Raw genomic sequence first — 202,728 nt, forward strand, 5'->3', positions numbered from 1 at the left:
AGACTCACACGAAACCACTGCCCTGTCTGCTCTCAAAATAGAGCAGAGAAAAGAGAAGCTCCAACAAATCTCACCTGCCCTTGGACAGGGGGAGAGAAAGGGCATAACTGGCCTCTGGGCAGGCTCTGCCCTTCAATTATTTACATTTTGAGTGGTGCTCAGATGCCATGGCCTGCAAACCCAGACAGAACAGGTTAGATGAGAAGAGGCACCTTCCCTTGAACTGGAGATTGGCCAGTCCCCAGGAAATCTGGACATTTGAAAGGACAGGATTCCCTTGGCACAGCTGAGGAAACCTTCAGGAGTAGAGTGTGGGTGGGGGTGTGGGGCTGGGGCAACAAAAATGAATCTCGCTCAGAACCATCCCAAAGCCAACCGGAAGTCCTCCCGTCGGGGCCCCGATTGAACCAGCTGACCTGCAGCAGAGGAACTGATGGGTCACCAGGCATTTTCATGACATGACATTTCTCTAGTGCTGAGCTGTGCACACACATGTGCTGTGCGTTCCCGGCTGTTTCCTGCTGAACGTGGAAGTTTAACCTCTGAGTCTGGCTGGTTGGCGGAGTTCCTCAGCCGTTTCTTACAGCAGATACACATCAGAAAGGGTGCTTTGTGCCTGGGCAGTAGATTTGCTCCCAGTCTACTCTAATGAGACGGGTTGACTATTAAGGTGACTTGTGCAGCTCAAAGCTTTCTCATTGCTCTGTACAAAAATAGGTCATAAAATACTTCAGTGGGAAGAAATGTGAGCAGCTCATTGGGAAATCACACACCCGCAGGCCTGCAGCCACACCTCCCGTGCTGGGTCCTGTCTGATCTCGCAGGCTAAGCAGGCCTGGGTCAGGTTAGCAGCTGGATGGGAGGAGGCTGAGTGCTTACCGATTCAGTAGCTGGCACTCAGCATTACACCAGGGGCAATCGTATTTCTGGAAGTGCCGTTGTACCGATTCCCGGCCCTTTGTGGTCACTCAGTATTCCGGGGCACTTTCACAAGGGCAGAGAGGTTCACCCAGTGCCCTGGCCAAATTCAACTTGGTTAATTATATTCTGCTCCCCGGTTACTTACATTCAACACTAAACTGGTGTGCAACAGTGCACAGCTGTCCCGTTCCACCCCAGAAGTGGTAGCATTTCAGTGCTGGGTGAAGTGAACCCTTTATAGCCCTGTTTCAGGGAGCATGAGGTTGGCTTGATTCCTGTGTGTAGAGCACTTTGAGATCCTTTGGCTCAGAGGTGTGATGGGCTGCCACAGGGGTCTCAGGGCTGTGAATAAGCCATTATCCTGGCAGCTTGGAGTCTTTGCTGAACCAAATGCTTCCAAACTGGAGTCCCCTGCACATCAGCCATATAGTTCTCACTTCCCCCCTTCAGCCCCAGGACTGCCACATCCAAGACACCTTTCCAGCCTAAGTCAGAACTTTCCTCTGCAAAGAGAGTTTGATAGCTGAAGCTGTTGGCTATGGGAGCTTGCTCAATCCTAAGGGAAGTGGAAGAGGGAGTGAATCTGAATTTGACCCACCTGCATCCACCAACCCAGAGCGGCCGGCATTAGTCATAGGGTTTAAGGCTAGAAGGGACTGTCAGATCATTTAGCCTGGCCTCCTGTGTACCACAGGCCACTAACCACCACCATTCCCTGAATTCAGTACATTCTCTACTCCAGAACTTCTGAACACCCTGAAGGAGTCTCAACCCACGACCTGTTCCCCTTCCCGGCAACTGACAGAGAGCCGCGAGCAGCTGGTGCCACTCCAGACCGACACAGCCCCCAGGCTTCTTCCTACTGCTTTCTCTCAGCCCTGAGAGTGATGGCCAACTCCCTCTCCGTGCAGCCCCCTTCTGCTGTCCTCTCCCTGGCTTTCTACAAACCCAGCCTTCCTCCGCTCAGCTGGGCTTCAGGTTCCGGTAGGGCCATATGTCCAGCCAAGACCTCGCCCAGGTGCAGCCCATCCTGGCAGGTAGCCCCCTCCGAGCCATTTTAACCCCTTCAGGGGTGGTATGAGGTGAACACCTCACCACATCATGAAGCCTAGCCCAAGGGAGAGGCTCGGCCCAAGGTCCAATAGACGGAGTCCTTGAGTGGCTGCTTGTCCCATTGGCCCTACTTAAGCCAGCAGCAGGAACAGGAAGCTGTCTGAACAACTGGGCCCCACTCGTGCTGCCTGCTCCCTCAGCTTGATTTCCTGACACCCCGACCCTCCGTAACTCCTGGCCTCTGACTCAGGGCTCTGATCTACAGTTTGTCTCTTGCCTCTGACCTCCCAGTAACGTGACCCAGCCGACTCTTGACTCCTGTCTCATGACTGCAGACTCTGGCTCTGACTTCTAGGTCTAGCCACCAAGAGCCAGCCAGAACAGCTTGTTACAACTACAGTAACCCTGCAGGGCCAACCCTGGTGCGAGAAGGATGGACCAGAAGCACTACTGTGCCCACCCTGCAGGCCCAAGGTGTGCAGCTGACCTCAGACAACCAGCAGCTGCAGGAGCAAGTGAGGGAGCTCAGTGCTGAGAAGAGATCAACAGCTCAGTGTCTAGTTGGCAGCCAGTATCAAGCGGAGTGCCCTAGGGGTCGGTCCTGGGGCCGGTTTTGTTCAACATCTTTATTAATGATCTGGATGATGGGATGGGTTGCACCCTCAGCAAGTTCACAGATGACACTAAGCTGTGGAGAGAGGTAGATACGCTGGAGGGTAGGGATAAGGTCAAGAGTGACCTAGACAAATTGGAGGATTGGGCCAAAAGAAATATGATGAGGTTCAACAGGGACAATTGCAGAGTCCAGCACTTAGGAAGGAAGAATCCCATGCACCGCTACAGGCTGGGGACTGACTAGCTAAGCAACAGTTCTGCAGAAAAGGACCTGGGGATTACAGTGGACAAGAAGCTGGATATGAGCCACCAGTGTGCCCTTGTTGCCAAGAAGGCCAACGGCATATTGGGCTGTATTAGTAGGAGCGTTGCCAGCAGATCGAGGGAAGTGATTATTCCCCTTTATTCGGCACTGGTGAGGCCACATCTGGAGTATTGTGCCCAGTTTTGGGCCCCCCACTACAGAAAAGATGTGGACAAATTGGAGAGAGTCCAACGGAGGGCAGTGAAAATGATTAGGGGGCTGGGGCACATGACTTACGAGGAGAGGCTCAGGGAACTGGGATTGTTTAGTCTGCAGAAGAGAAGAATGAGGGGGGATTTGATAGCTGCTTTCAACTACCTGAAGGGGGGTTCCAAAGAGGATGGATCTAGACTGTTCTCAGTGGTAGCAGATGACAGAACAAGAAGTAATGGTCTCAAGTTTGTAGTGAGGGATGTTTAGGTTGGATTTTAGGAAACACTATTTCACTAGGAGGGTGGTGAAACACTGGAATGCGTTACCTAGGGAGGTGGTGGAATCTCCTTCCTTAGAAGTTTTTAAGGTCAGGCTTGACAAAGCCCTGGCTGGGATGATTTAGTTGGGGATGGGTCCTGCTTTGAGCAGGGGGTTGGACTAGATGACCTCCTGAGGTCTCTTCCAACCCCAATATTCTATGATTCTATTAATACCTTGTTGCGAACACAGCCTGCAGCACTGGGCCCTGAACAGAGGCCTGTGATACCCTTGCCCGAACGGTTCAGTGGGAATCGACGGCAGTTCTGGGGTTTAATCAGCCAGTGCTGCCTTCTGTTTGTGATGTTCCCGCAAACTTATGCCTCTGACCGGGCCAAAGTTGCCTTGGCAATCAGCCTGTTGACAGGAGATGCATGAGACTGGGCCTCCCCCTGCTGGAAGGCCATAGGCCTGGGCCTTTCTCCAACTGATGTCAACCGTCTTCGATGACCCACTCTGAACTCGAACAGCCAAGGCTGCCCCGAAGGGATTCCGGCAGGGGCAAGGCACAGTGGCCTCCCACGCAGCACATTTCCACCACCTCATAGCCGATACAGAGGGGAACGAAGCGGCACAACTGTACTGATTCTGATGAGGCTCACACAGGAAGAAACTGCAGACAAGCTGGCCCAAGTAGAGACACCTACAGACCTAGACGCCTTTGTGGACCTTGCCATAGATAACTGACTGCGAGAACAGAAGGAGGTTCCCTGCAACCCCACTGCTTGCATACCATGACCTCAGCTTCTGTATTGCCGTCCGAAACTGTGCAGGCCAATCTGGCTTATCAGTGACCCACATCCAAAAAAGGAACAGCTCCGTTAGCGCCTCCTGTGAGTCTACGGTGATGAACCTGGCCTCGCCATCTTGGCCTACCCAGTATGAACAGTAAAGAGCTTGGGGAAACAAGCTGACCCAGACATGTTGGCAGGAGCTGGCCTGGGCCTTGGGGAAAGAGAAGGTCCTCGTACCCTGGTGCTCACGGAGATGTTCCTTGAGCCCCATCCAGAGGTTTACCGTTTGCAGGTGCCTATCCAGCAGCACATCCTGGGGAACCCCAGACGGATTCCCCTCCAACAGGTCCTCATCAATTTGGGAGCAGCAGACTATTTTATGGATGTAGCTACAGCTCAGGCCCTACAGATTCCCCTGCTACACAAGGCCATGCCTGATACAACTGAAATTATTGACAGCTCTCCGTTGTCTTCACGTCCAGCTGTGGGGGAGACTGTCCCCCTGGAGGCTGTTATTCAGGGACATAGAAGAAATAATACAATTCAGTGTGATCCACTCCCCACATTTCCCCCTGATCCTTGGCATCTCGTGTCTGACCCTTCATGACCCCTCATTTGCTGGTGAGAGAAAAAGGACACCTTGCTGTCCGAATTCTGCCAACAGCAGAGCCAGGGCCCAGTGAACATTGCATCCAGACCCAAGAAGGCTCAACCAGGTGTAGTCGTCCACCTCCTGGGGGAACTATGGAACTTCCCCCCAGCTACTGCGGCTATTCTGAGGTCTTTGAGAAGAAGAATGCAGAAAGGCTCCCCCCCACATTAGAACCATGACTGCCCCATAGAACTTCAGCCAGGGGCAGAGATACTGTTGGGGTTGACATACACAATGTTAGCCTGAAGGGGCAGCGTTGCAAGGATAAAGAAGCTGGCCCGGAGGTTCATCTGCAAGTCGACTTCACCAGCCGACGCCTCAGTCATTTTTGTAAAAAAGAAGGATGGCAGTTGTTAGGGGGCTTATTCCTTCACCCACTTACTTCCCTGGTCCTTCTCGCATGGACAGAGAGCAACAATACCCAAAGTCCAAAGGTGCAAACAATTCGATGTTTAATGGGGTGAACTTCCAGCCAGCATGATTCCAGTTTCCTTCCTTAGTTTCCCCCTTCCCAGCTCAGACACCACAGAGCCTTACACCTGTGTCCCTGTTCCCATTCCCCCCCTTAGCCAAACATGATTCCAATTTCCCCACCCCCATTCCCTGTTCCCATTCCCCCCTCTCGCAAAACATTATTCCAATTTCCCCACCCCCATTCCCTGTTCCCATTCCCCCTCTCGCAAAACATGATTCCAATTTCCCCACCCCCATTCCCTGTTCCCATTCCCCCCTCTTGCAAAACATGATTCCAATTTCCCCACCCCCATTCCCTGTTCCCATTTCCCCCACCCACCCACTCACTCCCTGATTGACTGCAGACTATATAGTAAAACTTGATTTCTCCTTAGCTATACCTTAACCAATCATTTTCCTGGTTTCAGAGTAACAGCCGTGTTAATCTGTATTCGCAAAAAAGAAAAGGAGTACTTGTGGCACCTTAGAGACTAACCAATTTATTTGAGCATAAGCTTTCGTGAGCTACAGCTCACTTCATCGGATGCATACTGTGGAAAGTGCAGAAGATCTTTTTATATACACACAAAGCATGAAAAAATACCTCCTCCCACCCCACCCTCCTGCTGGTAATAGCTTATCTAAAGTGATCACTCTCCTTACAATGTGTATGATAATCAAGTTGGGACATTTCCAGCACAAATCCACGTTTTCTCACCCCCCCCCCCCACACACAAACCCACTCTCCTGCTGGTAATAGCTTATCTAAAGTGACCACTCTCCTTACAATGTGTATGATAATCAAGGTGGGCCATTTCCAGCACAAATCCAGGGTTTAACAAGAACGTCTGAGGAACAGTGGGGGGGCGGGGTAGGAAAAAACAAGGGGAAATAGGTTACCTTGCATAATGACTTAGCCACTCCCAGTCTCTATTCAAGCCTAAGTTAATTGTATCCAATTTGCAAATGAATTCCAATTCAACAGTTTCTCGCTGGAGTCTGGATTTGAAGTTTTTTTGTTGTAATATAGCAACTATCATGTCTGTAATCACGTGACCAGAGAGATTGAAGTGTTCTCTGACTGGTTTATGAATGTTATAATTCTTGACATCTGCTTTGTGTCCATTTATTCTTTTACGTATAGACTGTCCAGCTTGACCAATGTACATGGCAGAGGGGCATTGCTGGCACAGGATGGCATAGATCACATTGGTGGATGTGCAGGTGAATGAGCCTCTGATAGTGTGGCTGATGTGATTAGGCCCTATGATGGTGTCCCCTGAATAGGTATGTGGACACAGTTGGCAACGGGCTTTGTTGCAAGGATAGGTTCCTGGGTTAGTGGTTCTGTTGTGTGGTATGTGGTTGCTGGTGAGTATTTGCTTCAGGTTGGGGGGCTGTCTGTAGGCAAGGACTGGCCTGTCTCCCAAGATTTGTGAGAGTGTTGGGTCGTCCTTCAGGATAGGTTGTAGATCCTTGATAATGCGTTGGAGGGGTTTTAGTTGGGGGCTGAAGGTGACGGCTAGTGGTGTTCTGTTATTTTCTTTGTTAGGCCTGTCTTGTAGTAGGTGACTTCTGGGAACTCTTCTGGCTCTATCAATCTGTTTCTTCACTTCCGCAGGTGGGTATTGTAGTTGTAAGAATGCTTGACAGAGATCTTGTAGGTGTTTGTCTCTGTCTGAGGGGTTGGAGCAAATGCGGTTGTATCGCAGAGCTTGGCTGTAGACGATGGATCATGTGGTGTGGTCAGGGTGAAAGCTGGAGGCATGTAGGTAGGAATAGCGGTCAGTAAGTTTCCGGTATAGGGTGGTGTTTATGTGACCATCGTTTATTAGCACTGTAGTGTCCAGGAAGTGGATCTCTTGTGTGGACTGGACCAGGCTGAGGTTGATGGTGGGATGGAAATTGTTGAAATCATGGTGGAATTCCTCCAGGGCTTCTTTTCTATGGGTCCAGATGATGAAGATGTCATCAATATAGCGCAAGTAGAGTAGGGGCGTTAGGGGACGAGAGCTGAGGAAGCGTTGTTCTAAGTCAGCCATAAAAATGTTGGCATGCAGTGGGGCCATGAGGGTACCCATAGCAGTGCCGCTGATCTGAAGGTATACATTGTCCCCAAATGTAAAATAGTTATGGGTAAGGACAAAGTCACAAAGTTCAGCCACCAGGTTAGCCGTGACATTATCGGGGATAGTGTTCCTGACGGCTTGTAGTCCATCTTTGTGTGGAATGTTGGTGTGGAGGGCTTCTACATCCATAGTGGCCAGGATTGTGTTTTCAGGAAGATCACTGATGGATTGAAGTTTCCTCAGGAAGTCAGTGGTGTCTCGAGGTAGCTGGGAGTGCTGGTAGCGTAGGGCCTGAGGAGGGAGTCTACATAGCCAGACAATCCTGCTGTCAGGGTGCCAATGCCTGAGATGATGGGGCGCCCAGGATTTCCAGGTTTATGGATCTTGGGTAGTAGATAGAATATCCCAGGTCGGGGTTCCAGGGGTGTGTCTGTTCGGATTTGATCTTGTGCTTTTTCAGGGAGTTTCTTGAGCAAATGCTGTAGTTTCTTTTGGTAACTCTCAGTGGGATCATAGGGTAATGGCTTGTAGAAACTTGTGTTGGAGAGCTGCCGAGCAGCCTCTTGTTCATATTCCGACCTATTCATGATGACAACAGCACCTCCTTTGTCAGCCTTTTTGATTATGATGTCAGAGTTGTTTCTGAGGCTGTGGATGGCATTGTGTTCCGCACGGCTGAGGTTATGGGCAAGTGATGCTGCTTTTCCACTATTTCAGCCCGTGCACGTCGGCGGAAACACTCTATGTAGAAGTCCAGTTTGCTGTTTCGACCTTCAGGAGGAGTCCACCTAGAATCCTTCTTTCTGTAGTGTTGGTAGGGAGGTCTCTGTGGATTAGTATGTTGTTCAGAGGTATGTTGGAAATATTCCTTGAGTCAGAGATGTCGAAAATAGGATTCTAGGTCACCACAGAACTGTATCATGTTCATGGGGGTGGAGGGGCAGAAGGAGAGGCCCCGAGATAGGACAGCTGCTCCTGCTGGGCTGAGAGTATAGTTGGATAGGTTAACAATATTGCTGGGTGGGTTGAGGGAACCATTGCTGTGGCCCCTTGTGGCATGTAGTAGTTTAGAAAGTTTAGTGTCCTTTTTCTTTTGTAGAGAAGCAAAGTGTGCGCTGTAAATGGCTTGTCTAGTTTTAGTAAAGTCCAGCCACAAGGAAGTTTGTGTGGAAGGTTGGTTTTTTATGAGAGTATCCATTTTTGAGAGCTCATTCTTAATCTTTCCCTGTTGCTGTAGAGGATGTTGATCAGGTGGTTCCGCAGTTTCTTTGAGAGCGTGTGGCGCAAGGTGTCAGCATAGTCTGTGTGGTATGTAGATTGTAATGGATTGTAATCGTTTTCCTGAAATGTAACTAACCAATCCTAACATATTGTAACATGATTACGTAACCAATTATATCCCACCACCTTAATTAGTTTACACCCAGCAAAATTAATTATACAGCAGACAGGAACAATCACAGAACCAGAGAGAGATTATACAGACAAACAATAGCAAAGTGACAGGTTTCAGAGTAGCAGCCGTGTTAGTCTGTATTCGCAAAAAGGAGGACTTGTGGCACCTTAGAGACTAACCAATTTATTTGAGCATGAGCTTTCGTGAGCTACAGCTCACTTCATCGGATGCATACCATGGAAACTGCAGCAGAAATGGCCCAACTTGATGATCACTTTAGATAAGCTATTACCAGCAGGAGGGTGGGGTGGGAGGAGGTATTTTTTCATGCTTTGTGTGTATATAAAAAGATCTTCTGCACTTTCCACAGTATGCATCCGATGAAGTGAGCTGTAGCTCACGAAAGCTCATGCTCAAATAAATTGGTTAGTCTCTAAGGTGCCACAAGTCCTCCTTTTCTAATAGCAAAGTGGGAACTATAATGACAAAACAATACGGAAGTGAGGATTTCACATCCCAGCTATTGATAAGTGAGTTCTTGCCAGACAGGATGCTATCAAACTAAGTTTCCTTTTACATTTTCTAGGCACTTCCCTTTCTCTGGAGGCGATAGGCATTATCAGGACAGGATTGTATTCCTAACAGCCCAATAGCACCTTATTTCAGTGTGACTAGTTTGGAATGTGAGGAGGTGACCGGGTCGCTTCCCAGCTCATGGCTGCCTCTGCTGCTTAGCCAAAGGCCTTAGCCTAAACACCGGCCTCAGACTGTCACAGTAAGAGAAGGCCCTTACACTGGCAGACAGTGATTTTGATTCTTTCTTTTATACCTCTATAACTAGCCAAGTGATAAGAATACACCTAAATTCTCAGAGTATAGGCCTTTACAGACAGGCCTGAATATCTATATCCTAACAGCAGTCTGCACACATGTGTCAATTACAGATCCTTATTTCAGATAACACTCTGGAACTATTACCCACTACTCTAATCCCCAGTTGTTGGATCACATGGGGGATGCCTGTATATTCATGAAACTAGATCTCTAGGGAGCTTACAGTCCCATCTGTATCCAAGAGGGGGATGAACGGAAGGGTGCCTTTTGGACCTGCTATGGCCATTTGGACTGTTTAGTTATGCCATTCAGACTGACTAATGCCCCAGCGATGTTCCAGCATTTCATTAATGATGTGCTATGAGACCTACCGGACCAGTTTGTGGTGGTGTACATAGATGATATATCAATCTTCTCAGACAATCTGGACCACTACACCACGCTTATCCACACAGTCCTGGAAAGATCATGACAACACAGTCTCTATGCTAAACTAGAGAAATGCATATTTGATCAGCCCTCAAGTGAGTTCCTGGGTTTCATTCTGTCCTTGGAAGGAATCAAGATGGAGCCACACAAGTCTAAGCTGTCCATGACTAGGCAGCGCCCCACAATGTGTGTGACCTATGTTTGTTAAGCTTTGCAAATTTCTACCAGATGTTCATTTCCAATTTTTTAAAAGAAGCCAAGACCCTCACTGCCCTCCTCCAGAAAAATACCAAGTTTCATTGGCTGCCCAAGGCCCAGCACACCTCTGAGCAGCTGAAGCGTGCCTTCACCACCACTTCAGTATTGGCCCACCCCAACATGATGCAAACTTTTGTGGTGAAAGCCAATGCCTCTAGTATAGTGATTGGGGCAGTTCTCTCCCAAAGACATGGACCCAAGCAAATACTGCATCCCATCGCCTACTACTCAAGGAAGCTTACACCTGCTGAGCGAAACTATGAGATCTTGAACAAGGAGCTTCTGGCAATTAAGACCACCTTTGAAGAGTGGCAACACTATTTGAAAGGGGCTTGTCATCCAGTCCAAGTGTTTAATGATCATAAGAACCTGGAGTACCTGCACAGGGCCAAGACCCTAAACCAAAGACAAATCTGGTGGGCCCTGTTCTCCCAGTTCAAATTTACATTCACCTACTTCCCTGGAACCAGAAATGGCAAGGCCGATGCCTTATCCTGAAGATATGACTCTGACCCACAAGCCCCCAGCCCAGAACCGGCCCACATTCCCAAGTTCCATAATTTCCTTAATGCAGTTCGCCTCCAGGACCTGCTCATGGTCATCCACTCTGCCTTTGTAATTCCACCTGATGAGTTGGCCATTATAAACTGAGAACTGCATGACCCCAGGAGAGGATCACATTCATGAGGGACCACATCTATGTCCTGCTTTCCCCCCCCACTGCCGGACCTGTGAGAGTGGCAGTTCTTCAATTTGTCATGACTCTACCCTGTCAGGACACTTAGGGGGATATAAAACACAACAATTAATGTCCCATTTCTTGTGATGGCTCCGTTGCACCCCACGATAAAGACCTTTGTAGCTTCCTGCCAGTTGTTTGCCCTCAACAAGATCCCTCACCAGAAACCTTGTGGTCTCCTCCAATCTCTGGACGCCCCATCTAGGCTGTGGGAGGCCATTTCCTTGGACTTTCTGATGGAACTACCAGAATCCAGTGGTTTCATCACCATCATGACAGTGGTAGCTTGCTTTTCTAAGATGGCTCACTTCATTCCTTGCGTGGGTTTACTCTCCATGGAGGAAAACTCCCAGCTCTGGATAAACAATATAGCCCATCTTCATGGCCTCCTGGATCATGTCACCTCTGACCAGGGGCCACAGTTTGCTGCCTGCTTCTGGCACAAGGCCCTACCTTTATTAGGACATGCGCGCCTGTCCTTGGTATACTATCCTCAGTCAAATGGCCAAATGGAGAGAATCAACCAGATCCTGGAACAATACTTTCGATGCTACATCAACCATCACCAGGCTGACTGGTCTTCGTTGTTACCCTGTGCAGAGTTCTCATACAATAATGCCAGAGGTGAAAGTAAGCCAGTACGCCCTGGTATGGTGTACCGGCAAGAGCCGGTGCGCCGTACTGGGACCGGCTTTCCCAGATGGCAATTTAAAGCCCTGGGGTAGTGGCGGCGGGGCTCAGACGGGGATTTAAAGGGCTCGGGGCTCCAGCAGCCGCTACCACAGCGGAGCCCCAGGCCCTTTAAAGCTCTGCCAGAGCCCCAGGGGAGCGGTGGCAGCTACCTCAGTGATTTAAAGGGCCTGGGGCTCCGCTGCGGTAGCGGCAGCTGGAGCCCTGGGCCCTTTAAATCGCCCCGGGGCTTCCAGCCGCCACTACCGCAGCTTGAGCCCCGGGCCCGGGGATTTAAGGCCCTGCCTTTTCCGGTTGAGGCCACACCTCTTCCAGTTGAGGCCACGCCCCCTGCTCAGGGCTCCGGCATACCGGTAAGTCCTTTGACTTACTTTCACCCCTGAATAATGCTGATGTTGCATCCACAGCCATAGCCCCTTCTTTATCAACTACGGATACGACCCCCAATTTCACCCACAACAACCCCCCATCCTCCCCAATCCATCTGTCTCAGACCTAGTACAATACATCCAGCACATCCAAGAGGAGGTGAAGGGACACCTTGAAAAGGCAGGAGGATTACACAGGGCATGCGGACAAGCATAGACAACTGGGCCCCGCTTACTCCCTAAGACAAAAGGCTTTCAACAGAACACCTCTGAACCAACAGATCATCCTAGAAACTAGATTATCGATGCCTTAGGCCGGCAACAAATCAACCTGGTCGTCTTCAATCTCCAGCTCCCTCGACCCCTGAGAGTCAACATCTCACTTCTAAAACTGCACACCGAGAACACATTTCCTCATAGAGCCCAATCAGTGCCGCACAGACAGGCTCAGGAGGCGTACATTGCTCATGAAGTGCTTGACACTAAGATCAAGCAGGGCAAATTATGGTCCCTGATTGATTGAGAAGGTTACGGCCCAGAGGAATGCATTTGGAAACCAGCTGAAAGTGTTCATGCTGCTGTCCTGGTTTGGGCCTTCGATAGGAGCCCTCCTGAGAAACCTTGACCCCTGTCACCTGGAGGGTGCCCCTAGGGGAGAGGATGTTGTCATGACCCATAGGTTTCAAACCTAAGTCCTCAGGAGCAGCCACACTCCAACCTTCCACCAACCAGCCTGCTGACAATGGCTTACCTGGGACCCACAAAGCCCAGCTCCAGTGTGTGGCTCCGCCCTGAGCGGCATCCCAGAGCAGCTGATTGACCTGCTGGCCCTCCTTGAGCCAGGAGCAGGAACAGGAAGCTGTCTGAGCAACTGGGCTCTGGACTGTGTGCCTTGTGTTCCCAGCTCCTGCTGTCCTGGTTTGACGTTCTGGCATCCCAACCAACCCTGCGTGACTCCTGGCATCTGAGTTGTGTTTTCCCACTTCCAGTTTGTCTCCAGCCTCTGACCCCCTGGTATCCTGACCTGGCCTTACTCTGCTTCCTGACATGTGGTTCTGATCTCCAGTTTGTCTCTTGCCTCAGACCACCTGGTATCCTGACCAGGCCTGACTCTGGTTCCTGACTTGTGATTCTAATCTGTAGTTTGTTTCCTGCTGCTGTATCCCAAACCAGCCAACTCTTGACTCCTGTCTCATGACTGTGGACTCTGGCTCTGAATTCTAGGTCTGGCCGCCCATGTTCTGGCTGGCATATGTTCAACACCTACATGCCGCCAGCAATATGCAGATGATACACAGCTCTACCTGTCCTTCACTACATATGACCACACCCAGTGCTTGGATGAGATCTGCTCTTGGATGAAGAACAGCTGGCTGAAGCTGAACCTGAGCAAGTGATGCTGGTAGGCAGAGGAATGTATTTTGAAGAGTTTGCAGCTACAGTGCAGTCTCCTTTGGTTGAAGGCACAAAGTCACAATTGGTCAATTCAGTCCATAGTTTCAGGGCTTTTCACTGTTGCTGAGCTCTCAAATAGCAGCGTCTGTAAGTAATGCTTTCTATCATCTCTGGTTGGCTTAGGAGATGCCATCGCATCCTGGTGGACGATGACCTGCTTTCAGTTATTCATCTCTTTTGGCTGGGCTGCAGCAATGCGATATGTACATGAAACCTTCAGCTCTTAGGAAACTCCAGCCAGTACAGAATGCTGCAGTGAGTCTTCTCAGCAACGCAAGCTTCCGTGAACACATCCGAACTTACACTGGCTTCCCAGAGAATACTGAATCAAGTGAAAAGTCTTGGTCCTTATCTTCCAGGTGCTCAATGACCTGGGTCCAAGATAGCTAAAAGATTGGCTAAAGCTCTAGGATGAAGACCATGGATGAAGACCAGCTTTGCTCATCTGGCTCAGTGGAACTCTCTACAATAAGAGTAATACTTGTCTGTGCAGGTGACAGGACTTTCTTGGGGGTCAGTCCAAGACTGGAATGAACTTTCCCAGTAACTAAGGGACCACCATACACCTCACCACTTTCTGCTCTAAAGCAAGGTGCATTTCTCTGACCTTTCATAAGAACATAAGAACAGACATGCTGGGTCAAACCAATGGTCCATCTAGCCCAGTATCCTGTCTTCTGACAGTGACCCATGCCATGTGCTTCAGAGGCAATGAACAGAACAGGCAAACAGTGAGTGATCCATCCCCTGTTGTCCACTCCCAGCTTCTGGCATTTAGAGGCTAGGGACACCCAGAGCACAGAGTTGCATCCCTGACCATCCTGGCTAATAGCCATTGGTGGACCTATCCTCCATGACATATCCATCCTCCTCTAACATACACATATGTTGTTTTCTCTCTCTCTCTCACTCTGTGTATTGTTATTGGGTTTTTTTTAATCCCAAACAAAGCACTCTGCTGCACACTTGTCTCCCCTGGGGGAGAGGATGAGAGAACAAACACATGACAGTTGTTGTTAGTCATGTTGCTTAGTGCATGACTGGAAGGGACTCAGATGACAGTGAGCAGCAGGGTCAGAACCAATGTAGAACAGAATAGAAATCCTCTTTGCCGTTTAAGGAATATCATTGATGGGCCTCCTCCACTGCAGGCCTTCAAGAGCAGTGGGCTAAGCTGGGGAGTATCTCTCCACAGGTAAAACAAAAGGGCTGTTGCCTCTGAGAGGACCCAGCCTCTTCCTCCTGTATGCAGGAAGCCCTCTGTCCCCTGAGTATTCAGGCTGAGGTGTGCCCGGGGTGGTCTGCAGGGGAGCTGGCCCAGAGAGCTTTCCGAGCAAGATCTGCCACCTCACGTCTGTGTGGAGGAGCTTGAGTGACAGCATGCAACTCCCCCAGCACTGCATGCAGAGCGAGCGATGCTGTGAGACTGGAGAGACTAGAGCACGCTCCCCACGTCCCGTCTGTGGGAGAGGATGATTTATCCACACTGACGCATAACTCTGTTCCGAAGGACACAGTCATAACGCTGATGCCTCAGCATACTGGCCCCAAGCATCAGGGAGAGTCATTCTGGCACTGGTGCCCTATGAGGCAGGGCAGGAGCAAGACAGAGGGGTCCTGTCCTGAGCATCATTGCCCTCTGCTGGAGAGAACGGGTTGAACCTACCTATCTACTATCTAAGGCCTGGTCTTACCTAAAAAGTTGTATACCTCTAAGGATACTAGTATGGTTAAAGTGGCACAACACTCCCCCAGTGTGGATGCAGTAATGTTGATGCAGTATAAAAGTGCTTTATACTGGTATAGTTATTCCCGTAGGGCAGTGTTTCCCAAACTTGGGACGCCGCTTGTTCAGGGAAAGCCCCTGGTGGGCTGGGCTGGTTTGTTTACCTGCCGCATCCGCAGCTTTGGCTGATCGTGGCTCCCACTGGCCCTGGTTCACCGCTGCAGGCCAATGGGGGCTGCAGGAAGCAGCGCAGGCCGAGGGACGTAACGGCCACCGCTTCCCGCAGCCCCCATTGGCCTTGAGCAGCAAATCGCGGCCAGTGGGAGCCACGATCGGCCAAACCCTGCAGATGCGGCAGGTAAACAAACTGGCCTGGCCCGCCAGGGGCTTTCCCTGAACAAGCAGTGTCCCAAGTTTGGGAAACACTGCCATAGGGGAATGGGAATAAACTACAGCGTAAGGCATTTTGATATCTGCGCTAGGGGTTGTACTGGCATAACTATATCTGTAAAAAAAAATACTCCTCCCCCCACCCCATAGCTGACATTGTTCTTCCAATAGAAGACCTCTGTGTAGAGCAGACCGAAAGGATTTAGCTCACTTGCTCAAGCGCACCTCAGTCCTGTATGCATAGTGCAGGGGTACGTGAGAGTCCAGGGTCTCCATGACCCATTCTGTCCTTGGCCCCTCTGATGGGACTGCCAGCCAGGGGGACAATTGGTGGCACTTTTGATTGTGTTTTGTCAGGACCTGGGTCCATTAGGAATTGCACTGGGAACCCCCAGTTCAGAAAAGGACTGAACATTTATATGGATAAGAAGAAGGGCGGGAATTATAGTACCCCTCAAGAGTTTTGGAATGGCTATAAACCCTCCTGCTTCAGGGCATAAACCAGCCTCTCACTCGAGGGCACAGGAAGGTTATTCCATAACTACCTACTTCAGCAGTTGGAGTCAGCAAGCCCCCATGTATGGTTCAACACTTCTCTGTATACAGTTGTGGCCAAAGGCGGCACTTCTGGCCCACGGGACCTTGTCTTCCCATGTGTTTGTTCCCCAGCGGAGCCCTGTGTGATGTTATCAGGTTAACTATGACCATGTGTCCAATGAAGTGGGTATTCACCCATGAAAGCTTATGCTCCCATATGTCTGTTACTCTATAGGGTGCCACAGGACTCTGCTGCTTTTATGACTATGTAGATCATTGTTGCTACCACTGTTATATAATTGCAACAAATCTTGTACAAAGTGTGGCGTGTAAGATGTCTATGGAAAGGTTATGATTTGCTTAATATGATTATGCCATTTGTATGCATGTATCATTTTTGTATCTGAAGTTATGAATATTAACTATGTACCTGTATTTCGAATGTGTTTGCTCCTGTGGTAACACCCACAAGGTATTTAGCCTCCACATCTTGAAGGGAAGGTTTCGGGGTAGCAGCTGTGTTAATCTGCATCCACAGAAAGGAAAGGAGGACTTGTGGCACCTTAGAGACTAACACATTCATCTGAGCATGAGCTTTCCTGAGCTACAGCTCACTTCATCGCCGGAGGCAGTGCAAGTGCAGCTGGAACTGCATGCATCCGATGAAGTGAGCTGTAGCTCAGGAAAGCTCATGCTCAGATGAATGTGTTGGTCTCTAAGGGGCCACAAGTCCTCCTTTTCTTGAAGGGACTATTCAAGTTAAATGGCCCATCAAGGAACACTTAACTCACAACGGACCATGGAAGATGCCCATCCACACCTGATGGACTTTCCTGTGAACTTTCTAACTAGAGTATGGGTAATGGCCTCTACTATGACTAAGTGAAGCAGGCATAGACATATGACTTGCCCACGGGACTCCAAACCCCAAAAAGGCTGACAAAGGAGGTGCTGTCGTCATCATGAATAGGTCGGAATATGAACAAGAGGCTGCTCGGCAGCTCTCCAACACCACTTTCTACAAGCCATTACCCTCTGATCCCACTGAGAGTTACCAAAAGAAACTACAGCATTTGCTCAAGAAACTCCCTGAAAAAGCACAAGATCAAATCCACACAGACACACCCCTGGAATCCCGAACTGAGATATTCTATCTACTACCCAAGATCGATAAACCTAGAAATCCTGGGCGCCCCATCATCTCAGGCATTGGCACCCTGACAGCAGGATTGTCTGGCTATGTAGACTCCCTCCTCAGGCCCTACGCCACCAGCACTCCCAGCTATCTTCAAGACACCACTGACTTCCTAAGGAAACTACAATCCATCAGTGATCTTCCTGATAACACCATCCTGGCCACTATGGATGTAGAAGCCCTCTACACCAACATTCCACACAAAGATGGACTACAAGCCGTCAGGAACACTATCCCCGATAATGTCACAGCAAACCTGCTGGCTGAACCTTGTGACTTTGTCCTCACCCATAACTATTTCACATTTGGGGACAATGTATACCTTCAAATCAACGGCACTGCTATGGGTACCTGCATGTCCCCAGAGTATGCCAACATTTTTATGGCTGACTTAGAACAACGCTTTCTCAGCTCTCGTCCCCTAACGCCCCTACTCTACTTGCGCTTTATTGATGACATCTTCATCATCTGGACCCATGGAAAAGAAGCCCTTGAGGAATTCCACCATGATTTCAACAATTTCCATCCCACCATCAACCTCAGCCTGGACCAGTCCACACAAGAGATCCACTTCCTGGACAGTACGGTGCTAATAAGCTATGGTCACATAAACACCACCCTATACCGGAAACCTACTGACTGCTATTCCTACCTACATGCCTCCAGCTTTCACCCAGACCACACCACACGATCCATTGTCTACAGCCAAGCTCTGCGATACAACTGCATTTGCTCCAACCCCTCAGACAGAGACAAACACCTACAAGATCTCTGTCAAGCTTTCTTACAACTACAATACCCACCTGCTGAAGTGAAGAAACAGATTGATAGAGCCAGAAGAGTTCCCAGAAGTCACCTACTACAGGACAGGCCTAACAAAGAAAATAACAGAACGCCACTAGCCGTCACCTTCAGCCCCCAACTAAAACCTCTCCAACGCATTATCAAGGATCTACAACCTATCCTGAAGGATGACCCAACACTCTCACAAATCTTGGGAGACAGGCCAGTCCTTGCCTACAGACAGGCCGCCAACCTGAAGCAAATACTCACCAGCAACTACATACCACACAACAGAATCACTAACCCAGGAACCTATCCTTGCAACAAAGCCCGTTGCCAACTGTGTCCACATATCTATTCAGGGGACACCATCACAGGGCCTAATAACATCAGGCACACTATCAGAGGCTCGTTCACCTGCACATCCACCAATGTGATATATGCCAACATGTGCCAGCAATGCCCCTCTGCCATGTACATTGGTCAAGCTGGACAGTCTCTACGTAAAAGAATAAATGGACACAAATCAGATGTCAAGAATTATAACATTCATAAACCCGTCGGAGAACACTTCAATCTCTCTGGTCACGCTATTACAGACATGAAAGTTGCGATATTACAACAGAATAACTTCAAAACCAGACTCCAGCGAGTGACTGCTGAATTGGAATTCATTTGCAAATTGGATACAATTAACTTAGGCTTGAATAGAGACTGGGAGTGGCTAAGTCATTATGTAAGGTAACCTATTTCCCTTTGTTTTTTCCTACCCCGCCCCCCCCACTGTTCCTCAGACGTTCTTGTTAAACCCTGGATTTGTGCTGGAAATGGCCCACCTTGATTATCATACACATTGTAAGGAGAGTGGTCACTTTAGATAAGCTATTACCAGCAGGAGAGTGGGGTGGGGGGAGAGAAAACCTTTTGAAGTGATAAATACCCATTTTGTCATGGTCTGTGTGTATAAAAATATCCTCACTGCATTTTCCACTTTATGCATCCAATGAAGTGAGCTGTAGCTCACGAAAGCTTATGCTCAAATAAATTGGTTAGTCTCTAAGGTGCCACAAGTACTCCTTTTCTTTTTGTGAATACAGACTAACACAGCTGCTACTCTGAAACCCCACCTTGTTACCTGTAATTTTCCACCAATTAGAACAATGGGTTTCCCTTTACTTGGCGGAAGCCATAAAAGGCCCTGGAAACATCTCCATTTTGCCTCTTTCCTGCTCAAACCTCTGGACTATGGACTTACACTCATGGGAGCATTCTAACCAAAGGAGTGAGGACTTTCCAATCATTTGGAAGCAACCAGAGACTTAACAAGCCAGCAGTTTATTCCATCACTGCTTCAAGCCTGATCCAAGAACTTTGAAGTGAGCTGTAGCTCACGAAAGCTTATGCTCAAATAAATGTGTTAGTCTCTAAGGTGCTACAAGTACTCCTTTTCTTTTTGCGGATACTCTGCTACTAACGGCTAACACGGCTGCTACTCTGAAACCTTACAATTGTTGTATCTATTTGATTCCTTTAACCAATTTTAACTCTCACCTTCCTTCCTTTCTTTCTTATACATAAATCTTTAGATATTAGATACTAAAGCAGGAGTGGCCAACCTGAGCCTGAGAAGGAGCCAGAATTTACCAATGTCGATTGCCAAAGAGCCACAGTAATATATCAGCAGCCCCTGCACTTCCTGCCCACTGGCAGCCCTGCCGATCAGCACCTCCCCCTGCCTCCTGCCCTCCGCGATCAGCTGTTTTGCAGTGTACAGGAGGCTCTGGGATGGAGCGAGGAGGAGCAAGGGTGCAGCAGACTCAGGGGAAGGGGCAGGGACCTTGGGGTAAGGGGTGGAGTGGGGGCAGGGCCTGGGGTTGAGCAATGGAAAGTTAGCACCTGTAGCTCCAGCCCCGGAGTCAGCACCTATGCAAGGAGCCATGTATTCACTTCTGAAGAGCCGCATGCGGCTCCGGAGCCACAGGTTGGCCACCCCTGTACTAAAGGATTGGTAACAGCATGATTATTGGGTAAGATCTGGGTTGTATATTGACCTGGGTATGTGGCTGGTCCTCTGGGATCAGAAGAATCCTTTTGTTTGATGAAATTGCTTTTAAATAACCACTCATCATTAAGTCTAGTGTCTGGGTATTGAATCCAGGACTGGAATACCTAAGGAGGCTGCATTTCTGACTTCTTGTTAGCCAGTGTCGGGAGACAGAAGTTAACTTTTGTTGCTGGTTTGGTATATCTCATGGAAGAATAACCACCAGTTTTGTGGTGTGTCTGCCCTTTTTCCCAGCAGCTTGTCCTGAATTTGGTATTGTCCGTTGTGACCCACTGAGGCATGGTGACACCCTGATCCTGATTGGGGCCTCTGGCCACTACCATGAAACAAGGAAAGGAGTACTTGTGGCACCTTAGAGACTAACAAATTTAGATGCATCCGATGAAGTGAGCTGTAGCTCACGAAAGCTTATGCTCAAATAAATTGGTTAGTCTCTAAGGTGCCACAAGTCCTCCTTTTCTTTTTGCAAATACAGACTAACACGGCTGTTACTCTGAAACCTACCATGAAACCGATATTCATCATGGCGTGGGTATAGCCAGCCTCAACTACATCTGCTCTGTCAGCACAAAGAGGAGGAGGGGCTCCTGGTACCATGTCACCTACCTCATAGGAGTTGTGAGTCCTCCCCAGTGCCCTCAGCCTGCCTCCTCCTGTGAGTCACCCTTGCTGACTTCCGGCAATAGGGGAGCAGCCTGCAGCACGTGAATGGAAACAGACCAACCCCTTGAACCTCTGCTGGGGACCTGGGCCCCCTGGACACCCCATCTGGAGAGGCAGTGCAGGAGCCTATGGACCCTATTGCCCTGGAATGACAATGGAATGTGATTCTGGGCCACTAAGTGCATGGCTGCTGGCACCCAGACCATGCTGGACTCAGTACAGAAGCAGCAAAAGGGAAAAGGGGTGTCTCTCTCTACCTAGAGGGGCCCCCACAAAGCGGGGATGTCTGTGGAGAACCAGCAACTGAGACAGAAATGACTTCCCTGACTCAGAAACCCTGCTGCCTCCTGGGGAGGCGGCTTGGACTTGTCCACCTGCCTTTTGGGCAGCCATGAATCAAGAGCAGAAGCTGTCAGACTAGATGGGTGGGGACCAGCTTGGCAGGTCACATGCTCCCACACTCACCCCCTTGAACCTGACAGCATAACAGCAAAGTGGCCGTGACTAGGGAGCTGGAAGGGGGGCGGGGAAACCTCTGACCCTAGGCACTGGATGCACAGAGCCTCTTTGCTTCCCCACGCTGCTAGCTAGCTCTTGGGGGGCCCAGGCCAGAGAAATGGGAGTGAGTAAAGCTGAAGACTCTTCACCATCTAGGGTGACCAGGTGTCTGGTTTTGGACCAGAACACCCGGTCAAAAAGGGATCCTGGCGGCTCCTAGCCTTAGGGGTGGCCAGCGGGGTCTGCATGCTGCCCTGCCCCCTGCCCGCTGGCGCAGCTCCCATTGGCTGGGTCAGAGCAGGGGAGGAACTAGTACGAGCGTGACTCACGAGCGCTCAGCAGGCGGCTGTTGAGGGGTCGCGTGACCCGTGCCTCTCCCGCTGCTGCCTGGCCTCTTCTCCTCGCATGGCTGGGCTTGAGCTGCAGCATGTGCCCTGCAGCAAACCGCGGTCTGTCTGCCGCCCCATCGCCAGCACCCAGGAGTGCGAGGTGTGTGTATCCCCGTCTCCGAGTGCTGGGAACGGGGCTGCACCCCTATCCCCCTCAGTGCATCCCTCCCCGTCCCAACCCCCCCCCCCCCCCGCACTCCCATCCTCCCATCACCGTATCCCTCAGTGAGAGGCAAAAAGGCATTCTTTAAAAAGTGGAAGATAAATCCTAATGAGGAAAATAGAAAAGAGCAAAAACTCTGGCAAATGAAGTGTAAAAATATAGTTAGAAAGACCAAAAAAGAAATTGAAGAACAGCTAGCCAAAGACTCCAAAAGTAATAGCAAAAAAATTTTTAAATACATCAGAAGCAGAAAGCCTGCAAAACAACCAGTGGGGCCACTGGACGATCGAGATGCTAAAGGAGCACTCAAAGACGATAAGGACATTGCAGAGAAACTAAATGAATTTTTTGCATCGGTCTTCACTGTTGAGGATGTGAGGGAGATTCCCAAACCTGAGCCATTCTTTTTGGGTGACAGATCTTAGGAACTGTCCCAAATTGAGATGTCATTAGAGGAGTTTTTGGAACAAATTGATAAACTAAATAGTAATAAATCTCCAGGACCTGATGGTATTACCCAAGAGTTCTGTGGTTGTGCTCTATGGATTTGTACTTGGGCTTCGGGAGTGGGCCTTTAATGGACCCATTGCAGCTGTGATAATGTGTGGTCCTAATTCCACACATAAAATTACAATAAATTTAGTGAACAAAAACATGGAGCTGGTTACGAGAAATGGGGGGAGGAAAAGAATCATGAAAATCTTTGTGTAATTTCTTTTTTTTTAAATGACCCTTTTTGACTATTGTGCTGCCAGCTCTCGCATGCTGTAACAAATAAAACCTGAACGTAGCGTAATACAGCTGTCAGAACAAGAACTACGCCTGTTTGGGCCTTGCTGTTAAAATGAGCATGTGAGAGAGAGCGGGGGAGAGCAAGTGATGGAGGGAGGGGGATGGAGCGAGCAGGGGGTGGGGCCTCTGGAAGGGGCGTGGCAGGGGCAGGGCCCCAGGGAAGGGGCGGGGCAGTGGGCGGGGCAAGGTTGTTCCATTGTCTGGCATTAGAAAGTTGGCAACCCTATGGCCGCCTAGGCTCTGGTACCCACGGGAGACTGAGGGCAAAAGTTTGTCTTGTTTGATGCAAGGCAGGTGTTGAGTTTCATGGGGCTAAGGACAGGAGTAGGAACGGGAGGGTTTCTGTGTGTGATCTTGGGCAAGTCCCTTCTCCTCTCTCTGCAGTGAGGAGAATGACACTTTGCTGCCCCCAGGAGCATGTGCAGGCCCCATTTTCAGGACAGAAATGCCTGCTCTTCTTCTGGGCATCTCTGGATGCGAGGCTGAAAGGTCACTTGAAGTGCAGAGTAAAATACCAGCACGGTTCAGAACTGTAAGATGTGCCCAGTTCCTTCATATCAACCTCCACTTGATGTGAGGCCTCCGCTCCTTTGCAGGGTGCTCCTGACCCTCACCTGTCTGTCCACCTCCTCACCCACCCTGCCGAGGGCAGGTCGAGTCCCCTCCATGAGAGCAGAACAGGCAAGGAAAGGCCTAGAACTAAATTCTGAAGCAGCACAGACCTTACTTGGTTCCTGGCAGACGATTCCCTTCCTGCCTTGCACCCTATACTGCGTTGCTGTGTCCCGTGAAACAGCTGCCATGCTCCACCACAGAGCCAGCTGCATTTCAGGAGGGAAGCGATTCATGTACACAACGTAGAAAGAGTTCTGGGATATTACACACACACGGGCCATGCAATATTATTGTTGTTCTCCATAGTTTGTTCCCAACTTGAGAGCAGAACTTTCTCTAGTAGAAAGAACAGGAGGACTTGTGGCACCTTAGAGACTAACAAATTTATTTGAGCATAAGCTTTCATGGGCTACAGCTCACTTCATTGGATGCATTCAGTGGAAAATACAGTAGGAAGATTTTAAAAGCTTATGGGAACACCCCCTCCCCATGGCACAGCCTGGCTGGGGGGCGGGGTCTGTGGGGTAAGACCCCGGCCCCGCCCCATGGCACAGCCTGGCCGGGGAGGTCTGTGGGGTAAGACCCTGGCCCTGCCCCATGGCACAGCCTGACCAGGGGCGTCTGTGGGGTAAGACCCCGGCCCCGCCCCATGGCACAACCTGGCCGGGGGGATCTATGGGGTAAGACCCTGGCCCCGCCCCATGGCACAGCCTGGAGCGGGGGGGTCTGTGGGGTAAGACCCCAACCCCGCCCCATGGCACAGCCTGGCTGGGGGCAGGGTCTGTGGGGTAAGACCCCGGCCCCGCCCCATGGCACAGCCTGGCCGGGGGAGGGGGAGGTCTGTGGGGTAAGACCCCGGCCCTGCCCCATGGCACAGCCTGACCAGGGGGGTCTGTGGGGTAAGACCCCGGCCCCGCCCCAGGGCACAGCCTGGCTGAGGAGGGGGTCTGTGGGGTAAGACCCCGGCCCCGCCCCAGGGCACAGCCTGGCCGGGGGATCTATGGGGTAAGACCCCGGCCCCGCCTCATGGCACAGCCCGGGGGGGTCTGTGGGGTAAGACCTCGGCCCCGCCCCATGGCACGGCCTGGAGCGGGGGGGTCTGTGGGGTAAGACCCCAACCCCGCCCCATGGCACAGCCTGGCTGGGGGGCAGGGTCTGTGGGGTAAGACCCCGGCCCCGCCCCATGGCACAGCCTGGAGCGGGGGGGTCTGTGGGGTAAGACCCCAACCCCGCCCCATGGCACAGCCTGGCTGGGGGGCGGGGTCTGTGGGGTAAGACCCCAGCCCCGCCCCATGGCACAGCCTGGCCGGGGGAGGGGGAGGTCTGTGGGGTAAGACCCCGGCCCTGCCCCATGGCACAGCCTGACCAGGGGGGTCTGTGGGGTAAGACCCCGGCCCTGCCCCATGGCACAGCCTGACCAGGGGGGTCTGTGGGGTAAGACCCCGGCCCCGCCCCATGGCACAGCCTGACCAGGGGGGTCTGTGGGGTAAGACCCCGGCCCCGCCCCATGGCACAGCCTGACCAGGAGGGTCTGTGGGGTAAGACCCCGGCCCCGCCCCAGGGCACAGCCTGGCTGAGGAGGGGGTCTGTGGGGTAAGACCCCGGCCCCGCCCCAGGGCACAGCCTGGCTGAGGATGGGGTCTGTGGGGTAAGACCCCGGGCCCCGCCCCATGGCACAACCTGGCCGGGGGATCTATGGGGTAAGACCCCGGCCCCGCCTCATGGCACAGCCCGGGGGGTCTGTGGGGTAAGACCTCGGCCCCGCCCCATGGCACGGCCTGGCGGGGGGGGGGTCGGTGGGTGGGGCCATCGTCCCCCTTCCTCCCAGCCAGCGGCCCGCCTGGCCCCGCCCCCGCCGCGTGGCGGCCAATGGTCATGTTGTCCACCCCAAACCCCGCCCCCCGGGGGCCTCCCCGCGCATGCGCCCGGCGCGCCGCCCGGGCTGGGTCCGGCCGAGGGAAGATGGCGGCGGCTGGGGCTCGGCGCCGCGGCTGGAGTCTGACGTGGGGGCGGCCGCTCTGGCCGCGGTATGAGCCGCCCGGCCCCGCCCCAGCGCCCGCGTCTCGCTGCTCCCGGCTCGGCCAGGCCTCGCCATGGCCCGGCTGGCGGATTACTTCGTGCTGGTGGGCTACGAGCTGGACAAGCGGGGTGAGTGCCGGGCCGGGGGAGGGGAGGGGAACCGGGGGGGGGTGAGTGCCGGGCCGGGGGGGGGCGCACGGGGGGGGTGAGTGCCGGGCCGGCGGGGGGGGCGCACCGGGGGGGGGGGGGCGAGTGCCGGGCCGGGGGGGGGCGCACCGGGGGGGGGGGCGAGTGCCGGGCCGGGGGGGGGGGCGCACCGGGGGGGGGGGCGAGTGCCGGGCCGGGGGGGGGGCGCACCGGGGGGGGGGCGAGTGCCGGGCCGGGGGGGGGGCGCACCGGGGGGGGGGGGCGAGTGCCGGGCCGGGGGGGGGGCGCACCGGGGGGGGGGGCGAGTGCCGGGCCGGGGGGGGGGCGCGTGCCGGGCCGGGGGGGGGCGCACCGGGGGGGGGGGCGCGAGTGCCGGGCCGGGGGGGGGGAGTGCCGCGCCGGGCGAGGGCCGGGCCGGGCTGGGCCGGGGGGGGGGGGGAACCGGGGGAGTGAGTGCTGGGCCGGGGGGGGGGAACCGGGGGGGATGAATGTTGGGCCGGGGGGGGTGAGTGCCGGGCCGGGGGGGGGAACCCGGGGGGGTGAGTGCCGGGCCGGGGGTGGGGGGGGAACCCGGGGGGGTGAGTGCCGGGCCGGGGGTGGGGGGGGAACCCGGGGGGGTGAGTGCCGGGCCGGGGGTGGGGGGGGAACCCGGGGGGGTGAGTGCCGGGCCGGGGGTGGGGGGGGAACCCGGGGGGGTGAGTGCCGGGCCGGGGGTGGGGGGGGAACCCGGGGGGGTGAGTGCCGGGCCGGGGGTGGGGGGGGAACCCGGGGGGGTGAGTGCCGGGCCGGGGGTGGGGGGGGAACCCGGGGGGGTGAGTGCCGGGCCGGGGGTGGGGGGGGAACCCGGGGGGGTGAGGGCCGGGCCGGGCCGGGGGGGCGGAACCGGGGGGGGAGGGCTGGGCTGGGGGGAGCGCAGGGAAGCGGGGGAACAGCGGGGTCCGCCAGCGGTTGGGTTCAGTCCGTTGGCACCGACGGGTTTGGGAGGCAGCCCCGGTTCGGGGGGGGCTTGGGGAGCTGGCCTGGGTGAGTGCGGGCGGGGGGCACTGTAGTGGAAAAGGGGTTTGGGGGGGGGTGTTGCCCGGGCTGGCCTGTGGGGGAGGGGGGTGAGTGCTGGAGGGGGGGAGCTGGCCTGGGGGTGCTGCTGGGGCTGTGGGGGAGGGGAGTGAGTGCTGGAGGGGGGGAGCTGGCCTGGGGGTGCTGCTGGGGCTGTGGGGGAGGAGGGTGAGTGCTGGAGGGGGGAGCTGGCCTGGGGGTGCTGCTGGGGCTGTGGGGGAGGAGGGTGAGTGCTGGAGGGAGGAGCTGGCCTGGAGATGCTGCTGGGGCTGTGGGGGAGACGGGTAAGTGCTGAGATGCAAGGCTCTTTGCAGTGGGGCAGTGAATGCAGATGGGCCCTGGCCATCGGGGCCAGGTGGGGAAGAGGATTGGCCTGTGTTTGAGCAGGGCTTGGTGGGAAGAAGTGGGTGCTCATGTTGGCATTGTAGGGAAGGAGAGAGGAGGCAATGAAGAGCATATGGTAACTGTTGCAGGACTAGACAGTGGCAAAGGGAATCAAGTAAGTTTTGGACAATTTCAAAGGAATGTGTGTGTGGGGGGGTGGTTTGAAGCAGAGGGTTGGGGACAAGGTCCTGAGAGTTCCAGATAGTTGGAGAGAGAAACAAAATAGTGCATTGCATGGAGGTGGTTCTGCTGGAATGGTGGAAGTAGGGCACTGCCCTTGCTAACTTCTGCCCCCTCTTGTCCCTGTGCGTGGACTGGATTAGCTAGTAAAAGGAACAAGTTAGGTTTGCTGGAAAGGTAATAGGGGCCATGTTCCGTGTGGCAGTTTACACAATTGCATGACTTGACTCTGGTTGACTCCATGATTTCTTTGTGCAGATGCACATAAGTCTTCCCACTGGCCATTATGTCTCTGGGTCTTGGTCAAGACCAGCTACTGCTGTAGGGAAAGCCTTTCATCTGATTGCCTGGGGAAGTCCCGGAGAGTTCTGCCTGGAGATAAGGAGCCCCAGGTCCTGTTTGTGGTAGAAGGTTGGCAAGAGACCATGAACTTTGAGGAGGGCTGCTGTACAGTATATCCTGACAGTGCTTGGGATTGGTTTCCATTCTGAAATGCCAATATCCTGCTGGATGCTGACAGAATATTTATATCTGGGGCATCCCAGCAGGAGGTGGGTTGAGTTAAATTTGGTATGATGGGAGTTTGGAGGCTCTTACTGTAAATTGACTTCCAATGTCTGCTAGTCCAGTACTCGTCTGCGTTCACTTTTTCTCATTATTTTGCTCTTCTGACTTTTCCCTTGTCTGTCTAGTTACTGCAGATGTCTTAGTTTTTTGGCTGAAGGAAGTGGGCAATAGGTAGGACTAGATGACTCCATTCTGGAGGAAGTGAAGTATATCTATAAATCTGGCAATATATTTAGTTTAATCTTTGAAACTCATTATAGTATGTCCATGTCTAGCCAGTTCTGGTGTTTAGAGCAGAAAATTGTCATATCAGCTTGTGCTACTGACCGCTTTGTTTGCATTTGAGCTGGTCACTGAATTTACTTCTCAGACTGGCTCATTGAAGCCGCCACCTTCTATGAGGAGGAGAACTGGGAGCAGTTTTTCAACAGACATGCTTAGAGTTTGACACTGCCTCTGACTCTGGAAGGGCCATAGGAAGGGCTTTTTAAGAATTGGTTTGTATGTCACTATTATAAATTGGCTGACAGATAACATGTTCTGAAAACAGACTCCTGTCAGAGGAGTTATAGCAATTCCATAGTAGTACAGATGTGCACCTGGGCAGACTCTGTGCCTTGAGGGCCTGAATCATCTGGTCTCCAAATACTGTATGGGTAGACTTGGTTCTTAGTCTTGCTCTGGATGCTTAATTGTATTTTGTTGTCCTGTATTTTTACCTGCTCTGGAGGCCTGATGATGGCTATGTCTCCATTACTCATTGTGGTATCAGTGGCTTATGCTTCATTGGTTAGTGCCAGTTTTATGGCTTATGTGTTTGGAAATTGAGTTTTAGAACTCATTCTAAAATTGTGATCTGGGCTTCTGTTCTTTTTTTTTTTAAGTAGATGTAGGTTGTTTGGGGACAGGGTGGGGTTCTCTTTCATCAGAGAAAAGAGGGTTGGGTGTGGGTGGAGAGGTGGAAGGAGAATAAAGTAACAGGTAATCAGCAGCTAGCTTTATAGGTGCTCATAAGGTTGACACTGAGGACCTGTCAGTGCTGACTAGTTTGGATGCAATCCCGCAATTCCTGCTGTAGTCTCTCTTTGAAAACAGATGGGAGTCTCAGTGTTAACTAGTCAATGTGGGAGTCTGTATTTTGCCTTGCCTGTGCTGAATGCCTAGGCCCTCGGCTGAGAGTTGATAAGATGCGTTCTGTTCTCCTGAAGGCTGCACCAGTTTGTGTTAATCTTGCCTAATTCCCTTCATGGCAGAATTCCTCTCCTCACCCCTACAGTCAGTAAGAAAACGGTGTCACCAGCTGCTATTTCCTAAATAGCAGCAGCCAGAGATGGAAGGGAGAATTTGAAATCCCTGACCACTGCAGGCCTAACACATTCACATGTCACATGCTCCACCATAGGGAGAAAGTGGCTTCTGTTCAATGATTGCTTAAACTGTCTCTCTAATTGAAGAGCTGCATTGTATCCATTTCTAGCTCAGTCTGAAATTTAACAGGCCTCCAAGCTTGTATTGGCTCTTCCAAGCAGTGTCAGGCATAATAGGATTTAATTATGCAGAGTCTTTTGTGACATCACTGAAGAAAAGATAATGTGATCACAGGTAGATGCCTTCATGTGGGGCTAAAGAGATGGAGCTGACAAGCTCAAAGGGACTGAGATTCTATTTTTGTGCAAGCTTCTCTAACAGAAAATGAGAAGAAAAATCAAGAGCCTAGGATATATATGGGAGATGTTTTGTGAGATTCTCAGAAGGGAATCCTGGTGTGCTTGTAAGGGGCTTGTAGACACAATGTTGTTAAGAAACCTCATGGTTGGGAAAACTGCAAAATTTCTGGAACTGGAGCAGGTGTGAAGGGGTTAGGTTAGGGACTTTACTGAGTTCTCCCATCCCTCCTATGCCTACCACTGTTTAGAGAAGAACAGGCAGTGACACTGCATCCTATGTGAAGTGTGGGGGCAAGATGATGAGCTCTGTCATCTAGACAATGAGATGGGATTAACTTGAGATGGCTCCATCAAACTGAGCGAGAAACAGTTTTTACAAAGTCCAAACTACCCATGGCTGAATCTCAGCAGGTGAAAAAGTGAGCAGCACTGGCACATTTTTTATCTAATTCTTGCCACATTAGTTTGATTTTTGTTTAAGTGACTTCCTGGTCGGTGAGCCACGATACGTGTGTAATGTTTCCCAAGGGTTCTGTGCTTCTCCCATAGGGTTGCTTTGCAATGGATCCATTCTGGGCCTGTGTATGTTTCCATCCCTAGTTATGCCTTATGGAGCTGTCTTCACATGCTACTTCCACCTACTCTCCTGAGTTTAATTGTTCCAGATGGAATGAGCTTTATTTACCATAGAAAGGAGATGAATCAGCAGGGACAGAATGTTGTTGAATCCCATTGCACTGATTATACTTGAACATTGGTTATTGATCTTGGGTTTTTAGAACCTTTTGTTCCAGAAGTAAACTCTGTGCAGGGGTCACCTGAAATGCAGCCGCTTCTGGTGAGGAAGGCGGCAGCTGTTGGCTAGCATGAAGGGGCACTACACAATAGTCTCGGGGAAAAAAGTAAAGGAGAATCTCAGTTCCAGTTGTAACTGGAGGGGGTAAATTTAGGGAGGCAGAATATAATTACCTCATTTGGAATTTGCTCTGGAGAGCAGCCCTGATGGTTCTGAAAAGTACCATGGAATCTTTAGTGATCACTTGTAATCGCCATTTTTTAATCTTATCTAAAATACACACATCTAGCAGCACAGCATCCCGTAGTGCCAGGCTCCAGTTCAGTACTGATACAGAAGGAAGAGCTCCACCAACTTTATTCCCAAACCAACATCCGGCTGCATGCCTGTATTCCTTGCATGGTCTCCCATCCAAGTATGAACCAGTTCATTCTTGCTTAACTTTCAATTGAACAGGATCACAGTACAGGCTAGCCTCTTTGGGGGTTAATAAAAACTGAAGGAAATGGAGGAAGTGATCCTGCTGTCATCGACACACTGCTGGATGTTGGATTTCATGGGACTTTCATGGGACTTGTTCATTGAGCTTCCAGATGTTTCCCCCCGAATCCTTTGTAACTGGTGTAGAGCTGTACAGTGGCACTTGAGGTGTTGTAGGTGGTTCTGATATATACACAATATGAAGCTGATACTAAGTGGAGATGTTTCCGTGATAGCTGCTAAGGTGGTCAAATACAGTGGGGTTACAGGCCATGTAAGTGCATAGACAAAACTGCAGTTTAATCATATTTTCCTTGTCTTGTTGTTTGGAAAGCTGGGTATGGGAAGGGAGGGAAGATGGTGTGTAAATATCATGCAGATTTGTGGTGACCTTTGATATGGCTTGTGTTCTGGGAAGCTGAACAGTAGGCAATGCTGTGGTGTGAAGTATATAGTTTTGGGTAGTGCAGTGGGAAGGAAAGAACTTGCAGTCATGTGTCTTGGAGGTGCAGGGATCTTAACATTTGCTCTAATGGCACAGCACTAATGGTCAATATAGGGATTGATGTTTAATTTACTGGGCAGTGGCAGGAGCAATGCAGGGAGGGGGTGAATTCCCAAAGCCTCAGGCATTTAATCAGCTAGTGAAGACTGCTCAACTCAAGATGGGGCATTAGGTGCTAGGACTTGTAGTCTTCACAGGTTGCACTGTGTACCAAGACCTTGTAATTTTTGAGGAATGCACATCTATTAAAGATAAGAGTGGCTGCAATTTGATACCAGTTAGGTATAGTTTGCTTCCAGCTTCTGGCAAGCTCTCAGTGCAGCAATTGAGTGAAGTTTGGGCATCTCTACCTTGAACTATTCACATTCTGTTCTCTCCAAGCTGTACTAGCATTAGACTTCAGCAGCGTTTCTAGTCTAAAACTGAACGATGCTAGCGAGACCCAAAGAGGACTCATACCATATGCTATGAGAAGCAGCCACAGAGGGAGGAATTTGGTTTTCTGTTGCTGGGGGATCACTCTGAGGGAGAGAGATGAGTCAGTCAGTAGAGGGAGGCAAGAAACTGGTCAGTTGCATCTCCTTCTCAGAAAACTATGAACAAGAGTGAACTGGCCAGTTCTTTGAAAATTTCAGTCTTGCCCTAACCTCCTTCCTGCCTGGCACTGGCCAGAAAGCTTCCCCTCTCCTCAGCCAACAAGTGGTTACATATGCTTTTTACAAGTGGTGTGCAGAATACTCTGGAAGCCAGGGAGGCAGAAGTGACACTTCTTGTTTTGGACAACATACTCCACCTCTGTAAGAAGCCTTTGGGAACCAGCTCCCAAAGTATAGAAGGTGTTTGATTTCCAGGCAACTGGTTAGTGATTTTTTTTTTTGAGTTTGGCATTGATGTCCACTTCCCATGTCATGACTCCAGTTTTCACTTGTCCAGCCCTGAAGGACCTCAGATCCTGGCTGAACTTGGAGAATATTTATTTCATCATCTGAAAGTGACTAACTGCCGTACTGATTGGATTAGTCCTGACGTGGCCATAACCTGTGTGACTGGCTGCTACCATGGAGGGTGCGGCCACCTCCCTTCGTACAAACCAAGTGTGTATGCAGTGCAGCTTGGAGAGAGGCTGCATTGGCTGCCGTGGACACATGCAGACTCTTGGACTTAGGGAGAGCTACTGAGATAGTAGATTGTTTAGGAGGAGGGAAAAGGGTCTGTTGTTTTGGATGGATTCCAAATATACTTGTCTTTAAGTGGGCGATATGAAATGAAAGCCTTAGGTCTTATTTTGCTGCTCTTGACCTTTCCAATCCATAGACTATCCTCAAGGAAAATTTGTGGGTGTAGCTTTACTATCGTAGCTTCCCAGGGACCTGTGGGTACCAGGTGGGTCTCTCAGATGCTGCTGGTATCGCATTTTCATTTTAGTTTGTCTGGTGAGATGTTGTGAACTGATGGGTTAATATCCAAGGGTGTGATGGGGGACAGTGAAAGGGAAACCTGCCTAGTTCATGAGAAATATATTTGGAAGGATGGAAGCTGGAATAGTTCAGCAAACTCTCCAGCAAGTCTGTTTCTCTCCAGATCTGCACCAGCAGCTTCATGAGAGCAGAAATGAAAGTTAAAGATAAACTAGTTCAGACTACTTCAGAGAAACAGGAAATGGGGTTTGGCAGCTACAGCACTAGGCTCATTAGAGAGGTTGGATACTGCTCTCGTGGAGTCCGGCTCATTCAGAATGTTTGTTTAGGTTTATAGTTGGTGGATAACCTGAGCTTTCTAAGGGAGTATGGTCTTGTACTTGCCACATACCCTTATGATGCAGAACCATTCTGATCTCTGTAGGAACACTCTGCTGTGACAGTGGCTTCATCTTTGGGGCATGAGGTAAAATGAGCACTGACTCTTGCATGGAAACATGTTGTCTTACTGACAAATTGTACCATGAAGTGGTCAGAAGCCAATATGGGATGCTCTGAAATCAGACAGTGTGGTGATGCCCTAGGCCACCGAGCAAAGATTCAGTTGCTTTTCCTCCTGGTCAGTGAAATCTCTACTTCTGCATTTTGCACTATTAATGTTAATGTGCCCAGACACTGGCTTCCTGCCCCCTTGTCAGGCTGTGGATTGTGATCAGTGAAGCAGAATGCTGAAGAATACAGCAAACCCAAAATCCCCCTGCAAACTGTGGCTGCATGACGTGCTCTTCTAATCTGTCTGTCCAATCACTTGCACCTTCTGATTGCAGGGCCTCGCCACTGCCTGTTCGTGTGCTGAGCCAATGCCTGCGTGTATCTGAACTGGTGTGCTGTGCAAATCTTCAGATGTTTTATCAGAGGGTTGTATGTTTCAGAGCCTCCAGATAAAAGTACTCATGAGAGTAAGAATACTCCAGCGGAAGGAAACTGGTCTCATCATATGTGTGTGTTTGTGTCACACTGTGCCATTGTTCATGCCATTCTCAGTGAAAGGATGTTTTCAGACCTCTTGAGCTGTTTGTCCGTAGGGTGTGCCTTCACTAGCAATGTTAAAGTGCTGCCAGGACAGCGCTTTAACGTGGCTGTGTACTTGCGGCACCAGAGCTGGTAGAGAGCTCTCCCGGTGCTGTAAAAAGCCCACCCCCCCGGGGGAGTAGCTCCCAGTGCTGGTGCACTGTCTACACTGCCACTTTACAGTGCTGAAACTTCCTTGTGCGCGGTGTGAAAAAACCACGCCCCTGAGCGCTGCAAGTTTCAGCACTGTAAAGTGGCAGTGTAGACAAGGCCTTAGAGTGATTCTACTAATGTTGACAAATGGCCACATTTGCAAAGCCCTGGACTCTTTGCTTTCCTTGAAGTCTTGTAGCTGAAAGGTTAACTGCAAAGCTGCTCTGTGTATCAGTCTGAGAGCCAGATCTTTAATGGATGAGAGCAGCTTGATTCCAGATACTTATTTAACATTAACTGAGGGCACAGTATGTTTGACTGTATAAAACAGTGAGAAAGAAGACGTGGCCTCCTGCCCAAAGGAGCTCACAATCTGAGATACATTTCTGAATAAACCACAGAGAAATCGGCTCTTCCTCCTATCCCTGTCCCCAGTTTACAGTTTCCCCATGAAACTGCGCCCCTCACTAACCCTTAAACCCAGCATTTTCTGTCAGCTCCCTGCCTATGGTTAAATTGTTAGTGAGGTCTTCAGCTGTTGCAGTGGTAATGCAGAACCCTAAACTCAGGTAGTTGAATGAAGGATGATCAGTTTTTTCAAAGGATTGGTTCTAAACTCTATTTTTAATGTGCTGTAAGCATATATTCTCTTACTAATTTCTCTTCACCACATTATTACAAATATTTTCACAAGCTTTGTGTGTTGCCCTTTAAATTGTCTGGATTCATATCTGTTTTTGTTCAGGTATGGAATGCTTGGTCTTGCCCTAGTTCCTGTTCACAAAAACCACTACACAGAACAACTAAGAGTCTTCGTGCAGGGAAGATTTAGGATTAGAATAATACTGCTGTTTGGGAGTGTGGAGTAGTAGCAGAGCTGTGTGCATGAGGAGCCTAGAACGCCGAGGCTAGGGAATACTGCAGATCAGGGTTGGGGTGCAATTGTAAGGCTTGGTAGGGGAGCTTAGGTCTGGAACTGTGCAGGGCATGTAGGCTGGGATTGAGGGTATCAGTATAGCTGTGTGTCTGGGGAGCCCAGGACTGGAATACCAGGGGTGCAGCACATTGGGACTGAGAGCAGTGTCAGAGAAGCTTGCACGCCATATACCTACTTTAGTCAGTGCTCTCTGTTCCTCGCTTTCATGAGCATTGAAACTGACTGTTTCAGATTCTGTCAAATCCTTTCACTGCTGACTGCAGTTAGCAGTCACTGTAAATCCTTTCTGTACCAGATGACTGGAGGATAGCTAATGTGACACCAGTTTTTTAAAAAGGCTCCAAAGGTGATCCTGGCAATTATAGGCCGGTAAGTCTAACTTCAGTATCGAGCAAATTGGTTGAAAGTATAGTAAAGAACAGAATTATCAGACATACAGATAAACGTGATTTATTGGGGAAGAGTCAAGATGGTTTTTGTAAAGGGAAATCATGCCTCACCAATTTATTAGAAGAAAGAAAAGGAGTACTTGTGGCACCTTAGAGACTAACGAATTTATTTGAGCATGAGCTTTCGTGAGCTACAGCTCACTTCATCAGATGCATACCGTGGAAACTGCAGCAGACTCTATATATACACAGAGAATATGAAACAATACCTCCTCCCACCCCACTGTCCTGCTGGTAATAGCTTATCTAAAAGCCATTTCCAGCACAAATCCAGGTTTTCTGCAAGGTAGCCTATTTCCTCTTGTTTTTTCCTACCCCCCCCCCCCCCCCGATGTTCTGGTTTAACTTGGATTTAAACTTGGAGAGTGGCCAGTTTGGATGAGCTATTACCAGCAGGAGAGTGAGTTTGTGTGTGTATGGGGGTGGGTTTTTGGAGGGGGGTGAGGGAGTGAGAGAACCTGGATTTGTGCAGGAAATGGCCTAACTTCATTATCATGCACATTGTGTAAAGAGTTGTCACTTTGGATGGGCTATCACCAGCAGGAGAGTGAATTTGTGTGGGGGGGCGGAGGGTGAGAAAACCTGGATTTGTGCTGGAAATGGCTTTTAGATAAGCTATTACCAGCAGGACAGTGGGGTGGGAGGAGGTATTGTTTCATATTCTCTGTGTATATATAGAGTCTGCTGCAGTTTCCACGGTATGCATCTGATGAAGTGAGCTGTAGCTCACGAAAGCTCATGCTCAAATAAATTCGTTAGTCTCTAAGGTGCCACAAGTACTCCTTTTCTTTCTGCGAATACAGACTAACACGGCTGTTACTCTGAAACCAATTTATTAGAGTTCTTTTAGGGGGTGAACAAATGTGGACAAGGGTGATCCAGTGGATATAGTGTACTTAGACTTTCAGAAAGCCTTTGACAAGGTCCCTCACCAAAGACTTAAGCAAAGTAAACAGTCATGGGGTAAGAGGGAAGGTCCTCTTGTAGATCAGTAACTGGTTAAAAGATAGGAAACAAAGGGTAGGAATAAATGGTCAGTTTTCAGAATGGAGAAAAGTAAATAGTGGTATCCCTCAGGGGTCTGTACTGGGACTAGTACTGTTCAACATATTCATAAATGATATGGAAAAACGGGTACACATTGAGGTGGCAAAATTTGCAGACAATACAAAATTACTCAGGTTAGTTAAGTCCAAAGCAGACTGCAAAGAGTTACAAAGGGATCTCACAAAACTGGGTGACTGAGCAACAAAATGACACATGAAATTCAATGTTGATAAATGCAAAGTAATGCACATTGGAAAACATAATGCCAAATCTACATAGAAAATGAGGGGGTCTAAATTAGCTGTTACCACTCAAGAAAGAGATCTTGGAGTCATGGTGGATAGTTCTCTGAAACCATCTGCTCAATGTGCAGCAGCAGTCAAAAACGGTAACAATGTTAGGAACTGTTAGGAAAGGAATAGATAAAAAGACAGAAAATATCATCATGCCTCTATATAAATCCATGGTCTGTCCACATAGATTCATAGATATTTAGGTCAGAAGGGACCATTATGATCATCTAGTCTGACGACCTGCACAACATAGGCCACAGAATTTCACCCACCACTCCTGCAAAAAGCCTCTCACCTATGTCTGTGCTATTGAAGTCCTCAAATGTGGTTTAAAGACTTCAAGGAGCAGAGAATCCTCCAGCAAGTGACCCGTGCCCCACGCTACAGAGGAAGGCAAAAAACCTCCAGGGCCTCTTCCAATCTGCCCTGGAGGAAAATTCCTTCCTGATGCCAAATATGGCAATCAGCCAAACCCTGAGCATATGGGCAAGATTTGTATGTGTAGAGGCTTGTAGGGGCTTGTGCTGGGAGAGAAGCTGAGCTCTGACTAGGGGCCCACATCTTGAATACTGAGTGCAAATCTGGATGCTCCGTATCAAAAAAGATATATTGGAATGGGAGAAGGTACAGAGAGGGGTAACTAAAATGATTAGAAGGTGCGGAACAGCTTCTGTATGAGGCGAGATTAAAGAGGCTGGGACTGTTCAGCTTGAAGAGACGAGTAAGGGGGGGGTAGGCTAGAGGCCTATAAAATCATAACGGGTGTGGAGAAAATGAATAAGGAAAAGTTATTTACCCCTTCACATAACACAAGAACTAGGGGTCACCCAATGAAATGAATAGGCAGCAGGTTTAAAACAAACAAAAGGAAGTACTTCTTCAAACAATATACAGTCAACCTGTGGAACTGTTTGCCAGGTTGTGTTGTGAAGGCCAAAACTATGACAGGGTTAAAAAAAAGAACCAAATAAGTTCAATGGCTATTAGCCAGGATGGTTAGGGATGCACCACCATGCTCTTGAGTGTCCCTAGCCTCTGTTTGCCAGAAGCTGGGAGTGGACAGGGGATGGATCACTTGATTGCCTGCAGTTATTCCTTCTGAAGCACCTGTCATTGGCCACTGTTGGAAGACAAGATACTGGGCTGGATGGACCGTTGGTCTGACCCATTTTAACCATTCTTATGTTCTGACCTTTCAGAGTAAAATAAAATGAACTGTCAGCTGTGGGGCAAATACCTGGAACCAGTCAGACCTCAGGCGGAGATGACCAGGGCCTGAAGCCTTCTCTCTGAGATCACTTGATTTTACAGAGAACTTCAATGGGGGATCTCCTCTTAAGTCTGTTGCTTGGTGAGAAGAATTTATCACGTGTGGCTGTGAGACACAGAAACACCTCTCAATAATGGTCTAAGAGCCCTTCCAGGCTGGATAGTTGTTTCAGTGGCTTACATGGGACTGTACATAAGAGCTTTGGTAACTCTTTAAGCAGTGTTCTCCAGGACACTTTATTGTAGTTCTGACTGCATTGACCTGCTGGACATAAATTGTAGTTTTACCCTGGCTGTACATAATGTTAGAAATTAGTTTCTTCACATGGGCTGTTCAAGTGCCATCTTCTGGTCTGGACTTCTTAATGTGCCACAGCTAAATAAGAAAACTTCTTGGTCCTTTCTGGTTGCTGTAAGAGGAGCCTGCATTACTAAAAACTGGTGTGCGAATGAAGTATTTGAGTGAGCATATCTTTAGCTTCTGCCTCCCTCCTTTACTTCTGAGGCTCTGGGGGAGCTATGGGCAGATGCCATGGCAGATGCTTTTGCTGGGAGAGAAGCTGCCCTACAACAAGGGTCAATCCTGTCTATTTTATTCAGTGAAGCCACTGGAGGGGCTGATGAGGCAACAACATTGAAGTGCCAGCAATACATTGACACCCAGTTCCATATCTCCTTTATGTGAGATGTAAACGGCTCTGTCTTTGAGCTCAATGCCTGGCCAAACGCAACGTCCGGCTAAAGAACAGTTGGCTAAAGCTGATCCGAGGCAAGACTGAGTTGAATCTGAAAGGGAGAGGGAATCCCTTAGGATTTGCCTCTTCCGTAATATCCCCCTCTATTGAGGCCATCTACATGTGAAGTTGCTTTGCAGTCTTGGGGTCCTGGTGGACACACTGCCACTGGATGTCTTAATAGTCATGGCTTTGAAAAACATCCATTTCCATCTGTGAGTGGTCACAAGATTGTGCCCCATTCTGTTGAAAGCAGGTCTGGCCCAGGTGACCCATGTGCTTGAGCAACAGGCTTGGTTACTGCAGCTCATATCTAGGGATGAAACCACACATCCCAAAAAAGCTCAAACTGACACAAGTGGTAGCTTCCTATTCACTTAGCAACGCAGGTTGCCATGAACACATCACCTTAGTACTCCACTCTGCACTTCCTCTCCACTGAATACAGAGTCCAATTCAAGGTCTCTCACTTGATAGTCCCTTGGAGGGCTCTGAATATCTGAAAAATCATCTCTTCCTCTGTCATGACTTTGAAGGACTGTTATGTTCCATTGGAAATAAGAAACTTGATTAGTGGGGAGAGATTCATGAGCATGGGAGATTTAACTGTCTCAGATGCTGTGTCTAGGCTATGGAGCTCATTGCCACAACAGGTAAGAGACCACAAGTCTCTCAGTGCTCAAAACTCAGCAGTGAGATTTAGTTGTCCTGCAGCTGGTTGCACATACACTTATGCAAATTTAAACCATTCATGTTTACTTTGAAAAGTGAGGAAGGAGATATAGTTGGTACATTTAACACTTGAGTGGTGTTCTAATACTGTGCTAATAGGTGCCTGTCATGGGGCATGCACACCCTGTCCCCTTTTGGGATCGGGTAAGAGTTGCTATAGCCCCGCGGATCAGTCTGCATGGCCACTCTGTGTCTCGGGGTAGTGTGGCTTAATGGCCAAAGTCAGTATGACTGGCCTTCTACCAGGAAGGGAGGCCTTAGGGCCAGAGTCGATGCCACTGCCTCCCCTGTCAGGGTGGGGTGGCCTTACTAGGGAAGTAAAATATGAAATGGTTAACTGGTAAGCATTAGTCTTACCGGTTAACACACTCTAACCGTTAACCCCCATCCCTGGCCCAGCTGGCCAGAGCGACCCCAAGCCGGCCAGCCAGCCGGAGCAGCCCCAGCTTCACTCATTTTTATCGGTTAACTGATTAACCAATATAATTGTAATAATTTAAAAGGTTAACTTTTTAAATGATATTTACAGCCCTAGGGCTAACAGCCAGAGTCAATATAGCGGCTCTCTTTATCAGGGCATGATGGCCTAGCAGCCAGAATCAATACAGTGGCCCCCTTTATCAGGGCAAAGTGGCCTAACACCCAGAGTCAATAGAGTTGCCCTTTCTGTCAAGGCAGGGTGGCTTAGCGGCCTGAGTCAATCGGATTGGTGAGGTGAGCCACCACTCCAGGGTTGGCGGCAGCTGGGATGGGGGGCCTGGGCCCTCCCTTTTCACCAGGTCCCAACCCAGGGCCCTGACACAGTGGCGGGTTTGCCCGCCATCAGCTTGGTGGGATCCCACTGAAACACACCGAGCTCGTCTCCGGTTCTATAATCAATTCCCCCGCAAAGTTTCCCTGGGTCAGGGTAAGCAACTTTCTTTTCGTAGGGCAAATAAAATACCATTTTTTTATCATTGTGGTAAAGATGAGTAGTTTTTGAGCCTGGGCTAACGCATTTAGAGTAATGGCATGTCTTAATGGCCCAGAGTACTCCTTTCTCCCCTTTCATGAGAGAGAAGATTTCCTATGGAGTTCACTGCCAAAAATTCCTCTCAGCACAACAGTATGATTGGGAACAAATTACTGGTATTTGTATAGTTGTGTCCCATGTATGTTAGTTTCAGAGCACTGTAGGAACATTGAGGAACTGTCAACTTAAAATGTTGGCTGTACACAAAATGTTTTGACTGTATTGCTAATAACACCTTCATGTATTGCCAGTGAGAATTCTGCAGATCTAATTTACATGTTTCTGGTGCTTTTTGTTTCCTTTTTGTATTTCTCTGTTTGGATAATGAAAATCAATGAAGTTAGCCACTTTGTTTCCATTTGGTTTAGTTTTCAGGTTCTTAGCTGCAGCAGTGTTTGAAATTGAAATTCTGCTGGGGGGAGATTTATTTGTATAAAAATTCCAATTAAAGCAGTTTTGAGACTGTGGAAGGTCTTAAGTTTTGTAAGGTTTCAGAGTGGCAGCTGTGTTAGTCTGTATCTGCAAAAAGAACAGGAGGACTTGTGGCATCTTAGAGACTAACCAATTTATTTGAGCATAAGCTTTCATGAGCTACAGCTCACTTCATCAGTTTTGTAAAAGTTTTTCACCACATTTAAACTTTGGGCCAAATTTAAATTGACACTCAAACCTCCCAATCTCAGTTCTGTAAGCCTCCTCATTTAGATCCCTGCTTAAACTCCTTTTGTGACATGTTAGTTAACCATACAAAACACTTTAATAGAGCCACCAAAATGTGCTTGAACTTTACCAGAGTAACAATGTGAAAGTATTTTTTTAACCTTTGAGCTGCTTCATGCCATCTTCCCTCATTGTAACTCTTTGTGTTTCATGGAAAATTAGGTTATAAGCTCTTTGACACAGGGATTATATCCGTGTACTTTCTCTCTAGTGGCTGTCTCTTTTGGACACTGTAAATAAGCTTTTTGTGATGCAGTAGGGATCGGGGTGGATTGACCGGGGAATGTCATCTAGTTCTGCTGGGTCTGTCTGCATGGGGGATGGGAGAGCAGAGGATGACTCCACTTGAGTGAGGATACCTGAGCCTGTAACCTGATCTGGGAGGGGGTTGGACCCAGGTGACACCTTTGCCTGGGAAACTGGACAAACGTTAGAGGAGTTTCAGTTTTGGGCTGGCTGGGAAGACTCAGGGAACCCCAAGTCTGGGGTCTATGCTCCTTGCCCCCCAGAGGGACCTGGCTGAGGGGTCCCAGTTGTACTTACAAGCCCTGCTTGGAACTGTGTTCCTGTCGCCTAATAAACCTTCTTTGTTGCTGTCTGGCTGAGAGTCACGGTGAATCGCAGTAAGTGAGGGTACAGGGCCCTGACTCCCACACACTCTGTGACACCTTGTTACAGCAAATTACAAGTAATTTATAACTTGGGAGTCTCTAGCTTCCAGATTTGTGCTCAGACTCCTATTCCATGCCCATTATGACTAGATGAGGTTGCAGAGCAGTCAGAGCTAGGGGTTTGTATTCTTGCACTGATTTAAATCAGATTTTTATTTACAGTATGGCTCCAAATCAGCCACGTGTCAGTTTGTGGGGAGCAACCTGCATATTTGGCAGCTGCTTGGCTGCCTTGTTACTGAGATTTGGACAGTGCTGTGAGGCTTTTTTCTGAATAATTTTTTCTAATGAAATCTATACAGCATTAAATGTTCAAAAAAACAAACTGCTTGGATGTCTCTTCTGCTTGCTGGAAAGCTGGATTTTTACGTTGAAGGTAGCTGCAGGAAGTAGAGCAGAGTCCCAGTTAGGCTGTTTCACCTCTGTTCTATGCATCCTCTTCCTCTTTGCTCTGTGGCCTTGGATCTCTGAAACTTGCTTGTTATCCAGATGTGAGTGCTGTGCAGTCTGCCTGAGTCATGCCTTTTGTGGAACAGAGTGAAATGGGCTGCTGTTTTTATAGTGGTGCTGTTCATTCTGCCTCAGGCGCTGACAGATTCTAAGTTGAGGGATTTATAACTAAAACATACTAATCTGTCTCAGACTGCAGCTTGCAGCCCATACCTCAGTCTAGGAGGGGAGTGGCTTCTTTTTCAGGATCTCACTTTGTGGATTTTGTGCTCTGAGAACTTGCAAGGATGTCTTGTGGCCATTGCTCTTTAAAGTAGTTAAACCCCTTCAACCCTTTGTCTGTTTTAGGTACTTCTAGGACACCTGTTCCCATAATATATGTGACATTTGTAATCCCCAGATATTCAAAGAGGCTATTTTGTTTACGTTATCAGCTGTCATGCACTAAACTCTTTGAGAGTCCTTAAATTTATCCCCACTACTTGGTGTCTGAAAAGATCCATAATAAATTACATGAACTGGGCTTTACTACCAGGCAATCCCAAAGTGCCTTGCACCCTGACTTTAAAAACTTGATAGGGGATTGCTTCATTGGCCACTGAGATGGGGCAAGGCAGGTGTTTACCAGTGCAGCTCCCTGGTGCCTACATATCTCCATGATTAGTGCAATATAAATATGCAACACTACACAGTAGTTCAAGACAGGTGATGAAGAATTCTGTAACGATTGAAGCTGCAGGGGAATTTATGGAAGCAGGACATAGATACCCAAGTTAGAATGTTGTCAGGACACCAGCTACTCTGTATAAAGTCCTATGGAAGCTACAAAGAGCAATGGCAGACAAGACATTTTTATTTCTCATTGGAAAATGCAGTGAATCCTCTACATCCCAATCATGTTTTGAGATCTGCTTATAAGAAGTTGCTTTTTTAAGATTAAATATGAAGAAAAACATATGACTGCATGTGTCAATAATATAAGATAGTTACCATAAGCAAGAACCTCCTAAATTTAGGGCAACATCCACTCCTCTGCTAATCTCCTTTTGGCTGGGGATCTGTAGAACCAGGCTAGACATTTTTTCTTGACTTCCTACTGATACAGCTCCTCGAGTGGCTGGCTTTTTCATATAGACCTGCTATGAGCCGGGTCAGATGACCGTGGCTAAAACACTGTGCATCCAGTGCCCTGTCTGTACTAGTGCTTCCAGTGTTACTGCTTTTGGTAGAGCTGCAGCAGAGGTAGCAGCAGTAGAAAATCAGGGGACACAGCCTTGATGAGCAGTGAGAACGTGAAAGCCTCTGAGTAACCAAACATGAGTTGGGCCTTGTCTATACTAAAAAGTGCAGTAGTACTAAATCATTTAAAAACTGATCCAGTTAAATGAATGCAACCCCCTAATGTTGATTAACTTAAACCAGTTTAACCCTTGCTTAGATTGATTTAGATCCTCAATAACTTACTGAGGCAAGCGAAATTGATTTAAGCAAGTGTTAAACCAGTTGAAGTGCATATGCATTGGGTATTTGCATCATTAGGCATTTGTACCAGTTTAGCTAGGTCAGTTTTTAAGACCAGTGCATTTTTGTAGTAAAGACAAGAGCTTAGATCCTGTGCACGCTGGTAGAAGTGAGCTAACTGCCTAGCTGAATGTAGATGGTTCCGATCCCAGTGTACACACAGCCCCAGTTTCTGAAGAAAGTGTTTGTGTTCTTGGTAAGTTTAATAGTGCAGTTATCTTGCTCAACCTGTTCTCTTGTCAGCTGTAGCGTTCCAAAAAGTGAACTAGATGTAAAGGCTGTTCCTCGTGCACTGTAGTTGCGGGCTTGCAGCAAAATTAGAATCATAGAATATCAGAGTTGGAAGGGACCTCTGGAGGTCATCTAGTCCAACCCCCTGCCCAGAGCAGGACCAATCCCAACTAAATCATCCCAGCCAGGGCTTTGTCAAGCCTGACCTTAAAAACTTCTAAGGAAGGGAATTCCACCACCTCCCTAGGTAACGCATTCCAGTGTTTCACCACCCTCCTAGTGAAAAAGTTTTTCCTAATATCCAACCTAAATCTCCCCCACTGCAACTTAAGACCATTACTCCTTGTTCTGTCATCTGCTATCACAGAGAATAGTCTAGATCCATCCTCTTTGGAACCTCCTTTCAGGTAGTTGAAAGCAGCTATCAAATCCCCCCTCATTCTTCTCTTCCGTAGACTAAACATCCCCACTTCCCTCAGCCTCTCCTCATAAGTCATGTGTTCCAGACCCCTAATCATTTTTGTTGCCCTTCGCTGGACTCTCTCCAATTTTTCCCCATCCTTCTTGTAGTGTGGGGCCCCAAACTGGACACAGCACTCCAGATGAGGCCTCACCAATGTTGAATAGAGGGGAACGATTACGTCCCTCGATCTGCTGGCAATGCCCCTACTTATACACCCCAAAATGCCATTTGGCCTTCTTGGCAACAAGGGCACACTGTTGACTCATATCCAGCTTCTCATCCCCTGTCACCCCTAGGTCCTTCTCTGCAGAACTGCTGCCTAGCCATTCGGTCCATAATCTGTAGCAGTGCATGGGATTCTTCCGTCCTAAGTGCAGGACTCTGCACTTGTCGTTGTTGAATCTCATCAGATTTCTTTTGGCCCAATCCTCCAATTTGTCTAGGTCCCTCTGTATCCTATTCCTACCCTCCAGTGAATCTATCACTCCTCCCAGTTTAGTGTCATCCGCTAAATTACCCTAGAAGGCCTGAAAAAAAAAAAACTGCCTAAAGAGTAGGTTTTCCCTTTCTTCCCTCCTCTGTATAAATGCACTCATGCCTTGTCCCACTGCTTCCTCAAACCCAGCGTATCTACTGGGGGTAGCTACCTAGAGCTGCTTGATCCCGCGTGGCTGCGGGTGTAAAGTGATTGCTTCAGACAGGCTGAAGCAGTAAAAGGGAGGGAGGGTGGGCTTGTGCAGCTGCATGCCGGTGCTCTGGTGGTGGGGAGCAGAGAGTGAGTTCATTGTCTTTTCCTCTTCTCCAGACACAACAGCTTTGTTCATTAGAGTGAAGCAGAGAAGACAGTTACTCGCTTCAGATCTCGGGCTGCTCTGGACTGGTGATGGTGGAGGAGGCAGCAAGGGGATGCTGTCATGGGCTTTATTTAGAAACGAGCCCTAGTGGTTTTCCTGGGTTCTCGGATGATTGTTTGTGTGAAACACTTAAGATAATTATTAGATGGAGAGGAAATGGCATCTGTTCTGGTGGGGACCTCTGGGCTTATCCAGCCTGAGAGAACTCAAAGGCTGGTATTGAAAAGACTCAAGTAAGGGTAATGAAAATGATTACAAGCCAAGGGAGACTTCCAGATGAGGTAAATCGGAAAAGATTAGAACTGCTATTCCTGGGGGAATTATGTGCCAAAAAATTAAAAATTCGGGGCACAATATTTTAAAATTCTGCATATTTTATTTGTCAAAATAACACAGTATAATCATGCCAATTTCAATTATTTGGTAATTTATTTCAAAATAGCTGTCAGCAAGTGTGTCTAACAATACAGGCAACAAAAAAGATTCAGGAAATGTTTTTTGACAAACAGATTCCTTACTAGATATATTAAAGCAGAACTTTGAGTAATAATTCATTTAAACTACAATACAGAAAATTATTTCCCACACCCCTCAGATGCAGTGCAAAGGCTTCGGGGAATTGGGGGTAATGGAGGAGATGAGGGACAGGGAAGTAATTGCTGTGAAGGAGCCTGGGAGTGAACCTGGAGGGTTGTTGAGTGTGGGTGGGAAAAATAGGGAACAGGTTTTATTGGGGAGAGGGAGGGCAGAGAGATTGTTAGGGATTTGGGGAGCCTCCCCCATGTAGTCAACCACTAACAGAAGTAAGGAAGAAACTTTCTTTGAGCAGGTAGTTTAATAATTGCTTCTGGTCAATATCTTCTATTAGAGAAGATATTGGATGGACAGCTGGTCTTAACCAGTGTGGCAGTTTGTTTTTATAGACTTTTTTAGATATGGTTGGTTGGATGATGAAAATGTGGCTTCCTTCCTGAGGCAATTGCTCTGGACATGAGAATAGAGGGCTCAAATCAAGATCGTAGAATTGTTTGGGCTACGGTTATTGTGATCCAGTGCGGTGCTTGTGACCTGTGGAAAAGAAAGTGGTAATGAATTTAACTAAAGGAAAGAGCAGTGATTATGGCAATTAATAAGTCTAACTTATATCCCTAGTAATGGAATGGAGTGCTAGCGAGAAGTGCTGAACAGTTAGAGGGTAATAGAACCACGAACAGCCTGCAGTTTTAAGGGTTATGAAGAACAGATCTTGGCAGAGAAACTTGGTGCTTTTTAGTAGTATTACAAAATTGGATGAAGGGAAAGGAGATGGAAATCTGTATTTTAGTAAAGGATTTTGCTATCACACAATCATATGTGGAAAAAGAGTTCTGGCTGGATTGGATATGACATTGATTGAAAACTCACTGAAGGACTGTAAATAATGAGTAATGATAAACCATATGTGCTGGGAGGAGTTGTCTAGTAGGGTGCAGCAGGGATCTGTTTTAGAACAGATTTTAATTATAGTCTTAATTAGTTGGAAGAAGAGGTAAACAGGACATTCCAAAATTTGCTGTTGATACTAAATTAAGAGGGAGGAGTTGCAAATATCAGTAAGTACAGAAATAATCCCAAGAGACCTAGAGAGAATTGAAACATGGGCTGAACATAACAAACTAAGGTTCCAGAGAGGAAAATGCAGCTAGTCCACTGGGGGAAAACAATCCAATACCCAGGGAGCAGCAAAGCCTGAGAGAGACCTGGGGTGAATAGGCAGCAGTCTAGATTCAAGTTTTCTTATAAGCAAGAGGGGCCGTTGTAGTCTTGGGTTGTGTTTGCAGGACTCATGAGCAGGAAAGTAAGACCCTCTCTTTGCTGCTGCTGTGTGACCATATCCGGAATATTGCATTCAGCTCCCAGCCCCTCATTTCCAGAAATCATTTATCTATCCCATGGAGTTTAGAGTGGCAACAAAATGATCAGACAGCTGGAGATCTTGATTTGAGGGAAGATTAAAAGACCTAAATATGTGTAGCTTGGTTAAGCAATGCCTTGGGGAAGTGGACATAAATCTGCAAATATCTGAATGGTCTAAACACTGAGGGAATGGAATTTTGTGTGGTCCAGAGTTCAGCTAAGAATGTTGGGATCAAATTAGGTAACCTTCGGCTGTATGTGAGGAAGAATTGACTGGGAGATGTACAGGGCTGTGGAATAGTCTCTACAGAGGTGTTGGCAGCTCCGTTGCTTGCGCCTTTTGAAACATGCTGTAGGAAAGAAGTCTGTCTTGACCAAGGGAAAATGGGCTGGACAGGAACTATTGCAATAGGTTTCTTCCATCTCTTCACTTCTGTGATGCCATTGTTTGAGGACTTCAATAGCTGAGACATAGGTGAGAGGTTTATCGCAGGAGTGGGTGGGTGAGATTCTGTGGCTTGCATTGTGCAGGAAGTCAGACTAGATGATTATAATGGTCCCTTCTGACCTTAATATTTATGAATCTTGGCATCTTGTTCAGCGTGCAAACATGGCAGCATGTTGAAGCAGTAGGCCCAGAGGCAGGGAATGAATGTTAGACTGGAGTGCGAGGATTGTAGAGAGAATGTGCAGCAGGTTTCTGCCATTGCTTGGGCACACTTTGGGGCAGTGGGGGTATTTGAGAACATCTTTGCCTTCCTGTTATAGTCCTATCTGGGGCATGCCCAGGGTGAAAAGGTGTCCTCTCCAAACAAGAGAACCAGCAAAGAGAGTTCTTTGAGTAGATGCAGCCCTGTATTACACGTAGGTGAGCGTGGAGATTTTTGCTTAGCAATACCTATGGGGCAGTGCTTGTGCCTTGTGGTCATAGCCCTTCCCCTGACTATGTGAGGCAGCGCTGCCCTGACTGCCCTCCTCACCCCTAGTTTCTTCTCATGATCCGTGACAGGAGTTGGAGCTCTGTGTGGTTATCACTTCACTTTTGTGTGTGTCTCATTTTTCTGCGAATTTCCTTTCATCTGCATGCCGGTGGCATACCAGGCGGCAACAAATTTATTCTTCTTATCTGTTTAGACTCTCTGCTTGTCCAGGACTTTGCCAGGGCCACTGCCATCTGGTTGTGTCACAGAGAGACAGTCTGCTGGCACAGCAGCCTGGACCTTCTTTACTACAGACTATAGAGTTGAGGCCAGTGCCAGGCCTGGCACTGAGGACCTTCTCGGTACGGGTGCATTCAGCACCAACATTTTCTAACTGCCTGCTTGCCCCGTTGGAGCTAGCTGCATTGTTGTCACCAGAAAACCAGGACTCCTCAGATCCAGGTCAAGGTCCTCCTCCCAGGCTTCATCACCTGATTGGCGTCAGGGACTGTACTTGGAGCACTGTCGGCATAGAGATTGATACTATCTGTGTAGTCGGCACAGAGGCGCTTGGCCCTGTGCCTACTGGCCACCAGTGCTTTATCTGTACCTCCAGTGGCCTCTCTGGAATCCTTGGCATGTTTCTCCATCCCAGAAATCACATTCTTCTTCCTGCCTCAGAGAGATCACTGGTCCTCTTGCTGGCTATTGTTGGTGACCAACCACAATTTCAGACAGCTGTTGAGCCGCCTCCTTCGAGGCCCCCAGTTGTCTCTCGTATGGGTCTGACAGTTCAGGAGCAGGATCTGTCCCTGGCGCACTTGACTGCTTCTTCGTTGTCTCCTGATGATTCAATGGTTCCAATTTCTCCTCTTCTTTCGTGCCTGAAGATTTCAAGGTGTACCAGGACATTTTGTGGCGTGTGGCTGCTTCCTTGGGCATCCAGGCAAAATGTTTACAGGAGAATACACACAAGCTGCTTGACAATCTCCAGCCACGTGTTCTGGGGAGTGTAGCTCTCCCTGTTAATGATGCTCTCTTGGAACCTGCAGAGGCCTTCTGGAATGCTCTGGCTTCAGTGCTGCCAATGGCAAAGGGATTGGAGAAACACTGTTGCATCCCTGTGCAGGGTTTTGTGGGTTTCTAGTCTCATCCAGACCCTAACTCTGTTGTTGTGACTGCAGCAAATGATATGGCTTGGCAGGATAGGTATAATCTACTTACAAGGAAAAGGAACCCAAGAAGATGGACCTGATGGGAAGGAGGAGTTATACCTCCTTTTCCCTGCAAACACATATTGCAAACCAACAGGTGTTGCTCTCTAAATATGCCTTTGTTAATCGGATGGCCATGTCTAAATTGGCAGACAAGTTGCCGGAAGCATCCAGAGAAGAGTTTAGTGCTTTTGTGGCTGAAGGGTGTTTGGTGGCCAAGATTTCGTTGCAGTGAGCATTGGACATGGCACGTACATCGGCCTCAGCTGTGACCATGAAGAGGGCATCATGGGTGAAAAATTTAGGCATTGCTTCTGATGTGCCACAGACTATTAAGGATGTGCCCTTCGATGGGCCAGTGCTAGTCTCAGACAAGACTGATGAGACCTTGCAGTCTTTTAGAGATTTGTGAGCCAAGCTGTGTTTTTTAGGGTCTATACTCTTGCGGTACACCCCCTTCCTCCCCTTATGGCAGTCATCAGCAGCACTGCTCAGAGAGCTTCGTTGGGCAATTCTTTTCCGCAAAGTAGCAAGACTACCCCAGGAAGGGTCATAGATCCTGGAAGAAAAGGCCTGTTGGTTCCGGTTTCAGACAGTAGATTTATCGTTCCCCGTCCCCACCAGTTGTCTACTAAGTGCTCATTTTGACTTGTTTCTAGGGCAGCAATCCAGTTGTGATCTATGCAGTCCCATCCCCCCTGTTCGGGGACAGGCTGGCTCGCTTTTTTGATGTTTGGGGCTCAATTACAACAGACAACTGGGTTCTAAGCACCGTCAGGTCAGGTTATGCCATCCATTTCCTTTCCATCCCTCCTCTCCACACCCTTTACCCCTCCCTTTTCAGGGACCTCTCTCACAAGACACTGCACCTTGAGCAGGTACAGTCTCTGCTAGTTTTCAGAGCTGTGTAGGAGATTCCTCTGCAGCAACAGGGTAGGGGTTTTATTCCCAGTAGTTTTTCATTCCCAAATCCCAGGGAGGGGTGAGACCTATTCTCAACCCCCTCAACCTCAACAAATATATCAGATACATGAGGTTTCAGATGGTCACTCTGACAACTATATCCTCCCCATGTTAAATCATAACCACTGGTTTATTGCCCTGGACCTTCAGGATGCTTATTTCCAAATGGCGATTACTCTGGTTTGTCGTGGTGAGCCAACATTATCAATACAATGTACTCCCTTTTGGTCTATTCTCTGCTTCCTGGCTATTTACCAAATGTTCGGCTGTAGTAATGGCGTACCTCAGGAAGAAGGGAATTCATATCTTTCCATATCTGGATGATTGGTTACTGAGAGGCAAGACCAGGGAAGAAGTCCTCTCTCATGTACACATCACACTACACTTACTCAATCTCCTGGGCCTCATCCTAAACAACAGGAAATAAATGTTGGTCCCAAACAACAAATAATCAAGTTAATTGGGGTCTTAATAGATTCTGCAAATTCAAGATGGTGTTTGCTGCCTGATCATTTTCAGACTATTCGTCTCCTTTGTCTGGAGCTGCTGTCAACCCTTTGCCATAGTTGGAGTGTGTCTTAGATGGCTGCGTCACATAGTTGCATGCATGCATGTTGCCAGATTTAATCTTTTCCTTCTCCAGATGTGGCTGAAGTCTGTCGATCATCCATCCTGTCATCCTTTGGACAGACTGGTCTGATTTGCTCTACTGATCCTGGTCTCCTTATGGTGGTGGACAGTTCAGGGCAACGTATGCTGAGGAGTTCCCTTTGCTTGGTTCCTACGTACCAGGACTGTTGTCACCAGCGCCTGCTTGATAGTCCGGGAAGCATATCTGGGGTTGCTGAAAGTTCAGGGTCTGTGGTCAGAACAGGAAGCTTTACTGTGTATCAATGTCCTGGAGCTTATGGCTGTCTACAATGCCTGCCACACTTTCCAGGGTTACATTAGGTTTCATTGTTCACATACTCACTGACAATACAACCACAATGTATTATATGAGCAGACAAGGGAGAGCACACTCAAGTCTTCTGTATCAGGGGATGATCATGCTCTGGCAGTTTTGCATTGGGAAGAGCATGCTCCAGTGGCTGATCACTACCTGGGGTCTAGAATCAACTTGCAAATCACCTCAGCAGGAATTTTTCCTGAATCATGAGTGGTCTCTGAGGACCCATGTCCTTTGGTCCATCTTAGTACATCTTGGGGCATTGACCTTGCCGATTGACCTGTTTGCCATGATAGACAACAAAAAATGCTGTCTGTTTTGCTCTTGAGGGGATCTCAGTCTAGACTCCCTGACCGACACATTTCAGTCTTGTATGATTTCCCTCTAATTCTAATCATCCCACAGGTTACCCTCAGATTGAAATTGTACTGTGCCAAAGTCATCCTTGTTGCTCTGGCATGGCCGAGGCAATGTTGCTTCTCTGACCGTCTCACATTATCGATTCAACCTCCCATCTCTCTTCCTCTTCATCCTGACCTCCTGACTTAGCATCACGATCAGATTTTGCATCCCACACTTAGCTTCTCTGCATTTCACTGCATAGCTGCTCCATGGTTAAATGAGTAAGAGCAATGTTCAGAGGCTGTTCGACCGGTTCTACTCAATGGTAGGAAGCTCTCTACCAGAGTGACTTATTTGGCTAAATGGAAGTGGGGTTTTTTGTATGGTTGTTGGCCCACAGCATTCAGCTGAAGCTGGCTGGTATCCAGGATGTCTTGGAGTACCTGTTACATCTTCATTCATCAGGTCTTTCACTTAGCTCCATGAGGATGCACCTGGTGGCGTTTTCAGTGTTTTATCAGTTTGTCCAAGGGTGGTCAGTATTTTCGAATACCAAGGTAGTAAGGTTCTTGGAAGGAGTCCTTTTTCTCCACCCACAATCAGAGGACCACTTCCTTAATACGGTCTTTTCAGCTCTGATGGAATCTCCATTTGAGCCTCTGGCATCATTTTTTTCCTCATGTGTCAAAATACTGTTTCTGGTGGCAATGAAATCTGCAAGGAGAGTGTGAAAGTTGCAGGCTTCGATGGCAGAGCCTTCTTACGTGAAATATTCCAATGACAATGACCTTGTGGCCACACCCCAAGTTTTTAGCTAAAGTAGCTTCTCAATTTCATTTGAACCAGGCAGTGTATTTACCTGTGTTCTTTCCTAAGCTGTATTCAACCCTGGAGGAGCAGCTTCTTCACAAGTTGGATGTCAGGTGATGTCTAGCTTTTTCCCTGGACACGACTAGACTTTTTTTTGCTTTGCCTCATCTGTTTGTGTTGTGTGCCAACCGAATGAAGGGACAGGTGGTCTCTTCACAGACAATCTATAGATGGATAACTTCCTGTATCAAGACAGCATATGAAGTAGCTCTGACTACACACCTTCAAAGGGTGTAAGCTCATTCTATAAGAGCGTAGGCCATGTCGACAATGTTTCTAAGTGACATTCCAATATTGGACCTTTGCAGGGCTGCCACTTGGTCATGTGAGCATAGTTTATGAACCTGCATCCTTTGGGAAGGCAGTCCTGCAATCTTTGTTTAAATAGACTCAAAGTCCCACCTCCTGTGAGTACCACTTGTGAATCACCTACTTTGAATACACAGCTGCATCTACTCGAAGAAGGAAAAAGAGGTACTTAGCTGTGGTGAAACTGTTCTTTGAGATGTGGTGCAGATGTGTATTCCACAATGCACCCTGCATCTCTTCTGCAATCGAGTCTGTGTCCTTGACACTCTGAGTGAAGGAACTGAGGTGGCGTCAGGGCAGCACTGCCTCATATAGCCAGGGGAGAGGCGTACAGCCACGAGCTGCGAGTGTCACCCCTACACATACTGCCAGGAAAATTCTCCAGCTCCAATGTGCTGGGTGCGTGCACACTATGTGGAATACACGTCTGCATCACATCTCAAAGAACAACAGTTACAACATAGGTACGGTTACCACTTTTTATTGGAGTGCATCCTGAACCTAAATAAAACTGTCCCACATTGGGCCTCTTGTATCTAGCTGCTAGCTGCAAGTCCGCATTGTGCGGGCTTCTCTCCAGGCCTGACACATTTTCTGCTTCTGATGCACTTAAATAATTTTTGTTTTTATGTCTGGCAGTTTGCTCTTCAAATTTCTTAACTGTCTTGTTTTCCATTGTACCTGCAATATTATGCTGCTTTCTGTTGGTTTCATCTGGCTGAATGTTCATATTCTGAAGAATACTTTCTTTGGCTCAAAAAACCTCTTGAACTTTCCCATTTAACTGTATTGATTTTTTTTCCTGCCATCTTGATTTCCTTTTTGTTGAGGGGTGTCTGACTTCTGTGATTCTGTTACAGGTATTGAATAACCTCCATGCTGAGTGTAAGGATATTAATTATCTCATTTTTGATTTGAGGTTCTTTTTGATGAGTTTCCTCATTTTGTGTAATTCCCCTTTGTAAAATTTGTATCACATGTTTTTTCTTGGTACCTTCTCTATGATTTCAGTTACATTGTGCTGTCTTATGGAGTGACCCGCTTGCTACTTGAACTGACTTGTGTTGTTTAGAATTAAGACAAGGATAGAATATTTTATGCTTTAGAATTAGCTATTCCAAGAAACAGTTCTGTAGGGTGTCAAGAAATTGCTTCTTTAAACTCTATCCCATAATGATATTTGACCAGCCCAAGTGCAGGTGGTTGAAGTCAGCCATTGTTGTTGTTTTATTAGACTCTGTTACCTTGTGGATTTCTCAGTGTTGTGCACTTTTGTTTTCCTGACCTGGAGGCTGGTACTACAACCTTGCTGGTATATTTGTATTCTTGTGACTTGAGATGTCATCATACAGATTCTACTGTATGATCACCTTCCCTCAGAAATGTCAATCTCATTAAATTCTGTGGACTATTTGTTATAATGCTACTCCACCATTTCTTTGGCCTAACCTGTCCTTCCTGTATGCTGTATGCATTATATGTTGGGCAGCATTCTAAGGTCTGTTCCCTTATTTGTATTCTGATAGTACTCACAATGTGGCAGAACATGCAGTTCCTATCCTGACAAACTCCTAGTTTAAGACAACAGGCCACTGATGGAGAGTGGAGGAGAGAGGTAAATGCAACCAGAGAGAAATAAGTATGAATGCTCACTAAGACCTACTGTCCCTGACAGTTGCCAGTTACAAACACCAGAGTTAGGAACTGACCAGTCAGCCACACACCTCATTTGGAACCAGAAGTACGCAATCAGGAAGCAGCAGAGACGAAAAAAAGGCAAATACAGTACTGTTAAACATAAATTACAAAAAATATAAAGGGAAAGCAGCATTTTTCTTCTGTATAGTAAAGTTTCAAAGCTGTATGAAGTCAATGTTCAGATGTAAACTTTGAAAGAACAACCGTAACGTTTTGTTCAGAGTAATGAACATATCAGAGTTATGAATGACCTCCATCCAGAGGTGTTCAGAACTCTGAGGTTCTATTGTACTTGTTTAAGTTCTTGTAGTGATGCAGTTATTATTTCCCACTGTTTCCCACCTTCCCACTGCAGAGGCAGCTGTATTTCAGTGGTGAATGAGTGCTCTCTAGACACTACTGTTCAAGCATTTTGGGATCCTTTAGCACAATATCTGTATTAGCAATATAAAATATACTGTTATCTGTCTGTGGTTCCCCAGTGGGATACTTCGTCATTCGCAAAGCCATGAGGAACCCAGTTTTCTCTTCCCTCCTTCCACTACCTTGAGGCATAGCATTGCAACCACCATCTTCCAAGCCACAGTTCCTGGACAAGAATCACTTTCTCTAATTAGTACGTCACAGTTCAGTGAAGGGAATTATGCTTTCTTCTCTGCTAAGATCCACAGATCTGGGTGCGTTGGCCTGCTTCAGCCTGGGGCAGAACCAGACTTGTCAGTCACTGCAGCAGGGGAAAGCTCTGCCTTCTGAAGTTCCCACCAGTTTTCTTTCTTCCAGCAGCTCATGGCTCCCCCTGGCCCTCCTTGCGGCTGAGCTTTGCAGAGGGAAATTCCAAACTTTATCCCATATGTTAAGACTAGTATTTTGGCTCAGTGTGTCAGTCTGACTCCCAGCCACAGTCTTAGGACTGCATTTGCCTTTTGGGGAGATCGGCCCCTTCAGCACCACTTCCCTTCCTGAGGTTTTTGCAGCAGCCAGCACCCAAGGGAGGAAGCTAGACCAAGAAAAGTCTGAGGCAAAAGGATGGGGTTTGTCTCCTGATTCTCCGCCCTCACGCTCCCCCCCCCCCCACCGCATCAAGTGTCTTTGTTGGGGAGCTCGGCCAGCTATGTAGGCAGGATGCAATTTTCCCCTCAGAGCCCAGTCTGATGGGGCCACCTTAAACCTCTCCCCCGCCCCAAGGCAGGAATGGAGCCAGGCAGGGTTGGAGAGGCCCATTCTGGCCAAGATGCAGGCCTGGCCAAGCAGGGTTGCATCTCTTCCCTTCCTCCCTGCAGGAAAGGAGGCGGGCAGGACTGGTTGGAAAAGAACTGGCTCCAGGACAAGCAGCTTCCCTCTCCCATCTGCATGAAGGGAGTGAAGCCAGCAGGGCAGTGTGCCAGATGGAAGATCATGCTGGAATCCCTGTAGCCCACATCAGCAGCCATGCCTCTGACTGCAGAGCTTAGCTGTCTTCTCATGCTCCACTACCTTCCAGGTTGCGGATGGAGGGCACGGCACAGACTCTGCCGATGCCAGAGAATATAGTAAGGGACCTTCAGGCCCAGCTCCCTCCCACTGCTGCCATCTCTAACTGCCCCTCCCTTCTTCTGCTCCCCACATGGGAGAACACTTAACCATATCCCCCTGAGACCTCCTAGGGAAACAGCCCCACCTGGCCCAGGTGGATCCCAGGCACAGAGGGGGTAGCACTGCTGAGGAGCCCATCCTTGAGCCCATAGCCAGTATGAGGCCCTGCTTTCCTTGACAGACCCAGAAGGGACTCATGTGTGGGAGGAGACGTAAATAAGCCCAGTGTCTCTGAGGACAGGAAGATCGCTAGCTACTTGAAAATCCCTGTAGGTACCTAACTGCATTTTTTGGTATCTGAATGTGTTTGGAAATCTGGCCCATGGTAACCAGAAACACTTTGTCAGTTCACATAATTACAGTTAAAACTTCCTTTGTTTAGTCAAGCAGTTTCATATGCAAAACATGGTTTAGGTTAAAAAAAAAATTATTTGTATCCAACATATTAAGATAGCTCTGTTTTAATAAAAAAATGCTGTTTTGTAAATTTTTATTGAATTTCAATTTCCATGCAAATGTCTCTTGACATGAATCCACAGTGTAAAAAAAAAAACTAAAAACCAAACCCGAACAACTCTATCATCTAGTAAATAAATGCATGGTTCACCATTTTCTAAAAAAATAAAAATTAAGAATCTGATTAAGTGTGTGGTAAATGATGTAATACACTGTATTCTCCTTGTTAGCAAAAAGAAATATCAGATTTAGTGTAAAGGCTATTTGGTTGCTAATCAACATGTTTTAATGTGGCACCTTAGAGACTAACAAATTTATTTGAGCATAAGCTTTCATGCTGCTCTGAAACCTGTTTTAAAGTTTATACCAGCCAATAAGACGAGAGAGGAAACCTTTTTTTACGCAGATAACGAAAGTACAAATGCAAAACAGGATTAAATTCACTGATGTAAGTCAAAGTTTTCAGCATGCTCATTTAAACCGTAGGCTTGCAGGCCTTCACCTTCTAGAGCCGATTGTGTTGCCTGCAGCCTTCCCAGCCTTCTCAGATCAGAGTGTGGGAGCTGGGCCCCAGAGCACTGAATGAACAATAGGCTGTGGATTCTCAGTTGAGAGAAGGCAGTTGTTGACATGGTGAATTGAAAGGCCTGGGGGTGAGGGAGCAGGGCACTCTGAGAGGCTGAGGGCAGGAAATGGACTCTAGATTTCTTTCCAAAAAGTGGTTATTGCCTGTTGTTCCACCCCAGTAATGTGTGTGTGTGGGGGATGCGCAGCATGCTAATTACTGCTGCAAAACTCTTCCACCCTGTTATTTCTCTGGTGCTGGGCCCTGCCAAGCCAGCTGGGCTGCATAGGCCCCATTCCTTTATGAAGCTCAGTGCAGATCAGCATTCACTTTGCATGAGAATTAGTGAGGTGGGAAATGCCCTTGTTAGCATGGGAATGAAAATGAAGCTGGGACTGCTGCCTTTGCTTTTACGTAAAGGGTGTCGGCTCAGTGAGCCTGCCCTGTCTACAGTGTGTTGGAGAAGCCCTGTTCCAACAGAATTGTCAATCATAGAATCATAGAATATCAGGGTTGGAAGTTACCTACTACAGGACAGGCCTAACAAAGAAAATAACAGAACGCCACTAGCCGTCACCTTCAGCCCCGAACTAAAACCCCTCCAACGCATTATTAAGGATCTACAACCTATCCTAAAGGATGACCCAACACTCTCACAAATCTTGGGAGACAGGCCAGTCCTTGCCTACAGACAGCCCCGCAACCTGAAGCAAATACTCACCAACAACCACATACCACACAACAGAACCACTAACCCAGGAACTTATCCTTGCAACAAAGCCCATTGCCAATTGTGCCCACATATCTATTCAGGGGACACCATCACAGGGCCTAATAACATCAGCCACACTATCAGAGGCTCGTTCACCTGCACATCCACCAATGTGATTTATGCCATCATGTGCCAGCAATGCCCCTCTGCCATGTACATTGGTCAAACTGGACAGTCTCTACGTAAAAGAATAAATGGACACAAATCAGATGTCAAGAATTATAACATTCATAAACCAGTCGGAGAACACTTCAATCTCTCTGGTCACGCAATCACAGACATGAAGGTCGCTATCTTAAAACAAAAAAACTTCAAATCCAGACTCCAGCGAGAAACTGCTGAATTGGAATTCATTTGCAAATTGGATACTATTAATTTAGGCTTAAATAGAGACTGGGAGTGGCTAAGTCATTATGCAAGGTAGCCTATTTCCTCTTGTTTTTTCCTACCACCCCCCCCCAGATGTTCTGGTTTAACTTGGATTTAAACTTGGAGAGTGGTCAGTTTGGATGAGCTATTACCAGCAGGAGAGTGAGTTTGTGTGTGTATGGGGGTGGGTTTTTGGAGGGGGGTGAGGGAGTGAGAGAACCTGGATTTGTGCAGGAAATGGCCTAACTTGATTATCATGCACATTATGTAAAGAGTTGTCACTTTGGATGGGCTATCACCAGCAGGAGAGTGAATTTGTGTGGGGGGTGGAGGGTGAGAAAACCTGGATTTGTGCTGGAAATGGCCTAACATGAAGATTACTTTAGATAAGCTATTACCAGCAGGACAGTGGGGTGGGAGGAGGTATTGTTTCATATTCTCTGTGTATATATAAAGTCTGCTGCAGTTTCCATGGTATGCATCTGATGAAGTGAGCTGTAGCTCACGAAAGCTCATGCTCAAATAAATTGGTTAGTCTCTAAGGTGCCACAAGTACTCCTTTTCTTTTTGCGAATACAGACTAACACGGCTGTTACTCTGAAACCAGGGTTGGAAGGGACCCCTGAAGGTCATCTAGTCCAACCCCCTGCTCGAAGCAGGACCAATTCCCAGTTAAATCATCCCAGCCAGGGCTTTGTCAAGCCTGACCTTAAAAACCTCTAAGGAAGGAGATTCTACCACCTCCCTAGGTAACGCATTCCAGTGTTTCACCACCCTCTTAGTGAAAAAGTTTTTCCTAATATCCAATCTAAACCTCCCCCACTGCAACTTGAGACCATTACTCCTCGTTCTGTCATCTGCTACCATTGAGAACAGTCTAGAGCCATCCTCTTTGGAACCCCCTTTCAGGTAGTTGAAAGCAGCTATCAAATCCCCCCTCATTCTTCTCTTCTGCAGGCTAAACAATCCCAGCTCCCTCAGCCTCCTCTCATAAGTCGTGTTCTAGACCCCTCATCATCTTTGTTGCCCTTCGCTGGACTCTCTCCAATTTATCCACATCCTTCTTGTAGTGTGGGGCCCAAAACTGGACACAGTACTCCTTGTTTGTGTGGTTTGTGTACACAGTACACAATCCTTGCTGTGACACATATACAGGGATTATCCAGTGTCATCGCTCACATTTCATAATACTTCGTAACTACTCCTTTCAAGCCCTTTAGGAGGAAAATATTTCACAGAACGGGGAGCTGGAGATGGAGGTTAAATGTGCTACTATAGGGTGGACTGCAACTCCATTGGCAGGGCCAAGAATAAAATTGGGACGCTTAATCCACTTGACTATGTTGTCTTTCATGGTCACTTGCATTAGCAATAGTTGAGGGCCAGTTGGTGTGTCCTAGCTCTTTTGTCCCTTTTGAATTTGTGGTTAGTTGAGAAACACCTGCTGAGAAGTCTGGAGGCTGCCTTATCTGGCCAGTGCTGTGGAGACTGTAGAATAGGGCGGGGAGGGAAAGTTCTGAAGGGCAATACTTATTTGTTGGGTTTCACAATTCTTTTGTTTCCTATGGAGAAGCAGCTAAGGGATTAAGTGTTTTCTAACAGTAAAACATAGGTCAGGGCTGGGCTGTTCCACTTGCCAGCTAAGACTAAATGTGCTGTGTGGATGTGTATTTACAGCACAGGACGCGTGGGAGGGTACATTAACATATGCTCTGTGCCACCGCGTATGCTGGAAATTACCAGCAGAGGAGCAGTCCTTAGCTTCAGGAATGTGGTCTTTAGGAAGAGTTTTAAGGGGATGCTGTCACGTGAGCTAGGCCCCAACATTTGATCTATAGAATTGTAAGAGTGTGGTAGGGCCTTACTAGAAATTCCTGCTGAAAAACTTAAAAATATATCCTACGCAAAATGGACCCATTTCTAACTGCTGTGAGCTAGCAAAGTCAGTTCCCAGTGCTGGGCTGGCATTACTAGCGTAGGGAAGCTAGAATGGAGTTTGAGTGTGTGTGGAAACAAGTTTCAGAGTAACAGCCGTGTTAGTCTGTATTCGCGAAAAGAACAGGAGGACTTGTGGCACCTTAGAGTCTAACCCATTTATTTGAGCATAAGCTTTCGTGAGCTACAGCTCACTTCATCGATGCATCGGAAGCTTATGCTCAAATAAATGGGTTAGTCCCTAAGGTGCCACAAGTCCTCCTTTTCTTTTTGTGGAAACAAGCTATCTTGGGGAAAAGGGAGGGACAATTGCATGGGAGGGGAATGTTCTCCCAACTTCTGCTAGGGGATTCCCCACTGAGGAGAGTGCTGGAAATCCAGAGAGCTTTGCAAAGAGACTTGGGCTGTGGCTACACTGACACTTTTGTCAATATAACTCAGGGATGTGAAAAAACACCACCCTGAGAGACTAAGTTACACTGACATAAGCGCCATGTGGACAGCGCTGTTGGTGGGAGACGCTCTCCCGCTGACATAACTGCCGTTGCTCGTTGGGGATGGTTTAATTATGTCAATGGGAGAGCTCTCTCCCATCAGCATAGAGATTTTGCAGCTGCATTGGTGCTGCTGTAGGATCTCTAGCGTAGACATGGCGTTGCTCTCCAGAGCCTTGGCCCAGTCTGTGAGTCAGTAGCTCTTGACTGGCTGTCATGTAAATCCTGACCAGTTTATATGAATCGTGTTCTCTTTTATTGTGTAATGGGAACCTGTGACAGGTGCTTGCTGAGGTTTAAACAATGATTGTCCTGAAAGGCTGGTTTAGGTGGAGACTCAGTCCATAGTGTTGTGAAGGGAATGCATGTTCCCTGGACCACCTGGTACTCCTTTTGTAAGCGGGGTTGTCAGTAAGATTGTGCATGCCATTAAACACAGTTGCTCTTGACTGTCCTATAGGGCTCTATGGGAGAGGACAGGAATTAAATTGATGATGATTCCTCCTAACAATTTTGCTCTCCCCTGATTCCCAGGCAATGGTCACTGATAGTTCTGTGCATAAAGTGCCAAAAGAACCTTTCTCTCCTTTAGGTCAGCACATCCTTGTAGGCGTACCCCCTGACTTCAGATCTGTTCCTGAACAGGAGCTGATGGGGTTCCAGCCAAGCCACATGGGTTTGCATACCCGTGCGCCTTTCTACTGGTTGCAGCACGACATGTTGTGAAACAGTTGCTCCTACTGCAAAACAAAGCTTCCTGGATTCTCTTTCTCAGTCCACAGGATAGAGTCTACATCTCTCCCTAGGATGCATGGTCAGAGGATGGCTGATTCAGCCTGTATTATGAAGTCCTGCATTTCAGAAAAGCCAGGCAATCGTTGCTTCCTCTTACAAAGACATGTATTAATCTTCCTATGTAAAGTTTTGTTCCACCATGCTGTGCACCAGCCTTTGCTGAGTCCCAATGTAATCTTATTGCTATAACCCTTTTGCCACCTATTTCTTACCAGTTGGTTACTGCTTTTGTTGTATCAAGTCTGAAATTAGAGTGAATGTGTTTCAGGTTAGGGCTCATTTAGTCTTATCTCTATTATGAAGCACCTAGCATGCTTCATGGTGCTGTGAAATAAATGGGGATCACTTAATGGAGGCATTTAGGAGATTAGAGGGGCAGTGTGCAGACATCTCTGCCTAGGACTTCATATGAAATGGTAGGCAGCATATTGACTTTGCATAGCCTAGTCTTTGCAACCTGCACTTCACTCTTGATGTAGCACATGTAATTTGTGTGTTCCCTCAAGTTGAGCATACTGTTCCTATTGCTAACAGAAATCTCACTTCCATTCTTATTGTTACATTGTCACCTTCTGAAAAGCACTGTTGAGGGTAGGAGGAGACAGAACAGGAAGTTGAGGTTTTCGGAGACGTGCACAGTATATCAGTTCTTTCCCTTATATAGACAGAGCATCTTTACCTACCTGATTGGGGTGAGATGAGTGTGGTTTGCAAGGGATTTCTGTTCAGACAGTGGAGAGGGATGAGAGCAGCTTGGGACTGTGGTGAATTGTCCTTAATTCTCTTGGCCTGATCTAGTAATTCTGCCAGCATTTAGTTTACTTTCTTTGTCTGAAGGAATAAATGACTCTTATTGAAACAGAAAATTGATTTTATTCAGCTGTGATGTCAGTGACTATAGCTGAATCCACCTCAGAGGAGACCCAGAGATTTAATCATACTTTGCATTTCTCTAGTCCCTTTAGCTGAAGACCTCAAAGTGCTTTACAAACATTAAGCCTCTCAAATGCCCAGGGCGGTAGGTCAGAACCATATCCTCATTTTATAGGTAGGTAATCTGAGGCATAGAAGAGAAAGCACTTGCCAAAGCCGTGTGGATGTAAGTGCCAAGGCTGAGAAGGACTTCCGTGTTGTATTTGGGAGTATAACCTAGGGGTAATGGGATGGAATTCAGGGCTGAATACTAGGGTGAGCTTTCTGACAATGAGAGAGAAGATTGGGGAAGTGGTGGCAGTCCCTTGCTTGAGCTACTTAAAATCAGAGCAGGAAAAGGTAGAAAATTACCATAGAGGGCACTCCTGTATTGCCTGAAATGATTGGCTAGCAGGGCCCTAAGAACTTTTCCATCTAACTTCCTTGTCTTTCTGCTTTCCCAGTTTCCCCAGGCACACTAATGGTGTTGGCTATATAAGGAATTTGTAGTCCTGGTTTAGTGTTTGGTGTTCATTGCTGGCTGAGACCATCCCTGCATGGTATTTTTCCAGACCTCGGCTCCTGTTCACACGGGGCATTTGGGGGTTGAGGCCCAACTGCTGCATCTGTTGATTTTAGGAATGGGTTGTGTATGTGCTGGAGAATCTCTACCCAGGCTCAGTCTGTTGGCCTAGCAGTGAAACCAAGTGCTCCTGCGTTGGGAGTTCTCAGATCCTTCACTTGGTCCTTGCTCCTTACCTGGTTGAGGATGGACATGTTGAGCCCCCTGGAAGAGAAGAACTGCTTTATAGCAACCACTGATGACCATCTTGAAGGAACATTTACAAGCACAAGAGGGAGCTGCATCCAGACCCCCTTGGACAGGATTATTGTGCCAGTATTTTGGGGAGGACAATGCTGGGACAGAAAGGACCCAAGGGAGGAGGATGAAAAGCTGTTCCATCTGAATTACCTCAGTATTGGAAAGTAGCTTGTGATATTCTCTTGCTTCCCACACTCCCCATGTAAGCTTCTGGAGAGGACTGTAATAGTGCCGAGGTGAGAGAGCTGTTTAGCTTCCCATGAGCTCTCCAGATAGCAGTTTGTTTGGGTGGGGGGGGAGAACCTGTGTGGTGAGGCATGTGACAAGGTTATTTACTTCCTTTGCTAATAGGAGTGTGCATCTTTCCCCCTTCTGCCCATTGACGTTGTTAGGGAGATTACTCTTTGATGATCTACTTCTGCTTCCCATTTCTCAGCTAACAGGAGTTTCCCTGGCCCTGCAAATGCTTGTGAGGCAGCAGGGTCTATGAACTGAACAGCTGTGCCATGCACAGACTCCTCCTGCTTGCACTTCCTGCAGCTTGGGTTTGCTTCTGTTGCTGCACGGAGCAGAGGGAGAGAAGTGCCAGCCAACACTGTATGCTCCTGAAATAGAAGTGGTGCCAAGGACGGGTCACTGACATTCCTGTGACTTGTGCTGCTGCATGTGCCAAGTAGGGCTCTTCCCTTCCTGCTCACTGCCACTTCCTGCTTTCCCTGGGCTCTTGGCCCTCTGCACGTTGCCATTCTTGTCAAATCATTGATCTGAAATCTGCCTAAAGGTCAGCTGCCCTAGCTTCAGTGGCTGGAGCAAATCCCTTGTGTTAAAAAAAACCCACAACTTTGTGGGACCCCATTAATGGGTCTCCCTCTTTTGCCTTGGATGAAATGGCCACCCTTGGCAGCAATTAAGTAATTGTTATTAACAAGGATTGGAAGGCATGAGAGGAAGTGGGTCCTGTGCCTGCTTTGTCTGCTGGAGCACAAGGCAGTGTGATTCTGGAGCAGCTGTGTTGCCTTTTGCTTCCCACATTCCAGCCCTCTGGATTTCAGCATGGAAGCAGGAATTTGTTCCTCTGGAATGGAAATAGACAACTGTGGACTTGCTAACCTAGCAGGCTCTAGCTCTCTGCAAAGACTGCTGTGTATGGGAAGTGGGTTTGTGAGAACACACACACATGCCTTTTGGGTTTTGTATTGATGATCAGTAGTGATGAGAATGTTGCCCTGCTTCCCACCAGTGTCTGGCTTGTGCCCTGATTTCCTCAGAGTTGCTTGTAAGTATTTCTATCTACCACCCTTACAGGGCTCTTCATGAGCCCTCTTTTTGAAGGACCAGTTATAATATTACAATTTTCATAGCATTTGTTTCACTCTATTAGTCACTGGAAAATAACGCTTGTCCTCATTCCTTTCCTCCTGTTACTAAAGCTGTAGGAGCCAGTCTGGTTGCATTTGGCTTAAGCTTCCTCTCTGCACCCACATCATTGGTGTTGGCAGGAGGGTGCCTCGCTTTGAGGATGATTGCATCAAAGTTGGTGGAAGACTGATGTGTTTGGACTGGTGCACAGAGGAATTAGTGCCATCAGGGTTGCAGGCATGGAAGCTTTGTTTTCTTAACCCTGGTCTACACTAAGAGTTTAGGTCAAATTTAGCAGCATTAGATCGATTTAACCCTGCACCCATCCACACAACGAAGCCATTTTTGTCGACTTAATGGGCTCTTAAAATCAATTTCTGTACGTCTCCCTGCCAAGGGGATTAGCACTGAAATCGACATTGCCAGGTCGAATTTGGGTTAGTGTGGACGCAATTTTACGGTATTGGCCTCCGGGAGCAATCCCACAGTCCTCCATTGTGACCGCTCTGGACAGCACTCTCAACTCAGATGCACTGGCCAGGTACACAGGAAAAGCCCTGCAAACTTTTGAATTTCATTTCCTGTTTGGCCACCGTGGCGTGACGATGCAGAGTTCATCAGCGGAGATGGCCTTGGAGTCCCAGAATCGCAAAAGAACTCCAGCATGGACCAAACGGGAGGTACTGGATCTGATCGCTGTATGGGGAGACGAATCTGTGCTATCAGAGCTCCGTTCCAAAAGATGAAATGCCAAAATATTTGTAAAAATCTCCAAGGGCATGAAGGACATAGGCTATCACAGGGACTCGCAGCAGTGCCACGTGAAACTTAAGGAGCTCAGGCAAGCCTACCAAAAAACCTAAAAGGCAAACGCCTGCTCGGGGTCAGAACCCCAGACATGCCACTTCTATGAAGAGCTGCGTGCAATTCTAGGGGCTGCCTCTACAACTACCCCACACCAGTACGTGGACTCCTGCAAGGGAGTCTCATGCAACAGGGATGAGGATTTGGGGCACGAGGAAGATGATAGAGCACACCAGGCAGGCGGAGAAACCGTTCTCCCTGACAGCCAGGAACTATTTGAGCCTGGAGACAGTACTCTCCCAACCCAGGCTCCTGGACCTTGAATTCGGAGAAGGCACCTCTGGTGAGCGTACCTTTGTAAATATAATACACAGTTTAAAAGCAGGTGTGTTTAATGATTAATTTGCCGTGAAGACTTGGGATGAATTCACGGCCAATACAGCTACTGGAAAAGTCTGTTAGCGTGTCTGGGAATAGAGCAGAAATCCTCCAGGGACATCTCAATGAAGCTGTTCTGGAGGTACTCCCAAAGCCTTTGCAAAAGGTTTCTGGGGAGGGCAGCCTTATTGTGTCCTCCATGGGAGGACACTTTACCACGGCAGGCCAGTAGCACGTAGTCTGGAATCATTGCATAAGAAAGCATGGCAGCGTGTGGTCCCGGTGTTTGCTGGCATTCAAGCAACGTCTGTTCTTTATCTCTCTGTGTTATCCTCAGGAGAGTGATATCATTCATGGTCACCTGGTTGAAAGAGGGGAATTTTATTAAGGGAACATCAGAGGTGGCCATTCCTGCTGGGCTGTTTGCCTGTGGCTGAAAAGAAATCATCCCCACTGTTAACCACACGGTGGGGGGAGGAGTGAAGTGATCATCCCAGAGAATTGGGTGTGTGTGTGGGGTTTAGTTGGGTTTGTGTTGCACATTAACCCGAAAACATCAGCCCCTCCTTTTAAATGGCCAATGTGTCTTTTTCAATTTTAATCTCCTTTTTTTCCTTCTGCAGCTGCAGATGTTTCAATGCTGCGACTAGCATCTCTGTCCCAGAGGCTAGTGCAGATAAGAAGGCGAAAGAAACGCACTCGTGATGAAATGTTCTTGGAGCTCATGCAGTCCACCCAAACTGAAAGAGCCCAGCAGAATGCGTGGAGGCAGACAATGGCAGAGTCCAGGAAAGCTTAAAATAAATGTGGGGACAGGAGGGACGTGCGAGAGGACAAGTGGTGGGCATACCAGGAGAGGTGGCAGGATTAAGAGGAAAGGTAGCAGCAGCATGATGAAAGGAGGCAGGATGCAATGCTGAGGCTACTGGACGATCAAACTCATATGCTCTGGTGTATGGTTGAGGTGCAGGAAGGCATAGACCACCACTGCAGCCTCTGGGTAACCAACCAACCTCCTCCCCAAGTTCCATAGCCTCCTCATCCAGATGCCCAAGAACGCGTGGGGGGGGGCCCCTCCGGGCACCCAACCACTCCACCCCAGAGGACTGCCCAAGCAACAGAAGGCTGGCATTCAATAAGTTTTGAAGTGCAGTGTGGCCTTATCCTCCCCTCCTCCCGCAGCCCACCTGGTGCTTCGCTCCTCCCCCCTCCCTCCTGGGCTACCTTGGCAGTTATCCCCCTATTTGTGTGACTACTTAATAAAGAATGCATGAATTTGAAACAACAATGATTTTATTGCCTCTGCAAGCAGTGATCAAGGCGGGGGGTGGGGAGGCGGTTGGCTTACAGGGAAGTAGAGTGAACCAAGGGGGCGGGTTTTCATCACGGAGAAACAAACAGAACTGTCACACCATGGCCAGGTCAGTGATGAAACTGGTTTTCAAAGCTTCTCTGATGCACAGCGTGCCCTGCTGTGCTCTTCTAACTGCCCTGGTGTCTGGCTGCGCATAATCTGCGGCCAGGCGATTTTCTTCAACTTCTCTCCTTGCCATAAACGTCTCCCCCTTACTCTCTCAGATATTGTGGAGCACACAGCAAGCAGTAATAACAATGGGAATATTGGTTTTGCTGACTAAACGAGTCAGTAAACTGCACCAGCGTGCTTTTAAACATCCAAATGCACATTCTACCACCATTCTGCACTTGCTCAGCCTATAGTTGAACAGCTCCTGACTACTGTCCGGGGTTCCTGTGTATGGCTTCATGAGCCATGGCATTAAGGGATAGGCTGGGTCCTCAAGGATAACTATAGGCATTTCAACATCCCCAACGGTTATTTTCTGGTCTGGAAAGTAAGTCCCTTGCTGCAGCTGTTCATACAGACCAGAGTTCCTGAAGATGTACCTTTCCCAGCCATCCCACATTGATGTTGGTGAAACGTCCCTTGTGATCCCCCAGTGCTTGCAGCACCATTGAAAAGTACCCCTTTTGGTTTATGTACTGGCTGCCTTGGTGATCTGGTCCCAAGATAGGGATATGCGTTCGGTCTATCGCCCCACGCTTGCCGTGGTATTGCGTCTGCAGGAGACCAGGAGAGCAGAGTTGCAGGGGAAGCGGTGGTTGGATGACCAGGTTTGCAGACCTACTGCACAGGCTGCTGCCAGGACACAACAGCTGAGCGGGCTGCACGCTTGCCATGGTATGGCAAGACAAGAGCAGCTGAGCAGAGTTGCAGCGGAAGCGGCCCTGCAAGACCACCAGGAGAGCAGAGTGGCAGCGGAAGCGGTGGATGACGATGGACATACAGAGGACCTGCTAGGTGGATTCATAGCATCAGGAGAGCAGAGTGGCAGCGGAAGCGGTCGTTTGATGATGATGGTTTGCAGTCCTACTGCACCATCTGCTGAAAGCAGTATGGCGCCTGCATGGAAAAAAGGCGTGAAATGATTGTCTGCCGTTGCTTTCACGGAGGGAGGGGCGACTGACGACGTACCCCCAAAATCACCCGCAACAGTGTTTTTGCCCGATCAGGCATTGGGAGCTTAACCCAGAATTCCAATGGGCGGCGGAGACTGCAGGAACTGTGGGATAGCTACCCACAGTGCAATCAAAGCTCCAAAAGTCGATGCTAGCCTCAGTACTGTGGATGCACTCCGCTGACTTAATGCGCTTAGTGGGGACACACACAATCGACTGTATAAAGTTGCTTTCTAAAAAAAAATAGACTTCTATAAATTGACCTAATTTCACAGTGTAGACACACCCTTAGTGTAGAGGCTTGAAGTGGAAGGAGCAGTGAGAATAGGCTTTGTTTTGAGGGATGCAGGTATCTTTTGGGGAGGTGATAGCAATCCTTGGACTAGGCTAATCTTCATTGCCTTGTTATCTTGAGCTGTAACTCGAGTTTACCCTTAACCTGAATCCACACGCAAATCTCTAGTTTGAGTTAAGTGGTGCTTTAAGCTTACGTTAGTTGGCCTGTGTGTGGTGGGAGCTGACTTGCTGCTGATGTTTGAGTTACTATTGCAGAGTGGATGCAGCAGCTTGAATTACAGCTCATTCAGTTGTTAATCCAGTTGCTCAGTAGCTCCAGTGTTCTTTCACAGTGTGGTCACCATCACTCAAGCTAGGCTAGATAGTTACCGCCAAGGGCCATAGTGGATTCTCCATCACTGGCAATTTTTAAGTCAAGATGGGACGCTTATGTAAGAGATGTTTCTCTAGGCATTATTTTGGGGAAGCTCTCAGGAGGAGGTCAGACTGGGTGATTACTGGATGATTAGGTCCCTGCTGCCCTTGGAACCTATGAACACAAGTGTACCAAGTCGTGCTAACTGTGGCAGTGAAGACAAGCTCATAGGTTGCATTGCAGGAAAGGAGGGCATGCCGCCTGAGTCACCCTACTCAGCAGGTCTCTCTGGGTCTGTCTACACAGCAAAGAAAAACCTGTGGCTGGCCCTTGGGGCTGTTTCATTGCTGGGTAGACTTCCAGGCTTGGGCTGGAGCCTTGGCTCTAGGACTCTGGGGTGGGAGGGTCCCAGAGCTCAGGCTCCAGCATGAGCCCAGAAGCCTGCACAGCGATGAAAAAACCCTGCAGCCCAAACCCCATGAGCCCAGTCTGCTGTGTAGACAGACCCTGTGGTTACCAGAGGAGGAGGAAACTGTACATAAGTGACTGATTTCCGGCATGAATTGTTTGAAGAGATACCAGGCTACCTTGAGTCTGCATTTCCTTGATTAGCTCTTATGCCACTTCTGTCAAACTTAGTTCTTTTTTCCCCACTTTGACAACGCGATCAATAAAACAGCTTCTTTGTGCTGCAAGTCTGATTGCTCCCCAGTGCCTGTGCTTGACTGGGATGGGCATGGAGTGAGCTCTTCATTTCCTGCTGCTCTGCCTCTGATGTTTGGCTGATGATATCTGCTCTCTTGTTCCTCTGGTTCATTGCTGAATAACTGTCAAATTGCAGACAAAATTCCTAGCACTGAGCCCTTTAGTCACGCATCCATCTGGGGAAATCTGAGAGGTCTGTGATACTATGGAATCATCTCTCAACTGAAGGGGTGGAAGCCCCAGTACTTATCAGAGCAGATGAGAATAGACGGCGGGGAAGAATGTGGTCTGTGGGAGATGGTCTAAGTGGGGCCCAATTAGACCTGGTCCACCAGACTTCTAGATTTCTATGACTGAGCAATTCCAACACCATCCTGGAAAGTGTGCATTCTGGGGTGTGGGGAGACATCTGCAACTTCATGTTACTGTGAGAACTGCATCCTGGAATTACCTGGCCTCTCCGCGCTGCCCCCCCCCCCCTTTCCTTTCTGGGCCTGGGAAGGTACTGGCAGCCTCTGCAGACAGAGTGCATTCCTTGTTGGTGTGGCTGTTGGGTGGCTTCTTTTCCTGGAGGGCATGCTCCAGGCTTGTTTTCTCCCTCCCCATCCCCAGTGGCTGGGCCAATGGAGATGTTTCCACCATCGTCTTCTGTTTGTTCTGTTTTCAAAAATCATTTGCAAGTTGCTTATTTCCTTTGGCTCTGCTGCTTCATTTCAGCCCATTAGAGCTTTGGGGTTAGTGGAATTTTCCAAGTGCTGGGGCGGCTCCAAGGAGTATGGTAGCTTCCGCTGAAGCAAATTTCAGCTTGTAACTATGGGGGTGAAGCAAGAAAGTCACTAAGATCAGAACTCCCAACCTACACAACCTGCCATCAACAAAATTGAGCTCCTGACCTAGGACCTGGCCTAGTCTCTGGCAGCAGGGGTGAGAGAGGAGCGGGGACCTTGTGTGAGGGGGGGGAATGGGAAGAATTGAGAACTTGTCTTGGATCACTCCCCAGAAATACTTGTTGGAGAATGGTTTCAGAGTGGTAGCCGTGTTAGTCTGTATAAACAACAAGGAGTCTTTGTGGCACCTTAGAGATTAACAAATTTATTTGGGTATAAGCTTTCGTGGGCTAGAACCCACTTCATCAGATGCACGGAGTGGAAAATTACAGAGGCAGGTATAAATATATGAAAAGGTGTGATTTGCCTTACTAAGTGTGAGGTCAGTCTAACAAGATAATTCAATTGACAGCAGGATACCAAGGGAGGAAAAATAACTTTTGAAGTGGTAATTAGTGGCCAAACCGGACAGTATCTGCGCAAAAGAATGAATGGACACAAATCTGACATCAGGAATCATAACACTCAAACCAATCACACTTCAGTCTCCCTGGTCACTCTATAACAGACCTGAAAGTGGCAATTCTCCAACAAAAAAACTTCAAAAATAGATTCCAGCGTGAAACTGCAGAACTGGAATTAATTTGCAAACTGGGCACCATCAGATTAGGCCTGAATAAAGACTGGGAGTGGTTGGGTCATTACAAAGCCTAAACCTAATTTCCCCAATACTAATTTCCACCAGCTGTTACTCTCACCTTCTTGTCAACTGTCTGAAATGGGCCACTCTCTTTACCACTTCAAATGTTTACCCCAACTCCACAGTCAGCAGTGACTATCAGTCAGCGTAAAATGGAAGGGTTATTAGTCGACAGGAACACAGTGTAGAACAGAACTTGTTAGCATAGAAATCAGTGACTTTCAGCCAAGTCCATCTTGGGGAATCCCGGCCCAGACACCCTGGACCCCTCCCCTCCAGTCTCCCCCAGCAGACTGCCCAGCTTCCAGCGACCCAACCTCTGACATGCCCCAAGCTCCTCCTCCTGGTCTTTGTCTGATTCCCAGATAAAGTGTCACCTGGTGGTATCCCCCTCCTGGGTCTCAGGTTGTGAAGCTGGAGCAGTCTCACCTGCCCCTGAGGGTCTCAGCCAAAGTCACAGACCCTTATCCCACCACCTAGGCATTGGTGCAGCACACAGGGAAACTGAGGCACACAGTATTCATGCAAAACAGTAAAACTCACTATGTCAACAGTAAGACTCACATAGGCTCAAATACAACATAACGAGGGAAAACCCCGACTTTGTCACAGGGGCAACACAGAATGATGTGAAATGGAATGAGCTAGACAGCATCGTGGCTGGTGAAGCCCTCTGATCCCTGCACCTGGGTATTGAGACCTGCTCCATACATCAGTAGGAAAAAGGGGGTCCAAGTCTAAGTGGCTGGCTGTGATGACCCATGGGGTTGGAACCCTGCTGACGAGTCAAATGCAATGTATTTTTGGTTGAGTTTTGGTTAGGTTTGCCCACTAATATTATAGCTGTGCTTGTGAGCTTTGACCTGTGAATTGAACCTCTGCCCCTTGGTAGGTAAAGTCAAACAGGAGAAAGTTTTGTTTGTTTGTCTCCTAGGGAGGGGCAGTCTCTCCAGGTTTTCTGAAACTAGGGGTTTTAGGGTTCTGCTCCAGAAACAATCTCTTGATGCTGACAGGGAAACCAATTATCTTACTACTAACTTTCCTTTTTAGATAATCGAGAAGGATGTGAGAAGTTCATGATATCATCTAGAGTCGTAAGATTTCCTTTACCCCTTTTTGCCTGGGTATGGAACCTGGACTGTGCTTTTGCAAAATTACAGTGATAAAGTATAGAGGGGTTGGAGGATTGCGGTCCATGTAGTTGCCTGTTTTAGTCTCTGTACATGTGCTTCAGTTTTTGTTTACAAAATGTTCCCATTTAACAAATGCAGGCAACAGGCTGGCCCTAGAAAGTATTAAATAACAGAGCTGGGGTGGGTTCAGTTTGGGAAATGCATATTACCAAGCCCAGGGTGAAGTATGTAAGAACTGCGGGCAAAGCATTTCTGGTAGAGGGATCTGGCTATGGAACTGTCTTCCAGAAGAGATAAGGCAAATCCAGAGCCTGAGTTTAGGAAATGTTGCAAAACTTATCCACTTTGAGAGAGCCTTTCCACCACAAGTGATGCTCACAATATGAACATCCCTTCAGGTTCCAAACCTTTACCAGCCCCCTAAAATAAAAAACTTACCCCAAACAGAATTTTGACCCTCAAAAGGGAGATGTGCTGGAAACTCCATGAAGTCAGCTAGAAAATCATTGCTTTGATGCTATAGGGAATGCACTCATACTACAGTGATGGACAGCGGGTAAAAACCTTAAGATGTGTTGTGGGGCTACGGAAGGAGGGGACCATGCATGGGGAGGAGCAGTCCATTTCATGGGATGATTCCATTTGCACTCATCTCCTTGGTGCCACTTTCCTTCCCTTTGTTTTGGGCAGTAAGATGCAATTGTGCTTTTGATATTGGCCTTCATTTCGGTCTCCCCAGCTATTCGCTTCAGATTTCTTGGAATATCCTGTCTAGTCGGAGGACAGTTTGCCCTTTCAGACTTGGTCATTTTGTGAGGGAGACCATATTTCCAGTGTGAAAAAGTAGCATTCGTAGGTGTTTGGACATCCTCCTTCACTCACTAGGGGCCAAACCCATCCTTAGAGTAACCTCATTGACTTCACTGGAGTCATACCAGAGATGACTATTCTCCCAGGTCACTTGGATAAATCTGATTTAGGGGAGCAGTATTTGTGAGGAAGAGCTGTACAGCTCTTTGTCACTGGCCCAGAGCTTGTGAGCCCACCTCAGATTCTAAGTTTATTGCTCAGTTACTGTTGCTGGTGTTTGCTGCACTGAATCATTTTCTTGCTGCTAATGACCGTATGTCTCCCTTGTGTATGCAGTGGTGTCCCAAATGATACGTTCTCCACTCCTCTAACAGGAGGAGGCGCTCAGTTACACGGTGGTTTGGAGGGGGAAAAAGGGTGAGATTTCAAAAATCTGAAAGGGTAAGCAACACTCACCTGTGCAGCAGGATTAGTGCAGTCTAGCCATATCCTTGTGCTCTGCAGTGGGCAATTACCAGCAGCTCTGCTTGTGTCCCAGCTCTCTGGGCCCAGTGGTGACTTGATTGTATATGGAGTGGACTGAACTGAACCACCAAGCTTCAGCCAGTTAAACTGTTTCCTCAGTTCATTCCTCCAACTGTGATAAATTTTAGGAAAGTGTTATCCGTGTTTTAGAGATTTTCCCCTCACACAGATTAACCTGCTTCCTTTAATCTGTGTAATGTCTTAGATACTAGTAAATGTAGCCTAATGCGTCTCAAAGGTTTATTTGATGGGATGGGGCTCAGACTAACTCCTGAGATGACAGTGCAATAGAATTTAGCATTAAAGTAATACCTTACATCTACATACTGCTGTATATACACAAACTCTCTCAACCGCCCTGGGAGTGTAGGTAAATGGCTCTCTGCTTGACAGGTAGAGAAACTGAGACATGCCTTAAGTGTCTCGCCCAAGGCCACTCAACAAGTCAGCGTTAAAGTTCTGTTGAGAACCCAGAATTTCCTGACTCTTAGTCCTGCCTCTCACCGCGAGAGAGGGTACAATGGGTATTGGAACATGACCGTTAAGTTGTCAGAACATTGCAGCTTTGTCCAAGTGCTCTAGCAATTAACAATCAGAAGTGTTGATTGTGGTCTGACATGGTGTTTCATTGCAGCTATTCTTTTACACCTAAGATAAGTAATTATGGGAAAGTTAGAAATACTAAATTTGGACTGGCAGGCCACTTGGATCAAAATAGCGCATTGCATGTTGGGACCTTTAGGCTCCGAGACAATACATCTTCCCTGAAGATGAAGGTGGCTGCCATCTGCTTCATTTTATGTAAAATGGGGTGGTCTTTGGACTTCTTTGCAGTTGATAACAAGACCCTCAGGCATAGCTGGGTAGTCCTGGGCCTGCACTAATTAGTGTTTATTAGTCACTGGGTTGTATATGCAAGGCATTACTGGAAGTGGAGGGAATCAATACAGCTTCCTGAAAGCCTTTCAGGACCTCCAACTGCAATAATGGTAATAGCAGGTAAGTAGTGACTGAAAGTCACTGTTGGCTGATCTGAGGTGTCAAAAACTAATTAGCATTGTAGCACTAGTAGAAGAGACATTGATGTATAATTTAGCCTCTGTATGAAATTAGCGTTATTTATAAAAACCTATTAACGGAAATGTCTTCCATAAACATTTTAAATAACTTTTGTTTGGATTCAGATGTTCCCTGCACTACATGCAACCTAGATATTGCAATGTTGTGCTAGTGAAGTGAACCAGACAAATGGGAAATATAAAGGCCATACCTTTATATTTGGATACCACACCAGTGAACCTACAGACAGCCTGAACAGAGGAGTCATTTGGGCAGCCCCTGAGACCGTAGTATGATGTGTAACAAATTCAAATTGGATTCCCACAGCTAGAGAAATTTTAGTGTGTTAGTGCTCAACCTTACAAAAGTATTTTGGACTGTAAATACAAAGGAATCAGTTTGTCCACAACTGAATTTCAGCCATCTCCATCTTTAGACTCGAATAAGACAGCTGTATAACACAAGTGTAACACTACACAAGCTTAGGACAAGACTTAAAGAGTGTGTCAAATTGAAACTGTAGGGGGAATTTAGAAATGCAGAAGCATTTACTTGGTAAAATTTGACTAGAATGTTAAATCTGGCTCAGATGCTTAATCTAACAACCCTATTGTTGAGGGGAAAATACCATGAGATTTTAACAATCACAGTTAATTAGGCACTTTGATTTCATCTTCCAGATGAGATGTATAACACAGCTCACAGCGCTCTGAGGATTTTGTCTCCAGTGTAGAGTTTGATTACCTTTCTTTTCAAATGTAACTTCAACCTGCCAGACTTTGGGGACACTAAATAGAATTTTAAAAAATCCTTAACTAGTCTACTTTATTAATAGTAATGACCTAACTGTACTTGGTGCTGGACAAGATGCAGGATGAAGTCATTTCCGGTCCTGAAGAGGTCACATGCTAAGAAAAAATCTTTCTGAAGACAGGGTGCACTGGAAAGCCCAGAGTGGAAGGAGAATTCTTGGTTTGGTTCACTTTTTGTGGGCCTTGTGGAAACAGTCTTTAAAATTAACTGGAATTGGGGGTGGAGTGAAGAGGGGCGGGAGGTCATTCCATGGTAGGGTGTGGCATGGATAAGCGCTGAGGCTGGAGTATGGGGAGGTAGCAAATAAGACATCCGGGCTGGCATCCATGGGACAGAATGATGACATCACAGATGTAGGCTGGGAGGAGGTTCGTAGGCCTTGAAGATGAGGATGTTTAAAAAATAAATGCACAGATTGATCAAAAAGCCACCTGTGCACAAGTGACGCTTTCAAGCTCAGCAGTATCTTCTGTCTAGCTGTAAGGTGTCTGGTTTCTTAAGCCCAAATTCGGAGCTGACAGAGGTAATACTTTATTGTAGATGGCACCTTAAGTTCAAGATGCAAATTGCAGTTCTTGTTCAGAATACAGATTTTTCACTGTAAGAAGGCCCTGTGTTTCATTTCTGACCAATCTTTGCTGCAATGTGAATTAAAATTAAACAAGTCCCAAAACCGTGCGTGCTGTCTGCTTGCATCCGGGTTGGCGCATGTGTTCGACTGCTGGAGTGCCATGTGCACCCATTGCCTGTGGCAAACTGGTATTTGCATTAATTCCCCCCAGCAAAGATGGAAATGAAAGGCTTTGAGATGATGTGTCTGAGATCTGCTGTGGGTAGGAGGAAGGTTTCAGGCCTAACCTCACTGGCAGTATTACTTTACATGGCAAATTCTGTTTCCTCTTAAGTCTGAGTGGCTGTCAGGTATTAATTGCAGGCTGGAACCAGTGCATTTCTTTCGTTTGCTTGTAAGCAGAGTTCAGACCCATTCTTTTCTTATTTTGGATGCCTAGCCTCTGAATTCCTCCTCTCTGATTTTTTGGGTTTCATGCAGGGGCCTGGAAGATCCAATGAGTTCTCAGTCCCTCAATATTTGTAGATGTCTAGAGCAATATTTCCCTTTTTCTGTCCTTAAACTGACTAGAAACTAGTTTCTGTCTGTATCCTGCTTGAAAATGCAGCTCCTGGCCCTTGTATTTGGGTTGCATTAGTTCATGTCCACCCCTTACAGCACCCTGCATAGTCTGAGCCAGGCTTTTCCTGCAGCTGGCTGGGGAGCAGAGCCCCTGCTATGCTGCTGTTTCCTGAGCTTCCCCAGCACTTTTTGTCTGTGGTGGAACTAGTCCACTGTTCACATCCCTTCCTCAGCTCCACACAAGCACTCTCTCACATGGCCAGCTCTGCTGCTGAAAGCTTGAAGTGTGAAACTGAATGATAACCAAGCCCCCCTCCAGCCTTTGTGTATGGGGTATGGTTGTGTGTGCCAGGAGCTCCTGGTATTCAGTCAGCTGCTGGGATTTCTCTTGGAAAAGACCAGGTTATCCTACTGAAGTTCTCTTTGCTATTCAGTAAGAGAATCAAGAAATGTGCCCAAACCAACCCCTACTGCAGCTTTGAATGGTCTATAAAGGCAGCATGCAGTTTCCTACATTCATTTTACCTTGTTCTCTGACCAGTGGATTTGGTGCACTGCTCTCGTCATAATAATATGTTCCTGTGATCGTACCCTAAATTATGTGATTTCAGCTGCTCAGAAAGTAGTGTTCACCGTTAAAATCCCTCTTTGCCCTTGTTAAATTGTGTTCTGAACCTCCTTGCTCTCGGAATCCATTTCATGCCATCTTACTGTTTCATTTGGACCCTTTCAGAAGATGAAGAAATTTTTGCTTGTCAGTGGGGAGGGCTTTTTGTTCATGTGAAGTAAAAGGGTCTGTCTTGGCTTCCAGGATAATCTCACCTCTGGGGACTACATTCTTACAGGACAGAGCCTGGGTTCTCGAAGAGAGTCTTGGCAGACACAGGCAGCAAACACACACACAAAATCTTCTTCCTTCTCCTCTGCCCTGGGACTCGGGTGTGACAATTCATGTTTTCCTTCGGCAAAAGATACCATATTGACAGACATGGAGGTACAACATCAGCAGCGCAAATTGTCCCTGTGAACTGGGCCCCAGCAGTGTGCCTCAACCCTCATCTGAAGGGACCCACCCGTTTCAACCCGGTCCTGCTTTGAGCAGGGGGTTGGACTAGATGACCTTCAGGGGTCCCTTCCAACCCTGATATTCTATGATTCTATGATTCCAAGGCTGAGAATGAAGTTCTCATTGGTCATCGTCTTCTGGTGAGCCCGCCAAGAAAGGAGGCTATTAATGATGACAGTTTTGTGATTAGTTTTCTGTCTGAGGAAAAGATACCCACCAACTAATTCCACAGAAATCATTGAACAGCCATCAGCTGGTAAAGACGGTTGGTCCCAGGTGGCACATAGTTAAGATTCTGTATTCAGTCCCTATTCCTAAGGCAATCAGGCACCAAACATAAGGTGTTTCATACCAGCTGCGGGTAGAAATTTGGGTACAGTTTTGAAGTAGAGAACTGAGTAGAGTTTGTAGGACAGTGAGTAGCTGTGGTGTTTAGGTCAGGTTGGTGGTGATGGGAACAATCCACAAGTGCTGAGATACCAGCAGGATGCATTGTGTGTGTATAGCTTTCTGTGTGGAGCTCTGTGCCCTGCTGCTGGGTTTCACTGACTGGAGTGACACCCACAGCTCCTAGGGGCCCTCTAGGTAACCTGCGGGCTCTATTTTTGCTTGTGGTGTGGACATTGCCTGCACCAAGAGGTTTGGTAGATTTTAGGAGGAGCCTGGATCAGCCCTACTTCCAAATTGGTGGCATCCATACCTGGGCAGATGCTGTGGCTGCCAGAGACAATGTAATCCTGCTAATCTCCCTGAAGCGGGTCCTGTGCCATCTGGTGCACTAAGAAGTTAGTGTTTCAGTAACTTGTTGCTGGAGTGGCAGTCTGTGCATTTACAAGGGCTCTGTCCTCTAATTACAAAGGGATTAACAGTGGAGAGCTGCCTGCTGCTCTGACCTGGCCCTGGCCTTACAGTATTGCACTTTGAGTGCACAGCAGAAAGGTCTGTAGCAGCAGTTCAAGGCACAAGTTCATTCTCACCACCACTGGAGGGTAGGGAGGGCTTGAGCAGCATGCTGAAACAGATGCCTGGCTATAACTTTCCAGAAGGCTGCACTGGGGTGGTGTTTCTGAGTGGGCAAGGCAAACTCAGGCCTCTTGAGTGTGACCACCTGGCGAATGTTAACCTACTTAAATTGACTTGGTCAACACACAGACTGGTGCATAAGAGGGAGGCGCCTAGGATAAGAGCTGGTCTAAGTAATTCTTTCCTTTCTCTAGCCCCCACTATCTAAGCTCTGTACAAACACTAATTCTCAGTCCTCTTGGGCAGTGGTCAGTATCATCTTAGGAAACTAAGAAATTAAGTGGCTTAGCCCATTCTGTTCAGCGAATAAGTGGCAGAGCTGGGAATAAAGCTTTGATGTGTGACGTTTCTGTGCTCTGCTAACCTATATCCCTTCAGTGAGTTGCAGCAGTGACTGTGTCTTGTTCATAGATAGAGGAGCTCCTGGGGAGGAGTTTAGGAAGGTATGTTTCTAAATGCCTCATAGAGACTTTTGCAGGAACGCCCCCGTTAGTAGGGACACGGGGCAAGTCTACGCTACAAAATTAAGTTGATCTAAGTTACAGTGACATACAGCCACCCCAGTAATTGAATTGCTTTTACACGTCCACACTATGCTTCTTGTGTTGGCAGTGCGCATTCTCACCCGGAGTGCTTACACCTATTTAACTGTCAGCGTGAGGGCATTGTGGTTTCTGAACGGCAGCAACCGTTGTCGATGTAAGTAACACGGTGTCAGTATAGACTGACTGACTACATTGACTTAACTCCACCCCCATGAGGTGGCTGCTTATTAGGTCAGTATAGTGGGCAAATTACTTTGGTGGAAGTTACATTTTAATGTAGATGCTTACAGAGCGCATAACTCTGTAACATAGAGCAGACTACAGTAGGATTTGTTCAGATTATATTTTTTTTAAAGGTCAGAAGGGACTGTTGTGATCTAGTCTGATCTGTGTAACATGGGCCATAGAATGTCACCCAGTGACTTCTGCATTGAGCCTGACTTGGGTTGAGGTGGAACATATCCATTGAAAGACTTCAAGTGATGGAGAATCCGTCAGATCCCTTGGGAAGTTGTTCCAATGGTTTATTTACCCTCACTAGTAAAACTTTGTGCCTTATTCACTTTCTGACACTGAGCAACTGCCGAATTAGAGTGGTGCTCTGGTAAACTGGTAGTCTTCGGTTCTTAGTCTAGAACTTTTAGGGTCTTAGAGGTTGTCTGATTTCCGCTTTGGGATCATTTGCCATATTTGTGGATTTGTTAGGTCCTTAACATTCTTACCAGGGTGGGTTTGATTTAAATCATGATTTAAATCAGTAGTCAGGAAGATTTGATTTAATCATGGATTTCTACATAAAAATGAATTCTTGTTAGTAGTTATAACCTTAATACATATTCTTCAGAACTCAGAGACGTAGGTTTCATTTTTAGAAGGTACACACTATACATTTTTAAAGTGATTTATTTTGAAAACTTTTCAGATTAGTGTTATATCTATATCAGAAAATGAATGCTTGCTTATTTAATTTACCAAAAGTAATTGAAGCAGATATTTATGAAGTTATTGGGAGGTGAACTATCTCCAATTCAACAGGCTAATCATTAATATTTGGAGGATTTTCTTGCTACGCTTGACAGGTTTCAGAGTAGCAGCTGTGTTAGTCTGTATCCGCAAAAAGAAAAGGAGGACTTGTGGCACCTTGGAGACTGTCTCTAAGGTGCCATTAGTACTCCTTTTATATTTCTTGAATGGTTCTTATTCCCAAACTGGGTCTCTTTTATGGCCTGCTGCCATTATAGGTTTTCCCTTCTAGTGAGAGAATAGTATTGTTGCCGGCACAGAGTGCCCGAGGCAAGCAACAGCTGGGTTCGTTGCCCAGTGTGCGTCGCGCCAGTGACCACAACGGGGTGGAGAAGCAGAGAGATTTATTTGAAGCTTCAAATAGGGTACAGGGAGACTGAGCTGTCTCAAATCCTGCAGCCCCGCATGCAGATTCCAGTATACATTTATACCTTTGCCTACTTCACTACACAAGCTTATGCAACCAATTACCTGTTGCCCCGTACAATACCGTAGCCAATCAGCTAAAGCAGCCAGTTGTGTTTTTCCTGAGTAGCATTGCACGGGCCTTGCCTTATTTGGTCCTATTTGTTACTGGTTTTTGCTAAACATTTCTGCCTTATCTAGACGTTTCCCAGGCCGAAGCTGGCCTTGGCTGGCGAGCCGTGTGCAGACCTGTCTGTTTGTGTGTTAGCTTCCTTATAGTTGTGCAGGGTCACAGAAAGTTCAAGGAGCGGAGGGGCTTCAGTTTGCCTGGGCCTAGAGCAAGGGGGCTTAATCGACACTCGTGGTCTTCCACCCGCCCGAGTTACCTAGAGTGGTGCCCAGTGTCACCAACAGTATGGTGGATCTTCAATCAGTCAATGAAGGCTACTCTCAGAAAGACCTCAAGACTTCTGGAATATGCTGCTCAAACAGTTTCACTTTTGTTTCTATTGCCTGTCCCTCCCTTCTCACATTTATCTCCAGACTTCTTCACCTTGTCCAGATTTATTCTGCCCCCAACAATTTTCTAGTTGTTGCACTTTTTGAAACTTTGCACTTTTAGAGAGAGGTAAGGGACTGACTCTGTACAGAAATTTGCAAAGGGACAATAGGGTTGAGGTCTGTTATTTCTCACCTCTATATATTATTTATTTAAAAACATTTTTGCTGTCAACAAGCATGTTATCTCTGGAGACACAAATCCACAGTCTGAGAACTGCAAAACTAAGCATCTCTGATGGTATCTTCTAGACTGAGCACTGAGTCCCACTGAGTGGATAGAAAGATTAACCTAAATAATCTATACAGAAGCCCTTGGAACCCCATGAATTGGGTCCCTAATCCATGAACTATTGGAACTCATTTACAAAACTTTTCTTAAGCATTACATGAATATATTGTCTAATTCTATAGAATTAGAATTTATAATCTCTATTCCATGATGAGATATCTTTGAGCTATAATGTATCTTAATTAAAACTATCTTTAGATAAGTTTTTTCCTCAAAGCATTTTATCAAAAAAATCCGATTTAAATAAAGATTTTTTTTTAATAATTGATTTTATCCACCCTGATTCTTACTATATGGGGCTGTGATGCTGGCAGACCAGGTGCCAGCTCATGCCAAGACCCCTAGGTCTAGCTGAACACCTATAAATGCAGAGGGCCCCCCCCCCCCCCAAAAAAAAAAAAAATCCTGTGAGCAGGGAACCTGCCTGTGAACTCATCCTATTAGCTTGAACTCTGGACAAAGGGACTAAAAATGCCTGACAAGAAGGAAATGTATCACTATGCTGGTTGGAATTATTTCTACTCTCCTTAGTAGGATTTGATTTCCAATTTTTAAAAGATGTCTTTTTGTCTGCAACTGCCTCTTTTTTCTCTGTTTAGCCATGGTGGTCCTCTTATTTTTGTGGTCCTCTTATTATTTTTTTATTTTGGGTATACATATAGTTTGAGCCTCTGTTTGGTGTTTTTAAAAAGTTGCAGTGCAGGTTGCAGGCATTTCACTCTTGTCACTGTTCCTTTTAATTTCTGTTTAACTAGCTTCCTAATTTTTGAGTAATTCCCACTTTGAAGTTAAAGCTTCTGTGATAGGTTTCTTTAGTATTTTCCCATCTACAAGGATGCTAAATTTAATTACATTATGATCACTATTAGCCAAGTGATTCAGCTATATTCACTTGTTGGACCAGAACCCGTGCACCACTTAAGACTAAATCAGAAATTGCTTCTCCCCTTGCAGGACTATCTGCTCCAAGAAGCAGTCATTAACGATGCCTAGAAATTTTATCTCTGCATCCCACCCTGAGGTGACGTGTTCCCAGTCAGTATGGGGATTGTTGAAATCACCCGTTATTATTGGGTTTTCTGTTTTTGTAGCGTCCCTAATCTCTGTGAGCATTTCATAGTCATCACCACCAGCTGGGATTTGGTGATGGGGCATGGATCACTTGATGATAACCTGTCTGTTCATTCCCTTTGGGGCACCTGCCATTGGCCACTGTCCGAGGACAGGATACTGGGCTTGCTGGACCTTTGGTCTGACCCAGTATGGCCATTCTTACGTTCTTATCTGAACAGGTAGATGGTAGTATATTCCTCCTGCTGTACTCTTATTGGATTTTCTAGCTATAGAGATTCTGTGGTACTGTTTGATTCATTTAAATTTTTTTCTGTGTTGGACTATGCTTTCTTTCACATATAGAACTACACTCCCATTAGCACATCCTACTCTCATCCTGTATATTTTTACCCTGGTATTACTGTGTCCCACTGATTATCGTAGTTCCACCACGTTTTTGTGATGCCTGTTATATCAGTATCCTCATGTAATACCAGGCACCCAAGTTGACCCTTCCTAGTATTTAGATTTTTAGCATCTGTATACAAGCATTATAAAATTTGTCAATATTTAAATGTCTGCCTTGATGTGATGTAATTGAAGGGGACTCTTTTTTTCGTTTGACTTTCTCTCTTTGGTTCCTCTCTGTGCTTTATCAGTTTCTATCCTCTCGTCTTTACCAGGATATAGATTATCTTCCTTAATAAATCCTCTCTTAATGGATGTGTCTGTCCAAGCTGTGTGGTCTTGTGCACCTGTCAGCTTTCCCCAAGCTCTTAGTTTAAAAAAACTTCTGTGACCACCTTAATTTTACATGCCAGCAATCTGGTTCCATTTTGGTTTAGGTGGAGCCCATCCTTCCTGTATAGGCTCCTCATTTCCCAAAAGGTTCCCCAGTTCCTAATAAGCCTAAATCCTTCCTCCGAACACCAAAGTCGCATCCACGCATTGAGTCCCTGCAGTTCTGTCTAACCGGCCCTGTGCTTTGAACTGGAAGCTTTTAGAGTATGCTGCCATGGAGGTCCTGGATTTTAATCTCTTACCTAGCAGCCCAATTTTGGCCTCGCTCTCTCTCCTATCTTTCCCTGCACCATTAGTACCTACATGTACCACAACCACCAGCTCCTCCCTAGCACTACACACAAGCCTATATTGATATCTCAAGAGGTCCGCAGCCTTTGCTCCGGTCAGGCAGTTCACCATGTGGTTCTCCCAGTCATCATAAACCCAACTGTCTGTATTTCTAATAAATGATTCTCCCATTACTATGACCTATTTCTTCTTAACAAGTGGTCTCCTCCCCTGGAGAGGTATCCTCATTGTAAGAGGATAATATGACATCATCTGGAAGGAGGGTCCCAACTACAGGATCATTTTGATATTCTACTGCCCCAAAACGTTCATCTTCCAACAGCAGAGACGCTGTCAGACTGGGAGTGGGATTGCGCTCCTGTGTTCCGGAAGGTCACATCATCTCTCTTAGCTCCTCCAGTTCAGCCACTCTGCCCGCAAGAGGCTGTACTTGGCCTCCGAGGGCCGTAAGCTGCTTGCACTGAACGCGCACGCATGCTACCTGCCCATAAAGCAGTTAATCGTAGAATCAAAGGACTGGAAGGGATTTTGAGAGGTCATCTAGTCCAGTCCCCTGCACTCATGGCAGCACTAAGTATTATCTAGACGATCGCTGTTAGGTGTTTGTCCAATCTGATCTTAAAAAATCTCCAGTGATGGAGATTCCACCACCTCCCTAGGCAATTTATTCCGGTGCTTAACCATGCTGACAGGAAGTTTTTCCTAATGTCCAATCTAAACCTCCCTTGCTGCAATTTAAGCCCATTGTTTCTTGTCCTATCCTCAGAGGTTAAGAACAACAATTTTTCTCCCTCCTCATTGTAACAACCTCTTATGTACTTGAAAACTGCTATCATGTCCTCTTTTAGCCTTCTCTTTTCCAGACTAAACAAACCCCAATTTTTTCAATCTTCCCTTATAGGTCATGTTTCCTAGACCTTTAATCATTTTTGTCTCTCTTCTCTGGATTTTCTCCAATTTGTCCACATCTTTTCTGAAATGTGGCGCCCAGAAAGGGACACAATGCTCCAGCTGAGGCCTAATCAGCAAGGAGTAGAGTAGAAGAACTACTTCTCGTGTTTTGCTTACAACACTCCTACTAATACATTCCAGAATATTTTCTTTTTTTGCAACAGTGTTACACTGTTGACTCCTATATATCTTGTGATCCACTATGACCCCCAGAACCCTTTCCATAGTACTCCTTCCTCGGCAGTCATTTCCCATTTTGTATGTGTGCAACTGATTGTTCCTTCCTAACGGGAGTACTTTGCATTTGTCCTGATTTAATTTCATCCTATTTACTTCAGACCATTTCTCCAGTTGTCCAGATTATTTTGAATTACAATCCTATCCTCCAAAGCACTTGCAACCCCTCCCAGCTTGGTATCATTCAGACTTTGTATTCTCTATGCCATTATCTAAATCACTGATGAATATATTGAACAGAACCAGACCCAGAACTGATCCCTGTGGGACCCCACTTCTTGTGCCTTCCAGCATGACTGTGAACCACTGATAACTACTCTCTAGGAACAGTTTTCCAACTAGATTTGCACCCACCTTGTAGTAGCTCCATCTTGGTTGCACTTCCCCAGTTTGTTTGAGAAGGTCATGCGAGACAGTATCAAAGGCTTTACTAAAGTCCTATACCACTTGACTGTAGTCAAGTTATACCACATCTACCGCTTCCCCCCATCCACAAGGCTTGTTACCCTGTCAAAGAATCATTCATGGTGCATTCAGTGCAATAAACTGGATAGCGCCACTCTGCTGCTGGACTTGTTTTTTTGTTTTGTGTTTGTGGTTTTCTTGGGCGGGGCAGGTGGCATGGTATTGGCCTCAGTGTAGCAAATGTTTGAGGTGTATCTGGCTCTCCCTTTCTGAATTTCCTTGCAAAACTCCCCTGTTTGCTGCTCCTGTTCAGTAGCCTTGGGGTCTAAACAGTGTGTTAGGAGCCAGGAGCTGCATAAGTTCTGACCTCAGCTCTTATGCTGCCTCCCTGTGTGGCCTCAGACAAATTGTTTCACCTCATTTCCTGTCCTTGCACGCACTTTCTTCTCTCCTCGCCCCCACATTGATGGGAGTTATGAGGATTAGTCTGTAGAGCAGGCACTTACTGACTCCTGGTCCAGAGAAGGTGCTTTGAGGCAAATTATTCCTGCCTCCTTCTGGAAGTAAATTAGTGTCATGGCTCCCTAGTTCCCCCAACCCTGGGAATAGTAAAGCTGATGGATGCCAAGTGCTATATATGAAGTAGATCTAATACTGAAGCAGCTTTGGCTTCTTGCTTTGCTGATAATGTGGTATTTGTCAGTGGGATTCAGGTTTAGCTTCCTGTCATTTCTATTTGCAAGAGGCACCAGCTAGTTTTCAGTTCTGTGAGTTTGTGAGAAAGAGATGGATGGCAAGAGGAGGAGGAGTTTCCGTCGCCTGGCTGAGTCCAACGTTCATGAGAGGGGACAAAGTAGTGATGGCAGAGGGTCAGTCTGAAAAGTGACCTTGATATACTGTCCAGAGACAGACTCCAGGGAGGAATAACCTCTCTGCTCATTTTCCTCCTGTTCACCTGCCAGACCCAAGAGACTGGCAATCAGTTGAGATGGGGATGCTACCTGGATCTCATTCTTAGCCTCTCTGCACCCTGATAGACACTACTGGGCAGTGATCTTCCCTCTGGTTCAGAGCTGGTGGGCATTTGTCATTCCTGAGCCGCCTCACCAACTTTGGGGCTGACCATGCAGTCTGCAGAGTTCCCTGTCTCCACAGATCTTGGATCCTGCAAGTTGGAACATGAATCACTGCTAGTAGCATGGTGTCTCTGCATTTCAATTGTCCTGTTTACGTGGAATTTTGAAACCCTGGTATGAAATCTTTGTTAAGAGCCTGGTTTAAACTGGGAGGTGCAAACATGCTTTCAAACCTCAGAGCAGCCAGGGCAAAACAGCCCCTGGGGGAACTTCACAACCACATGTCTCCTAATCATTTGCAAGGACTTCTTGACTGTGTAAATAAGATGCTGCCTACCCATGGACATGTATGAAAGATTCTTCCTGACATAGGCCTGTGCATCTGACTTCCAGAGCTGAATCCTGGGGGCCTGGAGTTCTATCTTCTACAGTCCTACCACGTGCTCAAGACTCCTTTCCAGACTGCAGGTTGTTTTCCTTGCCGCTGGGCCATCCCATGGGCTAGAAAAACCCATGGATGGTGGTGTTTGACAATGCCCCATACACACTGCAGTTTGCATGATTGCCAACCCCAAATGTTCAAAAATCATGAGATTGGCTTTAAAATTGTGAGATTATGTAAAAATAATAGATTTTCATTTGCGTTCTGCCTATTGAGTCTCTAGGGTGCACTGCGGTCACATTTTGAAGCTTTCTCCGCAGCCACGAGGGCTAGAAACTTACTTTTTCTTTAAGAATGAGGGCTGAAATCATCACTTGACTCCAGGAACTGGGACTTTAGGGAAACCAATAATTATCATGAGACTGATGACAAAATCATGAGAGTTGGCAACAGTGATTTCACTCATTTGTGTTGTGTATAGAGATCTTCCAGGAGGGCTGCCGCACTCTGTAGCGTAAGTCTGTGAGGGGGAGATAAGGTCAGTGTACTAATGTTGATGCCTTCTAACGGGATTAGTATAAATACACTTATGAGACTTCCTCCCAGGGCACTGTTTAAAACAAAAAGCCCCCTTTAGTATCAGCACTGTCCCCCCCTGCAGCTCACAACCCCTTTTAGGGTAGAGTTTTTCTGGAGTCAGGGCAAGTCTTAACATTCCAGATTAAATTTTCCTGACATACTCAGCGTTTACCTTTTCTGGGCATCTCAGACTCTCCAGTCTGACAAGCTGGTCTGATTCCTATGTCTCTCTCTGTAGCAGCCTTGTGCACAGAGAGCCATGGAATAAAAGCTCTATCTGCCATCCTTAGAGATGCTGATGCTGGACAATCCTGTAACATAAGTGGTGTCCCAGGAGGGTGGAGACAAGTTGAGCTAGTGCTTAGCTCACCCCTCTGCTCTGGATCAGGAGGGGAGGGACTCTCGAGTTCTCCTCCTGCCTTGCTTGTGAACCAGTTAGGAGCTGGCTTCTCTTTCCCTTTCCTTTCTGTCCTTGTTTATTTGTACAGAGTGCTACCTGGTGTGAGGAGAACTCATTTGGAAATGGTGGAGGGATGCTGGTGTTAACCACTTCATCATGAGACTTTACCCAGGTCCCACTATTTGCTGAGCGACCTCTGCTCCCCCATGGTCCCTCTCTTCCACTTAGTATCTAGCAATTCTAGGGACAAGTAAATGGCAATTCTAAAGTGCTTTCCTTCCAGCAGCAAGACCAGCACAGGTCCCATGTGGGGAGCAATGTTGTCTAGTGGGTAGAACACTGGATGAAGATTTGGAGGCCTGCTTACTGTGATCGTGGATGTTTCACTTTCTGCTGAGCCTCAGTTTCCTAGTCTGTAAAATGGGGATAAAAGAAGCATGGAGGGTTGAAGCTCGTTTGTAACATGCACTGGACTCCTTGGATGAAAGGAGGAGCTTAAAAAAGTGGGCAAAATACTTCCTTTCCTCACGTGGCCTTATTGCTTCCAGATCCATGTCTGACCTGTTCCTTTCCTCTGTATTGCAGCCTGCAGCGCTGTGCTGTCAACTTCCATCCTAGCTAAGACTGCAGCTGGGCTCCCTTCACTTCAGTGCTTAGATCAGAGGGCTTCAAAACAGTACCTTAACCTTTCCCAGCTTGGTTTCTTGTTCCTTTGTCTGTTTTGTGGCCTTTTGGCCTCTCTTGTCCCTTTCAATCTGTTTCAGTGCTCTGTCCTTGGGAGCATGCTGAGATTTGCCCACCTGCTGACATGGAGCTAGTTGAACCTGGACTGGGATTTTCCATGCATTCTGACTTTATTTATTCTCTGAATACAAAGCCTTGGTGACTGGCCATCTGGGTTATGAAAACCCAGGTTTTTCCGTGGGGGGTGGGAAAACAATTCAGAGGTTTTTTTTGTGAGTTTTATAATTTTGTGAACTTTTGTCTCTTTGAAGTATTTACACAAAGATAACCCTTCAAATAGGTTAATAGAAACTGGCTCTTATTTCAATTTGTTAATGAACCCTTTATCCTAACGTTAAGAAGGAAACTGATGAGAACATCCAGGTTTTTCATATACCTTTTAAAAAACAATAGGGAACTATTGAACTGTCTAGAAACGTGGAGGGGAAAGGGAATGGGCAGAGTCATTGGTGATTGTAGACAGGGCAGTTTCTAGTGGGTGGCATCACCTGTCATTGATACTGAAGAGTGGGGAGTGAGTTGAGGTGCAATTTTCAAGGGGACTCAGTTTTTGGGATCTAGAAACTCCTGGAAGGTGAGCAGGGCATCTAATGTAATTCTAGATAAAACTGGCAAGTTTCTTATTTTTCAGGCTTCAGGGTGTTGAATTCAGTAGGTGGTGCTGATAGTAAATGTGAAAGCTGCCAATCAACACAACAAATGGGTGATTATTTAGTGAATGTGTGAATTTGTGACTCAATATGTCAAAAGTTGAAGGAAGGAAGTATTTGGAAGGCAGTGACAGAATGGAATAAAATAGTGAAAACATTCTTCTAAAGCAAAGGGTAAACATTGTCAAGAATTAAGTAGCAAGGTAGAAGGGGTCTGCGCTTATCTCCAAGTGCAGAAAATTGGATTCTTCACAGTCAAATGTGACATAGAATGAAATTTTGCCTTTTTGAAGTGAAAAAGCAGAACACACATGAAGCGTTTCATTGGCATGAAAGCACAGCTGTAACACACATTGTCCCATTCAGTGCCTCCCAGCAGCTCCACAACACCAGGCTCATCATCGCACTTGCAAAATGGCAGAGATTAATTGGAGATAATGCAACAATAGCTGAAAAGCAGGAGACTTGAACTTGCTAATTGCTGGTGTTGTGTTCTGGTCAATATGTGCCTTTATGAATTGCATAGTGCTTCATTTCATAAAACCTTGGTGGTTTTTCCTAAGTGGGATTTTTGGTGTAGGGAAAATTGAAATATCCTTAATTGGCTGGACAGGGGTGAGTTCCATTTTTCTTTGCTCCCAGATTCTGTAGTCTGTGTGCAGATCTGTAACTTCTCAGCCATATGGAATGTATTGATTTCTGTGGGTGCTTGTCCTTCTGTGACCCCAGCTCGAAGAGCTCGTCTATATTAATCACCCCTAAAATGAATAGATGAGGGATAAAATCCAGGGCAAGCCTTTCTGCTAAACAGGAGTCTGTGCCTAGTGAAATGGAATAAGCTGAACTGGAACAAGGTCCTCTTCTTACTGAAAGTGTCCACATAGGGAGCTATTCAGAAACATTTCTATGTAGATGAGCCCTTAGCTTTTGGGGGGGGGGGTTAATATGGAGGTGCAAAAGGGGAAGGGAAGAGGAGTAGTGCACAGCTGCTGTCCTCTCCTTCCCTTCTTTTTTCCGATCAACCAACAGAAGTTAGGAGGTGGTTTTCACATGGTCCCTCACCAGGAGTACTGGGAAGCTGATGGAGGAGGAATTGACTGTTCCCTTCGAGGAACCACTAGAAGTGAGGTTGGTGGCCCCACATAGGTGAGATCTTAAAAGCTGAGATTGATATGAAAAAAAAAACGTGGTATCTATCAGGGTCTGGGGCAGTAATCTGGTGACTGCCTTCCAGGTATCCAGAAGTGAAGAGTGGAGAATGCATCTACTTTAGGGCTTGTCTACATGGCAGGTTAGTGTGTGGCAAGTCAGGGTGTATATCTGTAGTGCACTAACTTGCCATGCAGGAGTGTCCTGTGTGGACACTGCTAAACTGCAGTGACTGTTCCATCATGTGCTGTGACATACTCTCTTTTGGAATGGGGGTACGTCACAGTGCACTATAAAATTGTCACTGATGTAGCAGTATCCACATGGGACATTATTGCATGGCAACCTAGTGTGCACTTCTGATTCACACCCTGGCTTGCTGCGCACTAATGTTGTGTGTAGACAAGCCCTTAATCTCACCAGGATGCTGCTACCGAACTGATTTCCTAAACTCTTGCATTCTGAGTCAGTCTTAGAACCATTAGCAATTATCTTTGAGAACTCCTGGAGGATGGCTGAGGTCTTCGAAGACTGGAGAAGAGCAAACATAGTATCAGCCTTTAAAAAGGGGAAGAGACCCCAGTGAACTATAGGCCTGGTAGCCTAACTTTGATACCTGGAAAGATACTGGCACAAATGACTAAACAATCAATTTGTAAGCACCTGGAGAATAAGTGGATTATAAGGAATAGCCAGCATGGATTTGTCAAGAACAAATCATACCAAACCAGCCCGATTTTCTTCTTGGACAGAATTACTGGTCTAGTAATCTTGATTTTAGTAAGGCTTTAGATACAGTCCCACGTGACATTCTCGTAAGCAAACTAGGGAAATGTGGTCTAGATCAGTGCTACTCAAAGTGGTGGTCCGCGGACCGGTGCTGGTCCGTGAGCCATCGGCTGCCAGTCTGCACGCACATTGGAAAAAAAAATTTCCAGTCCCCCACATCAGATAGCTTGAGAAGCACTGGCCTAGATGAAATTACTAGAAGGTGAGTGCATAACTGGTTGAAAGACTGTACTCAGAGTAGTTATCAATGGTTCAGTATTCCCTCAGGAGTCTGTCCTCGTTTCACTACTGTTTAATATTTCCATTAATGACTTGGATAATGGAGTGGAGAGTATCCTTAAAATTTTGCAGATGACACCAAGCTGGGAGGGATTGTTAACATTTTGGAGGACAGGATTAGAATTCAAAATGGCCTTGAGAAATTGGAGTATTGGTCTGAATTCAACAAGATGAAATTCAGTGAAGACAAATTGCCAAGTGCTACACTTCAGCGTTGGGGGAGGGGAATCAAATGTGCGAAAACACACAAAGTCGAATCACTGGCCAGGTGGTAGCACTGCTGAAGGGGATCTGGGGATAAAAGTGGATCACAAACTGAATCCGAGTTAACAGTGTGATGCAGCTGCAAAAAAGGCTAATAGTCCGGGACCTGCTGACAGGAGTGTCATATGTCAGACGTGGGTGATACTTGTCCAACTCTGCTCAGCACTGGTAAGGCCTCAGCTGACCTATTGTCCCCAGTTCTGGGACCCACACTTCAGGAAAGATATGGAGGGAGTCCAGAAGAAAGCCACAAAAATGATGAAGGTTTAGAAAACCTTTCCTATCGGGAAAGTTTAAAAAACTGGGCATGTTTAGTCTTGAGAAAAGAATACTACTGGGGGGTACCTGATAACAGCCATGAACATAGCTGAAAACTCTTTTAAAGAGAATGGGGATCAACTCTTCTCCATATCCACTGATGGTAGGACTAGAAGTAATGGGCTCAATCTGCAGCAAAGGAGATGTAAATTAGATATTAGGAAAAACTTTCTAACTCTAGGGTAGTTAAGTTCTGGAATAGGCTTCCAAGGTTGAACAAACACCTCTCAGGGATGATCTAGGTTTACATGGTCCTGCCACAGCATGGAGAGCTGGACTTGGCTTCTCGAGGTCCCATCCAGCCCTAGATTTCTATGAAACTATGATTTGAGTGCACCCAAACTGTCTTAGAGAGACAAGATGGGTAAGATCATATCTTTTATGGGACCAACTTCTCTTGATGAAAGCGACAAGCTTTCGAGCTACACAGAGCTGCTCTTCTGGGTATCTTATCAGTTAGCAGGTGTTTGGTATGCTTAAGCCCTCTCTATGTTTCTTCATCTGCCACAACTAGATGTTGCCACCTCTTGTATGGAACATGGCAGCTGCTTAATAGCACACAGGAAAGCTACACATTCGTGTAAGATGGAAAGGGGAATCCTATATCCCATTGAAACTGCATGTGGGGAGTTAAGAGAACAAGGAGGAAATCAACCAAGTTGGAATCTGGCCAGGACATGGAGTTTAACACCCAATTCCAGAGGTCCCCAAACTGTGGGGCTTGTCCACCTAGGGGGGCATGGAGGAACGTCAGTGGGGGATGGTGTAGCAGAGCCCGGGCCAGCCCCCATGGTGGGTGGGGAGGGAGGGAGTGCCGCCCAGCCCCTCCCTGCGCCCAGTTCTGCTCCGGTCCCTCCCCCAACCGCATCCCTGGCTCCCAGACTTGTGTGGCTCCGCTCCTGGCCCCATACCAGACCCCAGCCTCAGCTACTGGCTGCGGCTCTATTCCCGGCCTGGGGGTGAGGCCAGGAGCAGAGCTACCGCTGGTCGCGAGCCCGACTGCCAGCCCCCACTGCAGCCCAGCTGCGATTCTGCTCCCAGCCCAGACCCTGGCCGTGGTCCCCCTCCTGGCCCCAGACCCATCCCCAGCCTCCGCCCCCTTACCCTTGTCCATGTCATGGCCTCCACCCCCAGATCGGGGGGGGGGGGGGGGAATGACTCTCAGAAGTTTGGGGTCTACTGCCCTATTCTGGTGCAGAATACCGCGGGAAGTGTAATGAATGGGAGCGGTCAGGAACTTAGGTCATGGTTACACGTTCAGCTGCACTGCTGCAGCACATCTGGTGAAGACGTTCTATGCTGATGGGAAAGCGCTCTCCTGTCGGCATAAAAAGCCACCCCTGTGAGCGGCATAAGCTGTGTGGGCGGGAGAAGCTCTCCCGCCGATATAGCGCTGTGCACACTAGCGCTTGTGTTGGTGTAACTTGTGTTGCTCATGGGGGTAGGATATTCACACTCCTAAGCGACAGTCATCCCCACCCCCCGCGTGCGTGCATGCACGCTCAGTTTTTGCCACTGGGAATGCTGCTGTGTTTTCACAGCATGATTTAGCAGAGCTTGTGGACTGAGCTCATTTTCCATCCTTCGGGCTCAGTAGCTTTAGCTCTCCTGCTGCCTCTTTCTGAGCGTCTATCTTCCTAGGGATCTTTCCATGTAGAGAGGAGGTTGGCATATGCCATACCCAGCTTTGACTCTGTTAGCACAGAGTTGCTAGGAAGCAAAGGCAGCATTACGTGGCAGATTTTGCTGTGCTGGGAGTGCGGAGCTAGTTCAAACAGCATTACAGCTGCGTGCACGATTTGTAGAACAGAACTGCCAACTGAATGTCTTCTAATTCTCTGTCTTGTAGTGTCATGCACACAAATTATCATACAGTGCAGGATTGCCAAGTCCCTGCACTGTAGTGTGTCAGATGAGACCTGGTCCTAAAATACTGCCGATTCTTTAAAATTTCTTTCCTTGGGTTCTTTGTGTGTGTATGTATGTGTGTTGGGGGAAGAGAGCAAGAGAGAGAGCTCCACCTTCTCTCCATTCTGTGTGTGTACTTGGCTGTGGCTCAGAAGAGGTGTCAAGTATCAGGGGTCAGAGTAGCAGCCGTGTTAGTCTGTATTCGCAAAAAGAAAAGGAGTACTTGTGGCACCTTAGAGACTAACCAATTTATTTGAGCATAAGCTTTCGTGAGCTACAGCTCACTTCGTAGCTCATGAAAGCTTATGCTCAAATAAATTGGTTAGTCTCTAAGGTGCCACAAGTCCTCCTTTTCTTTTTAAGAATCAGGGGGTAACCTTGTTAATTGCATCTGAAGAAGTTGGGTTTTTACCCAGGAAAGCTTATGCTCAAATAAATCTGTTAGTCTTTAAGGCGCTACCGGACTCCTTTTTGTTTTTGCTTAGAAGAGGGTGTATATTTACTTCTTACTGATTTTCTCCCATAAGAATGGCACCAAGATGTCTTTAATTGTTACCATCTGCAAGCTGCATAAATGGGACAGGAGTGCCTCCTCAGACTGGGAAGGAATTGAGTCGCAGCACACTATTGATTTAGCGACTGACAGCATGGCTTGGATTATTTGGCTGGGAGACCTTCCTCTGCAGATGGAGCTGCTTGGTTTTTGTCAGCCCTCCAGAGCTCCCTCTGCTGGAAGGATGGTGGAAGATGTCAAACAGAGCTGGGCAGAGTGTAGCCAGGCTCTGAATAGAGGTTAATTGACAGATGTATCAAGTTTCATTCTGATTTGTGTTGGCAGGAAGTACCAGTTTAACAAAAGCCAAACTAATGGAGAGCTGTAAATATTTGCTCTGTTGCTGCTGCTCTTGTGGGATTAGCGGATTCTCTTTCCAGATTCTCTGGATTCTCTTTCCTCTGCTGTTAGCAGTTCTAGCTCTCCCAGCTGCTGGTATGCTGGGATGCAGAGATGACTCATTTCCTCCCTAGCACACCCCAAACATGCCCCTGCCTCACTGGCCATCAGAGCACTGATGAGAAATCTTCCCTAATGGCTTTGTTCTGTCCGAGAGCTGTTCCTTGGTGTGGGAGGTGGATGGATAGCCTGGCTAGTAACTTCTGTCTTGCCTCACGATTTAAGTAAGAGGAGGAGCAACACTCACTTGTAGTATGGTAGGAAGCTGACCGCCTTGCTGCAAATGGAAGGCATGGTGGGGTTGCCACCCTTCAGGGCTCTTGGGGGAAATGCAGTCATACGTTCAGCTACCATTTGGGATCTCTGGCTCCTGTGATATGCAGGGTATGGCTTGGTCTGTGGAGCACCCATGAGGCTCCAGAGCCTGGCCATTTGCTCTAACACACCTGGCACTGTTGCAAAGCTGCCAGAGATAGGCCACTGGGGTTTTGGTTAAGATTTCAGTGCATGAGTGAGGCCTTAGGAATGTTCTGTCCTTGCCTAATCTTGATGGTCAGAGTCTTGTACTGACCGCGTCTGTTACCTGTCATTGTTGTTTTCCCTCTAGGCCCTCAGCCCCTTACCTAAAGTGGTGTGCTGATGATGGTTTCTCTCCCTAGGGGTGTGTCTATCCGTGAGTGTAACACTTGAGCACAGTATGAATGTCACTTTCACTTCCTCCTTGCTGCCAGTATTTCTCATGCTAAGCATCTGTGCTTTGAGAAGATGCTGCTGTGATGTAGGTCTGTGTAAGAGGCTGGGGGCAAGCATGGGAGAGTGACTGGGAAGCAAGTGATATATGTGGAGCAGGGAAAGCCTTGTGCAGGCAAAACTTAATAGTAGAGCTGGCCCTAAACCAGACTTTGTTACACAGGAAATTGACGTTTCAGTGTTTGGTTTTCTCCCACATTCAGATGAAAAGTTAAATATAGAAATTCTTCATTGACCAGCGCCTCAGGGGAGTTGAAGTGCAAGTGCTTCACACCCTCATTTTTCCTTAGGGGCTGGCCTCTGTTGCCAGACTACATGTCCCATGATGCACCACAGAGCTCAGTTGGTGGGGGGGTGTAGTCTGGCCAAGGAACTCTGCCTATAAGAGAACGGGAGGAGATGAAGCACCTGAACGACAACTCCCAGGAGATGCCACAGCAGATGCCGTCAAATGTTGAACCAAACTGCAATGAAATACTTCATTTGTATTTTCCTGATGAAAAATTTGTGAAAAACTTGTGAATTTTTCAGGGAAATATTTGATGTTGCGGAAACTGTATTTTCCATCGAATGTATTTTTGACATAAAATCTACTTATTAGTCTAATATGACTTCTGTCAGCAAGGCTTTAAAGTACTGAAGGTTAGTCCTAGGGGGATGTGGGAAGAGATGGCAGAATATCCCAGCTGGCATTTTGCTGGGCTTGTCTGTCCCAGGCAAACCCCATGCTTTTACCTGCATGTCCATAGGTCATGATGTGAGCAAGCATAGGCCTCTCGTTTACAGACAGCCTCCATGGATCCTCTGTGGCTGTTGCTCATGCTGTCTGCCCTGCGTCTCGCATGGCAAGGAGGGAACGGCTAGTGCAGCAGGTGGTATTTTTAGTCCTTTGGTAAATGTCAGTGGGGGTGGTTCTGTAATTATCGGCAGAGAATGGCTCTGGGAGCTGGCTAATAGCTCCCCTGGTAGGCAGCTGGCATTTGAAACTGGGTAAAAATAGAGCAACTTCCTTCCCCAAATGCTTTTAGTAGCTCCCCCAGCCCCTGGTGCCTGTGAAGCCTAGCGTAGGCAGCACTGTTTGGGTTGCATAGAGTATTTACTGTGGTGTGTGGCCAGCTGGGATTCCTGTGGTGCCCTTTGAAAGGGCTCTTCGGTGTGCTGTGGTTGGGCCTCGTCCCTGCCTCCAGGACTGGCAGCGGGGAAGGAAGTTAGAATAAGTAATGCTGGGAAAACCTTGGAGTCCATTGCTGAGCCCTGAGCTCTCAAAGCCTGTCATAATCACTAACTATCCTGCTCCTGATGGGCTGGCACATGACAAACTGTGCTAGTGTACGGTGCCCCAGGAAGGGGCTTCTCAGCAATATCCGTTCTTGGTCTCATATGCAGCAGTAGCAATTCCTTTTAAGGGCTCCTAGGCCACATGACAGAGGGTTCTGCTGCCTTGAGTGTCCATCTACACAGCTAGGAAAGAGTAGGTCTGGACTTGGGCAGGGTAGGGAGAGGGAGCAATAATGCCATCAATTGGTATCACGAAACGCTTCCAGATTGCTAATGAGTTCCTATTTCCAGTGATGGCCATAATCAAAAAACATTCATCTAGACCAGCAGTTGGCAACCTGCGGCATGCATGCCAAAGGCGGCATGTGAGCCGATTTTTACTGGCATGCTGCTGCCAGCCAGGGTCCCGGCCCCGCTCAGCCCGCTGCCTGCCTGAGTGAATGGAACCCCAGGCTGGCAGCAGGCTGAGTGGGGTCGGCGGCCGGGACCTCGGCTGGCAGGAGCCAGTGGACAGAACCCCAGACCGACGGAGGGCTGAGCTGCCCGCCGCTGGTCTGGGGTTCTGTCTGCCAGCGCCGCTCAGCCCACTGACGGTCTGGAGTTCCGGCCGCCAGCACCTTGCCAGCCTGGGTACCGGCCATCTGACCCGCTCATCTCGCTGCAGGTCTGGGGTTCCAGCCAGGGTCTGGGCCTCTGGCCCTGCTCAGCCCTCCTGCCAGCTTGGGGTACCAGCAGCCAGCCCAGGGCTCTGCTCCTGGCCTGGGCCCAGCGCTCTGCAGCCCTTATCAAAAATTACACTACAATTAATTTAAAAGCTTGAAAACTTAAAAACTTTGTGTATTACAGTAATCGTTAAAAAATGTATAATGTTAATAAATACATAGGTTTGATGAAACAAAGTAGTTGTACTTACGTGCCTGCGCTTAATTTGTGTTTTCAATGATTTACCTTCTAAAAAAATCTCGCATTTCTCACACCCCCAGAAAGGGCATCTCGCACCCCCAGGCGGTACATGCATCCCAAGTTAAGAACCACTGCACTAAACTGATAAGATCTCCATTTTAATTTAATTTTAAATGAAGCTTCTTAAACATTTTAAAAACTTTGTTTACTTTACATTAAACAACAGTTTAGTTATATAATATAGACTTACAGAGCGAGACCTTCTAAAAACACTAAAATGTATTACCGGCACACACAGCCTTAAATTAGAGTGAATAAATGAAGACTCGACACACCACTTCTGAAAGGTTGCCGACCCCTGATCTAGACATTCAGTGACAGACCAACCTCCTCCCTTGGCTTGTGAACTTAGTGGGTGAATGGAAACCGAGCACATCACGGTGTCGTCTGGGAGAGCAGGCCTGGGGTTTAGTCTGCAAGAGCTGTTTGTTTGGGTGGGAGGCTAGTTAGCGTAGAATCTTTCCATGGTGCACAGGCTCACAGCCATGTAATTTATCACCTTGGGGTAGAGTTAGGAGGCAGATGTTACGCCTATGCTTTGCTGCAGGAGCCCTGTGGCTGCCTCAGGGTCCCAAAGTCGTGGCTAATGCTGTTCTCAAGTTGGGCTAGTGCAGTGGCTGTCAGCCTTTCCAGACTACTATGTCCCTTTCAGGAGTCTGATTTGCTTTTTGTACCCCCAAGTTTCACTTAAACTACTTGCTTACAAATCAGACAAAAATATGAAAGTGTCACAAAACACTATTCCTGAAAAATTGCTTACTTTCTCATTTTTACCATAATTATAAAAAAATCAATTGGAATGTAAATAGTGTACTTACCTTTCAGTGCATAGTATATAGAGCAGTATAAAGTCATTGTCTGTATGAAATTTTAGTTGGTACTGACTTCGGTAGTGCTTTTTATGTAGCCTGTTATAAAACTAGGCAAATACCTAGATGAGTTGTTGTACCTACCCCCTGGAAGACCTCTGTGTACCCACGGGTATATGTACCCCTGGTTGAGAACCACTGGGCTAGGGGAACTGGCCATTTTGGAAGCCTGTCCCTCTGTTTGGCTCAGCAGCTGGTGTTTGAAGTCTCCAGAAGCACTGAGGAGCAGAATCACCTATGCAGGACACTTTATTCTTCTTGTGCAGCTTGGGAACTATTGTTCCCTTTGCTTTAAGAAGAGTGTTTGATTTGGAAGGGGAGAGGTTTGCTTTTCATTCTGCTCTCACCCTGGGAGAAATGAGGCTGCTCAGCAAACCAAGACCCGTTGCCCCTTCATCACATCAGATCAAAGTGGAAAGTAGCCCTGAGACCTCTCTTCTCCAATTTCATCAGGCCATGTGAGCCAGAGGGAGGGTATTTCACATGAGCTGAGTCTTTGCTGGCCTTTGGGTTTGGCTTGCAATGAGTCCTTGGGGCTGATTGCCCAGGCATTCTACCGTGTGAGTCACGGTTCCCTTTTTCTGAATATGGAGATGCGGCCTATGAAGACTATCAGTCATAGCCTGCAGTGCAGCCTGGCTATAGAGCTCAAGGTGAAGAATTGCATGCAAAGACCTGTAGTTGCTGGGGGCTGCACCTGTTTTCCAAATTCACAGACCCAAAACTTCATTAATGGAGAGTAAGGTTGCCTGGTGACATCTTGTGCCTCTGCAGAATGTCCAGTTCTGCAAAACCTAAACAAAGTTTCGTGCCTCTTTTTGCTAAGGCAAAACTTTTTGAAAGAGGGTGGTTTTCCCCTTTTAAGGCAAACTAGGGGCCTGGGGCCACCCAAGCCTAGTTACAAGTAGGCATACCTCAGCACAGGGATCAGGTGATTTTTCCCTATAAAGAGGGGCCGGGAGGAGGGTGCTCAGGAAGAAACAACCAAAGGAAGCTGTAGCAGAGACTCTGGAAGAGCTTCATTGAACAGGAGGCTCTTGCAGGAGACCCTTGACTAGGGGGAGGGATTTGGCCCTGGAAGCCAGAGGGTAGAGGGCCAGAGAGAGCAGGCTCTATGGGAATAGAAAGACTTCAGCCAGGTAGGGCTGAGAGAGCAGCCTGCCAAGGCAGGAAAATCTGGAGAAACCAGACTTGGGAAGTAGAGAAGCCCCAAGATTGAGTTTTGTTTTGTCTTGCGTCAATAAATTAAACCCTGGGGGAAGGGGCATTATTGGACAATAAAGCCTGTGTGGAGATTATTTAAGTGCAGGGGGGAACTGAGGTACCCTGGAGAGGGCCTTCAGCCCACACGGGGATGCTCGGGGGGGGGGGGGGGAGGTTGCCCTATGATACCTGTACAGGTGAGCTGCACTGAATGCTTTCCGTATGCTCAAACACTGAAAACCCCACACTCTGCATTTTACAGCCCCTTCCTTCTAATGCAATACTTGTACTTGCCTGTCGCACTATCCACACGCCACTCTCATATCCCACTTCGCTGCTGACCGGCCAGGTGGGCACCTCTACTGACACAGGCTGCCTCACTGAGTGAGGCAGTGCTGAAAATGAGGCAAACGGGACCCCTCGGCAGGCACACGTTCCTGTTTCCTTTCATCGCGTTGTCAAAGTTTGACTCAGACTCACAATTTATCAGACCACCCTGTTTTATTAGCAAAGCTGCTCTGCTAATACATTTAGAAGTGAGCCCCCCGAGTGGGGCTTGTGTCTTTTAATTTATACAGTTTTTTGGAGAACAAGTTACAGAGAAGTTACAGACAAAAGAAGAAAAAGATTTTAGTCACCACCCTTCGAGATCCCTGAGACCAGTCACGTATCTTCAGTTACCTGCCACCCTTAACAATCTCCTTTAACAGCTTCCAGTTAACTTAACTAATTGCCCTTCACACCTTCCATTCTGATGCCTGCTTCTTAGACGTGCTGGCTCTATCTTAATTGCTTCTCCATTCAAAAGCTAACTGTCCCTATGTGTGCTCCCTCAGATACTTTGTAACATGTTTTGGCATGCCCTCTCATATACAATGTATCCAGCATGTCCCCTTATACAGTGTTATACTTCCACAATCCCCCCTTTTGGTCAAGGCTACGCCCATGACCAGTGACTTACTGGATTCCATACATCAATCGTTCTTTTTCATTACTTTCACTGGTGACATTTAACAACATTAGATTAGCACTCTGGTTAGGGGTAACCTGATGGATGGTGTGTCTTGTGCAGTTTTGGATACAACAAGAAATCAATTGAAAACACACAAAGATTATTAGAATTCCAAATAGGATAGTCAGGATTCCTTGAAACAACCAGTTTCCCAGACTAGAGAAATTGAATAAGTTACTTATCCATTTCCACCAGGAACTTGGTTCTTCGTGGGGAAGGTATGCAATTTGCTCCAGATGGCTAGCACGATTTATTACCTCATTAGTATTATCAGGTATGCATACACAGCATTCTGTTCCAATTAGAGCACAGATCCCTCCTTTGGCTGCCAGTATTATATCTAATGCCCGACGGTTTTGGAGGGCCACTTGTCGGACCACTCCTGCTTCTTTGGCTAGAGCTTTTAAGCTCTCTCCTGTTTCATTGGCCATGATCTCAACCATCGCTTGTAACCTTAAAAGCCTTTTTGCATGGTGGATTACCCCCCCTACTGGGACTAAAGAAATGCCAACAGCTTCTTCCCAAGTTAGGGGGCTTATGTTATCCACATACCATTTAGCATCTGGCAAGTCCCTCCTTTTTCGCCTGAAATTATGGAGGCGATTTCGTGGGAGGGATTGAAGCACCCAGAATTGTGGGAAAAGCTGAGCAGGATAACAGATACCTGACCAATTTGCTGGTAACACAGTGTAAGCATTTTCCCCACAAATCCAATGATGTCCCATTAAAGCTGGGAAGGGTTGACTGCAACCCTTTGACATGTAAGAATTTACGAAGGAGGAATAGTATCCCCCAAAGGGCACAGGGTGATTTTCACTGGGAGAAGAGGTAGCGTTCACATGACATTTGTAGATGGTGCTGTTTTTCTCAGGGAGGCTGTAGGGGGAGCCAGAGATTGAATCTTTGGTTTGATCCCAGGTTGAGAGGAAGTTTATCTTTCCATACCCGGTTCGCCATTCTCCAGCCTTGTTTGAATAGTCCCATACACCATGGGACACGATGTATTGGAGACAGCTGCTCCTCCCTAGATTCAGCCCTGTCCCATTACACACCCGGCACCAGTGGCCCTTTCCTTTCACCACACTTGTAAGTTTAGGAACATATGTTTTTCCCAGCCCCCAAGTGTCATTTTCCTTCCATGTCCTTTCAAGTGGATAGGGTTCTCCAGCAAGCTCTGAGGAATTCAAAGGGATTGCCATGGTGGGGATACTAGCTTGTGAGTGAGCTGGGATGTGGCTGCAGACCCAGCAATTAGAAATATTCAGGATCTGGGCTATCTGCACCTGTTGTTGGATGAAAGAATTGTCACTGTCACTCTGGATTCCCCAGACCCTCAGGACACAGTAGCTGAGGATTAAGCTTCTCAAAGGACACATGTTGGAAGCAGGACCCTTTCTGGTTCTGACAACCCCTTTCGAGGGAACCGCAGTCACGGTTTTACGTCCACCAGGCAGCAGGCACTAGGCTCACTACTGCTTCTTATTTGTTGGGTCCTGCTGTCTGCTTACCCTCTGCTTCTGGCAACCCTTACGAGAGCGCAGATTGTAAGGTATTGCAGGCTGTTCCTCTTTGTCTTCTGGGGTTGAAGCTGGTTCTGCGTGGTCTTGCAGAGGTGCTTGGTCCCCTTGAGGTGGCGCTGGCTTACACTGTGAGGCGTGGATCCATGCAGCGATGCCGGATAATTTCACTGCTGTCTGGGTGGTGAGCAGTACCTGGTATGGACCCTTCCACCGGGGTTCCAAGGCGTGCTTCCGAAGGTGGTGCCGCAGGCAGACCCAATCACCAGGCTCAGGAGTGTGACAGGCAGCAGAGGTGGGTTCCCTCGGCCAAGCTGCTCGCACCGGCAAATGGAAGGAGCTCACAGCTTGCATTAACTCTTTGCAGTACTGGAGGAGCGTGCTGTGAGTTAGGTTTAGGTTGGGGTAATAGTAGCCATTGTTCGCATAGGGCGTCCCATGATGATTTCAAATGGACTCAATTTGTGTCTCTGGGATGGGGATGACCAAATTTCCATAAGGGCCAGTGGTAAAGCAGCTGGCCAGTTTAACCCTGTGGAACTACAGATTTTTGCCAGCTTATTTTTAAGCACACCATTTCGCCTTTCAACTGCCCCTGCACTCTGTGGATGGTAAGGGCAGTGCAACAGGTGGGTGACATGTAATACCTGGTTTAGATGTTGAACAATTTTTCCAGTAAAATGTGTTCCCTGGTCATTAGACAAAGTGGCAGGAATTCCCTTGGTAGGGATAATGTGGTTTAACAGACATTTTGCAACGGACAATGAATCAGCTTTGCGACAGGGAAAGGCTTCAATCCAACCCGAAAACAGACATATTATAACTAAAACGAATTCATATTTCTGACACTTTGGCATTTGTACAAAATCAAGTTGCCAGTGTAGGAAAGGTGCTTGAGGCAAACCCCGGAACCCTTGTGTTACTTTTACAGGTTTGCCTACATTGTGGCTTTGACAAATAACACAAGCGGCACAGTGGCGGGTTGCAAAGGAGCTGAAATGGGGAGCCCACCACCCCGCCTTACTCATAGCAGAGACCATCCCCTCCTTGCCGACATGCGAAACACCATGTAGCAGGGCAGCTAGAGACGGGTAGAGTGAGAGGGGGGCTACAAAGGTACCGGTGGGCGATCGCCAAAGGGAATCAGAATGCAAAGAGCAACCCAAAGCACTCCAGGAGTCTTTCTCTGTTTCTGGGGCAGAATCCTGGAGCTGAGCGAAATGACAGGGATGGTGGCGTTACAGAGACAGAGGGGACCAAGAAACGCTTCTGGTGAAGGTTTTATAGTGGCGGCATGTTTTGCATCAGCATCAGCAAGTGCATTACCTTTTGCCACCTCGGTGTCTGCCGCTGAGTGGCCAGTACACTTAACAATTGCCAAGGCAGACGGTAGTAAAACTGCATACAGGAGGGCGGCAATGTAGGGGCCATTCTTGATAGGGGTAAGAAAACCTCGAGCCTGCCAGAGGGTGCCAAAGAGGAGATCTGTCTCAGAGGGTTCATAGGTTTCACAGATTAACAGATACTTTTCAGCAAATTTGACAGAGTTTTCCTGTGGTTTGGGAAAACTTTTAACTATAGATAAAAGTTCTGTACAAGTCCAGGATTTATAATCCCATATGGACTCACTTTCTCCCATTTTAAGGACTCGTAAGGGTGCCACAACAGTTTGATCAGAGTCTCTCATTAACCTCCCATCAGGTTCTCTTTTCCAAGAAGAGATGTCAAGAGAATCTTTGCAGTCTGGTTTGGATTTCTTCTTCATAATATTTTGCAGAGCTGCGAGGCCAATGAGGGTATCTTTTTCACTTTCATTATCTGTAGTCACTGAAGATTTTTCCTTTTCTGATTTCTTATTTGCGCAGGAGTATGGTGGGGGTTGGGTTTGATCCGGATCATTGCACAGGACTGGGCAAAGGGGCGCGCTCGGACTAGTGGTGGGAGAGACTACATCCAATTGAACTGTTAGTTTTTTGATAGAATTTTTAAGAGAGGTGAGTTTTGACTCAGTCCATCTACGATTTGCCTCTTCCCACCACTGCATGAAGCAGTCCACTTCTCCTCTCTCCAATTTGGTTTTTGGGAGGACGAGTTTGCTTTTTAAAGCGTCCACTCGATCCTTGTCCCAAGAACCTAACAGTGGCCACTGTAATTTGGGGTTCTCTAGAGCTAATTTGGACCATTTTTCAAGAAACCTACAAGAGTCTGGACCCCTCCTAAAATACATAAAATAAGCTGGTGTTCCCTTAGAGAACTGTTCTACCTTAGACTTCTGATTACCCATCCAGGAGGACTTCACACAGCACTCACACAAGAAGGAAATTTGGGCTCAGCAGAGCAGTACCCGGTGCAACACACAGAAAGGAGCCCACAGGCTACTGCCTCAACTGCCCTTGCTTTCACACCAGGGGTTATACCCAAGGCGTGGTGTGGCTGCAGCTGTGCAGATTCCACTTATTCAGACCGTGGGGACGGGGACCCCTTGATCAGCCAGTCTCCGGACAGAGATGGCTCCCAGATTCACACACAGACCACGGGGAAGAGGGATAGACACAAAGACAAGACAGTCCTCAAACCGGTTAAAGCACAAAAATAATAATTACCTGAGACGTCTGATTCCAGAAGCTGGATCCAAAGACCCCTACCCGAACAGAGTGGGAACCAACAAGTTCAATGGTGTAGACTGTGCTGCTGCTGTGTACCTTTCTGTCTTGTGGAGGCGCCGGCTGCCACGATCGTCCTGCAAGGCAGTCAGGGATCACACAGCCTCAGTGAAGCCGCTTGCCCTCTCGGTGGAACCTCCAAATTGTCAAAGTTTGACTCACAATTTATCAGACCACTCTGTTTTATTAACAAAGCTGCTCTGCTAATACATTTAGAAGTGAGCCCCCCCGAGTGGGGCTTGTGTCTTTTAATTTATACAGTTTTTTGGAGAACAAGTTACAGAGAAGTTACAGACAAAAGAAGAAAAAGATTTTAGTCACCACCCTTCGAGATCCCTGAGACCAGTCACGTATCTTCAGTTACCTGCCACCCTTAACAATCTCCTTTAACAGCTTCCAGTTAACTTAACTAATTGCCCTTCACACCTTCCATTCTGATGCCTGCTTCTTAGACGTGCTGGCTCTATCTTAATTGCTTCTCCATTCAAAAGCTAACTGTCCCTACCTGTGCTCCCTCAGATACTTTGTAACATGTTTTGGCATGCCCTCTCATATACAATGTATCCAGCATGTCCCCTTATACAATGTTATACTTCCACAACGTGCAGCGGGTGAGGGGCATGCTTTTGATGGAACAGATGGATTCTCCGGTGGTTCTGGCCTCCACTAAAGCAAAGTCAATTAACAGCGTTTGCTCAGGGTTGATTTTCCCTGTTGGCCTGTATGTTCCAAGCACCTTTCTGCTTTCCCATGGAGACACTTGGCGGAGAAACCAGAGGCTGAATGCACCCGCACGCCAGTGGAGGATGCTCCTTATCTCATCCTTCATATTAGAGATGGGAAAATCTCTTAACTAGTCCACCCCCTGCCATGTGTAGGGCTGTCAGTTCTCTGCCTTTTGGGGGGGGACGTACAGTGGTGGAGCAGTGGGGAAGAGCCCAGGATTCAGTCCAGTTCAGACTTTCCCCCTTGTCTTCAAAGAAAGGAGGTCAGGGTTAGAGTTCGCTTGGTGCCGGTTCTCATGTACCTGTGTGGGCTGGGTAATGCCTCCAGTGCTAGGTGGCAGTAACTGGCCTGGCTCCCCTCTCCAGGTGCATGAATAAACATGGAGCCTGAATTCCCCTCTTGCCCCAAGACGGAGCTTCCTTGGCACTTGGTTAACTTCTTAAAAGCCAGACATCCTAGTGGCTATTGAGGCAGCTTCCATAGGAGGACTACTCCCAAAATGGGCAGTGTGTGGGGGCCGCCATTCTGTACTGGCTAGTATACTAGCTTTGGCTCACTGCTTTTGAGGAAGGTTTAGTTAATTATTCGAAGCCTGAGATATTTGATAAGGACTTCCTGCTACATAATGGTAGTTTCCAGAAACAGAGATATGGGTGAACAAGTGGCAGGCAGCTGTAAAAAGCTTATCTCTTCCTCTGCCAATAACTCCCCAGGAGCACTCCTTGAGCAGCACTTTTTGGGACAAACTCTCGGAAGCAGATGGATATTTTTAAATTACTTCCTCTTGGACCTTAATGTTTCTAAAGATAAATACAACTTTCCTCTTGGCAAGTGCTCAAGAATGGAGCTGCTCCTCTGCGTAGGGCTTCATATCAGCACGTGTCCTGTTTCTGACTCCACACCTTTTTTTTTTTTCCCCCACTGGCTCATAGTAAAGCTGTGTTAGGTTGTTGTGTCCTTTCCCCAACCCCCTGCCAGTGCAGGATTATTCAACTGGACTCAGGCGTTCTTAGAGAGACACTGGGTCAGGGAGTGTTGGTGTTACTGATTTGTACGATCCCTGGCTGGGAGAGGCGGTGGAGGGAATTTACTCTGCAACCCATTGAGTCCTTTGCTTCTCTGGACTGAAGGGAGGATAGCTCTTGTGATGAAGGCACTGGCCCATTGGAACAGCCATGAGGGCCCCCCCCCCTTTTTTTTGAGGTGTTGGTTAATGAGCCTTTCAGAAGGGAGAAGGGAAGCAGCTTAGCAGTCAGACGAAATAAGGGAAATCTTTTTAATGGTGAGAGTAATTAACCACTGGAACAGTTTACCAAGGGTTGTGGTGAATTCTCATCACTGACAATTTTAAAATCAAGATTGGATGTTTTTGTAAAAGATCTTCTTTAGGGATTATTTGGGGGCAATTCTCTGGACTGTGTTATACACGAGGTCAGATTTGTGGTTCCTTCTGGCCTTGGGAATCTGAGTCTGAATTTCTTCGAGCTTTAAAAGACTCCACGGCCCTGAATTTGGTAGCACTCATCGCGGCTCTGGCCCAGGCAGGCAGGGTTTTCTGGCTATGGCTCTTTGTCTTCCAGGAGCAGGCCCTAACCTTGCAAGGACTAGATGCCTAAAGCCTGAGGCAGCAGCCAAGGGCTATTGGGGTGCCCATAACTTTGGAACAATTTAAATTTGGGGACTCCCTGGTTTTGCTGTAGTGTCTAATCCAGGGGTCCCCAACGCGGTGCCCGCAGGTGCAATGGTGCCCGCCAGGGCAGTTGTGTGCGCCCGCAGGACACCGTGCCACCAAAATGCCGCCGCCGAGTGCAGCTGCCATAGAGCCGCCCGCCGAAATGCCGCCGAGAAGCATTGCTGTTTCTCAGCGGCGACGCTTGCTGCCGCTTCTCGGCGGCATTTCGGCGGTGGGGTGTCTGGTGCCTGCTACAGTCTTCTGGAAATAGGAATATGCTATTCCCACAGAAAGGTTGGGGAGCACTGGTCTAATCCATCTAGTGTAGTGGCAGGGACTCAGACTCTGTCCAAGGTTCCTGTTTCACATGATGTCTCAGAAGCAGCTTAGTTTCTTTCAGCAGCCACCTCTGAGGTGTTTCCCCAGCTGGGTGGGTGACAATGCACGGAGCAGCAGGGATCATAACTTTCCAGGCTTCAGGAGGCCCGGTCCTCTGATATCCATGTGACTAGAATGAGCTAGAATGTCCTACGGACACCTCCAGACCTTAATCTGAGAGCGCAAGGGTGGGTTTGTGTAAGGTAATGACAGCTTTGAGGTGAGAGCTGGAGTCCAAAGAGGGAATGATGTGAAAATAGAGACAGACTTATAAAAAGGTCTCTTAAGGAGAAAACACCTTCCAGTTCTGTGGAGACGTTTAATTTTAGATTATCTATAAAAATCTCATTACTAGGCAGCTCTTTAGTCTTGTGACAGAGGTTCATATAAAGCCTTGTTGTGGCTTGTAAATGGAATTGCCCTGGTGCCATAGTCTGAGGATTAGCACCGCATCAGATGCTGGAGATGGGAAAGCACAACTTGGTCCCTCTTATGCCCTGGACAGGACTGTTCCCTTAAGCATCGTTGGGGGTTTGTCCAGTCTAGGTATAAGTGACCCAAATGATGGAATCTCTTTCCCTTCCCCCTTCTCCCCCTGGAAAAGTTCCACAGTCCGCTTGAACTCTCCGCTGAGATGTTTTCTTGATACTCAGGTTAGAATGAAATGAACAGTTTATTTGTCCTAGCTAGATCTCCGTGCCCCACCCTGAACAATTCTTCTCCCTCAGTGATCGTACCCTTCAGACACTTGCAGTTATTGGCTTCCCCAGTTATCATCATTTAGCCAAGCTCTACAAATTTGACCCTTCTAATCTTTCCTCATAAATCAAACCCTCTAGCCCTCTAGTTATTTGTCTTGCTGTCAAACTTTTCAGTTTGAGGTGCCCAGAACTGAATTTAGTATTGCAGGTATTACCAATGCTTTCCTTTTCTCCACACTGACCTTAGCATTTGGTACTTGCCGGGATGGTGGTGTTGGCAGGATCTCCCAGTGTCACTGCACATTATCATGCCATGTATCTTTTGCAGGCTTGATATCTAATATGAAGGCTGCATGTTCTGCATCTGTAGAGTTGAATCTGAAACATAGATGAGTGAGCAGAGAGGCTGGCCCCCATTGGCACACATCCAGCCAGTTTTGTTGCAGGGCTGCGTGAGGGGTCATGTTCTGTTATGCTGTGGGACTTTCTGGGAGTTCCTCCTTTGGAGTTGAATTAGACTGAGATGTGAAACCTAGAAAAGACTGACTCTGGTGGGACAAGGTGGGTGAGGTAATATTTTTTTATTGGACCAACTTCAATCCTGATAATTTAATATTTATATTACTGTGGAATTGAAGGGCCCCAGAATGCTGGGAAACACATACACAGGAGACAGTCCCTGTCTTGAAGAATTCATAATCTAAGAGAAGCTTGTGGGGAGAGCATGGTCAAACAGGCACAACTCTTATAGATGGATGTCAAAAAATAAACAAAGTGTCAGCTATTGCCCTCTTCCCGCAGTCCAGCCGTTCTAAGTTGCTGAATTTTCCCAGATATCAAGTCAGAGATGGGAAGCGAAGAGCTCGCAGGGTCTTAGAGCCCGGGCTGAAGCCTGAGCCCGAAAATCTACACTGCAGTTAAACAGCCAGGCAGCCGGAACCCCACGAGTCCAAGTCAGCTGGCCCGGGCCCGTCATGAGTGTCTTTAACTGCAGTTTTCAGAGTAGCAGCCGTGTTAGTCTGTATCCGCAAAAAGAAAAGGAGGACTTGTGGCACCTTAGAGACTAACCAATTTATTTGAGCATAAGCTTTCGTGAGCTACAGCTCACTTCATTGGATGCATTCAGTGGAAAATAGTGGGGAGATTTATATACACAGAGAATATGAAACAATGGGTGTTACAATACACACTGTAAGGAGAGTGATCACTTAAGATGAGCTATTACCAGCAGGAGAGCGGTAAGGTGAGCTATTACCAGCAGGAGAGCAGGGTGGGGGGGGCGGAGGTAAGGGGGGGGGACCTTTTGTAGTGATGATCAAGGTGGGCCATTTCCAGCAAGAACGTCTGAGGAACAGCTTGGGGGGGATAAACATGGGGAAATAGTTTTACTTTGTATAATGACCCATCCACTCCCAGTCTTTATTCAAGCCTAAGTTAATTGTATCCAGTTTGCAAATTAAGTCCAATTCAGCAGTCTCTCGTTGGAGTCTGTTTTTGAAGTTTTTTTGTTGAAGAATTGCCACTGTAGAATTCCGAGGGGTGCACGTAGAATTCCGAGGGGTGCATTTTACTCTCCTGCAGTGTAAGGTGTTTAATGAAGCTTTGGGATTTTATGACTTTTGAAAAGGCTGCAGTTTTACAGTCTTGGGCAGTTTCTGGAATCCTCTCCACTGAGACATCCCTGGAACTGAGCTCCGGCTTTGTTTTGATCTACAGAATTTATTCTTAGCCTGTAGTTTAAAATGAGTTGTCACTTTTACTTTAGTAGTACTTGCATCTAAAGTGTCCCACACCACCACCTCTACCAGGTGGAGCTTGTTCATCTCCAGCCTCATAAGGGACTTCTTATTAGCCTTCTAGTGCTCTGCCCTGCTTTCACTTTCATCTGTGCTACATAATACCAAGCAATAGGTATGATCAGTGACATCCGTGGAATCATGTCTGAGACTGTGGATAAACTAATTGCTGGGGCAGACTTGGCACATTGTGCAGAGTGTCATTTGAAAGCTCCTGGTGACATTACTAAAGGACTACCGCAGTAAGTCGACCTACACTATGCGACTCCAGCTACGTGAATAACGTAGCTGGAGTTGACGTACCGTAGGTCGAGTTACTGAGGGGTCTACACCATGGGGGGTCAATGGGAGAAACTCTCCTGTCTACTTACCGTACTCTTCTTGTTGGGGGTAGAGTACAGGGGTCGACTGGAGAGTGACCTGCTGTCGATTTGGCAGGTCTTCACTAGACCCGCTAAATCGACTGCTGGTGAATCGATCGCAGAGCGTGGATCCTGGCTGCAGAGTAAACATGCTGTAGTGTAGTCATTCACAGGTGTTTAAGAAAGCTTCCCCTCCCAAGACAAAAGTTTTGCCGTGGCAAGTGGCAGTGTAAATGGCTCGTTGTTGGCAGGTGCGCTCTCCCGTCTACAACGAGAACCCTGCTCTTTGGGGGTGGAGGTATTTGGTTGGCAAAAGTGCCGACAAACAGTGTTTACACTGCCCGGCTTTTAGCGACACGGCCATGTCGCTAAAAGCTGTGTAGTTAAGACAAAGCCTAAAAGGAGGCCGCTTACATCATTGTGGAAGGGTTTGATTCCTTTCTGTTCCTGCTGTAAACAAGGTCTTGTGCCTTATGTCCCTGTGCAAATTCATTTTCCCTCCTTTTTACTCCCTCTATTGTGTCCTCATGTTGTAGCAGCTTTCTCCATAGAACAGACAGTTGCTGATCTTACGCTGGCTGGAGGGACCGCTGCAGAGCGAAACAAGGCCCTGTTTTCCCTGTGGGCCAGAATGCAGTGCTGCCATTCCAGTCAGTCACAGCCCTTACCAGCCTGTGAAGCAAACCCAAGTCTTTTCTGAGCATGCACGCCTGGTCTAGTGTTGGTGCAGCAGGGGTAGATCAACCGATGATGGAGGGGAGGAAGGAGGTAGGGAAGGAGGGGCTGAGTAGGATAGCAGGTGTGGATACAGGGAGAGTTGAGATTAAGTGGAGGTTCAGATGTGTCCATGGCTGAGAGAGACTTTGAAGAGGAGTCACTTTATTGGGGGTTCCTGGCATGGAGTAATGCATGTCTGTCTGCATAGGCGAGAAGTGTACTGAACAGATTGGTGTCTGGAGATAGGTGGCATGGGCGGGGATACGGAGGATGGAGTTTTGGTTTAGCTCCCCTCCCCTCCAAACGTTCAATGGTAGAGTCTGCTCTTTTCTGTTGGCTAGGTAATTTCTATGTGGCTTTATAAACTATGGAAAGTTTGTTCCACTGAGCTCTCCAGTTGGCTGCAGACCCTGGCCTGTTCGTAATCCACATTATGCTGCATGTCTGTGCTGTTGTGAGAGCATCCATTCCCAGGGAAGGATCCTTTAACCCCATGGCCAGCCTAGCCAAGAGTTACACTGTGCTTGGGATTCTTGAGTCAGCTGCGTGCTTCAATTTTTAAAGGTTTCAGAGTGGTAGCTGTGTTAGTCTGTATCAGCAAAAACAAAGAGGGGTCCTTGTGACACCTTAGAGACTAACAATGCCCAAATAAATTGGTTAGTCTCTAAGGTGCCACAAGCACTCCTCTCAATTTTTAAACACATCTAAACATTTCAGTATCGTGATAAAGTAGCATAAAACTTCAAATACGGCATATTGTTAATGCAGACAATACTAAGCTATCCAGAGAGCAGTGACCAAGAGTTACCTTAAATCCTCCTGGCCTCTGTGCAATCTAACACTGGGAGCACACAGGAAGGAAAAAGCAAAAGCAGCTTTCGTAACACAAACATAGAGACATGTGTTCCTAGACGGGCAGGTTAGAAACAGCTCCTGCTGCCTCTGTCTGTCCTGGACCAGATCATCAGAGCAGGAAAGAGCACCCCAATGTGAACACATTGACAGGGAAAGAGCCTTTTAAATGCTGGCTGCATTGCATAATGTGAAGCAGAAAGGCAGGGCTAGGCTACTGAAAAGTAACTAAGGGGGGACCAGGAGATTGTCTTGCAACAGGGCATTCTAGACACAATGGAGCTGATTTAATAAAGACAAAAGTAGCTAAAGGGTAGGACACATGCAGTCCATGGACTTGTACAATGTGGCCATCCTTATCTTTGCCAAGTGCAGTGTCTGTATGTCACAAGTCCCAGTGTGTAAAGCTTCCTCATGATCCAGCATGGCCTGGCTGCATTCTGCATGGCAGTATTAAGATGGAATTTGCAGTAGGCTCCATTGCATACAAATGAGATGCAGGCTAGAGGCTTCTTCAAGTCAGAAACATTGGAACAAACCATGGAAGAAAAAAAATGCAGCATATCGTTAACAGGTGCAAATATATATTCCATATGTAGCAGACACGAACCGTTATGCAGCTGCTCTGGGGAGCTGTGCCAGAGTGTGAGGTGAGTGCCAATATTTTGTAGCAGAATCTAAGCTTTCATTGCAAATAAATAAAAAATCACAGTTCTTAGTCTTTATGGTTTGAGTCCCCCAAATGTAACTCAATCCCATATTGTCTTCCTGTAATTATATTTCCCCCCCCCCCACCCGTTTGAAACAACCCAAAGTTGTGAGCTACCCCATTAATTTCAGCCCTTAGATCAGGGTGGGCAAACTACGGCCCATGGGCTGGATCCGGCCCCTCAGGGCTTTGGATCCGGCCTGCGGGATTGCCACCCCTGTGGTGCCGCGGGCCCCGTGCCGCTCCCGGAAGCGGCTGGCACCATGTCCCTGCAGCCCCTGGGGAAAGGGGAGCAGAGGGCTCCGCGCACTGCCATTGCCTATGGGTAGCCTCCCCAAAGCTCCCATTGGCCAGGAATGGGGAACTGCGGACAATGGGAGCTTCGGGGGAGGCACCCACAGGCAAGGGCAGCGTGTGGAGCCCTCTGCCCCCGCTCCGCCAGGGGTCACAGGGAGTGGTGCCAGCTGCTTCCCGGAGTGGCGTAGGGCCAGGGCAGGCAGGCAGGCAGGGAGTCTTCCCTGGCCCCAGTGTGTACTGTGCTGCCACCCTGGAGCCGCTCCCGGTAAGCAGCGCCAGGCCGGAGCCCGAGCCCCTCCAGCACCCCGCCCCCCTGCACCATTGCCTTGAGCCCCCTCGTACACCCCGCACCCCTCCTCTGCCGCAACCCCTTGCCCTTGTCCTGCGCACTGCACCCCCTCCCGCACCCCAACCCCCTGCCCCAGCCCTGCATTCATGGCCCTGCATACAATTTCCCCACCCTGATGTGGTCCTCGGGCCAAAAAGTTTGCCCACCTCTGCCTTAGATACTAAGATGTAGGCACTATCTAGCTGCTAACATAATGACACCTTCAATGTTGCTCTGAGCTTTCACTTCCAATAGTTTTAGTTGAAATGTCTTGCTAATATAATCCATTGATTTTTGGATGCCGTGCTTGACATTGAGGTGAGGTGTGGGGGAAATAGAGGGTCACCTCCTTTTTGTCAAAAGTTACTATCCTTTCAAAACAACTTGGTGTGAGGGTTTTTGAGATTACAAGTTTGGTTGATAAAGGTAATAGTGGTACTGTAATATACTTGCTTTCTGTAGGCATTTGACTTGGCAACGCATGACATTTCGATTAAAAACGAACAACCTAGAATGATACAAAATCCAATGCGGCATACTTCTCTACTCCTAAATGAGACTGCCCTGTTTATACATCCCAGGACTGTACTAGTCCTTTTAGCCACAGTGTCACCCTGGGAGCTCATGATTATCTGAGTACCGACCATGACCCCCAAGTGTTTCTTCAGAGTCACTGCTTCCCAGGATAGAGTCCCCCATCCTGTCAGTGTGGCCTAGGTTCTTTGTTCCTAGATATGTTTTTACGTTTGGCAGTATTAAGAACTAGATAAGTTCATGGAGGATAGCTCCAGCAATGGCTATTGTCCAAGGTGGACACGGATGGCGTCCCTAGCCTGTTTGCCAGAAGCTGGGAATGGATGACATGGGATGGATCACTTGTCTAACCCAGTATGGCTGTTCTTATAACAGTCATTTAAATCCAGTTTACCAAGTGATCCAGGTTACTATGTATCAGTGACTTGTCCTCTTCATTATTTACCACTCCCCCGATTTTTGCTTTATCTAAAAGCTTTTTCAGTGATGATTTGGTTTTCATCTTGGTGGTTAATAAAAGTGTTAAATAGTGTAGGTCCCAGAGCTGATCCCTGCAGGACCCCACTAGAAACACATCTGCTCAGTGATGATTCCAGGCGGACAATTACAGTTTGAGACCTGTCAGCCAGTTTTTCACCCATTTAATGTTGTTACCTCTGTATTTGGCACTGGTGCAGCTGCTACTGGAATAGTGTCTCTAGTTCTGATGTCCACAATTCAAGAAGGATATTGATAAATTGGAGTGCGTTCAGAGAAGAGCTGTGGGAATGAATAAAAGATTAGAAAACCTGCCTTATGGTGGTAGTCAAGGAGCTCAATCTGTTTCTTAACAAAGAGAAGGTTACTGGGTGACTTGATCAGTCTATAAGTACCTACATAGGAAAGAGAAATTTGATAATAGAGGGCTCTTCTATCTAGTGAACCAAGTTGTAAAGATTCAGTGGCTGAGTGTTGAAGCTAGACAGACTGGAAATAAGACCTACATTTTTAACAGCAAGGATAAATAACCAGGGGAACGACTTATCAAGGGTTGTGATGGATTCTGCGTCTCTGGATCTGCTCTAGTTCAAAAGGGAATGAATTTCTGGAAGTCCTGTGGCACACAGGAGGTCAGGCTAGATGATCAGAGTGATCCCTTCCGGCCCTAGGATCTAAATCTATGAAAAGTGGAGTAATGAATGGAAATGCGCTGATTGGATCATCCCTGTTTGGATTTACTTGTAACACCGTAAAATGTCCAATTTGCCATAGAAACTCAGTTCTTGGGTGCTACAAAATCCAGTAGTAAGATTTACGCCCAACTTGACACAAGTGCCTTACATGAATCTGCATTTGTTTCTTTTTGGTCAAGCTGTGGGAGGGCAGGTATTAAATTTCTAATCAAAGCTGTTGGGTCCTGTAGGTCTTGAAGTGAGTGTTGCTGTCTGAGAGGAGGTACATGAGACAGTAGTGGGTGGAGAGAGGTAGTGTCTGAGGGCAGGGAGAGGGAGCACACGCTAGCATCACACTGGACACTCTTTATATACATAACTTGGTGCTGACCTTTCCTTTTTGGTCCTTGGACTATAATTGGCGTGTGTTCTGTTGTCTGTGTTTTTAAATACAGCTGTGGGTGGCTGGTGGTAAGCGGAGAGGTAGAAACTGTTCTAGCTCCCAAAATAGTCCTGCAGTGGTCTACGCATTTTGGAGTGAGGCTTTTCCCGCTACATGGCCCAGAGGTATGCCAGGGTCAGCCGGCCCCTGTGGCTAGAAAGCAGTCTGCAAGTGAGGTTAGAGAGATTGAAGGGGTGGGGAGCATGATGTCCTCTGCAGCTGGGGTTGTATTCTGTAAATGGTGAGGCCCGCTGGCAGCGGACTCTGTTTTGACAGAACGTAGTACACCTGCAGCTGGTCGAGGAGACTGTGCAAAGCCATGAAGGTGTTCAGGATGAAGGATTAGGGCAATCGCTTTGGTAACTGAAGGCTTGGCAAGGAATTAACCCCTATATAAAGAAAGAGCCAAAAGGTATTTTACCAGCTAAAATTCACGAGGTGTTTTCCAAGGAAAGGTTAATGGTACAGCAAGCATCTATTTACATGTCACCTAGTGTTTCTATGGACTGCTGCTCCCTGTTTTTTGTCCCAGGATTAGGGGTGGTGTCTACAGTAACTCCATATTTAATGTTGTAGTTAAGTTCCTGAAAAATGCAACTTTAAGCGAAACAATGTTAGCTGAATCCAATTTCCCCACAAGAATTAATGTAAATGGGGAGGAGGGGGAAGGTTCCAGGGAATTTTTTTTTGCCAGATAGAGGGCATTATATACATTTTAAACCATTCTGAACAAGCAATTTAATACAGGTATAAGTTTTTAACAATTTTAAACAAGCAATTAGTACAGGTATTAAACAGGCTGGCAGCCCCCCATCAGCTCCCCTAGGCCCCCCCCCCCCGCCCCCCACACACACATACACCGCCTCCCGGCTGCAGATCAGCACCTTTCCCTGCTTCCTCAGCCTCCTGCCCGCAGCAGTTGTTGGATCATATTAAAGAAGTTCTGTATTAAAATCACAAATGAGTTTGATTCCCCATAGTTCAAATTCCAGGGTATTACTAATTAAGAGGTCTCTTGGTTTTTGGTACTGTTTCTCTCCCTCTGTGTGAAACTTGCAAGCTGCTAACTGTGTTAGTACATTCTAAGACAGAGTCTGTTCTCAAAGCAATTCACAGAGAGAGAGACTCAAAACAATACTCTAACAACAGAAACAGCACCCAGAGACTCCCCGCCCTTTTGTTGTACTAACAATTGTGATTAAAATAGAGATAGAGGATGTATGTGGATGGATGCTTGGTGTGGATAATAACTGAATGATCAGGGAGGTGCCAGCCTAAGAATCCAGTGTCCATCGGCTGAAGAAGGCGTCAAGTGGAAATAAACAGAGGACCCCCCCCCCCCCCCGGAGGGCAGACTGGAATCCACCCAACAGCCTCAAGAATGGGAGAACCAAAGAACAAGATAACATCTAGTAGCACGGAGGAATGTGCTATCTGCTGATTGATTCAGCAACAGCATGATGAAGCAATTCCCATAGACTGGCATAGGAAGAAATTCCTATAAAAATAGACTCTAAAAAGTGAGAACTTTGGGGTCTGATTCTGCAAACCAACTTCCAGGAGCATCAGATGAGCATCTGACAAGGCCCTGCTCCCTCCTCATGTCCAGGCCACCTTGCCAGTGGCTTGGCATGAGCAACTCTAAGGCTGGTAACTATGATAACAACCTTGCAGAACCTGTGTGTGTGTGTGTGTGTATGAATGAATGAATGAATGTGTGAATAAATATGAGATTGAATGGAATGTTATAACTATAACTAACTGCTTACTAGGATTCTTTCTGTATTCACAATAAATGTGGTATTTTGCCTTTTTCCCTTTAATAAGATCCTGCTGGTTTTTATTTTATTGGTACAACACAGTCAGCTGGTTTGCTGTGTACAGGAGGCAGGGGAGGGAGTGGGAGGCTGTGAGCCGTGTCCTCGCTCCTCCCCGCTCCCCCCAGCCTCCAGAACGCTGCAAACCAGCTGAGTGCCATGGGCAGGAGGCGAGGCAAGCAGGGGGAAGGCGCTGATCCGCAGGCGGGAGGCATCATAGAGGGGCACAGGGGAGCTGATGGGGGGCTGCCAGCTGTGGACAAAGCAGGTGGCCAAACGACATTATAGCGGAGCATTGCACAACTTTAAACGAGCATGTTCAGTAATGGAGCAGGGACGTAAGACCAAAACAATGTTAATCAAGAGGATGTTAAGTGCGGAGTTACTGTATTCTCTGGAAGTATAGGGCTCTGTACCTGTTTCTCAGCTGGTTAATACCTTTCTGAGTCCTCTTTCAAAAGCTGAAGTGTTGAAGTTTATACAGACTGAGCACTAGAATGGTGGTGTGCAAACCTTGATCCCCACCATACTCCTATGGGAGAGGTCAGTGCTATCCATGACTACGCTGAATAGATGGTAGAAGTGAAATCCATCTTGGGAGTCCTGACTCCCCACTGCATGCCTCATCCACTAGAATACATGTGAGATTTTCTGCTAATGATTTGGCATCTAAAAGGGGAGACTAGAAAGTTCTACAGACCTTAATAGCATTGTATTAGTCACTCATTTAGGATTATAAATTTCCTTGCAGAGTTTGCAACTCGAAAGTTGCAGCCTTATGCTGGTGTTTAGGAACCAAAATGTTAAACTGACCTATGTATTTCTGTGGTCCAAGCTGAGTGAAATGCAAAATACAAACTGCAGATGGTGAAAAAGGGAATTACTGTTCAAATCTTTCAGCTTCTATATTATTTTAGTAACACAAGGAAAGAAATTTGAGATTTAACCTAACCAGTGATGTGTTACACAGCTTCTCACATTTTTGTTCATCTTGAAGATGCGCTGCATCTGTGAGTAGTTTGATAGCTCAGGACATGTGGTTCTCTGTAGCCGAATTTCTTTGAGCTCTAGGAAGGTGCTAAATTGGGTCAGTTTGAATGCACACTCCATTGTTGCTTTGCTGTGTTTGGGGTAAGGGTCCTGCTGTGTGTACCTGGGGCATATGAAGGGTGGTTGTTGGTTTAGGAGTCAAAGTTCTGACTTCTAACATAGCTCTACTACTTCCTTGCTGTCTAACCTGGGGAAAAAATAACTTTCCCTCCGTCTGGTTCCCCACATGTACCATGGAGAGAATTCTTTCCTCCCAGGGCGTGTGTAAGGGTTAGTTCATGTTTGCGCTGTACCTACGCAGGGTTACCGCAAGGCGCTGCTAGTGTGCAGTTCTGCAGTTTGCCATTGTTGCTCACTGCCTGGCTCTGGCAGGAGGTCGAAATGGCATCTGGCTGCAGCAGCAGGGCTGCCTGCGTTCTTCTAACACTTTCCTTCTGCTTATTTTTGTAGGGAGCAGAGATGGCCAGGGGCAGATACTCCAGCGCTTCCCGGAGAAGGACTGGGAAGATAACCCCTTCCCACAGGGCATTGAACTAGTGAGTATTTTGGCTGTTGGGGCTGGGACCTCCCAGTATTGTGATGCTTGCGCACAGGGCTACAACCTGCTTTGCATGTGTGTTAGTAGAGTGGGCTGTGGTACTGTGCATGCAGGCTTCAGGGATGTGTCGTCTTTGCACGTCAGCAGGACTTTGGCCAGGACTCTTTGGGTCAAACCCATGGGTGGAGAACAGAGCAGATTGCAGCCTCTCCTCTTTACCCAAGCACAGCAGCAGCCTTTGGAGACCACAGGTCCCAGCATGCAGTGCTCCATCTTCATGGTGCAGTGTGTTCTGGAACTTGTACTCTTCATGGGCTACGCCTGTCTGTCGAGCTGAGGGCGACTGTTTGCCATGTGTGTCCTCCCCAGTTTTAGCTGCACTGGGGGCTGGAATGCTTCCCCACCAGCCTTGTTTTCCAAGCCACTTGGCTGAAGTATCTGTATAAATAGCCCTGACTCTCACAGCAGTGCCCTGTGGTGTACTGCATTGTCAAAGCCCTTCATGCTCCCTCAGCCTCACAACCCTGTGGGGGGAGGTAGCTTGGTAATATCCACTCGTACCTCAACCCCCCAGTCCTCATGTATCCTGCCTCCTTTCTGTTATGGGGATTACTGGGCCTTGGCCGCCTCCCCCAACCCTCTGGGTGTATGTTTGTCTCTTGCCATGTAATTCTGAGGTACATGGAGACCTTTGAGGGCGACCATTGCTGGAGCAGACCCTTAAAACAACATGGCTTGGTCAGTTTGGCCCCAAAAGTAGGTTTTGTACAAACCAGTTTAATGTAATGACAACAGGACGGTTCCCACAAATTTAAAAAAATCGAGTCAAAACGGTTTTAAAACCTTCCCTGGCAGCATTTGCAAGAACCCGAAATAGTGATGGGCAGCGAATGCCACTAGCCTCTCATGGTGTTTTGCAGTACAAAGTAAATCGGGTGATTGAGATATTCCGTTAATAAGGTTAATAAAAGTAGTGCTCTGTTGTCCCTTTTAACACAGAGAAGGGAATTCGTTTTTCAAAATGACTTTCGCCCTAAGCTCCTTTGAGTCTCTCTTCCTCCTGTGCTGCCTCTCCATGCAACCCCTCTCTGTTCTTAACTTCCCAGAGTGAGAGGAGAGTACAAAATGTGGACATAAGATGCTTTAAAGACCCATGCTGCTGCCTTGTTAACGTCATAAAACCAGCATTGCCCAAATACCCAGCAGCTTCTCCTTCTCGCAGTGTGTGTGTCGGATCATAAGTACCTGCCGGAGCTCACCAGCCAACCCTCTATCACTCATTTCCCTTTCAATTTATGGTGCGTCCTGATCATGATTTTTCAGCACCAACCTGCAGCCACTGCTCAGGTTCCATTATTGCTTTTGGAAAGAGAACAGTCACTGCTCCTCTCAGCAGGGACCTAGGAGCTCTGCACAAGCTTTGCGTTACTCTTCCATGACACCTGGTGGCCTACAGCTCCTTGCTGTTTCCTGGCTGGAGAAGAGGAGCAAGTGCCGCATATTTTAGAAGGGGTGTGTGGCTGGTGTCCCCCGCCTCCCTCTCGGGGTGCTGCCTGGAACTGAGGTACAGCTGAGCCCTCTCTCAGTAATCTGGGTTCACTGTTGCACTGTTGTCACTCTGCCTCCCTGGGTTACATCAAAGAATACCAAATTCAGGACAAGCTGCTGGGGGAAAGGGCAGACACACCTCTTCCATGAGATATACCAAACCAGCACAAAAGTAAACTTAAAAAGAAAAGGAGTACTAGTGGCACCTTGGAGACTAACCAATTTATTTTGAGCATAAGCTTTCGTGAGCTACAGCTCACTTCTGCATCCAGTGAAGTGAGCTGTAGCTCACGAAAACTTATGCTCACATAAATTGGTTAGTCTCTAAGGTGCCACTAGTACTCCTTTTCTTTTTGCGAATACAGACTAACACGGCTGCTACTCTGAAAAGTAAACTTCTGTCTTACCACACTGGCTAAGAAGAAGTCAGGAAAGCAGCCTCCTTAGGTATTCCAGCCCTGAATTCAACACCTAGACACTAGACTTAATGATGAGTGGTTATTTAAAACCAATTTCATCAAACAAAAGGGTAGTTGTGATCCCAAAGGACCAGCCACATACCCAGGTCAATATATAACTCAGATCTTACCCAATAATCACGCTATTACCAATTTTTTAGTATCTGATATCTAAACATTTATAAAACAGAAAAAGGGGTGAGAGTTAAAAGTGGTTAAAGGAATCAAATACATACAACAATTGCAAGGTTCTTGGATCAGGCTTGAAGCAGTGATGGAATAAACTGCTGGCTTGTTAAGTCTCTGGTTGCTTCCAAATCATTGGAAGGTCCTCGCTCTTTGGTTAGAATGCTCCCATGAGTGTAAGTCCATAATCCAGAGGTTTGAGCAGGAAAGAGGCAAAATGGAGATGTTTCCAGGGCCTGTTATAGCTTCCTCCAAGTGAAGGGAAACCCATTGTTCTAACTGGTGGAAAATTACAGGTAACAAGATGGGGTTTGGAGTCACATGGACAAGTCACATGTCTATGTCTGCTTCTCTTAGTCATAGTAGAGGCCATCACCCATTCTCTAGTTAGAAGGTTCACAGGCAAGTCCATCAGGTGTGGATGGGTGTTTTCCATGGTCCATTGTGAGTTAAGTGTTCCTTGATGGGCCATTTAACTTGAATAGGTTTCAGAGTAGCAGCCGTGTTAGTCTGTATTCGCAAAAAGAAAAGGAGTACTTGTGGCACCTTAGAGACTAACCAATTTATTTGAGCATAAGCTTTTGTGAAAGTATCTTGAATAGTCCCTTCAAGATGTGGAGGCTAAATAGCTTGTGGGTGTTACCACAGGAGCGCAAACATACAGATATCAGAGTAGCAGCCGTGTTAGTCTGTATCCATAAAAAGAAAAGGAGGACTTGTGGCACCTTGGAGACTAACAAATTTATTAAAGCATAAGCTTTCATGAGCTACAGCTCACTTCATCGGATGCATACATTTTCCACTGTGCCACAAGTACTCCTTTTCTTTTTATGAAATACAGGTACATAGTTAATATTCATAACTTCAAATACAAAAACGATACATGCATACAAATGGTGTAATCATATTCAGCAAATCATAACATTTCCATAGATGCCTTACTTGATACACTTTGTACAAGGAAAGGAGTACTTGTGGCACCTTAGAGACTAACAAACAAGATTTGTTGCAATTATATAACAGTGGTAGCAACAACGATCTACATGGTCATATTTTAATCAGATAATGTCACAACTGTGGTGTTGTGACAAGCTGCAAAGCCCTCCAAGTTTGCACTCTCACCAGCATCCACAGGCAGGGACTATATACCCAGCTGTGTTCATGAATGCTCTGGCCAGCCACTCATGAAACCACAATAGAGAGGCTACAGCCAAAATAACCACCAGCTCCCCAGCCCAAGACCGCAGAACTGTACCATCCTGCCCTAGTCAAAACCCAGCCAGTATGAATTTATTACCCAGTCTGCCACTTCTACAAAGGAAAGTGGATATGCACCAACTCTTGTTCATGAGCTGAGATTTATCCCCTTTGAACGTCAATGAACAGTGTTTTAGGTAAAATATGAAATAGAGTTAACAACTGCGGAAAGATAGTTTAAGTGATTATAAGTGATAGCAAACAGATCAGAGTAGATTACCATAATAAATAAAACAAAATGCAAACTAAGTCTACAGTATTAGATAGGATCTGAATCAGTAATCTCTCACCCTGACTGATGATACGAGCAGTCCACCAAGTTTCCATACACAGCCTGGAACCAGCACTCTTTTTCTCTCCCCTCTTCCCCGAGTTCAGTCCTTTTCCTCTGGTACTTTCAGGTGTGGTGGTGTAGGGAGAACAAGGTCCCCTCATGATGTCATGTCCCCCTTTAATATCTTCTTCCAACTTGCTGGAAAGCTCTTGTGCTGTGACCACTGTTCCCTCTAAGCTGTGCGTATGTGTGCACACAGATCCTAAACACCGCGCGCACAGCGAAACACCGCGCACACAAAAATTTGCACAGAAGCACAACAGTTTGCTCAGAAGAAATTTTTTGCACACAGGGCCTGTCAAAAATTACGGGGAACATTGGCTGTGACCTGGGTCAAACAGTTCCCAGTGTGTAGGGCTGTCTCTGAGAGGTTTCTGTTGCACACAGTTCCTGGGGTAACCCTGGTGCTTGTGTGCATCTCCTCAATGAGTCACTAACACTGTCTGGCCTTTCTGTTGTTGTACCTGAAAGGCGGCTTGTGAGTATTCTCAACCTCACAACAGGTTTCAGTAGCACATATGTAGCCAAACTTCAGAACTTCTCACACGACAATAGCGCCTACGATCCATGAGAGATTACTGTCTAGCAAATCAAGACTTGGAGAATGATACCTGAGAAGGCATACTTTGTACAAAATGTCCTAATTATATGACAGTGGTGAATAAGGCGGTGTCAGAGGGGGTGAGTGAGAGAGAAGGGTGCTGGCTTTAACATTCTCCCCTGCTTTCCCAGCCTTGTTTCATGGCTGAGCAGATCCTGCTCCTGGCAGGGCCCCAGCCTGTGGGGCTCACGGGAGAGGACCTGTGTGTGTCTGGCCAGTGAACTTGTTCAGCCTGGCAGATTCCAGGGTGCCTGATGCAGAGACGTGGGAGTGTGGGTCCAGCCAGCTGTGTGTTCTAGTGCCCTAGAGCATCTCTGCCTTACAGTGCCTTGTGTCCCTTGTTAGTGTTCAGGCATGCTGTGCACAATGGCGTTTCCTGGGGCGGCCGGGAGGGTCTGGCCCGTGTGGGGCACTTGTTTCCCTGGGATGAGGAAAGGTCGCCGTAGAGCAGCAGCCGCTCGTCTCCAAGCTCTCACTGATCTTTCCTCCTCTGCATTCCATGCATAAGAGAGATGAGGCCCCTGCTGATGGGGTCACATTGCATAGCAAATGCAGACCAGGAAGGGAGCTGGTAGGATTGGGAATCTTAACTGAAGGAAGGGGGCATTAGTGATTCTTCTGGGCTTTACTCTTTGTGGTTCTGCTTTCACAGCTGATGACTACTTTCCTCCCCTCATAGTTCCCAGATTCAGGAGTGCTGAATGAGCCACAGTCTCCACCTGCCCCCTCTGCAGTTGGGAGCTAGGCAGCAGAGCTCTGTCACTTGCTTGGCCGCTTCCCGGGGCAGCAGCAGTTTCTACCCCAGGATGCTTCACTGGCAGGGAACCCTCATAACATGGTCAGACCAGCTGTAGCGGTGCTGAAAGCTGCACAAGAGACAGACCTACCACTCAGGACTTCCCATGAATAGAAGGTGAAGCCCCATCTCCAGGCTCTGCTGATGTTCCCCATGCTTTTCCCTTCAGTGGTGGCATGGCCTGGTCATACATCTGTTCCTTGTTGGACAGCCAGTGTGCTGTCAGAGTGAATGTGAAATCAGGGAGCAGCGTACACATGCCTTCAGATCCCCTATCTTTGGGTGATGATTCTAGCCTTGCTTCTAATATGCAGCCACTGTCTGATGTCCCGTGCTGTCTCCCAGCTGTGGTATGCACATGTAATGAGATCAGCCATGTACCCAGGATCTCTCCTTTCATTCTCCTGGTGACCCCATTTTCAGTGTAGTGTTTTGGGTTCGCATGTTCCTTCATTCTCTAGAAAAGGCAGAAGCATTTTTTGGTGCTAAAGGAACTTGCTGGGTAGTGCTGGTGTCATCTTGGTGTTCTCACCTTCCTAGTCTGGGCACAATCCTTTCTCCTGGTACAGTCTTTGTTCCAGCTTAGGTGGTAGCTAGGGGATTTCTCATGACTGCAGCTCCCTTTGTTCTGTTCTACTCCCTTATGTATCTTTTGCACAAGGCGGGAATCCTTTGTTCCTCTCTGGGTTCCCACCCCTCCTTCTAAATGGAAAAGCACCAGGTTTTAAGATGGATTCCAGTACCAGGTGACATGGTCACATGTCCTGTGAGACCCCAAGCCTTCATTCCTCCTGGCCTAACTCACAGGAAGGCCTGCAAGCCAACAGCCATCCACAGTCAGTGGTCTTGGTTCATGGGAGCCATCAAGATTCCAAACCACCATTAATGGCTCACACTTTGCATAATTACAACAGGCCCTCAGTTATATTTCATATTTCTAGTTTCAGATACAAGAATGATACATACATGCAAATAGGATGACCACACTCAGTAGATAAGCTTTGTAATGAATATAGAGTGCAACGTCATATGTGGCATCGCAGCCTGGCTTTGATAAGGGATGGAGCAGGCAGTTTCCCTAGGTGTGAGCTTTCTAGGCTGTCATTGTCTCCCATATAGCAGCCATTTCTGTCCAGCAGTCTTCACTGCATACTAATACAGGCATTTGAAGAGCTTGGCCTTTGCTAGTGTCCCCATTTATAAAAGGTAAACAGGATGACCTGTGTTGTGAGCCATCGATCCCAAGCAGACTTCATGGGAATGCTGATACAGGATGCAGTCAGTAAATAATTACAGGGTAGGAACATAATTAATGTCAGACAACATGGCTTTATGGAAAATAGGATTTGTCAGACAAACTTGATACTGTTTTTGATGAGATTATGAATTTGGTTGATAGATTCATAGAGTTTAGGGCCAGAATGGAGCATTAGATCATCTAGTCTGACCACCTGTGTCACAGGCCATTAAATTTTACCCAGTTACCCCTGTATTGAGCCCAATAACTTGTCTGACTAAAGCATATCTTCCAGAGAGGCAGCCAGTCTGGATTGGAAGACATCAAGAGGTGGATAATCTATCTCTTCCCTGGATAGCTTATTCCAGTGGTTAATCACCCCCACTGTTAAAAAATGGGGCCTTATTTCCAATTTGAATTTGTCTGGCTTCAGCTACCAGCTATTGGTTCTTGTTCTGCCTGTCTCCTCTAGATCAAAGAGCCCTCTGGTACCCGGTATTGTCTCCCTGTGAAGGTACTTCTACACTGTAATCAAGTCACCTCTGAAAGCTGGCTCCTGGTGTCATAGTCAGGCTCTTTGCAGCTCAGCTCTCGGCCCTACCTCCCCGTGGACGTAGAAACCAGAATTCTGTTCCCCTAGGTGTAGCAGAAGTGACTTTTGAGGGGAGAGGCTGCTTCAGAGAGGTGCAGTCTGTTCAGAGCTCGGGTCTTAGCAGCCCCTGGAGACTCAAGGATCAGGGCTGTGTAGAGGACTCTTATCTACAGGGAACTCCCATTCCTCTTATCTGGCTCTCCCCAAAGTTGAGATTACTCATTCTCTGCTAGCTCATCTCTTGCCCTCTCCCTCACTTGGCAGCCAGCAGCCGTGAGTTGGGTTATAAGGAGAGAAGATAATGACTTTTCATGCAGAGCAATGCCAGCACACCTAACAAACCAAACAGATCTCCTGACTCCTGTATAAAATCACTGCTCAACCATCTCCGGGTTGGAGCATGACCTACGTTTGACAGCTCACAGCAACTCTACACAGTGCATCAGGGCAGGATATGTAGAATGCCATATTTACTTAATGTAATTAATGCAATTGATGTCTTGACTCACAGGGTTGCTAGCAGGTGGATCCCCCTACTGAATCATCAGTTGCAGCATATAGGGCCAGCGTTCTCTGGAGATGTCCCCTGCATGGGCTGACCTTGCCTGACTGTGCTTAGCTTGTGAGCACCAACGGGTGGCAGAGAGTCTTGATGTTTCATCTTCCATGAACAAAGGGTTTTATAAACCCATGGCTAATTTGTGTTGCTTTGTGTATGGGTTAGTAGGCTGGGTAGCCTCACTTATGTTGGGCTGCCAGTGACACTGATTGTAGTCTCTCAACTCCAGGCCTGAAGGGTGGGAGTGTGTCTGCTGCTCGTTTGAGGAGGAGACTTGTGTGCAAACCAGATGCTATATCCAGGAATCTAGCTTCTCTCCTCCTAGTGCTTTCAGGAGGAGCTCCCAGCTGGAAGCTGGCCTGTCGTGCCCTTGATGTGTCTTAGTTGATCTGTCATCCCCTTGGTGTGTCTCATGCATTGGGGACTGAATTCTGAAAGCATTCTGTTGCTGTGAGGTTGAACTAAGCCTTGATTGCACCTGCTGGCCTCCAGCTCCTGGAGAGGGACCTGGGTTTACATAACCTGGCTGCCTTGCCTTGGCTTGAGCATGACTGCAACACCATAGAAACAGTCTGCGCTGTATTTGTATAGAGGACTGCTTTTGATGCCTTGTTCCTCTAGCCCTTTTTAATCATGTTTGCACACTGCAGGCCATTGCAGGCTATGGTGATTGTCTTTGAAATAGGTGAAAGATCCCTCAGAACAGAGGGGAGGTGTTGGGGAGACAGCTTGTGCTGACCTGGGGAGAACAGAGCTGAGCCAGTGTCTGGTAATGGGGATGGCTGTGACCTTGCTGAATTTCCCAGTCAGAGGGGGCAGTCTCAGGAGAATCGGTCAGTCATGAGCTCAGTCCTGCAGGCCACTGAGACAGCACAGACAGCTCCAGGGCTTGAGGGGGAAGGGAGCAGCTTGCATCGAGCTCTGTGTGCCTCTCAGTGTGGAGCTGTCTGCCTTGGAAGGGAGCCCTGATGAGCTGCTGTCTGCTAGAGGGACTATCTCCTTCTCTCATGGCCTTTGACAAGCTGGGAGATGCTGGGACCCCACGGAGGATCTCCTGATCTAGCTGCCTGTGTCCTTGTTTCCGTGGCTCCCAGGAGATGGTTGTGCAGCTCATTGAGCCCCCAGTGGAAGGTGCGGAGTTATGCGGTGGGTACAGCCCCCTCAAATGAGGAGTGTGTTGCTCCCGCTGAGGGTAGTTCTATGGGATATGGGCCCAGGAAATCAAATGGACTATGAGTTCTGGCCAGCACTGGGATCTCTGGCTCAGGAGGTGCTCCTGCACTGCACAGTAGGTAACTTGTCCTCACCTGAAGTGCAGCCCAGTAGTGCTCAGACACAGAGTGGGATTAATGCACTGCATGGAGTATTCTCTGTGTATATATAAAGTCTGCTGCAGTTTCCACGGTATGCATCTGATGAAGTGAGCTGTAGCTCACGAAAGCTCATGCTCAAATAAATTGGTTAGTCTCTAAGGTGCCACAAGTACTCCTTTTCTTTTTGCATGGAGTAGGTGGGTCCTTGGAGCTCAGCCGCCTCTTACCTGGGTGCAGGAGTGCTCTGCCCTTCAGCGTTCCTGAGGCTTGGCAGTTCCCTTTGCAGGATGCAGGGTCTCCCTCCTTCTGCACAAAGAGTCTTTGTAGTGGTCCTGGGGCAGAGTATAAAGCATGCTGCAGTCTCCTTTGTTGGATTTGCTCTTTTTTGCTGCCACCGAGCAGGATCCAAGAGCCATGGGGGAGAACTCCTGGGCTAGGTGGTTCAGCGAGGAAAGTCCCACCATAAACCTCTATGGAGGGTTCAGATCCAAGCTCAATAAGGAAAGGAATCTGACTAGCTTGATAACTCCACTGGGTCATATCTCACTGCTGCCAATTGGTAGGGCAGCTAGGTCAGAGGTAGCATGATTTGGGGACAGTGGCAGGAAGGAAGTGATGGAGGAAATGACAAGCTATGGAATGCAGGCGTGAGGGGCCTGGAGAAGCAAAGGATTCCAACCTCAGCCCCAGAAAAGAACTCTGCAGGGTTTCTGTCCCTCATGTCCATATCACTGTAATATCTGGACACCTGAAAATGTGTTCGACACCCATTGCGGTCACCACCTATGTCCCACTGTGGTGGGTGCCTTAAAATTACATAGGGGGAAGAGGTGGATAAACAGGGCTGGTAGCTTTGGAGAGGGTATAGATTAGAGAGTGCTTCAGGGCTGACCAAATCTCTCTAGCCTTAGGGATCCAGTAGCCTCCTGAATGAACCTCCCTGTTGATCAGGTCAGCAGGCTTTGATCTGGAAGAGGAATCCACGTTGCTTTACGGGGAGCCTGCCATCTCTCAGCATCAGCCTATTACTTTCCCCGGCCTGTGACAGAAGGGGTGATGGTGGCTGGAAGGAGTGGGTAGTGCTGAGCTACTCTGTTCCACATTCAGAGGAACATGGTTTTTAAAAAGTCCCCACAAGCTGTGGTAACTGGACAGCACACAGCAACACTACAGTTGTTTAGGGCAGGAAGTGAGGAAAAACCCGTATCAGTGAAAACCCCATGGGGAATTCTCCGCCAGAAGGCTGGAATTCCCCCTGTGGAGTTGGGCAGGGACCCCAGGGGTAACTCTTGCGGCAAGTCCCCTGGGATCTCTGAGCTCACCACCTCATTTGAAATGCAGCATTTCAAGCAGCACCAGGCTGGGATGCTGATTCAGAGGGAGGAGTGCCCTCTATTGGATCCACTACTCATTTCTCATTGTATAGTACAGCCCGTACAGCACGGGTAGGCAACCTACGGCATGCTGCCAAAGGCGGCACGCGAGCTGGTTTCCAGTGGCGCTCACTGCCCGGCTCCTGGCCACTGGTCCGGGGGGCTCTGCATTTTAATTTAATGTTAAATGACACTTCTTAAACATTTTAAAAACCTTATTTACTTTAAATACAACAATAGTTTAGTTATATATTGTAGACTTCTAGAAAGAGACCTTCTAAAAACGTTACTGCATGACTGGCATGCGAAACCTTCAATTAGAGCGAATCAGTGAAGACTCGGCCCACCACTTCTGACAGGTTTCAGAGTAGCAGCCGTGTTAGTCTGTATCTGCAAAAAGAACAGGAGGACTTGTGGCACCTTAGAGACTAAGAAATTTATTTGAGCATAAGCTTTCGTGAGCTGGAAATGGCCCACCTTAATTATCACTACAAAAGGTTTTTCCCCCCCCCCGCTCTCCTGCTGGTAATAGCTCACCTTACCTGATCACTCTCATTACAGTGTGTGTGGTAACACCCATTGTTTCATGTTCTGTGTATATAAATCTCCCCACTGTATTTTTCACAGTATGCATCCGATGAACTGAGCTGTAGCTCACGAAAGCTCATGCTCAAATAAATTGGTTAGTCTCTAAGGTGCCACAAGTCCTCCTTTTCTTTTCACTTCTGAAAGGTTGCTGACCCCTGCTGTATGGTATAGTGCCAAATAGGACACAAGCCCAACCCCCAGTAACTTACAGTGCAGTGATGCCTTCTTGGAGTGCCTCTTCCCCGTCCGCATGCAGCTGCCCAGGACACTGATTAAATGGATCCAACTGACTCTCCTAGATGAGGGAGAGGGGCTGCTCTAGTTTGGACTCCACAGCCAGGTTCAGCTCAGGGCAGACCAGTGTGCCTGTGAAAGGAGCCCCGCCTCCTCGATGTCAGACTTTCAGCGCAGCTCTCTTCTGCCAGTCTGGCCAAGCGAGATCTTGCAGCTCTTCTGAGACAGTAGGGGAGGTCCCTTGGCCTGAATGGGAACAGGTGCTTCTGCTCAGCCTGTTACCCTGGGCTCCCTCTTCCGTTGCCTGCCTTCTAACAGCTGCCATGAGGGCTTCTCTAGGGCGGGTTTCTTCACGTCTTTTGGAAGATGGTTATGCTACTCAGTGCTCTGTGTATATAGAAAGGGGCTCTGTCATGAATGCTGGCCGCTGCTCCCTGCTGGCCACTCTAACTTTGAGCCACGCTTGTCTGTCTGAATCCTGCCAAGTACTTGGCATGTTAGATAGGTAAGAAGCTGAGCTCCCTGCCCTGAGGAGCTGACAGTCTGGTGGCTTTGTCCTTTTCATGTATAGCCCCCACAAGAGCTCTGGACACCTGCTGTGTAAGTGATGTGTGTTTGTGTGGGGAGAGAGGCTGGGGGAAGAGGAAATGGGTCAGCCTGCATCCTCCTGCTCCTGAGTGGGCTGCACAAGTCGGCTCCAGCTAACCATTGTGTTCTCACCTTCGCCTCTTGCAGTTTTGTCAGCCGAGCGGTTGGCAGCTCTTCACCGAGCGGAATCCCCCCACCTTCTTCGTTGCCGTGCTGACGGACATCAGCTCCGAGCGCCATTACTGCGCCTGCTTCACCTTCTGGGAGGCCGTTGAGAGTGCCCAGGTAATGCTCCCCGCGGGGGGTGGGGGAGGGCAGGGTACCTGTGAAAGTGTGTTGGGGGGTGTCGCTGGGCAGGCAGCTGTGAGCGGAAGCCCCTTTTGAGAATTGCGGTTGCCCAGGTTGGTTGTACCCAGCACTCCTTTGTCAGAGGAGGGCCACAGTGTCCTGTAGTTCTTGCCTCACATGGTGGAGCAGCTGTCTGAGGTGGGGGCGGGGGGGTGTCCGTCCCCTTTCAAGTCCCTGCAGTGTGTCTGATCTGTCTCTCTCCCCGGTCTCAGAGCCACTCAAGGAACGGCGAGGAGGAGGAAGAGGCGTCGGTGTCCCACGTCCAGCCTGCACAGCTCTTTGCTCCCAAGAGTCTGGTGCTAGTGTCACGACTGGACCACACGGAGGTTTTCCGGGTAAGCGGCAGTGCAGTGCCACGTTTGGGGAGGAGAGGGTGGTGTCTGGACTCTCTGGGGATGGAGGGACTTTCCCTTGCATTGATTCCTTGGCCCTGGGAACCACTGTCAGCCAACTCTTCTGCTTCTGTGAATTGGGGCATATAAGAGAGACCACCGGTAGCAGTAGTGCCCTGAGGGATTTCCTGCTATGGTGCCTGCTCTGGCCTTCTGCTCGTGTCCAGCAGTTATTCAAGGCCGTGTGTGTGGGTGGTGGCTTATTCTCATCCTTCCCCAAGCTGTCTGGCTGCGGAGCTGCAAGGTGAGGAGCTGCCTGGGCTGGGCAGCTGGCAGCCTTGCCCTGCCTCTCAGTAAAATTCTAAGCATAAAATGTTCTTGGTGGAGCCTTTATCTCCTTATATTCTTCATGCTTGCTCAGTTATGAGACTGTAAAAGGCTTGGAAAGGTGCAGGTTACAGCCTGGCTTGTTGTCAAAACTCAGCTTAGATGGGTATGATCTAAGTGTCAGCAGCTCCTCGCTTGCCAAGACAAGCATGGGATCCTTGTGGCTGGATGGACTGTCTGATCTCTCTTGCCATTCTCTTCTTCAGCTCTTGGTCCAAATGCAAAGAGCATGTTGAAGTCCACAGAGCTTTGCCCTTGTACTGTGAGAGGGGGACCGGCTGTGAAGCGGTGCTCACATGCCATCTGTCAGCATGCCTGCTCGAGACACATTGGTAAATGGCAGAGACTAGTGACTGTTCTCATCTTCAGTGGGAAGGTGCATCTATGGAGACTGCCAGCCCTGGTACCTGGTATAGCCAGGTGGCTTAGACTGAAATAGAGTATTGCATGCTGGGACATGCAGTCTCCTCAAACCAGAGCCCTGCACTGAAGGGGACACACGTCGGTCATCCTGGCGTGATGCCTTAGCATGGTGGCTTCAGTTTGAGCTGTGTGCTTAGATTGGCTGCTGTCATTCCCCAGATCAGTGGGTCTGTCCCTCCCGATGGCAGTAAGACCTATGGTGCTTTCTGTGGGAGTTATAACGTTTCTGGGGTTGGTCCGATTAGCCCTTCCTCTGACCTACTGTCCTGGTGCTGTACCTGTCCAGAAATGCATTCCCTATTTTGGGGTTCTGGCCGGGCCCTCCCTTGGCGATGTCCAGGGTTCCTGCGGGGCACAGCAGCTTGGAGTTTTCTGAACAATAAGAATGGTGTGCTGTGTGCATGCCCCAAAGGGGGGAAGCACCTTGGGGGCTTAGCTGGCAGAGCTGTCTGAACAGCTGCCCAGATGAGAACCCAGCAGGCCTGAGCAAGAAGCTGCAGAGACGGGGTCTGCAATGTCTTTCGACTGCTCCAGAGCAGATGTTCTCGAAGTGTGAAGTTCTCCAGGGCTTTTTGTTTTTCCTGAATCATCTCGGTGAGAGGCTGAGATCACCATTAGCCCGTCAGGGAACCCCAGGCTACAATGGCCCTGTCCCGCTGCAGGTATTGATCCCGGGGTGAGAGGTAGCCATGCTGGGAGAGTTCTTTCGGGGGCAGTGGGGCAGAGCATGGTAACCGTCCTGTGAACAAGACATCTGGGCAATCAGGTAACCTGGTGAGTCCAGCATAAAAGCTAGGCAGCGTTTGGTGCAGAAGATGGTATCTCGAGTCTATCTCCCTATGCAAGGAACTTGTCAACAGCATCTGTTCCAGTCCTTTGGCCCCTTATGCTGGGCTGCAGCCTTACAGGGATGTCTTGTGACAGACCTTCTCCTTAGAGTGTGAAAGGACCCAGAAGAAACTATTTGAGGATGTAGGCACCACTCACGTGACCAGCTGGGACTCTGGAGTTAATGCTGTATCCAGCTGGTGGAGACTTTGGGATGGTGCTTCTTAGGACTTGCATAGTGTTTCCTGGGCTCATTCAGATTTTGGCAAGGTGAATCCCTATTGAAGGGCCCTGAAAAAATTCAAGGGACATGAAGTGTCATTCTCGTGCTGTGCACAAGACCTGTTTGTAGAAGTGTGGAACAGAGACTCGACCTTACTGTAGCCGTGATGGGCAGGGGGCAGCTTGGGCTGGAGATCGGAATTTGAGGTTCGCCCAACCCAGCAGGGAGGGGAAGGGCTGTGGAAAGGAAGCTTCTAGCCCCAGGTGGCAGGGGAAAGTTCCTGTGATGCCCATCTTCGGGTGGTAACTAACCAAATGGAATTGAAGAGCAGCTAAGCGCTAGGGCATGTGCCATTGTGGGTGTGATGTGTGGAGCGAATTCTGGGGGCAGTGCGTCCTGGCCCTCGCTGGAGGCTGCACTGAGGCAGCTTGCCGCACTTCTCAGCCTCAGCACACCTGACTGCCTTGCAGTCTGGCCAGGGCATCCCTCCCACTCCTGGATTGTTTTTGTTGGGAACGTGAGCAGCGTTTGCACGGCTCATTTGGCTATGTGATTTTATTGCTCAGTCACTTGAGCTCTCTGGCGTAGTAATTCCTGGGAGCAGATAAGCAGCAAGAGCACCTGAATCCTGCCCTGTTGGGGCTTGGGCTTACATCAGTTTCCCCCTTTGATTAGGGTCTGAAGGCCAAGGAAATGCACCTAGGATGGTGTAAGTGTCCCATGGAGCCTATTGCTTTCACAACACAAGCCAGTTCTCCTTCACGCTGCCCTTGCTCGCTCTCCACTTTGGTTAGATAGTAGTTGCGAGATCTGATCACAGCATGTAGCCTAGATCTGTCCATCCCAGTGAGTTAGCCTAATGCTGGGCTGGGACACGCTCCTGTCCTGGGTGGGCTAGGCTGCTCATGCACTAAACCAAGAGTCTTAGCTAAAGATAGATGTGTGGTGAGTCACAGATGCATCTCCTGAAAGTTAGAACCGCCCACAGCCCTAACCACTGGACAGTGCTGTCTTTCCATGAGAATTTTGTTGCAAACCTGCAGAGTTGTCGGGCTAGGTGCAGGGGCTCTGGCACTAGGGCTGTCCTCTGCCTGGATGGCTGTGGGATTTTCTTCTCCCTCAGTGCTGACTGAAGCAAGGCTGCAGATTGAAGTGCATTGTTGGTGGAGCTGGAGGTCAGCTTGGTGCCACTGGGAAACCAGTAGCATCAAGCTGAGGCCTGTCCTGTTGTCTGTGCCTGAGATTGCACCCCTTGGACAGGGACTGTCTCACTGATTTGTAAAGAACTTTGTGCAATAAATACACAATCCCTTGTTGGCAACCAGGATTGCGAATGTCCCTCTGAAGCGTTTGCAGCAGACAGGCTCCAAGCCCTGGCTGGGCCTGGACACACTGTCTGCATGTGCAAGTGCTGGGCGGCAATGGTTAGCTCCGTGTGATTTACTTGGAGCCCCAGCCAGTACCTGTGTTTCAAATGAGCGGCCTTGCATGCTGTGCTCCAGTGGCTGGTCTGCTTCTTGCTGTGGACACACCTGTGCTCTGTTTGCTCCTCCAGAACAGCCTGGGTTTGATCTACACCATCTATGTGGACGGGCTGAGTGCATCGCTGGAGAACGTCATTGGAAACCTCTTGACATGCACCATCCCAATTACAGGGGGAGCTCAGGTTGGTACCTGCTCGTTTCTGTGCCCTCTTGCACTTGCCTTCCCCTCCCAGCGTGTGAAATGGCAGCAGCTCCTCCAAGGCTGGATATATGGGTGAGGGATGTTTCCATCCCTGCTCTGCTCCAGGGTGCAATGGAGATCACGGGCAGTACTGCTGGAAGCTGGTTTCCTGAGATCAACTGTGAAGTGGGTTGTGGGTCCGTGCACTCAGGAGGAGGCTACAGCTGCACTGCAGGTAGTCAAGTGGCTAGTGCAGACAGTGGCTTCCCACATACTAGGGATGGAACAGCAGCAACCTTGAGCTGCCTCTGGCTCCTCCCAGTGACTTAGGGCAGCTTGGCTAATGGATTAGATAGGGTGTCTAATTACTTAGCAAAGGGTGGAAATTGGCCATGGTTGGAGAGTCCCATCTCAGCTCCCTCCTTGTGGTACCCTCTTGTAGAGTGTCACCTGAAAGCACAGCATGACCATCATCTAACCTGACCTCCCACATGGACGAATCTGTCTGTGAGAACAGTTGCATGCCCACTGGGCATGCATGCAGCCAGCAGAGATTTTCTCCATTAAGCCCTGTCTGTCATACAGAGCTGCTTCAGAGCCTAGCAGCCACAGTCCATTGGTAAGAGCTGGGACCACCCAGCTGCACTGAATAGGCTGAGTGGGGCTAATGTTTGCTGTGGGGAAGGCCTAGAACCTCCTCTTCAAACAGTCTCACGTGGGAATCTGGTCTCATGCTTGTTCTCTGGCAGTCTGAGGCGGGGCCTAGCTTATGCTCAGAAATAGGGCTGTAAAAATGGCCCCTCCTAGTCATGTTCGCTGATCCATCCCAGTCACTGACCAGAGCAAATGTTCTTGCAGCGCCCCTCCTGCTCCAGGAGAGCCAGCTGGGCTGCACTCTGTCTGGAGCCAGCAGCAGAAGGGGCGCCCAAGGGGTGACGACACAGTGCTTCTCAGCAGAGATCGATGTAGCCCAGTTGGATCTGGACTCCTGGAAGGGAGGGTGGGTTAGGAGACGGCAGTTTTAGCCCTGGGCCTGTCTGCACGATTAAGGTGCTTGACTACGATTCTGAAGATCGTGGGTTTGAGTCTCCCTCAGTCTCTCACAGAAAGGCCACCGCCGGTTCACCCAGCTGATCCGTCAGGTTAGGGCAGTCAAAGGCAGTCGGACGTGATGCTGTCCACATCTACTGCGGGCTAGGAAACTGATGTGCCTTAATTGCCTCAGCTTGACAAGCCATTAGCTCAGGGGAACTTAGACTCTCATGCTGCGCTGACACCTGGCAGAGTGGCCTGGACAGAGCGCTTCACTCCTGCAGGGGTTGAGTCGCACGCTGCCAGCTGCTTTTCTGAGCTGCGATCGCCAAGCCTCCTCCGCGTGATCCCTCTGGGTTGGCTGCAGCCTCTTGCCTTGCACCCACAGTGCAAACTAGTGAGCCCCCAGAGACCCTGGGGATCCTTGGGTTGCAGCCTGCCCTAGTCGCAACAGGGTCTCTGATCTACTTGGGCACTCAGGCCAAGGGACCTTGGTGCCTTGAAGCATCAGATCCGGCCCCCACCTTGGGTACTGTAACACTGTCTGAAGAATGCCTGTAATGCAGAAGTACCAGCTTCGTAGTCTCCAAGCCACTGGGCTTGGGGCTTCCTCCTCGATTAGCCTGGAAGCACTCTCAAGGCATGGAGGGGCCTTCGTGGGGTGATGCTGGAGGTTGTATATCAGCCAGGCTTAGGCCCCACAAAAGAAGAAAGGGGATGTTCTGTTTGTAAGCCATGCAAGGAGGAGGCTGCATGCCACATGCCCAGGGCTCCTCCTGACAGCCTAGATGTGAGGGGGCAGCTGACCTCAGCCAGGCCCCTCGTGGGTGAGCTATGCAAGCAGGTGGATAAGGATTGTCGAGCATCAGAGGCCCAGTTAGTGACCCGTCTGAGTGGAGCCCAGAGTGCTCCTGGGAATGGGCTGTGGCCTTAGCAGTTGGTGCATCTCGGTGCTCACAGACCCTGGGGTGCTGGCGTTAGGGCAGTTTGAAAGTGGCACCACCCCTTCGTGCACTTTGCTTTCCCCCCTGCTGTATCTGGAAGGGCTCTTTCTAAATGTTGTGATGTGGCTTTTGCTGTGTCTGTCTGCACATTCCCTCTTTTGGGGGTTCAGGGCCCCGTTCACTGTCAGCTTTGGTTTGATGTGTGCACGTCTCTCCTTGGTGTCCGGCTGTGCTGCAGTGTTGTGCGTTTCTAACTGACTGTGCTATCTCTGTCTGTCTCTATCTCAGCCTGACGTGGAGGACGAAAGAGCGGTATGCACACTTTTCTTTCATGGGGTCTGTCTCATCTGTAACAGTCGTCTCTTGGGTGTTCAAAAGCTGCACATGCTCCAGCCCCTGCAGCCGCTGGGTCAGCATCTCCCACAAAGAGTGGGAGGAGAGACCTGGGCACTGTGCATCTCCCCAGTCCGGGCACTGTGCATCTCCCCAGTCCGGGCACTGTGCATCTCCCCAGTCCGGGCACTGTGCATCTCCCCAGTCCGGGCACTGTGCATCTCCCCAGTCCGGGCACTGTGCATCTCCCCAGTCCGGGCACTGTGCATCTCCCCAGTCCGGGCACTGCGCATCTCCCCAGTCCGGGCACTGCACCCCTGGTTGTGCACATGGCAGTGTGTGTGTGTTAGGGATTCAGGTGACCATGCACATGGGCCACAGAAGAAGGGGTTACTTGTCCTGGGACCCAGCTGGCTGACATCAGAGTTAGTATGTTCTGTTCTCACTGCCTGTCAAAGATCCCAGGTGTTTTCTGGGAGAAGCCCTGTTGCGTTGTCTGAGGGCCAGGGCTGTTCCCTCCCTGGTGTGCGCCAGTGAAGGTTTTAAGGGGCATCTGAGGTGGGGCAGTGGCCAGGAGGGAGCATGCCAGGTAAATGTGGTGATGCTAGTGTGCGTGAGCATTGCTGCAGAAAGCTGAGCAGCGGAATGGAGAGGAGTATCATGGGGGAAGCCGCTTGCTTAGGGGAATATGATCAATAGATCTGAAGTCCTGAGATCGTACAGGCTCTGAACAAAGGCCGGGAGCCCACAGCTAGGTGGGAGTCCAGGTTTTGGGGCAGGGGAAGAGATCAATACAGCTTTAAAATAAATGGTTGCAAAAGGGGGAGACTCTGCTGATCCATCCAGCCCTCATCCCTCAGACCAGTCCAGGGCAGCTGGTGCTCCCCTCTTCCTTGCATAAGACACTGCACCTGCAATGAGAGCTCGTGTGTTTCTGGCGACAGGGCTGAGCGGTGCTCTACGGGCGACCCCAGTTGCCGCAACGCTGCGTGTGCTTCTGGGCGCGCCCAGGATGTCTCAGTGGAACGAACTCCATCCAACAGGCTAAGTGCAGCGGTAGCTGTCTTAGGGGTGGTTCCCCTCTGCAGCTGGCCAGTGGCTCTCCCTCACTGGGGCAGCACTGAGTCAGGCAGTACGTACATATCGGCCCCACCGTAGGGTGCCCTTCCTCCTGCAGGGAGGAGTTACTCTCATGGCTGCAGCTGGGAAGGACACAGTAGCCTATGGTGGGCGGCCCTGGGCCACCCCACAGGGTATAAAGCTGGACGACATCCCTTTGGCCCCTGCGTCCTGTCCTGTCCGTCACTGGGGGAGCCCAGCTGCTTCTGGATTTTGGCCTTCCACTCTGAGGTGGAAGCTGGCTCCCTGTGGTCCCTGCGCTCGTCTGTTACTCAGCCTGAATCCCAGTGACTGGTGTGTGTCTGTTTTTTGCAGAGGACGATCTCTCTAGGGGCAGGCGACAGGCAGGTGATCCAGACGCCCATCAATGACTCTCTTCCCGTCAGCAGCTGCAGCGTAGCACTGCTCTTCCGGCAGCTCGGTGAGACTCTGCCCCGGCCTCACCTGCTCAGAGGGACAGGTGCTGAATACCGTCAGCCAGTGCCCTCTGCAGGAAATTCCTCGTGCTGCCCCCCCATGCCACGCTCCTGACCTCGGCTTATCAGCTCAGTGCCTCACCCCCTGCCATTCTGACCGAATCTCTCCATCTCATGCTGCCTTCCTTCTCTCAGGAAGTGAGGGGGAGCCTGGCAGTTGTGCTCTGGTTGTGGCCCCAAACTGTGGGTCCATTCGGATGCCATGTTAACGGGCACCGAATGAGCACCTAGGCAGGGGCAGCAGGAGAAGGCAGGGCTGGGTCTGAGCAGCTGCAGGCCTTTCTGTGCAGGGATTTGTGCTCCAGTTGCTCCTGTTGCATCAGCTGCCAAAGATACCAGACACCAAGGGGTGTGCACAGCTCCAGGGGAGTCCCCAAGGGGCTTTCAGAGCAGTCTGGCTGGCCCTAAGCTCAGAAACGATCCGTGAGTTAGCAGGTCCTAGCACTGATCCAGAGGTGACAGGAGGTTTCTAGAAGATGACTGGACACGCTTCCTCTTCCATTCACTGGACAGCAAGTCCCACCCCCATGCAGCAGAAGGAAGGAGCAACAGCTGCCAGCAAGGAGTGAGGATGTGGGGGAGACTCTTGGCAGCCTGTTTGGTGGGGTGAGAGAGCAGGAGCTCGTGGGGCTGTAGCAGGACTCTGCTGCTGTACTTGGGAAGAATCCACCTGCAAGCGCTCTGTGCTCTGCCCCTTCTCTCCCCAGGGATCACCAATGTGCTGTGTCTCTTCTGTGCTGCACTCACCGAACACAAGATCCTGTTTCTCTCCAGCAGTTACCAGAGACTCACGGACGCCTGCCGGGCCCTGCTTGCGCTCATGTTCCCCCTCAAGTACAGGTGAGGAAGCGCAGAGTCCACCTGACACGTGGCTGGAGCAAAGCTACATGCTGCAAAGGGGCTTGACATCCCGAGCAAAGCCCGTCTCTGGCTTTGTAGATTGCCCTGCTTCCATCTAGCCCCATGCACTAATGGTGTCCAAGTCCCATGGCTAGTGTGGGCTGTTTACTGTAGCCCAAGCACTATGAGGGATTGCCAGGTGAAATCAAATCTTACATACACCTTGAGACATGTTCTCTGGCTGCACTGTCCATGGCTTTAGAGGCATCTATAATAATTAAATTCCTCAACAGCAAAATAACATGAATAACCCCAGCTCTGCACCCCCTGAGCAAAATTTGGGCTCTAGACTATCAAGAGAGGGAGCGAGTTTAGGCATTGAAGGCCCCTGCCAGCTGCTTCCTCCGAGCCCAAGGAGCTTTTAGCATGAACTAATCGCAGCTGCCGCAGGGCCTCATGGTGAGAGAGAGGGATGTCTCAGGTAGCCAGGCACAGTTCAGCAAGGTGCTGTGGATGCTGCGTGTGATCAGCTCTCACTGAGCTCAGTACAGGCTTAGCACTTACAGGACTGGGCCCTTAGGGGTTCCCCTGTGGTACACTCCACACCTAAGTCACTCTGCAGACATTGCAGACCTCCAGAGCCCTCCTGTAAGGCCTCCCCAGCTGACCCCACCAGTGACCGGATTGAATGGGGTAGAGGAAATCAGCAGGACTCCAGGAGCCCCCGGAGCTGCCCAACCCCCAGTGACCCTCCCCAGAAGGGGTGATTGCATACAGGCCACTCGTTAGTGAGACGGCCGGGCCTCACAGTAAGCTCCTTAAGGACAGCGGGCGCCCTGCTCGTCTCCCTGAAGGGGAGATGTTGACTGGCTCAAACAGTGACCTGACTTCCCTTCCCAGCCCAGGACAGGGTTCCGTCTCCTGCGCTGCTCACTGTTTGCACCCCTCCCAGCTAGGGCAGTGAAGATAGATGTGTCATTGTTGCTGTTAGCTGCCTGCCCTAGTTCCTGGCTGCCAGTGCCGCTGGAGAAGGGTTCTTTATATTTAAAATATAAATATACTCCTTTGGCACTTACACCCCCCGCCCCTCGAGCTGGAAGCACTGGACATGGGCACAGACTGACTGTAACTTTAGAGCCAAATAACCTGACTGCGGGTCCCTTTACAAACCTAGAAGCCTCCTAGCTGTGAGATGCACACACAGTTCAGAGTGCCTGCCGTGGCAGAAGGGCCCTGACACCATTGCTCACTATCCGCTGACTATTAGTGTGGGTCCCATCTTGGGCCATGGTTGTTCCTTGTGCTATCTTTCCCAGGACTTCCACCAGTCCAGTATGAAATGACTTGTGTGCTGTGGGCGCCATCATTTCCCTGGGGGACTATTGCACAGTCTGGGTGGCTCTGGAGCATGGCTTGGCCAGGGTGCAGCAGGGTCTTGGAGCCAGATGCTGAGCCCAGCATAGCTCCTGATGGGCTATAGTGATGATCTGCTTTGGTTACAGTTTCACGTACGTGCCCATCTTACCTGCACAGCTCCTTGAGGTGCTGAGCACGCCCACACCCTTCATCATTGGAGTCAGCTCCATCTTCCACTCGGAGACGCAGGAACTGGTGAGGCACTGCGTAACCCCGTCTGTGCAGTCCCCCTCGCCCCACATTGCTCCAATCCTCCTGGGTCAGAGCTCTTGAGGGAGGGGCAAGAGGTCATTTGCCAGTGGGGCCGTGTACAGAAATGGGACTGGGAGTGAGGGGATGAACAAACCCTGCGGGAACAGGCTGCACTTGTTCAGCCAGACCAGCAGGGGCTGTGATCCAGGCATCTCTCACAAGTCAAGTGGGGCTGGGGCTGGGGCTGGGCTTTCCTGGGGCTTGGGTCCTGTCTACACGATGGTGACTGAAGATGCGATAAGTTCCATCAGTTGAGAAGGCTGTGTGGGCACTTACTGCGCTTTGAGCGTCTTGTTTGGGTTTAGGGCTGGTCTACGCTGGCAGGCCTCGGCCGCGCTTCAGTGTGGCTTGTGCGGTCGGAGCGCTGGGACGGAGCGCTCGGAAACCCCACCTCCACGAGGGGCGCACTCCCAGCGCCGGGCACCGTCTGCCCTGGCGCTTTACAGCCCTGAAACTTGCTGCACTCGGGGGGGGGGGGGGGTTTCCCACCCCCGAGCGAGAAAGTTGCAGCGCTGTAAATTGCCCGTGTAGACAAGCCCTTAGTCAAGTCAGTCCTAAGCTAAACTGAAATTAGCCTGATTTAAACCGAGACAAGAGTGCCTGCCTGGCCTTTTGAACTGCTTCAACCAAGTTGGTTTAAAATTACCTCTGTTATACCGACCAGCCATATGTAGACAAGTCTCTGGGTGCTGCGGGATTGGCACTGCTGTTTCATTTGGTGAGGTCAGTACTGTCTCAGTGCCCAGTCTCAGCGAGATGTAAAGCCAAGGTCCTGATCCCTGGTAAGATCCCCTGGCACTTCCCGCAAGAGTGCAGCTGTCAACCCTGGTGTCCTGGTAGCACCCTGATTTGTGCAGTTCCGTTCTGCCGCCCTGATTCCCCCCTGCTGTTCGGTTCAGACGCAAACGGTGGTGGTGCCTCCCTGGTGTGTAGCCTTACTGTGGCTATTCCACGGCTGCTGCGCTTCACCCCAGCGGGTGCCAGGATCCCCAGGCTTATTTTGTATGTCAGCAAGTGCTCAGGTCCTGTGGCAATGGGCACCATGTAAGAAGCTATAGGGATTGCAAAGTGCTCTAGGCTCTACCAGATTGTGTGTGAGGGGGAGGCTGTTAAGTACAAATTGCTCCCCCCACCCCTTAAAAAGAAAAAAAAAACTGCGTGCAGCTCCTTTGCTGGGTCACGCGGCTGGGTGGGGAGCACTCCAGAAAGCCTGTCCCGTCTGTGTGCTCATGCCTGCCTCGCTGCTTTCAGTTGGATGTCGTCATAGCAGATCTGGATGGTGGGACGGTGACCATCCCAGAGTGCATTCACATCTCCCTGCTGCCTGAGCCACTGCTCCATCAGACACGAGAAGCCCTCTCCATGGTAAGTGTGGGACCCCAGGACTGGCTCGGCTCCACTCCCTGGTCCCCTTCCCGTCTCAAGAGGTTCCTTATATGGGTGTGAATATAGCACTCATAGCCTGTGGGCAGGTGTTGGGAGTGAGATCAAGCACAGCAGCAGAGCCTGAATAGGGAGTCTTCCCACATCTTGGGAGCTTGTGATCATATCACTTGAGGTTTCTCATGCTTCCTCCCTCCCCACAGGGCACACTGGGGTGCTGGGGGTTGGCACATGCAGTTGCTTCAGGTTTCTGGGTGTCTTGTGAATGGTCCTCACTCTCCAAACAGGAAACAGTTCCAGCCCTGGAGCTCCTTGCACGGGTGCTAGCTGTTCCCAGGGGGGCTGTGACCCTGGGCATGTGTGTCCAGAACAGCATGGCCTTAGCAGCTCTTGCTGATGCTGATTGCAGAATGTGGCTCAGGAAAGCTGGTGATTTCCAGGCAGTCCCCTGCATTGGTGCCTGTCTGGGGTCCATCAATTCAGTCAGGATAGAAGAATCTCTCTGTCTGTATTGAAGAGGCAGGCCTCTGATCAGCAGCTGGTGCTCTGAAGTGAGAGTGTGCCTGGTGAGGGGGAAGCACAGCACCTCAGCGATGTCAGTCAGACATAGAGACTTCTCACGGTGGGCAGCCTCCTGACAGAACAGGGCTTGAAGCCAAAGCAGAGAGGCGATAGCGGGCAGGGTCATGGAAACTTCTTGGAGCTACCATCCCCTCTCCCAAGCCAAGTGACAGGTCTGAGGAGTCTTCTCTAGGGCCCCAACCCTAGGCTGTGCCCTGTGAGGCTCTAGGGAGCTATCCGCCAGATCTAAAGGGCAGAAGAGACCCTCATGTTCATCTAATCGGACTTGTGTGATGCAGGCTATAGAATTCCATGCTGAAATTCCTGCCCCAGCCCAAAGGCACCATGTCCTGCAGGCCCCTTCAAGTCTGGTCCCCAAGGCTGGCAGGACCGTGTCTCTCTCTGGCCCTTTCTGGGGGCCCTCCCAGGGCTCACTGCAGGGCAGGGCCTGGTGCAGTCTGCTCCGTGGTCCATTGAGGAAGTCCTGGCCTCTTCCGGCTATGGTGTTAGAACTCCCAGGGGCCAGGGCTCCCTTTCTGAACATGCTCTCTGATTGTCTGTGCAGATCTTGGACCCTGAGCTGGAGGTAGCAGACTTAGCATTCCCCCCATCAACCGTCTCTGCCTCCTCCCTCAAAATGCAGGTGAGTGGGGGAGCCAGGAGGGGCCTGGGAAGAAGCATTTGTACTAAGGTGTGTCCCTTCTGAGTGCCCATTCCTTGGGTGTGGGATTGCAGAGGAGCTGCTTTCCCTGCTGGGGTTGGGAGGGGCTGCTCTTTATTTCCAGGGCCAGGAGCAAGGTGGGGCTGAAGCTTCCATCTAGGTGCTGGTTATGGAGTCAACAGTGGTGTTGCAAAATGCTTATGGAGCTCCCTAGCTCTCAGCAAGGGCTAGAAGTCCCCCTTCTCTGGTGCACTGAGGACAGCTTCTTCAGCAGACACTGTAGGGTTACAGCCGCACCGAATTACGAAGGGCCTGTTTCACTGTGAGCCATGTAAGGACCTCCCTCTGCCTCTGCTCGGTGCAGAGGGAGGGGGCATGGGTTTCCTTCCCCTCCCCATTCCACCCCCCGCCCCGCTTTCCTCCAGTCACCCGTTTGTGTTTCCTGCCTGGCAGGTGCTGGGTCCGGCGGCTGGGTCGGAGCCTGTCTCTCCCTGATGAGGCATTTCTGCTGCCAAGCTTCTGGCTCCGTCCTCTCAGGCTGCTTCCTCTGCTGTCCTCTCAGTGCCTGACTGTCTGTCCTCTCTTGCTGCAGGACAAGGAGATCCGAGCTGTCTTCCTCCGCTTGTTTGCACAGCTGCTGCAGGGCTACCGCTGGTGCCTGCACATCATCCGCATCCACCCAGAGCCAGTCATCCGCTTCCACAAGGTAAGGCCGCTCGTACGTGGGTGGGGGGCAGGGGGGAATTTCAGATGCACCCTTGGAGCCAGAGCACAGAAGGTCACAGGGTAAGTGGGCTTAAGCCTGAATCAGTACTTGGATGGGCAGAGTACACAAAAACCCAGGTACTGCAGGGGGCAGTGTGAGTAATGCGGCTTGAGAAACTCTTACCTCTGAGAGCTTGTCTGAAGAGGGGTGGGTGTGGATTTCACATTGCCTTTTGGTTTAAAATGCCTTGTGCCCACAAGACAATTCTTTTTTCCAATTATCTGGCCTTTTGCAAAGTGGATAATTCAGTGTGGAAGTGCGTTAAGTTCATTTTGAGATGAGTTAGTCTGGAAAAAGGCTTTGTGTGGATGCAGCTCTATTTTGGATTATCTTTCCTGCCACTGGCAGTCTTCCCACTGCTTCCCACACTGCATTGCTTCACATCTGGATCAACCTGTCTCTTCACTTGTGTGTTCTCTACTTGCCTGGGATCATGTTGACTGGATGTCACCTCCCCCATTTAAATGCTGGTGTGCAGCCATATGCACCCCAGTTACACACTCCTGGAGTTGCATACCCTTCTCCTGCTTGGACCCGTGGAGAGATCATGGATTGCCCCTAGGGCTGGGAAGAGGAGACGGTCCAGTCTTGCCTTAGCAGCAGCTACCGGAGAGCCAATGTTATGAGCCTGCGTCGAAGCAAACGAGGGGTCACTCCTGGGACGAGGTCCAGTGTCAGAACAAAGGAAAGGAGGGCCAGTAGAGTTCCAGGAAACCCTAGGGTAGCCGCAAGACCTTCAGGAACCCTTCCAGCACTTGCCCTCTACCGTGAGTTGCGCCACGTTTTCCTCAAGAAGGCCACCACTGAATTCTGGTACGTTGTGGCCGGCACCCGAGAGTGCAGACCCCGACTAGGACTCCAGTGAGGAGGAAATTTCCCAGCAAACCCAGGATCTCTTTCCCACACGAGTCTGAGGAAGTGATGTCTCCCAACACCCAAGTGGACTCCCACCAAGACAGTGCTGGGAAAGGACCTCTGCCAGTGAGTGGTATGTACTATCATAGAAGATTAGGGTTGGAAGAGACCTCAGGAGGTCATCTAGTCCCACCCCCCCTGCTCAAAGCAGGACCCAATCCCCAACTAAATCATCCCAGCCAGGGCTTTGTCAAGCCGGGCCTTAAAAGCCTCTAAGGATGGAGATTCCACCACCTCCGTAGGTAACCCATTCTAGTGCTTCACCACCCTCCTAGTGAAATAGTTTTTCCTAGTATCCAACCTAGACCTCCCCACTGCAGCTTGAGACCATTGCTCCTTGTTCTGTCATCTTCCACCACTGAGAACAGCCGAGCTCCATCCTCTTTGAAACCCCCCTTCAGGTAGTTGAAGGCTGCTATCAAATCCCCTCTCACTCTTCTCTTCTGCAGACTAAATAACCCCAGTTCCCTCAGCCTCGCCGCGTAAGTCATGTGCCCCAGCCCCCTAATCATTTTTGTTGCCCTCCGCTGGACTCTCTCCAATTTGTCCACATCCTTTCTGTAGTGGGGGGCCCAAAACTGGACGCAGTACTCCAAATGTGGCCTCACCAGTGTTGAATAGAGGGGAATAATCACTTCCCTCAATATGCTGGCAATGCTCCTATTAATGCAGCCCAATATGCAATTAGCCTTCTTGGCAACAAGGGCACACTCATATCCAGCTTCTCGTCCACTGTAATCCCCAGGTCCTTTTCTGCATAACTGCCGCTTAGCCAGTTGGTCCCCAGCCTGTAGCAGTGCATGGGATTCTTCTGTCCTAAGTGCAGGACTCTGCACTTGTCCTTGTTGAACCTCATGAGATTTCTTTTGGCCCAATCCTCCAATTTGTCTAGGTCACTCTGGACCCTATCCCTACCCTCCAGCTTATCTACCTTTCCCCCCCAGCTTAGAGTCATCTGCGAATTTGCTGAGGGTGCAATCCATCCCTTCATCCAGATCATTAATGAAGACGCTGAACAAAACTAGCCCCCAGGACAGACCCCAGGGCACTCCACTTGATACTGGACGCCAACTAGACATCGAGCCGTTGATCACTACATCACTACCCATTGAGCCCGACGATCCAGCCAGCTTTCTATCCACCTTATAGTCCATGCATCCAATTCATACTTTTTCAACTTGCTGGGAAGAATACTGTGGGAGACTGTATCAAAAGCTTTGCTAAAGTCAAGATATATCACAACATATTTTATATATATTACAACATAATTGTATAAGGGAATTTAACAAACTTCGTCTCTCCTCTCCCACCACTGTGCTCAAAATGGCATCTGCACCAGAGAATTTAAGCTGTACAGCTGCTGTGTTTCTGAAATATTCATATCCCACAGCCATCAGCCTCACTGAAAACTGCTTAACCATCTCCAAGCTCGCCCCAGGCTTTGAAGGTCCTACAGGAATGATAGATCTGTTCAGGCCTCATTTTGAAGTCCAGCCTGGACCCAAACCCAACCCACGAATGTCATTTTCAGAACGGACTCAGTTCAAACCTGACCCTTCCTCCCTCAACCCTGTGCCAGAGCTGCTGCTGCCTCGTCCTTGGGGCCGGCCTGGTAGGGGCTTCCTGTGCCCATGATCTGTCAGTATTGCAGCAGCCGACTGCCACTGCCTTACTGTGCCGTGCACGCTGCGGAGAGGCTCAGAGCCGACCAGACCTGACCGAAGGGGTTGGGTTGTTTTTAGACCTGTCCAGACTCTTGCAGTTGGGACCAGGTCAGGTTGCAGGGCTCCAGGAGTGGTATCCAAAATTGAGGAAAGCATCACGAATCATTGCTTCGGAGACTGGAATTAGTACACCTACTACTTGTTTCACAGCTCCCGCAGCTCCGGCACCCGATGCACCACGGCCGCTGCCTTCCCTCATCCCCAACAGGACATTGTCAGTTTCAGAACGTGGCAAATCTCTGGGTCAAGAAAAGGAAGACGAGAGAGGAAACATCAGGGTACTTTGTCTGAGTCCCAGAAGAGGGATAAGAACACAAGATGGAGGAGAAGGCCTCCTTGTGGAGAGAGGAGAGAGACTTGGCAAGGGACAAAACTGAGAAAGAGAGGCACGTGCAGAGGCAGCTGCTGGAGTTGATGCACAAGCAGACAGTCATGCTGGAGAACATTTTGGTACTGTGGTCCCACCTGTTTCCTGTAGGCTGTGGAGAGCCATGCGTGCTGAGTAGCAGTACCCTTCTCCAGGCTCCAGCTGCAGACAATTCCCTCCATGTCCCAACACCCAGAGAACAGTGGATCCTGGGACCCAACTTCACTCCTGCAACTACAAGCAATAGTTTCTCCCCTCGCCATTCTACATCCCTAGGTGAGAACAGCAGGCAGAAGCCCCGCACCTGTGCATGTTTGGACCACGTGAGCTACTTTGGCACTGTTATGGTCCATAAAGTGTGCATTGTTTATATTGTGATTTACATTCCACTGATTTCACATGTGCACTGTTACATTCAGTGAAGTGTTTTATTTGCCCTGTTTGATGTTCAATAAAGGTTATTTCTGATGAAGGTTCCGTGGTTTAGAATTACATGTAGGCCATCAACACAGTAAAATGCCCGTTCATAAACCATTGCACACAGCATGGAAAAGCATAGTAAACTTCCATTTCATACACTCCTGCTAGTGGCTAACACAGTCTGTACACGGTGCATTTCAACATCTGAGTTCCTAGCCTTGAAGGAGGCACACTGGCCAACCTGCCCCCATGGCCCTGATGATTTGCTGGCGTGCAGAAGCAGCTTCTCAGGCTGTAACTTTCCAGAGGTCTCTGCCCCTTTGCGTCCCACCTATCAGTGAGGTGCTGTCTCTTACCCTCTCAGATGGTGGCAAAATACAGCAAGCAGCTCTCACAGAAGGTAGATATTTCTCATTAGTCTCCAGCCTCATCGCCGGGCTCCTGCACATCTCTTAGTCTTCCAAACACATGCCCCGTTGTCACTCTGCAGCTTTTTCTCCCAGGATGATGCTGGGAATCACAGCACCATTAATGTCCATAGCAGTCCTGGGAGCAAAGGTACCCGTTGTAATTGAAGAAAACAGGGCTTAGCTTCTAAGGGTCCTGGCACCACAGACCTTTCCAGACTCCCCCCATGTATTAATGCTGGTGAACCTCCCACAGTGAACAGCCTTGGAGAAATACCCCTTTCTACTGATGAACTCTGAGGTCTGATGTCGGGGGCAAAGAATAGGCACATGGGTCCCACCGGTGGTCCCAATACAATTTGGGAACCCCAGCCTTGAAAATCCACTAGTAACTTCCTGTGTGTTTGACCCCAGGCATCAGTGCCCTCTCTAGCAATGCACCCATCCCTGACAACCGCCTCAGCAGTTGATCTGCCAGCACCCAAGTGGTCAGCTACAGACATGAAGTTGGAGGTGGTGAGCAAATGGTCACAAGCTTCTCCAGGTCGGCGTGCTGTGGCTCCAGGGTGAGCTCTGCACAAATCTCTAGGAAAGTGGCCTTTGTCATCCTGAAATCCTGCTGCCACTCCGCATTGCTGCCCTTTTCCAGCAGTCAGAGCCCAGAAATGGCATCTTGAGAGAAGCTGGTCTAGGAAAAGGCCATCCACAAGCAGCTGTTTGATTTCATCCTCCACCACTCCTCTCCCGAGATTGGCTCGGCAGCATGGTGGTGACACCTAAAGTCACCAAGCTGCATGACCGCAAATGCAAGTGGGACGACAGGAACCATGGGAATTTGCTCCTTTGCTCCCAAGTTCCAGAATTCCAGTGGCTTCACAATGCCCTGTGATAAAAATCGCAGGCTGTCCAGAGCCCAGCAGCTGCGCAGTGCATCGTGGGACACCTGCCCAGAGCGTTGTGTGCTTATTTAAAAAGCAAAACAAAAAATGCAGTGCCATGTGAATGCACAGATTCCTAGGGAATTCGGATACAGCCGGCTGTGTGGACACACTTATTTCAGATTAGTTATTCCACAAAAACCTTCCTGGCTGGACAAGCCCTGAGTCAGTGTGTTCCTTCCTGCAATCCAAAGGGAGGGATGGGGGGAGTGGTGCTGTGCTGTTAGAGGCTGTCTACTGCATGAGATGTGAAACTGACCATTCCAGCCTTGGTGTCCTGGGTGTATTCCATTCCCTCCCCTGAACTCCCTCTGGAGTTCCTCAGATACAGCGTTGCTCCAGTCTCAAACCACGCTGCTGTCCCGTGTTCCATCCCAGAGGCGGCCATATTTGAACTGATGCCTGTATGTGGATGGCTGTAAAGGCCTTGGAGATCTGTTGGATTGAGGAGTGTGGCGTTCGGAGTAGAGGCCTTGGGACCAGAAACTCCTGAGCTCTCACTCGGACGTGCCCCCAGATTCTGATTCGTACATCTCTCTCTCTGGGTTTCCCTGTCTGTAAATTAATCTAATTCTGACCCACTCCTCAGGGCTGTGAAGAGGGGGAAGTGTTCAGGGGGGCATTTATACAGCACTATCTGGGACTTTATGGGCAAATAAAACCCTGCCCAAGGGTCTAGGTCTGAAATAGACACTGCATCGCAAGCGGGCTTGGGGAAAGGAAGGCTCATGTCTGTGCACACATCCTGCTAGTTCCCCCACCATGGGGCTGCTGCCTGGAAGGTTGGGGGCTGAGACTCAGGCCAGTGCGCTAATGGCCGCCTGCTGTTCCTTGTTGTTGTAGGCAGCCTTCCTCAGTCAGAGGGGGCTGGTGGAGGATGACTTCCTCACCAAGGTCCTGGAAGGCATGGCGTTCGCTGGCTTTGTGACAGAGAGGGGTGCCCCATACCGAGCAATTGACCTGTTTGATGAGGTAAGAGGTGATTGGGGGGGCAACTCCTCCCCTTCCCTTTCCTGGCTGGCAGCCCTGCACGTCTCCGTCTCTGGCACTAATAGCCCTCAGTAAATAACCCAGGGCTGCAGAGCATATCTGAGCTCCTGCTTTCCCCTCCGAGGGACTGAGGCGTGAGCCAAAGACATCAGGGGAGCAGCCTCTGCCTGCTGGCTGCAGTGCCCTGCATGGTCCGGGAGGAGCTGGGGCAGGCCTGGCACTAAGGAGCACCGCCAACACGGCACCCATGCCCCCACGCAGGAGGCTGCCCCTCATGCCTCTCCTCCACCCTCAGCTGGTCGCCTATGAAGTGAAGCGGATGCGTGCCGAGGAGGGGAGCAAGCAGAAAATACTGCGGCACATCAAGGAGCTGGCAGAGCAGCTCTATAAAAACGTGAGTGCTGAGGGCGGGCTGTGGGGTGTCTGGGGTAGGAATAAGGTGGAGATGGGAGCCTGGCACAAGGGCAGGGCCTCCCTCTGAGCAGGGTCAGGGGCCCCCACTGAAGGAGGGCCTTTCTCCCTTCATCTCTGCAGACTGCTGCATGCCCAGTGCAGGAGCCTCTTCTCCTTGGGGTACATTCCACCCCTATGCCTCAACTCTCGTCCGCTGGCCACAGCTGGAGGTGGCAGAGGGGTAGATCGGTGACCATTCTTGGAGCTGGCCCAGGTGGAATGTGGCCTTGTGGTTTGAACTGTCAACCCATTGCCTGTCTGGTTCTTTCTGATTTGGAGGGACTCTGCATGCATGGGGGGAAGGGTGTTCAGAGTAATTCCTCCCCTATGTGTCCCAACTGGTCTGGAGGATTTGGCCAACCAGCCCACCAGCCTTCAGACCGAGGGCACCCTGCTGAGACGGCCTTTAGAGCACGACAACACTGCCTTTTATGGCCTAGGGTCACCGTCGGACTTGGGAGGGCACTGCCCCGCTGTAGAAGGCTGAGCTCCCTACCTGCCCAGCATGTCCAAGCTCTCCTGGCCCCACTTGTGCTTGGGTGTTCACTGTCTCTGTGGCTCTGGAGAACATAGAGCAGCTGGGTCTAAGCCGGGCAGTCAGCGCCTGGTGCTGGAGGGCTCCTGGTTTGTAATGTGTGGGAAGGGCTTGGCCTTGACGCCATGTGCAGTTCCCCAGGGAAATCCTGCCTGGGAGCCTCGCGCTCCCTGTTCGAGGGACACAGCATGGCAGGTCTGCCCTGGAGAGTAACTGGCGCCCCTTGCTGGAATAGGAGAACCCATACCCCGCAGTGACGATGCACAAGGTGCAGAAGCCCACAGAAGGCTGCTACCTGCGCCTACACCAGAGGCCTTTTCCCCGCTTGGACGAGGGGACAGTCCAGTGGATCATCGACCAGGCCACTGCCAAGCTGCAGACAGCTCCGCCGGCTGTGAAGGCGGAGAAGAAGTGTATGGTGCCATCGGGACCCCCCATTGGTATGTCTCCCAGGAAGGGCACAGCCTCATGGCAAAGGGCCACATGAGGGGGAAGTTTTGCCTCAGCGCTGCCAAGTGCTCATCTCAGTATGGGCACCGCTGGCCTCTCCGCTGGCAGCTTGGTTGGATTTCAAAGCCTGCAGCAGGCCGGTGGGCCTGGGGTGGAGAAGGCTGTAGGGGTCTGTCAGCTAGGAAGGGCTGGAAAGACAGTTCTTACGTGTGGCTGGGATTCCCCTCAGCTTTGAGCTGAGGCAGGGAAGGTGGAGGTCAGACAGTCCAGCCCAAAGTGCCTCGAATTGGGCATCCGAAATCCGTGGACTCTTCTGAAAGGGTGAGCCTTGAGCTGCAGGGCCAGCATTGCCTGGGGAGGCGAGCAGCTCGCTCTGCATCTCTATCTGTGCCACCTCAGAAAACCATTCGCTTCCGGAACAACATGCTTCGTGTGTTAGAGTGGGAGCGGGAGTCAGGACTGCTGGGTCCTGTTCCTGGCTAGGCCCCTGACTTGTCATGCCCTGTGGCAAGTCACTGCACCTCTTTGTGCCTCAGTTTGCCTATCTGTGGAATTGGGCTGCTGCCCAGCACTCCAGGGGTTATTCAATTGCTGGCTGTGAAGCCCAGGGCACCCCAGGGACCGAAGGCATCAGTGAGCCAGTGTTCCCATTTTCTGTGTCCCCCTGGCCCTTTACCGCTAGGCCGAGTCCATGGAAACAGGAACCATGTCCCCTGGGGGTCCATGCCCCTGAGGCTGCTCATGTCCACCATAGCCAGTTGGGCCGTGCTGTCCACTGGAAAGGGAGCAGGGGAGACCCACATGGGCGTCAGAAACAATCAGCCCCAGAGCAGGACAGTGAGATGGGCTGGCTGTGCAGCGTGTCTCCCTAAGAGGGGGACAGGCCAGCCTCCCCTACCTACTCCTGCAGTGTAGTGACTGGCGACTTTCTCCCCAGCTGCCATCATGGAGCGCAATGGCAGTGCCCTGGCCAACAGCGCCCGCCGCCTGGAGGTGGTCAGGAACTGCATCTCCTATGTCTTCGAGAACAAGATGCTAGAAGCCAAAAAGGTGAGGGCTCAGGGAGCTGGTGGTAAAGGGGCAGGTGTGTGGAGAGACAGGACACCCAGCCCCTGGCTGCTCTACATCTCTGCTGTCCCATCACACAGAGGCTTAGAGGAGAGAGCTTCCTGTCTGCGTCCAGTCCTCCATCTGCCTAGGCTGCCCCACGCCGCCTCACACGCTCGTCTTCAGCATGCCTCTTGCCCAGTGTGCCACGGAGCCTGGCTACCTGCCGCACTTAACCAGTGTGGGCTGGCAAACCTGGAATGCTGTGGCCACTGTCTGTTTCTTCCCCCACCTGGGACTGGCCTCTGGAGATGGCCAAGACGGGCTGGGGTCCCGGGCAGTGAGAGTTCGGTGCTGCTGCATTTAACTCTCCAGGGTGTGGGTTTGCAGGGTGGGTCGTTGTGGCACAGGGGGCTCAGTGTGTCGCCTCTGGCTGTGCTGACCACCACAGGGTGGGTGGGTGGATTGTCTGCGAGTTTCCAAAGCATCAGGCCTTGCAGCAGGCCCTCTATATTCTACATCCATCTCCAGTTGCTACCAACTGCCCTCCAGCCTGTAATCCTCAGCAGGGCCTGGGCTGGAAGCTTGGTCCTGTCGCTGTACTCTGTGCTCTTCCTCCTGCAGCTGCTTCCAGCTGTGCTAAGGGCCATGAAGGGCCGAGCAGCCAGACACTGCCTGACCCAGGAGTTGAACCTGCATGTGCAGCAGAACAGGGCCGTACTGGACCACCAACAATTCGACTTCATTGTCCGCATGATGAACTGCTGTTTACAGGTACTGCGCAAAGGGGCTGGCCGGAGCTGCAGCGAGGCGAGGGTTCACCAGGGCTGCTGCCATCACACCCTTGGATTCCTTCGGGGGGCTGGTGCCATCTCCGGGATGCTGGGGAAGCCAGCACAGCTCTGTCCTGGAGGGTACTTGGGGCGGTGTGTGGGTGGAAGTCTACAGCTCTGGGAGCCCTGCGGCGAATGCCAGTTAACCCCTCTCCAGAGCTGCGGGGATGAGGTTTGGGGGGCAATTTTGGGGATCTGTAGTTCTGGGGCCTTATAGTGAATGCCCCTTTCTCCAGGGCTGTGTGCTAATCTCGTCTCTCTCCCCTCGCCCCAGGACTGCACTGCCATGGATGAGCATGGGATTGCAGCAGCGCTTTTGCCACTAGTCACTGCTTTCTGCCGAGTAAGTATCCGGTGCAGCCTGGTGCGTGCCGCAGATCCTGGCAGAGCGGCCCCGTGTCTGCCTGGCTGTAACTGCGGAATGACTGGCTGCCAAGAGCAGCACCGAGCTGTGCCGCTCCTGGGGCAGTTCTCTGAGGGGGTCACCCCACAGGGGCCGTAGCTCAAGCAGGCATGAAGGCTCCACTCTGCCTCCTGCCTCCATCCCATTGGGCCCCAAACCCTTTTGACTCCAGCCTGTCTGAGAGGCCTTGCACTAAGGCAGCCCTGAGAGGCTGTGGTGCGAGGAGAGACGTCAGCTCTGCATCCACTGGCCTCGCTTCTCCCAGCCCAGAGGTAGCCGCTCGGGGTATAGCTACAATGCAACCAAAACCTGCAGCAGGCCTGTGCCAGTCAGGCTCACGGGGCATGGGCAGAGGGGCTGTTTTGTTGCTGTGTAGACTTCCTGCTCGGGCTGGAGTTTGGGCTCTAGGACGCTGTGATGTGGGGGGGGCCCTAGAGCTTGGAGGTCTACCCCACAAGTCCGAGTCAGCTGGCATGGGCCAGCCGCCACTTTTTCATTGCAGTGTGGACAGACCCTGTGGGGCAGCAGGGGCTCCCTGTCCGGGAGACATGGCAGCAGTGGCTGGGCCTCTCTCTGGCGCTGCTCGTCTCTGGGCTTGAGAACGCAGGGAGGGCCGTGGCACCCAGCTGCAGGGTGCTCAGACAGCTTGGTCACACAGGCCAGGGAGTGTTGACCTTGATTCCCTCAGTCTCGCAGGAGCAGAGCTCAGGAGTGTTTGCTCCCCGACAGCAGAGGTGGTTTGCTGTGGCATTAATTGGGCACGCAGAAGGGGCAGTCAGTGCAATCTTGCTTTGTGCAGGGAGGGACCTCCGTTTGTGGTGTCGCTGGCTGGCCAAGGGCACTGCCTTTCCCAGCTAGAGCACAGCATGGATTAGCTGGGGAAGGGCTGGCATACTGGAGGCATCTGCGCTGAGACCCTCTTTTCTCTCTGCCCCCCAGAAACTGAGCCCGGGCATCACGCAGTTTGCCTACAGCTGTGTGCAGGAACACGTAGTGTGGACCAACATCCAGTTCTGGGAGGCCATGTTCTACTGCGATGTGCAGAACCACATCCGAGCCCTGTACCTGGAGAGCAACGGGGAGAACCACGTGGATGAGGTGATGGGGCGGCAGGAATACCAACCCCAGGCTGTCCTGGCCCAGCCTTCCTCGTAGCTAGTGAGGAGGCAAGAACTGGCCTGAAGGCACAGGGTCTGGGATGTGACCTGGCTTGGGGCTCCTGGGGAGAGATGGGGGTAGGAGCCCCTGATGAGAGCAGGTGCTTTGCTGCAGACACTGTGTGGTGGGAGCTGGCACACAGGTTTCCCGCTCAGGCAAAGGGCTGATCTGTCCCCCTGCTCCATTAGGAGGGCAAGGAGGGACTTCAGGAAGAGAAATCTGCCCTGGAGATTGCGTCGGAGCAGCGGCGGCTGTGGCCTACCATGAGCCGGGAGAAGCAGCAGGAGCTGATCCAGAAGGAGGAGAGCACAGTCTTCAGCCAGGCCATCCACTATGCCAACCGTATGAGCTACCTGCTGCTGCCCCTCGACACCAGCAAGAACCGGCTGCTGCGCAGCTCGGGGCTGGGCGACGTGGAGAGCGTCAGCAACAGCTTTGTCACCAACAGGTAGCTGGCCGGTGGGCAGTGTGTGGGAGCTGCCACTGAAGGATCTGGGTGGGGAGGGGCGGATTGAAGCTGGCATGTGCTGCCAGGCCCTGGAGCTGGCGGGCTGTCCAGTTTGTGGGTGGAACTAGTGTTTTGTATGTGTGGGCCTGGGGTTCAGTCTTCGCCCGGGTGCCCGGGAGAGCAAGGCTGTCTGGAGTGTGGGAGAGAGCTGGCATGTGCTGTGTGGTCAGACTTACTCCCAGCCGCGTCTCCCTGTGTTAGCATTGCCGGCAGCGTGGCCGAAAGCTACGACACGGAAAGTGGGTTTGAGGATGCCGAGAGCTCCGATGTGGCCAACTACGTGGTCCGCTTCATCAACCGCTTCGTGGACAAGGTGTGCACAGAGAGCGGCGTCACCAACGAGCACCTGAAGGGGCTGCACATCATGATCCCTGGTAAACAGCTTGTCCAGCGCAGGGGGGCCTCTGGGGGAGGGGGCTGGGTTTGTAGCCAGCGCTTTGCTGCCGTGAGTCCCCTCCAGAGCAGGGGAGGGGTGTGCTCAGGCACTGCCCACCGGGGGTTCAGCTCCCCCAGGAGGAAGTGGAGAGGCTGGTAGAGAGGCTGCAGTAGGCCCGTGTTCTCAGTCTCCTGCTGTCCGGGGCCTGCAGCCGGGACGGGACGCTCCTGCCCCGTAGGGTTAACTCTGCATCTCCCTTCCTCCTCAGACATCGTGCAGATGCACATAGAGACACTGGATGCTGTGCACAGGGAGAGCAAGAGGCTCCCTCCTATTCAGAAGGTCTGTATTACCTTGCTGCACAGGGGCATCCCCTCCTTTCTGGGTTTCACCCCCTGTGCCCCGCACCATGGCTGAGGGAGCCTGCGGCGTGCAAAGGGATCCCTCTGCCTGCACAGGCCTCCCTTGTGAGGCAGCTGAGCTCAGCTGTGTTGAGTTGGGAATAACCCTGTCTGCCGTGGAAGGGAGGGGGCCCAGTGGGTCTCCAGCAAGCGCTGAAGCAGCTCCATTTTGGGGCTCAGTTGTGAACCTCTCCCCAGCCATCATGGCTCTGTGGGGGGGCTGGCCTGTCTCCCATGGCTTTCAACCCTCCTCCTGTTTGTCCCTGCAGCCCAAGCTGCTGCGCCCCAGCCTGCTGGTGGGCGAGGAGTGCGTCATGGAAGGGCTCCGTGTGTACCTCATGCCCGACGGACGTGAAGAAGCTGCCGGAGGGAATATTGGGGGCCCCCCACTGCTCCCCGCGGAAGGAGCCATCTTCCTCACCACTTACCGCATCGTTTTCAAGGGCACGCCCTCGGACCCGCTGGGTGAGGACCCTCCCTCTGTGCCACGCTGCATCCCCTGCAGCCTGGTGGGCCGGTCCCTGCACTGCTCCTCGGGGCCTCTTCCTGCCCGGCAGACCAGACGTGGGAGGTGGAGGATTTGCCGGGACAGGGAGGAATCTATCCTGGGTGGGGTGTCTGAAGCCCTGCCCTGCTGCCGACTGGACTGGGGAGGGAGGCTTCTGCTGTAGGGGGCTTTTTGCCTTTGCTGAACCAGAGCCCAGCACCATTTAGAGCCAGCAGGAGTCTGGGCTGGTGGATGGTATTTCCCTCAGTGGAGATCTGAGAATGGGCTGTGGCCAGAGCAGGGGCTTACTCAGAGTACTGCAAAGGAATTCCCTTTTACAGGGGAGGGGCTGTTTGCCCATTGGTCTGGGGAGAGGCATTTGCCAAGCAGGGCCCCCTTTGGTCCCAGTTTTACTTTCCGGTCCCCATATGTAGCTCCCGCTGCCTTGGGCTACAGGCTGATTCTGCCCTGGAGCAGCAAGCGCAGTCCCAGAGCTACTGGGGAGCAGGTGAGGGCTGCATGTCCCAGCCCATTGGCGGCCTGAGCCAGGTTGAGACTGTATCCTGCATGTGGCTAACGTGTCCCCTGTTGCTCTCCATGGCCCCAGTGGGGGAGCAGGTGGTGATCCGGTCCTTCCCCATTGCCTCATTGACCAAAGAGAAGAAGATCAGCACCACGGTCCAGACAGATCAGTTCATCCAGGAGGGGCTGCAGCTGCGCTCATGCACATTCCAGGTGAGACGAGCCCCCCAGCACTCCTGCCAGAGACACTCTCCAGGCAGAAAGCTGGACTCTATTCCCAGCTGCTGCTGGTCTTCTGGGGCTAGGAGCACAGACCTCACCAAACTGCTATGTTGGGCCCCAGCTGGGACCTGGGCCCTGCAGACCGTTTCTGGAGTAGAGGGGTCACTGACCTCCTGGGCTTGTCATAGAATATCAGGGTTGGAAGGGACCTCAGGAGGTCATTGAGTCCAACCCCCTGCTCAAAGCAGGACCAAGCCCCAACTAAATCATCCCAGCCTGGGCTTTGTCAAGCCTGACCTTAAAAACCTTAAAGGAAGGATATTCCACCTCCTCCCTAGGGAACCCATTCCTGTGCTTCACCACCTTCCTAGTGAAAAAGTTTTTCCTAATATCCAACCGAAACCTCCCCCACTGCAACTTGAGACCATTACTCCTTGTTCTGTCATTTGCAACCACTGAGAACGATCTAGATCCATCCTCTTTGGAACCCCCTTTCAGGTAGTTGAAAGCAGCTATCAAATCCCCCCTCATTCTTCTCTTCCGCAGACTAAACATCCCCACTTCCCTCAGCCTCTCCTCATAAGTCATTTGCTCCAGACCCCTAATCATTTTTGTTGCCCTCTGCTGGACGCTTTCCAATTTTTCCACATCCTTCTTGTAGTGTGGGGCCCAAAACTGGACACAGCACTCCAGATGAGGCCTCACCAATGTCAAATCGAGGGGAACAATCACGTCCCTCGATCTGCTGGCAATGCCCCTACTTATACAGCCCAAAATGCCATTGGCCTTCTTGGCAACAATGGCACACTGCTGACTCATATCCAGCTTCTCATCCACTGTCACCCCTAGGTCCTTTTCTGCAGAACTGCTGCTGAGCCACTCGGTCCCTAGTCTGTAGCGGTGCATGGGATTCTTCCATTCTAAGTGCAGGACTCTGCACTTGTCCTTGTTGAATCTCATCAGATTTCTTTTGTCCCAGTCCTCCAATTTGTCTAGGTCCCTCTGTATCCTATTCCTACCCTCCAGCGTATCTACCTCTCCTCCCAGTTTAGTGTCATCTGTAAACTTGCTGAGGGTGCAATCCACACCATCCTCCAGATCATTAATGAAGATACTGAACAAAACCAGTCCCAGGACTGACCCTTGGGGGGACTCCGCTCGATACCGGCTGCCAACTAGATATGGAGCTATTGATCACTCCCCGTTGAGCCTGACTATCTAGCCAGCTTTTTATCCACCTTATAGTCCATTCATCCAGCTCATACTACTTTAACTTGCTGGCAAGTTGTGTGGCTTTTGGGCTGCTGCATGCCTGACTGGCCAAATGCAGCCATCAGGCCAGGTGACTGCAGGTCCCAGAGCCAGCTGTGGCCTGGCTGAGCATTGCCTGCTGGGATCTGTAGGCTCCATCGCAGAGAAGGGGATAGAATTTGCTGTCCTGTCCTGGACCAATGGTAGTACTAGGGTGTGATGTCTCACGAGCCCCATGTGCTCTGCTGACATACAGGATGCTGAGGGGCGCAGGAGCTGAGCTAGACCCAAGCCAGTGAGCTTTTCCAGGCAGTGCTGCAGCCATGGAACAAGGAGTGGGGTGTCTTTCCTACTGCTTATTGCCCCTGTGCTGCTTTAGGCATGCAGGGCTGAAAGGCAGCATCCCCTTCTCCAAGGGCTCAGGGGGAGGGGTCCCGACAGACCAGTCGGGTTTTCAGAAATGTTAACTGCCAGAGGCATTTGGTAAAAGCTGGTCACAAGTCTCTATAGGAGAATTTGGGGGTGCTGCCTCCAAACATGGCTGTTACCACGCAGTACGTGGGGCATACAGAGCAGACAGTAACACATGGAAATCGCTGAAGTGTAAATCTTTATTTCCTTTTCACGTAGGATTAACCTGCTTCAGGTGGCTCTTCCTGTAGGATGTAACAGAAGGGACCAAGTAGTATGCAAAGCCTTTTCAGAAAGCTCTTGGATTTCAGTGTCTCGTTTATACGAGTTACTAGAAATGTTATAATGCAAATAAGTTAATGTTGTGCTATTTCAAGGAGCATTGGTATACCCTGGCAGCTTGAATCAATTTAGGATTAGGTCACTTACGACACGTACTCGGCGCGTAAGGCCAGTATTCTCAAGTAAGGGGCAGGTGCGTTGACACAGCCTTGTCCCAGTTCACTGCCTTTGCATGCTCCTGTACAAATGAGAGGTGCTGCTCTGCACCTGCATCACTGGCTGCCGCACCTTGTTGGGCAGTCACGGATATTGCCTGCTGGTACCGCTGGCAGTGCTAAGAGCTGTGGCACCAGACCTGTCCTCCTGTGACTGACCCAGTTTGTTGGGAGGAAGATGTGACAGGTTTTGGCAGCGGGCCTTTCTCCAAACTCCTGCCTGGTAGTGAGCTCTGTGTATATGGAAATAAAAAGCATAATTTCTTAGGGGTAGAGCTTCTGATGACCACAAGCGTGTGACCAAAACGGCACTTGCTTTGTCAGTGCTGTGGACCTTTGGAAAGCCATACATCTTAGAAATAAACTCTTCTGTGGTTTTCACCTTCTGTGAGTCCAGGTCTCCCTGTTCAAGGTGTGTTAGAAGCTGATGGTGTCCTTGAAAAGCTTTCCATGCGACCTTCTTGTGTCCAGCAATAAAAGAAGTAGCATCTCACGAGTCAGGGCATGAAATGGGAGTGGTTTTTCCAGAGCAGCAGGTTCATATTGTAGCTTCTCACAAATGGCAAGGCTAGGAAAGTACTTTGGTTCCTTTGTGCCAGTTTTCATCCAAAGCTGCTTACATGTCTTTGTGCTATAGTGAGCAGCCAAGTATAAGCATATCAGTGTCCCCGGCTGCAACAACCGTGCTAGACACCATGTAGAATCTTTCTTGTCTGTTTCTTGTTGATGATCATACAGCTGATGGCTATCGACTGTGGCTGCAAAGCACCATAGTTCAGCCTCATCCTGAAAGCCACCAGCCGGAATGATGATTTTATCAGGTGGTGCTTGTCATTAGTTGCTCAGGTAAAAGTATTGCGAAGTCCTCCTTATTTTCTGGAAGCCCAGCGAAATGCATCCAGATATTTGGAAGAGACACGTATCTGCATTCTACCACTCTTTGGATGGGCCTTGTACTTTTTGAGTGTGTTTGCCTTCAACACCCTTACTAGATCCTGGTGATACCTGCACAGGTCTGCTCCAGTCTGAAGTACTGTTTTTACAAATGTGTTTGCAAAATCTCCAGATGGTTTGGCTCTGGATGGTTTTCCCTTGTCAGAACTCCTTGAGCACTTCAGCTGGTAGTTGATGTATTACTGTGATGCAGATGGCCCCCCATCTTGCATAGTTTGCATGGTTGTGATGCTGGTAAATCAGGTGTCAGCTCTTGGCAAGACTGTAGGTGTCAAATGAGCACTGAGCAGCTCAGCTGCATGTTAATATTGTTTGAGATAGGCATTGACTTTAATATATGCAGCAACTTACAAGCGTTTTATAATCTTACTTTTTTTGCCTCTGTCTTCATGAACAAAGTCAGCTCCCAGACTGCTGCGCTGGGCATCACAACATGGGGAGTAGATGGCCAGCCCTCTGTGGAGAAAGAGGTGGTTAGGGACTATTTAGAAAAGCTGGACGTGCACAAGTCCATGGGGCCGGACAAGTTGCATCCGAGAGTGCTAAAGGAATTGGCGGCTGTGATTGCAGAGCCATTGGCCATTATCTTTGAAAACTCGTGGCGAACGGGGGAAGTCCCGGATGACTGGAAAAAGGCTAATGTAGTGCCAATCTTTAAAAAAGGGAAGAAGGAGGATCCTGGGAACTGCAGGCCCGTCAGCCTCACCTCAGTCCCTGGAAAAATCATGGAGCAGTGATCAATGGCTGTCTAGTTGGCAGCCGGTGTCAAGTGGAGTGCCCCAGGGGTCGGTCCTGGGGCCGGTTTTGTTCAATATCTTCATAAATGATCTGGAGGATGGTGTGGTTTGCACTCTCAGCAAATTTGCGGATGATACTAAACTGGAAGGAGTAGTAGATACGCTGGAGGGCAGGGATAGGATACAGAGGGACCTAGACAGACTGGAGGATTGGGCCAAAAGAAATCTGATGAGGTTCAATAAGGATAAGTGCAGGGTCCTGCACTTAGGACGGAAGAACCCAATGCACAGCTACAGACTAGGGACCGAATGGCTAGGCAGCAGTTCTGCGGAAAAGGACCTAGGGGTGACAGTGGACGAGAAGCTGGATATGAGTCAGCAGTGTGCCCTTGTTGCCAAGAAGGCCAATTGCATTTTGGGATGTATAAGTAGGGGCATAGCGAGCAGATGGAGGGACGTGATCGTCCCTCTCTATTCGATATTGGTGAGGCCTCATCTGGAGTACTGTGTCCAGTTTTGGGCCCCACGCTACAAGAAGGATGTGGATAAATTGGAGAGAGTCCAGCGAAGGGCAACAAAAATGATGAGGGGTCTGGAACACATGACTTATGAGGAGAGGCTGAGGGAAGTGGGATTGTTTAGTCTGCAGAAGAGAAGAATGAGGGGGGATTTGATAGCTGCTTTCAACTACCTGAGAGGTGGTTCCAGAGAGGATGGTTCTAGACTATTCTCAGTGGTAGAGGAGGACAGGACAAGGAGTAATGGTCTCAAGTTGCAGTGGGGGAGGTTTCGGTTGGATATTAGGAAAAACTTTTTCACTAGGAGGGTGGTGAAACACTGGAATGCGTTACCTAGGGAGGTGGTAGAATCTCCTTCCTTAGAAGTTGTTAAGGTCAGGCTTGACAAAGCCCTGGCTGGGATGATTTAATTGGGGATTGGTCCTGCTTTGAGCAGGGGGTTGGACTAGATGACCTCCTGAGGTCCCTTCCAACCCTGATATTCTATGATTCTATGATGTCTGTATCCCATGCTATAAGGTTATGTGTAAGTTTTGATTTATAATTGTAAAAATGTCTGCTCTGAACTTGGTTCCCTAGCCCATCAAGAAGCACTATCAAGACTAAATGGGCCATTGTAGGACAAAAACTTTGTTTGCCCCATTCACCCAGGGTCTATAAAATCATGACAGGTGTGGAGACAGTGAACAGGGAAGTGTTGTTTACCCCTTCACATGACACAAAAGCCAGGGGTCACCCAATGAAATAAATAGGCAGCAGGTTTAAAACAAACATAACACAGAGTCAGCCTTTGGAGCTCGTTGCCAGGAGATGTTGTGAGGCCAAAAGTATAACCGGGTTCCAAAAAAGGACTAGATCAGTTCCTGGAGGACAGGTCAGTCAATGGCTGTTAGCCAGGATGGTCAGGGATGCCCCATGCTCTGGATTTCCCTATACCTCTGACTGCCAGAAACTGGGAATGGGCGACAGGGAATGGATCACTCAATAATTGCCCTGTTCTGTTCATTCCCTCTGAAGTGTCTCACACCAGCCACTGTCAGAAGACTGGATACTGGGCCTGATGGACCATTGATCTGACCCAGTCTGGCCACTCGTATGTCCTTGTAACCAACGCGTTATCTAACCAGTCACTTTTTTTTTAACAAAACGAAAAAAATGCCATCACCATGACTTCTGGGGCAGTTGTACTCTAACTACAAAGCATTATGTGCTATAAAATACTAAGCATGCAAGAAAATAAGCAAATGATTTCACGTATTAAAGGAAAAACAGCCTTCTGTGTAACGATCAACTTCTAACATTATGATATATAGGTGACTAAATGCTATAAAAAGTTCAGTATTAGGGTACAACAGGTATTAGAACCATGTGTCTTCTCTTTTTAGTTCTTAAAAGACAGTAAAGGAATTGTGCCAAACTGTTTGATTTTGCTGACAAGTTCATGCCGATGGTGCTAGTATCTCAAATGTTTCTGGTGAATTTTGGCAGCCGTATTTGCAAGTTGGAGGGTCTAAACTTCAAAATTCAGCTTGCTAACCTCCATTTTTGAAATCAGGAGGATCAAATTATATTAGAAAAAGCCGGGCAGGACATGGCAGACAGGCTGTTTCTGCGGCTGCGTGGGTTTTGCGTTTGTACAGGTCTGTAAGTCTCCCTGTGGTGCATTATGGAGGGGAGCGCACGTGTATAAGATTCTCAGACACAGCGTTTTACAGCTTTGAGGGACAGTCAAGCAACAGGGCAGGGATGTGGGTGGACCAGGGTGGTCCTGTTGGTGTTGGGGGGCAGATTGTGGTATCACCCCACACCATTGGCCTTCTCCCAGACTTCCATTCCTGCTGGGTTACATGAGAGCCATTGACCCAAGAGCCATCCTGGGATACTGGGTTGGAAGTGGGGGTGCAGGGAGAAGGTTGGGTTGAGGGAGAAGAGCAGCTGCAGAATGCCCGAGCGTGGGGCCTTGGGGGACGGTAAGCTGACCACCTCACGTTTCCAGTGTTCATGCAGCCCTCCTCTCTGTGTATCTGGAGTCAGGACGGAGTGCCACAGGTGGGTAGCCCTGTCATGCCAGCCCTGCTCCAGAGGGTAAGCTGATATTGAGGTGACGTCTGCTCCCTGGCTGCCCCATGGATAAACGGCTCTTTCCCTGGCAGTTGGTATCAGCCCGTGATGCAATTCTGAGCCCCTTCTTGGAGTGGAGCGGAGCAGGGAACCCATCTGTGCTGCGGTTCCCCCTCCCGTCCAGCCTGAGGGGCTGCTGGAACCCCAGGCAGTGGCCGGTTTCTATGCTTAAGGGAGGAAGCATGTTCCTGTGGACAGAGCGCTGGGCCAGGGTCTGGGAACTCCTGAGCTCCAACTCGACTTATTTGACCTGTAGAATGGGGTCGCTGTACATCTCCTAGCTCCCAGGGGTGTTGTGTGCTCTCAGTGCTGCAGGAAACGGGCCTGCCTTCATTCTGGGGCTGAACTGTCCACCTGACTACACTGCTGTTTGGGTGTGGAGCCAGGCAGCTGGGGCCATGAGCAGATCTCTCAGCCCGCCCTGGGAGCGGGGATGGCAGCACGGGGACATCGAGTAACCATCTGGTAGGGTCTGTGAAGCCACTGGGGGCGTGGGACAAAAGTAACCATCAGTGCCAGACTGGGTGAGCAGGAAAGCAGTGAGTGCTCTGGCGGGCTGGTCCCAGGCACACTGCTGGAGGCTCTGCTCCACGCCGTGTGCTAAATGTGCTTCCCCTGGGGTCCTGGCCCTGATGTGGGTGGGGGAAGGCCCTCCCCCCAGTGGCAGTCTGAGCCCACTCTGCTTTCCCCACAGTTGCTGCGGATCGCCTTCGATGTGGAGGTGGCTTCAGAGAGCGCCGAGGTCTTCAGGAAGCACCTGCACAAGCTGCGCTATCCCCAGCACGTACGCGGCACCTTCGCCTTCACCGTGGGCCAGTCGCCCAAGCAAGCCATGCAGCCCAAGGCCAAGGAGAAAAACCCCTCACTCAGGTATCGGAGGTCCTGTGCCCCCTCGCTGGGGAGTGGGGACCTAGGCCACCCCACGCTGTGATGGGACTGAGCTGCCAGGGAGCGTGAGACCCAGGGCATTCTTTGGGTCCCTGTTTGAAACCCCCAAGGAGTCTCCTCTGCCCCATCCCAAATCCAGCTGGAAGACAGCCGCTGAGCAGACTCCCTTCAGAGCCCGACCTCGCTCCTCTTTACCAGCCAGAGAGCTTGCTGTTGAGCAAAGCAACAGCATTCTTGGTAGCTGAGCTTGCCTCTCTCCAGGACTGGGTTCTTGGCTCACTGGCTCCAAAGCTTTTGCAGCCCAGGGACAAGAGGCCAGGATTAGATTGCAGTCACGTGCCTTGACTCCTGGCCTGGGCTCTCCGAGGCAGCGGGTCCAGCCCTGAGCAGAAGGGAAGGGGGTGGCGTAGGGACCCCTTCTCAAACCTGTGAACCAGCAGCGTTAACTGTCGGGGGAATCCCCTTGCTGGTCTAATCCCAGCCCTGCAGGAGGGTGGGCAGCGCTGGGGATGATGAGAAGATCCTGTGCATGATGGGGCCCTGTTTTGTTCCACCCGCGTTCTGTGACTAGCAAGTGCTGTAGCTGCTGGTGGTCTGGTTGCTGCTGCGTTGGGCTTGGTGCTGTGTGACGTCTAAGCGTCTCTCCTGTGTGTTTGTGACCCAGCTCCCAGCAGGTGACCGATATGTTCCAGGGCCTGGCAGTGGGTGTCATATCCCTTGGGCACCTTGGCCATTCATCCACGTAAGACACCTTCACACTGGACAGGGGCTTGCAAGGTGGCACTGGCTCAGGCTCTAGCCTTCACTGGTCCCAGTGGTTCTTCCTTTCACCCACTCCGCATGCTAAGGGCTTTGGGTCTTCCCTTGTGGTGTTCCCTTCCCTTCCCTTCCCTCTCCCAGGGCTTCGGACTGGGCTGCAGGTTTAACCCCACCTTTGCCATCATGGTACAGGCTGGGCTGCAAACTTGATGCCTCTCTCCACCATTATGGTACAGGCTGGATTAGGGCCCAACCTCGCTGCGGCCATATGGTCTAGATGGAGGGTTTAGTTCCCCATATGGTCCCAAGGGGACTGTGCCCGCCCCTGTTTGCAGCTGCTGTGGAGGGTGAATCGTGGAAGTGTTTGTCCATCTGCACCATGCCCTGTGCTGGGGGCCAGTCGTGTTCCTTTGTCTCCGAGCCCCGGGGCAGCCTGAGCTGGTGGCCACAGCAGTAGGGTTAGGTGGGTGTAGCACTGACATTATTTGGACCCTCTTCGTGTCTGCAGCTGCATCTTTGGGCACCTGATCTGCACTGCAGCTCAGAGCCCCCAGAGCCTGTCCTGTGCCCTCCTCCCAAAGCCCTGCTAGCCTGCGGGAAGCGTCCGCTCCCTGCGCCCCAGGCCCCGAGGGTGCTGGGCTGCTTCTGGGGAACTGACAGCCTCTGACAGCTCAGTCTGTAGCCAGCAGCCCCGTCTGCTGTGGAGAGGGCAGCGCTGGTGCTGCCCAGCGCCATCCTGAGGGGAAGGATGGGCCCGGGGCTGCGGGGGGCTAGCCTAGGATGGGGGAGACCCAGGTTCAATTCCCTGCTTCACCCCAGACATCCTGTGTGAGCTTGGGCAAGTCTGGCCTCTGCCTCGGCTCCTCACCTGGCCTATAGGGATCAGAGTGGTGCTTGGCCTCACAGGGGGTGCAGAGAGTTAGTCGGTGCTCAGATACGAGGTGGCGGGGCCAGACCAGCACCTGAGATAGCCAGTCCTCCGCCCCCGTTGACGCTCCTGTCAGAGCTGATCCAGGATCTCCATATGGCCCTGAGGCTGGGGGCAGCCGGTGTCATTCAGCTCTGACTGATTCCCTGCCCAGTCTGACTCTGAGGGGTCCAGGCACATCTGGGTTTCCCCCTTCATCCTGATGCGGTCGGGGGAGTAGGAGTCCCTAGTAGGAGCCGACTGGTCTCTTGGCACCCATCTCTAGCCCATGGTAACTGCCTAGCCATCCTGTCCTCCTGGGTGGGAGCCGTGTCATGGTGGTCCCCAGTCTGCTGGAGCTAGGGAGGGGAGGGTTAGTGCAAGTATGTCTGTGGGTGGCACCAAGGGACGCTCCTGCCTCTGCTTTGCTCATGGTCTGACTGAGTGTCAGGGTCTCTCCCTCTCATGCTGGGCTGGGGGAGGTCTCTGGAGCCCCCCTCTGGGGGCAGGGTCCCTGTGGCCGCACCATGGCATGTCAGGTCTGGGGCTGGTACCACGTTGGCCTCACGCTCCCCTGCTCTCATTCCAGGACGCTTTCCAAGAACCTGGTGAAGAATGCCAAGAAGACCATTGGCCGCCAATACGTGACCCGCAAGAAGTACACACCACCTGCCTGGGAGCATCGCAGCAGCCAGCACTTCCAGGAGGACGATGAGGATGAGATCTCAGGTTGGGAGCTTCCCTGGCAAACAGGCTGCCTCCTGTGTGGGCAGCCGGGGGCGGGGGCCTTCTTGGGGCAGTGCCTCGTGGGTGAGCATTGGCGTCTCAGCCTGTCTCCTTAGCTCTGTGAGCACCCAGGAGCTGGGGTCTGCCCTACAGTATGAGGTGGCTTGGCTTGGTCACCTGCTGTCACTCGCACAAGCGCAGCCCGGTTCTGTCCCCCTCTGGGGCCAAGCCACAGAGCTGCTGCAGCCTGGGAGCTCAGAACCCAGCCGGGCGGTTAGATCAGCCAGTGGAGGCTCTTGCTCTTCAATCCAGAGGCTCCTGGGTTCAGTCCCCATAGCGCCTGGCCCGTTCCTGAGTGTCCCATGACACTGGCACCCCAGTACGGAGCAGCTGTGCCCTCACCTTCCATCACTGCTGCAGCAAGGCCAGGCCTGGGGTGCATCAGACTGTGCCCTGGCCCCAGTCTCCCTCTCCCCCTGCCGGGGCTGTGGCCTCCAGAGCGACCTGACCCCGCCTCTTCCCTCTGCCTGAGCAGTGTCTGAAGAGATAGACAGGAGCACCCTGACCCCCTCCACTATCATCAAACCTTCAGACAAGATGACCATGAGCCACCTAGTAGAGCGAGCCTGCTGCCGCGACTATCAGAGGATGGGGCTGGGCACCCTGAGTAACAGCCTCACCCGCTCCAAGAATGAGCCCTTCCGCATCTCCACGGTGAACCGCATGTACGCCATCTGCCGGAGGTGGGTACCTAACATGGGGGGCATCTGCCGGAGGTGGGTACCTGGGTTGGGGAGCATCTGTAGGAGGCGGGTACCCAGTGTGGGGGGCCATCTGCTGGAGGCGGGTACCTGGCTGGGCAAGGCTGGCGGGTACCTGGCGCATGGACAGCAGGCTGTCCAGGGGGCAGCCCCTTCCTCCCTGCTGCGCGATTCCCCTAGTGTGGCATGACATGGCATATGGCCTGTGCTCTCTCCTGCAGTTACCCCGGGCTGCTGATCGTCCCGCAGAGCATCCAGGACAACACCATCCAGAGGATCTCGCGGTGCTACCGTCAGAACCGCTTCCCTGTCGTCTGCTGGAGGAACTCCCGCACCAAGGCCGTGCTGCTGAGATCGGGGGGACTGCATGGCAAGGGCGTTGTGGGCCTCTTCAAGTCGCAGAACACCCCTACTGCAGGTACCTGCCTCTCTGTGACGGGGGGGCGCTGCGTGTGCCTCCGGGGAATGCTCCGTCTCCGGTAGCAACGTGCCGGCAGCACCCCGGCCGATAGGTTCTCCCCCAGCGCGGTGATTGTGTGTTGCTGACACCCTGGCTGTCCTTGCAGGCCCGTCGCAAACAGACTCCACCAGCCTGGAGCAGGAGAAGTACCTGCAGGCAGTGATTAACTCCATGCCGCACTACGCTGACGCCAGCGGGCGCAATACGCTCAGCGGCTTCACCTCTGCGCACATGAGTAGCGCAGGTAAGGAGGCGTGGGTCAGACCTCAGCCATGGGGCCACAGCACAGTGGGGAGAGGAGGGAGCAGGCTGGGCATGCCCACTTCCTGGGCTGGTGCTGTCAACGGGCCTCTGGCTTTGGCGTCCTTCCAGCTCAGCCAGGGAGCCGGGCAGGGCTGTGCTGTTGCGGGGGGGTTCTGCCCGCCCCAAAGTGCCCCCTTAGTGCACCTCTTTGGGTTCATAGTGGGCTCTGCTCAGCTCCTGCTCCCTCCTTTCCCTGTGGGGCTGTGGGGCCCAGGCACTACCAGTGTGGGGCAGGTCTCAGAAGGCCCTAAGCCCTGGGGCTCCGTTACAAGTGCTGGCTGACTTGAGTCCTTGCACCAGGGCCACCCTGGCGGCTTTGGGGCGGGTTGGGGATGGCAGGAACGGACTCTGTAAGCAGCGAGATGTCCAAGCACCTCCTGGCCGCACTGTGCCCAACGGGCAGGGCCGAGAGCACCCAGCAGCTGGGGCTTTGAGCGGCATATTCAGGTGAGTCTCATGCCCCCTGTTCCTTGTCCTGCCTCTGCCTCCCTCCTCCTGCTGCTGGGAGAGCAGGGCTGACCCAGCGCCCTGCATCCTGCACCAAGCTCCATCCCCATTCATCACCTGTCTGCACCATCCCACACCCAGCGCAGCCCAAGCTATGGCCTGGGACCAGTGAGGTGAGGGAGCCATTGGCCAGACTCCTCCACGCCTCCCAGTCTGCCTTGGAATGAGGGTGGGGGGGCTGCAGCCCACTCTGTAGGGCCAGACATAGCTGGGAGCCCCTCCGACCCCGCATCCTGGCGAGCTGCTGCTGAGTGGAGGGGCGGTGGGCAGAAGGTAGCCTGGAGCAGTGTGGGGAGAGGCTCCAGCGAGAGTGGAGGGTATATCTGCTTTGGGAGAGGGGATGGGGCAGAGCTGGGTGGCGCACCCAGGGAGGGGCACGTGCGGTGCATTGTCTGGCAGCAGGTGACCAGAGCCCACTGCTCGAGCTGCCTTGCAGCGTGGGACCCTGCCCCATGCTCCGGCCTCTGGCTCATCCCTGCTGTGGATTCCAGCCCTGGGCGCCGCCTCTTCTGCTTGCGGGGCGCGTTGCTGGGGGCAGGGGAGATGCTGGGGGGACGAACAGCAAGGCCAAAAGCTGGTGTTTTGTTGGTGCTACAGATTCTTCCGACAAGAGGCAGCCCAAGCTGGGATCGCTCATGAAGCAGGTGATGGGAGGGAAGGACGATGGGCCAGGCACTATTAGCCGAGGAGGTGAGGAACGCCGGGCGTAGCTCCCTGCCTCGCAGGGCCCTCGCCCAAGAGGCCGCCAGGCCAAGGCAGCTGGCTGTAGAGTAGATGCTTCACCTTTGCTTCCCCAGGGTTCGCAGAGCATAGGGGGCAGCCCTGCCAGGAGATGGGCCTGTCCTCGCTTCTCGGGGGGGTGCCCAGCCTCCGGCACTCGGATCACCTGGGAGCACAGTGGGCCGGGGTCACCTCATTCGTACCATTCATTGTGCTGCTCGCTCCATCTCACCCCTGGGGCACCACTCCTCCCACCCCATCCCTCCCAGCTCAGCAGCCTGTCCCCAGTGAGTGCGGCTCGGGGTGACGCGCATGGTCTGCCGCCCGTGGTAAGACTCCTTTCGTCCTGTACTTTCTCAGTGCTAGGTCCCAGAGCTAGGGTGGTCACTCTGTCCACCCCCAAGGGTGCATCGGTGAAGGGCCGCGAAAGTCCCCGAGGTACTGTACTGTCATCCGCCTAACCTGCCGGGCGCTAACCATGGTCATGTGACTGATTGCCCCATGTAACACCACACCCTTCACATGACTAACCACATGTCCCAGTAACACCCTCCCCCAACCCCCCCAATCAAAAGGGTAAGCTAATGAGCTGCTGCACGCTAACGACTCTCTGCAGCCTGATATGGCTTGTCTTACTTATCACTTATCACTGAATGGCTTGTCTTACCGCAGTTCCTGGTGCCGCAGGTAAGTGATCCTGGAACAGGCTCTCAGGTTTGCTTTGGGCACCTCACACATCTGCCAGTGCTTGGGTACCGGGAGCGGGAGTTATCTGGTCAAGGGACAGGGGGTGCAGTGCACAGGGACAAGGGGAGAATCCCCCGGAGCAGCCACCAAGGGCCCCGCAGTGCCACGGGCATATTGGTGCCGCTCGCTGAGCCAGTGGGGGCTGGGCAAGGCAGGGCGTCCGTCCAGAGAGGGTAATCTCAGCAGTGCCTGTGGGAAGGACAAAGGCTCCAGAGCCTCTGACCCTGGCGGGCCCCAGCTGCCCAAATCCACATGCTGGCAAGTCGGGGGAGTGAGAAGCAAATCTGATCCCCCGAGTGCACATGGAATCTGGGCTGGGGGCCAGAGCAGCTCAGCGAGGGTGCCTCAAGGAGGAGAGCTGCTTGCCCCCTGAGCTGGATGTCTGGGAGAAGGCAGAAGGTGACAGGGCAGGCTGGAGGCCACGAGGCCTGGGAGCCAGCTGAGTGGGCCATGGCAATGACCTTGCCCTCTCTTGCAGGCAAGTGGGGCAGCATCCGGGCCAGCGGGCGCATGAGCAACTATGTTTTGAACATGGAAATTGGGTCCCGCCTGGCTGGGAAGGACCTGGTGAGCGCTCAGCACAACGGGGCCCCCTCTGAGGCCAGCTTCCTGCGCCAGCACCGGGCCTCCCTCTACATCATTGGGGACAAGTCGCAGCTGAAGGTAACGGCCCAGTGACCAGGAAGCATGTGGGGCAGGGAACTGTCTGAGCTGTCAGCAGCGGAAGGTGCTCAATGCGTGGAGCTGCTGGGGACTGTTGGGGAGGAGTGGTAGCTTCATGGGGGGCGTCCCCCCTGCAGCCAGGACCGGTGTAGGGAAAGGAGGCCCACTCCAGCGACAAACCCCCTCTGGGCTCGCAGCCCGGCAGCCAGGCTCCCCCTGGACAGCGCCCCAGAGCGATCCGTGCAGCTACAGCTGTTCCTAGGCAAAGCCCAGGCGTGGCGTGGGGAACCCGCTGCAAAACAGGGGCTCCGTGAAGGGAAGGGTGGGCAAACGGGAATGGGCCTAGTGCTGCCCAGTGTGCGTTCACCTGGGCTGCCACTTTCACCCTCTGCCCAGGGAGCGAAGCCAGACCCGCTGCAGCACTGGGAGGTAGTGCCCATCGAAGTGTTTGACGTGCGGCAGGTGAAGGCCAGCTTCAAGAAGCTGATAAAGGCCTGCGTGCCCGGCAGCCCCTCAACAGACCCCAGCCTCACGTACCTGCGGACCCTGGAGGAGTCCGAATGGCTGTCCCAGGTCAGTGCGCTGGGTCTTGGGCTGGGCAGTGTAGGACAAGGGCTGTCGCGCAGACCCAGGGCCAGATCTGTCTCCACACCTGGGATCCTACAGTATGAGGGGAGCTGGTGCTTGAGGGCAGTTGCTGGTGTGTGTCACAGGAACCCCAAGGTGAGGGTTAGTTGCTGGGTCCCTGGGGCAGGATCCAAGCATCATGCCAGTTTTGAGTCAGTCATAGGGTTTACGGCCAGAAGGGACCAAACCATCTCATCTGACCTCCAGTCTATCCAGGACACCAGCACCTGCAGGGTGAGCCCGCCAGCCAAAATTCTACCGAGGTATTTTAGTAGACTAGCCTATGGTATGCCACGGGCGGAGAGACTAGGAGGGACTGAAGCCCACCCCTGCCTGAGGCCCCCACAACGGTGGGAAATTATTGGAGATACCCTCTGATGATCCTGGCAAGTGATCCACACCCTAGGCTGCAGGGGAAGGAGGAAACCCCCAAGGTCTCTGCCAGTCTGACATGGGGGAACATTCCTTCCCAGCCCCACAGACGCGATCAGTTAGATCCTGAGCAGGATTGTACATTGTGTCCAACATATAGCCAGCCATGTGCCAGAGGGAGAGTGCTTGGCGCCATCTCAGAGCTGTCAGTGGGAACTGTCATGGAACGTAGTGGTTTCAGTGCGGCCCGGCAGGGATCGGTCCTAAGTCGATTCTTTTCCACGTTTCCCCAGTGATCTGGTGAAACTGGTGGGTGACAGAGCGGTAGAGTGCTGTGTCACAATGAGAAGGGCGATCGGGATTGCTTGGTAAGCTGGGCCCATTCAAAATGTGTTTAAATACAGCTAATAGCAGAGTTACACACCTAGGACAAGGAATGTGGGCCTCACGTGCAGAGTGGGGTCTGGCTTCTGGAAAGGAGCTAGGGGTCATAGTGGACAAGGAACGCAGTGTGAATTCCCAGTGCGATGCTGGGAGCAGAGACTCTGAGCAGGGAGGTGATTTTACCTCTGTACATGGCCCTGGTGAGACCATTCCTAGGATACTAGGTCCAGTTCTGGGGTCCACATTTTTAAAAGGTTGCTAGAAAATTGCAGAGGGTGCAGAGAAGAGCCACAAAAATGATTGCAGGGCTGGAGAAAATGCCTGACAGTGAGAGACTTATGGAGCTCAATCTGTTCAGCTTGTCAAAAAAGAACAGGAAGTGAAATGATTGTGCTGATTAGACCCTTCTTGGGGAGAAGATGCCAGGCTCTAACGCTGTCTTTGATATAGTGGGAAAGGCAGAACAAGAAGCGGTGGGAGCCAGACAGCCTCCAAGTAGAAATAGGGCACTATTTTGAACAGTGAGTGGGGGGGATTAACCCCTGGAACAAGCTACTGTGGGAAGTGCTGGGTTCTTGTTCCGTTGGTGTCCTCAGATCCAGACTGGATGTCTCTGGAAGGAGCTTCCCCAAAACACAGGCTCTTGGAGTCAGTACACACGTAGCTGGGAGAGATTTAACACCCTGGGCTATACGGGAGCGCAGAGTAGATGATCCAATTGTCCTTTCTAGTCAGTGCATGCACCCCCATGCTGGTGAGTATGGGGTTCCTGCCAACTCCAGTCTGGCTAGGTACACGCCCTCCAGTCCACAAAGGGACCTGCTGGTGGGAGCTCTCCCAAGAGCAAAGCTGCTGGGACTGGCTGGCTCCAGAGGCCTCTGTCACAGATCTGGCCAAGCTCCCACAGCTAGATGCTCTCTGGGCCTCTGTGCAGGGATCCAGATGCTGACTGCCATGTGCCCTGTGCATGCTGGGGCTGGACAGAGGCTAGGCACTGTCTCTGCTCTGGGCCTCTAGGCACACACATGGCCTCAGATCTTGTGTCTGACTCTCCTCTTGGCAGTAGGGACCGCACGGCCCAATCGCCTGGGCCCTGAGACAAGTGCTGTCTGCCCGAGGCCAGCCCAGGTTCTTGGTGAGTCTGGTATTGGCGTTTGGGCAGGGACCCATGTGTCTGAGTGGAGCCATTCCCTCTCCCCCTGTGCTCTGGATGTCCGGCTCCAGTCAGCACCTGCACATCTACCTGGGGGAGAGGGGTTCTACATAGGCTCCGAAACAGCCTGAATCTGGGCCCTTGATGGCCCGCACGCTGCTCCTCATTAGGTTGGACAGGGGAGTGTTGCTGAGGGCTGCTCTCTTTGAGTGGAGGGGTGTGGCGTGAGAGTTTCATTCACACACAGCTCTCTGGGTTTGGGGTCATTCTGTTCCCTTCGCAGCCCCATTCCTGCCCTGCAGTCTCCTCAGGTCCAGGGGACTGGTCAGTCTGAGCCTGGAGGACACTTCATTGTTGTGTGCGACAGTAGGGTCTGGACTCTGGTCATGTACCACCTCCCCATATGTACTTCAGAGGCTCTGGCCTGCCAAGCTCACCAGCCTTCTGGGAAAGGCTGTTCCCCTGTTGTCCCCTGCTCAGGGCCAGCCCTGAATTCCCCCTGTCGATGTCTAGTTAACCTCTTGTGCTGTGTCTGCAGATCCACAAGATCCTGCAGATATCCGTGCTGGTGGTGGAGCTGCTGGATACAGGCTCCTCTGTGCTGGTCAGTTTGGAGGATGGCTGGGATATCACCACGCAGGTAGGAGTCAGAGCCCTGCAGCAACCGGCTGGCATGGTCTGGCCTCTCTCCCAGCTGTTGGCTTGAGGTCCCAGCCCCTGTGGGCCATGACTCTGGCCTCCTCCCTCCTGCAGGTGGTGTCCCTGGTGCAGCTGCTGTCAGACCCCTACTACCGGACAATGGAGGGCTTCCGGCTCCTCGTTGAGAAGGAGTGGCTGTCCTTTGGACACCGCTTCAGCCACCGCGGAGCCCAGACCCTCGCCGCTCAGAGCAGCGGCTTCGCTCCTGTCTTCCTGCAGTTCCTGGACTGTGTCCATCAGGTGAGCTCTGAGCAGCTGGGGTGTCGGATCTCGGCGCAGGGTTAACCTGTGTCCTGGGCCTCTGGCCAGTGGAACCCAGGTATAGAGCCAGCCCATGCCTTGCATGGAGCTGCAGATCCCGCGGGGGCTGCCCCACCAATGCTCTGCTAGGTGGAGGCTGGTGTCCATTTGGCTATACGCTCGTCTCTCTGCAGATCCACCTCCAGTTCCCCATGGAGTTTGAGTTCACCCAGTACTACCTGAAGTTCCTCAGCTACCACTACGTCTCCAATCGCTTCCGCACCTTCCTGCTGGACTCGGACTACGAGCGGATCGAGCTGGGTAAGGGATCTGGGCCCCGGGCCCCATCACCAATGGGCAGTTCTGTCAGCTCAGCGGTCTCTCTCTCTCTTTCTCTCCATCCCCGTAGGCCTCCTGTATGAGGAGAAGGGCGAGCGGAAGAGCCAGCAGGTCTACAAGTCCATCTGGGATTACATCGACCGGCTGAACAAGAAAACCCCCGTCTTCTTCAACTACATGTACGCCCCCGAGGATGGTGAGGTGAGCCTGCTTGGCTGGCCAGAGACGCCAGGGCCAGACATAACCTTTGCCTCCCACAGCCCAGTGCACAATCCAAGGAGACCTCCCTCCACCCCACTGCTTGGAGGGAACGAGGCAACCCAGCTCTGGGAGTGACACAGAACAGGGGCCCAAACCTCGCCTTTCTCAGGGGGGCCCCAGTCAGCCTGAAATGGAGGAGATAGCAGTGCCCTTCCTCTTGAGTACAGAGACCAGGGATCCCAATATCCAGTGCAGCCTGATCCCCATTGAAGGACCCTGGTTTTCTCAGGCCGCGCCTCCATGTGGCTGTGGGGTATATTGCTAATCTCCAGGGGCATCCCGAGTGAAAAGCAAACCCTCCTGGGGCCATGTGGGGAAGGGACTTGGGAAGCAGCAAAGTCAGCGGGTTTAACCAGCTGGGGTTGCAGGATTGCCCTGCTACGGGGCTGGGGACAGCTATATGACCACTCCTGAGCACTAGGAATGGAGTCAGCCCTCTGAAATCGGGAGACGTCGTAATCTATGAACCAAAATGGAATGTTTTCGTTTGCTCCGGCTGGTGGAAGCCTGGCCGGCCAGCCTGGTGCCTTGGTTTCCCTCCAGAGTTGGGACACAATCGACATGTTCCGGTGGAATGACTGGATGCAGTCTAACCAGCGTTTTCTGAGGGAAGGGCGCCACTTCTCATCTCTCCGCCTCTGTCAAGGACCCAATTCTTACACCGGTGTGACTGCCAGAAAGCACTTGTGCTTGCTCACTGGCCCTGCCCTGCATGCACAGCTGCAAAGTGACCCCATTGTTCTCACTGTAGGGCCTGGTTTTAACTTGGTGGGAGATGCAGGAAGTCAGTCACCTGGCCAGCTGGTGCCTAAGGGTGCTCACTGGGTGCCCCTTACCCAAGGGCACTGTAACAGGCTGCCGTTACAGCTGTGTTCTGGGCACTGAGTACCAGCTGGGCAAAGTACAGAGAGGCCCAGGACGGCCAGCCAGCCTGGGAGCCTGCTCTGCCGTTTCTGCCTCTGGCCCGTGCACCGCAATGTGATCTTGAGCCAGGGGTGGGGGGCATGCTGCAGCATGGGGAGCAGGTGCCTAACATGCTGGCCTGGAGCCAGAGTCTGTCCAGGGTTCGGCAGAACCATATGGGGATGACTTGCTTCCCAAAGATGCCGGCCCTTTGGGACCCCCTCCTGCTGCTGGATCCCCAGCCGGGCAGCACAGTTCACCACCTTTCTGGCCATTGTGGCCTCGGGGCTGTTCCGTGTAGCGCCGGGGGCTGCCAGGCCCTGCCTGAGCACTTCCCGGCCTGTTTCGTAGGTGCTGAGGCCCTATAGTAACATCTCCAACCTGAAGGTGTGGGACTACTACAGCCAGGAGGTCCTGTCCGAGGGCCCCTCCTACGACTGGGAGCTGGTGCAGGGGCAGCCAGAGCAAGTGGAGGAGGTAGATCGGCAGGACTCCAGTGCCCCGCAGACCAAGCGCAAAATCATCTGGCCGTGTTACGACAACCGCAGCCGAGTGGAGCCCGATGCCATCTCCAAGCTGCTGGAGGTGTGTGTGGCGTGGGGGAGGGGGCCCCCCCAAATGAGAACATAGAACACCCAGACTGGGTCCGTCTAGCCGTGTCCTGTTTTCCGACAACAGACGGTGCCAGGTGTCCCAGAGGGAATGAACAGAATAGGGCAATTTATCGAGTGATCCATCCCCTGTCGCCCATTCCCAGCTTCTGGCAGTCAGAGGCTTAGGGAAACCCAGAGCATGGGGTTGCATCCCTGACTATCTTGGCTAATAGTAACCTGTCCTCCAGGAACATTGATCTAAATTTTTTTGAACCCTGTTATACTTCTGGCCCTCACAACATGCCCTGGCAACAAGTTCCACAGGCTGACTGTGTGTTGTGTGAAGAAATATTTCCTTGTGTTTGTTTTAAACCTGCTGCCTGTTAAAGTCATGGGTGACCCCTGGTTCGTGTGTTACATGTAGGGGTAAATAACACTTCCTGGTTCACTTTCTCCACATCATTCATGGATTTTATAGGCCTCTATTGTATCCCCCCTTGTCATCCTTTTTCTAAGTTGAACAGTCCCCGTCCTGTTCCTCTCTCCTCACGTGGAAGCCATTCCAGCCCCCGAACCATTTTTGTTGCTGTCTCTGCACCTTTTCCAATTCTAATAAATCTTTTCTGAGCTGGGGCAACCAGATCCGCACACAGTGTTCACGGGGTGGGTGTGCCAGGCAGAAACCCACACCACCAGGCTGGATCAACCACTGCTCCCAGCAGGCCCCTTGCAGAGCCCCCCGGCACTCCCATCTGCACTGAGATTCTGCCCATGCCATCTCCTCCCCACTCCAGCCTCTGATCACTCCTGGCAGGGATCGTCTGTGTGCAGCATGTGTGGTCACAGCTCCTGAATTCCTGGGGCAGGGCGGGGGTGTGGTGTCCTTCCCCCTCTGCAGAATAACCTCTGACTCCTCCCGCAGGAGCTGCACAACCTGGAGGCGGAGCTGGGCCAGGTGCCGGAGTGCTGGAAGGACGCGTGGGACAAGGTCAAAGCCTCCCAGCGCACGGAGACCCGGCAGGAGGTCAGCAGGGTAGGTCTCTGAGCTGTCCGTGTGACAGGGTCCTGAGAGCCAGGTGCTGGGCCGGCAGCCGTGGTGCCTGAGTTGCCCAAATTCCTGCTTGCTCCGGCACTTGGCCTAGGGCTCCTGGCTCTGCCCCCAGCTGCCTGCGTGGCCGAGGAGGGGCTGACAGTGCCCTGTGCCCAGGCTCAGTGGGTCTCGTGATGATGAGACAGCGCCAGTGGGGGTGGGTGGGTCCCGTGCCCTCATTTCCCTGCTCTGTGCTCTGCAGATGGCGTCCAGTTCCCTGCTGATGTCCTCCAGCCTGTTGCCCCACCGGCGCTCGCTGGGGGTCTACCTGCAGGAGAGCGGCGTGGGCTCCACCCTCAACCTCAGCCTGGACAGCGACACCAGCAGCCCCTCCGCCCCGTCCAGTGGGAAGCAGGGGGGCCGCAAGAGCACCAGCAACCTCTACAGCCAGTTCCAGATGTCGGAGAGCGAGAACAGGTGAAGGGAGCTGTGGCTGCCTGGGGGGAGACGGCCAGGCCAGGCCCCTGCGGTCAGCAGTGAGCCCTATTGCTTGGGGTGGGGTGTGGGTCCCATGGAACCAGCCCTCTGCAGCTCAGCCGATTCAATCTCTGGCTGCTGGGAGCCGAACCCGCTGGTCCATCCCCACTGGGCTCTCGCCCGCCGGTGTCCAGCAGCGAGGCGCTAACCCGCTGTCTGGCTGCCCGCAGGTCCTACGAGGGGACGCTCTACAAGAAAGGAGCCTTCATGAAGCCCTGGAAGCCCCGCTGGTTCGTGCTGGATAAAACCAAACATCAGGTACTGGAGGGGCTGAGAAATGGGCCGAGCTGCTGGACGAGGGGAATAGCTCGGGACTCCGGGGCACCAGCTGCAGCGGGCGCTGGCTGACGCACGGCACCTTTCCTTGCAGCTGCGGTACTATGACAACCGGAATGACACGGAGTGCAAGGGGGTCATTGACCTGGCAGAAGTGGAGTCTATCACCCCTGGCACCCCCACCATGGGGGCCCCCAAGACAGTGGAGGAGAAGGCCTTCTTCGACGTGAGTCCCCAGCCCAGAGAAGCTGGATCTCGGTGCCGGGGGCGGGATGGGGGGGTGATGCTGGCTGGGGCCGGGCCGGGGCCAAGGCAGCTGGGCACCAGTTCTGCGTTGGACAGCGAGGCCTGGACTCTTGGGCTCCTGAGTTGTGCTGCCCGCAGGAGTACAGACTGTGCCAGGCACTTGCCAACTCCGGCTGGAGCCAAGTTGGGTATCCAGGAAGGTGCCAGCCCTCAGCCAGTCCTGCCTGCCCATCTCCCCAGGTGGGGACCCGGGGCCCCAGCAGCCTGGGCTGCCTCTCCCGCCCCCCGGCAGACGCCGGGCCTCAGCTCTCGTCTTTTCTCCCTGTAGCTGAAGACGACGAAAAGAGTTTACAATTTCTGTGCCCAGGACGTGCAGCTGGCCCAGCAGTGGATCGACCGCATCCAGAGCTGCTTGTCGGACGCGTGAGCCTGGCTCAGCAGCAGCCCCCGTTCCAGGCACCGAGCCCCCGGGCCCTGGCGCGTGAAGCAGAGGCAATGCCCAGGGTTAGCACCTGAGCTGGCCCAGGTCTGACTGACTGAGGAGGAGGTGGCCGGAGGCCTGACTCTCCCCCACTGCCAGGGGCACATCATACCGCAAAGCCCCAGGCCCCCTGCGTGCTCAAGGACAGAAGCAGGGGTCAGGGCAGGATCAGTCTGTTACACTATGGTAGGAACTGTCCAGTGCAGGAACTAATTGCATTGAAGTGTCAGGCTGGGGCAGTGGGGAGCCATTCTCACAGCCCCCACTAAGCCTGTCTGAGCCACATAATTACCGGCTCTCACCCCTGGCAGGACACGGGCCTCGGGTCCCCGGCTGGGCAGCACAGCTCCCACCCCTGGCAGGACATGGGCCTCGGGTCCTGGCTCCCACCCCTGGCAGGACACGGCGTTTGTCTGAGCAGTGCTCTGGTTCTCTTGTGAATGCTGCCGTGGGGTTTTACTGGCCTGTTGCTGGGAGAGGCTCCGGGAGGTGCTGTGCATTGAACCCGCCACCCCCACCCTGTGCCATTGGGGAGCAGCTGGAGCTTTCCCCAGTTACCCCTCTGCACGCCCAAGAGCTGCCCGTGAACTTGCACATCCAGTCTGTAAATCCATGTGACCCAGACTGTGCTCTGCTGACCTGCCGCCAGCCCCTTGGGGCGCTTGGCCCAGCCCTTGTGAGCTCAGGGTTAGCCTGTCCAGCCAGACCAGAAGAGAGCTCCATGGATAGGAGGCTGAGAGCGCTGGGACCATCCTGCCCACCCCAAGTCCAGCAACTGGGCCAGATCCCGCCCTGGGGACAGGCACGATCTCTGCTGGCAGTGTCTGGGCACCAGTGAGGGCTGCCTGCCTATCCCAGTGTGGGGAGAAGAGGGGCCTCCTCCCTGTCCTGCTCTGGTGGGATGGGTGGTCTCTCATTAGCAGTATTGTAGCTTTAGAGTCAGCCCCTCTTCTGGTCTGCCCCTAGCAGGGGAGGGGGGAGACTGAGGCCTGAGACCTTCTTGACCCAGCCATGTCCCGCCTGCTGTCATGGGACTTGGCTCTGGCACAGCCCTGGAGCCCCGCTCCCTCTCCTTGCAGTGACTGTGGGGAGAGGACACTGTGTGGCTGGGTTCTGGCGGGCCCCTTGCTCCCAGAGAGGCTCCCTGGGGCGAGTGGTAGAACAGGATAATGAGGCCAGTCCCAGGGACTGTCCACAGGAGCAGTGTGGCATGAGCCCCTCACCTACCAGCCTTGCTTTGGGCTCGCCAGCCACGTGGCCCAAGCTTGGAGATCACAGCATAGAGCTGCTGCCTTTTCTCTGTCAGCTCTCGGGGCTCTCCCCTGCTTTGCAGCCCCAGCCCCTGCAGCTTGTGCTTGGATCGCTGCAGCCCCAGCCCCAGCCCCGTGGCGTGCAGCGGCAAATCTCCATGCAGCCACTGTACGCCAGCTGCAGAGCGAGGCCTCCACTCTGAGCTGGGATGTGCCCCAGCCTCCATGGGGGCTGACCTCAGCTCCTTGAGATCCCCAGAGTGCAATGGAGCCATCGTGCTGGGGTGTTCATGGCTCAGCTCCTGACCCCACCTGAGCTGTGTACCAGGGACAACCTTGTACTTCAGCCCCTGCTCTCTAGCACCTCCACTGAGCCCAGCCCTGCTGCCCTCCCCAGCCCGCTTCCTGCTGTAACTTATTGTCAGTGCAAAGGTGGAATCATGAGACTGAGGCGATGGCATCTCTGGTACAGAAACAAATCCTTTATCCTCCCCCTGTTTGCACCGTGGCAAGCTTAGCCCCCAGCAGCTCACATGCTAGAGCCGTGCGTGTGCTTGTCCCAAAACCCAGCGGGCACCTGTGTGTGGTCCCCTGGGGCTAAGGAGCTGCCTGTTCACGCGAGCCCGTACCTGGCCTCGGTAGCACACCCCATCGGTTAGAGTTCACCACCTTCCTGCCATTGCTCCTTGGGCCTGGGACCTGCCCTTTCCCTCCCCCCTCCTGCTGCTCAAAACCAGGGTGGCTGACCGTTCTACCTGTCTTGTTTTTAAAGGAGTACCATGTTTTATTTCAGTGCAGAGCTCTTTGTACAGTCTTAACCCCAGGGTCCCCTCTTCCTTTCCCTGTATGATAATGGCAGTGGCAGGGAGCTGGTGCAACAGGGAGGTTTTTGTAACTTCCCGGAGCAGTTGTAGATTATTGAAGTTTCTGTACATTGTGTCAACCATACAGAGTCCTTGTATTGTATTGTGCCTAGAGGGAAAATGTTGTTATATAAAGAGAGAACTAACTGAATTTAATAAAAAATTAATATGCATATTTGCTTGGGCTGCATGGCACACGGGCCTTCCCAGAGCTGGGTTCAGTTCCAGAAGCGGTTCCCTCACGTGGCCCCCCCATTGTTCACACATGACTCCCAGGCTGGTGGGGAGAGTCCAGCTCAAGGTGCACCCGCAGTGGTTGGGGCTAGAGAGGGAGCAGAGCGCTCGCTGCTTGTCTTGTTGTGCAGGTTTGTATTCGTCATTTCAGACAGTCCCTCTGTCTCTGCTGTGTTGGCAGTAACCAGAGCATCGCCCTGCTCCTCTCCTGTGCTCTCCCTCATGACATTGCTTTTGTATGTGCTCCACTCCTGAGTCACAAGCCCCAGAACTGTGGGTAGGAACAGACCTGATATGGGGGTTCATGTGTCCACCAGGAATCCAATACAGAACAGTGGGTGTAAAAGGTGCATCCCCGGCTCCCCTTAAATAACTCATTTGGCCTCAGCTGCCAGCAAACATCTCCCACCCAGGATTTGTGTGCATCTTGCTGAGCCAAGAGAGGTTTCTTGGTCTTGCCATATTCTCTGTTTGGACACTGGATGCACCAGTAAAGAGGCTCTATAGCGTGTACTTCCCCCTCAATAGGCGGAGGCGTCAGCACCCAAAAGCGGCAATCTTTGCGGCTGGCCATGGCATCTAAATATCACCTGGATCAATCGGTGTCATGGATCAGTCCCATGAGGCCTGGTCTTGTTCTCCATCCCTACAAGGAAGAAGCAGAGGGAAGCATTTTGAGATATTTGACCCCCTGAGAGATGTTCTAACTCCAAGAGGTCAGATGCTGGACCGTAGCATCGCCACAGAGCTGCATCTGTTACCGTGGCAGCTTAGTCCTGCAGAGTCATCTGAGGATGCCCAAGCACTTATCACCCAGTTAGTCATGTTCATGGTATTTCAATGCAGAATGACTCAGGACTGCTCAGTTTCTGCTATCCAGGTCTCTGAACCCTGTGTGCTTAGAGCAAAGCTTGGACTACTCTATTGAGGTTTTCCTCCAGGTCCAGCTTTTCTACTCCTGCTGTTCGCTCCAGGGTGGAGCCATTCTTCTTTGGATTAGCTTTGTAGCTGCCTGAATATTTCTGCTACAAAAGTCTCTTGGCTCAGCTGCACTTCCTTTTTTCCCCCTCAAGAGACCTGTTAGCAGAAGTGTTTGTCTCTTGGGCTTTGTATCCCTATGGCTTGTGGATTACACACTCAATATGGTATCACGATCCTTCCTTTAAGACTATGGGAGGATGGTCTTCTGAGTCCAAGAGGGATAATGGTGGATTCTTGTGTTTCAGGGCAATTAATTGGATTTTATTCCTGGTGTTTTCTCATCCTGAAGATACTGCTTCGGTCTATGCACAAGCTGAATATAACATTGCTCTTAGGAAACACAATTGTTCCAGGTTGGAGCTCTCAATCTCAGATGCCTACTTTTGCATCTTTAAGGTTACAGGAATATTCAGGATGGAAAGTGACCACTTCTAGTACAAGGTGCTCCCATGTTTGCTGTCTAGATTTCCAAGGAGATATTCACCCAGTTGGTGAATATCTTTCTTAGACAACTAAGGGCTCATTAATTTGGAAATCCAAAAGAACTAATGCTCTACCTCAATGGGCTGGAGGTTTGAGCTCTGTCACCGATTTCCTTCCATTCAGCAGCACGCACTCTCTCCAGAATCAGCGTGCCACAGCCATGGTTTATTTAAACTATCTGGAAGCATTTAATTCCCCCCGTATTGGATTCAGTAAGCAGGAGTAGAGCACTGGGTGGCAGGCAAATCTCACGCCTTGGTGCCTGTGTTACTTTCCCAGGGTGAGGAAACTGAAAAAGGAAAAGAGCAACCACCGATCTACTTGGTTTGGTCCAAGTCCAGCTGTGTGAGGTTTTGCTTCAAGGCAGTAAAAAGAACCACATGCAAAATGGGATGCTTGCTTCTGTAGGCAGGGAAAGGCCCCTTCCTACATCTCCACCTCACTGCAAAGTTGGGAAGTGAAATCAGAGCAATGCCAGAGAGCATGGTGGATGTGGGAGGACTCTGCTGGTCCCTCTAATTCTAGAGCGTAAATCTCTTCGGTGAGAGGCTTGGTTGCTGAGTGCCCAGGAGAGAGAGCTGAATTTTATTTTTAAGTCTGGTCTGGGGGCCAAGCTATTAATTTAGGACTTTACTTCCCCAGAGAATGCCCACTGCTGACAACATGAGGTGCACAAAGAAAGAGCAAGGAGTAGAACATGGCTTGTATGTGATTTATAGATTCCAGGAGAGACCATTGTGATCATCCAGACCTGCCCCATAATGATTCCTAGAGCAGAGCTTTTAGAAGAACATCTAACCTTGATTTTTAGAATTGCCAGGGATGAAGAATCCACCAGGACTCATGGTACATTATTCTAATGTTTAATTAACCTCACTGTTACAAATTAACACTTTATTTCCAGTCTGAATTTGTCTAGCTTCAGCTTCCAGCATTTAGATAGGGTTAGATCTTTCTCTGCTAGAAGGAAGAGTCCATTATCATGTCTGTACTTACAGATTAATCAAATCAACCTTCTCTTTAAACTAAATCGATTGAGCTCTTAAGTTGATTTGCTCAGGCCCTTGGCTCACTTGTAAGACTACTGGTTCTGCCCTGTCTCTCTGCTAAACTATTAAAAATCATTATCACAAAAACACCTTGGAACAGAATGTAAAGGATAGAAAGTTTAAAGCCAGGTTTGGATGTATCACCAGCTTGGCATTTTGGAGGAGATCAAAGTTTCATGATCAACCCTCCCCCACTAAAGTTATACTTTGCAGAGACAATGTTTCATACTCTTATGTTGCTGGGTTGTAAATTAACTGATCAGGAAAGAAGCCTAGATATTGTCACGTTCACTTAACCCTCTGCTTAATCTGCTAAATATGCACAAGGGATAGGAGAGGAAAAACCAGTTACCTACCTCTTATAACTGTTGTTCTTCAAAATGTGTTACTCATGTCCATTCCAGGTAGGGGGGGGTGTGCGCAGCTGCCAGAAGGTTTTTTTTCCCCTAGCAGTACAAGTCAGGTTGGTCCAGGCACCCCCTGGAGTCATGTCTTCATGGCACCATATCTAGGCCCCTGCCAACCCACTGCTGGTTTTGTTCTGACAGAGGGGAGGCGGTTAGCTCTTGGAAGGGACATGAGCAACACATCTCAAAGAACAAGTTAGGAGAGGTACACAATTGTTTTTCTTCTTTGGGTGCTTGCTCATGTTGATTCCAATTAGGTGACTCCCAAGCCAGAACCTTGCAGGCAGGGTGAGAGTTCATGGATTCACTGGTTGAAACACTGTCCAAGGCAGCTGCTGCTGCTGGAGATGGTGATTTGGTCTGACCCAGCCTGGCCGTTCCTTGGCAGAGGTATAAGCCAAAATCACAGATAAATCAACCCTGATGTAACAGGTTCCAGGGTGAGGAATTGAACAATAGTGAGGAGTAACCTGTTCCTAGGAGAAGTTTCTTGTCATCCAACCACTAATCAAGGGGGGTGGTTAGCTGTAAAAATGTGATTGTGAGTTCTCATGTCTGATTCTTTAAAAACAATTCTACTAAGCACCTGCTGACACCAACTCTCAGTGCAGCTGAGCTCCAGGGGGTGATTCTGCAAGTGTTAAAAATTCCCATTCCCATCACCTTCACCTGCTCTAGGCCATTCATTTCACACCAACTAAAAACAGGATTAAACACCCCCCCCCCCCACCCCTCCAGCAGTGGTTTCCAGCCTGCTTAAGTGTTCCCAAGGGAGCCACCACTGGAAAAAGGTTGAAAGCCACTGGGTGTATGACCAGACCACTGCAATTTCCTTCAGGACCCAGCAGGTGGTGATAAACTGATTTCTAAGCTGTCCATTTAACAATGCACCAAGCCACAGTGTGTATTGAGGCTGGGAACTCTAGGATCGAATCACAGACTTTACACCTTTGAGCACTTCTGCACCAGCTAATAATACCATGCAACTCTCATGCTGCATGGGAGGGTGGGAATGCAGCCGATCTCTTCACAGCCAGTGAGGTCAGTTGATTGCAGAGCTCCCCAACCCATCACCGGAGACCCCTAGGATAAAAACACAAAGGGGAGCCTGAACACACTCTGTTCTGTATCATCTCCTTGGTCAGATTCAGAGTTTCCAAAGCCAGCAGTTTACACTAACAACAGGAGGCCAGGACTGGGGAGATTACCGGCAAGTCTGGGTGCAAAATGTGCAACATGAGAAGGTCAAGAGAGCGCGCCTGGGGCTTGAGAAATCCACCACGCTCAGTGAGACTTTTGAGTTTTTATTGATAGTTGGAATTTACAACCTAAAACTGACAACAGAGAGAGAGATGCAGATGTGGTTTTTTCTTTTCTTTTTTTTACCAAAAAAACCCCCAAACAAAATAACCAAAACCCACCAGCATCAGTTTTACAATATAAAAGTTTTGACAGTAGAGAGACGACAGTACACCCGGAATTACTCAGAAAAACAGCAGGGAGGAAAAGGCAGTCATTTTAAAACTTTGTACCTCAGATATACACATAAATACACAAACATTGCTTACACAGACCCAGTTTCAACATTTAAGGGCAGTAGGCATCATGAGAAACGAAAAGGCTCCCCCCTAAATCATTGCACTAATTTAATCTGCGCACATCAGACCCCTCCCTTTGCTGCCCCCTCCCCCAAATAGAGGAAAGGCCACTTGAAATTAAAAATGAGCTGGGTATCCCCAGTAACTAGCCCTCCCTCTGAGTCACTGGTGAAGGGACCCTTAACCCAGCCTGTACCAATTACCTCAGCTTGCTATTCTCCCAGCTCCTCCTCTCTGCAGGCAAGTGTTTTATTGCTATTTGGAGTGTGTCTCAGGGATAACAGTGGCATTTTAGGGTGGGTTCATTTTTATGCAGACTCATCCTCCTAGTCCTGACTTCTAGTCCATCTGCATGAGGTGGTGACATCTCACAAACAAGCTCTGGCCCCAGTGCACGAGGGGCAGGGTTTCAGAAGTGCTCAGCACCCAGAGGCAGACTTTCAGACGAATTCAGCTCCTCTGTAGACACCCGTGCACGTGACACAGTTTTCAGAAGAGCTGTGCATGCTGCATGCTGAGCTGGTCTGAAAATCTGGCCCTAAATCAATACATCAAAGCCCTGTCCACCCTGTTTCCATGGCAGGAGCTAGCAGAGTTCTCCCAGGGTATTTAAAGGGACTTTTTTCACATACCCTTATGGAGACAGAAACAGCTCAACACCCACGCGTCACGAACACAGAACTTGAGCGTTGTCAGCTGCCAACGGTGATAAGGACAGGAAAGGGGGCTGTCTCAGTTTCCCTTTTAAAATCAGCAACTACCCACCAAAGACCCATCTCCACTGACACAAGGCGTTGTTTCGTGGTGAAACTGGCTCGGCTCTGCAGAAGCAGAACCAATGCAGCCAACCTCACTATGCTGGGCCTTCTAGAACAGCCCCGCACATCCACCCAGAGCGCAGCTGTACCAGGCTGCAGGAGCAGTCAGCCCCTAGGACCCAGCACAGCTCTCTCTGCGACTGATGGTTTTGCGAAATTAGCCAATGACTACAGAACCTCAATGGCATTTCAGCAAGGATTACACCTTTCCAGTTATAGCTGAAATCAAACAGTTTCCTTCAGGAAAACAATGGTTTTTAACCAGCATTTCAAGTATTTCATCTTGCAATGACACTGGATTCCCTAGTGTAGACAGATCTCTGGTAGACAGTGTGCTATCAGCCTGCAAAGCCAAGCACTTCCAGTGGCCTAATGGCTAAACTGTTCCCTAGCTGCCACACGGGCGGAAAAGAGAACACGAGGAGGTTACGAAGCGCCCCCCACAGAAGTAACTCAGAAGTTCCACCCGCATGAGGCAAACACTGTTCAAAAAATTAAGCAGTTAGGAGAGATCAGCTATTCAAATTGCTTTAATTATGCCAGTTGTGAGCTAACTGATTTGTCATAAAGAACTAAGTGTCTCTTCACTAATAATATCATGGCCTGAAGGAGGAAGCTCCTCTGTGTGCCTGAGCAGATACACCCTAGTATAGGGAACATTTCACTGGAATCACGGGTATTTTCTGCCTCGACGTACGGATGCCATCCACTGCCAACGTTTATAAAAAGGAACGTGATGCTGCCCTGGTAAAGAGGCGCTGTCCAGTTGATTTAGCTCCAACATTCGGGATGTGTTAGAACAGTTTTACAAAACTTCAGCCCAAGAGAAATGTTTCTGCAGCTTTTTATATTTCAATGCAAACAGCTAGTTTGGATTTAAATACCGGCAACCCCCAAACTGCAGACGTCAGTTAGTAGATGAACACCAAACCACAAAACCAATCAGAAACCAAAATGAAACTGAAAAGCTTATTTTCATCAACCAAGCCGAGAAAAGCCAAAAGTGAACATACAGAATCGATGAGAAAAATGAGCTGGATTTTTTTACAAAAATTTCAGTTACAATGATCTAAGATGTGAATACTGCTAAGTACGTTTAGTTTTTCAACCTGATAATATCCCTTTAATACAACTTCACTTTCCTGGAGAAGGTGGTCGAAAGGGATGTAATGTGGCAGGAAAATAACTATGTTGCCTCTTGGATTAACTAACCCTTAGGAATAGTTATTTATCCCACCCCAACTCTACAGGAGTGTGTTTAGACACCTGGTATTCTGCTGAGTCAAAAAGACATTCCTGCCCCTTCACAGCTGGGTGTGTTAGTACCTCTGTGTTTCTTTCTGTACCTCTGATCATGTGTGTGTGTGTGCGTCTGTGAGAAAAAACCCCAGTAGGAACTGTCGTGAAAATATGGCAGTTCTTTTAAGTGTAGGTTGTAGAACCAAGTTTAAAAAATATAAATAATCCCTCTATACATTAATAACTGATACTTAAGAGCTCCATCTGAAACTAACATTGCTAGCACACCACAGAAAGCCACAAACAACTCATCTAGGTCAGCATTTCCTTAAAATGTTTAATTCTTTCCCCCGTGTAAGCTATCGCATAGAGCCCCCATCTCATACCTTAGCCAGAGCTGCCACCACCGAGCCTATTAACATACCTGACAGCATTATACAGCCTGATCTCACCAGCCAGCTAGTAAACGGCACTTTTCTTTCCTTTTCCGGGCATGACTGTCTGCAAGATCTTAGGAGAATGGATCATTTGGAGGAGTTGTGAAGATGTATTCAAATATTTAAGACACTGAAGAAATTAAACTATTTTCTTTCCTCTGGATCTGTATTTTCATTACCAAAATTACTGAGCATAGAAATGAGTTTCCTTCTTAAAACCCCGACAACTTCATTGTATTAAAACATCCATTTTCTTTGATGTTCAACACTCTCACGATAAAAAAAATACTAAAAACTTGATTTATTGATTTAATCAAGTTTTTGGGGAAACTTGATTAAATATTATTTACAAATTTGTAATTAGTGATCCTTCACACTCACTCTCTCTCTCACACACACACACACACACCCACACCCCAGCGCTCTCCCACCATCACTGCAGTGCCACTGAGGATGTAATTTTCAGAGTCTGGTTTCCCCATGCAATAAATTCTTTGGACTGGAACTGCAAAAATCACATTTAGATCTCAGCCTATCCAGTGAAAACGTACTTCAACCACTGGCTTTGGAAGCCCAATTTTAAGAGCTGATCATATATTTATTATTTGAAACATCGTATGCAATTAAGAGGGCGTTGAAATTGACGCACGCACTCTACAGGCCGTCAGTTCTAGTGTAAATACACAATCGGGGCCTACTGCTCTCTACAGTTCTACAAACAGAACCTAGCCCCTGGTGTCACCTTACAAGGATGCAGCGGGTTCACTGGCATTCTACATTGAGTGTGGGACTATGCATGGAGGTACCCTACAATTGTGTTAGCAAGCACCTTCCTTCTCACGTAAGCAAGAGCCAGGCTGCACATATCAGAGAGGGGCTGCAGATGTGTTCATTCAAGGTTGGTGGCCACAGGAGGTGGGGTGGGAAGGTATGTGACACAGAGGGAGGGGCGGGAGTCACTATTTTGCTGCAAGTGATGTCTAATTCTGAATCTATGGTAACGGTTTGTTAATTATCAAGGACCAGATCCTGGCACTTAGAACTACTGCAGGGACAGGACTGGGTGACATATTTCAGTGCCCTCAGTAATGTTTATTTTATGTTATATTCAATGTTCACTTGTCTGTAAGTTGACAAGGTAATTTTTTCAGCAGCGCTGGAATTGGGCAAAGGCATGTCTTTTAAAATGTGTTTGTACAGTACACAGGTAAATGCAGCCTCTGGGCGCTACTGTGATACAAATCATAATGAAATAATTTTATAGATAATGCTAATGTCGTGCTAAAATAACTTTAAGATAAAGATTCTGGTTAGAATTGTTTCGTTAATACATTACATGTTTACATCTTGTATATTTGTATTAGGAACAAGCAGGAACATTCAATAATCTACAACTATTATACTTCATGGTGACCCCCATCTTGAAATCTGATTTGTGCTTCTGTCAGGAGCCTTCATGCTATAAATGGCATTTCTCGTGGGAATACAGATCCATAGACGACAGATCAAATTGCAGGGTCAGGCCTTGAGACTTGTGTCAGACTTTGCTTTTGAGTGTAAAGTTCAGAGTAATTTAAACAGGATCTTTGTACTTTTCCATTAATGTTCAATAATGTTGGTGTTCTGCTGTGGTTAAAGACAGAAGAAAACGTTAGGAAATAAAACAGGCCTCACCGGTGGATCTGAGTCTGACCTCCCAGAAGCAAGATGCAGAGGAGGAATGTTTGATAAGTGGAAAAATATTTAATTCCATACTGGCAATTGAATGTTATTTTAATTTAAATGTTAAATTAATCATCATTAAATATTTAAATATTATTACAGCTAAAGGCAAAGCTATGATCATTCATTTTCTTAGGCATGAGTTTTAAATCACCTTTCATCAGTTTTAAGCGTTGAAACGAGCACTATTTAATTTTCAGTTTCGAGTATACAGGTAAAGAATTCTGCAGATTAATGACAGTTAAGCAGGATTTGCAGTAATTACAGTATGCAGGTGAAATGCACCTTTCATTATATGTATTTTTAAAGGTCTAGTCGCTATGGCATCTAAGCACATTACATGATTTTTTGACCCTTCAGAAGGACCCGGTTCTCCCTCCTTATCACTTGTACTCACAAGTAGCAGGAGCTATCCACCACCCTTCTACATACAGAGAGTCACTCCTCAATGTCTTGCTATGCAGAAACAGTGTTCTGGGTTCTCTGTGTGCCACTACGTCTCACTTTCATTGTAGAAGTGTTTAGGATCACTCACAAAGAATTGTGAGCAGCAGTGAGTGACTCAGACCTTTAGAAATGTCTCCCTGTTCCCTAATTCTCCATGTATTGATGAGGTTTATTATTTTACATCAGTGGTTCTCAACCATTTCAATATCATGACCCTACATTGGCATAGCCCTCACGTTTAGCCATGAAGATGGGAAGATGGTTGTGGCTCTCCTAGCCCATTTTGCAACCCTTGGTAGAAAGAAAAGATCCCTGACCTGAGGAGTTGACGAGCTAATTTCAGGTATGACACCAAGAGTAGAGTAACAAGTCAGTGTGGAGGGGCTGAGCCTTGTATGGGGATAAGGCACTCATGGGACACCCATGGGGCTATTTTTCTTTTTATTATTGTCTGGGATTGTGCTGGGTGACAGGATCCTTTTTCCTCTCTTTCTGGACATCTGTGTAAGTAGAAACAGGTTGGTGCCAAGGCCAGGATGGAGATGAAATCAATCCTTTTATATAAAATAAAGGCATGGGGGGAAGGGGAGTTATATAGCAGGGACGTTGTTGCTAACATGTTAGTCTGGATCTGTGGACAGTCAGACTATTGATTCCTTTCAAGGCACTAGACTATTCTCCGTGGTAGAAGAGGACAGGACAAGGAGTAATGGTCTCAAGTTGCAGTGGGGGAGGTTTAGGTTGGATATTAGGAAAAACTTCTTCACTAGGAGGGTGGTGAAACACTGGAATGCGTTACCTAGGGAGGTGGTAGAATCTCCTTCCTTAGAAGTTTTTAAGGTCAGGCTTGACAAAGCCCTGGCTGGGATGATTTAATTGGGGATTGGTCCTGCTTTGAGCAGGGGGTTGGACTAGATACCTCCTGAGGTCCCTTCCAACCCTGATATTCTATGATTCTATGACTAAAGCTGTCAGCTGCATGGGGGTAGGATAAGACTCCACTGAAAAAGGAAAGCATTCCTTTCCTTCGATGTCCTGGACCATTATCCTGCAATGCATGAACGCTGCATCTCCTCCTTGAAGAAGCCAAGATGCTACACAATGGGTAGGGCGGCTATCCAGACCACTCAGGTTTTTCCAAAAATCAATAGGAGATTTCAAGAAACATCTGAGTAGAAAAATACTTTCTGAATTAGGTGAATAGTTTTGCAGGTGGATTTTTGTTAATGTTTAGATACAAGAAACACATAGTATTTACTCACATGGAGAAGGTGGCTTCATCCCCTCTCTTCCCGCCCCCCTTTCCTGTCTCAGAAAAATTATTATGGTGGGTTTATGTCACAATAGGGGCAGATTAACATTTACTTCAGACCCACTCCCAGACAGAACAGATGGGCAAACTGAAGTCACAACACCACCACCAAAAACTCAAATAATTCCAAATTTGTATTCAGGCTATGAGATTAATGGATATCTGAAGGCCAGTACAGTTACACTTTCTAGTTATCTAGAATTGGCCTCATTAGCACTACAAAAAGTAATTTTCCCTCTATTGATAATTCACCCCTTCTTGTCAACAGTTGGGAATGGGCCACATCCACCCTGATTGAATTGATCTTGTTAGCACTGACCCCCCACTTGGTAAGGCAACTCCCATCTTTTCATGTGCTGTGTATTTATACCTCCCTACTGTATTTTTCACTCCATGCATCTGATGAAGTGGGTTCTAGCCCATGAAAGCTTATGCCCAAATAAATTTGTTAGTCTCTAAGCTGCCACAAGGACTCCTTGTTGTTTTCACTTTCTAGGTAGGCATTCCAGACTAGATCTCTCTTTGGGGAGAGAGGAAGTATTTAGCATGCTGCCAAAGGAAATAAGTAGGAGTGATGGGATGAAATAAATGGAAAATTAATGTATTAGAAAACGGAAATCTGTTACATGTGGAACAGTCTCTTAAAGGAAGTGGTGGAAACCCCACAGCCTGGAACATTTCAAACTTGATTGGGCAAAGCAATACTGGGAAAACATACTGTAGAGAACAGCCTTGCTGGATGAACAAGATGACCTAACAGGGACTTTCCATGTCTAATGTCTAATCTAGAAAAGTGCCATTTCAAGACTTTTTGTAATGTTTGTTCTCTTAGGAGTAAAAGTAGTAGCTAATATTTCTTTTTCCAAATCATTTCCAGAAACTGCACAATATCTTAACTATTAAAATTTACAGTGATGTTTACTAAAACACTGAGTACTACACCGTGCAAATAAAATATGCACACCATGCAAATGCTAGGCTCACTCTGGCTTTTTTCCTACAATATGCAGATGTGTGTCGTTAAAATGCCATCATCATCATTCTACATAAATATATAGCACAAGGTAATTATTAGTTCTCTTGGTGTTAATGGTTTAGGGATGAATAACAATGTGTGCTAAATTAAACAGATCAATGCATCTCTAGGGCAATTTCAATGCTATTATTAATTCTGATTTGAGTTGATGTGGCACAGATAATGAAGGAGGCCTCAGAGGAGATGCTGTGACAACTGACAGTCAAAGCCATATTGGTCTTTTTGCCTGTTAAAGATTTGAGTACAATAACTGGGGACTCTTGTGCGGTGACTGGTGAGATGTGCAGGAAGAGGCAGCAGAGTGTACACTGCACTGGAGGTGGGCTCATCTACCAAAGTATCAGAAACAAAACTTGGAAAACTACAGCAGTTGGCCTCAGTTCAGAAAAGACGGGGTGATGTACTGCATGAGGATGTTCTGCTTTGGTGGTGACACTGCCCTGGCAAGTCAGAGCTGCTCTACACGACGGGGTTACAGTGGCATAACTATGGTGCTGCAGCTAAGCCCCCGTAACCCTGTGTGTGTAGATACACACTCCAGCAACGGAGGGGGTTCTTCCTTTGCGATAGTGACTCCACCTCCCTGAGCGAGGGTAGTTACATTGACAGAAGCATTCTTCCCTCAACCTAACCACATCTACACTGGGGCTGCAGGTCGGCATACCGACAGCACTCAGGAGAGTGGACTTGTCACATACCCCTGAGGCCTGTAGCTTTGTCAATCTAAGTTTTAAATATATGACAGGCCCCAGTCACAGTTCGGTATTTAAACCTTACCACAAAAACGAGATGGGCACTTAAAGGGTTAAAATCTTAGGGTGGGATCATTATCACTTTATAAACCCACCACTGAATACTGAGGCTGCAGAGAAACATGGTGGTCACTTTAAAAATAACTCTGAGTACATAACAGTACTCACACAGAGAAGTGATCAGTACATACTGTACAAAAGAAAACATCAGAGGCCCTTGGGGACCTAGTTATATTTTGTCTAATATATATCTTAAGTTAAAGTCCTCTCTATTTTCCTGGTACTTGCTATGGCCCTGATCTGCAAACATTTAAATATGGGTATAACTTTATTAATGTGAGTAGACTTGAACTAAATTAAATGTTTGCAGGTTGAGGACCCATATTCAAAACTCAACCGAAGTATTCGCAGGGGGTCACCAATTTCAATACAAATAATCATGATTTTAAATTCTGTTCAAGTTTTATTAACATTTGATGTGATTTAGTTATATCCCAAGTTTGAATCCATTAGTGGTCTAATTTAGGAGAAATTTTCCCAATACCTGGCAACAGACTGTCTTGATGCATGAAACACAATTACCTAAAACCCAACAAAGTGGGGAATGCACTAATACAAACTAATTATTATGATTACCAGAATCTTTAAAAAGATCTACTCAATCATTAGAACCACATGAAAAATGTTTTTGATCATTTACATGCACACAACTGTCAAATTAAAAACAGCTGAGGGAGACCCTGCCCTTTACAAAAAGCCATACTATTTCAGGAAAAATCCTCTCCCCTGAGCAAATATAAAAATACATTTTACAAAAATGCTTGTTTTCCGGCATTTTTATAGTTCATTTAAAAAAGGTCATTTAAAATATAATTCAATTCTTTTATAAAATTGATTGGGAGGTTTTTACTTTTAGGTCAGGCTTATTAACACACTGCCCTTCCAGTAATGAGGTAAATGAGTTCTAGCCTAAATGGCCATAATATGGTAACTGCACAACCAGGAGCCAGTCAAACAGCTTATTTTTGTGACTCACTTTATCAGAGAAAGTGTGTGTTTAAGTATGTGATATTGTATCTACTGGGGTTTACTAGGAAATGTCATATTGGTAGGCATTCTGCCTGAAGCTGCAGGTGGAGGCCAGATCCTAGTGAAAATCTCTCTCTCTCTCCACCCACAACTCCAGTTTCCCCCATAAAAAGTCAGAAACTTTAGTCACTATAAAATCAATGAGAGTTGGATTGGGCCCTGCCTGTTTTTAAAAAAAGTCTTCTTAGAAACTTCTGCTCAATTTAAATTTAAAAACCTGTGACACCCATGCATAGATCCTTCTAAGGGGTATCTAAGGGCTACACAAAATCACTCTCACAGCACCATTCTGGTTTTCGACTAAGACACCATCCACAATGAAGCCAGTGTTGACATGGTTTTCCTGATAAATGGAGACTGGAATTTACGGGGCACAGAGAGGCTTAGAAAAGTTTGAGTGCTAGTTATGAATGTTGACATAAGATGGGGTTTACTCCAAGTTAATTTAAATTTAGTAACTGTAGAAGTTGAAAAATTGAGAAGATTCATAATTAAAATATATCTGCAAGTTTTTCACTTACAAGCATCACTTTCTTAAGAGTAAGCAAACATGTGCACCGAATGGACCATCATGCCCCAAGGAAGTAACCTGTCTTTGAATTTCTACTCTTCCTCAATGCACATTATGCTGGGACCCTTAGTCCTCCAGCAATGTTGCACTGTGTTACTTTCCCCCGCTGTAAATTTCAGTTAACCATGGAAATTCTTTTTTGAAGGGTTCTTTTGGGCAAAGGGAGAAATTAACAATTTTATGTGTATGATTACCTTTATAATAGAATACAAATACCCCTCTCTCTGTGCTCTAAGTGCCTTTTTACATGCACCAGAAATGTATTTCTTAAAAAGATGTCCACAAATCAGCAGTCTTACCCCATCCTGTAAAACTTATATTGAATGACCCCACTTCCCCCTCTCCCCCAAAGCCTGTGGAAAGCAGGTGAAACTTCATAGCATGCTGTAGATCCCAACAGATTCACACTCGTTTGGACCAGTGGTATGCAAGTAAGTACCAATATCAAGTGACCTCTACAGAGAATGCCCTGGCAGCAGCAAGAGAGACTCCAGCTTGAGTGTCTCTGCCGGTCTCAACGATGGTATCACCACACAAGGGAGAGAGGTGGGCTTCTCAGGTAGGTAGGTTCCAAGCCAGCTAAGGCTTTACCAGTCGGACCAAAGAGTTTAAATCCCACTTGGAAATTAGCAGGCAGCCAGTCCAGTGCAGATCACAGAGCACTGTCGTCATGTGCTGGTAACGAAGAGTGGCTGTGTTCTGCACTAGCCTGTTTCTGAATCAATGGAAGGTGTAGCCCCACGCAGAGTCCTCTGCATCAGTATTATCTCAAGGTGGCTAAGGCATGAATCATATGAGCAAGGTCCATTTTTGAACCAAAGGGTTGCAACCTTTTGGTCAGACAGAGCTGGGGAAATGCCATGGATGCTACCTGATCACTGAGCAGTCGGACCAAGGGAATTATGAACCAGGGCTTTGGAGCTGTGCTCCAGCTCCAGGCAAAAACCTGAAGCTCCACTGCTCCGGAGCTGCTCTGCGCTCCAGCTCCGGACTCCGCTCCAAAGCCCTGTTATGAACCTTTACTAATTATTGTCTAAATCCTTCCCAGCCTACCTGTAGCCATGTTACCAAACGAGGCTATCGATTACTAGGCAGCTTGAGTAACATGGTTTTTAAAAAATCTCTTTACAAGTTGATTAGGGAAACTATGCAAGTGCTGAGACTCAGAGAAGGCCATCCCTGAAAAAGGAAGAAGCTATCCTACCTTCGCCAAGAGGACAGAAACTACCAATAATGTGAAATGCATTTTCCTAGGAACATCAACACAATAAAGCGTTTTGGAAAAGCATTATGGGGTCACCAACTTGGTTTTTAGGCTATTGACCATGTTGTGGGTAAGCTTTTCTGTCATTTGACCCCACTTAAACCAATTAGTAGCAGTAAACCCTTAGATTAGACTATACTAATGTGTATTACCTTCCCCCCCCCCACCCCCGAGTTCACCTCTCTCTCTTTTCTTCAGCTGTTTCCAGCAGACTGTGCATGGTTTCTTGCGGGAAAAAACCCCACAGAAATGGCCCTCTGCTATTTGTTCAGAAAACCATAGTATTTTCAACCCAGGAGTGTGATAATTGTCCGCTTGTTATAAGAAAATTTAGCCTGTAATGTCTAAACATACTCACAGGTTTCAGAGTAGCAGCCGTGTTAGTCTGTATCCGCAAAAAGAAAAGGAGGACTTGTGGCACCTTAGAGACTAATCAATTTATTTGAGCATAAGCTTTCGTGAGCTACAGCTCACTTCAACGGATGCATTCATGGGTGCATCCAATGAAGTGAGCTGTAGCTCACAAAAGCTTATGCTCAAATAAATTGGTTAGTCTCTAAGGTGCCGCAAGTCCTCCTGCTCTTTAAACATACTCGAACGCTACAGGGGTTAGAGTGGCACTGTACCGCACCATGGCAAGAATATACACACGTTCCCCAACTCAAGCAAGCGTTCCGTTCCAGAATGCCTTGTGTAACTCGAATTTTGTGTAAGTCGGAAACATATCTCCGACCATTACGCAAAAAAAACCCAAACCTCCTATTTCTAGCTTACGGAACTTTTTCCTGTAAATGCAGATTTGCGTAAGTCGGGTTTGTGTAACCCGGGGAGTCTGTACTGTATCCTCTAAATAGCAGACAAACGTGAGACACAACCTTTGCAACACATCCCCCTATTAAAAGCCCTCCTCCCCTGGTAAAAGGGAAAGGGAAAAGGTTACTTAAGAAATTAACTTTCACTCTGGGGAGAGAGCCCAACCAAAATATTTTATTTTAAAGCTGGCCCTGTGAAAGAATAAATCTGTGCAGTACACTTGCCCTGTGAGAGCCTATAACCAGAAAAAACATGTTTTCAGAACAATAATGAAGTGCTTGATTAGGATTTCACAGAGAACTGATGCTGGGGCAAACAAACACCAACAAACCGTTGTGAACACCAGGTTTCATTTTGTTTTATAGACACTTTTAAAAAAAAAATCACAGCAAAATCTATCTTAATAGCTAGAGACTAAATCAACTGATTGGAACATAGTTCAGCCGTTCAGAGTAAGGTCACTGTTATGGGAAGATCAACAGGAGAAGGAAACCTATTCTTTGGAACAATGGTTAAAAATTACAAGATGAGCTGCTGTATTTTTTCTTAAAATTAAACTGAAACAATAAGAACTCCACGAGTCTCATGTGACACTGAGCTGCATGTCTGACTATCAGAATACACAAAGCAATGAAGACTTGTTCTGCCTCCACTTCCACTGGGCCCCCTCTTTTAACACATCAACACTGACAATCCACCATGCACCTTAACCACTGTCTATTCTGCTGTAATGCAATTTTTTCTCTGTCAGAACTGTTGGACAAGTGAGGGAAATGGGGATGCTTTCATTTAAACGTGATTACGGCTGGAGTAGAAGTGGCTCATCATCCTGGAAGATGAAGCCATAATTAAAAGTACAAAGGGAGAGGAGTTAAAAATGCAAGGGAAGTTGCACAATATGAGGAAGGGAAGCAAAATCTGTGATATCCCTGCAGAGGGCTGTGGATCCTGAAACCACACATCAGAGCACTGTACTAGCAACAAAGGCTCCAACTTCTAAAAAGGCAGAAGGAAATCAAGAGGCTTCTGCCCAGGGGAACTAGAGGGAAAGTGAAACATTAGAAAGAAACATAGGAAAACCATTCTGGAGTAGATGTCAGTGAGCAGCCCATGGATAGCTATCTATCAGCCAGAACTTCTGGCCAGGTACAACCTGTTAAATAAGCTAGATGAAGCTTTCAATTACAGCTGGCCGGCCATCTTGATGAACCTCATTTTTGGACACCAGCAGATAATGGGGGCACACTGTACTGCCACCTTTACAATTTCAACTTCAGGCCTCAGCTCTCCTTTTCCTCTCCCCCAGCCTGCAAATTTTACACCTGTGTCCCAAACATTTTGACTGAGATGGCTGTCATCAGCTGGGTGTTCAAACAAGCCAGAGTAAAGAAAAAACTTCACCAGCTTTTCAGACGGCTGTGCTGAACAAAACCAAATATCCTTGGTTCAAGTATCCTTTGTTTTCACGGTGGTACAATTTTGAAGTGAACCATTCTTTTACGTTAGCAGCAGGGGAATTCACACCTGAGAAAGCAATTCCAAGTCCCATTCCATCTGTAAGAATAGGTCTCCCTGCTAGCAGCAGTCCCTACATTCTCCAAATCCTGAACAGACCAACGTGAAAGAGAATTCAGACAAACAGGTCTACACAAAAGCAAGGCAAAAGATTCTAACACAAACAACTTGAGTTTGCAAGTTCCCATGCCCCCTAACCAGTTATCTCTGATACATCTCTACAATGGGATGGCCTGACAGCAATTACCATAGATTTGCCTTTCACATATTTAATTTTTTTGCAAATGTAATATACCCTGGTTTTCAACAGAGTGGTTGTACACACTTGATAATGATCAACTGACATCACAAGACAGGACTCACCAAAAGTCCAGAGATCGTATTATGATGCCTGAAAGAATGAAGGATTTTTTCACAGTCCTACCAGTTTCAAGGTGAGATGTCATTACAACGTAAGAACTTTTTAATGACAGGTGATTTGTATACGTTTCTCTATGAAGTGTGCAACCAACTCCTCCGCCTGTTCCAGTACAAAAGCACATTGGCAGATAAAGTATTGTACAGCAGCACTGATGTCACAAGCAATGATATAAATCAGTCATTTTGCAGCCAATGCACTTTTGTAACCCATTTAAATTTCAATGCCCTGCTGGGTAAAATTATTAAACTAGAATATATACGACAGATTTTCCCACCACAAGCTATGCTCTATCAGCCTCAGTCTTAACCAACAAATACGGCCGTGCATGGCTTGGAGTTTTACATATACCTGTACATACATATGTAAATCAAGGTCTTTGTGCATCGAGTCTCCATTTCGCTAAGTTTCATACAATTTCCAAATGTGTGTGTATATAAACGTACATACATACATATATATATATAAATCTGTATTATGCTATTTATATACACACATCAGTATATATATATACACACACACACACTCAAAACTAAAAAAATTATACATACCATATAGATATGATCAGATTTAAATACTGCATGTAGATGGGGAAGGAGAGCGCTGAATATAGTTCCTGTTCAGTCTTCATTGCTTTCTGATCATGATCTGATCATAATTTTGCCCCAGTCTAAAATTATTTTTGAAGGATACAGCTGGGTGCAAATAAATCCATCTTTGGTAGAGAATATGCCTTGCTTCCAACCTTGTGCAACAATTCCTCCCCAGGATACATTGCTTTCCCTATGGAAGGACCAAGATGTATAGCATATGTCCGACGAAGAACACCTCCAATGGTCAAAGTCAGTCCCAATCCGTCATCGTAAACAATGGAAACATCTTAGTTGCAACTGGGAGATTGCACAAGGCATAGCACGGCCTAGGAAAGGGTTAACTCAATTGCCTATCAAGTCATTGTGAATCCTTAAAAGAAAATAACCACGAAAGGTCATCCGAATACAGTACAGCAATCAAATGTCCGGACAGCCACACAATAAGAGCACTAGATTGTAGGAAGAAAGTTCAGATAGCAACGAGGACCAAATGGAAAAACTGCATGCCACATGAACTGGAGACAAAGCAACCTTAATTTATACATACTGTACGTGACTTTAGAAAGCAGGGAGTTCAATATACAGACAACCAGAGTTTTGTGCGTAGCTTACTAATAAAATCATTTGGGTCAGGCAGGGACACCGCCACCTGACAGGTTCTGTGCTAAGTTACAACCTCCAAGATACTAAGGGTGAAAACATATAAAAGCTACTTTCCATCTCAGTCCACTGGCTGATAGGAAGAACAATGCTGTGGAGCCAATGAGGTATAATTCAGAACCTAAACCCCAGAATATGGAGGAATCATTCACTGTCTTAAAAGCAAGAAATCTTGGGCATTTCTACAAGTTTATCTAACTATTTATAAGATACCTAATCACTAATTAGGCACAAGAGACCAAGTTCACTATTGTCTTTTCAGATAGAGTCCCTCCAAAGTGAAGGTTGGGGCTCACTCCTAACGTATTCTGGGCCATTTAGAGCTGCTTATTGGATATGTTTTAAACAAAATTTTAAAGCTTTCACCTGAAGTCAATGCTCAAAGCTAATGAACATGAAACATAAAAGGTTAAAATCTGCTACTAACACACTGCAGACTTGATGCAACTCACCTTATTTCAGCGGCTGAAATGACATCAAGCCAAGAGAAAGACCAGATTCCTATGGACATTTCCCCTTCTCCTCTCAATGAGATCCCAAGCAGGCTGCACTTAGTCACAGAACTATACCAGCTGGAAATGCAGCCCCTGGAGGCCAAGAAATGCAACTGAGAAGAGATTGGGAACAAGCTATTGGCCTCGCCAGGTACTTAATGGGGCCGACACACCCAACCATGGATTTCAAGTAACTGCTGGAATCAGCTGCAGTTCCGTTGTATTTGGTTAACAACATTTCTGCTTTGACACAGTTAATTTTTGAGTGCCCAACTTAAGGGATCTTAAAGAGGCCTGATGTTTATAAACTGCTGAACCTCAACTCTCTGAAAATCAGACTCCGCTAAGACGTCTCTAACTGGGCACTCAAAGTTACTAATCATGTAATTGTTTTTGAAAATCTTGGCTGTGAAGTGAAACTGGCTTCTGAACAGCCTGGGGAGCAATCAACAGTAAGCGTGAGGCTTCCCTCCCAGCGCAATGCATCTTTCAATTATTTCTTTTCAATTGCATGAAGGAGGGCGAGAGGGCTTCCGGAACAATGGCCGTGGAAAGCATTTGCTTACCAAAGTAACTGCAGTTGGGAGACAACACAGCTGTATCAGCTGCAAGAAATTGCCCCAACAACAACTCGCAAGTACACAGGGCTGCAGAGTGTAATTTCATTTTACTTCCTGTGCTCTGGACTTCATTTCTGATACACCAATAAAGGCAATCCTCAGTCTACCCTAAGAACAAACCAAAATGTGTATCTTTGGACAAATAAATGAGCGCCTTGTGTTGTGGGCACCTCACTTCCAGATACTGATACCGAGTCGGTCTGTTCTGCTGGGACAAGGGGGAACATTTCATTCTTCACTTTTCTATACCAATATACTTTTAAGAACATTTAATATGCAGCATAATGTACCTCCACATCATGCATTTCAAAATAAAATGTTTAAAAAACCAAACTGAAATACGGGTGGGGTGCTTTGGCTCACGATAACAGATCTGTGTCAGGGCTATTTTTCATACTCACAAGGCGAA

The 202,728-nt window shown here is 49.4% G+C and overlaps 1 protein-coding gene across 4 annotated transcripts; it reads left to right on the forward strand.

Moving 5' to 3' along the window:
* The first annotated feature begins 25,215 nt into the window (after nucleotides 1-25,215).
* On the forward strand, nucleotides 25,216-181,940 carry SBF1 (SET binding factor 1). Of its 4 annotated transcripts, XM_077837750.1 has the most exons (42): nucleotides 25,216-25,405; nucleotides 118,687-118,772; nucleotides 130,586-130,723; nucleotides 130,999-131,121; nucleotides 134,535-134,645; nucleotides 138,388-138,493; nucleotides 139,256-139,388; nucleotides 140,891-140,999; nucleotides 142,308-142,421; nucleotides 143,566-143,643; nucleotides 144,254-144,367; nucleotides 150,042-150,170; nucleotides 150,484-150,582; nucleotides 151,412-151,616; nucleotides 152,564-152,676; nucleotides 153,298-153,447; nucleotides 153,781-153,849; nucleotides 154,849-155,007; nucleotides 155,256-155,515; nucleotides 155,777-155,949; nucleotides 156,220-156,293; nucleotides 156,622-156,817; nucleotides 157,447-157,574; nucleotides 164,767-164,942; nucleotides 167,216-167,355; nucleotides 167,888-168,095; nucleotides 168,335-168,531; nucleotides 168,680-168,817; nucleotides 169,981-170,073; nucleotides 170,464-170,541; nucleotides 171,329-171,513; nucleotides 171,910-172,086; nucleotides 174,588-174,689; nucleotides 174,803-174,988; nucleotides 175,183-175,309; nucleotides 175,398-175,528; nucleotides 176,843-177,076; nucleotides 178,007-178,117; nucleotides 178,377-178,591; nucleotides 178,822-178,909; nucleotides 179,022-179,153; nucleotides 179,502-181,940. In XM_077837750.1, the coding sequence occupies exons 1-42, from the start codon at nucleotides 25,351-25,353 to the stop codon at nucleotides 179,598-179,600; spliced, it is 5,739 nt and encodes a 1,912-aa protein (XP_077693876.1). In that variant the 5' UTR covers nucleotides 25,216-25,350; the 3' UTR covers nucleotides 179,601-181,940. The 4 variants fall into 4 exon arrangements, with proteins under 4 accessions (XP_077693876.1, XP_077693884.1, XP_077693892.1 ...); XM_077837758.1 differs by lacking the exon at nucleotides 170,464-170,541; XM_077837766.1 differs by lacking the exon at nucleotides 169,981-170,073.
* Nucleotides 181,941-202,728: the final 20,788 nt, after the last annotated feature.

This window comes from Eretmochelys imbricata, chromosome 1, assembly GCF_965152235.1.
Source record: "Eretmochelys imbricata isolate rEreImb1 chromosome 1, rEreImb1.hap1, whole genome shotgun sequence".
Classification (NCBI taxonomy): domain Eukaryota; kingdom Metazoa; phylum Chordata; order Testudines; family Cheloniidae; genus Eretmochelys; species Eretmochelys imbricata.

Coding starts and splice junctions, on each gene's coding strand:
- SBF1 (XM_077837750.1), top strand. CDS start 25,351: ATGGCCCGGCTGGCGGATTACTTCGTGCTGGTGGGCTACGAGCTGGAC. Junction 150,583..151,411: donor CAGAGCAGCTCTATAAAAAC/GTGAGTGCTGAG, acceptor TTGCTGGAATAG/GAGAACCCATACCCCGCAGT. Junction 153,448..153,780: donor TGATGAACTGCTGTTTACAG/GTACTGCGCAAA, acceptor CCCTCGCCCCAG/GACTGCACTGCCATGGATGA.